The sequence below is a fragment of the Cheilinus undulatus genome, linkage group 17, assembly GCF_018320785.1.
Source record: "Cheilinus undulatus linkage group 17, ASM1832078v1, whole genome shotgun sequence".
In the NCBI taxonomy this organism is placed as follows: Eukaryota; Metazoa; Chordata; class Actinopteri; order Labriformes; family Labridae; genus Cheilinus; species Cheilinus undulatus.
The window spans coordinates 22,837,318-23,076,187 of record NC_054881.1 but is presented as its reverse complement, the minus strand read 5'-3'; the positions used below and the strand labels follow the sequence as shown (position 1 = coordinate 23,076,187).

General features: G+C 38.9%; 1 protein-coding gene across 9 annotated transcripts; it reads right to left on the bottom strand.

Moving 5' to 3' along the window:
• Positions 1-10,213: 10,213 nt before the first annotated feature.
• Positions 10,214-181,832, bottom strand: LOC121524929 (spermatid perinuclear RNA binding protein). Of its 9 annotated transcripts, none has more exons than XM_041810521.1 (20): positions 180,188-180,371; positions 178,659-178,688; positions 122,617-122,731; positions 90,181-90,360; positions 70,140-70,405; positions 69,425-69,593; positions 62,687-62,963; positions 56,650-56,768; positions 53,836-53,931; positions 53,390-53,501; positions 48,846-48,943; positions 44,929-45,034; positions 41,321-41,404; positions 40,534-40,742; positions 38,064-38,216; positions 35,646-35,780; positions 35,119-35,259; positions 33,458-33,587; positions 32,624-32,674; positions 10,214-20,086 (listed from the first exon to the last, which is right to left on the bottom strand). In XM_041810521.1, exons 4-20 carry the CDS (start codon positions 90,181-90,183, stop codon positions 19,992-19,994), a joined length of 2,244 nt encoding a protein of 747 aa, XP_041666455.1. In that variant the 5' UTR covers positions 90,184-90,360; positions 122,617-122,731; positions 178,659-178,688; positions 180,188-180,371; the 3' UTR covers positions 10,214-19,991. The 9 variants fall into 9 exon arrangements, with proteins under 9 accessions (XP_041666455.1, XP_041666456.1, XP_041666454.1 ...); XM_041810522.1 differs by lacking the exon at positions 178,659-178,688 and adding an exon at positions 158,988-159,024; XM_041810520.1 differs by lacking the exons at positions 178,659-178,688; positions 180,188-180,371 and adding an exon at positions 181,746-181,832.
• Positions 181,833-238,870: the final 57,038 nt, after the last annotated feature.

Here is a 238,870-nt window from a genome sequence, read left to right as displayed (position 1 = left end):
AAGAATAATTGGCATTGAATGATTGAAAAATACTCTTATCAGTTGTTGAAGCCTCTCAAATGTGCCAGTATAATTGATAACATACATGTTTAAGTATGAACTGTTGTTTTCTCACAATATCTACTTAACTGTATCATTCTTCTAAATAACAGAGCTGTTGTTTTTGGCACAGATGGTCTTGCAGTTCAGTTGCTCTCAATGCACATGGGTGGTATGGGTTCAAGTCCGGCTCCTGACTCCTTCCCTACATTTTATTGCCCCCAAAATGATTGTTTGGGTGACCTGAACTAAGGCAGCTTTCTTGCTGCTACCCACAGAAGGATAGTTATGTTAAAGGGGCAACACAGACTGAAATCTTTGAAGACTAATGCCATTATCATTGCCAAGTGCCTTATACAACGCAACTTCAAAAATACAGAAATATCCCTTTAATGTACAAACATCTGAACAGCTCAGTGAGTTAGTTCAGCTAAACTTGTTTGGTCGTTCATGTCTTTTTAATGAAACCTTTCTCAAAACATGGTACACTCCTGGAAGGCCAACTTCTTCACTCATTTTTTGACATGTGATATTTTTCCTGTTTTTGTGTCAGTAATTCTCAAAGCTCATATTCAAAATTACTGATGGCAAAAAACAAACAAAACCGTCCTCTGGCCAGGGAAACGGGTAGTTTCTACAACTTCAGTCACATAAGTTAAGTGGAGTTCTGACCTGAGAAAGAAAATCTTAAATGTCAAAGTGAAAACAGATTTCTACAAAGTAATGTCAGTTGAATAAGAATATGTAATGTCAAGTAAGTGACTGCATTGATATTCATCCCTTTGAAGTGACTGACCTAATTCAAACAGAGGTCCAGCCAACTGGTAATCAGTATTTATGGCTACCATTACACCAAGGAGACAAAAGAACATTCCAAGCAACTAAGAGAAAAGATTATTGAAAAATAAAAGTCAGGATGGATACAGAAAAATTTCCAAGGCACTGAGCATCCCATTGAGTTAAGAAAGGAAGAAATGGAAGGCTTATGACATGTAAATCTGCCTACATCAGGCCATCCTCACAGTCTGAGTGATTGTGCAAGGAGACTCTGCTTACAACAACTGTTACCGGGGTTCTTCACGAGTCACAGATTTATGGGAGAGTGGCAAAGAGAAAGCCACTGTTCAAGAAAACCCTTTAAATCTCAACAAGAGTTTGCCAAATGGCATGTGGGAAACTCCATGGTCAAGTGGAATAAAGTTCTTTGGTCTGAGGAGACTAAAATAGTGCTTTTAGGCCATCAGGCAAGACACCAAAAACATTACACATCACCACAAACACACCATCCCCACTGTGAAGCACGGTGGTGGCAGCATCTTGCTGTGGGGATGCTAAAAGGAAGGGTAAAATGAATGCTGCAATAACTAGGAAAATCCTGGAGGACAATCTTATTCAGTCTGCAAGAGGACTACAGCTTGGGAGAAGATTTATTTTCCAGCAGGACAATGACCCGAAACATACAGCGAAAGCTACAGAGAAATGGTTTAAAGACAACAAGGTGAATGTTCTGGAGTGGCCGAGTCAAAGCCCAGAGATCAATCCAACAGAGAATTTGTGGCTGGACTTGAAAAGGGCAGTTCATGCCTGATCCCATGCATCCTGACAGAGCTGGAGCAGTTTTGCAAAGAAGAATCTGTATGCATTTGTAACATAGCGCTCTTATTGGAAAATAGTGTAATTATGACCTAAATTGACTTATAAAAGGTGATATATATATAAAGGTGATCTCACAAAGTAGAGCAGTACAAAGTGTGAATATATTATGAACATGCAAGGACAAAGGCCATGTTTTACCGGTCTCTGTACCCAGTGGAATTAAAAAAAGATGAGGCCTTGTAGCTTAAATAAGACAAAATATCTCTTCAAATAGCTGAATAAGATCAGAACCCTCCGCTCTAACACCTATACCGCCCTTTCCAAAACAAACACCTCCTCTTAATCACTTTTAACAAGCATGGATGACAGTGATTGCTGCTTTTGAGGCCCTTCAGCCATCTCATCCTGTCACCTCAAACCTTCTAAAAGGTATTTAAAGTTATTTATCTGTTGATGTTTTGCATCTTCATCTGTCTCCTGAGTTCAAAAACAGCTTCTATAAAAATCCAAACATGTCTCCTCCTCTTCCGTTCTCTTGCTAACATTTCATATTGCAGCTGAAGAGTAGACAGAGATAAAAGAGGCTTGTGCTGTTGTAATAATGAGACTCCTCTCCTTTACCTCATGGGAACACTTCTCTGGACATCTGAGAGAGTTTTGAACATGAAAATAAACCCGTTTTCGTCTTGCTAATTATGTCTCATGAAAACAGCTTCTATCTGTCAGCCAATTGAGCGAGCCGTCTCCATGGAGCAGGATGGAAATCTCGTCATAGCTTTTTCTTACTTTGGCTCTGGTTCTCTGTTCTCCCTCAGAGATCGCCCGTAACATATGGTCACACTGTTATCTGTGTCAGAGAAGAGCTATTTTCTACCACGGCCTGAGCATATAAAATACAGTGTGCTCTGATTGTGCCAGGGGGTCTCTCATATTACATTTTGCAGTGTTTAGAAGTTACTACAGGCCCATCAAATTATCACCTTTAGTGATGACGGCTGTTAGGATTTTGGCTCTATGTGTGCCAAAGCAGCAGGCGTGTCGAGTTTGGAAAGCGGGTACCTGCAGCGGCTGGAGGTAACAGGCATCAGCATTATGCAACCAGCCCGACACCTTCCCCTCCCCTCCCTCCTCTTCCTGTCCTGTGTTACAGAGCTAAAAATACAAGCAGCAAGGCAGCAACAGTGAAAAATGCAAAACAGGAATGCTGATGGGACGGGCATCTTTGGTTGCTGCTCGGCTCTGTCACAAGTGATTTGTGAGACAGGGATGAAATGGGGTGTATGAGGGGGCAGTGTCAGGCTATGTAGACCCCAGAGGCCCCCAACGACCTCCTGAACTCTCTGTCACCTGATCTCTTCAGCTCCATTCATCTGACACTACTTTGGCTTTTTGTAATGTTGACGAGTTCAGCAGGAGAGAGGGGAGAAACCAACACATGGTGGAGATAATTCAGAGTCTACCATGTCATTAATCCTAAAATACTATTTACGTCTGATCATATAACAAGGATTTTATAGTGTGATTTTATGGCCTCTATGGATCCAAATAATCAGATAAGGATTCATCAAGTATTTAAAAGGAAGTCCTTGGAGTTTTACAAGATGAAGTGTATTAGCGTGGGTATTAAAGGAAAACTTAGGACAATAGAAGTGACTTGCTAACTGCCTTTTTCAAATCCTTGATTTTGTTTTTTTGGCTGTCACCATTTTTCATTTTTGGACGTATATGTTTCCATTTTTGGAATTAAGAGTGAGCATATTTAATGCCCATACTTGGACTCACAAGCGACCATATTTGGACCAATAAGTGGCTGCATTTAGGGCTGTATGTGACCATATCTAAGCCTGTAAAGGTTTTTAATTTGACCTATTGGGGGTCACACTTGGACATACAAGTTGACGTATTCGGTCCTGTAATTATGATATTTTAAACTATAAGTAACTATAAGAAAACTATGCAACCCTTGAATGTTTAACCCTTGTATTAAATCAATCATGGTCAATATAATTTGGCTTTTTTACCAAGAAAAACAAAAACTCTTGATATCAAAGTAAAAACATATTTTTAGAAAGTAGTGTCACTTAAATGAAAATGTGTAAGGTAAAATAAATGACTGCATACATATTTAATGACTTCAAGTCAGTATTTAGTAGATGCACTGTTGCTGCAATCACATCACTGAGTCTGTGAGGTAGGTCTCAGTCAGGCTTGCACATCTGGAAACTGCAATTTTACTCTATTCTTTGCATGGGGATCGGGCGGGCATGAACAGCCCTTTTTAAATCCAGCCACAAATTCTCTATTGGAGGTCTGGTCTTTGACTTGGCCACTTTAGAACATTCTTTTTACCATTTCCTGTATGCTTCAGGACATTGTCTGGCTGGAAAACAGATCTTCTCCCAATCCATAGTTCTCTTGCAGACTGAATAAGATTGTCCTCCAGGTTTTTCCCATATTTTGCTGCATTCAAATGACCTTCTATCTTTGCAAGCCTCCCAGGGCAGGTTGCCGAGAAGCATCCCCACTGCATGATGCTGCCACCCCTGTGCTTTACAGTGGGGATGGTGTGTTTGTGTTGATGTGCAGTGTTTGGTGTCTGTCAAACATAGCGTCTCGCTTCATGGACAAAAAAGCATCGTTTAGATTTCATCAGACCAAAGAACTTTCTTCCACTTGACCAGGAAGTCTCCCACATGCCTTTTGGTGAATTCTAGTCGAGATTGAAGCTAAGTTTTGTTCAACAGTGGCTTTCTCTTTGCTACTCTCCCATAAAGCTTTAAATGGTGAAGAACCCAGGCAGTAGTTGTATGCAGAGTCTCTCCCATCTCAGCTGCTGAAGCTTGTAACTCATTCAGAGTAGTCATTGGTGTCTTTGTGTCCTCTCACTAGTCTCCTTGCATGCTCACTCAGTTTGTGAGGACGGCCTGATCTAGGCAAATTTACACATGAGCCATATTCCTTCATTTCTTGACGGTGGATTTAACCGAACACCGGGAGATGCTCAGTGCCTTGGAAATGTTTTGTACCCATCCTCTGACTTATACTTTTCATTAACCTTTTCTCTGAGTTGCTTGGAATGTTCTTTTGTCTTCATGGCGTAATGGTAGCCAGGATTAACCAGTGACTGGACCTTCCAGACACAAGTGTCTTTATATTATAATCACTAGAGACACATTCACTTCACTCAGCTGATCCTCCTTTAACTAATTGAGAGACTACTCGCACCAATAGACTGTACCTCTGTTGAATTTGGATGGTCAATTTAAAGGGGGTGAATATTTATGCAATCACTTATTCAAACTTACTTTTCTTTACTTAATTGACATTAATTTGTAGGCATCTGTTTTCACTTTGACATTTACATTTTTTTTTTAAAGCCAAATTATATTGACTATGATTTATCTATAAAACCAATAAAAGGATTAAACATCCAAAGGAATGAATAATTTTTATAGGGACTGTATATTTTGACCTATAAATGCTCTTACTTGGACATCATTTTGGTCTGACCTTTAAGTGATAAATTTGCTCTTTAAAGTGACCTTATTTTTGATTTATATATAGGAGACCACATTTGGGCAACATGCTAGAAACTGTTGCATTTTTAAAGGTATAGTATTTATATGTGGACATTAGAGGAACTGCAGTCTTTTGCCTCCAGCTGCTTATAAAACATGTTGGTCTAATTAGAAATCAAACCACTCTCTTTGTGTTCTTTAATTCCCTTCTTAAAAGAGAATTGTGCTGGGAGATAATCTCTGGAAAAGAAATAGTCTACACAATGTTCATGCTCTGACATCTGATTACCACTATCAAGATTTTTTAAAGATTGAGAAAATAGCATGAACTTCCTCTCTGATGGGATTGGAAGTCGTTTACATGTTCTGATTTATCAAAGTGCACAAACACTGAGGTGATGTCAGGAGACTGTTGCATTTTCATCTTGTATCTTCCATTTTTTTAAATCACTGAAACTGTTTTTTTATTACTCATGAATGACTCAAATTTTGATCAGTGCATCCCTCCATTAGTTTCATGCCTGCTGACTTGTTCTAAAATCCCTTTATTACCATCAGACTAAATCAGCATCAGTGAAGATTTGTACGGATAACAGTGTTTGAGGTCATAAACATGTCAGAAGTAAAGAGGTGTCACAGCAGTCAGAGTTTATACGGTAATAAATCAATTATACAGACTTCAAACACTTACTGGTGCTTTGTAAAAATAATGAGTGTGGATTTAAATTTGTCATGGAAAAGAGGAGAAGACAGGCCTGTTTGTAACTCTGTCAACCTGAACTGAGAGTAAGGGAACGAGACAAGGTCAGCATCCACTTTAGCATATCATCCCCTAAAGATGAATGTTTAAAACAAATCTGTTTCTCTTCTTAATACTGTAAAATACTTAGAGGTACTTATGGGAACAAATGAAACATGTTTACAATTACAATGAACATTTCCTACCTAAATCAAATTCAAAAGATGATCATGACTCAGTCTTTACAAAGTCATGAAGATGCTTTAAAACAATCAGTGTATTCTGCTTTGTTAATCACTGGAAATCAAATTTGCACTAGTTTCACAGCAGAAATCAAGACTTTTACACAGCCTGGTTAAAAATGCTGTTTCATTCAGGGCCCCTTTGTCAAGATACACACATGATTTGTGGTTATAAATGTCTCTATTAGCAGTTATTGCTCTCATTGCTGTTATTTACAGTATATTTGGTGGTGTGGCTGTTCTGCCCTTCCACAAGCCTGTATGGAAAACATCAATCAGGAGCGACACACATTCCTGCTCTTCTTGTGTCTACAAGGAAATCCTGAGGCAGGGAGAGAAGCAGCAGAGCAGGCATCAGTGACAACAGAATGACATTGACTAAGTCAGATGTGGCATAGAAGAGGAGCTAGGGTGGAGGAAGGTTGCAAAAGTGGCAAAGCATAGCCAAGCTACAGCAGTATAAATATGACAGCACCAGTGCAATTGGCTGATAGAGTGAATCCGCTGATCTCAAATATATGGCATCACTTGACTCAGTGGTCTTATTAAATGTCTTTATGGGCACACACTGAACCAAACAGGGTGAATTTTGTTCATAATTTGTCTGTCATGGTTTTAAAAAAAGAAACTAGTTACTCATAACGAAGGGCAAGGCTGATACAAATGTAAACCAGTGTGTTGTTGCTGTTTTTCAGGAAGCTTAGGGCTCGCATCAGCTGCCTGTAACTATGTTGAAAAAAAGTTACTTTGAGACAGCATTTTCAGCATGGCAGCCACCACAGACTCGCCTCAAAATTCAGCCTCAGAAGCCAAATGGGTGACTTCACTCACACTTCATCTAATACTTTCTCCAGTCTTTGGTTCAAACTGCTCCTACTAAGATAGTCATTAAGAGGCCTTGTTAACTCTTCACCAGGGAGTAGCTCTTTATAAACAAACACTTATGTCCAGTGTCAGTGAGGAGGGACTCGGTCCTGTCAAATTACTCTGATTTGTGAGCATATCATAGCTTCCTGTTACCAGCTGAAACACAACACTGGTCATTGTGAGAAGCTGTCGGCCGTCCAAGGTCATTTATTACTCTCCTGTGTATGAATGTGGACCATGCAGAGAGATGCCTCTGGGATTGTGTGTCTTATTAGTTTTCCAGATTAGTGTGTACATAACTGTGAGATCAGGAGATGTGAGAAGAGGCACACAGCCAAGTTTAATCATCAAGCTGTGATCTGATATTTCTGCTTGAGTTAAACAGACTTGTGTCATCATGGGAACATTTCTGCAGATTGTGCAGACATAATGAGCAATTATCCTCCTTTTACAGTCATCATTTAGCACTGATAGCTCTTTATTGTTATAAAAGTGTGTTTTTCATGTTTGCTGTATTAAATGTATTGGATGTTTGGATTACATTCTGGATTTGTCACACTTTCATCTACATTCCTTAATTTTACTGTTACTCTCTGGGAATAGTAAGACCAAACATGGTCTGCTTTGACTATTCATTTGAATGCAGATATAATGTAATCTCCTGATATCCGTTCAGTTAGGTTTAATTTACCTGGATAACTGTCATCTTCAGAATTTCATCCTCATCTTCTTCATCTTTTTTTGCTGCACATCCTTTCTCTACTGCTTCTTCACCTGTGTAGACACACACTCCTTGCATTGCAGGATGATTGGCGGCAGTGTGTGTGTGCTGCTGGTGTTGACTGTCGATGTCACTGGATACTCAGACGGAGCCGTCAGCAGAGCTGCTCTGAGCGTGACTGACAGCTTGTGGTGCTAGTCAGGCCGTGTGCTGAAAGTCGTCTTAGAAAAACTCGCCAATTATCGCCCATAACCTTGACTGTGTGATTATAGTTTGACATAATGACACAAGTATTATCACTACTAGGTGTCAGAATGTGGGCATTTTAAGGTGGAACTATACTTACATTTGCCAAGTGTCTGACTAAACCACTCTGAAAGATGGTGCTAAAAATATCATTTTTAAATGGTGCATAGAGTAGACCAGATCATTGGTAGAGGCCAAAACCAGGACTTTGTGCTGTTAAAGAAATATGCTAAATAATGTGCATGGAGCATGATTGCTTAACAAAATAAGAGAACTTTAAGAACTTTTCTTCAAACTTTGCACAAATATTCACCTGGACCTAATGATAAACAAATCCTTATCTCATGAACTTGATATCTGATGAATGCTTTGAGGGATTTAATTTAAGTATCACAAATATTTTTCCTAACTCAAGAAGATATGAAAGCATAAATCAAAGGTCAAGGCCATGGGCCTCATGTTCATCTCTTGTTCGTAAACATATCCTAAGCATACTTTGGGTTATTTAATTTTAACTACGCACAAATGCCCACCATGACTAGATCAACCAATTCAGTGTTGAAAGTACAAGGTCAAAGGTTAAAGTCGTTGGGCCTCATATTCATTCCTTTTTTATGAACATACAATCTTTAGAATACCTGCAGGGCTTTTCTTCAAACTTTGCACAAAAAATATGATGTCATGATGACTTGATTAGATATTGAAGGACACAGGTCAAAGGTCAAGGTATTTGGGCCTCATGCACATCCCAAGCCTGTCAGTAGGATTTTTAGAAAAAGGCCATAAAGTTTCTTCAAACTCTGTGCCAATATTTCCTCTGACTCAGAATGAATGGTCTCATCTTCAGCCATGTCTGGCAAACACTGTCACTTTATAACGCTTTAAGGGATTTCCTTCAAACTATGCAAAGATTTCCCCTATGACTATTTGATAAACTGATTTAAATGTTTGAGATACAAGATTAAAGGTCAAGGTATCGTGTTCATCCCTCACTTATGAATTTGATATAAGATAAATCATTTAAGGGATTGTACTCAAACTTTGCAAAAACATTCACCTTGAATCAAGAATGTACAGATGGATTTTGAAAGCCATAGAAGTCAAGGTCATGGGGGCCTGATGTTCATCCCTTCCTAAAAAATGATATTTTTAGGAGGCTTACATTTTTATGCACAAATACCCATCATGAGTCATGAATGAACTGGTTAGATTTTGGAAACATGGGTCAAAGGTCAAGGCCATTGGGCTTCATGTTCATCCCTTGCTTGTGATCACGATATCTCCTGTAAGCTCTGAGAGGCTATCTGTAAACTTTGTACAGTGTCTACAATGACTCCAGAATAAAATGATTAGATTTTGAAGGTCAGAGGGTAAGGTCTCAGGGCCTCATGTTCATACTTTGTTTGTCAATATGACATTTTAAGAATACTTCAAGGGATTTTCTCCACACTGTACACCAATGCTCAGTATGACTCTTGGATAAATAGATTAGATTTTGAGGCATATAGGTTCAAAGGTCAAGACCATTGGGCCTCATGTTCATACCTTGAGAACCTGATTTCTGCAGAATGCTTTCCTTGAGTGATTTCCTCTAACCCTTGCAATAAAACTCACTTTGACCAGGGAAAGAACTAAAGTGATTTTTTTTAAATGGGTCAAAGAGCAAACCAGTGGGCCTCATGTTCAGCCCTTGCTCCTGAACATGATATGTCATGAATGCTTTGAGAGGCTTTCTTCAAACATGGCACAAATATCTGATATGACTTAAGAAAGAATTGATAAGAGTTTTGAGGTCATATGTCAAAGGTCAAGGTCTTTGGGCCTGATGTTCATTCTGTGCTTGTAACTATGACATCTTAAGAATGCTTCCAGGGATTTTTTTTTTTAAACTTTACACAAATACCCATTATGACATCTGGATAAATCAATCATCATAGTTCAAAGGTCAAAGCCACTGGCCCTTGTCAACAATATTTCTACAAATCACAGTACAACAGAAACCACTTCATGTACTTTCACTGTCTAGTAATTTTATCATTGGAGGCGTATAACAGCCAGATGGTAGTTCTAGTCTATGTTGCTAAACATTTCCCCACAATATATTAATGAGCCAGTGTTAGACAATGTAAACAAAAAAGCATAGTCATATATAGAGATTCAGCACTTTCTCTGATTTATTCATCAAGCATAGATTATGTCAGAAACAGCGATGACCACGGATCATCACTGTATGAATGTTGCTACTACAGCGACTCCAAACCACCTCCTTCATTCATCATCATCATCATCATCATCCCACCCTGAATAACCCATCAATACATTTCATTAATCTTTGATCATTTTGATGGTTTTTAAACAGATTCTGTGGACAGATATCACTTTATAGATTCATAGGCGGCATCATAAAACAGCATCTTTTTATCCCCTTATTGTCAAAAAATGAAATAAAAAAATCATATTTACAGGAAAACGTAAACACTTGCCACTCGTAAGACGCTACGTTTGTCGAAAAAGAAACAAAAAACTGATAAAGGGGAAATAAAACATACAGTAGGTTTTCTTAAATGATGGATGCGCCCGAAAACAACTCTCACACACAAGTAGCTCAAAAGATATATAGATGTATATATATGTATGCTTCCATATATATTCTGTATATATGCTTCTCTACAAAAAAGCAAGTTTACTCTCTCTATGAGTAAATACATTCTACTCTACAATCACTAGAACAACAGTGTACATTCCCAACCAAAAAGCTTTGATCGTTTATCAGGAGGATATTGGACTTCAACAATCAGTGGATCATGACTGGAAAATATGCAATAACATGCTGTGTGGCTGCAGTAATGTGTAGATGTGTTTGCCACCCATTCCCTCCTGTTGATGTGCTTGCCAGAGGAATACACACATTTCCAAAACGCACATGCACACACACCCTGGAGAAAATGATCTGTTAAGCAGTTAGTCGGGTTAACTTTGCCTCAGCAGTTGAAATGTGATCCGGGATCTATTTCTGCAGCTCCGCAGCGCTCAGAGCGACTCACAGATGGACTTTCAGGCTTATTCTACGACTCGTCTCCCTCTGCATCCACATAAATATAGTCCCTACCAGGCTTTGTGTGCTAGAGCAGGAATGAGAAGCCAGTTTTCCTCCATAGCTAGGCTGGATTTATGCTGTTTTTCTACCTATGTTGAATGTCAGATCACATGCAGCACTGTTTCTCCCTTCTGAGACCGCAGGGATCATCAGATTTGTGCAACAAAGGCCTCAGAGTCTTTGGTGTCAGGATAAATCCATCGCACAAAGCAAATCACAATCCTAAAAAGCATCTCTGCAACAATCACTTCCTTTTTTTTGACTTGTGTGACCTGGCAGGAGAATGAACAGGTGCCTTATGGGGAAACTGTACCCAAATCATCAACTTTACCTGGCAATGACAACGTTCATCACACTAATTACTGAACATATTGCAGCATCTGAAACATGCAAAGCTCCTGCATTCAGAGCCAGAAAAGTCTTATTGATGACAGAACTCGTCCCTCGTTTCTCCTGATGGCAAAGCTCCACAGATTTTTCTCCAAAAGCTAGCTCCATTATTTACACTGCTACAGACAGCTTGTTTTAAAGCACCAAGAAAGCAAAATTATAGGGATGGGGGATTTTCCTTTTTTCTTAATGGCTCAATTCCTGAAGTTCAAACAAGTCTGAACCATCTATACTCCATACAGTACGGTCTTAGGTGTGATATACAAACCACAGAGTGAAAGAATATCATGCTGTCTCTCTGTGCTTGCTGGAATATTTACATCAATAATTACATATTTGTGTGATATTTGTCTATTTGCATACATGTGAGTGTGTCAGGTGGCCCTGAGAACAATGTGTGGGTGTATTGTGCTTCTTAGATGTACAGGTGTAAGTGTTGATCGCCCAAAGAAGAGGAAGAAAGAGAGGCATTGTTTGTGCAGGGAGGAGGGGGGTGTTGTGAATACAATGGCTGCTGATGTTTTAGAAACAGTATCAGGGGACAGGAGAAGAAAATCCATCACAGGATCAGATTCTTTGGTGGACGTCTCTGTCAAAGCCATCAAATTATGGCTACACTGCAAAACTAGTGCTGGTCAAAGTACACAACTTCATAGATTGAATCAAAGTTCGGACCCTCCTGGTCAAATCTAACTGATACAAGTAAAAGTTGCTGGATCAGTTACTGCTTAAGTTAAAGGAGTGAAGCACTTGCCTTTAGAAATCCTTATGTATTCAAACTACTTAGTAAAAAGCTTAAAATATTGTATTTTCACAATGCATGAATCATTCTTCATTTCAAAAACAACACAGCTTTAGATTTGGCCATTGGTGCACGGATGGAGAATCACAGTTACATGCAGGCTGTGCGTAATTCTGCACGGCTGACTGAAAATAACATTTTGCTGTTTAACTTGCCTATTCAATAATTCAGCAAAATGGGGACAAGTTCACATCGCAATGCTCTCCTCTCTACTATCTCACAAGCTTAAAATGTTAGCTTTGCACACAACACCACTGTGTTTGCCTTCTGCAGGCAGCAGTTACATGCCAACAGGTAGGAGAGAAACAGAAGCTGTGCAGGTGCTTCAGAGACCTTCCTTTTTTATAGCCACTAAAGTGAACGGGAAATAGGACACTTTTTAGTAACAGATTACTTTTATGAAAAGGACTATGTGAAATGAAAAAACAATGTGTTACATTACTTGTTACTACAAGAAACCAATCCGAGTACTCTGATGAATTCATTTGTAATATGTTGCTCAGAAAACTGATGTTCAGCTGAGGAAACATGCCAAACACATGTATTGCATCACTAATGACAGACAGAACTACACCAAAAGTTTACTGTCTTTCTGATCAGATTTAAGAAAAAAAATATGAATCGGTTGACTTTAGAGCAAAATAGCAGGTATGATAACATTCTTAGAGATGTTTTGAGGTCAAAACTATAATATTTTTCTTTCCAGTGGAGTGGGGTAAAGGTTATAAGCACCCCTTCAAAAAAGTGAAGTTCATATACTTCAAAAACTTAACATTGCATTCCTCGAGTAAACACCACTGTGCAAAACTCAAACTTTGCAAAGAGTATCATTCTAAATTTTTAGTCTGAAGTATCTTCTTACTTTACATTGGCCACATTTAACAGACAAGTACAGATAAACCTCTAATTCAAAGACAAAACCGTACATTAATAAGTCCTGAATTGCTTGTAAAAAGTCAAACTAACAAATTTAGATGTAGACATTTCATTCAAGACAAATACAACTCACTGTATTTTCTGATTTCCTTTAACTTGTTACGAACAATTTCACTTTAATGTTTTAGTTGAAATATCTAGAAATAGGATGTGGTTGTCAGCTAAATGCGACAAAACCGTAAGTATGTTTTTGACTAAGAATCAGACAACGGGAGAGTTGAGTTTTTGCAGTGTACTGTGAGAGGGTTTACTCAGGGAAAAGTGTGTCACATTTATGTTCTCATTCTGGGACATTTAAAAGTGGATTACAGCTGGGATTGTCATTTTCTTGGAGATGTAGTAGAATGGGAAGAACAGCTGGAAGAGGCAGATTCTGTCGTCTGTTTCCACCGATATGGTTTTTCTTGTAGATATGTTTAAAGGAGTTATCTTGAATGTTTCTTATACTTTCTCTGTATCATCTTGTTCTAGAACAAGAAAACCTAATGTTCTTGTTCTCCTGCAGCGTTCCTTACTAGATAGGGGGAATTCAGATACATAAAGCATCTTACAACATCAGAATTTAGGCTGATTCTGCGACATTTATAACCTGACATGCCAGATAGACTGTTTCACATGTCCATGGCGTGCGTTTTATATCACATCCATCAGGGAGTCAGCTCATAGATGGTGTTTGGAAAGAGAAGAACCTTTAAAAAAAAACTTGGGGGGTGATTAGACAAATGTTATATCACATTCATTTTGTCCAATCAGAGCAAAAAACACATGACAAAGTAGAGCAACAGGCAGCTGTTCACTGTTAGTGGAGCAAGTTGGTAAATTAAACTCTTGCTCTTCTTTAAATAAAAAAATGGTGTCCACTTCTGATAAAACTACAAACATTACAGGCTTGCACTGCAACACCTGTGGCTACCACCTGTTTCTCCTCAGATGTCACCGATTGGTCAGATCTTTGACAGGGGACAAGTGTTACAGCCTGGAGCTTTGCAAGATCAGTAATCTGTATAGAAAAACCTGTTTGTCAGATTCTGATAAACTAGTTCAAAAAATCTAACTGCTACATAAGCAGGGCTAAATCAAAGATCTTTTAAAGACCCATCCATAGACTGTATATTAACATGGGCAGAGCCACAACTGCCTAAAAATGAAGTCAAAATATTAAGCTCTCCCCCTTTTATTCAAACCTTGATTCTATCTAGATGGCTATCTGTTACTGTACAGACTTTTGTCAGACTGAACAGCTTTCTTAGTATTTCTGTTTTAAATTGTTTTTGATGCAAAAAGAGCAGATGCATTTTCATGATTGACAGCTCTGTTGATGCATGAGGCTTCTTGCAGTGTCCTTAACAGAATGAGCAGAGTATAGAGGGTCAAATCTAATGAAAATTAACCATACAGTCATCATAAGTTCCCAAACTGAGACTATAGGCTAAACTATACTGACCTTCAGTTAGCCACCAGCCACCAGCATAATTTTGGTTTCACTTTAGTACAATAGAAGGAGACGGACACGCCATATTAGTATACAGTGGATGGATCCACCATCAGTCTGTGCCAATTTTAGACCAACAGTGTATCCCCGAGCCAACAGAGCGAGAGAAGGACAGGGTCAGCAGCCGGGGCGACTCCTCCTGCGTGTCTGTGCAGTCAGAGAGGGAAATGAAAAGGTAGTTCACCGAGCTATGACTGTCTGCCTTATTAATGTGGGCCATCTGGAGGCAGGGAGAGAGAGGTAGAGACAGAGGGCAGAGGGGAAATTAGGAGAAATTCTTCCCTGATAGAGAAGCTCTGTTTCCACATGGTCAAGCTCCAGAGTTATTCACCTCCATGTGAATTCCACAGGAGGATGAAGAGTTGGGACAAAAATGTCAAGACTTTTAGAAGTGGCTAGACGTGCAGAAAGTTTTGAAGTAGACTTGAAAACACACAACAGATACACACTGCAGAGATCTACGGTCATAAATACCTGTGTTAGACTTTATTAGGAAGCAGGATCTAGTTTCCTCAAGACTAATATCCTAATGCTGCTGCGTACCAGGGATGTAAGACAATCTGATCCTGGAACTTTATTTACTGATGTAAACACCAGCCAGATCTGGTTGTCATATGTAAACAAAGATTAGCGATGAAATATTGATAAAGGACACTAAAGAGACAGCTTAGGTACTGTTACAAGTTTTTAAATGCTAGTCATGCAGAATTTGAGACTAAATGTTACAGATTTTATAGACAAATTTTCCCTTGAAAGAGCAGGGGACACTATTTTTAGACATGAAAGAAGAGTTGATATGCAAGAAAGTCCATTTCTGAATGTAACTGGCAAAATCTTATGCTAAAAATAATCAAAACTTGAATTGCTATGTCAAGCACAGCCAGAAATCAAGCATCTTTGACCTAAAATCCAACAATCAGTGCTCATTTTGTTCACATTTCAGCTCAGTATCGTCACAAATCTCATCTCTTTTTTGACTTATTGTTTCCAAAAAATTAGCTTTGGGGTCTTGATGAGTCTTCTGACTCCTTCTCAGACGTCGTTTTTTTGTCAAATCAAAGCTGGCACAAACACGTCAGATGGAGCCGGTGCCCAGATCAAGGCGAGCGTGAGGAGAATCAAAGGCTTTTGATGCGCATTCTGTTTGATTCTGCCTCCGCTGTCTGACATTTCATCTCTATCAAAGACCAGGAATACAAAAAACAACTCATGAACGGCGTGAAAGCATCACAGACGTTTACATGAGAGAAAAATATGTCAGCAACTAGTCTAGAGCCTTGAAGATAACACCAGACCTGAATAAAGAACACAAGAATATATTCTCTCCACGATTCAATGAGCTATCCGAGTCAAACCACAAGATCACCATTACACGGTCAAATATTCATATGCAGTAAACACGCATTTTAGGATTACTTGGGACAGGAAGCCCAGTGCAGAGAGGCTTCACATTTTCAAAAAAGACCCAAACACATTCAGGATTTGTTTTCAACAATGTAAGCTGATCTAAAAGCCTAATTCTGTCCTCCTTAGGCATGCCTCTCAGTGAAAAGTTGCCACAGAGCCTACCAGAAAACTTTTGCAGAGTGTTTGCTTGACTGACAGGTGTCTCTGCCTCCAACAACAAGCAGCCATGATGGCTCAAACTTTTGATGCACCTGTCCAACTTTTCCACTTCGAGTACATTTATGAATCAAGATCTGATGATCGTGAAATACAGAGCACAGAGCAAATGTTTTAACTGCCATCATTTCTGATCAAACACTTTTAATCGTCCTATCCTTGGCTAAAACTTGCTGTAAGTTAAGTTCAGAATCTGTGCCTGGTGTAACATGACTGTAAGTCATTATAATGACACATTCCTCTCACCTGGTGTTTCCACCCATGAACCCAAACCTTCAGCCATGGAAGCACACAGCTTTACTTGTTCTGGCACATACAGTAAAGGAGAGAATCCATGACTTATTTTGACCAACAAACAGCACAGATGTTTAGACCGGACTATATCAAAAGCTCAGGGTATGATATGTGCCCTTGGATTGATAGGACAGAGAATATGACAGAAATTTCAGGAGAGAGAGGGGAATTACACACAAGAAAAGAACCACAGGCTGCCCAATTAGAAGACCACAGCTTCAGCACATGGATTGCATCAGCGCTCCTTTCCCTGGTCTTTTAATCAGCAAATGCTGCAAATGTAACACTGAGCAAAGCTGCAAAACTCCTCCACAAAACCCTTCAATTGACATCACCAACCACTGAAATGTCCTCAAAGTAATACCTCAAATCCTGCCAGTAATATAAATCAACATGAAGTGACTGGAAATAATGACATCATCCACATAAAGGAGTACATACACCCAAGTCAATGTTTGACTTTTAAAACTTTTGCTTAAACCACAGACTGTATGCTTAGATGGAGAGAGGGACAACTGTCTGGGAGTGAAGCCAAAATACTTAGAGCTCTCCTGGTTGTAATATATAGTACCTCATAAGCCCCACCTCCTCCATGTTAACAGATGGGGCATTGATCAAACTATAAGGTTAACTACATGGCTGATAAATTTTGTCAACTTGAATTTTGTTTTAATGATTATTTTTAAGGCTGTCCGACAACTGAAATTCTTAACTGTGATTAATCTCAGAATTTCTGTAGTTAATTGCAATTAATCACATCCCTTTTGAAATTCCACTGTTTTAATTTCATTTTGACATAAAGGACAATTGACTTCCTGTTTGGATAAAGACCTTCTTTTACAGGTAGATCAAAGATTATGACATAATCTTAACCACAGAAGAAGGATTGCTGTGGATTGAAGCTGTCTGTGAGTTTCTGTTACAGTAAAATGATACATTAAGGAGTGATGGAGGATTATTTTACAACACTATCACAGCAGGTCGATGTTGCAGTGGCTTAAACAAAATGTATTTAAAGGGATTGCATAAGATTAATTGCTATTAAGGAAATTAATGCACCAGTTATTGACCTTAATAAATCACCATCAATTTTGAAAAACCTAGTTATCTATAATCTAGCTTATTTATGTTGAACTGTTCATCCTTCTAAGAAGCTTTGTTGTTATTATATATCTTAATCTTAATTTTTGGTCTTTGATGCCTTTATTTAAGAGGATGATGGTGGATAGAGTTGGTGAGTAGCCACAGGTTGGATTTGAACCCAAGTCTTTCATGAACATTAGGCACAACCTAACTGCTAGGCCAATTTCCACTGGTGTCACCACTGGTGTCCGGCAAAAACCTTGTATCTCCATTTTTCATCTTTTAAATTTTTTTAAAAATAAATCAGTGTGATTGGTCACCCTTTACTTCTGTCAGCGATTTAACCAATTTTAAAGCAATAAAAAGTGTCAAAATGATGCTATCACCATTCAGTGTTAAATTGAAAAGTACAGCACATTTTCTTTCCCTAAAGAGTTGGGACTTTTGACATCACGAAAATAATAATAATTACACTAGGTATGTGCACAAATAGCCGGCTAAATGGTTAATTTTGTATCACTTTGTAGTCAGAACCAAAATTACTAGTTAGTTAAACTACTTTTTCATATTTTATCCTTTTAGGCTCACTATCCTGGTCAAATGCAGCCTCCTGCCACCAGCAGCCACTGTAGTTTTTCATAACGACGACCACCTCACTGCCACAATGCTCTTTAATCTGAAATAACAACTGCTTTAGCACCGATAGCATATGGGAACAGCAGGATTTTGATCTAGAAATGGGAATGAAGTAATCCAGAGGCCGTGCCAGATTATACTCACATTTAACAGAAGCATTGGGTGATGATATTCAGTTCAGGCTGAATATATATATTGTTAGCCACATGCTGCAAATCAACCAACAGAATTATACGCCTAGGAAGATCACTAGTTCTGACCTTCACTTAAACATGACTGTCTCCTTCAATCCAACACAAGAACCTGAACCGACCTGTGGGATTTCTGATGTTTTATCACAAAGTTAGCGTGCACTTCTGATAGCAGAAAGACGTTCAGTTCCACCAGCCAGCTCCCTCTTGTGCACATTTCATCACCAGCAGAACATGTCAGAGCAGGTTTGGGTCTAACTTCAGTTTTGTTCAACCCAAAGAGAGAGAGACATGCTGTCTATATTAATATGCAGTCAACAGACCTGACCAGTGTCGCATAAGAAGTGCTTCCTCTGTCTCTTACATCCATAAACTTGTGTTAGGAGTCAGGAGGGAAGGGTGTGTGTGGATGTGTGTATTTTTGCAGAAAACATAAATGGGTGTTCATGAGCTGTGCTTTTGGTCCCCACGGAGACGGGACAGAGTTGAGAGTATTTCTGAGTAATGAGTGTATCGTGTGGTGATGGCGGAGGGAGGATTGCGTATACACATATTATACATTTACAGTACTGTATTTGTAACAACAGTATTCCCTGCCAGCAGTGAGACTATAGAAAATGTGCTTTCTGACAGGAAAAGTGTGTAAGATTAGAGTATGAGTGTTCAGTAGAGAGAGCACCTCTGGTCCGGGCCATGTAAACAAACCTCGGGCAGCAGAGAGCGTGCTCAGAAAGGCTCAGAGAGACATCAAAGAGAGGAGAGGAAAGGAAAGAAGGAAGGAAGCATATTATTCTAACAGCACAGGTTAATAGAATACCAAAGATAATATTGCATCTCCTAGGACTAGCTTCAATTGCTCAGTGTATATAAAATTGGAAGAAAGCTATACTGTGATATAACAGTTACATTTCACTTTATAATTCTAAAATAATTTATACCAACAATAGTTATATTTTATAGAATATTTACATAAATACATCATCATATAGTAATATTATTGTCAACACATCGTTATAGAAACATACACCATACATATATGTGTATATAGTCATGTTATAGCCACACGTACACTCACATACAAAGAATATACAATCAGAATGAGCTATTGCAATGCTGTGTGGGGTAAAACTCCATCGGACATTCACATCTTCTCAAGTAAGTAAGCTCGAAGAGAGGAGTTCACGTGTATTGCTATAAGAAAAAAACAGCCTCGCACAGCAATCGCAGCTGAACGTTTCTCGTAAAATCCGAGTATTGCTTCGTGTAAAGTCACTCTCTGCGAGAGTCGAGACAAAGTAGTAGAAGAGAGCTCCTGGCTCTGCAGGTCAGACAGTTTCCGCCTGGTTTTCCAGTGAACAGCTGTGGATCCCAGAGTCTGTCACCTGGATAGAAAGGCAGCCTGCTCACACAGACAGGGAATCAGGTGTCCTGCGTCCCACATAGATGAGTGTGGAGAAAGTTTCCTATGACCTGCTGCTTCTAGAAGTCAGAGAAGAGATCCTGTGGACCCAGGTGGATGATGAACGGAGCTATGGTCCGTGGCTGGTAGAAGGGATTGTCAATAAAAAGCCCGCCTGAAGAGAGACAAACCAGAGAGAGACAGCAGAAGCCATTATGAATACATGACTGGTCTAGACAGTTCTACAATGTTTTTACTGTAAAAACCGAACCTTTTTGTCTTCTTTGACACCAAAATGTACTAAACATTGATTTTAACCTGTGTGACCTAGCCTAAGGACCCACCACCACCTCCCTATTGACGAACTGCAACCTTTGTTTCTTAAATATTCAAACATTTTAATTAAAATGGAGCAGTTTAAACTAGAGATTAAACTTTTTACCTCATATCTGTGACCTTCTGAAATTGGCTTTGGGACCAACTTTGGGTCTTGACTCACCAGTCAAGTGCCAAGGATTCAAACAAAGAATGCATACACAGTTCAGAGGACAACGTAAACCAATATTTTAGCTACATTAAGTGTTCTTGGGAGATTTGGATTTGGATACTTTTTGTTGAAAAGATAACTATGAAAACAGGTATTCAACATGTATTAGCATAAACTGGAGTTACTTTATGTAATGACATGCCAATTGTTGTTCTATATTTATTGTATATAATGCAAGCAACATCCATGCTGTTTGTCTGCTCTTAATAAAACAATAAAGTAACTCCACTGTTGCCTTTTTCAAGGATTCTGTGTTTATTTCTTTGTAAAGAGTCTCCAAGGAGTATTTTCCTCCCTAACATGAGGGTTAAAAATTAAATGGTGTCCTTGCTGTATAAATGTATGATTTCCTCAGGGCATTTTTAAAAATCTGTGCTGAAAATAAAACAAAAATGGGGCTGCATGCATGAAGTACTGGAACTCTATTTCTGGGGCAGGAACTGACTCCCAGCCCTGAGGCAACAATCTACTAGAGTGCTGTTCATGAGTGAGGGTAAAAGGGCAGATTTACAGAAGGAATTCTGACTTCCTATAAAGGTTTTCTGTGTAGAAAAAAGTTGGCTTGATATCATGATAGACAGGTTTGTATCTGATGTGGATTGGAAATGCTTCAGTATCCTCCAGGAAGAGCTGGAAAAACTGTCAGGAAGACTGTTGTCCTTTCTCAAACCACTCCTCACACCTCTGTCTACTCTTACCCACTCTTGTTGATGGTCTACTGTACTGAGTGGCATCCAACACCTTAGACTATGGAGTTAGAGCGTATTTAAACCCCCAAACTGCAAGTCTGCATCAATGCTGAACAGGTGTTACAGCATAAGCTTAAACACATCTACAAGTTAAACAAACACTAGTATTATGCAGATGTTTGAATCAAAACATTTACATCAACAGAGCATCTTATTTCCCTTCATTCACTCTTCTATCATTTATTTTGTGCAATATTCAACATTTACTGTATTACAGTCACAGTGCATTTAGGATCTTTAGAGTAAATTTTAGGGTATTTTAGTCTTGACTTAGTATTAGGAATACTTGTTGAATTACATTTTTAATTGTGAATGTTTTATTAAATGTAAATTGTTTAATCATGTCTGTGGCCCTAAGCTTCACATAGCTTCGAGGAAGTCCCATTTCACATGAGTTTTCAAGTTATTAATCATTATGATTAATTATATTACATTTTTATTGATTTTGTTGATAAAAACGGATTGATTTCGCTTGTCCTGTTTGGGGTCATCGGGGCTGGAATCCAATCCCAGTCACTGGACAACAGGTGTAGTACACTCCTGACTGGTTGCCAGCCATATGTCAGGCTGACAGAGACAAACAAGCAGTCATTCTTGCATCTACGTGCAATTTATAGTCACCAGTTAACCTAAACAGCATGTCTTTAGTCTGTGTGAGGAAGAAAACTCTACACAGTAAGGCCCTATCTGACCAGGATTCAGACCAGGAACCTTCTTGCTGAGAGGCAACATTAAAAATGGATAACGCATTTATTAGACAGTGAGGTGTTCTGTTTTTACAAGTATTTGGAAAAAATAATCCTACACTATCATATTAAACAAGGTTTAAAAATGCCACCAAATATGATTAATTTTTACTACATTGTGTAGAATGGTACATACAGTGCTTAACAAATTTATTAGACCACCACCCAAAGTAAGGTTTATGCCACAGCAGCATCATGAAGTGCTTTGATGCATTTTCAGTGAGCTCTCCACGTTTTACCATTTTGAACAGGAATGAGGAATTTCAAACTGAATTCACCTTTTTATACCCAAATTTGAGCCGACTCAATGGGCTTCTCTGAGAAACCCGAAATTAATCAAGCATAACATTCAACCACTAAAACTAATTTTTCTGTTCAGGAATGCAAGTAAATAACTAAATATTTGACATATTAATCAAGAAATATTAATGTGCTTTACTATTTTTTCAGTTTTTTTGTAAATCAGTACATTTGAAAATCCATGGATAACAATAATGATTAAAAATATCATTTGGGTTAAAGAGCTTCTACATATTGGTGTATTAACCATTGCAGAAACATAAAAAATGATTTTGGTAATTACCAATGCTGTTAATTTAGAGCAGCTGTGGCATAAACCTTACTTTGGGTGGTGGTCTAATAAATTTGTTAATTTGCGTAGTATTGTCTAATGTCTGTATATTGTTATTGAAGTGATGGGAATTACACCTCTTCAGTGATCCAGATCATTTGGCTCGCCTCAGCAAGAAGAGCCAGCTTTTGGCCCCAAAACGGCTCCTCGTTTGGGTACCAGTTTGGCCTCAGTATTTGTCCCTAACTATTTTACTCCAGCTATCCTCAAGTTTTGAAAATATCATGCAGTATTTTTTTCAAAATATTCTGTCTCATCTCTCCAAAATGGTCAGGTGAAATCTGCTCACTGGCTGGGCTGTGAGACACATCAACATAAAACATTAATGTTACACCATCAAGCATGAGTTATTAATGTGTGGTGTGCCTGTGGTAGAATAGTGTGGAGAAACTAATCAATCACATGACAAAGAACACACATAAAATATATAAAAAAAAAATAACAGTAATAATAATAGCATAAATTTTGACAGCTATTTTAATTCTAGTCTAAGTCCCAAATGCCTTTCAGTTTCATGCACATTAGTCATTTCTACCCGTCAAGGAAAACTCAAAAACATTTTAGTCCAGTTTTAGTCCATAAAAAGTCCTCATATTTTGTCTTTACTTTCAGTCCAAGCATTTATTCTCTTGCCTAAATCTGGTCCCGAATCCTGGTACAGTTTTATGCACTCTGCCAAACCTGGGATCCGTTCTTTCTACAGCCGAGAAGCAGAAAGCTGCAGATGTACTGTATTTTGACAAATTTACCCAGAGAAATATCATGGATCTGAATGTCTGACGAAAACTAAATTACATATTCGTCTTGTTTGATTCATTCTGACAGAAACTAAAATTATTTTTTGTCAGTTTTAGTCACCAAAGATCTTTTTGGCTAGTCTTCGTCCTTCTCATGAAGAAAAGCTTGTAGAAGAACATTTTCAGTCACAGTTTTAGTCAAGGAAAAATTAACACTGAAAATAGTGATTCAAAACAGCTCTCAAAACTGGAGCTTGTTGTTCATGCAAAAGAGTCGGCTCTTTGAATCAGCTCGTTCATGAACAATCCATCACTAGTGTTAAGTTAGATAAAATCCATGATGTGCGTAAGTATGAGTAAGGAGGAAGCAGTTTGAAAAAGGCCCAGAGTTTCTGCTACCTCACATGGATAAATACAACTGACTAAATGGGGTTATATCTTTTTCTAACTCTTTTCATTTGATGTACATTTAAAGCTGGATCCAGGTAAACACGTCAAACACAGACTTAGAGGAGGCGGAACAGCTTTTTACAATATAATAGGTAAAAAAAACAACAACTTTCATTTACACCATCTTCATGGGATACGCTAGAAATTTTATCCTGTTTCCTGTCTTTATGCTGAGCTATGGTAATAATCAGTAGGCTGCAGCTTTGAAATATGTGTAGGGCCTGCTGGGGGCCCCCTCCTCACTAAGGAAGACCTGCCAGTTTACTATATCACTAAACTGTAAATAAGAAGAAAACATGATAAAAAAATTCCAATGTGTTACCAGTCCAATACCTATGCATAGTTATTATATATAACATGTATAATAATCATTTAAACCAGTGTATGTTTATATTATTTGTAATTATGATTGCTTTATGGAGAGCATCTTACAATTTAGATTAATTAGGCCCTCTAGCAGTTAGGTTAACATTAATGTGGCTGCCTTGGTAGCCAAAGTTGCCCATCCCCAGTGTATCAATCAGACCTTTGTCACTTCAGTTTTGAATGTTTCTCTGAGATTTCAGCACACAAAAAATGTAACACTGAAGAGATGAAAACAGAAAAATAAACAGATTCAACTACTTCAAATGGAGCTTCAGTCCTCAGATTGAAATACAGCTTTGTTTTACAAACAGATTTTTCAGAGACTCGATTGAGCTCAACCAACCATTGGATAAGACGGGGTCCTCTCATCCAATGATTGCGCCTCACAGCGGTAACCATGGAGATGTCATCAGAGGTACTCTCTTGCTGATGGGATGATCAGGATGGTTTAAAGGACCAACATAACTCAGTCTCATCTGACCAGTGACATGGATGTCAATGGGAAAAACTCAACTTTTTAGCCTTTTTTTTATATGAAGTTTGATTTTATTGTCTTGACCAGCAATATGTGATCATTCTTATATAAAATCTTATAACTACATTCTGAACATAGACTATGGGGATGGTTTGCGCCTTATTGTAAAGGAGCTAAAACATGAATAAGAAATACAGCAATGAAATAAAGAAATGAAACAAACACACCAGCAGTGAGGTTTGAATTCATCTGGGTAACTTAATGCATCTTAAAATCTGCAGAACTAGATGTAGTCTGTGCATCAGCATGAACTATTATCATGTGGTCTCTTGAGTGTATTACACGCTGACTAAATTCAAGTACACTAGGCTGCAAAAGGCGGCAGATCTCTGTGCTGTAGGTGATACCTCTGATAGCAGAGGGAAACCTGCCAAATATTAATCCACGTGAGGTAATGAGATCGTGCAGCTGAATACAAGATACAGGATCTCACAAGAGCTTTCTAAATTCATCCTTTGTCTCCTCGCCGTCTCTCTGAATATCTATAAGCTAAAGGGTCAAAAGGATGTAACGAGATGCGCAGAGATAATCTGAGAGATTGAAATTCAATCTGTGTGCATGCATGAGTGTGGAATACTAAAGCTAAATGTAGGTTTAGGTCGGAGTATTTGGTGCAGGTTGAATGCTAAGTGAATGCTAAATCTTTCCACATTTTAGACAACAAAGCAGCTGTATATGTCAAAATCAAAACCCCATGTTCAAGAAATTGAAAGCTTAAAAATGTACTCTGTGCATTTCCTCCACCAGAGGACAAATGACAAATAGAAACACTCCTCCAAAAAAAAAAAAAAAAAAGAAAAAAAAAAAAAACACTCCATAAGGTGTATTTGCTAAAGAGAAAACAGCTATTTTCTTTAGATAAATAGATTCAACATACTGAGAGAGAAAAGCTGTTAAAATACAACAGAGTGAGAATGCTTTACAAGTTGCTTGCAAACCAGGAATGGCACTTTTAACAGCTTTTCTTCCTCATTATATAAGCTCCTTCACATAATAAACAAAAACAGTGGTCTAAGCTTGTCTTGCTGTTTGTATTTACAAATTAGTTAAAAAGGTGTCCTCATCAGAAAACCTCTTTATATGCTTTATTATAATTGTATATATTGAATATTCATTGAAATTATGCAAATCAATTTTTTACAAACCCAGTGAAGAAAAAAGGCCTCTTGTGCTGATCCCAGATTAAGAATCAGTTAGGGCCATTTCATGATAAAATTCTAAAACCAAAATTTATCCAAACTGTTTGCAACATTTTGACATTCCATTTTATTTTGCATGTAAAACCGCTCGTTTCATTCTGGATTTAACAACGATCTTAAACTAAGGGTTATTGACTTCCTTATCTGGAAAGAAAATAAGAAACTTTGGATGGATTGGAGATTACAAAATGGATTTGACCACAGAAAAGTGAAGTTGTTATTGATTGAAAAGAAATTAAGGGAACAGTAAAAAGGTAAATGTTTGATATCACATGGTGCAGATGACTTTTGACTTGCCCACTGAGCTTTCTGTGAGAATTTTAAAGTGGAATGAGACAATAAGGAGTAGTGGTGGACTAATTGAAATCACTGTGGCAGCAGAAAGACATTGTAGTAGCCTACCTAAGGTGGACAATAAAGCATGCAATTAATCATGATTAAAGTAAATAATGCATTTATGATGGACCTTAATAAACAGCAATAAAGGCCCAGTGTAAAATATTTAAGTAACAAGTTTCACAGCTTTTTTGAGTAGTGGGGCCCAACTTATTACTTAATGTAGCCATTTAGTTGACACCACATGCTCATAGTTAAAAATGTCAAGTTGGCTTTTTTCCCCCCCATACAGATAAACAGATATTTCAGCTGATTCAGCTTAGATAGCTGCGCCAAATATTTAAGTTGATTTGCCAGAAAATGCTGGCTGAGCTTTGATCTTTATGTTCACTGGGTATAAAGCTCCCAAAGTTGAGGAACCTCCATATACTGTGTTGTATTAACTTTAATAAAAGTGATCAAAAGTAGTCTCAATAAAAAATCATTTGTTCCCTCTGTGTTATGAAGTTGGCTTGTTTACATATATGTTAAATGATTCTATTGCAGTAATAAACGTATGCACATATGTGCCTTTCATGGCAACAGACTGCTACATATATAAAAATTAATAATTTCTCTGGCATTAAAACCTGTCAGAAAAAGATATATTAACATATATATTGAATAGGAGTGGCCAATTTTTAACTATAATGACATTTCAGGGTTAAAATTCGAGAAATTGTTCCTTTAAATCAGATATACACAAGGCAGTGCTCAGCTTTATTAACAGATAAACTTTATTCATCTTTAAACAATAATATTTACCTATAAATCCTTCACACAGCTCACTTTATTATTTACTTTTTACAGAGAATGTGTGTTGTGTGACTCATATTGAAAGGTTATACTCTCCCTACACAAAAACAACAAAAGGCTGATATACACTCAAAGAATGAGGTCACAATTCACAGTACAAATCCTTCAAGTTTTTGCTTATTTCTTAAGAACTTTAACCTGCAGCATTTTATTCATAGACATAAGAGATTTTTGCAAACGGTAATAAAATAAAAACAAAAAAAAAAAGCGCCTTTACAAATCTTCAGCTCAAGTCCTTAGACACCGCCTCGTCACTGAAGAAAAAGTAGAAAAACTAAAAACAGACAGGGTTTCCCTTATAGAAAATCAATTGTATGGTTTGGTATGTATTTAAAAAACAAGTTTGATGCCTGTGTCTCCTGTGCTAAAAGAAGTGGTAGTGGGGGACGGGGTAGGCGGGCACTTTCATGACAGGCAACAGAAGCATTCTCTTGGGCAAACCTAGAGGGGAGACATGAGAAGAGCACAGCTCTGCATGAGACCAGGGCAACAATTCAGTTTGTCTGCTCTCTACGCTACGCTACATCAACGTCCAACACATGACCCTATGCTACAAAGACAATGAGAGTGTGAGAGGGGAGGTGTGAATGTTTGAAAGCTCTTCACCAGCAGTTAGAGGAAGCAGAAGGAAAGAGGCTGAGAGTTAAAGAGAAGACGAATGGCCAAAGTTAATTCAGGTTATTATCACCTAGGTCTTATTCTTGGTGTTTCTTTTTTGTTCAAGTTTCTCAATGAGATTTGAAAATATTTTTACAATATTTTTTCCACAACTTCTAAAGAGCTGAGTGATCAGGCTGAACACAAGCCAACAGTTTAACCCCAGGATGTACCTTTTTTATTTTAGGATTTCACAGGAACTGTATACGTGCACAGCTCTCTAAAGAAACTCAAATGATTACTATAATATTCTACCTACAGAAGTTTGTGTAACTCAGAAATTAAAAGACTTTAGAAATCAATCAAAAGTGAGTAAAAAGTTGTTATACAGTGATGCTAACAAAGGCCAAAATAAAGACCCAAGTTTTAATATAGAGGAAAAATCATTAAGTATTGTTTATTGAACAGGAGTTTTTTAGTGATAAATAGAATAAAACAGAATAGAACACCAGTATAAATAAATAAATACATAAATGACAATGTGCTATTCTATAAGGGCTTTGGATTAATAACCATCCTGCCCTACTACTCTCTTTGCTATTGTCCAATGTTTAATAATCTAAGAAATAATAGTGTACGTCATGCTGTAAACTGTACCTTGTCCTATAACAAACTTCTGTTTAAATAATTTGGTCCCACATGGATGTAAATGCACGGTGTGCTGTGCCAAAACTTAGTGGTATGATACTTTGGGGCAGATCCACTAAAGATTTGCACAGCTTTTTGCACATTTTTTTCGCTTTGCAAGTGTCAAAATAAATGGCATCAGATCCGTAGAGCACAAACAAGGGGGAAACAATACTAACAGCACACAAAATGCATGCAAAATGCTCAGCCTAGCAAACAGCACCCCTTTCAATTTACATTTATGCAAATGAGGAGTAGGAGGAGGAATATTCCAAATTCAGCAAATTGCACCCCTTATATGCAAATAAGCTTCACTACAAATAGCACCTAATCCACAAAGGCCAGCACTAACTGCAACAGGCAGTAAAAGTGGTGCAGTAAAACCAGGTATTAAAACAGCACCATTTCTCTCTGCCCTTCTCGCTGGTGAGCTGAAGTATTTGAGGAGCAGTGGTGAGTCTGAAATGTCTTTTATATTTGACAGTATGAGGTCCAACGTTGGAGCAGCTCGTTTTTTATATCAGGCACCTTTAAAATAATCAGCTTATAGAAAATGTTTACAACGAGGCTCACCTCTTTACGGTCTACGTAGAGGAAGTTTACCTATAATGTATGTGATATAATTCTATGTCCGTTTACTAGAGCTATTTGTAAACTGTTCACGCTTATGTATGGTGAAACAGCTCTGCCTTTACGCAGCGCACACACGCTGCAGATTTGGCACATTGAGATGTTTTGTTTTCCAGCACAAAAGTAGTCTAAGATATTTAGGGATAAAATATTGATTTACGTAGCAGAAAGTTTCACACATTACAGAATAACTTATCTCTCCCCAAACGGACCAATGACTGAGTTCCGAACATACCGTTTTATCTGATAATAGAGTTTTGTATGATTTAGTTAGAACAGCAGATGTACAGCGATGTGATTACTGCATTGTTGACCCTTTTTTCTACTCTCTGAATCACTTACATTCATCTAATAATCCTCTTATGTGCTGACTGGTGTGCGTTGCGATGCATGTCTCTGTGCGAAAGAGTTCTCGATCTGAAAATAGTATTTTTCCCGGGTTTTTTTTTTTGGTCTCACTCCGTCATTGTTGTGTTGGTGATGTTACTGCACAGCCACTTGGCCTGTGGCTAAACGCGTGCCAAGTGTGCTTGGCTGCAAAGCGAATTCTTTCATTGATTCTTTGCAAAAGAGGAGCTATTAGTGGGGGGCAAATCTCACAGTAAAGTTGATGCAAGGTGCAAAAAATCGAGAAGAGTTTCTTGCTGTGGTATAACGATTGTCCACTGTTCTATATTCAGTGTTAAAGGGTCCTGCATTTTGTGATCTAATGTCCAGTGTATGAAGATGTGATGGGCCATCAGGCCTAGCAAGAATCATTAACTCAAATTTAATTTTCATCCACATTATATAAATTACACTTTTTTTTCCCATTAGTTTACTATCTTAGCCTTGTACTTACTCTATTCCTTGATTGTGCTTTCTTCAAGCACAGCCTGCTTTATTTACAGCTTTAATCAAATCAAATTTCACCCATATGCTGCCTCTAGCCAGGGGAATTTTCCTATGGCCTGCAGGATTCAGAGAGAATGCCCTCTGCAGTTGAAGTAAAAGAAGACTGTGCTGTTGATAGTTGCAGTTTTTTTGTCTAATCAGATTTAAGTTTGACATAATGGGCATATTTTTACATGCCAGGCCTTGCTGCACATCAGATGCTCTAAAAGGTCAGTGGGGAGGACTAGCAAATCTGCAAAAAACTTGATTTTCTAGTTTTTAAATGTATCTGTGCTTTTTTTGCACACAATGGCCAAAAGAGAAGTCTCTGAGAAATATCAGTATTTTTGTTCAATTTAAGGTAAGCATCACTGCTTTTGAGTGATTTGTCTGGTTTAACTGCTAAGAGTGCAGCATCACATTTGTTTTAGCGCAGCAGATTGGCTGTAATGTGCAGAGTTGAATTGTGTTATTTTGGGTTTCTGGCATGTTGAATCTGTTCTTATGGAATAGCAACAAGCCCTCATTCTCAATGGTTTCAGTCCGTCTTTATCTATCTGCAGTTAACATTTTTGTAGCTCTTATGAGCTGAGCTTAAAGGTTTCAGTGTCACTTTAAATATAAAGTTTTCTAAGGAAATAAAAACCTATAGCTATGATGTCATGAAGATATAGTCACAGGAAGTTTTAACTGCTGTACCATAGCACTGAACACCACTGATGTGAAGGTATAACATTCTGTGTTCTATTGTTTATTGTTCTACAAGGTCCTGCATTACAGTGGCATATCATTTGATACTGTATGGTATCACGTTCTCTGTTCTATTGTATAAAGTCCCAGTTGCTATTGTTTACTACTCCAAGATTCTGCATTCTTTGGTGTCATTTCCTCTGTACATGGGATACATTTTAGTGTACTATCACAACATTTTGATTAAGTAAAATGAGTTTTTTTCTATGGTTTGTTTTCTTGTATTCTATGGTATAATATTTGGCATTTATTGGCACATTCCTACATGTTTTTGATGTGATATTCTGTAGCCCATGAAATTCTCAGTGCTCCAATAAGCGCAGCAGCACTCCAAAGCCAAAAGCAGTGAATGGTGCCAGAGAACAATGGAAAAAGGAGGGATAGGATGAAGGCTTTGCTCCAGTGATAAAGGAGAAGTTCCCAGTGTTATCATGTCAAATATAAGACAAAGCAGGGAGCAGAGAAGGACTTTTTCACCTGAATATTTCCATCTTTTTCCAGCAAGTGGAAAGGGACATAACATTTGTAACAGTTTCATTTTCTTCTTCTCTTAGTCTGCTGCGGCTGCCATTTTTGAGCTACCAGGGTGTTAGAAGAAAAAGTGACATTTCAGAGCTATCAAAGGGGTTTGCAATATAGACTTATATTTCAATATTTTAGAGACACTAAAAATCCACTTCTTGATGCTGTTGCAAATTGCAAGCCAGCTCTGATTCTGTGATCCATTGTGGTTTTCATGTAAGCCATGTCTATTCTCAACCTCACATAGAAAATGACTTCCTACCTGTCTGTGGGAGGTAACAGCTCAGGTGGAAGCTTGGGGTCAGCTAAGCTCAAAGTGACAGCCCACCATGATACTTGACATGTACGAATGTGTAACAGGATAAAGGTGGGAGCTCCACAGAAGATATGAAATCACCTATCTATTTATGGTGTGTTTCTATTGGCCAGGCAACAAGTCAGATGATTTATGTCTTTCACAAATCATACAAATCATGACATGCCTGATAAAACTTAAAATAAGAAAGATGATGAGTCAAACATTAACTGAAGATTAATGGTTGAATGTAAGTAGAAACTACCGCTGAATTCAGAGTATTTTAGAGGATCCTGCATGGATGCCAGCGAGTGAAATGAAATACAGCAAATGAACATAGAGTTCCAGCTCCACCACAAACAGAAAACTAAGACGTGCCTCATATGCAGAGCTTCCAGGGTCTCAGGGGGGTACTAATCATCTACATGGGCCCCGAACCAGTTTCTTTCTGCACATAAGACCCATTCAAACTTTGAGCTGTAGGATGCCTGTAGAGGCCTCCCAATGCTGCACACTGCACAAGGCTGAGCCTGTTGAGGTGGCGGAGAGACATATAGGTACATATGCTCTTAAATTTTGAGACTAGTATAGATTTGAGCCTATAAATGTCTGTTATTCTTGTGAGTGTTTGTATGTGTAACAGAGATCCCAGTGAGGACGGAGAAACCCTTGGCAGTAGTAACATGACAGGAGCAGCTAAAGTGAGTAAAGGGAGGAACTCACACTATGTGTCCTGCAAATCTAGGCACAAATGAAAATGACGGTGGGGGGTATAATATGTCAGGGTCAAACTAAGTCAAGGAAAACATAATTTATTGTTAGGCAGTGGACACTGCAGGACTGCAAAAGCAAATTTTAGAGTTTTTACATGACATATTAAGCCTGGTTTAAGACATTTATTGATAAAACTGTGGTCCAACCACAAGAGATTAATGTGTGAGCAACAAGCAGACTAAGATTCAAGTGGACAATCAGCCAAAGCACAGATAGATATGCTTGAAGCACACCAACCAGGTTTAAGCTAAAAAGGGAGACATTGAAAAAAAAAGGCAGAGGAAAGGAAGGGTCCGGGGTGTAACATAAACCTACTGAAGACATATTAATCTACCCACAGACGGTTAGAAGTAATGGTATGTTGTGTTAAAGGGGAACTGTGTGGTTTACAGAGGAGAGAAAGTTCGAGGTAAAACAAACAAGAAGCACATACCGTATGCAGGAGCAGCTGCTGCAGCGGGGCTGTAGCCATATGTCCCAAAGCCTGTCAAGGAAGAGGATACAGTCACATTCAATTGGGTACTTGTTTAAATCCTGGCTGCACTTTTCAACATCTTAAGAAAGTTTAGCTAAGTGAGCAGAAAGTTTGGGGCTCAGTGGAGTGGAGAGGAAACTGACAGAAAACACAACCCTGAACAAATATATACACCTATTCAGAATCAAAGGGTTTTTGTGTTAAAGGATAGTTATATGAAGAGAAAATTAACACAAAAAATCATCAGGAAGGTCCAGAAAATTTAGCATTTTTTGCAATATTACCTCAAGGTAACTCCTGTCTGCTTTTATGTAAATTACTGAAAGGTATTTTCAATGCTTGGGATATTTGCAATGCAACTTCAGGAGAAATAAAAAAAGAGTACTGCAACAAAATGTATATGCAAGCTACAAAATGAAAGACTAAAGGTCAGTACTGTAGCCAGCAGCAGAATAAAATTCCAACAATGCAAAAATAAATGCTAAATATCATTTTTGCAGAATACACAAATAAATAATAATTAGTCTGAATAGACCTATGCTTTGGTGAACAAGGTTGCAGAAGCATTCTATCAAGAAATACCTTACGTCAGGGTTCAGTTATTATAAACCACTCTTTAAAAATATGCACCAGTTAGAAATGCATTGAAATAAACTTCTGTGTAAATAGCCGATCTATTATCACTTCATTTTTTGCACTTGGTTAGCATTGCCCTTAAAAGAGACTGAAACATGACCTTCATCCATCCTGAAATATAACACAAAGATTCCCCCATAGCTGTCCGTTCTCTACCTGGTGTGACGTATCCTGGAGCAGCTGCACTGACGAAGGCTCCTCGTGCCAGGGCTGCTCTACCTCTTCCTCTGGCTACCTGAGCAGCTACTGCTGAGGCTGCTGCAGCCGCCGCTAGAGCTCCTTTAGTCTAAACACAGTTAAACAAAGACACACAGGGATTAAGGCACATAAATAAACAGAGTATGCTTTTAAGAAATTGTGCTAATCTGTCAGCTTTCAATCTGTCAGCCTTACTGACAAAAGACATAAAAGAGCAGTGATCAGGTAACCAGTGGTTATTGATCTGACAGGACTCTTAATAAAAGAAGTGCTATTGATTACTGTTAGTTGAACAAAGAGGACAAATCGTACCACTTCTCTATAAAGGTGAATTCATTCAGAGTAGACATTAAAATGTGCTGCCATTACAGAAAAGGCTCTTAAGAAAAACACTGTGGGAATGTGGCCTGCAACATGAAGAATTCAAATGTGATTTCAAAATTTGATGTGTCATTAAGCATCCACAAAAGAAGAGGAAAAAGTGATGAAAAAAGTCTTATTTTGAAAGTTTAGACCATTTCTTAGGGCTGTGTGTGCATGCCAAGCTCACATTTTGACTGCCAGATAGTCAGTGGCAGTTCAGTTCGACAGATAGCTCCGATTACATGCATGGCTCCAGACTAACTTTTTTGCCACCGTCCCTGGCCATTCTTAAAAAAAAAAATGTTGCAACCCTGAAGTGAATCTAAATTTTCCCACTGAAAAAGTTGCTTCTTTACTTGGTTGCGCCACCATATGTATATATTTTTTTGCCTAAACCAGTGGTGTTCAAACATTTTTTCATGGAACGTCACATATGCTGAAGAAAAATATAAGGATGGCAGGGCCACTGGTTAACAAAGCAAGCAGCCAATCAGTGTTAAAGATTTTACAGTGACTCATCACATTTCGGGGGGGGGGGGGGGCATTTGCTCTGCCGCTGGTCAGCATGTAAATAATGCTTTGTGCAGCAAAAAGGGAAGACTCTGATGGGATGGCTCATCTCCACAGTCAGACACAAAACAAAAGCAAACTGCACAAAGCTGATAAACTTTAAAGGAATCTGGATACTTGAAGGTGATGAGAATGACATTCTATATAAATTAGACCTTGAGACGGATCAGGTAGCAGAACTATGCTGCCATGTGCCACTGTATCTTTTTTTACTCAGGATGTACTGAATCAAGATGTCTTTATTTTGGTTGTCAGTATACTTACCATATAAGCTGTCATCTCAATAAAGTCTTAAAATAATCTGAGTCAACAAAGTCATATCAAAATGTTTGTTTACCAAATTGACACAGCAGCACTTCATCCTGTCAAAACTAAGCTTCATGTTCTCATTTTTCCATGCCTGAAACCATTATGTCGGTAAGTTATCGGATCCTTTCTTAAATTTAGTCTCTAAATGTGATATATTGTAGGTATTTTTCTTTGCAATTGAATAAAACTGATCACAAGATGACAGACACCATAAAAAACATGTAAACAAAAACCCCTTTCATCCCAGGAAAGATTTCTGTTTTTCCAAACCCAATGTTGACACTGTATGACATCCTTAGTCTAGGATCCTGATAGATACTGTAGTTTCATTCTGTATATAAATACATGTCTGGTGTGTACTGTGTGTGATTCCTTACCTGAGGCAGTATCTTCTTCTTCTTGTTTGCAGCTGCATTCGGACCAGAGAAGAGTTTTTCTAGAGCTGCTAGAGCGGCGCTGGCCTTTGCTACTTTTTTGTTGGGGCCCGCCCCACGGAACTTCTGCCCATCGACCTCCACCTGACATGCACACATGCACAAAAAAACAAAACCCACTTATCAGTCATCAGTAACTCATCCAGCGAGTCTGGCTGAACAGGACGGCTTGTTTAGTGAAGCCCCGCTGTCAGGCAGGCCTGCTAATCAATCAGCAGAGCGATGGAGCAGCCAGGCATGTCAGAAAACAACACACCCCACAGAGAACGGGCCAGCTCCACGAACAGAGCTGACTGATTGACTGTACCAGAGATCAGTCTGTTTATAAATGTGTGCTTGTGTGGCTTTCCTCTCTGAATGTGTCTCCCTTTGAATGTACATATGAACATGTACTGTAAGTTTATGGGCTTATGTGCCTGAACTTCTCACTCTTGGTTTAAAATCTTTGAGCAGTGGTTCATGAAACTCACCTCCATCACAAAGCGCTTGTCGTGACTGCCTCCGCTTTCAGAGATGAGTTCGTATTTGAGGCCTCGTCTCTTTTCATTTAGCTCCATGACGGGATTCTTCCCACTCGCTGTCAGTATGGGACCCTGAGTTCGCACCTGGGGAATAAAAAGCTGGTATTTAAGTAAAAAAAACAAACAAAAAAAAAACCATTTTCATAGCTTTATCAGGTATCACACAGAGCACCATAAAACAATGATTCTCAACCCGTCTAGCCTGAGGATCCACCACAACTTCTTTAATCACAAATCATGACTTAAAGTTTCAAACATTTCTAACCTTTTCCTAACATCCTAGTTTTATCCTGGATGCTAACATTATTTTCTATATTTTACCACTGTTGTACAATGATGTCTTTAAATTTGTAATACTCAAAGCTTGTAAAAGTCAAAATTGAGGGTTATCTTCCAATTTTCAGACAATATAAAAACTTCAGCAAGGGTTTGAGCTATCACTGGAGAAAGCATCATGGCAAAACAAAATAAATCAGTTTAGATTTGAGAAAAGGAATTGTTGATGCTCACAAAGCAGGAGAAGGATATACAAAGTTATCACAGCATTTCCAAGTGTCAAGGACTGGAGTGAAAAATATCCTCAAGAAATTTAAAGAGAGTCACACAGTCCAGAACGAGTCTGGCAGAGGTAGGAAGAGAGAGATTTCAAAGACTGGAAAGAAAACTAGTGAGAGAACCAGTATGTCTGAAGACTCCAAAAACATGCAGAGATACTAATGAAATACTTAGCAAAGTCAGGAATTGTAGTCTCAAAGAAAACAATCACTAGAGCCCTGCACAGGAATGGACAGAGAGGTTGCAGACCAAGAAAAACTTCTCTTCTGCATGAGAGACACATTCAAGCTGGACTGAAGTCTGCTAAGGACAACCTGGAGAAAAATTAGGAATTCTGGAAACATGTCCTTTGGTCAAATGAGACCAAACTAGGGCTCTTTAACCACAGAGATATTGATTATGTTTAGAGAAGGAGGGGAGAGACCAAGAGAACAACGTTCCCACAGTAAAACATGGCTGAGGGAGGATTATGCTATGGTGATGCTTCAGCGTGTCTGGGAACCTCCTAAACCCTTTTACACCTTGCGCATTGCCGACGATGCGCTGTTGAAGCACACTTTGCATGACCATAATTGCATGACTGTTTGTGTAATCGGAAAAATTAAAACAGTTTCTGAAAGCTGAGAAACTGTGCTTCAAAGCCAGCATGTGGTTATTACTGTGATTTCTCCTTTTCTCACTAAGATTCTAGCATAAAGTTCCCCTGTTTTTTGTGTTTTTTCATTTCAAACTGTTAAAACACTCTTAACATGCCGTAAAATGTGTTTTATCCATGTTAATTATTTTTTCCGTCGTTGAGTTATGATTATAAGGGTTTTCTCCATTTTTTTAAACTTATTCGGCTGGGAGCTCCTCATTTTAGCTGTCTACAGTCTCATCTACAAACCGGAAGTCCCAACATCCAGTAAAATGTAAATAACTGCCATATATTAAAAGTTCTAAGTATTGTGGAAAAATGGGCAAAACAGGACATTTTCTAGGCCTTTTATGGTTAAAGTAAGAAAAGAGTCCAGAAACTCAGGTGTTAAAGGGTTAAGGTGTTAGATATCATGAGGTGAAGAAGGACATATAAAGATTTTAAAAGAAAACTTTGAGCAGTCAGCTGAAAAACTGGATCTGGGCCATCTTTGTCCACCAACATGACAACGACCCACAACATATAGTATGTGGCAATCATACATTTTGCTGAAATGTGTGGTCAGTATGTCAGCTGTAAAACTCAACAGAAATGTTCACATTTATTTATTTCACTTAACCTTCATATAACCAAAAAACCTGAGATTAAGAATGACTTCTTCAAGAGTGTCCTGGCCAAGACACCAGAGTAAAACAATGTTACTCACCAACATTGAGCAGCAATGCATACTAGCACAATACTGCACCAGGACACATGACATAACTAAAATAGCAAAGACTTGTCAGAATTAAGCAAAAATCATAAATTGCTTAAACCAGGCAGAACATCTACAAACCAATGTGCCTGCCTCCAAGTCATTTAGCATCCTTAAAGCATCAAGTGAGACCAAGCCATCATTATAAGCAAAGGGAGTAGCAAATTTTCATATCTGCGACTACGATGATTACTTTTTCAGGATATTATCTGCCAATACCAGTATTATGCTGATAATATTGTGCACTCCTATTGAGAACCATGGCATTGAAAGACAGAAAAGGAGCCTTTTGTGAAAGTATGCTTAATTAAGTTTGGATACCTTCAATGTCCACAAAGCACAGACGCCTTAACATTTTTATGATTTAACAAAGACATAATACAATTACGTATATAAAGTTCTGTAACAGTGGATGTTTTACCTCCAGTGTGTTAGAACTGTCCGTGGAGTGTGTTGGGTTATTGCTGTGGTGTGACGATGTCTCGCTCTTCCCCTCACCATCTGACTTCTCGTCTGAACTCATGGGGTCGAGGTCTGAGTCAAAACCTGTTGGGTAGCCCATAGCCTGGAGAACCTGGAAAAAGGAAGATGTTATAATAAAGGAGACTGAAGGAGAGAGGAAAAAATCAGACACCTTGATGGTGGTCTAGAATAGAAAACTGACAATTTTTGACATCTTTTGATTTTTGCTGTTAAAAATGTACATCTAGTAAGTCTCATAGGATCCTTGTTCCATCTTTGGTGTGGACGGCTGGCCACTGTAGAACTGTCTGACTCCAACTACTACAACTTATCATATCCAAGAAAGAACGTTAAAGATGGACTTATGGCTAGGACAGCCATAAATTAATTAGGCCTGCAATTAAACAAGAAGCTTCGTTTATTGAAATTACACCCATGTTGAAAAGAAAATCAATTGGCTGGTATTAAAAAAAAAAAAAAAAAAAAAAAAAAAAAAAGCAACCCTGCGCACTATTAAGAAAACACTAACATTAATATCAACTCAGTCCATGAAAGGTTCCCCATGGTAACCTTCTGGTACAAAAATGAACTCAAAAATTAGCTTTAGAAACATTATTAATTATTTTTAACCTTAATATGTTGCACTGAAATACCAGTTGGCTCAGAGCCCACCAGAGTGCACTTGTCTATAATCATAGGCTTTGATTTCCATAATCATGGCACAATAACTATTAAAAATCATACAGCGAACAAAATAATTTCAGATATAATTGTTTTTGTCTTAATCATTAATAATAACTATAAACAAGATCACTGGTTTTAGCCTGCATTCTGTAGTTTTTAGCCTATTCCAGACAGCACACATTGCTTATATTCCAAAGTAAAGTGAAAACAATCGTATTAATTTCTGCATCTCTTTTCTTTTTCTGCACCTCATTCTTCTCTCTTCTTACATCTCCCTCTTCTCTTCTTCTGCAGCTTCCATCTCTTCCTTTTCTACATCCTCCTCATATCTATTTCTGCATTTCCCTTTTCTCTTCGTGTGCGTCTTTCTCTTCCTTTTCTATATCTCCCTCTTCTCCCTTTCTGCTTTTTGTAGGACTTTTCTTTCTTACCACCATTACTTTGCTCAATGTTGCTCAGTGCTGTACTCATAGTGAATAAATGTTGGATCTTTTTAAAAAGTGCAGACCTTTCCCCTTTTTGTACAGAGTCTCAAGATTACATCGGTTATGAATTGGCACTATAAAATTAAAGATTCATTCACAACTAATTGATTGATTTTCTAATAAGGACTTGGAAAAAGAGACTTAATAAAGAGCAGTGTGCTGCTTTAGTTCTCTTCCTACATCCAGCTGATAATTCACTAAATTACTGATCATGATTTTTTAAAGGACTAAAACACGCACAAAAACAGTGAATAAGACCTTAACCTTATCTAAAATACATGAATTCTACATAAAAGCCTAATTTAAAGTAAAAAAGGATGGGAAATGATGTCCTTCCAATTCTCTCTATAGCAGAGGGGTGCATAGCTATTTAGCTAGCTGAATAAAAGTGACCTTTTCAAACCAGGTAACGTCAAAGACAACTATGCACATCAGATAAGTTAAGGTCAATTATATAACAGGAAATTCAGACTGATAAATGTATGTCCTTTTGTGGAATGAGCCTGGTCAGATCAAATTGTATTGAAGTTTTAAAGCTTGAAGGTCACAAAGAATGAAAAGCAGCGCATGGATGGTAAATATACGCAATAATAAAGTAGTCAGTCTAACAACAAAAATACAACGTTAGCTCAATAGAAGCAGCTGTGCTGCAGCATGCTGTAACATGACCAGGTTTAATCCAACTCTCACAATAAATAAATACAATAAATCCATTACAGCTGAATGCTGCACAGAATCATGAGTCCAACATAATTCAGCAACAGCATGATAGCAAGACAGAAACTGGGAATCAGAACAATATGCAGGCAGAAGAAAAGGAGAACGACACATTTCTGACCCAATTGTGTGATTGTGTTACAGCTGCTGCACCTGCTGCTACAGTGAGCAGAGAAGGAAAGGGGAAGGGAGAAATGGGCAGAAAGAAAGAAGGGAAGATCAAAAGGTGAGAGAAAGAAAGTGAGTGATGAGAAGAGGAGAAAAAGGGGGAGAGAAGGGGAGAAAAAGGCCTTTTATGGGAATAGAGCCGATAGCGGATTATCCCAGCTCTGTGCTCAGGAGAGCCTCTTTGTTCACAACCACTTTGGGATTACATGGATTTGCCCACCTCCATCCATCCCTCCTCAAACACTCGCAGACACAAACGTATAGGCGAACAGAAACAAACATTTATACATCCAGACTGGTTCGGCGACAGCTGAAGCTTAGAAAGATCTTCAGGAAGCCAAAACATAATCAGAATTGTTTCATTTCCTTTCTCACCTTGACAGCGACGTGCAGCTTGGCGGTCTTCTTTGAGGATCCTGATGCTTCATAAATGGTTCCATCCAGATCCACGGACATGGTGAAGACCGGCGCGTGAACCGGGCCCGACTGGGACAGCAGGCGGTACTGCAGCCCCGGCCGGATCTGGTTCAATCGCATCAGGGCGTTCATTGGCTGGTTGGAGTCTATGGCTTTACTGTCCAGAACTAATGAGAGGAGAGTAGAGCAGATGAGGACACATTTTATAAAGGATTGTAGGCGGTTGTAACAATTATCCAGCCAGAATTGGACATACTGTGCCAATTTAGAGACACTGTATGGAATAGATTACATTTTTTGGAGGTTTCCAGTGCTCTCCCTTGTTGTTTTCATGAAGAATAAAGGCGCCTCTCTATTTTCTCTCTCTTTCAATCACTTTCCCTGTGTTTGTCAATATCTAAAAGATGCCTCTCTGTCTCCATTAGTCGTGGTCCATCTTCTGCTTGTATGAAGAAAGAGCTGAGGATGGTTGGGTGGCCTACTAAAACGTTAGCGATCAATTCTATCGATCTGTCTCCATGGGATAAAAAGCAAGTGGAAGAGAGAGAGGCAGACGCAGGGAAATGCAGAGAGAAACAGAGACAAATGGAACAGGAGCAAGGCTAATGAATGTCTGTGCACTGTGAGGCCTTGTTCAATATTAAAAAAAAAAAAGTCCAAATATCTTTCCTTATAGTAGCCTGCTTTAAAAAAGCAGTTGACTATTATATCACAGTATTGTTTTTTGTTTTTCATCCTCTTATACCTTTCCTCAGATTCCTCTTCATCTTTTTGATGAGGTCCTTGTCATCCATCGTTCCATCCTCATATGGCCTCTTCAGACCTAAACCTGCAAAAAAAGACAGGAACATAAAGAGCCCTATTAATCAATCATTTACTACAAGAACACACAAAAGCTCTCAGGTGCGACAGAAAAGAAAAGGGAGGCACAGAACAAGTGATCTGTGAACAGAAGATGGAAAACCTCACAGACAAGATCAGCTGAACAGACGGGTAGAGAAGCAAACAGTCAAACCACGAGGAAGACATATAAGCTCCTTTCCTACATGCACCTTAATCTGCAAATGCTCTGGCAACTTTCCACAGCGGTGCAGAAGGCATGAAAAGACTCGAGTCGATTTTCCACGAAAGTCGCTTTGAGAACTTGCCAACTGTCTCTGGTGAAACATGGCAGAAACATTCCTGCTTAAAGCTCCCACATGGTTCCATATTTTTAATCAGGCTTCTGAGTTTTTGATGGTAAACAAGTCATATCTAAATGTATATTTTTGATGCTTCAGATGTCAGGAACATTGACAGTGCTGTTAGTGATGTTGTGTAGGAAACCACTCAAAACAGGCAGAGCGGTAACATCATGAGTGAAAAGTTTTGATAACAAGGAAGGTTATTAGTGTTGATGAAAACTCAGGAAAAATGAAAACCACACAGACTTAAACATCTCTGTAAACTGAGATGAAAATGAAAATAGAACTTTTCAAATAAAATCTAAGACTGTAGTTCTTTTTAAGAATATCGTTGGGGATTTTGCTTTTATTATTGCAGAGACAGCTGAAGAGATACAAGAAATTAAGGAGGACTATAGACTTTAGTGAAATTCATACATTATGACACCATATTAGGGACACTATAAACAGAAATGGATAAATAAATAATCTTAAATGATACATTCATTTTCAAGAAAGAGCTTGATTTTTTCTGTCTATTTAGTCCTAAATTTACAAGGGGAACCTAACTCTGATATTTTTTTATTTTAAGAATACTTAATTTAATGTTTATAAAGATAGAAATTTATGAGTTTCTAACTTGCACATTTAAGAGAAACCAAACTCAAAAAACTGGTTGGATCAGATTCTGTGCTATACTCACAAGAATTTCATAATTGCTCAGTTCCAGTAGTAAGTATCATTTTATCAGCCTCTCAGTACTTTTACAGGGAGAATGGCTTCATCTGGTATGATTTCTTTTACACGCTATGGGTTATCTATTACTTTATGATCTCAGAAATTCTAAGCTTTGGTTCTCAAAATTGTATGATCCTTTTTAAACCTCTTGTAAATTTATGAGTCTTTAAATTTAAAAATGTTGATTTTTTTTCTTGAAAATTAACAGATGCTCTTTATTTTACTTTTTTATAATTGATTTATAATTTTTTTTAATTAAACAAATAGTAAGCTGTTATTTATGTTTGCTGGTGTTTGGGTCATCCCCCTGTCTTTCCACGAGCCCACGTGGAAAGCATTAAGCAGGAACAGCACACATTCCTGCTGTTCTTATGCCGATAAGGAAAGCATAAGTTAGGGAGAGAAGCAGCAAAAGCAGGCATCAATGACAACAGAATGACGCTGATTAAGCTGAATGAAGGAGGAGCTGGGGTGAAGGAGGGTTGCAAGAGCAGCTTGCAGAGAGGGTGGCAGAGCGTATTCAGGCAAGAACAGTTTAGCAGCCTGAGTGTGATTAACCAATAGTGTGCTTAGAGCAAATCAGCTGGCTGTCAGTTGATGAAGGCTTGTGTGAGATCAGCTGCTCTCAGTTATGATAGTGCTTTACTCCATGGCCTGCCTGAACAAATGCTATAAGCTAACTTTTAAGATGGTACAAAAGTCTAAAATGAGTTGGAAACCGGTTAAAATGCTACAATGTGGAATATCAAAATGAAACAAGCAGGAGATTAACCTGGATTTACTACAGAAATTCTGAGGTTAACTGCAAATGACATCTTTTTTTTTTTTACAGTTTGATAGCCCTACTAAAATACACTATAATGCCAAAAGTATTCACTCACCCATCCAAATAATTGAAATTAGGTGTTCCAATCACTTCCATGGCCACAGGTGTTTAAAATGAAGCACCTAGGCATGCAGACTGTTTCTACAAACATTTGTGAAAGAAAGACTCGCTCTCAGGAGCTCAGTGAATTCCAGCGTGGTACTGTGATAGGATGCCACCTGAGCACAAGTCCAGTCGTGAAATTTCCTTGCTCCTTAATATTCTGCAGTCAACTGTCAGAGGTATTATAACAAAGTGGAAGCGATTGGGAATGACAGCAACTCAGCCATGAAGTGGTAGGCCACGTTAAACGATGGGGCGGGGTCAGCAGATGTTTAGGGGCATAGTGCGCAGAGGTTACCAACTTTCTGCAGAGTCAATCACGACAGACCTCCAAACTTCATGTGGCCTTCAGATTAGCTCAAGAACAGCACGTAGAGAGCCTCATGGAATGGGTTTCCATGGCCGAGCAGCTGCATCCAAGCCATACATCACCAAGTGCAATGCAAAGTGTCGGATGCAGTGGTGTAAAGCATACCGCTACTGGACTCTAGAGCAGTGGAGTTGCGTTCTCTGGAGTGACGAATCGCGCTTCTCCATCTGGCAATCTGATGGACGAGTCTGGGTTTGGCAGTTGCTAGGAGAGCGGTACTTGTCTGACTGCATTGTGCCAAGTTTAAAGTTTGGTGGAGGGGGGATTATGGCGTGGGGTTGTTTTTCAGGAACTGGGCTTGGCCCCTTAGTTCCAGTGAAAGGAACTCTGAATGTTTCAGCATACCAAGAGAATTCCATGTGCCAAACTTCGTGGGAACAGTTTGGGGATGGCCCCTTCCTGTTCCAACATGACTGTACGCCAGTGCACAAAGCAAGGTCCATAAAGACATGGATGAGAGAGTTTGGTGTGGATGAACTTGACTGGCCTGCACAGAGTCCTGACCTCAACCCAATAGAACACCTTTGGGATGAATTAGAGCGGAGACTGAGAGCCAGGCCTTCTCGTCCAACATCAGTGTGTGACCTCATAAATGCACTTCTGGAAGAATGGTCAAAAATTCCCATGAACACACTCCTAAACCTTGTGGAAAACCTTCCCAGAAGAGTTGAAGCTGTTAAAGCTGCAAAGGGTGGACCGATGTCATATTAGACCCTATGGATTAAGAATGGGATGTCACTTAAATTCATATGCGAGTCAAGGCAGGTGAGCAAATACTTTTGGCAATATAGTGTATTAAATTTAACTTACTCAACCAGACAAAACAGCTTTAAAAGCTCATTTAATCTAAACAAAAATTTACATCAAAAGTCAAAATGACACAGAACTAGGAAATAATTTATAAAAATCAGGTCCATGATATCCATGACAGCAAGTCTGATCGTTGTGCAAAAGCCTTTTGTCTGACCACAAAAAGGCTGTATAAAAGGTTTCAAGTCCGAGAAGGGCAGACAGATCAACACAAGCCCTAACATGAACAGATCAACAAGCAGGGTGAGAAATTGATATATCTGGAGTCTAGACAGAGAGCCTGTCAGACATGAGACAGAGGAATAAAGGCCAAGGAAGATGAAGCAGACACAATGCACACACACCTTCTTTGTCCGACCATGGGTACTTCTGTGAGGGTTTATTTGAGGGAAGAGGATCCATCTCCAACACTTTGTACATCTGTCCAAAAGCCATGAGTCTGAGGGAGTGCTGGTAAACGAACAAACATGCAAATACACAGAGGAGAAGACAGATTATGGACATTAAAAGAGGAAAGTGATGAGCTTTTTGTGCTTTAATTTCATATTTAATTAAAATGCTTTGGGATCTTACATTTCTTGATTGCATTTCATTGACCTTTGCTGACCATCTCTTTCAAACCTCTTAACTTTGTGTTTCCAAAAACTCTCTTTAACAAAAATTTAATTGCAAGCCCCGGCACTGGAAATTAATTCCAAACATTGTCCTAAAGCACTCCACTCTGGAGCTGACTCTCTTATAAATTAAAGTCAAAAAAGGGGCAAAAGCAATCCTTATACTCTGATTAGTTGTGAGAGAGAATGCCCTGAAGTTTGCACTCTGTATCAAACAGAGATTTAAACAGACAGGCTGGAAGAAACCCTTCATGAAGAGAAGTTATCCAAAAATGTTGTTTTGTTCTTAACTTTTTTGATAAAGATTTAATTGAATTTCATATCATCTCTATTACAAAATAAGCAGAATTTTAGGCCCAGGACCAGATTTTGATAAGTCTTTAGTGTCTGTCTGTAGCATGTGAGTGAAATTTACCATGGGCATTTCAGTGTTGTACAATTATGTTGGATACAAAGAGGTGGGTTGCAATCTGCCATACTGCAGTCCTGGAACTTGTTGACATATGACATACCAGACTGTTTCATATATCCATTGCATGGGACACATTTCACATCCATCTGAGGAACAGACCACAGACTGTGTTTGGGAAGGACAGTAACTTTGAAATAAAATCTTGGAGAGTGATTGGATGAGCGTTCTGTCTGTCTCATTCATTACAGACCAATAAGAGCGACAAAATATACATGATGTAGTGTGAGTATACAGATTTATAGGTTTGATTCTTTAAAACTGGAAAGGAAGTAATGTCACGTAGCTGGAATGTTCCTTCTATGGAGTGTCATCCTTAAATAGAGTAAAAACTGGATCACTGTTGAGATGTCATCGCTCATGTTTCTGGTGGATTGTTTTTGGTGTTAAAACCTTTTGCATCCTGCGTGTAGTTTTTCACTGAGTTAGACATTTCCTGTCTTTGAAGCGTGAAAGGTCAATTTGTGGGGACAGTCAATTGATCTGAAATTTGCATTTTCTGGAAATGAGATCGACTCCGTGCCTCATCCCAACAGTTACATAAGCCTACTTCGGTAGCATCATTTGCAAGGCAAAATTAGGGATGTGTTAAAGGTGCACTGAAATGCATTAAGTTTTAATATTGCAAATGCTTCAAATTAACATTGCAGGTGAGGATATAATATTATAGCATTAGAACTACACTTTAATGTGTCCTAAAATAACACTGAGTGTCAAGGTTATTATAAGACAAACTAAAACTAACTGAATAAGTTAAACTAAAATGTAAAAATCACTGACTGACATACACACCCAAGCCTGAAGAGAGCAAAAGCACCTGATTTGATTGGAGAAGACTTCACCCAATGGTAATTTTAGGTCTTGAGTTTTGAACAAACATCAAATTTAATAAATAAAAAGGAAAGTGAAGAGCCCGTTTTTGGTCTCAACCCTGACAGGTATCCCATATTGCCAAAAATAATAATAATAATAATAATAATAATAATAATGAAACAAGCACCAAAACCAATAAAAACTAAACTTGAACAAAAAAATTTGCAAAAAAGCTAAACCTACAAACCAGCAGTAAAAACGAATTAAAACTAAACTGAAACTTAAAAGAAAAGAGAAAAATAAAAAAAACTAATGAAAAATCCCAAACTATCATAACCTTGCTGAATGTCAACATCAACACTATTAAACAGCTCAGAACCAGTGATAGTTTTATGAACTCAGTGAAAGTGTTACATTTAACTTAATATTTTGAGAGTTGAATGAACACAGAAGAATTTTCTAGGTAGACTGATTTCAATCCTTAGCAGCCCTGAGAGTAATTTTAACACTTTTCTGAGTTTATTGACCTGTTGTGTTAAATTTCCCTAACCCAGAATAAGTCAGTGTTCAATTTTTACCCTATTTAGAGTTACTTAAATCTGAAACTTTAACATTAAGAAAGGAGTTAATTTAACACCTTTTCTGGATGGGTCCAAATGAACTCAGATAAAGTGTTTACTTTAACTTTTTAAGTGTTGCTTTAATACTGCAAAATGTACCATGAAGCATTTTTCAATTTTAGCTCCAGTACAGTTTTGGTGAAGAAGATGAGATGGAAAAAATGTAGAAATCTAGAGTGTTTCTTAATACAGCATACATATGAAAGAAAATAATGTGAATCTAATAAAGTCTTGCTATGCAGGGTGCTACTGACAATCTGCTCAAACCTGTTTCAGACAGGCTGCATGTGACAGCTGCGCTCACACCTACGTGGTCTTCACAGCAGCTGCATATTGGCTGCAGCTCCTCAGTGAGTTTCTTCTGTTAGCTCGGTCTTTTTTTACTTAGGAACAGCAGACGTGTTGCTATTCTACGTTATTTTTGCTTTTTATATGCTCTTGACATGTAGATATAAATGACACAAAGGGAAATGGCTCTCCTTATGTCAGTTTTTTCTGAGAACCATGCCTGGCTCAGAGTAGAGATAGATTCTCAGTACTCGAGACATGCTTGACACATGCCTTAGCCTTGGTGCTCATGTCGGCAGTGTGAAGGCTCTGATGTGTTAGCATGCAGGCTGATGAAGTTGAAGCCATGCTGCCTGTGTAAAGACGGGGTTAGATGTTGCCTTTCAGCTCTTACTTAATTCTCATCAAGTTTGCACCCAGTGTTACTTTTATTGACTAAAACCATGGCTAAAAATGTTTTTCAACAATATTTTTCAATGAGGAAGACAAGACAAAGACTAAAAACAGAGAGTTAAACAAGACTAAAATGTTATTAAAACTGCTAGATGTAAAGTCTGGTCAAAAATGGATTCAGACAAGGAGTTAAGTAAGGACAGTCAGGGGGATGTAATATTCATCTTTATAGAAATGCTATACAAACATTGAAGGCATGTTTGAACTAATATATGCAGGTATATGAGCCCTAAAGCTTGGCCAGATCAATGCAGAAATTACTGTTTGCAGACATCTTGCAAAGCACAGCTCCAAACTTGTACTAAAGGATAACCAGTGTAAACAAAGTTTTTTTTTCCCCTATTAATATGAATAACATAAGAAGACAGGCAAAATAGTATGTTCATTTAGCATTCTCCATTATCTGTACACATCCTAAATCTCCCTAAACAGCAGGAAGGATAACCTGGACTGCACGCCGGGCTCCACTGCTAATAGAAATCCATTAGGGAGGTAGAGTGTCGGATATTCATGAGGCACGGTGTAGCTCATTGACAGAACAGCTCGCTCTCCCCTATCTGCTCTTGTATCTGCTTCAGTACAATTATCCCCATTGACATTCCAGCCTCGTTCAGGCTGCCTTCAAAGGAAATGGTCGGCAGGAATCACTAAGCCATGTGTCTCAGAGGCTGCTCTGCTTAGTCGAGTGTATGTGTGAGGAAGGACATGACGGCACACAAGGCACGCACACGAATACTGTCCTCGAGGGTGCCAGTGATGGATTTATGGCTCGTAGTGGCAATAGTTTCCCACACTGATCATTAAAATGCAGCGGAGCGCAGCTATCTCAGTGGATGCACGCTGGCACCTGTGTGTATGGAGTGTGTGCTTAGGGTGGCGGCGGGGTCGTTCTGTCTGGTAATAGGAGTGTTGTTACTGATTTCCGCACACTGACAGCCTACGGCAGCTACAGCTGAGCGATAACAACTGTGTCTTTAAGCTGACACATGTACGTGTGTGTTTACCTGTGCGCTGTAGGTGATTTCCTCCGCCTGCTGGTCAGTCATGTTCGAGAGCGTGTTTGTTGGCTCTTTCTCACATGGGTCGTGCAAACCTGGACCACCTGGGGAGGGAGAGAAGAGGACACATGTTCACAGACAACCAAGGTCAGGTCTCCTCACTTTAGGTGCCGACACGTCCACACCACAAACACTAATAAGGCCTCACTGACATGGGAGAAGCAGCAGTGGATATCCTGGTAATTAAAAAGTTAAACAGTAGAAATAAATGGTCTAACCAGCTACAAAATTTACACTGAAAAAATCTGCAGACTCTTTTTGAACACAGGAGATGGAAAATGTATCATCACACTAGTTTGACATAAATTATTTCTACTAATCTTTTATTTAACTTTAGGCTAGAAATTGATGAGCAATGATGAATCTTTTATTAAATAAAAAAATGTTAAATTAAGTAAAATCACAAACTTTGACTAAATATACTCTTTTCTGTAATTTAGTTCAACATGTTGTTTCTGCTTGGTTTTGGCATGACACTGTGATTATTGAGGTTACTTAGATGGTTATAACACTTCAAAAACTTTTGAACCATAAATCATAGCGCTACTTTATTATTTCCTCTTGGAAGCCCTCCGGTTTGCCATTCTAATGATGCTATCCATGCTTTCATAGCCCTTAAGGAAGCTTCTCTAGTGAGACTGGAACTTGGGTAACTTTCTAAGGTATTAAAAGATTAAATCCACACCAGTACTCAATTTTTAAAACACATTTTCAATCACTTCTGTTGCTTGCGGCTAGTGCTAAACACCTTTTTGTATCCTACAATGCTTTTTTGACCAGCTGTGACAACCAATGGCAGGCTGTTCCGTTGTTGTGTCACATCAAACTGCATGTTTTAACACTTAGATCATGCAGGGGACTGCATGAATAGCTCATAATAGAGCAAAAGAGAGACAGAGAGCCTGTGATGTGTCTCTCTGTGTCACTGCAGACAGTAGCTGCTTTGAATATTGGCACAAATACAGCCAACACAAAAAAACGCAAGGACTTTTTTTTGTAAATCCACAAATATTTTGAGGATTATTTTGTCACTGAATTACATCACTGTGGCTGCAGAGAGATGTTGCAGTGACTCAACCAAAGTCTGCTGAAAGGGTCAATAAAGCAGATTAATGTGATGGGAGAAAAAAACTTCATGCACTAACTATAGACCTTGATCACATTGGGATTAGTGCATCGTGTACTTGCATGTGTATGCGGTACTTGATCTGTGTCTGTAACACACGTGTAAAACTACTCCTTGCACTTGAAATTGCACTTTATAACATGCACTTTACTCAGCACACTCTATTTTGAACTTGTTATTGTGTATTTGCATACAGATAGTGTGAGGATAGTTAATTTGTCCCTTTCTGTTAGCTGTCAGGGACTAGGGATGAAAACTATTGTGCTCTGTCCCTTTAAATTAAAAATAAATACTACTAGTTAAAAATGTATCATTGTTTATAAACAGTAATTAATTTATATTAATGGATTTATAAAGAATATATAAATTGGTGACTATAATTAATTAATGTCTAATTTATAACATTAGATAAAGCAGTTTTATTACAGATCTCTATCTTAGTCAATGCTCCTGTGAGGATGTTTGGGGCATGTGTAAATTATGATGCCCTCTTCTGACAATGTCCTAACTCTTTCTCTTTGCTGATTTTGTAATGTTGAGTGGTGTTACCATATACAAACCTTATTGTCCTTTATAAAACAGTCAGACTGATCACTCATTGAGTGTATTTGCTGCTTAAATGTAAAAACAACACAGGCTGTAGATCGTTTCATCTGACACCTATCCATGGTAGAAGTCCAAGGTAATAAAACTACTTCTAATTCATTATACGTATTCTTCATGATAGTCTCATTTGATTTTTCAAGCAAGAAAGAGACATAAAATACCATTTATTCTACTATCATTTTGATCATAACCAGTTAAAATCTCTTTAAATATAAATGCAATGTTTCATCAGTCTTTCATTGCTTTATTTTTGTCAATTATTTGAATACATCAAATATTCCTGGAAATTGTTTATCCATGTTCATTGTATATGGACTCTTATTTCATGCTCAGGGGAAATTTAGTTACATTACCTCACATATTATTGGGTCATTTATAAAAAGGAAAAAAAGGTGGTTACATTTGTCACAACAGATCCTATTCTGGAAGAGGAAGTACCAGAAACATCAATCATACTGAAATTATTGTACTATTTTTACAGCACTAATACTTATTTACCATCTTTCTGCTACAGAATATACTTCTGAAAGACAGATATACAGTCATGGACAAAAGTATTGACACCCCTGAAATTTTCCAGAAAATACACCATTTCCCCCAGAAATTGTTGCAATTACAAATGTTTCTGGTATACACATGTTTATTTCCTTTACGTGCATTGGAACAACACAAAAAATCTGAAGAAAAAAGACAAAATGGACATAATTTTAAACAAAACTCAAAAAATGGGGCAGACAAAATTATTGGCACCCTCAACTTAATATTTAGTTGCACATCCTTGGAAAAAAATAACTGAAACTAATTGCTTCCTATAACCTTTAACAAGCTTCTTACACCTCTCAACTGGAATTCTGGACCACTCCTCTTTTGCAAACTGCCCCAGGTCTCTCAGGATTGAAGGGTGTCTTCTTGCAACAGCAATCTTAAGATCTCTTCATAGGTGTTCAATGGGATTTAGTTCTGGACTCATTGCTGGCTAATTCAGAACTCTGCAGTGCTTTATCGCCAACCATTTCTTGGTGCTTTTTGAGGTATGTTTTAGGTCATTGTCCAGCTGGAACACCCATGACCTCTGATGCAAACCTAGCTTTCTGACACTAGGCCCTACATTGCAGCCCAAAATGTATTGATAGTCTCCAGATTTCAGTCAAGACACCCAGTGCCAGAGGCAGCAAAACAACCCCAAAACATCCTTGAACCTCCCCCATGTTTGACTGTAGGTACTGTGTTCTTTTCTTTGTAGGCCTCATTCTGTTTTCTGTAAACAGTGGAATGACTGCTTTTCCAAAAAGCTCTACCTTAGTCTCATCTGTCCACAAAATGTTATCCCAGAAGGACTGAGGCTTACTCAGGTACATTTTCGCAAACTGGCTTTGTCTGGCTTTGTTATGTCTCTTTGTAAGCAGTGGGGGTCTCCTCTGTCTCTTGCCATAGCACTTCATCTCATTAAGATGACGACGTATGGTCCAAGCTGACACTTTTGCACCCTGAGTCTGCAGGACAGCCTAAATTTATCTGGAAGTTGACTGAGGATGTTTATACACCATTCCACAATCCTGCGTTGCATTCTTTTGTCAATGTTTCTCTTCCATCCATGCCCAGGGTGATTAGCCACAGTTCCATGGGTTATAAACTTCTTGATTATATTATGTGCAGTGCACAAAGGAATTTCAGGATCTCTGGAGATGGTCTTGAAACCTTGAGATTGTTCATATTTTTCCACAATTTTGCTTCCTAAGTCCTCAGACAATTCTCGGCTCTTCTTTCTCTTCTCCATGCTTGGTGTGACACACAAAGACACACAACTAAAAGGTTGAGTCAACTTTTATACATTCTAACTAGCTTCAGGTGTGATTTTATATTGCCAGCACCTGTTACTGCCACAGGTGAGTTTAAATAAACATCACATGCTTGAAATAAAATGATTTACCCACAGTTTTAAAAGGGTGCCAATAGTTTTGCCCGGCCCATTTTTTGAGTTTTGTGTAAAATTTTGTGTAATTTTGTCTTTTTTCTTCGGATTTTTTTTGTTGTTCCAATGCACATGAAGGAAAGAAACACATGTATGCCTAAACATTTGTAATTGCAACAATTTCTGGGAGAAATGGTGTATTTTCTGGAAAAATTCCAGGGGTGCCAATACTTTTAACCATGACTGTATATTAATGTGAAAACATGAACGCTTTTTAATGGAAATCTAAGTTAAAATGAATATCTGATTTGTTTCCATTTATTGTTGAAATTGTAGCAGCAACTAAAAGAAGATTATGTTTATTTATTCTTGCAGATGCACCAATTCTAATACAAATTTCATTAAGCATGCTTTTATTTTGTAAAACATAAACATGCTCTTAATGTCTAATCTAAAATTATCATCCCATAAAACCCTAGAGGGTTGTTGGAGTCCTGAATTTTCCAGTAAATATGAAGATAAGTTGCTCAATTTCCTCTGTTGCCTTCTACACCTTCTCCAAGTTCAGTTAAACACTGAATCCAAAAACACCAGAGAACTTGCCACTTTTCTTTTTTTGTAGACGGATTCACAACTTTTAAGCAGCTACTAATTAAGATTCTGCCATAATGATGTCTTTTCTCAGACAGCTGTGCGTTGCTGGGTCATTGCTAGCCTCGACCTCTCAGAGAAGCTCAAAAATGCGCCCCAGTGTTTATGCTCATCCACCCAAATTAAACATGTTCTCCTCCAGCAGTGCCAGGAATTATTTAAATATTCATGTATCCATTCAACCTGGCTTCGTACCTGGTAGCAGAATGCCCGAGGCCAGACACTCCATGACTCGGCGCAGGGCTTCTCCAGCCCCCAGAGGTCTGTTGCAGGTGGCAATTGCCTTCTCGCAGATAAGCTCTAAAGGCTGAAAGGACAAGCACACATAGGGGCAGGAAGGAACATGCATATGTTAGACAAAATTCTTGCTAACAAGAACAGCAGCATGACCATCAATCAGATCCTAATAAGGCTCTACATTTGGATCCACACTGGATTCCTTAGCATACAAGTATTATGTAAAACACAGTTCATTTATGCATGACATTTCTCAAATTCACACAAATAAGACTGCCTCAGTACTGCAGGGAGATGGAGGGTATTTTGTAACTGTGCATAAACTTACAAAACAGCATTAAAATGCATTTAAGTTCAAGAAAGCTTAAGCTTATTTTATTGGACTTTGACAGCGGCAGACTCACCCATCCCTTGAGAGGTTCCCATACAGGGTGTCTATTGCACATGTCTCTAAGTATCCTGAGAACAATAACGCAGGACTTGAGCCCGTTCACTCGAGCCTGAGAGGTGTAGAGGGATGGAAAGGGAGGATGATGAAAAGATTTATGGACAAAGATAGGAAAATTGAGAAGAAAGAGAGAGGAAGGGAACAAATTAAGCACAAGGGAAATAGTACTTTTCCAAACACATGCAGATAACATCCTGCATTACACCACAAAGCAACATGACTAATAAACTTCAGAGTGATCTCCCATAATGAATGAATATTAAACATTTTGATTTAGTCTAAATGAAAGCAAAATGTCTGTTTCTATTAATATCTACAATCTGAACTCCTTATTAGTAAGTCTCTAGTTTTGTCAGTAAGGTAAGTGAGTGAGGAGATAGATGGGGAAGGGTATGGGAGGGGAATCAAAGGGGAAGCATTGACATACTGTACAGAGCAGGCAGGTTCACATAACAGCAAAATAAAAACAGATTTAAACAACTGCTTTTGTAGCCTTACGATACTTCTTGAACCCTGTTTTTTTTCAGTAAATATGCAAGAATTGCACTTAAGTGTTTGGCAAAGAGGACTTTAATCCCAGTTCAGACCAAAGATTCCCCACATGAGGAGTTGAAATTTGCAACTGCTTGTGACTGGCTGCTCTGCAACTTCTGAAAGCATCATTTCCATTGCAATGCCTCTTATAGTGTTTAGAGGGATTTATTTCTGAAGTTACTGAGCAATAAATCTGTCTCTACAAGAAGGAAATCATTGAAAATTACTATTTTTTCCCTTATCATCTTGATAATGTGTAAAATTAGGCTATGTGATTCCTGCTCCGCACTAATTCCTTTATCACCATTGTAGCATGGCGGCGAAATTTCACAGCACATATTAAGACAGAAACATTTGCTAGCTCAGTCATGTTCTAACTAAAATATCTGCTGAGAATGTAATTTTTGGTGGACAAGTTTAGCCTCTACAGCCTTAAAATTTCTCATGTAGTACTGTACTGCTACATGTCCTGCTTATGTGCACAGTTGGGCTGAACTTTCAGTTTGAAACATTTATTTAAAAATATAAATGTAATAATTTCCAAAATTTATGGCATGATTTTATTAAACCAAATATTCTACTTTGAACAAACGTGTGAGTTGAACATACAAATGAGAACAAATGAGAGTTACATATTGCTGGCATCAGACCAAAACCTCACATCTCCATTGTTCATGATTTTATTTTTTTCATGAATCAGTGTTGTATATCAACTTTGACATCTTTCAGTGGTTTTTAACTAATTTTAAAGCAAAAAAAGCATCAAAATACAGAAGTTTTTTTTTCATCCCCTGAAAACTGGTGGTTTTGGAGATACAAGGTCATAGGCGACATTCTGTTTTACATTTCTCTTCTTGCAACACATAAACCAGCAGTTTGCAATATGATGACTTGAACTGCATGTAGCATCATCAGCCAGGTGGAAGCAGTTGTGATGGCTTGGTTTGCACAGCTGCAGCTGTCCCCTCTGAAATGGACTTGCTGCAGTGTGAAAAAAGATGGGGATTGTTAACTTATATTGATAATGATACCCTTATCAATACTCCTTTATGATCAGTCCTTTTCAATACCACGTTCCATACTTTTCTACTGTTTAGCTGAAAGCCAAAATGATGCGCATTTAAAAAAATATGGTATAAGCTAAGAAGGGCTTAAGTCAAAAAGTTTTAGAATAGTCATGATTCCATCTGTTAAATCTTTTTTTTGTTGATCTTATTCTGTACCTTCACAACTGTAGTTATTAAAGTTTCTCCTCATTAACAGATCTTTTGTTTTCTTGGTGTGAAATTCTTACATATCATGACATTTTATTTACATTGTCCAACAGTAGGAATGGGTAGCAGGCTTTTTTTCTGGTACCGGTGTTAAATCGATACTTTTAACACGGTGCCTAAATGGGGCCCAAATCGATACTTAAATCTTAGTCAAGATGAAAATTTTCATCAGTTTTATTCACATTTTAGTCATTTCTTACATTTACAGATATAGTCGAGGAAAATTAAAAACATTTTAGTCCAGTTTTAGCCCACAGAAAGTGTTTAGTCAAACATTATTCTCTTTGCTTGAATCTGGTGCCAAAACATACTAGTGGGTTCTATGCACTGTGCAAAACCTGGAATCCCTCATTTCTACAGCTGAGAGGCAGATGTGCTACGGATGCATTGACAGATTAACCCACAGTGGAGAAATATGGAATTTAAATGTCTGCTGAAAACTAAATTACAAATTAGGTTGTTTTAGTCTACTTGTAAAAAATGAAACTGAATTTTCATCATATTTCAGCCATCAAAGATCTGTTTTAAGCTACTCTTAGTCTCATCTTTCTCTTGGAAAAAAAGGTTGTCAAACATTTTCAGGGGGTTTCAGCGTATATTTTTCTTGTGAATCTTTGGTCTGAATTGGGCTTTTTTCTCATAACTTCAAAGACTGAGAGAATCTTCCAAATATTAAGAACCATGATTTAATATTTGCCAATTTCTGTCCATGATGTTGTAAAAAACAGAAGTGGATTTTGAATACCATAAAATGTTTGTTCTCTAGGATAATTTGGGATAATTGTGGCACTGAAATTAAAGTACAACAGATTGTGTTTTTGCAATTAATCCTGGTTAATTTAAAGTAAGTGGCCATACTAAGCACCACAGCCATAGCCGACTGAGTAATTTCCCCCTGAGTGAAAAATCGTCAGGCTACAATAAGCATCAGGCAGGAAGACAGGAAGTGAGTGGGTGCCGACCTGGAACCACTTGGCGTGTCGCAGCGCTGCCAGGGCCAACAGACATCTGTGTCTATCCAGCACCTCCCCCTCCTCCTCCTCCTCCTCAGCCTCCACTCTGTGCGCAGCAGCACCCAACACTGCCACAAAACAATAACAACCCAATATAGAGAAGGTGAAACACACACACATCAGGGCTGAGTGTGTGTGTTTGAATTTGTTTTCTTTCTTTTGCGTGTGTGAATGTATGCAGACACTAAAAATGTGAGTGAATGCATACATACGCACACAAATGCATGGATATTCTGGTTACATACAAGGAGCTTTTCATGCCATAAAGATGCTCCTCTCCTGTGATGAATGCTCTTTAAACTGTGTCATTTTCAACAGTGTGATCAAACTAGCATGTTAAATACATTACATGTTTACATCCTTCATATTACCCAGGATGCCTTGTCCCATGTATACACATGTGTTGAAAATAGCACACTTTTCAGCAGCAATTAAGCAGCTTACATCCATCCAGCCACTGACAAAACAGTGAAAGAGAGAGCATTCAAGTTCACAAAGGAAGAAACAACTTTGTGGGATGGAAAGCCCCCCACAAACATACACCAAACAAATACTTAAGGAGTGTTTGATTTAATGTGTGGGCGTTGTTCGGATGCACACATTTCACTGTGCCCAGCAGGGTAAATCAATCTCTCCTTCATGTATTTGAAGAGGATTTTATATATTTTGATCCAGTCTGCACCAGGCAGGAGTCAAAATAGGTGTTTATTTGCCATCTGGATTTACTTGAGGTGCACTTGATTTCACAGACTCATAGAGAAACGGTGCAGAGAAAGCATTTCCTGTCTGGGGCGAAGACAGAATCAAGCGCTCCTAAAGTAGAACTAAAAAGAAAAGAAAAGAAAAAAAGGACTCTAAGATAGTTTGACCCAGTCTTGGACAAACAAAACACAAGAGGGATCAAGGCAGGGTTTAGTCAGAGCATCGTGGTTGGTATAAGAGGAGCATTTGAGCGTTTGATTCATGCACTTTCATGACACTTTCACCCATTCTGCTGCAAAGTCTATGGTATGAAGGGCAAACTGAATCAGATTGTATGTGAATGAGTGCAGCTACATGGAGTTTTACTGTGCATATGTGGAATAAAACCCACCTAAGAGCCTGCTGGGTCTCAAAGTAAACACAACTAGGCAAATATTTTCCTCATCACTCTCCCGTTACAAGAAAATCCTTCCCTCAAGAGGTATTAAGTTGAAATGTCAAATGTGTGTAATGTATTTTGGCATCTATTGCACCTTATCATCCAGCTGCTCTTCCTCTGACTAATGCGTGCAGTGAGTATTCTTGACTGGGTGTGATGTTTTGGTGTAACTTCAGGTCAGTCTGAGCGATAATGCTCAGCTCCAAGTGGATCATTAAAGTCTTCTTCTCTCACTGTTGTCTTAAATGCTCTGTTGGCCGTTTCCTCACCCAGCACTCCTTTCTAATCATTATCTTCTTTAATGTCACCAATGCCATCTGCTCCTTTAGTCTGATTTAAAAATTCCCTTTGGTACTGTGTCTTTTCTCATCTGTGGCCATACAGGGCAGGTATAGAGCTGTGTCTGAGCTAAGAAAGCCTGCACGAAATATGCACATGTAGGGGCACAAGCTGCATCAACAATAAAGCACTACATCTGTGCGTAGCATGTTTATTTCCAAAGTTTGGGTGTCTTTCAGAAATACTTTAGGAATACATTGCTTTTAAAACTCTGAGAAGGCAGGGGATATCCCCATATTTACAAGGTGGACATATTTTGCATCACACTCAGAGTAAGAAGCTCAAATACTGCTATTATGCTGCACTGCTGTGTAATAGGCAAGTAGCAACCTCCAGTGTTAAAAACAGAAGCCTATGTGGATAAGCAAAATCTGCAGTTCCTTCACTGTCCACTTGAGGCTGGCTTCAAAAGCAAACCAAAGGACTGTCTCATGTCGACCTCTGTGGGGTTGTTGGACAATGCATTATCAAAGATTAAGGATCTATTTTAGGCATTCAGACACAGAGTGACTGGTCGATTCATACTATGCATAAACATGTTCAGTGACAACCTGATAATAGAAGTCACTTGCCCACACCTTGTGCAAAAAAAACAGCCCAAATGTCATTTCTGTGGCTTTCTTACCATGGTTTGAAGTTTCTGCATGTTGTGTGTAGGGAAGCTACTGATATTAACAATAAATCAGGGGAAAACCGCAATGAGTTAAGATGCTAGCATTGCCTTTTTACAGCTTTACTCCCTCATTTTGACATAAAAAAGGACACAGTGAAATACTACAACTACTATATGATTAGCAAACAAATCTTGCAGGGTACCGGTTCACTCAAAATGACAACTAAATTAAAAGTTATGAGGAAGTCATGATGTGTCATCTTGGGCGGCTCTTTTTGTGAATGCTGCGAACAGGCTCCCATTTGAAAGCTGCTTTCCTTTTTTCTTTATTTTTTTCATTTTTTTATAGATATAAAAAGGCAAAAATGTACCAAATTGAGAGCTGCTTGGGAGTAAAAAGTCAGCTCTTGTTATTGGGCTGATCTCTTAAAAGAGCCACACAAAGCTGAACATTTAAGCTTTAACATTTTAGTCTGCAATGCGAGCCAGTAGGTTTTGTTTCATCCAACTTGGATGAAAGCATCCAAGACCACTTTCATATGCAGTCTGAGCTATTAGATATGAGATAGTTTAAGTACACATTGAGTTATTAAGCACTGGGGATTACAACTTGGTATATGAATGCCTGAAACAGAGACAAATCCATGTTAATGCACTGTCTAAACAAGATCTCGGCCAGTATCACTTGGATGACTGAAAGTTCATTTTAGACAGGATTTCCAAAATGACAAGCAGGCTTCAAAACTATCATATCAGTCTTTACTATTTGATTACTTAGCAACTAAAAAGTCAGACACTATTAAGAAAAAAATCAGTGGGAGACTGTGTTAAATACTAGTATGTCATTAAACATAACCAGTAACCTTTAAGCTGGTGTAGAGAACAACTACCGCTAGTATTTCACGACTTCTTGGCTAGCATAACTGTTAGCTTAAACTACAGTTAGCTAGACATTTTCTGTTTTTAATGTCACATTGCAGAAAACTTTCAGAAGGTATTTTTTCTTTATCAAACTTCCAGCTAATGGTAATATCAAACTAGCTGGCTAAATGCTAACATTAGCTTTTGTCTGCAATATAGCTCAACAGTGTGGTTCCAGAAGTAAAATTAAGATTTATTTTCTCCATAAGGGATTGGATTGTTAGCCATAAAATCAGAAGTATTCAAGGTAGACTTACTGCTAGCTAGCCGAGCGTGAAATGATGATATAAGCGTCTGTACAAGACAGAAGTTCTTTGGGTATCAACCTCTTTTTAAGAAAACATTTATTCAGCCAAAAATACTACAGTACCCTCAATCCTAGAGTGTCACAGTGACGTTCCTGATTGGTCAGGTCTCTGATAATCCTGGAAATGTCTACCGTACCTGTGAAAGAGGGTTATCGACTGTTGATACTACAGTACATGCCACCATAGTATGAAGAAACACTTATGCAAACAACAATATATGCATTATCATTTAATGTATTAAAAGTGTTGATATCAGGAATTAGCTAAATGTCAAGGGACAGGTCCAAAAGTGGACAGGTACTGTTGAGCTCCATAGGTGAAAGGTTATGGATTATGATGTTTTCAGAGGTAATGTGGCATACTTTTCCAGTTAAAAGATTGACATTGTTTTTAAGGTGTCAATCAATCTCAAAGAGCTGAGATGAAAAGTACTTAAAATCTATGGTTTTCTTGTTTCTACGACTAACACTGTTGAACGCAGCAGTATGATGTTGACATTTGAGCTAACCAACCTGAGCATGACATCAGAGGACAACAGCCACCAAGTGAGGATTGTTAGTCGCTTAGAGAGATAGAAAAAGGGCTGACACTGGATAGCAGCACCGCTATTTGTGCCTTCTATTTGGGCCCACCTTTTAAGATGTGACCCTATTAGACAGACTGGCCATCTTCCCTTAACCTCTGTGGCTGCCAGATAAAATCGGAGCAATTAGACAACCAAAATGACAGGTATCTTTATCCTTAGGGGGGAAAATACGACTGTGTGCGTGTGCCTGTGTGCTCTTCTTGGTTTTCGATGGAGAAAATACGAGCGCTCTGGCTTGATGTACGGCTAACCTTGGTGCTATCCCTCATCCCTCTCAGAGACCTGAGTGCCTAGTTGGATGGGAGCCACAGGATGGATGGGCAGCTCGCTACTGCTCAGTTATTGATTTCGCTGCCCTGCTGGCCTTGCTCTCCCGTCCTGCCTCCCACGACCAATTATAACCAGTTCCTGCTACCAATGAAAAGTGGGGGATGGAAAGGGAAGACTGTTATTAGACTGAGCTGCAATTCTTGTGTGTTTTGGTCTAGTATTCATCGACATCAGCTAATGAGGTTAAACCTCTTGTTTGGTGGGAAAATGAGTTCTTCAACACCAGAAAGGCCAGAAATACAAACCTACTAGAAAGACCATGAGAGATCATTTTGACTGCTAGATTACAAACTCTCTTATCTCTGATGATAGACACTAAGGGTGTAAAGGTATGTGTATTCGTACCGTACCGATTTGGTACGGGCCTCTCAGTTCAGTACAGATGATTACCAAACGGATACATGTGGAACAAAGCTCATACACAGATGGAAAACCAGAGAACAACTCACTGTCACACTGTCCTGGCAACCACACAACCACAGCAAACCACAGCAACGCCCTGAATATTCTCAGATAAAAGTGTCCTGTTTAGGAACACTTTGTTTCCCAGAAAAATACAACAGTGGACAAAGACAACAACAATAGCGCTGACATTATTCAGCAGGTGTGGCTGACGGCACATCGTCCAGCGGATCAATCAATGCATTTAAAAAGGCACCACTCAAACATGAATGTCACTGTAACGAGGAGGAACAACAAAAAGTCTCACCAGCCAGTTATGAATTTGCCATAATTTAAGATCTTTTTATTATAACAATGGTGCTCTGGTTTTGTGAATCAAATTACTTCTAAACGCGTACCTTCAACTGTCAGCCTCTGAGGAGGGGGAGAGGGGACCATCATGTCTGCAGCTGCGTCATAGGTAAAGTTATCCTCAGATTTCACACGGCTCTAACCTCTTTATCCGCCAAGATGGGCTGTGAAAAGTTCTATTACCTACTGCCATCATTTTGACCAATGTTTTCACAGTGACTCTTAGAATTCAACTGTTTTCTTAGTATTTTCTCTGCTTTAGAGTAGCCGGTTAAACACAATTTAAATGCACAATTTCAATTACTTTTTTTTTGTTTAACTGCTTTTTACTAAAATTAGCTTTAATATGTTAAATAATGAGTTAAACTGGGTCTACGAAACCATGTTAAAATGTTCTACTGAAAGCCAAAACAGGGTTTCTGATGTGCCTCTCTATAACAGCTGGATAAAGGTGACTTCTTAGTATGGTTAAGCCCTGAAATTGTCACTAAAACCAGCCCTTGATCAGCACCACAGAGCTGCATATTTATCCTAACAATGGCCTGACATGTCCTGAGCCAGGTTAAATTAAACTATTTAACATCTGAAATTGGTCCAATAGGAAGCTTACTCTGTGAGAAACAATGAAAACTGCCAAGCCACCAAGATGAAGCTGTAAAAATGTATCAATTTAAGAGCAGCAAAGTCTGTGCAGTCAAAATGACTGTGGTCTTTCTAGGTAGACGTGATCTTATATTCTTGGCCTTTTGCAATTTGTTAAAACAACATTTCTTATTGAAATACAGACACTTTTAGAGAAAGTCAGGAACCAGCAGCACTGTAACTTTTAATTCAGCAGAGTTATAAGTAGTATAAATATGAAAACAGTCAGAATGACTGCCATGATATCTCTAATGTTAACATACAAATTAAAAATAAAATCAATTTAACTGTGGCTGTTTGTATAGCTGAAGACGGAAAGTCAACTTGTGTGCTTCCCATTTCTGCTTTCCTACCTTCTCCGTTCTTCTTCTCCTGCTCCTCCTCTTCCTCCACCACCTCCTCTTCCTGCTCTTCCTCCTCTTCCTCTGCTCCTTCCCCATTCTCCAACAGCTCCTCCTCTTCTTCCTCCTCCTCCTCCTCCTCCTCCTCCTCCTCTTCTTCCTCATCGTCCCTCATTGCCGGCGAGGTGAGGGTAATTTTGAGTGTGAGTTTGGGCTCTGTTGTAGTTCGTACCAAGATGGCCGCCTCGGGCAAGGAGCTCATGACCTCGTATTTCTCCTCTGTCAGCTTCTGTCAGGTGTCAAACGGACAAACAGGGGTCAGAGGCTGAGGTCACAACATGACACAAAAGAGAAATAAATCTGAGACTGCTGCTGCAATAACATATCCAGGTATGACAGGAGGAATATCAGGAGAGTAATATAAATGTGGATGAGAAACATTTGGAAAAATTATCGCTGTTACAGATGCGGTCTAGGGTGACACTTCAGAACTGCCACATGTTAATATTATACTTAACTGAAGCAGATTTTTCAAATGTGAAAAATATCATCAACATGCTTCAAGATTGTTTTTAAAATCACAGCTGTATCAGCACTTCAACATCCATAATGATTCAAACCAATTAAAGGCATTACATTTAATTATAGAAGAGTACTTCGGTAAAAACTACGTCAAACTCATGTCTAAAAGAGGATATATGTATGTGTTTACATTCCTGTATCTGTTGTTTCTCTGTGTTAAACATTCATGTGTGAAATTGCCCATCTGTATGTGTGCTGCACTTCTTCATTCAGCCCTCATTCTGAAGGAATCAATTACTGCTGACCTCTGCAGTCAGGACTAATGATTACTGATGATAATGAATTCATGTCAGCACTCACAGCAGCCACATTTGTTACTCGATACACACATGCACTTAAGCACTCAAGTACCTATATACAAAGATAAATGGGATTACAACTGCTTACAACATTCATGCAACAGCAGCAAAATGATTGTGCAACATTGACCTTCATCAACCCCAAACGAGACACTTAAATAAGAATACATATTTAAGCAACATACAAGATGAATACCGAGTAAACAGAGGAAGTGAGTTAAAAGCATAAGTCAAGTGGTGGTCCTTAGGAAGCAATCACAAGATGTTTTCTAAGTGCATTTATGATGCGTTTGAAGCTGTGCTTATTTTACCTAGCATATGCCTCTCTACTTTAAACTGTAAGTTGCCACTGTGCTTGTGAATGTGTGCACACCTGCATTATTCATGTTGAGCTAAGATAGATGAGGCTCGTTTTATTTCAGTTTAGTTTTTAGGTAAGTTTAAGTTCAAGATAGAATAAGAGAAAGGTAGGGACAGAACAAATATTGACACAGCAAAAAAAAAAAATCCTGACTCATGTGGTACAATTATCAAATCTTATAAAAAAAAAAAAAATACTGCTGAAACTGATTTCCAACAACTTTCACGAGCCTAAACACCACTGCACGACTTCTCAGGATGACACGACATGGATAAGACTGATGTGAACCTAAGCTGGGCCAAGAAGAAGTTGATTTCAGGATATCTACTTCTCATATTACTCATCTACTTCCTGAGGAGGCTGGCTTACTTCAACGTCTGCAGGAAACTCCTGCCGGTGTTTTAATATGTGGTAGCCAGTGTCCTGTGGTGCTAGTACGCTGTGGTGTGCTGGGGAGGCAACACCAAAAAGAGGGACAACTTGACGTTGGACAAACTGATCAGGCTCTGTAGTGTGCTAGAGCATGGAGCAGGACTCTGAGGCAGAGAGGTGAACACTGGACAAACTGCTGGCTATAATGGACAATAGCAGCCACCCTCTGTGCACTGCCGTCACCGCCCAGAGGAGCATGACCAGCAGCAGGCTACTCTCACTGAGCTGCTCCACAGACAGACTGAGGAGATCCTCCCCTCTAGAGCGATCAGACTTCACAACAACACACAGGGGAGGAGTTTGGGGGTGCAGGGAGGAAGCTCCCACAGCATCAGCAACACATAAACAAGGTCATTAATACTGTGAAATCCCATCTCAGCTACAATCATGATCAACTGCACCATGTATCTTCAGCACAAGTGTGCAAAGTGGGGCTATCATGCTGTCTTCAAGTTATCCTGCCTCCTCTGTTGATATTTCATTTACCCTTTAAAGGTTACATCTTGCTCTTTCACATATGGGTGTATATCTTTCATATTTTTAATTCTGATCATTTTATACTTTTTATATTTCTGTACATATCTTTCTTCATGTCATACCTTGCTTAACTTTATATGCACTGTTAATTTCAGAGCTGTTTCAGAGCAATTTACTTATGGATCAATAAAGTATGTCTTATCGGATCTAAAAGAGGACAATTGCAGCAGGATATTTTGAACAGCAGGGACAGTGATTTAGACTGACAGCAAACTGCAGAACATACAAACATTAATCCTGCAGTTGACCTCTTAAAGGGCAAACTGTACTCTTCACTTAATCAAGATGTTGAAAAATACTTGACTGTCAATCAAAATATCACTTTTTATCAGTCGACTGCGTCTTAAAGCTGCTGTGATTGTGAGTTGCATATCTTGAGCTATTATAATGCATTGAACAGAGTTTTTGTGAATGCATTATATCGTTATACTTAGTTGCTTGATAAGATGGTTCATGAGCTCGCACTTGACCAAAATCTCATTGGTCAAATGATAAGAGAGAGATAAAGACCAAAAGCAGTGGGAGGAATGAGACTGGAGGAGTGAGCGGTGGGCAGTCCTGGTGGAGAGAGGAGTGGTGATAGACAGAAACCTAGTCTACCAGAGTAAATTTCATGTCTTGGGGTCTCATTTACAAACGTTGCACACGCACACTTTCCACACAAAGTATGTGATCTATAGAAAACAGACCGGACAGTAAAATGTGCAGATCTCTAAGCAAACTTTGGCGACATGTATGGTGAGGTGGTGAATTGAAGCCAGTTTGTCTATTAATGCATCTGAAACAAAACACTTCTCTAAAAACAAAACTTTATTAAACTATCCCACATCATCATTAGCAGACAGCTTTATTTTTACACATGCTTAGTGAGCCATGTCTTACTTCCTATAAAAACGTGTTAATATCTATCTTTAAAAACCTGCCACATGCCTCATTCTCAAAGTCACACCTTCACTCCCCTGATTGTATGTGGCCAAACCTTAATGTCATCATTTCCTTGTTATCATGGAGTGTTTTTTAATTTATATAAATTTCACTGTGCTGTACAAAACATTACATGGCGGTGTCTGCTCCTCACCAAGTCATCTCTGCTCTCTTGTCACTGAGCATATCTTTGTCATCTGCATTTATTTAATCATATGATTGAGTCGTGTGTAAATGAAGCCTGGGCAGCCCTCACACAATCATAGTATATTTTAATATACTATAGTATCATAATATCATGGTTCATGCTGAGCTCACCAGACTTAAAAAAAGCTAATAAACACCTTTGTATATCAATCAAACTTTTATTTATTAATATCCTGTAGTGATGAACAAAAATTCTCTTTCTAATATCTTTTAGTGAAAGAAAGATCTTCATTATGTGAAGAAATCACTGTGGACCCTATAAACAAATAAAAACTGCAGTGAAACTTATGCATAATGATGAACAGTGCATTTTTGGCACTGTAAGAGTAGAGCAAACTATCAGCCAGTGTTGTCTGACCACCCCTTTATTCAAAAGCACCTCGGTTTCTGTGTCAGAAAATTTATTCCTTTGACTTCCTTCTGTGTTGCGGCCACCAAAAGCCTTTCATTTGCTGGCTCATTGGTAGGCAATTTCCTCTATAAGGAGCTTTGCATTGACTGTTTAAGGTTAAATATAGGCTAACGGAACAGGAGGTAGATCTATGTGTGCATACTTCCAAGTGGATCAGGATTTTTAAAGAGAACGTTGTGCAAAGATGTGCATATGCAATGTTATACAAATCTGAATTATTTTGGGTGCACACCAATTTCAGGTTTTTGGTGCATGTGCAATTTCAGTATGGATTCTATGCAGTTTTATAAGTGAGACCCTACATTGATATACAGCAATAAAGAACTTAGAAACACATCGACAACTGAACATAAACATGCAGGAAGGTGCAAGTGTTTGCATTGAAGTGTGGCTGCAAGTGGTGCCACTCAACCCCCCAACAAAGCCTCTGCCTCCATGGTCTGTTTTATTCAACATTCGGTAAATACATTTAATTAAGTCCCTTTTTCCCCTCATTAAAACACACATTATGTTAGTTAGTGTCTACCATGGGAAGGCAGAGTGCAGACATCTCACGTCCCTCAAAGCTTTTCTTTACATCCTGACCTAGAGACTTATTTTCATTTCATCTTGGTTAACAAACCAACATTGCATGCTGTCTGGTGCTTTTGTTCATAGATGCTGGCACGGGCTAGAAAAAGTAGGTCTTGTTATTAGTGAGTTCTTTGAAAGCAGACAAAATAATGATCTGAAGTCATTTTTTTATTACTTTAATTATTTTAACCAGTAATTTTGTGTGATCATGGAAATAATATAAAAATAGGTAGGTGCATGCTGGTCAGCTCTGAGTCAATTCAGTGCAGCATAACAAGGTTGAAATAGGTTTTTATCCTGAAAAAAGCTGTTAATGTTTATTTCTAAGTTTATTGAGACTACCAGGTGCAATGAGGACATTGTCACTGATTGGTTGATCTATAAGTAACTGGCAGTGCTTTTATTCTTTTTGGTGTGTGGGTATAATTTCAGATGACAACATTTTTCAGTCAACCAGTTTTTCTTTGGTTGACTGCAGCCCTACATGTCATGTTGCGTTGTGCATTATTATATCGTATTGTATCGTATCACAATGTCCTACTGTATCATATCAAATAGTATTGTATCTTATCAGACTGTACAGTATCTTATTGCATCGTATTGAATTGTATCATATTGTACTTAAAGTTGTCATTAATTTAAAACCTATAGTTATAAGGTTTGAGGTTTTTAAAATAACAGTAGTTTCCAATCCTATCCAGTCCCAATTATTTACAGTACATAGCACATTTTCAATACCTGGACGTTAGTCGAAGTGCTGCTTGGAGACTTTAAACTTTGGCCTTTGTGTCTTGAACACTGCAGCCTTAAAGAAATAAATATAAATCAGTGCAATGTCTGAGTGATGAAAATGTGTGGGTGTTTTTGTGTAAATGTGTGTTTCTGACAGCTTAAACGTGCAGCGAGTTGCAAAGGGCCCATCTACATCCCATTTGGCTCTGATGAGAAAATCAGAATCTTTGGTCACTGGGCCGAGACATGAGATTACCTCTCTGCCTACACACACACACAGACTCTTCTCTTCCCTTGTCGTTCTCCCTCTCACACCACTTAACAGCTAAAAAGAACAAGCAGGGGGGCAGAATTTATTCATTGAATAATTTCAGCTCTAGCAGGCCAGGTTAGGGAGTTTTTGTCACGTTAGTGGTTGATGTAAATACTTTACCATCCTATTTGAAAGGTTTTAAGTCAAAGAAAAGTTTAACTACATGCCACAGCTAAACTTGTCATTACAGGATTAACCAGGAAGACTCTGGATTATCTAACAATACAGGGAAACAACTCAAAAGGAAGAATTAAAGCATGCTGTCACTTTGTTAACATGAAGTTTCAGTGTGTTTTGTGTCTTGTGTGAACATCAGGAGCTTAATTTCTCTGCCATTACTTATTAATGAGGAAACATACAGTAACACTGAAAAAGTGATGAGACTATTCATCACACATGACTAAAACACTGCCTAACTTCTCACTTGATATTGCGGTCTCTTGCCTACTTATTGCCAACGCTCATGGCCTGTCTCTGTACACCCACACACAAGTTTAAACACACGGTCAAAACAGTGAGAGCTTCCACATTCAAGCAGAAAAACTCATGATATGAGCAGTCTCTTTCAGAAACCTTTATCTTTCACAGAGGAGGGGATGTTTCAAGCCAAATACAAATCTTTCAATTAAGTTTGGCAAACAATATTGGAGCTTCTGAAAAGAAAAGATGCAACTTTGCGTTTATGTCAGCAGGAAGTTCTGGACTACAAATTTAGCCAGACTTTAGTGTAGTTGCTTTTCCCCCAGCCCAATATCAAACAGTGTGTCCAGGCTGCCCCACAGGCATGTTTCACAAGAATGGCAGGTCAGAATATTTTAGAATCAATAGTAATATTCCCTCGCCTATATTTAGCAAATTATAACTACATTCCCTTGTGCTCTCCTGTAATATTCTGTTCACAAAATATAATTTAATTATGAAAGTTTCTGCCATCCCACACTTTTGACCAAAAGCCAGCACAAGCTATCCTGCCATCTTCTGTTGATATTCACATACCCATCACTCTTACACATTCCTCTAGTGTGAATATATGTACACATGCTTTATACTTCTGTAAATTTCTCAATGCACAAGAAGACTACCATCACACAGAGTGCTCCTGTTGCAGCTGTGACACTCTTTAACCCGCCTCCTTGACAACAGCACAGTTGCAAAGATAGTCATGACAAAAGCTTAAGATGCTTGGTTGGGATCACACCTGTAGTGTTGTTAGTCTATCAGCCAATACAGGATATGAATTTTGTTGCAGAATCTGACATGGTGCAATCGAAAAACAAAAAACAATAAAGTAGTCTTATGTGGCCATGAGAAAACAAAAGACAGAGGCTAAAAAAAGAGATTTGGTCTGCCAGAGTGCATCTGAGTTTGTGCTCCTTACCTCTATCTGAGTGGGTAAATTGTGACAGACAGTGTCCAGCAGTGTCTGTGTGGGTTTGTCTCTGCACATCAGCACAAGCTCCAGGTCCATGTCCCCTTTGATCAAGAGGCCTTTGGCCACCAGGCCGATTCTCATCACGCCACACAGCACGCCACCACAGCTGGACTCTCTGTTTTAATAGAGAAATCAAGCCATTAGAGAGGGCTGTTAACCTGCTTGGAAGTTTACAGCTGAAATATCTGAAGTTACAACATCCTCTTTTTTAATTTAAATCAGTTCTCAGCTCCTAGGGAGTGGGTGTCAAAAAGTGTTTCATTTTGTATCAATATTTAATGTAATCTTTGGAAATAGCTGTGTGATTAGAAGATTAAAATACAAGGTGCCAGTCAAGAGTGTTAAATAAGATCTGACAAGGCAATTCAAGACACTAATGGAAGGCAGTGAACCCTCAATAAAAAGATCCATGAACATAGCCAACCATGAAGTCTGAGCCCATGCATAAAGTGGTTAAGTGCGTTACCTTTGGAGATGCTTACTGTTAAGAAACTCTCTCCAAGAAAACAAAAAGGCTGCATCCAAAATGATTTTTTTAGCATGTTTGGTTTGATAAACAAGCTAAAGTACACTGCCTCCTACATAATATCAGCTTTCTGACTTTTTTGGAACTAAATATTAAAGAAAATAGTTTTTATCCCTGCTCTCACAATAATCTCACCTGTAACTATCAGTTGAATTCTCAGTTTCCTCACTGGGCTCCTCTCCTGGATCATCCTCCTCTGTGTTTTTTGCTGATGGTTGACTGTCAGCCTGGCTGTGGGAGTCGCTGCTGCTCTGATCCAGCCAATCAGAGACATGTTTGAGGGCGCACTCCACAGTGGACACCAGCGTCTGCACGGCCTCCAGCTCCTGAGAGGAGGGATAGATGGTGGAGTGCTTGGCCATAACGTGGCGGTCATCGTTGCTGAAGGATCGGAAGGACCTCTGGCAGGGACAGAGAAGACAGGGGGTTAGAGAAACACAGTCTTTCTTTTGTTATTTTACAGCAGGAGGAACAGCGGAAACAGGTTTTCAACAGCAGATTGGGGTTTAATCCATCAAAATCGAGATTTCGTTCCCCTGGTGGGGGACAGACTACTCTCCATCCCACACCAACCAAACATAAAGACAAATGTTTGCAGACACTTCCATCAAAATCCTACCACAAAAAGCCAAGACAAATGTGTGTGGGTGCAAATACCTTTATGTGTGTTTACTTTCATGCAGAATGGACATTTTCTTACATTGCTTTCTGATCAATATTTCCAAAAAGTACCTCCTAACATTCAGATCCTTCGTCTTATTTTTCTCCTTAAACCTCCTGTAAGTGGAAGGCAAAGAACTCTAAATTTCACAAATAACATTGGCAATGTTTTGGTACAGAGACACTGCCAATGTATTTGTATATTCAGACAGTGAGCAGGAGTTTGTCTGCATGTGTGGCTATGAGCAACAAGAAAATGAGGGTGCCAAGGATTAGTATATTTGCCAAGGTATCTAAAGAGTAGGATTGGGCAGTATCATTATTTTGGGGCTTTTTTCATCCTCACAACTGCCGCTCACTGGATATTTTTTGGGCCATTCTCTGTAAACCCTAGAGATGGTTGAGTGTAAAAATCCCAGTAGATCAACAGTTTCTGAAATACTCAGACGAACAACCATGCCATATTCAAAGCCACTTAGTTGTGATTTGGTTGTGATTTCTCATTAGAAAAGAAGAATCAAAGTCTTTCTAAACTCACAGCACCTTGAGTCACATAACCAGTGGTGCCTCATGTGACTTGTCAGTATGGGGGCATCTAAACAGCCAACCTTAATTTGACCAATGAGGCCTACATCATCACTGGAGTTATGTCTTATCTTTTACAGCATGTTCACACACAGGGAGTGGTGCTGCAGCTGGAAACAGACACACGTTACACAGCACTTTATCATGATGGCAATTAAAGCAATATTGTAGCTATTTTCAAAACCCCCAGAATACTGTATTACTGTATGACTACCACTAAAGAGCTATCAACTGATTTTGGTACAATTGCATTAAAGTTTTAAATATTTGTTCAAGAACAACCCTGGCTTTTAGAAATCCATCTCACTACCATTCTCTACACCTGTTCTGAGTTGTTTTACCATCCTTCTTATTCGCCCCTTGTTACTTTCTGTGAGTATTGAGAAACCCAACCAGAGAGGTATGAAATCAGGTGGGAGGCATCAGGCAGGAGGAGCACAGGCAGGAAGAGGAGAGTAAACGACAGCAAAAGAAGGGGGATGTCTCAGATGCCAAAGAGAAAAAAACAGGACAGCAGAGAAGGGCTTTGGGAACAGTGCAGAATCTTTAAAGACTAGAATAGAGGAAAAGACGTTGAAGGAGAGAGAGCTGAATACAAACAAACATTTAAAGGCAGAGTGGAGATAGAAAGCACCAGGTGTAACCAAGGCTTATGCGACTCAAGCTGCAATTAATACCATCCAGATGGGCCCCTTTGCTAATGCAGCCTCATGTACAAACACCTTATAATTTGAACATCAGCTGCTCTCTTTACATGCAACAGCATTGCAGTGGGAGGCTGTTAATGCGACTAAATATTTAATCTAAAACACTTTAATATGTTAGTGTATATTTAAACATCTGACTGTTAGGTATTAATGAATATAATTTGAATGAGTCGATACAACAGTGCTTGAGTTAATACATGGAATGGATGAAGAGATAACCCTTGTGTGTTTAATATGTTTATGTTTAATTACATTAAATATGCATTATTTTGTTTTATGAAAGCATGACATTTGCTGTAATGTAAATTATCAGGGACAACTGTATAATTAATAGCAGAGTACCATTATAACTGGTAATTCATAGATTAAAATGCATGTCCTGATTGATTTTCATTAGTCAAAGATGAGGAGGATGGCGAGATTATGCCTGACAGTGGTGAATAAAGAATAAAGCATGGTAGAGGAAACAGACATCAAAGGACTGTGAATAATTAAATAATCCTACACCTATAAACCAGGGGTCAGCTGATTATTGGCCTGGCTGATTATTGGGGCCCATTTTTGGTATTTTGCTGAGTTTTATTTTCCTGATCATGTTTTGTTGTTGTTTAATCCACATTTAAAAAGCCAAACTGATATCAAATGAAGGGCAGTTTGGGAGAAAAACAACAAGCTATACTGAGCTGAGCCAAATGCTCTTGATCTCTAAAAAGTGATGTATTTCTCATCACAATGAGCAAGCCTTGACAGCCTTGCAATGAGCTAAAACATGGCAAAACTGTACTAAACCAAACCAGACCGCTGTGTAGAGACCATACATGAGTGTTGTGTAACTTTGCTCATTCGGGCTTTCTCAGTGAGCTTTCTGAACTTATTTTTTGCCTGAATATTTCACTACTTTCAGGACACAAAAGTAGCTGAAGAAAAAGAATGTTTATATTTCAAACTTTGGACGCTTGGCATCAGCAGCTCAAAACATGGCTTTTGGATAGGGTTTCTCTACGTAGATATCACTCCTTGCCCCTGAGGGGTGTTCTGTAGTGCTGTTTGATGTCATCTGCAAAGCACCCATAGCAGCATTGATAAGCTAATGTTATTGATTTTTAGGTTTTGAAAAATCCAGAGGCAGGTCCTTACAGAAATGGCTTTCAATCTCCATCTCTAATTATTACATGATTGGCTTCCAAATATCAGTTTTGCATAATTGTACAATTAAAGATCCTTGGCTGCATATCCCGTCCAATGCATCACATCCTGTTGTGTCTTTTCATATGGCATTGCATTGTGCTGCTTCAGATTGGATGATACTCTTCCTATGTAGTAGATCTTACTATATGATATGCATCACATTGTTCTGTAATGCATGGAATCAAACAGCACTTTAAAACATACAGGGCTTTGGATTGTAAATTTGGACTGAGAATTTTTGATCTGTAAATTTGTGTTTTCTGGTATATTTAATCTTATTTTGATTGATGCATTTTAGCTCAGGAGATGCTCTACTGTTTCGTAGTTTTTTGATGGAAATTACAATAAAGGATTCAATAAATAAAATCATACCTTGATTGACTTTTTGAATCTCAATCTAGCTAGTGCAATGAAAGCTTTTGTTGGGTAATCTTTTTCCCTTTATTATCTGTTAATTTAAATAAGAGCAATATATAAATACAATATGGCTTTATGTTGCCCATTGTTTCAACTCAATAACATTAGCTAAGTTTCTCTGTTATACCAAAACCCTTTTTCAACTTTAGGAAAGTCTAAGTGTATGTGCACTTAAGATGACTTAACGTGTTTACATCATCACTTGGTGACCTGAATTTAAAGGGAAAGGTTCATTTTTAATCATTAGAGGTTATCACACTGTGCTGTAGAGCCTTAGGTGCAGAACTGGGTTCAACATGAGGAGGCTGCTCTCAACAAGCTGCTTATCTCCAAGAGCCACATTTCCTTTTATTCACTGCACACACCGAGTCACAGAGAGCCACACACCAGCCATGCTTAGTGACACACACACACTAAAACACACACAGAGCAGAGATGACCTTTTCATAGTAGTAAAGATACCAACGTTTGAGCACTTCAGACCTACTTGAACTCTAAGGACCACTACACATTTGCACGCACACACATAGAAAACACGAGTATACACTCTTCATCCCGTTCCTAATTGAACTGGTGACATTCTCTTTCAGTGGAGTGAGTGAGATAAAGCCATTAACAGAACAGAGAACGAGCCCTGCACAATGACTGCAGGCTGACAGGCCGTGTAGTTCAGTATGCAGAGTGTGGCACAAACATTTGGCAGCGTGACACAACACAATCCCACCGGGACTCAACTGAGATTGTACTCGACACTTGGCGAGGCACGCTGGAGTGACAGGATGAATTTAGATACCCTGAAAGAAGATGCAAAACCAAAAATGTATGCCTTACGTTTGTTACATCATGTCTTATTTTGAACAAATCATGTGCTTGGCTTCATTTGGCATTTTGAGAGCAACTGCTACATTTATGTAACCTGAGATACTGTTTTCAAACAGTTCCTAATTTAAAGGCATGCTGTGCATGCTAAGTGACATTACAGGAAAAATTAAAATGCCAGCTTCAGTTGGAAAAGACTTACTTTGCACTAAAGCAAATAAAGTGTCTTCTAAAAAAAATTGAACATGTGGAATACAAAATTCTGCTTTAATCACCTTTCTTTCATTTAACAAACTGTAGTAAAAACTATTTAGATTTTATGGAAAACCTTTACAATAACCACACACTATTAAGCATTATTAACACATTAGTGAATACTTAACTCTTCATTTTTGAAGCATTATAAACTTGTTAATTTGTCATTCAGAAACACCATTAGAAGTGCTTTGTTTATGCATTAGCAAATCAGCAAAAAATAGTTAACTTATCAATATTTATTGTTGAATCATTTAAATGCATTTATAAATACAAGTATAAATGCTTCATGTAGCAATAGTAGTGCATTAGTTAAGGGGTATGGTTAGGTTTAGGGTTACGAAGAGTCCTAACAGCATGTAAGGGTCTCATTCCATTGTATTACATGCACACTGTCCACACTGCATCCATTGTGAGGTTACTGACTTGGTTAGACAAGTCCCAACTGTGGGCAGCAACCACAACACACAATGCATTGTATACTGAACCTGATGGAAGAGGACTTCCTGATTCAGTGTGCAACTCTCATTTTTCACTCGCAGAGACTTGTGTTGTTTAACTTTGAGGGGCATGAATACTGAAGATTAGAGTTTGTGAAAAAAAAAAAATAGGGAAAGCAGTGGATGAAGAACATGCAGCTTTATGATAAATACTTTACCATATTGTAAAAAGTTGAAATTAAACAGAATTTTTAAGTGTAGGAAAGTTTCCACAGAGTAGTTTCACTTAGAAAGTTAAAATAACCTAAAGTAACCTATCATAAATGCCAGAGTCAAATTGAGTTGATGTGACTTATGATGGCCAAGTACCTGCTACTTAACAAATACTGTTTTTTTCAGTGGTTATTACTTAAAAAGTTACTCAGCTGCCTCTAATATTTTGAGTTCTATTAACTCATTGGAGATTACAGTGTAAATTATACATTTTAACTATAGAGCCATACCCCCAAAAAATATTTCCACAATTTAAAAACTTTGATGCTTTGTCATCTACCTTTTTCCTTATTCCTTGCCCATATCGACACAAGTGACGAAGAGAGGATTAGGAACAGAGAGACATGATGTTTCATGATGCACTGCTGCTCCGTGATGCACTACTTTATGTTGCGCTGCAATGCTTTGCACTGCTATGCTAGCATTGTGAAGCAAACTACAATAGGAATCAATGTAGCCAATGTGCTTCTTTTGCTGACGCCTGCTTGTGCCATGTGTAGTCAGAACATTGTGTTACTAATGTTTTGCTAGTGCATCATTACAGCATTCATGGCTACATTTCTAAATGACATCAATTACATCATTAAGCTTTGCAGACTAAAATGTAAGCCTTACTTATGCTTACTAGTGCTTTAATAATGCGTAAAAACTTTATAAATAACATGAAATAATTGAGTATGCTAAAAGCTGCTTGCTCAAGCTTGGAATAAGAAGGCTGGTTTTCACAAGATGAGTTAATTTCTTTAAAAAAATCCTGAAAATGTGCTCATTATCATGTGAAAACAGTATAATAAAATGTATAAATGCATGACCCATCAGGGTTTCCATAGAAATATATATGGATTTTGGTCTTGAATTATTTCTGGGACTAGCAAATTAAATACTTACCAGTGATAGAGAGAGAAAATAATAGTTGCTGGACACTGGGAATTAATCACTGCACTGTCTCTTTATTGTGCCATATGGGTATTTTTACTGTCTCCAGCCTATTCTTCTTCTCTAAATATTTTGGCCTGAGCAGAGTATTGTTAAAGAAATGATAGCTGTGCAACTAGAAGTATGTGTCCCTCCGTGCGTGAGCACAAAACTGTGTGTATCTTTCTACTTGTGTGCCTTGTCAGAGCAGTGTTTAACAGACCAACAGTCGCGGATTTTATGAGCCGTCGCTAATGGGAGCTCCTGCAGCCATAAACCACACAGCCAAGAGAGTTTCTGTTTTTGTGTGTCTGTGTGTGAGTATTACTCGACCGTGGGGGAGTTGTTGCCCAGCCGTTCTGATCACCATGTAAATCAGAGCAGTTAAGGAGGACTCACTGACAGGAATCGACCTCTTAGATCAGTGAGTGCCTGGATAATGTTGCAGATATTTAGACAAGCGATGCTATAAGTCAGCTAATGCTGCCAAAACAGAAGTGATGATGGATTTTTCTCTCACATACTGAGATGAAATTTGAAGGTTAATCTTGCATTTTTTTTAACCTGACATGCCAGATGGATTAGTTTCACACATCCATCTGGGAAAGCTTCAAAAGGAAATGTTTGAGAAAAGGCAGAGGCTTTGAAAAAAAACTTGGAGTGTGATTGGATGAACGTTCTATCTGTCATATCTCTATGGGCCATTAAGAGCAACAAAGCACGTGACGTAGCCACTATCGAGCTGCGTGCGCAGTTACTGAGGAATAACATGAAACATGGCGACTATAGACATGCAAGTACTTGACTTTGGCGTTTTTGAAGAGTAAAAAACTCACTGCTGTTCTTTGTTCTTCTTTTAACAAAGAAATGTCAAGTTCTGATAAAACTGGCGCTTTAGCAGCATCCATGCTAATCTCTTCCTCCATAACTGCACCAGCTCTTGCTGCTGCTTGTTCACGTCACGACTTTGCTGCGCCTGAAAGTACTGCCCCTCGTTGCTGGTTGGTCCTGTCACTTTCTAACCGGCCCAAACGGTTCAGATGGGAGCTTTGCAAGATGGATTCGCCAGTGAGAAACAAGGAAACGGGCGTATCCATCTGCTTTGCAAGGTTAGTGGTTTTTATGATTTTAAACAAACATTATGTTTTAAATCATGGAAAGGTGACTGGTGGCTCCCCTCCTCGCTCACTGTGGCCCACAACTTAATTTCCAATAGGGGTGCGCAATAAGACAATCTCAGATCGTGGAGAAATAGAATGTATTGGCGATCTGCTTAATCTGTTTTATCATAGGATCTGCACTAGGATCTGCCCCCCTCCCCTTCTGCTCCCTGATGCAGCAGAGACTCACGTTGCGAGTGAAAGTGAAACTTAAGATCTAGTTCTCATGATGATTTCTAACTCTTATACGAAGCTTCGTCTTGGTTTTCTGAACAATCAGTGTGCAAAAAAATATTCATTTGTACAGTCTGCACAAAGCTTATCAACGTTTTTTGATGAGCTCTAAAGACAGTGTCCTCGGGTCTGCTGTCCGCATACCGCTGTTCAGCGGGGTAAAGTGTGTCTGAGGCAGGTAGCCTACTGTTGTAAATGTTACAGCCGACATTGTTTTGCTTTCAATTATTATTTTCAGAGTTATTTACAAGCCTTTCCACCTGGCAAGTAAACGTCAGGATAACGCAGTCACGGGTGAAACGTTATAACATCAGCGTCTTTTTACAGAAGCAGGCGGTGATGTCCATGAGGTCCAGAAATGGATCATTATTTGAAAATGTTTGAAACAGTAAAATCATTGATTTACATGGATTTCTTTGGCCTGCACTCATACTACTGCAGCATGTAATCCTGCCTTTCCTCTTCTCTCCGTCATTGTAAGCAGCAGACAGGTGCCAGTGTAACACGTTTATGTCACTGCTCATCACAGCCTTATTCAGAGCAGTAAATCAACGTATTCACGACCTTTTCTAAATAAAAATCAAAATTGCATTAAAATAAACAGTCACTACTTAATTGCATAACCACATGTCTTGAAAAAATTCATCAAATTTGTGTCATATTTATATTTTCTTTATTTGGCAGTCTGTAGACAAGGCTGAAGTAAATGTGATGTTAAATTGCATACTGTATGAACAGGCTACATGTTTAAAGCTTCAGCTGCAGGAATTCTTTTTAAAGACCACATACTTTAAAATTCAAATCAAAGTGTCAAAATGTACTTAATAAACAGTAAAGAAGATTTTAAAACACAGACGAAGACACACATAATGATTCCAAAGTGGTGCAGAAAATTCAGAAGTTGGTTCCAGAAGACAGAATAGATCAGAATGCAGGAAAATAAATGTTTGGAACTTAAATATATTGTAGGATAAGACCTCTACATATATACATACATACACACACACACACACACCCACACCCACACACACACACACATATGTATAAAAAAAAAAAAATATATATATATATATATGTACACACACACACACACACACACACACATATAATCCATTGGCAAACAGGATGGTACAGAAGAAATAGAGAAAAATCAGAGAAAAGGTTGTCTTTTCTGGTCACTAACTTGCAAATTTGTCTTAGAAATTTAATGAAAAAAATTGTGATAAAATCGAGATCGTCATCTGGCAATAAAAAAATCGTCATATGTTTTTTTTTCCATATCGCCCACCCCTAATTTCCAACATCAATGAATTATGTACATGAATACACAATGATAAAATCTGACATAAAAAATGTAAAACTGTCCATACAAAACCATGCACAATAACCAAAGGCATTTACATAGAACACAACCTTGCAGAGCCAATGGACTGGCCAGATTCTATGTCTGTCAACAGGCAGATCCAGCTCAGGTTACAACCAGAGCTTCATGTCCACTACCTACTTTTTCCTAAAGCTCTGATTGGCCTCTCATGAACGTGACAGACAGAGTGTTCATCCAATCACCTTCAGAGAATTTTGTAAAAGTCCTGCCAGAGTAACATGCCTTACAAATTACTGAAAATTTTTCCTAACCATAATAATATTAGAATTTGTTTTCTTACAATACAGAAAAAAATGTAAGTTCTTTTTGTTCTTCGTGCTCCATGAGGAGCTGTCACTCTCACAAATAACAACAAAACCAGCATAGTCAGCGTAACAGCAGTGTCTCTTCAGGGGTTTATGAAGTCTGACTATTTACCATTTCTCTGTGGTTTACATTCACTCCATAATGTGCAGCAAGTTTGTCTTTTTGTAGCTAAGTTATTGCCACAACTTCAAATTCCTTTTTCCTCTTTCAAATAAAAGTGTGTTTGTATCCAAACAGAGTAACGGAACACTAGCACAAAAAAGTGGTGGACTCCAGATGTTTTAGGGACAGGGCAAAGACATTAATAGAAAGAGCACAATTTTTCTACTTAAAGAGCACAAAAGGAGGTCATTTTTTCATATCCTGAAAAATAAAAGGGCACCAAGGACAGCACATTGTCATATTTTGTCTACTAAGAGGCAACCATAGCAGGCACTTTGTCAAATTCTGTCCACTTGAATGGAACCAAAAACAGCAAGTTTTTTAATTTTGACCACTTAGGGGGCACCATGTACGATTATGTCAGCTTAAAGGGCCCAAAAATGGCACTTTTTCCAAATTTGACCACTGAAAGACCCCTGAAAGAGCTCTTTTTTCTAAATGTCACCACTTAAGGGCCTTAAAAAGAGAACTTCATCTAAACATAACCACTTAAAGAGCCCAAAAACATCAGAGGCATCCAAATATTAGGTTTCCAGTGGCTCAAAACAGAGGAAAACAGGCCAAAAAAATAAAAACAATAAGGAACATTTCTTGAGAAAATCATTTATCATAAAAGGTATTTCTAACTGGGTCACCTACAAATACTGTATTTTACTTTTTTCACTTTTGTACAGCATTTCTAAAAAAAAGATTTTTCTTTCAGCATTTTAAAAAAGCAAATATTAGGTGATTTATGGATTACATCAACATCAGCAGATCATTAGTATGTGAATAAAATACAAAAACAGTTCTACATTACTGCAAATTATAACCCGCTCTTAAATTATTGAAATGATTTTTTGGGCTCAAACACAGAATACAAAATAGCTTAAAAGTCAAATTATTTATTCATGTATTTATCTAATTTTAATATGTCTAAGCTTTGAAGATACATAATGTATCTTTGGAATTTAGTTTCCTGGGAAAGCAAAATGTTCTTATTAGAGTCTTGAGCTGAATAAGTCTTTGAACTCCTGACAACAATAGAAATAATCCCATATTTACTGGTATAGGTTTTATATTTTGCAAGAAATCAGTGGAAATAGATGTTTCTTATTGTTTCTTTGAAGCTACTTTCATTTTCTACAATTTGCCTTTATTTGCATGCATGCTGATTTATATGCTAAATTCTTATGAACCATATATATTTGTTCCCTCTTTAAAATCATAGGTAACTGTCTGATTAAGAGTATCTGAGAATTTGTAACAATTCCACACTCTGACAGTGAGACTAAAACCACTGTGGCCCCCTCATTTACTGAACTTATCCATCCCTGAACAACATTTCAATCTATTTGTTTTAGATGTTAGTAGTTTTACTGCACCAAATCTAGTTTGACAGGCTGAAAAAGAACTTTAAAGAAATTCAGCTTAACAAAAAACACAAGTGCATGGCTGTTAAGTATCCCCCACTTAATGCTTCCAGTGTTCCGTGTCGACACGTCTTAAGCTGCTGTCAGCCTCTCTCCACACCCTCCTGACAGATGGACTCTCTCAAAGATGCACGCTCAATCTGCTGTAGACAACACCTTGCTTGTCCTTGAATCCACCCTGACCTGCTCATAGCCTCGAGGTCAGCCTCACAATATTCTCTCCTGTCTGAGGTTACATGTCTGTTTGAGCAAAATAAATCACAAATAATCGTACAGTCCCAAAGGACCCCTATCCAGATGCTCCTATCATCCCCCATTGGCACTTACACAAATGTAGGTTGTGTCCAATTTCAGAGTATTGACCTGCAGATGAAAATCTAGTTAAAGTGTCTTGTAGGGCCAAGGTTGCTGCTGCTGTCATGTTTCCACAGTTTATATCGCATGCTGTTTCATGTTTAAATTACACTCTAATAGCAGTTCAGATAAAGAAAATTATAACAGCGCTAAAGCTATGCCAAGGTTTGCAGACCTGAGGATGATAATAAGCTGTCAAGTAATCCAGACAGCTTGTTAATAAGGAAACAGTTTAGCCGTATTATTTAAACAGCTTTGGAAGGTGCTACTACTGAAAGTGAGCGCACACAACATGTCAAAAATACTCCTCTTAATTGGCTAATCTGGGGATTGGTTTAAAACCTGTCTGATCGTCTCACTGCAATATCAGAGATTAACCTACAGAGTTCAATGTTATTACAAAAGGGCATGTGTATGAAACAGTGGAGTTAGACTTCCACATTTCTAATTTAAAATTTGCCAAAGCTCTCAGCATAATAATCTTACATGCTGCTATATTTGCACTAAATTATTCATTATTAAAATCAAGTTTGGCGCCGCTTATTCACCTTTTGTCTCTAGTCTGTAGTTTCTTAAAACTCGTGTCTGAATTCTAATGTTTTTCAAAACCCTACTTAGGCCAGGATTGGGTGCCCTGAACCACCTTTGAAATCTGATTGAATAAATGTGGACATTCTGAAAAATGTTGGCACTGTGAAAGTCTGCAATGTGCTTTGCAATATATGCTGGTAAAGCGAGGTACATTAAGGCAGAAGATAAAATGAGCCGTTTTTCTCCCTTCCCTCCTGGTCCATACGTAGATAGGTCAGAGCTGTTTAATTTCACTGCGACATGAACAAAGCTGCCTCCTTTTTTCAGCCAGGTCAGCTGAGTAGAGGGACTTTCTATTTCACCAGTCAGGCACATAGGAAAGGGATAAACCTATGAAAAGACTGCAAGCACACTCCTGCATACAGTTCAGTGTTAATTTTGCCAACATCAAGTATATTTTAGTATATGTGAAAGGAAATTAAAAGTATTGGTAGTGCATTAATATGAATGTTTTACATTTATATTGATCTCGCAAAATGGCTCATTAAATTAGTTCAAACAGAATAAATGTAGCGATGAAAAGTAAAGATTCAATTGTAAGGACTTTTTTTGGGACAAAAACTGGACTAAAATATTTTTGAGCTTTCATCTACTTAAGCTGCAAAAGTTAAATAAACTAAAATGTGACCAAAAATCATAAAGACTACGACTAAGACTTAATTCATAATAGATGCCAAAATGATCACTGATACAGTCTTGGCATGCCCACAGTCAAACGGTTACCTTTGTTCATCAAATTAGTCAAGTCGATTAAACTAATTACGCATCATTTTTTAAAACACAGGCTTGAAATCCTGGTCTATAATGATTTTTTAAACTGTGATGAACCTCCCGCCACTAGAGGCCACTATAGGTTCAGTTAATGGCTACTGCCTTCCTGTCTGAGCATTCCCCCGGCACTTTGCTGGACGTAATTACGAGAGGCTCAGCAGTAGCTTAGCAGTTAGCGTGTATTAGGAACAGCACAGTATCACAGTTTTTTAAGTAGTTAATAGAAATAAAGTGGTATGTAGGCTGTCGAGGGTTGAACTTGCGTATAACTTCTCAACCTAAGTGAAAAGAGGCCACACGTCAAAGCATGATATTAATCTGCAAAGAGGAATGAAGGCTGGCGGTGCTAGCTTTGAATGTTAGCCACGCTGTAGAGTATATCAAGCTCACATCACACCCGCTGACACAATGACCCTGTGAGGAATTTGACAGCATGTTTCCTTAATACAGTGTAAATCAAACAATAGCATTGATACGTGAACACCTGCAAACAAGCAATCACTGATATTTCCAGCATCCATGTATTTTAACACACATTTATCATTAGACGTCACAATAACCATAACAAAAGCTCTGAAAACCACATCAGCTTAAAATTTTTGTGAAGGGCAAATGATGAACTTTAACAGGATGGGTAAAGCCATATGAGGGCGAAAATCTGTTGCCTGTTTCCAGAGGAATCCCAAACAGCTGTACACAGATGCAGCTTTTTGATTCCTGCCGTCTGCAGGCCACCTGCACACAACCTGCACCCCATGTGTATTTGTGCGTGCATATACCTTCATGTTATTGTTGCATAGTTCTCTTAGACGGCACACTTACCAATTACACTCCATTTCATGCTCCAGTGAGGCCGGCCGGCTGGCAGGCGCATGTTACATAACCACATTACACAGGGTTTTACAACTCACTGTGTGCTGAAGCAATGTGCACACACCAACACAAGAAACCCTTGTACATATCACTGGATAAATGCAATAAATCTGCTTTTTAACACAACAAACATGAAATCACTAGTGAGTTCATGTTTGTGTCCTATACATATACCTTCACTGATTACTTCCATAACTTCAATCCATCAGCCCTCACCCTACCTCTAATGACCTGGAGGAAAACCATTTCAGCTCAAGGTGTTGTGGTTAGACATGCACTCCTGTCAGTGGAGGCTATTTCAGCAGAATCCAATGACTTTCTTCTCCATCGCTGCCCATCTCTTCCTGTCTCTCTGCAGCCATCTGCTATAAATTACATGACCTGACGCCAAGGACAAGACTCACTGCAACAATATCAGCTGTGATTGCAGGGACACCCTCTTCCCGTGTCTTTCTTTATTTAAAAAAATCAATCTATTGCTTCTTATTTCATAGCAACATTTAAGGAGACTGAGCTTTGTGTTTGTAAGCTAAAGCAGTAGGTCTGGAGATGTATTTGTATGCACTTTTTGGCTTGAATTGATTGCAAGGTGCTTAGATAACAGCACACTTTGAGGTATTGTGAAAAGAGAATGAGAGCTGACAGAGGGAAGAGGATGACAGAAAAAGCATCCAAAAGTAAACAAACAAGGTCAAAGGAAGCTGAGAGATCGACAGATGGAGATGCAGGGAGATAAAGACAAACTGGTTTTTAATACCGTCAGCCAGGTGCATAAACAATCCTGCTGACAACACAGTTTAAAACACCTTCATAGTAAAAAACATACCCATAAATACCAGGCAAAACAATTTCAGAAGCAGCGTCTGAGAGGATGTCACACCTCTCTGGGCCAAAATAAAGAGAAAAAAATTCAAAACTTCAAATACGCATCACAAAAACGGGCTAGGATTGACGAGACAAGCAACAAACATGCACACACAAATAAAATAAAATAAAAACCTCAGCGCTGTCTCAGTAACATCCAGCAGCCTGGGGGAGATTGCATTAAAAATTCATTCAGTGATTTATCTGCACTCTGCTTGGCAGGCCGGCCTGCCACAATCCGCTATCCTGTTTTACTGTGCTCTCTCTCTCTCTCTTCTGCTGTCTTCAAAATTACCACACGGGCACAGTCACAAACATATACATGAGATAGCAGGGTACAACTATCAAAATATAAACAAGCAACATCACATTTATAGCAAAACGGCTGAGCAGGAAAACAGGCCGACTCAATGTCCTGATAAACACTGGATAAAAAGATACCTTGAAAATGTCATGAGCGTCATCAGCGTAACAGATCATCTAAAGTCTTCAGCTATCAATCAAACTCAGTCCAGCCAAACGTCATTACTCAGCCGTCTTTGCACTTAAGTAAAAAGGCCTTTTTTCTGTGCTCTTTGCCCCCTTTTAAGAGTCTGCATTGTTTAAAAGCTTTATGGTCTCACTATAAAATGTTATGAGCCCTAAAAGCAGATGAGATGACTTTACAACGTTTCTGGTCAAAGTGAAAGTGTCGACATGAGCGGAAATACCACTATTCAATAAAATAAACATCCCATGATGCTATATGGAAGAATGGGAAATGTCCTTATGATATATAGTATTCTGTTTTCATAAAGCGTTTAAACCTTTGCATTTCTTATTTCCTGAGCCATTTTGCTTTAGTTTTCATTTTGTACTTCAAGGACACTGTAAAGAGTATTTCACACATTATATGAGGCAGAACTGAAACTGTGAAAGTTTTCAACTTTCTGAACAAACCACTGGATTATCATTCCTTCACATGACAGCATGCACATAGGACAGGATTATATGGGACAATAAAAGGTTCTACCCAACAACCTAAAAAATGCATATATTTTTCAACTAACAGATAACCAGTTTTATATAAAGCCTGCATGGAAACCCATGCACTATCAGCAGAAACTGGAGCCCTGCACACTGGACATAACATTATTTTACCAATGTGGTTTTGCTGCATGCTGTCTGTTGAGTTCAGAAGTTAGTCTACACAGCACTTTTGCAACATTTGTATGGCTTGTGCAACATTTGTGTCTTTTTCATAGGTGAGTGCTTCGTTATTGGTGTGTGTCTCTCTGTGAACATGTGGCTTGTTATGCAGCTTCCGAAGTCCAAGAGGAATTTGCACCAAAGGGGACAATAAGGTGAATCGTATGCTATAATATAATAACATGCTCTTGTTTTATATTTCTTTAGGGCAAGTAACAGAGCCACTATATGAATTTGTCCCTCTGAGTCTCAGTTATGATTAATTGATGATGTCAATGTATGCATGTTGGATCAGCAGTATTGGTGCTAGTGTCCTGGCTAACAGTTACTTCAGTTTGGAACTGAAAGGTTTTTAAGCCATTATTGGGTTCTGAATTTCAAATTATTTGGGCCACTTTTAGCTCCTTTTCATCAGTGTTTTTCCCCATTTTTTCCAAATTTGACCCATTTGCCTCTTTTAATGACTTTTGTTGCTGCTTTTTAACATCTTTTCACTAATGTAGCTGCCATTTTTTTGCAACTTCCTTGACCATTTTTGGTTCTGTAACCCATTTTTGCCTCTTTTTGCCCATTTTTGACAGATTTAACCCCATTTTGCCATTTCTAAACTGCTTTTCAGCCTTCTCCCTAACAGTTTGGACCCTTTTTCATTTCTTAGCCTTTTTTCCACTTAATCTCATTTTTGCTTTTTGGAACCCATTTCTGCCACCGTGTGAAAACTTTAAACCACTTTTATCAGCTAATTGTTGCCACAGCAACATCTCCTTGATGATGTCAATTAAGTCCAGTACTGCTCCTTAATACCTCATTTCATTTTAAAAACTCATGGAGCTACATGAACAAGTCAAAAACATCTGTCTGCATCAAAACAGGAAGTTAGATACGTTAAGTTTAAGACAGTGCAAAAATCCAGAATGAAACAAAAGCAGTTTTACATGCAAATAGGGGGACTTCCAAATGTAAGAAAGGGTAAGATTAATCACAATTTGGCACAGAAATCCAGACATTAACAGCATTTAATTTTTTTCAAACATTTGACACATCCACTTGAAATCTTAAATAATAAAAAAACTAATAAAACAGCATAATATGATATTAACTCTTGTGTTAATATAAAAAGCCTTTGGGAATAGGTAACTGTTTTGAAATATTGGACTTATGTGAAGGATCCTGGGCACTATGTATATTTTTTTGTTGAATTTTTGCCTTGTTTTATTTTTTTATATAAACTTACAGCATCTGTTGTCATTGTGTCCTGTTCTGTTTTGTTGTCTATTCTATTGTCTTGTCAGTGTCAGTCATAATGAGTAATTTGATGCCTGTACTGAATAAAAAAGTTGCACAGAACTTGTACACTGTATGTAAGTTAAAATATGTGTTTTACTTCTGTAAGTATTATATGGGAAGAAATGTTGATAAAGACTGCCACAGAGCACTGTTATTGCTACCTCTAAAAAAAATGACCTGAAACCTGAAACTACAGCCAAATAACTGACAATATGAGGCTTTATTGGAGGCTTTTTCAATACTTGCATCACTATGGCCATAATTCTGCATGTAAAACAACAAACTTGAAAGACTGACATAAAAAACCGACTCAGACTGTGTGTATTTGTGAGCTCAAGGCAGCATAAAAATACAAGAAAACTGACGAGTCAGACAAACGCAGAGGGCATGTGTATCCATTAAATGCAAGAAACTCGGTTGAAAGTCGATAAAGAAACAGTTTGGTGTTTTGTGCGATTAATTCAGTGACAAGCTCGCCAAGGTCACCGACAGGATTTGCTGCATCACCATAACTCACGACTAATCACAGCAGGCTACACACTCGCCACACGCACACACCGGTCTCATTACCCTTGGTTATTTATGAGCTCAACGTGTGCCCCCTTCTGCATCATCTAACCTCAGCATCTTCAGCAACATCTTGTTTCCCTCCACTTCCCCTACCCCCTTTTCTATCCTCCCCCTTCTCTCTCTATTCCACATACGAACTGCTCTTCCACTCTTTTCCTTTTATGCTCATTTTTCCTCCTTCCTCCTCTTGTTCTAGTTTTCAATAATTCATCTTCTGCTCTGCCCCCTCCCCCAGGGGAAAAGGCTCCCACTGTCACGGGCTGAAACCATTAATCAATCCTTCGACTCTCTCTCTCTCTCTCTTTACCGCTACCTCCCTCTGCTCTTTACCTCCCTTCTCTTCCCCGTTTCTCCACTCTCCATTTCTCCTCCTGCTTTCCACATTCGCTGTGCTTTTCATCTGTCATGTTTCTGTCCATCATTTATGTTTTTATGGTTTTATCTGCCTCCACTTGTCATTCTTCCCCTCCAGTACGCTCTTTGATCTTTTAAGCTGCTCTCTCCTCCCTCTTAACAACACAGGACTTCCTCTTCTGCACTTTTCTCCCTCCCAGCATGTTACTCATGTGCTTTTAAGTAAAACAAACCTTGATATATTCAGGCCTAATGAGCACTGATGATTTTAAGTACTAAATACAAATGACTGTAGAGGAATGAAAACTAATAGTAACGAGAGGTTGTAGCTGTTTTTTCATTTATGCATAACCATTTACTAATTTTATTTTCTGCAGGGAAATAAAAACATTTTCCTCTTTATTTCATTTAAAAGTAAGTGTAACTGCTGACTTTTCCTCTAGTTTACAATACTTAACCTACATTATTGTACACTGATTTAAAAAAAGAAAGAAGCAACAATTTTTACATATAGAAACAGAATATAGATCTTCATGTTTAAAAAAAATAGATCAAATGACTGCTAACTACAGAAATAATTCAAACTGTATTAACTTACAGACTACAATGTAAACTCTATGTTCTTAAAGATCCTGTAACTTGACTTTAAAACTCCTGTGAGGGCATTTTTAGTGGTTATGAAACAGATTAAAATTAATACTGATGTTTATATATGGCATAAAAAAAGCAAACAACACTATCAGACAGAAAACCGATCTTGTCTTTAGTTATCAAAATTATTGCCGCTAGGTATCACCACACCGTAGAATAATTTAATCTTTACATAGACAGAAGTGCACTTTTAAAAGCAGAAACCTCTGGTGTTGAGATGCAATTCCAGTGTTTACTTGATGGCAACTCATGTGTGAGCATAAGATCACTGAAATTTTTTTTTATGTCTGTGTTTTCACTTCTTTGTACCGGTCCGCACCTGTAGTTTTAAGTTTCAATTCCCTCCAGCTGAGATGTGTCAAGCTGCTACTGACAACACCACATTTCAGAACAAAATAACAAATACAGGCTTTTATTGTGAAGAACTAGTCAAAAAAAGCATGTTTATCATTGATTTGACTTACAGTAGCTTTAGCACCAGTATTGGTGAGTGTACAGAGCTATAGAGTTTACAGCTGCTTCCTTCCTCCACTTGCAGCAATATGAGGAAAAATGACCCCACAGCTTGCTTATTTAAATCATAGTCATAATGATCAGAATAATCCATATTAAACTCAAATTTTCTGTATAAATCACAATTAATCACATCCTTCTTATCCCAATTAAAAAAAATCTACTACTTTGCATTAAAAACTTTTTTTGTGTCATTTAGGATTTTTCTGCTGTCTTGAACTAAGGGTAACTGACTTCCTGTCTGGAAACAGATCTGCTTTTAGAGATAGAACAAAGATTCTAGCACAAACTTGATATGGACTGGAAAAAAAAGAGATATGGCAAGTATCTGATAACACAAGATGCAGAAGACTTTTGACTTACCCACTAAACTGACTGTGAGTATTTACTCTCAATTAAAATGGTGGACAATAAATCATGGTATCATGTTATCACAGACGTCAAACTTGGAGAGGAGAGAACACACATTTTGTGTGTTTAGTTTGCTGAACGTCAATTACAACCACGAGAGTGAGATGTTTGGTGTTACCTGGCTGCTAATAATGCTCGGGAAAACATGCAGGTGATTGGACTCGGACTGAGCTGTTGTCTGTGACATACGGTACGCTGACGGCAGCACTGGTTATGCCCCGTGTGTGCACTACAAACACAGTGCAGTTGAAATCAGTTGAATGGTTTTACTGAATTTTTACCTTCATTAAAAAATACATGAGAAAAAATTGTACTATTCTGTGAATTTCTATTGAGTAACATAATAACCTTTATTTCAGTGTAACTGAAACTAACTAACTTATAACTTTATTATAAATGCATTTAGATAACATATACCTGGCTCAAAGTAATTAAAATGAATGCGTTTTTTTCTCTCTCTTAATCACTCTCTTTCCCTTCACAAGCCCCTTGTCTGTCTTCTCCTGTTTCCTGTCATTGTGTGTCACCTCCTTCCTCTCCTCAGTCCCTTTCATGCTTCTGTCTCCACCTTCTCATCTTTCCCCAAAGTTAGCATCTGGTCTATACAGTCCTTCCCCCCAAAAGCTCCCCCCTCCTGTCCACACAGCAGCCTTTATCAGGTATCTCACTTTGACAAACACTCATGTTTCTGACTGGTTATCAGATCAAACCTTTTCACCCTTAGTTTGGGGCTTAGAGTCTGCTTACTCTTTTCCAACAGTACTGGAGTGCTTGACCATACAAACAGAACAACCACAGATATTCTGTTAAATAAAAACACTGAGATTATTACCATGCCTGCAGGAGGAGTGGTCACACGTTTCCTTCCTTCTGACGCCTGCAGCTAAGGACGCTGGGCGTTCGGTGGGGGTTCAGAAGCAAGGTTATCGGTCAGGAAGTTGCTGTCAAGCCGTTTTCGCTCCTCATGTGCTCCTCTGTCACTCTGGCCACCGCTGAATGAGAGGTTGTACTTCTAATAGATGGAGAAAGAGAGAAAGGGAGAGAAGAGGAAAGGTTAATCAGTGTCTCTGTGACTACTAAATGCCAACTTTGAATTAAAGAAAAAGAAAGAAATATTGATTCAGTAATTTAATTAAGTTATCTAACAAAATACTTCAAAATGAGATTTTTTGAGGAAAGACATTTTAGCCCAGTTCAGACGAAAGACACAATGAGACAGACTAAAACTATTAGCTGTTTTTGGCAGGCCACGCTTACAGTCACTCAATTTAAAGTGATTGGTGACATTCTCGCATAAAACAAATAATTTACATAAAGAATGAATACAGAATATAGAATAAAGTCACCTTGATTAACCTCTAACTTAGAGACTCAGACTATTGCCATGGGGGCTACTGGAAATCAAAAAACAATCGGTAGGCATGAGGCCCATGTTTTCATGTAGCATAAATGTGAATAAGGGTGCAAGAAATTTATCGCTACATTCACCTTATCAGCACCATTGAAGGGTGAATTTCACGACACATTTAAACACAAAAAATGTTTTGCTAATTCAATCTAGTTTTAAAAAAGATATCTGCTGAGTATATCTAATTTTTCTCTGACACATTCAGCTCCCACAGTTAAATCAGCTACTGCTGCTACAATTAGCAACTACTGCTAAATTAAGTTACTAGAGCTGAATTTAGCTACTACTGCTAGACTTAGCTAATTTAGTGACTAGTGCTATTAGCTACTACTGCCTCAAATAGCAACTACAGTTAAATTAAGTTAAAGCACTACAGCTGAATTTAGCCAATTAAGTTACTTCTGCTAAATTAGCTTCTAATGCTGTGATTGGCTTCAACTGTTACATTTAGCTAATTTAGCAACTACTGCTAGATAAAGTTACTACAGCTGAATTTAGCTACTGCTGTTAGATTTAGTTAATATAGTGACTACTACTAAAATCAGCTACTACCTCTACAAACAGCAACTACTGTTAAATTTAGCTAATTAAGCCACTACATCTAAAATGAGCAAGTACAGCTAAATTAATTAAAATCACTTTTTGTTTAACCCATGAAGGGTGTAAGAGCCATTTTGGCACTTTTTAGCTTTTTAGTTTTCTTTTTCTGTTATTTTGACTCTGTTAATGCAATCAACATAAACATGGGAGGATACCTTTTTTAAAATAGAATTTTGAAATTTTATTATTAAAATCTGCAAGAATCAATCAATATTGGATATTTATGATCAGGCCTGCTCTTAATAAAAAAAAAATAATGCAAGAAAAGTTTTTTAAAAAATTGAATGTATATTAATGTTTTGTTATTTATGAAATCTGCCATTTTTGGTCACAATTACCTTGAGTGTAAAATGCAATTTAGACCATCTGATGGTTAAGGAGTTGGGATACAACCTTAGGCTACATTCACACTGCAGACCTTAATGCTCAATTCTGATCTTTTCTCAGATCTAATTTTTTTTGTTTGCCTGTTCACACTGCAGTCAACTTCCAAAAGATCAGATACGTATCTGATTTAGAACCACATTTGAAAGTGGCCTGATTCTGACTCGAAAAGGTCAGATTCAATGTGACTTGCGCTGTTCACGCTGTCAGAGGAAAAATCAGACACAAGTCACATGTGAGCAAAAAAATCTGATTCAGGTCACTTTTAACTGCAGTGTGAACGTAGCCCTATACACTTCACAGAAGATGTGGCGCCCAGTCAGAGCTTTAAAATGCATCTCTTTAGTTTGTGGATGTTCTGAGATTCTCAATTCACCAGCTAGTCCCTCGTTTAATGTGAGTTATGGTTATATCAATGATTCATCTGCTCAACTCTTCAGTTCAGTAAATCTAAACATCCGTATTAAGAATTAACATTGAATCAGTATTCAAAGAATGACATCCCTAATGTATTCACACAGTGAACAGCGTGTTTAAACCTCAGCTATCAAAAACATATTTGACCTTGTCTAGGTATCAGTACCAAAAACAGAAACAGACACCAAAACTCATTTAAGAAAATATAACTTTCTGAGAAACTTGTTTTTCTATTCAGTTCCAGCCACAATCAGTATCTACCTACAGTAGACCCAGCAGGAATAAGATGGAATTTCCATTCTCTTTTCACATTCATTTACTTGCTATGTTCTACCAGCTGTCTGTGACTTGCAGAGCTGGCCTACTTCAAGCTGCGACGACTCGGTTCAGACAGCCGCAACCATCGCTTGCAACGCTCTAAAACAGCCTCTTCACATCCTGAATCTTTGGTCTGAACTGGGCTTAACCAGCACCAACTCCATCCAACCAGGCAGGACCCAAATCCACCCACATCTTCATTTCTGCCAGTAACCTTCAATCCTCTCTTTGTCTTACTCACTATTATCCCAGCAGCCACATTAAGATGCGTTTTTGACACTGGAGGCTCGTCCCTGTCCTCCAGTAAAAGATCTGACATGTTTGGAGGAAGATGTGTGACCACAGCACTCACACAAGTAAGTATGCATACAGGATTTCATTCATTTTTCATGAGCTGGCAGGGATCTGAAGAAGGGGGGGTGTAACACAAACATACACTTGTTCTCATACACTGGGTTACACACTTAGACTCACACACCCACCTCCATTCACACACCATGCAAACTAGCAGACAGACTACATATACAAGGATTTAAAGAGCATAAATGTGCACTGGCGGACCCAAGTTGAAGACTTCCATAACTTTTTTGATATACTTAAATAATCTAAACACAATGACTCTAAATGGGTAGGCCTTGAGTGTTTGTCTCAGCCATTATAATGTAAACAGTGGCATTTCCACCCTCTTTATACAGGCTGCAGCAACAATACTGCATGAAATCATTCTAATGGGACTTCTCCTTGACTCTGAAACACTGTGTTTTCCTATAAAGCACTTCTGATTCACCCTATGATGAATACAAGAGAGGGCGCCAGGAAACAAATTGAGAGCACAAAACTCAGCACAGGATTTAAAATTACAGTGTTTTAGTGCTTGGCGAGGGCCGGATCATTGAGCTCAGGAGAGCTCCCTCAAATACAAAAGTGAGACGATAATGGTTCTAACCTTATCTCTTCATGGTTTTTATTCTTTCTGGTGAAGACAAAGCAAAAGTGACAGAGGAGGAATACAGAATCAAGATGTTAAGACTCAATAAAATGTCAGAAGACATGGAATCAGATCAGTAAAAACATCAAACGCAAGTGAAGCCTTTCACCTGAGTTAAAGCTCCTGTGAGGAGATTTTGGCTGGTTATGAAAGAGACTGGCATTAATACTGATGACCTACAAATGCAAACGAGACCACCTGCAAAACACTGATTGGTTTTATAGTGCAACTTGTTAACACTTGTAACCACTGCAGCATAATGGGGTCATACAAATTGAGTTGCAGCATGCTTAAGCTTTTGTTTTTGTTTTATTGATTCATTTTGAGGATTTTCACCTGAAGTGGGAAGGACAGTGGCTACTGTAAGGAATCAGGGCAAGACAAAGAGGGGAATGACTTATAGGAAATGAGCCACAGGTGGAAAACATTTCATTTTCAGATATTTAAAATAATTTCTGACTTGTCAGTGGCTTTTAAATACAAACAAGGATTTATTTTTAACAAGAAGTTAGGTGAACAAATTTGTTAAGATTTGAGATTTTTGCATGTTGTGCGTTGAAAGAGTTGCAGACACTTTGTATTTATCTGTCAAATGTATTTAAAAAAAACTAAAATTTAAGAGATAATGCTCTTTAACTGTTCAAACTTGTCATGGTTTCTTTAAATTGATTTTTTTTTGCTCTTGGTCTTGTATTGGTCTCAACCCTCAAAAGTCTTGGTCTTTCTTAGTCTCAGGCAAGTCTTGTATGGAGCTATTACTGTTGCAAAAGTATTTGCAAATGCGTACAAAGATCTGTTTAGTCATCAGCCAGCTATCTATAACTATCTTGCAAAGCTTCCATTTGACACTATTTAGCCAGGTATGAGAACAGACCTGTGTCATCTGAGGAGAAGAAGGCCGTAGCATCAGGTGGGCTAAGACAGTATTTAATCAAATCTTGTCAGAATATCTTCACTGAAAGAGGAGCATAGAGCCTCACTCAAAGACTTTCTTGCTAACTCTAACTGCTCAATCATTTTCAGTAACCTCAAACACGACTGCATGCCTGTGCAGAACAGGCACAACCAAACACCCAAGCACTAAATCACACAACCTAAAGTGCCTTGCAGGAGCTTTAAAGGTGAGAAACTACTAGTGTCTTCTACCTCAGATTATCCTGGCACTCTGTAAAATAAACCATACAGCTAATGTTGCTATGAAAACACTGCAGGCCAGTTTTATCAGCGCAGAGCAAGCAGAGGTGAAGAGATACACAACATTTCTATTCACAACATGAAATGTCAACACTGACAGTACACAGACGCATCTGGTCACAGTCAGACCACAGCAATGACATTTATAGAGCAGTGCAGGTTTGCATGTGCACACCAGTTTGGAGCTGGCTGCTGAAGAAGACGTTCAGTGCAGAGGGTTTACCCTCTTTATTGAGGATACTGCATGAAGAATTAGCTTTTCTGTCTATGAAAGGTCAGAAAATAACAAAAACTCCCTTTTAGTTTCCAAAACGTTACGCTTTTTTCTGATAATATTTCATTAGACTGAGAATATCACTTCACAGGAGCTGAAAAAAATCAACTCTTTCATTCTTTTTGCTGCAACAATGACCAAAAAAAAACAAAACAATAATTTTTGGAATTATGAATTAGTTACAGGAATCCTTTTAGCTCATGAAAGAGCATTGAAAATAAAAACAGGGCTCATCACTGTATTATTGGTCCATTATCAACACATATTTCTTCTGTTTTTTACACTCAACCCGATGCAAAAACGTCCTGTTAAATGGTTATGTATCCCATCATTTTGAGACTACGTCTCTATCTGGACACTGTCAGGGGAAAGTTAAGATAAACACAGGAGATGGTGTCTCTCTCAGAGCAGACCAGCCTCAGTGAACGCTTGGTGGGATCCAGAGAGAACAAGATCAACCGGTGAGGAGAGGAGAGCGAGCGGTTAGAGAGAAATAGGGTAGAATTGAAAATGAGCATGAACACAAGGAAGTAGGACGAGGACAGCGGGCAAATGAGGCAAAGAGAGAAACTATAAAGGAGAGTACGGAGCAGCGCAGGGGGGCAGAGGGGAACCGGATAAACAGCGAGCACAGATATTGAGCCGGCCCCCTCGGGCAAACAAACTCGACCAGAGGCTGCTCCTCATTTTCTCTCCAGCTCTCCCTGGCAGCCGGCCGGCCACACCGACAATTACCTCTTCTACACACCTGGCAGCGACAGTGTGTGGTTGTGTCTCTGCTCTAGTGTTGTGCCACTTACCTTACAGCCAACACTCCTCGCTTGAGGGGAGGGGGGCTCTGCTCTATTCCAACATGGATTTGCCACTTAGGGTTGTGTGCACATGATTAAAGCTCATGCACACAAACACACACAGACACCCTGCCAGGCAGCGTAATAAATATGTGCCAGCCCCCTATTCTATTCTCATTATCAGCACAACAGAAAACAACAGCAGCAATCCCATCTATTCCCTCCACTATCACCACACTGTCTTCACATTCTTCTATCAAATAAGTTCTCATGAATGACAAAATATAATGTAATATGTAGGTTTAAATACCTATGAAAATCTACAATGGACAGTTATTTGTCTGATGGTTATTCATTGAGCTAAGAGGTCATTGTTTGAAGCATGAGTAGGTTTGTCACACATCTTAATTGTTAATAATAGTTAATAAAGTTTGATTTTTGTAAAACTGATTAAACATTTAGTCTTTTTTTAAGAGTTCAATCTCACTTATTTTTGGAGTTACTTAAATATGTCGGGATTTTAAATGGAAAGAAAGAAAAGATACCCTAAATACAGCAATGTATTTTTTTCCTCAGCACTTTTTCTAAATTTAATTGAACTTCTGAGGGGCAGATGGGAAACTGTGGGGGGCCAGATGAGGCCCCCGGGCCTCCAGTTGACAATCAGTTGTCTACATGCTTGTTTATCAAGGAAAATGCTGAGAATGAAAGTTTTCAAAACATAAAAATATCAAGTGAATAAATGTACGTTTTTACACTACTGCTTTCAAAAAAATTCAGTATTTTCCAAAAATAAAAATTTCCTTTATTTAAAATAACTGTGCATCTACAAAGTGCATTAGTTGCAATTTGTAAATTTAAAAGCCTTTCTGCAGGCACTTTTGTTAACCACGGCTATTCAATTATTTTGGAATGAATTCCTGAAAAAGGATCCCAAATGAAGGGCCAAAGAGATATCACATGGCATATGTGTAACTACTTTTATAGCTTCATTCAATCAAATGTTTGGGATTTTCTCATCTGAAACAATCTTTTCATTTAGCATCACTGCTTTGACAGTCTCTATGACTGTTTACAGCTTTTTGTTAGTCTCAAATCACACACCAATATCCATTTGTTGTAGAGTGAGCACACAGACCTTGTGAAAAAATATAAAAACACAATTTCTTGGCTCACTTTTGGAGTCAGCTTCCAGTGGCCACTTGAGGAACTGCACTTGTTGGCACTTCCAGATTAGCTCTATTTCTCAGTCCCAGAGGTTCCTGCTCTTGTGCCTTCATTCTGCTCTGTCTCCCTCCTGGGTTTGACAGCGGCCATGTTTATACATGCATGGCTGCATATTGCCTGTTTAAAATCTGACTTCCTGTTTGTTCATCAATCCTCCCGCGGCCTTCTTTCTCTTCCGTGGGTTCACTCTTACCAATTATTACATCTCTCTCCACATTCACCCTCCATCTATTTCTTTTATGCCTCCCACCAGAATCCATTCTCCATTTTTCTTATTCTCTTTCTTATTAACGCCATCCTGGCGGGTCATTAATGTGTGATTGTGTGTTTTTCTCCAGAGAAGGAGAGGAGGAAGGAGGAAAACTGCCTCATTAACGCTGGTGCTGGCTCATGCATAGATTTACTCATAGCACACACACAAATAAGAACACACACCAGCAGCTCCATTTGGTTTCTCAGTCATTGAATGTATTTCATCTGTAAGTTTATGCATAAGGGAAAACACATACACATCTGTACTGTGTCCTTCCTGTGTGAGAAGCTGGTGATTACGTTTCATTTTCCCACCAGAGATGAAAAGACTCAGACAGAGGATGAGGAGCGAAGGATGGGAAGTGATTGAAAGATGAAGGAGAGATAGCAGAGCTGGGGAATTTGCTGAGATGGCACTGAGCAGCAATTTACACCTTTCTCATCTGATAAGCATCAAATAAGATGAGCAGCGGATGAGATGGAGCGAGAGGAGACAGAGGATTGACGAATGCCAGAGAGGGTTGGCTAATTAGTGAGAGAGGAGCTGATTTTTCACAATGTATTCCCTCTTAGGAGTTTTGGGGATCTGCATAATATTATATTCATCATTTTTAATCATCCAGCTTTTGAAGTCTGGAAAATTTTGTGAACATATTTTTCATGTTTGTTGCACAGTTGGATTTTAAAGTTTAATCAGTCACCCACGATGGCAGCTGGATGCCAAGGAATTCATGACTGTCACTATATCATCACTGAAAAGACTTCAGATTAATGCCTGGTTACTTGACAGAGCAGACGAACAACAAAAGGATGATAGAAATGTCTACAAATTTTAACTATTCATCAGGTTTAGCAGTTACAGAATTTGTATCTTTTTTTTGTACTTTGAGGAATTTAAGAGAACCCTGAAACTAATGATCAAACAAAAGTTTTTCAAAACACCCCCGTCTCCGTCTCCGTGTAAACAGGGAAAATGATAATTTCTGAAAACGCACATGCGCACTACGGCTGCAGTCAGTTGTCAAGCAAGGTTCACAGCACTCTGAACTGAGCCGTCGGATGTAGTTACCTCCGACTGAGGTTGTCACAGGTAGCTGGATTTAGAAAAGGGGACACATTATTCTTGTTGGAGGGCTATCAAGGACACTTTCTTTAGATAAAGTCGTGCTATTAATTTTGGAAATGATCACATCTACCTTTTTTATCGATCATCATGCTAATCACTGTCATCACCATCGTAGCGTGGCAGAGAAGTTCCACGGCTCATATTAACACAAAAAATGTTTTGCAAGATCAGTCTTGTTATAACGTAGATATCAGCTGAGAACAGCTGATTTTCCACAGACAAATTCAACTCCTACAGCTTTTAATTTCTCATGGATTTTCTCAGAAAGTGCGACGCTGCTCATGAGTGAAGCTGAAGCCTTTTCAGAATATTTCTATTCCCCCTTTTTCAAATATATTTGTTTCTTGGAAATGATTTAGACTTTCTCTTTTTTCTTAAGGTTTTAACACGGAAACTTCAGCCCATAGACACTCCTGTCTCCTCCTCCATCAGCTAGGGTAGGACAGGATTGAAGCTTCCGTGTTAAGGTGAAAAAGATAGCTGTAATCACTTCAAGAAGCAGATAAAATTGTAAAAGCGGAGAAAGAAATATCGTTCTGAAAAAGCTATCCTTTCCCTGCAGTGCTACAGGAAGTGCTGCACTTTCTGAGAAAATCCAGGAGAAATTAAAGGCTGTAGGAGAAAAATGAGTCCGTGGAAAATCAAACAGTCTCAAAGGATATCTTCCATATAACAAGACTGGTCTAGCAAAGCATTTTTGTGTAAATACGTGCTGTGAAATTTCTCTGCCGCACTACAATGGTGATGAGGAGGACGATTTATTGATGAGTTACTCTCATGCACCTGTGTTTGATAAAAATGTCACACGTTATCAAAAACACATGAAAAATGGTAAACGTGCAGGACTGTCCTTGTTGTAGAGACAGTTTAACTGTGCAGTAAATCACCTTACTACAGAGTTTTTGTGTTCCTGTGTTCCTGTGTAGATAGAGATAGTTTTCCAAATGTTGCCGTGGAAACATGGAAAGTTCTGGAAACAGAAATGGAAAACGAAGCAAAACGTTGACATGTAAACATGGCCTTAGAAGCACATTTTTATAACAATTAAAAATGTAAAACAAAGGGATTCAGTCTCTGAAGATCATTTCTTTAGTTGTAAAAAACTATACATACGTTATCAATTAATTTGCTTTGTTGGGTTGACTAGCAGGTAGTTGCCTGTAGCTGTTGAAGATACAAGCAATCAAAACAAAAACAAAGAAGATGTTTGATTTCTATATCAACCTTTATTGTAACCTTGAAATCAGACTCCCTCTCCATCATCAGGCATATCCATCTTGAAAACCTCCAATCCACACTGTTTGTGCAGCAACGAACAGTTCGAGCCAATTAGCGTCATTTGAGGAGAACAAGGCGGTAGCTATGGGCGGGGCTTAGTTGTACTGAAAGCCATTTGCAATGTCTGCAACTTCTGCAGTGATTAGTTTGGATTTAACTACAGTAAAGCAGCGGTTTTATCAGAACTGTACCATGTTTCTATACAAAACAAAGATTAAAAGCTTATCCTGATGGAAAAAATGTTTTTGCTCTTCTGATGAGTTGCTTTGGCATGTTTTTGTGATAGTCATGGCAGGAAGGGGTCAGTTGTTGTGTGAGTGGTTATATACAATGGTTGCTAGTGGAGTGATTAGTTCAGACGTAGCCACAGTGGTAGTTTTGGTAGAACTGGACAACAATTCTTTATTAAAACAAGGGCAAAGAGCCATGCTGAAAGCTTTTCAGGACAGAAAAGTTGTTTTTGCTCTTCTCCTGGCCTGCTTTGGCATGAGTTAATGACTGTTATGGGGTTTAGCGGTTAATCCAATGGCTGCTGCCACGGTTGCTACTAGCTAAGAGTAAAGTAGACACATACAAAAAAATTTGTCTTGTCAGAGAAGATGTTTTGTATGTGTCCCAACTGTCTTTGGCATCAATTTTATTCACCAAGGAGCTCTGCCATGAACAACTGCAGCAGTAGTCTGTCAGCTCAGGAGAAGCGCATGGGTACAGCCTCATTTTGTCTTGTTGCTCTGAGCCACCCATCACGAATGTGACGGACAGAACAATCCTCCAATCAACTTCTATCGGAGCTTTCCACAATGAATGTAAAATATAATGATAGATATTATTAGATGGTAGATATTTGTTTCATCCTAAGTGTTTAAGTCTACCCAGGGACAAGATAGACCATCCAAGACATGCTTCCAGCAATCACTCATACTGCCAAACTGGTTACAAAGTGGCTTAAGGATAACAAAGTCAATGTTTTGGAGTGGCCATCACAAAGCCCTGATCTCAATCCCATTGAAAATTTATGGGCAGAGCTGAAAAGGCATGTGCGAGCAAGGCGGCCTACAAACTTGGCTCAGTTACACCAGTTCTGCCAGGAGGAATGGGCCAAAATTCCTGCAAACTATTGTGAGAAGCTTGTAGAAGCATATCCAAAACGTTTGACTCAAGTCATACAGTTTAAAGGCAATGCTACCAAATACTAATGAAATGTATGTAAACTTCTGACCTTCAAGAAAATAATAAAAAAATTGGTTAAAAAATGATCTCTCTCATTATTCTGGCATTTAGCAAATAGAAATAATTTTGGTAATCCTAACTGACCAAAAACAGGAAAAGTTTAATCTGATTTAATGTTAGATGATGAGAAAAAAAAAGTTTATGTGCCTTTTTATATAGTGTATGTAAACTTCTGGTTTCAACTGTATATCTGATTTGTTAGTTCTAAGGGAGCTTTCAGGGTCAGCATAGATTATATATTTTGAGGTCCATGCATTAGCTTCAGCTCCTGCCATAGTCTTACTTTTCTACATAGCAACAATACAAACGTCTCTTTACACTCCAGTAAAGCAGACCATGCATGAAGCTAATCTTGGGGCAGGAGTAAACATAGGTGATTTTGCTGGCAGTCATATCTGTGTGTATTTTGTAGTTATTTTGAACCCTGACTGTTGATTTTTCCCACACACCTTAATATAGGTATGGTATTTTGGGTTATGAATGCTTTCCTTCCCTCTGCAATATCTGACCAATCTTATTTAGACAAACATGTATAACCCACCCAAAAATTTATTTGAGTGTGAGCAGCCTCTGTGTAATATCATCACTACAAACCTATGTGGCTGGCTCCTGGGTTATCAGTGCCTAATGTTTGCATCTGGGAAAACATCTGCAAAAGTGTGGTAATGACTTGGGCAAACAGGCGCACACACATACACACAAATAACGAAACTCATAGCACCAGGTGGTGCATAATAAACAGAATGGATGCAGAATCACACTCCTGTATACCTCTTCCTAACCGTCTCTGTTGTGGAGAAGCATGCAGTGTGTAAACAGGTGCCGGCTAACTGTTTGCTCAGATAGATCTCTGCTGGAGGGAGACAGCAGGACAGAGAGACAGTTATAGATGGTGAGACAAACAGAATGACACATAACTGAACAGAAAGAGAAAGATAGAGGAAGAAAGACAGAAAATTATTTCAGAAGAAAAAAGCTCTGACAGGTTCAGATGAGATGTGTAAGAAGAGTTTGAAAGTGTGAAAGTCGGTTTGAATTTTGATGAAAATTAAGATTCTTTCTAATGGCTTCTTTCCAATCACTCCTATCTCTACACCATACGACATCTCATTTCCTCATCATTCCATTTCCTCTCTTTCTTCTGATCCTCTTTTGTGCAGCCACCAGAGCAGTTTTAATGCTGTGCACGGTAAAGCAGACTTTAACTGACAAGATTGCAAGCCAGTTGTGGAAACAGATGAAGCAATAACTTAAGGCCAATCTGTGCTAGATAAGGTGACGTTTAAGATATCTTTTATTGCCCATTGAGCCATTGTGGGTAAAGAAACATGACTGACAGATTTAGAGATAGGTAAGTTGCTACTGATTGTAAGCAACGAGAGCAGCCGAGAGTTTAGTGACAGTTTAACTCTGTAAAAGTTTCATTTCACAAATATTATGGGTGCTGCCAATTTGCTAACATTGATAAGACACACTTTCTGAAGTCTTTTAGCCCTTGTTACAGTTATTCTACGTTGTATTACTCTGCTCTTCCACTGAGCTATAACCTGAGATAAAGCAGTGTAAAGTGGTAAAAATGCTTAATACTTTTCCATCCCTTGTGCTTTTAAAATGATACAATCCTTTATTTGATTGATAGTATTGATATGATGTTTTACTCTTCTCTCAAGAGGCTTCAGCAAGAATTCACTTTACCAACCATCTCCACGTCTCTCCAAGCACCTTCAGAACCATACCCCTATGTATTTTAAAAAGCAGCTTTATTGAAAAATTGTCCCAGCAACAAAATAGTCCAATTTTTGTAAAAGATTTGGCCTTGGTGGGTGACGCAAAGGTGTCATGAAGGCTCATAAATGACCCTTTTTTGCTACCAATATTAAACAAGACTAGTTAAAAACCTAGTATGTGGCTGACCGCAACTATCTGGGATGCTTGTCGAAATGCCTGACTAAAATGTGTGTTCTGGCAGTGATTTTGTCATGATTGTTAGTAGTTCACGCGCCCAGAGGGTGTCGGTGAGACTAGTGACATCACCTCCTCCTGCTGGGCAGCTGTCCCAGTCTTCAACTTTTCAATGCTCCATTTCTCCATGGCGCCTCCTCTGATTGGTGCCCTGTTAGTGGCCATTATTAGCTGGACCAGTATGGATTGTGATTTTGTACACCTGATTACGGCGATAACACCGGGATCTGAGGTGTTTTAGGTTTTTTTGACAATTGCGTTTTTTATCCAAATAGTGGTGGCCATGACACCTGTGGAGACCGTCATTACCTGCCCGTGGATCTCCTGTGTTTTCCTCGGGGCATACTGTTTCCCTGTAACGACCACTCTCAGTTGTTCTGACCACAGTGGGTGTGTTTCACCCTAATACCAGCTTTGCTTCATGCTGTCAAATACACAGGCTTTAAACATCGACGCTGCAGACTCCATGTCTGTACACGTGAATAGCCACGCTATTTATAGCCTGCGGCATCATTAGTACTTTTCTGTCCGTACTCAAAACTTATCAGCCCCACACTGCTGTGTTATGCTCTGACAGCATAGGTTTGTTTGATTATGCCCTCTGATCGCTGTTTTTGAGGACAATTGCGGAGTTTGAATGCTTTAAAGTGAGGCTATGTTAGCCTAGCAGCGGCAGTCCGCTAGCTTCAACCATTACATTACTGAACATTTCCTCATCATTCGCCGCTATATAGCCATAACTCCCCAGTTCATTGGTTTAGTTAGCTGGATGTGGGTGTTATCTTTGAAATGAGCTGTTCTTAGCGCTCTGATATGTCTTAGATTCTTTATTAGATGAGATTGTGTGGACTCCCCATTAACCCTTTGTAGTAGCCACATGCTAACTCGTCATCAGCGTGTGCTCCTAACAGCAGTCGAGGTCGTAGAAAGCTATGTCGAATCAGACCGGGAGTAGAGAGAGAACATTTTTTTCTGTCACAGAAAGCTTTCGGTGTTGCTCTCGGCGCTTGTTTGGATTCAAACACGTTGTTTGGTTCAGACAAGCTCCGCTGCGGCTCAGTCCCCGCTAATGACAGGCCTGCTAGTTGTTAGCTGGGACACAACAACTCATTAGCTGTATATAAAAACTAACCCGTACCCCGTAACTATCACATTGTCATGCCAAAGCGGGGGGCAGAAGAGCAGCATCTTCATTTTCTTTTGCAGAAAGCTTTCCATGTTGCTGTCAGCACTAGCTGTGATGGAGAAACGTGTTGTTGTGGCTAAGGCTAATGTTCGGCTAGTCTGCAAGCATTCACACAACAAGTTCCCTTTTCCCCCTCAACTATCACATAATCATGCCAAAGCAGCTCAGCAGAGGAGTAAAAACACCTTTCTCAACATGAAAAGCTTATAGGGTTGTTTTATTCTTTGTCATACATAAATGTGGCCCAGTTCTGGTGAAACAGAAGCTACAGCTATATCTGAGTATTTAGAGCAGTGGAGGCAGCCATTACAGGGCTTTCAGCAAAGCATCACTCACTCAGTTACTTACCAACAGACAGACAGACAGACTCAGACACAGACATTGCCATATGTAGGGCTGCCCTCAGCGGTCAGCCAAAAAGAATTACAATGTGAAAGGGCTGAGCTTAAAATGTAGCATAAAAACTGATGCAGCTTCCATCTCCTGTTAGATAACAGCATTGTTTTATTTGGATTAATTGAAGTATTTTCCTTGCAGATAAGATATGAGTAGCAGAAAAGGGTGTTCTAAAGTGGTCAGAATACCAGCAGCTAGAAAGAGTGCAACCTTAGTCTTCAGTAAGGGAGATGAACTTGAAAACAAACTAAGGAAGTCAGACACTTAGAGGGGAAACCTACACCTCTCCTTATTTCCTCCTTCGAGTGCCAGAAGCAACAGCTGGAGACTTTTACCCTCCTGTTCTTGTGCAGTTTGGTGTCAATGTGAAGAGCATTTATCCAGTTTTAAAGAAGATCTCAGGGTCGGCTCAGTGGCACTCATGTGGAGGCTGAAATCAACAAGCCCTGCGGCCAAAAAAAAAAAGTCTTTTTTCATTGTTGACAGACATGCCAAGACTATTTGTTTGCAATAAAGTGTAAGGTTGATTTACTGGCTCACATAGGAAAGGAGACCAGCTCTGCACCTGTGAAAATCATCAGCCAGTTAGCAGCAACGACAACTCTGTAGCAGTGATGGCTCCTGCCTAAAGCTCCATACATAACAGAGGGGCTCCAGAGATACTAGAACCTATACTGTTACTCCACACCACTCATGCAATGTGTGTGTATCCAAAGAACAGGTGCCCATTTAGGTCAATGAAAACAAACAAATCCCCATAGGTAGCATCAGGTGGTGCACGACTTGTTAGAGAGTGCTTAAGTCCTCTGAAGCTGCGGATGCACGTTAGGCAAGCATATTTATTATGAATGAGAAACAACAATGAGCCAAACCCATCGGGGCTCAGTTTAAGAATGCCAGGCACTGAAAAGGCAATTTGAGCTCTGCCTTGTTGCAGGAAACAGGTGGAAAACCCTCCTTGAATCTCTCATGAAGTCTTTGTAAAGTGACCAAAATATATTTTAGGTTATATGACGGAGGGCTATGCCAAACAGGCGACTCTAGCAGAGACCAGGTAATAGCTGCTGCTTTAAAAGACCACAGACATCTTCTTTTAGTCACCCAGGACAAAAGACAAGCAAATTATCAGTTAAAACACATTTTCTGCTGGTGAAGATGTTAGTTCACGCTGTGCCTGGTTTAACTAACACCAAGACAGCCACTCCAGTGATTAGCCTGCACCCTGACATTATGGTGCACTGAGGTCTATGAGCTTGGCTGCCTGGTCATGACAAAACATGACCTCAATAGGCAGGCCCTGTTGTTTCCTATCGTTGAAGCCAGTTGGTGAATTAGTTCAGATTCAGACTAGAGCTGTTTGTTTTTCCTGGATAGTCCAGATCCTTTGGAACGGTGTAAAGCTCATTCAAACCTTGGTGTGGACCAAACAGGTGAACTCTGGTCCACTTAAAAATGGGGGTCTGGGTTAGCTTCCAAACAAACCCTGGTGTGGGTCATTTGCAGTGTGAAAGCAAAGTGGACCAACCTGTGAACAAAGACAGAAAGTGTAAAGCATAAAGTATAATGATTTACAGACAAAGTCTTTTGCTCTCATTTGTCTCATGCAAAGAACAACAACTTTATTGCTGAGGCATCTGAGGGGAATAGTTTATGTAGGGCTCACATGCCCTCCTCAGTCCTACATTTTGCCCCACCCTAAAAAAACCTAGCACTGAAAGTGATGAAAAACAGTCTCAATCCAAATTTCAGACATAGCTCTAAGTCTTTCACATTGTTACAGCAACTTTACTCCAACATATCTACTGAGTTTGGAGATCAGTTTCAGATTTTGCTTTACAAGACTTTAATGAGGAGCTGTCTTTTATGAAGCAAACAAAAAACAGTTAGCACATAAAGCTACTGATTAGGTTGCAAGGAAAAGATAAAGAATAGGGATGGTTCTTTCTCAACTTACTATCTCTAAACTTAGACTTGCACTTGCAAAGCTCACAGAAAATAGCTGAAATGCCACAACAAAGACACAAAAACATTAGAAAACATGCTAAATTCTTAAACAATTGTCCCACATAGAGAAATGATAAGGAGGAAGTGAAATGCTTAAGATTTTCTGCATTATGTCTCATTAATGCAGCACGGTGCAGCAGGCTCAACATGCTGAAAGAACAGTAGAACAAAGGACCTCAGTGACAGGATGTCAGGTATATACCTTGTTTTTCTACAGTCTTTTTTGTAACATCTCATCTTCTTTTCTTTCTTTCAAAGTTGCCCCTCTCTGTAAAAGATTTGTAGCTTATTTACCTTTTAATATTCTCTCTGACCATTCCTCCACAAACCTGCTAATGCTGAACATCTGGCACAGAGAGTTATTCATTCACTGTAGGCCGACATGCTCTGAGAACACTGTTGGGATGGCACTTTAAAATAATTCACAATAATCTCCAATTATGGCTCTTGATTCAAGTCCTCTTTACTAGAGGGAGCCCTGCTGGTTTTTATTCAAGCTTTTTAATTAGGAACACATTCACAGCATGTGGGCTGAAGTGAACACAATTTAAATCCTCCCATACATAAACAATACAGTTCCATCAAATGCTGCAAGTCTAAACTTGACATTTTCAACATTTGTTTTAAAGGGCTTATTCATTGATATTTTCAGGAAAAAAGGGTGGAAAAATCAATTTTCAGGAACAGTATTCCTAAAGGTAAATGTCAAACATATATGGATAGATCTTCTTCATGAATAAAACACTGACGCACATGTACAAAAGCAATTTAATCTACCAACAACCACTGATTTCCCTGCTGATCTGATCTTACCCACCTGGTCTGTTCTAATTTATTCTTCTGCTTTACCAGCCTGCAAATAATCATTTTTCAATTTTATATAATATGGTTTTGGCTATCGTATTCAGTTTTGTTTGTTTGGCTGGTTTATTATCTTGGATTGTTGAAATTATGATACAGGCCCCTAAGGTTTCATTCCCTTAACAGAAAAAATGGGACAAAATAGGAAAACAAAAAGCTCTGGCTAAATATCTGTGGCATTTGTTTTTATATTTTATTCACTCAACCTTTTCAGTCCTCTTCAGTCCACCTGACAATTACAAAAGAAGAGATGAAAATGTTTTCAAAATTAGTTTTCTTAACAAAATAAATTCTTCTAAAGAAAGGCTGGAGTGATGACTAAGACCACATTTACACAATAAAGAGCCAATGAAAACAGAGTTGTGTATCATTAAAAAAACAAAAAAAAGTTTAGGACAAAATCGTGAAAAAAACACAACAGCAGCCATGCATATAGATTTGCAAAAACGACCAAAACTACCACAGCAGTCATGGTAGGACGGTAGCTTTGCTTAATGACTACTGCCCTGCTGCCACAGTATTCTATACCCTGATGTAAACAACGGAACTGATAGCACTGATAGCATCTTGAAGGAGCCGCACAGTTTAGCACTATTTTAATCAAGAAAACAGAGATAAAGTTATCCAAAGGCAGTGTCAGATTATGCCTGCATACAACTGAAGCAGTGAATGATTATATTCAGCACAGGAAAGTGGATGTTAACCTGAAAAGAGTACTGAGGGCTGGTGGTGCTAGCACTGCTAACTTTAGCCATAATCTGTAAACCCACTTTGCACCATAACCCACCAGACTATAGCCTGTGACTATCATTCTTTTCATCCATGTGAGTAAATAGGACAGCTAGCTTGCTAATGAGCTTATCTACTGTTACAAAAACTCATTTTTTCAAACTGTAGATCTCAAAACATCTAACATCTACAGAGAGACTCAGTGGCATTTGTCTGTGGCAGGGTCCATGCCTTAATGTCAGCTTGCTAGTGTTAGCTGTGGTGCACACATCTCAGTCCACTCTGCTAATGGAACAGCTGTTCCCAATGAAGAGAGAGTAATCACAAGCAATTAAGCATCAGAAGAAAATCCAATGCACCTAGTCTTCAAAGAAGGCTACTGGTGTTCATTTAGCCATTCTAGTTCTACTCCAGAAACACTCCTGCCAGTGAAGTACAAAAAGATGCTGGTACTGCAGGCGCAGGCAACCAGGGTGGAACTCATCATCCACACAACCATCAAATACTAGGTGGGCAGACTTCTCACTCAGGCAAACATGAAGCTAGATCTACGTCAGAAAATCACAACAAGGCAAACAGGATGGAATTATTTTGTCTCAGGAGAAACTATGAGTTTCCTCCTAATAATAATGTACAGATTTGTTAACATTTTAAATCCTTCTTTAAAAATAGTACATATAAATACCTACTCAGGACAAAGATAATCTGAGAGCATGTTAAGCTCTGAATATTTGGCCATTCTGGCTCCAATGCTCCAAGAGATCCTAAACTTCAAAGCAATAATACTGACTGGAAGTGTGCAGCACCAGCAGAACTTAGAGGTCCACCATTGTTACTGTAGTCCACCTACTTGTGCATAGTTATTGACTGGAATTGAAATGTGCATAAAGTCTTTTTTTCAGGGGAACTGTGCTATTTTTAAAGGTTAGTACAGTTTTTTCAAAACTATCAGTTTCTAGCCACGGAATGCCACTGGTGTGGAAATGAACAGCAAACATGCAACCAGATGTTACTGTTTTCTGCTACAGATGTATAACTGTGGCCTAAACCTACATAACTTAGATATTTGCTTCTTTGAGAGTCTGAAATAAAAAAAAAAAAAAGCTTTTTCAGTCCATTTAGTGTATTATAGAAAACAATGAGGTGCTGCTAATACATCACACTGCAGGTTTGGTGCACTGGACAAAAAGCAGAAGCCTCCGAAACAAACTAGGATTATTTTCCATACATTACTATTGATTTGAATTAGTAGACAATCCATCAGCAGATCCAGTGTTTATGAACTACTGTAGAGACCTCTAGAAACACCACTGGTCTCACCATTTTCCATTTAGTCTCCTGTAGATAGGCTTTTGTGATCATGCGCTATGAAATTGTATGTAAATATAGGCTACAGGACTATACATTTCCTGTTAGTTCTGTCTTGACCGGGTCCAGTTGCAGGCCAGAGGAGGTCAGGGTAAAGTGTATTGATGAGATGGCAGAAAGCAGAGAAAATGCTGACAGTGCTTCTGCGAGGGAGATAGATAACATTGACAGGGGGAGTGTTACTCCCCGCGGTCGATTATTAAAATGGAGGAAAAGCTGTGTGTGTGTGCACTTCCTGCTGACAGTGGGTCAGAGTGGAGACACCCAGGGTCACAGATTAACAAGGATGGATGAATATGCACATGTATCTTTTCATCCATCTACCTCTTTAGTTTTAATTCAATAGCATCGGATCATAAAAATTATCTCTGGAAAAATTACATTACATAGATTATTATATAGAGCCAATGTTATTAATCCACCATGAGAAGGCATTTAACATCTGTGTATTAAAGGTTCACTTTTGAATGCCCTCATTTAATAGGACAGATATAACAGGAAGACACAGTCGGAAACAGGGCATTCTGTCTGCTCTGATGTTGTCAAAACTAGACGTGCATATATATTTTCAAAGTTATGTTTAGAAACATGATGTACAACAGTGTGTTAGGGTCAACCTAAAATATTAAAATAAATAAATACATTGAAAGATATTTTTTATAAAAAAGGTCAAAAATTGAATTGCATTATATTTGGATTATATTTACATTATAAAGTCTTGAATTTACAAGAAAACAAACTCAGAATTAAAGTTTAAAGGCAGAAATGTACAAGGAAAAGTCTAAAATTTACGAGTTTATAAAGTCTCATTTTTGACTTAAGAAACTCAAAAATGAACATCAGTGTAAAGTCAAACATTGAGAACAAACTGAAAACAGTGGTTGGATTTTTTACTTTATAATATATAAAAATCTGAGTTTTGGTTCAAAAATTCAAAAATGTCTGCCTTTTTCTCATAAATCAACAACTTTAAAAACCTGAGAACTTCATTTTTTTTTTCCACTCGTTTTTTCTAGTGTCCTTGATGAAAAAAAAAATCCAAATTGATGTGTACTTTTTTCCAAATGGGTCCTGGGGGGCTTTATTTTTCTTAAATATGAAGAGGGGGGGCTCTAAGAAAAAAGGTTGTGACCCACTGGTCTAGTGTGTTCCCTCAGAAGATTATCAGATGAAAATCATTTGAAACTGACCTTATGTCTGTGGTCTCCAACATTTTTCAAATTGTTTAAGATTAAAAATCTTCTAGTGTTTCACCAACCTTAAGAGAAATAATCAATGAAGAAATGTCAATCTGTCTGTATGTCAGTGAGCTCTCCACGTTTACCATTTTCAACAGGAATGAGGGATTTCAAACTGAATTCACCCAAAATTGAGCCGGCTCCCTGGGCTTCTCTGTGAAGTCAGAAATTAGTCAAGCACAACATTCAACCACTAAAACTAATTTTTCTGTTCAGGAATGCAAGTAAATAACTATCATTTGACATATTAATTAAGAAATATTACTGTGCTTTACTATTTTTTCAGTTTTTTTGTAAATCAGTAAATTTGAAAATTCATGGATAATAATAATTATTATATTTTAGCATTAAAAATATCATTTGGGTTAAAGAGCTTCTACATATTGGTGTATTAACCATTGCAGAAACATAAAAAATGATTTTGGTAATTACCAATGCTGTTAATTTAGGGCAGCTGTGGCATAAACCTTACTTTGGTAAGGATGGTCTAATAAATTTGTTAAGCACTGTATGTGAGTAAAATCAATCCAACAGATAACCTTGTGGAACTCCATGACTAATGATGGCAGACATACAGGAACTATTAACATGTTCTACCTGGCCTTTAACATTTTGTGATTCTACAGCAGCACCTTAACAAAATTCTACGATGATTATGCCTTTACAAATTACATCCACAATCATGTATTTTGGCGTCCTTGCATGTGATTGCTTATTTCTTTCGGCCTTGCAGAAGACTGAAAGGCATGGCACCCAAACACACAGCAGCAGTTTCACATACACACATATTTAAGCATGCATGCACAGCGCTGTATTGCCCTGCCAGCTTGGATGTTACACATTGCCACCATCTCCTCCCTGTTTGGCCTCTGATGACACATCAGGGCAGAACAGCTTTGCCCCACCATTCAGCCACTGTGCTCTACACAATACAGACAAGATGTAACAAGGACAAAAATATCTCACCTTAAACCGGCAATATTTAGGCACTCACTGATCTATCCTGATCCCTCCATCCATCCACTTCATACCTGAAAATGTAACTGCCACACTCTCAGTTCTGCTATGTCAATAATGTAGATCAATACACTTTTGCCAAGCCAGAACTGCAGAATGCTGCATGTGTGTTTGCTTTTCTGATTGTGAGTGTGTGTCTCTGTATGTGAGTCTGTGTGTGCACTGGTAGGTTCCTGCTGTGCTGATTTCAGCAGGAACAGATGGTACTGCCAGGGCTCTACCGCCACTCCACAGTCCGCAGGTCTGAGTGAGGGTGTGTGAATGTGAGTAACCGTGTTTTTGTCCTGATGACTTTTTCACTGCATATCTACAGCACACTTCCTGGTACTGAACCTGCCTCACATACTATCTACATACAAAGACAAGACACAATGACCCTGATTGTTGCTGAGGAAGTGATATTGTCCCGGTGGTCTTTGGCCCACTTGTGTGTGCTCCATTGACAGTTCACAGCTTAATCCTGCCTGAAAGGCTCTTCAATGGTAAGCTTGTGTTTGCTAACACACAAAGCTGTCATACTCTGCCCTTTTGTGTGTTCGTCCAAGCAGGCTTATGCATATGTAAATGCCAGTAAGCCATTATTCATGTACAGACTGGCTGTCAGATTCTGCGGAAAAATCTGGTTGTGTTGATTTTGTGGGATCCTATTGACAAAGATAAAAAAAGAGAGAAATAAGCGTGTATTCTGCAAAATGGTATGAAAATCTTACTGGCACTATTAACCCTTGGTATACTTCACTTGCCTATACATAAAATTAAAATGAAGCATTTCTATGAAATTTAAACCTATTAAATTTGCCCTGCATAAAGAAAAAAACGTTGTCCATGTTAGAGTTCTTCCCTTTCTGCAGGGCAGAAAGACTGTAATAAATCAGTGGACACTTCTTGTTTTATTGCAACACACCTGTAATAAATGTTTTCTTTATTTAAAGGCAGGGCTGGGCAATTTATCAAGTTTTAATTTCCATCACAATTCATAAAACAAGATAATTGTGATTAAAAGACACATGCTGTTGCACATGCTGTTACCCTGGTTATGTTCTAAGGTTTTGCCATATGCAAACATTTCAGTGTTTTATGATATTTGGCCATTATAAGCCATTTTGTTGCTTATTATTGTAAAATCCAGTGTATAGCCTGCACTTTGACACCATTTTTTCATCTTAAAAGTTGGCTGTGGCCCATATACCAGGACACACTTTAAAGTGCTAGAATACATAATGACATGGACCACACCGGGGGGGTCGGCACCACTTTTTAACTGCTTTAAACTCTCAACCTACCATAACTCTGCATTTCAAGCAAACTGAAAATAGTGCCAACAGTTTATGAGTGTTTTAAAAAGATATACATTTTTTTGGCTTTTATGCCTTAATTTAGAGGGGAGAACATTGGAAAAGCAGGAAACAGGGAAAACAGAGTGGGGGGAAAGACATGCAGGCAAGTAGCCACAGGCTGGACTTGAACACGGGCCACCCACGTACACAGGGCGCGCCTTAAACCATTAGGTCATCTGCAAGCCAACAGTTAAGTAACTAATATCTTCTGGTATGAATATCATGCTGATTATTATGATTACTAAATTGATGCATTGTTTCAATCAGAGTTTTTGTTTCCAGAGATGCATGCATAGCCTAAAAAAGTAGCAGAATTCATCTTTGAATGCATATTATTAAATTGTTAAAAGCATTTAAAGATAACTTATAACGATGCTGCATATTCCTATTTACCATACAATGAGGGAGTTTACCACAAACACTGTATTCTCCCTTTTCTGACCATCACTCCCACCCAGGATGAATATTAACAGCTTTAAATTTATGATATAACAAGACAACAGATAAACAAAAACATAAAAAAAAAACATTTAGATCAGGGCGAGTAATTTTTGACCCACAGACAACACAATCCTAGTCCACTAAAATGAATGTTTGGCTTTAATGTTGCAGGTTTTAAGTGCATGGAGACAACTAGGGTTATCCAGATGTGGACTAATTCCCTAATGGGCTTCGACTCCACAACAAACAGGCAGACAAGCTGGCAAATACACACACAAACACACACTCTAGTGCTGCTAAATCTGCCAGTGGTGCCGTTTATCTGTCACTGTCCACTTTCATTAATAGAAGCAGTGGTGTGGCACTCAATGGTAGATGAGCAGATTAGCGAGATGTGTTACGAAAACCAGATCACAAAGAAGATCAAGTATTTTCAGGAGAATTTACTTGACTGGATGGACTCAGAGTGATCTGGTTTTACATTTCAGGCACTAATACAACTAAAGTAACAGGGGAGTTTGAGTCTCTCTGTCAGTGTTTTGCTAAGTTGTTTCTCTCTTTAGCTGCGGTCTGATCTCTGTTACAGCAGAGTAGAAAATGGCTTGAATGCAAATTGCTCCAGCCATCAGATAAAATTATATATATCTTTGCCAACTATCGATCTCAGACAAAATAAAGACAGGCAGAAAATTGTGCTTTGGATTCACAGACAGACTACATAAACGTGTTTGTGTGCTCATTCTGTCTTGTATTAGTATTCATAAAACATGTGCTACATAACGCAGATTTATTTCTCCCCCAACCCCCTCCTCTAACTTCTTCATCTGCAGTGCCGTATCACTGACTCCATTCATTGCAGGTCTATTTGGGCAGTGTGCTCGATATGGACGTTTCATTACACACTTCCTTCCCACCCGTCTGTCTGTCTGTCTCTCTGTCCCACTCAGGGGAGAGGACTGAGGGAGAGAGGAAGGAACAGGAGGGGGAGAGAGAGAGGAGAGGAAAAGAGAGGAAGGGTGGGATTGATTTAGGGGACTACAGTAGGAGGGAGAGGTTATAAACAAGAGGATAAGAGAGGGAAAGGGTCAGAATGAAGGAGATGGAAAAGGTTTACAGTGTGTGATAAAAGAGGGAGATAAGAGCAGAAAAAGAGAGGTGAGAAATAGCGCAAAGGCTTGAATGACAGAGTATGAATGATTTAGAGAAATATAATGGAGCTATAAGGTCAGGTATTCAAGGCTAAAGAGGAAGAAAAGTGATGAGAGGGTGGAGAGAAAGAACTGCAGGGAGAAGAATGGCACAAATATGGATGAAAGAAAGGTGGAATGAGGAAGGAAGGAAGCAAGGACACCAGAGATTAAGGGACAAAAGAGGGTGTGAAGGTTAAAGAATAAGAATAGAAAGAAGGGATGAAGAGAAAAAGGAAAAAAAGAGTCTAAAAAAGTAGTCACTGTAAGCAAAATACGCCATGTTCATTCTTGGCAAACTTTGCTAAGCTACAGGAGAAACAATTGTAGTTAAAACACAGTTAGTAAGGATTGATCAAATGTTTTAATAGGATTTTAATGCTCAGTTCAAATACAGCCCCCATCACTTTAGCTGACCCTTAAGTTTTGAGCATTCATGTCTACAGGGAGGGTTTAGGGATATGCATGACTGTGTCACTGATTCTCAACATTTTTTTAAACAGTTCAAGCCCAACATCTCAGTCAAACGCTCCGTCTAAACTGTAACACAGCCACCCAACAGTAGCCACTGCAGTCTTTCTTAATGGCCACTGCCTTGCTCCTTACTCTGATATAAAGAGCCGCTTTCTAATAACACTGATAGCATCTTGTGCTAACAGTGTGGTTTAGCACAGCTGTGATCTTTAAAATGGGGATAAAGTTGTATGTAGCCTGTGTTAGGTTTAACTGAAGCACAGAGTGACAACATTCAGCAAAGGATTGTGGATATTAACCTGTAAAAAAGGTCAACGGAGGCAGTGCTAGCATGCTAATGTTAGCCACATTCTGAAAATATTCAGAAAATATTTACTAGACTTTAGACTGTATGAATGAAGGCAAATATAATTTGCATCTAATTGGATGAAAAATTATTCAACCAGCAACACCCCTAGTAGGGTCCTGATTTTTGTTACAATGGATGGCCCTTTGAGGAGAGATTTTCTAGAGGCACACTCCAAACTGAGGAAATGTACCAGGATGCCTTGTGAATCACTTCTATTTTATTAATACTTAGTTTGTACCCAGAGAATGGACTCTATTTTCTTATTTCTTTCATTAATATGGGTTATGATTTATTCACAGTTGTTAGGAAAATTAAAACATCATCTGCATATAATGATCATTTTAAAACCAGTTATCGCCCTTCTGTCCTTATTCTTTCAGCCAAGGGCTCCGTACACGCCGCAGGTATTTGTGGTGACAGGGTCACCCTCTTCTAAGATCAAATACATCAGAAAACATCCCACTGACCTTTACTCTTGCATTACGTTCTTTATATATTATGTTTAATAGTTTTATAAATTTATCATCAAAACCAAAAGCCTCAAAGGTATCAAACACAAACTACCATGACAGTCGATCAAGTGCTTTTTCAGCATCTAAAGTTAACATGAACAGCTGCTTACTTGATTTGTTGAATAGACTCAAAGTGTGCCAGATATCATCTGAGAGGATTCTACCATGTACAAAGCCTGTTAGATCTAGATTCAAATAAGATTTGAGAAATACAGCCGTTAAAAAAAATGTAATGTTGCTTCAATGCATGCGACGACTGCTCTGAGGGACTTGAAGGGTCGACCCATTTTGTCGAAAGAAGACTTTAACCTTTGTAACTCTTTTTCAAGGAGAAAGGAGGCACACAAAAAAGAGTGGCAGACCAAGGAGTTAAGTTAAAAATAGGTGCATCCTGAGCCTTAATATCCAGTTAGGTTCTTTGGCCCTTTATAATCGATTTAAAACATAAATTACCATTAGCTTAATATTTAGGCTGCAAAGAAATAACTTATTCTACACATGACACTAGCTTTCCAAAATATACATTGCTTCATGCATATGTGTTTTGGTGCTGGTTTTACCAACTGAACTAACCCACCACTCAAAAACAATACATTAGTTAATGGTTAAAGGGCATAAAGAAACTCAGAAATCACTCTATCAACTTAATGTTTATGTTGGGGGTAAAAAAACCTGCATAAATGTGACTGAAAAATATGTTTGACTAATTTATAGATTTAGAAACTTTTTATGACCAGGTACAAAATCTGCACAAACCTGTCCCCCACCTGAATAAGTCCATTTAATCCCCTAAAATGCAAATAACTACAAGTTTCAACACAGAGGTTGGCAGTTTTATGAGTGTTGCTCTGACTGATGGTGCCCTTGCCCACTTACCCATCCATTTTAGAAGCGATAGATTCTACAGCTCTTTAGTTTGGCAGGTGTGGTAGACATTTCCATGGTCACCACATATTAGTAATCATTGTGGCACTCTAGGATTGTGGGTACTGTAGTATTTTTTGAAAAAGAGGTTGATATCTGGCTATCATCTTTAAGAAAAGCTTATACTGTTGTTTAACTTGAGGTAGCATATGATGCATCTAACTTGCATATTTCTGGCATTACTGCTAATAAACAGAGAAAATTAACGGGATTTTTACTTCTGAAACGACATTGTTGGGCTCTATATGCTCAAGGATATACATATGATGACAGCTTATTCATTTCTGTCACAACACAAGACTATTTTTTAAGCTGCAACTTCTTATTCTGCTTTACTGTCATGTCCTTACTTTTTTGTCCTTGGTTCACTATCTGCTTCTTCTTCTTCTTCTTTGTGAGTTTTTAATATCCGACAGTCTCAGCCTTCACAATCATGGTCGCTAACAGCTAAGTAAGCACGGAAGAAAATCAGAGTATAAAGAAAGAAGTTCATCCTCAACTCTGTCCTCGGGTTTCACAGCAATTAGGTCACGTAGTCCTACACCAGCTCTTAATTGAACTCAAACCAAAACAACATCATGACTCACAAACAGCATCTCCTCTGCTTTCACATACTGCCATGCGAGTTTGTGTAAGAGAGGAAAGCATTAGATTGCAACAAGGCCAGAGACAAAGGAAGGAGCACAGAGCGAGAAAGAGATTCAGCCTCAACTTTTCCCCTTGGGAATGGTCGCCATGGCTACGGAAGCATTTTCAGCCGAACGTGGGACAAATATGAGGAAGAGAGGGAGAGATAATGTGACAGCATTGAGATCCTGTCATCCAGGGCTGAAGTGTGTACATAAAGATGTAAAGACAAAGAAACAAAGGAGGTTGAAGCTGAAATTCAGAAAGCATTAAAGAAACCACATCTCCTATATTTAGCACAGCAGCTAGAGAACCAAAAGACACTTGATCTCCAGCACAAAACACGGCAGGCAAAAAAGCAGTGACCCAATACACACTATAAACTCCAGCGGAAAGCAGAGACCAACAAGAACATTAGCATCAAGAGACTATAACATCTCATCTTACTACCACACACAATCAGACTGCATCTATATTTCAAAGGCTACGGAAAACTGCATGCGACAATGGACCGTCATGATCCAAGATTAGTGGAGGGCACCTTTAATGAGAGGGAGAGGCACAAAGGAGATCAAGTTTCCACACTGACAGGCAAACTGCAGTTTCACCTTAGGGCAATTTGTCCGAAATCAGTAACAAAACTTGGAGTAAGAGTCGTTTAAAGCCCCTGTGAGGAGATTTTAAAAGGTGACGAAACAGAGTGAAAGGACAAGTGACGACACTTTCTGGCCCAGAAAAGCAGAATATGATAAGATCAGCTACGAGACTGACTCTTTGTTGAAGCTTTCAGTGCCTGAAACAGCTGCTGGAGCAGGGTAGGTGTCACACTGTCCATTTAAATACTCTGAAGAGATGGCCTTAACATAAATATTCAGAATCTCTTACAGGAGCTTTACCATATAGAGGGATCATCCATGAATGTAAATAATGTAGAAACTGGTTTTTCAAGGTTGATACAGAATATTAGTAGTTCATGACAAGGCAAATGCATTTATTATGACAGATACTGTTTTAATTGTGAGCCCCCTGGTGGTGGAATTTGCATTCCCTGTTTTTCATGCATATCCATCATTTGACTTTCTTTATGCCACTTAGCAGAGTGTTGTCTATCTAACAAACTGTCATGTAGAATCATGTCGTATTAACACCAACAACAGACATCAACCTAGTGGGTCACAACAGACCAGAAGTTATGAAACGTCGCTCTCCTCTACCAGCTGCATTATCATAAACTCACTAAACACATCTCTAAAACTGTGTCATTAACAGCACGTGGAAACGTATTTAATGCATTACATCAGCCATGAATAAACGCTGCCTCTGTTGCTCTGGGTTATCTGTTTATTAATTTATTCTTTAATTCTTAGACAGTAATGGTGGGATTAACATATGCTCATGTGTTTAAGATGGTGTGTGGCAACATCTGGCTGAAACTGCAGTGAGAAAGCATAAAGGTCCTGTGTTTGTACTGTATTAATAATGCTCTAACATGTAGTGGTGAATAGGCTTAAGTGAATTTGGCAGGGGTGGATCTAAGGAGTGGCGTGGGTGGCCTGAGTCCCATTTGAAATATTATTACCCCCTCCAAACAGCCACCAAAAATTCTTCAATCACCTATTTAGGCTGCAGTGTAAATGGCTGCTACCTTTCTCTGCATATCCATGGACATATTTCTGTTGTTTAAAAATTCCAAATTGTGATTTATTGTAACTTTTAACAAATACCAGCTTTACTGCATGGCAATTGTGAAGTTTGGTGGAGGAGGGATAATGGTATGGGTCAGTTTTTCAGGGTCTGGGCTAGACCTATTCTCTCCAGTAATGCTTCAGCATAACATGATAATGGACAATGCTATGCTTCCAACTTTGTAGCAACAGTTTGGGGAAGGCTCTTTTTTATTCCAACATGGCTGTACCCCAGCGCACAAAGAAAGGACTATGCAGACATGAGTTTGGTGTGGAAGAACTTGACTGGCTTGCACATCCCCATCAAGCCCCTTTGGGATAAACTGGAACAAGCCAGGCCTCATAAATGCTCTACAGAGTGAACGGGTAAAAATTCCCAAAGAAACACTCCAAATCTTGTGGAAAGCCTTTCAAGAAGAGTGGAGGAGTTATAGCTGCAAAAAGGGCCAACTCCATATTAAAGTACATGCATTTGAATACAATGTCATTACGGTCTCTGCTGGTGTAATAGTCAGGCGGCCGAATACTTTTGTCCTCATAGCGTCTCTAATGAGAACTGATTGGGTAACATGACTGAGATATTTGAGTTGCATTGGCAGTTTCTCAACAAAAAGTTTCTAGAAACATAAAGTAGGAAAGTGTTCTCAACACAGGGAATGACTGTCCCAATTTCTCTGGGATAGGTTTGTCAATATCTGCATAAAGTAGAGTCAGTGTTACAGGACATGAATTATTTATGGAGACTAAAGGAAAGAGACTTGTAAGGGCTGGTTCTGCTTGACAGGGTCGCCACAGACCGACAAAACGTGAGTGTTTGTGTGCATCTGTGTACAGGGGGGCAGTGTGTGGAGAGAGAGAGAGAGAGAGAGAGAGAGAGAGAGAGAGAGAGAGAGATGCGCTCTGCTGCGCTCACCGGCAATGTCACTGCTTTTTCAAGGACACTGCGGCTAAGGGGCAAGAAGGAGAAAAAGAAAAGAGAGAGAAAAGACGCACAAAGACAAAAAAATAGTATGAAGCAGAAATAAATAAAGACAAAAAGAAAAAGGATGAGAAGTTCAAGAAAGAAAAAAGCAGAGGCAGCAGGAATAAAGTGAAAGTGGTGAAGGCAGCAGATGAGTAAAGTGTGAAAAATAGAGGGAGAGATGGAGGATAAGGATGGCTCTGCATCTGTGTGAAAACACTTCTCATAGGAAAAAAGACAAAATGTAAAGGAACAACTGCTGACAACAACAACTGGCTATTAGTTAGATTTTTTGCATCACATCTTTAATTAGCTTAAAATCTGATATATTACTTCAAAACAGGTAAATACCCTCAGTGATTAATATTGTATCAAAGTTGTCGTCCATCTATGTTTGTATGAATTTTCTGAGCTTCTATGACTCACACAAATCTTTCTGAATCACTTTTTAGAAATAAACTTCTTTGACTGAACGTAAACAGGCTGTCCTCTGGAGACCCAGCGAGCAGCATCATACATAACTGTGGAGGAGCGTTCCCTGCCTGGTTCAGTCTCACCAGCAATCCACTAAAACCTCCACAGCAATCAATTATTTACACATAACACACACAGGCATTCGCAGACCTCAAAAACCTTCCCACTGAGATGGCAGTGTGGAAGACCGCTGACTGAATTGCATAAAAGCTACTTTACATACATAAGTAGGCAGTTTAGCAAAGTGGTGAGTGAACTTGGCACCCGCTCCGACCACAGACTTTGACCAGCTGTGATCAAAAATGCGTGGAACGTAAAAGCATCGTCTATGTGCATTAAAACTGAAGACAAGACCACCAGATGAAGGCAGATGTAGATCCAGAAAGGCAGAGAATACAGAGCAGATGGTATGAAATAAATAGTAGAAAGAACAAGTTAGCGCCATCCTATATGGTTGTTTGGGCACTTCTTATTTCTCACTGATACTGATTCTAAAATCTAGCCACGATTAGCCAATAAAGCACCCCCCTCAAATACCCAGAGAAAAAAATGACCTACATAGTTGTACCTAAAAAGAAGAGTCAATAACTCTGATCTTTAACATACAATTGCTTCATTTATAGTGTTTTCTTTCTGCACAGCAAGATGTCAATATTTATGCAATTATTCACACTTTGGGTGTAGATTTTAAGTTTTACAACTGTGATTATTGATACAGTCAATGCACTTTTCATAATTAAAGATTACAATTTTGTATCAGACACCTGTGTCACCTGTGTCAGGTGTTTTCTGGTAAGGATGGAGCAAAGAGACATATACATTTACAGCAACCTTATTCAAACATGCCTTAAGACACAAAGTTTGTATTTCACTTTACAGGGACTTTAAGGACTATATTAAACTGGTCTATAGAGTATGGTGTTTTGAGTTAAGGTTTTTTTAGAAGTTTACTGCTGCTGTATACAACAGCCATTGGTTGCTGGGAGATGAAACGGAGAAAAAGTTGAAGCAGCGCTCAGATTGAAGTAACCAAGTAGTCTGTGCGCATTCACACACCAATAAAGGGCTCTCAGAGACTGCACATGTATTTAGCAGCAGTTCATTTATTGAACACTGCTTTGATTAATTTTCTATCTAACCATGAATCATGTACCTGTGTGCTGTGTGAGTAGTGATACAGCTGATCCCCGTCAGCTCCGTTTGCTCACTAGCCACCACATCAACAATTAACAAGTTGTTATGGGCTTATTTATCAGCCATTTCTAGTTATTAAAAAACATCACCAAATAAGGTGATGAATAATGATTTTGGTCAACATCATTTTTGTCTTGACCTTAACTGAATAAAAAAATACTTTTGAAGTGTGAGATTGTAAACTATGATTATTAGCATTTTGCTAGCCTTGCCTGAGGCTGAATGTACTGCTTGCCCTGCATTGTTGTTGTTTGCTACCCTTTCTTAAAAACTGCTTTTTTGCTGCTATCAAACTGCAATCTCTAGACACCTCTGGAAGATACACTGATGCTGTGAAAGCTGGTGTGTTATAGGAAGAAAAGGACATCCATTTACTTGAGGGGATAACATAATATTGGATCTGTTTGGACGTGTGAATGGTGAACTCTTTAATAACCTATATAATTTTTAGACAGTACAGGGTCACAGACATTTTAAAAGAAGTGGAGCAACTCCACAATCCTACACTTTTGCTCAAGTGACTTTTAAACTTCTCTTTCCCCTGTCTCTCTCCAGTTTAATAGTCAACAGACCTCCTAACCAGTGTTTTCTCCTGATCATACTAACTCGACTCTTGAAGCATGAACTCACGCTGACAACAGAGCACATAACTTGAACAAACACATACAGGCACACCAAAACACACTCATACTGAAGCTCAGCAGGGGTGTGAACCAACCTCTCAGCCACAGGGCTTGTCTTGTTTTCTGGCTGATTGAGCGTCTGTGTAAACAATGAGCCTCCGATCATGCAGCCACACTGGGCTCAGCGCAGAGACAGAGAAATGAGAATGGCTTCGGTTTTTCCTTCACTCACCTCCCTCTGTCCTCCTATCGTTGATTCTGCCTTCTTCTCTTCTTCAGCCTCGATCAGCCACTGTGTCTGTGTGTCTGTGTATGGTCACGGCGTCAGAGCAGGCAGGGTTCAGCACCTGAGGAGACAAAAGTTCAAATGTCAGTTGGCATCAGAGCAACAGGTTTAAGGATCATGTTCAGCTTGACTAAAGTCACGCTGACCAGCTGACAAGCAGTAAAAACAAAGGATGCTATTTAAGACAGGAAGTTTGAAGCTTTTTTTCTTAATGTTCCCTAAAATATCAGTATCATTATGGTAGTGTTATAAAACTCCTGAAAATGTTCAAAAATATACATTAAAAAGTCAAATTAATTAGCAGCACAGAGCAATGTACACTTTTAAGGGTATGAACTTAAATATTATCCTGGTTAAAGGAAACATGAAAACTTTATTAATGTACATTAAATATACTTGTAAATAAGGTTGTCAAAAACTTTATTATTTTGATACCACATGCTGAAAACAATTCTTTCTATTTTGAAAGGACAAAGTACCAAAGTTACCAATAAATTAACAAATACACAAGTCATTTTGTTCAACCCAAAGCTCCTTACCAAACCGAGTCTTTATCAATGCGTTTACTGATTCTTTTCTATTGTTGGTGGAAAGACAAAAAGACATAGCATTTTTAACAGAAGAGGTATAAGCCTGAGTTAAAAAAGATTTTAAAAGAACATAATCCCATTTTGGTTTATTCCTTTTCTATTTCTGGAAAACAACATTACTTGTCCAACAACTGCATTAATTCAAATTTCTTGTCAAAAACTGAGTTTTTTTCCTGGTGTTAGATTTGAACTAGGGCTGTCAAAAGATTAAAATGTCTAATTGGGATTAATCTTAGAACTTCTGTAGTTAATCATGACTAATTGCATCCTTTTGATCGCTTTTTAAAATTCCACTGCTGCATATTCAAAACTATCTTTGTTTCTATTTGGATTGTTCTGACTTAAACTAAGAGTAACTGACGTCCTGTGTGGATGGAGACCTGGTTTTATTGGTAGATTAAAGATTGTAAAGAAGAATGAAGAGGGAACTTGCTACGAATTTAGAGGAAAATAAGGGAACAGTAAAAAGGTAAATGTTTGATAGCACTGAGCTGCTTAATAATGAAATGAGACATTAAAACCCTCTGAGCTCTATGCTATTTGTTTCTACAATTGTGTCTCGTCTGGACTTCAGTCTTAAAAACTTGTAAAACATCAAATCTGTGGTGCAAAGTCAAGCTTTAAACAAGCCGGACTTAAAGAGTATGTGTGCAGCAGAAACGTCGCCGGAATATGAAAAAAGTCCTGGGACAACAAAGCAAAAGAAAAACTAACTGGAAATAAAAATGTAAAGATCTTTACATATTACGCACAGTAAACAATAACGACTAAGGGTTTGTTTTTCACAAACTTGTTCTCCCATCTCTTGAGGACCAAAAAGCGAAAAACTAATCATTCTGTGACAAAAAGAAGTCTTCAAAACATTCACATTTTTACAAAAAAAGTAAAAAAGACATTCAGTATTGGAGTGATTGGTGTGGATGTAATCTTTAAAGACCCCTGAAAGTCACGAAAGATCCAGACAAGCTAGAAAACATTCAAGAGAGCTATGAAGGCATGCATAGCATCATTATAAAGAAGCAACAGAGGGCTTTCAGAGGGAAAAAGTGCCTACAATATGAAGCCTAGTGTTAGTTCATGCAGGACATGGTAGTCATGATCAGCTGACTACCAGCTGATTCTAATTATCGCCTCCTAGCTCTTACAGCCAATCACACCTTAACCAGGATCGGAGTGAACAGTGGGTCTATTATTGCCATGGAAGACAAGAGGACAATGGACAAATTAGAAAGTAATACTAATTAAACACCGTCTTGTCCTCTTTCCCGAGCTATTGAAACAAAATCTGCAAGTTTAAACAAATTTAAAAAGTCACTCCTACCGCGAGTTTTCAATTTCAACTACAATTTTTTGTCTCTCCACGGTTATGAAAACAAGATAACAAAGATTAAATGATTACTGGGGTAGTCTGGGAAAATCTGTATTCTCCTGAAATATTTTTGAATCAATCAACCTCAATGGCCAGAGGAAGAATTCCAGATTTTAAGTGTGCAATCAAGGATCTTTGGCTTCTACATAATGAGATGTAGCATACAACTCAGGTAGAAAATTCTGCTTCATCAGCACATTTGTCCTTAGTTTTTGTATGCACCACATTTTTACTGAGAGCTCTTCTTTCAGTGAATTATCATTGCAGTAGGAGTTATTCCTGTAGATGCAGAGTATATATCCACCTCCTCAAAAACCAGGTAAAGCTCAGTAGCCTAAGGAGAATTATCTATTTTGCTCCATACTAAAACTTTTTTGTTGATTCTGTCCTCTGACATTTCGATTAGTCAATTCCACAATCACATCATTTCACATTTCCGTTGTATAGCCCCCGGTACCAGACATGATTGTGTCCTAAAAATGTAGCAAAAGCATCCGTTACTCAGAATAACCCCAGTTTATGCTCATGCACACACCTCTGCCTCTATGTAAAAATGGTTTTAGTGGACAGAGACAGATGGAGAGAATGGGGGGAAAGGAGGTTAGCAGACAGTGAAAAATGAGAGTCTGACGATTAAAACGTCCATTAGGGTGCACTGGCATGTGCATCTTTAATCTCTGTATGATAAGAGTAATTACAGGAGTAGGACTGAGTCACTTATGCACACCCTCATTGTTAGATGACTTTCTGCTTTCCTTTGTGCAAACAGCACCAGAAATGGCATTGGAAGAAAGGGTGAAGACAGAGGAAATAGACCACAGGAAAAAGGAAAATGTTGGACAGAGAGCCTGGGTAAAAAAGATGAAAACCAACAATCACTGACCAGAGAAATGAGATCCTGCCCCTGCAGAAGAAGCAGGCCCCTCCCTTTCAATTTGCATATGTTCCGCTACATCAATTCATTTGCATACATTTTAACATCAGTTTCCAAGTAAACACAATACAGGGAAAGAGCTAGAGAGATATAACAAAGGACATTCTGGTTAATTCCTCTGAGACGTGTTTGACTTTGAGAGAAGCTGCTCATTAGCTTGTCAGCTAAACTCTCAAAACTAACTTTTCAAAGCTCATAAAAAGTGCCTCTGACTGAAACTGGTACTCCAAATATGATGCAGTAAAATTCTTTGGGATTCTTTAGAGTTAGATATTCCTCCACTGCAGCCTGCAGCTTTTGCCAATATCTTATACTAAGGATTAAACCTTGTTTTAAGCTGCTGTGAGGACTGTTTATTGACTTTACAAAGGGCTGAAAAATAATACCATTGCCTCTACATGATCCGGGTATTACTGTGGAGTTATTTTTGATGCCTGAAACTGCTGCAGTGGGTAAGGTGCCAGCTGAAACAGCATTTGTTTACATTTTCATGGGCAAAATTTCTCAATGTGTGATACATTTGAGTGTTAAAAAGGTAGGATTAAAAACTACTTACACAATTAAAGATAAAAATAAAGAGGTAAGTGCCACTTTGTCCACATTTAGTGCCAAAAACAAAAAGAGGTTTCTCAAAGGAGTATAACTTTAGTTTTTATTTATATGTAACTACCATTAACACCTTAAAATGGTGATAAATCTGAGTAATTTCCCTGTTTGTGCTACATTTGTAGAACAATAAATAGGCCTGTAATGGTATATCAGATTCCACCCCAATTGTGACTGTTCAGACATAATGGTTCAGAGCATGCCATCAAAAGACAAATACATTATTTAGTGGAGGGAAAAAAGGCATCCAGTGATTCCTAAAGGGGCCCTAGGCAAGTTTTAACAGTATGCGCAATGTTTAGCACAATTTGTGAAGGGCTTTTCAAGTAAATGTTAGGCAAACAATGAATCGAAACTAGACTTTATAAATACTAAAACGAAGAAATTAAAATATGAAGCGTCATATCTCGCCCTCAGCTTCCCCTGCACAACTCAGTGTAATGAAGAGCGTCAGATCCTCCCTTTACCACATCCTACCAGTATGAGAAAGGTTTTTTGCTGTTGCCTCAATTAAGTCAAAAGTCAGATGAAAGTTGGGCATTGCAAATGAGCTAAGAGTGGCATTCTCAGAGTTAAAGTTTGTAAGTTCTCTTTATAGTAGGAGAGGGTGTGGCTGAGCATTTATGGTATATCAGTCAATGCATATGTGTGTATGAGTGGGGGCTTAAAAATGTTTTTATGTGCCAAAGGGGGGCATGCAAACAGTCGATAGATAGATATTATCAACCACTATTAAATTGAGCCTGAGCACCAAGGGCACAAGGATCCTAATCCTGAATCCCACTCAAATAAGCTCAGATATATCCAAAGATCTTTACCACATATCTGTTATTCGCCATGAAAAAGGGAATGGTCCGTCAGGGGATAAAATTAGCTATAAAGCTGTGAATCTTGGCAATAAAGTCTTTGAGTGTAAACAAGATGATAAGAATTTTGTCAGTGTGTATGACTACATAGACAAGTGTACAAAGCACTTCACTTCTCCAAAAAACCCCTCTGTGGGTTTTTTTTGGGGGGGGGGGATTAGGTGTACATTGTACGTTTTGGACACAGCATACAGGCGAGCCAACATATTTTATTGGCCCATTTTTATGTAAAACTCGTTAAACTACGTGGATAACACGCTCCCATCTACAGCCACTATGCCGCAGATCTCTCTGAGCTCGTAATAACCACAGGAGCATCTTTCACAGAAATCACTGGAGGCTAACGCCACTACTATAACCAAGTACCTCATACGACCCAACTTCAAAAATCGAAATATCCCTTTAATACATGGTTGTCTTGCAAGCTCCAAAATAAAGTATTCAAGGCAAATTTTAGTAAGCATGAAGTGCATTAAATTTGATGTTTTAAGGATGGTGAGAAAACAAATTGCCACATTTTTTGATGTTTACAAACTGTACAAAATGTCCATGAGTTTTACATAAAAATTCTTCCTACTGTAGCCTTGCTTACAGTTTCACAATACTCTGAAAAGCGACCCTGGTATCATATGCATTATATCTCCATATTCTTGCCAGTACACAGCCCTCATAGCATTGCATAAAATGAAACTCTCCCTTGTACTGTTATTAAATGTCCCTCCCTGCAGTGCAGTCTGACAGTGATGATCCTGACAAACTGGAAGCACTGATCAAGATCTGGTTCACCCTCCTACAAGAATGAGCCGCAGTCACACAGCCAAGAAAATCAAAGCAGAACAAATCTGAAGTATTTGCTTTGTGTTGTTTGGAGAAGAAGCAGCAGTCACACCTTGTATAACGCAGCATAGCAGAGGTGGGTGTTGGCAAATGTAAAGTATTTAATGCCACGGTCCTGCAGGATAAACTGGTTCCCAGTTGTACCATGATTACAAGTCTCTGACACAACAAGTGATCACACACATCCTCTTTAGAAAAATCCTCCTGTGAGCTAAAAAATTTTAGGAAATCTTCACGAGGAGTTAAAATGTCATAAAACTCTTGAAATAAAGTATTCTTTCTTGAATGTTTTTCTGTTTGTACTCCGTTCAAACTTGTTTTCCTGACTAATATCCTGACTGTCACTGGTACTTTTCATTTCATCCCATCATATTTTTATTCTGAATGCTTTGTTTCAAAGCATTCTTGTTTACTAGGACAGCTACCAAACCAGACGTGACAGGATGCAGTTGAGCGTGAAAAATTGAGCTTGGTGACAGTGTTGACGTTTCTCTTATTTTTGCTGGAAAACAGGAGGCACTTTTTGAAAGCTTATGTGTCAAGAAAAGATGCATTATTCAGCAATTTGTGTCTTGGACAGAAAACTACGGCTTCTGCATTGTATAAAAACGGATCCTTAAGAAGATAAGCCGCAACTTTGATGGAAAAATAGGCTGTTTCACTTGAGTGCAGATAAACAACAAAGAAAAAAACAGCAAACAGCGTGATACCACAGACTAATTAATGGTTTATGCAAATCAAGTTATCATGCTTAAGACTGATTGTTTAATTTCTATTCAAGGCGTATTTGTTGCATGTAGATCAGGCTTGTAAATAATAGCTCACACCTCCAACAGACACAGTAAATCCATTTAAAGACGGGAAATATAAAAAAAGATCACCGTCTTTTGTACTTTTCTGAGTTGTTAATGAAGACATACAGTCAGATAATCGTCTCCAATTACTTACACGTTTTCTCAATAGAGCACTCATGAGAAGGACAAATAAATCTCCCATCCAACAGCAATATTTAATTGCCAATTCTTCACATCTCATTTGTACATCATCACTGATAGGGAAAGAAGAAGCTCGGCGTCAAACTGAGAAGCATCAGTGCAATGGAGTGTAAACAAAGACATCAAGTCATGCTACAGTGGCTGGTTGGTGTCACAACTTGGATCAGCTCATAAAACAAAACCAGACAGAAAAGTGAGTTAATTATGTCACCCTATGATGTAGTTTTATACGGTGAAGTTAAGATACTTGAAACACTTTACGCAGATCTAAAAGTGCACACCCACGTCGAAAGCCATGTGCATACTGATGCTTATCTCACCCCCATAAAGCACACAAAAATGACCTGACTCTCCAATCAGTTTGTTTGCTTTCTGGTCCCTCTATCTGTGCATCTACCCAGGTCAGGGTTCTTCCCTCTGGATCATATTCTACATGCAACCCCTTCACAAAATAGAGCAGTCTAGTTTCCAGAAATCTTAGCCTGAGGCCTAGATCTGCCTTCCTTGTAAAGTGCCTTGAGGTAACATTTGTTTAAAATTGGGGCTCTAAAAATAAAGACGATGGATTGACTGATTGATTCTCTCTCGTTGGTTTCCTACTGTATTCACCGTCTCATTTAGTAAATGCCCAAAGCCAGGCCTTGGAGATATGGCCTCAAATTTATATCACTGTATTTTTTGCCCTTTATGATAACAGAATAAAACTGAAGTATTACAAAATTAACTGAGATAGCACACTTAATAGCATATTAAGATGCCACAATCCCCCTCTCCACTAAAACAAACTGTGATTAGACACTGTGTGCACCTGCAGTATCAAGTTTCATTTCTCTCCCACTGATTTGGATCAAGCTGCTACTGACAATACCACGTTTTCTGATGTGGCCACCGTTAAATTTTATAAAATAAATCATTATAGCACTGGGGTAAGTCAAACCGAGCTGCTTCGTTGTAGCTCATGGCTTTTATTAAAGCTCCAGACAGGTAAACAGAGACACTCTGCAAAGTGAGCACACTCGTTGTATTGCTGTCGTAGTACCCATTTAAATATTTTAACTCATTTCTGTGCTTAATTTCACTAACATGCTGACGATGGGGCTCTGTCTGAGCTGTTGTGTCTCTATTTATCAGCCTACTAAAATAATGTTGCCACGGCTAGTGTGTTCACCACAACGCAATGCATGCATTTCAACCAGTGGTGACAGTTTTACAAAAATCCTTTCCATGGCAGAAATTTTACTGGTGAAATTACTGATACTGATTTACCACCAGCCACTATCAAAAGCCCTCAATAGTCTTAAAGTCCAATTCACAAAGCATTATAGCCTAAAGCAGTGGCTTCAAACGTTTTTCCTTGAAGCTCCCCCGACTTCTATCATAAAAAATGGTGAGTCCCACCAGGGACCAATACAGGGAAAAGTCATACATTACTGTCAAAAATCAACATCAGATTTAACAAACAAACAAAATCTCAATAAAATGGGCCAATAAATATTTGTCACTACCAAAAGAGCTACTTAAGAACCATCAAGTAGTTATCTTGCATTGATTTAAGCTAATATATGCAATCCTTATTTTGACAACCTCAGAGAAGACAAAGCCTTGCATGCCCCTGAAATCTTTGGTGCCTCTATAAGGAGGACCCAGACCTCAGGTTGGGAACCAATGGCCTAAAGCATTCAGAAACTGGTTCCCAACCTGCAACAGAGTCAGCAGGCGCTACTGATTATTTTCCAAGTTTTTTATACAACCTTCCCCCAAAGATACTGTATCATGATTGCAACCATCAGTCCTGCTTTGACGAAAATTAAAAACGCAAATGAAGGATGCACCAGTGCGTGCTGGAATCAGCTATCACAGTCCTGTTGACAGATGTCAGGCAAAATACATGACAGGAGAAGATGGCAGTGGCAGATTTTATCATGTAGTATCAATTAAATGCAACATCTTTCTATATTCCTGCTGATGTAGGGGTCATCTGGCAGAAGACATGACCTATTGGACACACTCTGATCTGTCTTTTGTGGTCGAACATGAAAGGAAATGTTGGCATTTTGAGAGTCTTACACCAAAACAGGTAATAAAAAAACATCAGTATCAGCAATCAGCTAATCCGTTCTGTCTGATTTTGCCTTTTTTTCTGCACCTACACTATTTGTTGTTCCTTAGCATTATCACATGTTTGATAATGTGTAGGTATCTGCTTTTATCTTACAACAGCACAGCTGTGTAGTTGATTTCACTCTGTAGTCTTCATCACAACAGGACGTTCGCTACTGTTCCCTAAGCAAGGCGATGAAGTGAAAGTGCTTTAGCTTTCCCTTATGTGAGATTGACATGCTGTGAAGAAGCACATTAGCTGATCTCACTGTGAAACACTGGCCTGCGTTCGTAAAAGCATAATAGTCTATTTCACTCACTTTGAATTTGTTTCACAATTCAATAAGTGGAATAAAAATGAAATGACAATCTATTTTATGTTCTCATACACTTTAATAGTAATTATGATGCAGGAGTATCCCTAACCTCATTCTCATTTTAGAACTATTACATGTAATCCTAATCCAGATAATCTCCATTATGGATCATTTTCATTACAGTGATGCTTCTGCACACGTGTCTCCCATTTATATGCATTAAAAACCTAAAGGGCCAATTTCTGCACTGATTTTGACTGAAGGCTTCTAAGAAAGGTGTGTTTATGTGTAGAACATTTCTGAATTTTGCTGTCCAATGTCTATGCAGTCTTTAAAAGTTACACAAGTGTACACAAAAAAAATGTGTTAAGTACACAAAAATGCCATCTCTTAACCCACAAATGCACACCTTTGCTCTAGCAGAAACATAGGCTACACATGCAATGCACACACAAGCACTCAATGGACAAACCCTTTAAAATTGGTTCTCTGCCTCTGCCTTTCCTCACTATAGGAGGCAGGTGGCCCTCTGAGCTACCTGACTTAGCCTTAGCTCTGAGATTCCAATCTTGAAACAAGCAGAGGGTGAAGGATGAGATTGGTTGCTTCTGAATGGGTGTGGGTTTCCAGGCAAAGACAATATGAATTCATGACAGATGGGAATGAAGAGTGGGTGTAAAGATAGTGACAGAATAGAATAAAGTCCATGTTAGCATCCCTGACAAGCATAAGAACAGAAGGTACTAGAGGTGATAGAAAAAGAAAATGGGTTCATGTAGAAATAGCAAATATTAATTTCCACAAGATTATTACAACAGAAGAAGAGCTGCTGATAGGATAGTTCATCTGTTTTATATCAAAAATCAATGTTACATCTTAACGAGTGGCCATATCCTCTGGTGACTTTAAATCAAATGTGCCTCTAGTTGTCATAAAAGAGCTCAACAGTGAAAACCATGAAAACCCCATTCATTTTCATTTTCTCCATAGTAGTGATGTTCCTAGAAGCCTTATTTCCCATTTCCCATATATCTATAGTCATGCAAAACCATTCTGTAAACCAACTCCACAATGCAAAGCTAAAAAAACATCATAACTTAACAATGCAGAGCTGGTTGGTAGAATGCAGCTTAAGTTAGCAGTGCTAATGCCGCAGGCTATCGATCCTTGTGGCACATTATCATCCACATTCCTGAGCTGAATATCGTCGCTAAATGCTTCAGTAATATGTGAACATAATCTAACACAGCCTCTAAACAACTTCATTCTTATTTTCTAGCTCAAGATGGTGCTAAACTGTGCTGTTCCTACAAGACATATCAGTGCTGTAGCAGTTGGAGGTTGTTTATATCGGCTTGAAGAGCATTTTGGCAGCAAGGCAAAAGTCATGGAGAACAACTACAGTGGCTACTAGTGGCAGGAAGCTGCATTACAGTTTAAATGGATTGTTAATCAAGACTGTGATCCTGACCTGATAAAAGATGTTAATAATTAGTTTAACAGACTCGCAGTTCTGGTGCATGTGACAAAAAGAGCTGAGATTTTAGAGGCGTTCCAATACCACTTTTTCTTTCCTGTTGGGTGACAGAGGACCACATCACGGGCTCTCTTTCTCCCTTTCTCTCTATTATGTGCCATTCAGGCCGTCGCCATAATGCTCTACATGGTTTGACACAGCATGACGTGATGATGGAACAGCGTGTCATTGGTTGTCAACCCCTCACCTCACAAAGCATTCTGGGAACAACAATACAGCAATAAGCATTCCAGCAAGCAGCAAGAAATGATCAAAATGGGGAAATATGGATAAAGAGATGTTCAATATCTGAAATCTAATCTTTTATGTCCCCTAAAAGTCACTTTTCATGGATAGCACCAATGGAACAGTGCAAAAGCAGACTACAAAAAGAGAAAAGCAAGAAGCTATGATTTATGGTTGTAAAGTTATTAAACTTTTAATAAACTGTGTCACTTATCATCATATACAACAAAGCTGGTATCGAATCCATGCATAGATACATGTACTTGCCGATGAAGTGAAATCATTTACAGCTCATTAATTTTATTATTGCAGAACAGACTGGAGTAGAAGTTGTATCGGCCCTTTGATAAAGAAAATAGGGAGTTTGTATTGTGAATCAGGAATGGATTTGAATTAAAAAATCATGACTCCCTAGAATCACAATTGAATCAAACTGTGAGACACTGAAAGTTTCACACCTCTAGTAAGTATCATAGAGTTTCTGTTGACTCTGTTGTTACTCATTTTTGTAGCCTAGGAAGCTTTACTCTGCCTCCTTCCACTCCACAATAAAACTAATTTAAGCTTGTACAGATAGAGCCATTGCAGAGTCATTTACTGCCAACTGCATTTCTTTATTCCCAGGAGCAAGTGTTCGAGGATATCAAATAGCCCTCTCTTATAAAAGAAACGATTTAATGACCTGTTCCTCTGAATCATAAATTTGTAGCTGGAGCATAAGCCACTTATCTATTCTACTACACTTATGAAAAATGAATAGGCTTTAACTGATTAGGCTGTAGTGCAGGTTTGATGCAAGAAACACTGGAGAGTTTCGATGAATACTGGGGCTCTAAACAAAAGGAAACACTCAGCCTTTAGAAAGGCTGTGAAGTGAAGCCTCCAAACTCTCAGAAGGCTCAGAGTAAAATTAGAAAAAGAACGATTTTAATTTGGAAAGGAAGACATGGTAATGCCTTTTCAGCATTGTGTCTTTCCATTATTGATTTAAGGCTTCCACTCTACTTTGTTGTGCAAAAGAAAAATAGATAATTGCATCTAAACTAAACAGAAATGTGGAGCAACAACTTAGTGATTTGCAAAAACATATTCCTTAATGTGTGCTACATGACAGCCATCTTAACTCAGTCTTAAGTCTGAAAGCCTCATTAGTTGAGATCTGATGTCTACAAAGCCTCCTCTGTTTTAAACGTCACTGAAGCCCCCCCTCTATGTGACCCATACAGCTGTAGCTGACAGCGCTGGCTTGTGGGTGCACTTGTGTTTAAAGGTGGAGGTCTCTTCAGCTCTTAAAGGGGGCTGAATGTTTACCAGTAATCAATTCTCCAGCCTTATACACACACCTATAGGAAGTTCACAGTGCCTCTAAAACTTCTGCAGTGTAGGTGGCTTGATACAGACATCTCATACCCCAAATCAAAGGTGACACTCAGAGGAGACCACCCCTTCTAAAGACATTCCTGTGTGTTCTGTTTTATAAAAAAGGCATTGCGTGTTTTTTCTTGCTGACAGCAGACAGTAGAGCGAGGCGCTGCGATACAAGGTAAAGCGTAAATGGACTGCACTTACAGAGCACCTTACTAGTCATCAGTCCATTCAGAGTGCTTTTTGCTTTATGCCATTTGCCTTATTCATGCACAAATGTGAAAACTTATTCACTCACCCACACCCTGACGGCAGAGCGATGGAGGCACTTTCGCTTTCATGCCCAAGGACACTTTGAAGAGTAGAAACCATGGATCAATCTTCTGATAGGCTCATTCTCCTGAGCTACAGCCAAATTTGCATTATTGCTATCAAAGTGGTTAAATATTCCCAGATTTCAAATTAATGAGAAGTCTTTTAAAGCATGTAATTCATTGAAAAAGCTCAGAGTCTTCTATCAAATTCAAGCTTTTTATCAGAAGCTCAAATAGTCACAAGTTATGTGATCAAATCTGCAGATATTTGGTTTTTCACAAACAGTGGTTACCCCCAGAAAAAAAAAAAAACGAACACCTACTGGTTCTAACTTCTTAATAATTATAATAAACAGAGTCTCTGTGTCTCACAAGATATCAAACTGAAATTCTTAGCATTTCACATCGTCATACAAAATAAGCAATCTAATTAAACCACTTTTACTGGAATGTAAGAGATTTTTACAGGCATTTCTAAACAATTGTTTTAGCTGAGGATAAAAACAATGCTAGTTCAATTTGGATATCATCACTCAAATCCATTATCAAGCAAATGCATCAAGATAAATGAGAAATATTTCTTCATAATAGACTTGAGTTGATGTATCAGTCAGCAAATATAACCAATAAAAGCCAATACTGACTAGAGACAAATAGAGATGAGTTTAACCTCAGGCTTTCTACATTTTCCCCACAAATTCAATCTCCTCTTAATATCTTTTAAACAATTCGACCTTATCTGTTTTGCAAGTGACCCTTTATCGCTATCTTAATGAGTTTTAATCACTTATTTCATGAATTTCCACAAATGACATTTATAATTATTTGATCTGGTGTTTTTATTTGCCTTGTATTGTAATGTTTTGTTTTTGACTATTCTGTCCTGATGTTGCGCCTTTCTTATTTTTTGGCTCTGGCAAAAACTTTGAGTATGAATAGTGCTCTAAAATCAGTTGCCTTGTCTTCTCACGTCTTTCAAGCTGCTCTGATTTCACTCTTGGCATGCAACAATCACAACAATCACCTGACAGGACATCCTTCTAATAGGGTGGTTTATTAAGGATTCAAACTTTCCAGTCTTTTCCTCTGCTCAGCCACTACCAGTCCTGCCCCTGATACCAATATTGAGACTGATTTTTAAATGTAGTTCAGACCTAAAACACAAAATCAAAACTTTAAGGATGAACAGATAAACAACTTTCAGTCATAACAGGCATTAAAGTGTAAGGTCCTGCAGCACACACTTTTAAATTCATGTTTAGATGTGTTGTTTTGGAAGTGAAGGACAAGAAATTCTCCAGCATAGCGGAAGGCTATCAAGCTAATAAGTTAATGTTAGCAACTATGGTTTCAGGATCACTATCCGCTGACACTTTCAGTATTTGGGGGCAGTCACATTTTGATAAACTTGATCTGATATTTGACGGCAGGATTAGGAGGAATCTGTTTGGTGCTACTGTCCGTTCTAACCTACAAAGATAGCAAAGCCACTATTAGCATTAATCCACTATTTGCTCCTTTCTTCCTGCTATTGGTTTCTCTTCTTTCTCAGTTAAAAATAAAATTGTTTAAAACTCAAGTAGAAAGACCGTTTTCCTTTCAGGTGACAGTTTTACAAGTGTGCGACTTCATTTGAAAACTATGAAAGGATATAAGTGAAAGGTAAATAAATAGCTATGAGGTCCAAAAAGACTGAATTGCAGAACCTGTTCTCTTTAAATAAGGTGTAGAAACACTCACTGCCAGTGCCACAACACTGGGCTCAATTCTGAGATTTTCTGAGAAGGCAAAACTCATGAAGACATAATCAGTGCAACATCAGGCTTTTATGGTCTATATGATGTCACAGTTGCCCTTTGGCTGCGTTGCATCTCCCCTGTGAAGTGTTTCATCTAATCTAATTAAGCATGCAAGTGTATGTAATCAATGCCTGCGTTTCCCTGCTTTTTCCAGGTTTATAGACCCGCTGCTGTGAGAACGAGCTATGCTAACCCAGATCTATCAAATCAGCCTGACAGCTGACGGAGAGCTCAAAGAGAAACATGGAAAAGGCGGACAGACAGGAAGGGGAATAAGGGAAAGAAGTCCTGACTCCTTGTATTCCTCTCACCCACTCTTGTATCGACACACAAGCACCAAAATGAAGAAGAGTGACTAAGTCTCGCCCTGGGCTTCCTACAGTAGCTCCTGACAAATCCAAGCCTTGCCCAATCATTTTCCTTCTCTCAGGGTTGCCATAGCTACAGCCTGCCTTCTTGTCTGTACTTCAGGATGGGTGCGACTTTAGCACTGTGTCTGAGTGCGTGAGGTAACCCTAACAGATGGGGTCTTCTTAGCACTTCCTCTCTGTCAACCTTACATTAACACCCCTCCTGGACGTCTGAGATGGAGAGGTGTGAGATAGAAGAGAGGGGAGTCTCGCTGTGAGGAAGAGTCTGAGAGAAATAACTGTGGTGTGGTGGATGGCATTGTTTCTGACCTCACGTGTGTCTTCTCATTCAGAGGCAACACCGTGGTTAATAGAAAAAGCTAGCTGCTGAGGTTATAATACCAGATTTTAAGGCATTGATATAGATCTAGTAAAAATCAAACGTTGTCTAAAACTGTTTAACCACAGCAACAAAATTACAAGTCTTATAGGCATAAATTTGGGTCATTCCTTGTTTAAATAAAAAAAAAGCAGGAAAACTCCTGTGAATGTTGTGAGTTGACCCAAAACTTTGACGGCACATTGGTACAACTTAGACAGCACTCTCACTTTCAACTGCAGCAGCTTTAGGCTGAAATACTTAAGATCTGTGTTTTTAAAAGCCTCAGTATTATTCAATGTAATTGATCATTAAATTAACTGATATTTTTGACCTTACCTTCTTTTACTTAATGGACAGAGCTACCTTTATCCATGAGTCATTAATCAATTCTTCAGAGTCAGTAGCTACAGCAGAGCTCAATGTTCAGTGATGAGGCATCAACAGCTTATCAGGAGGATTGTTGGTGAGGAAAATCAATACAATACATTATCAATACAATCAATATCAATCTAGATTAAAAATGGACATCAATATTTAGTAATGGTTGTTTAGAAAGGTGCCAAAACACAACAACAGAGTACCACACTGTTTCTAAAGGTGTGTAGTTTGAGAGAAAATGAGAGCATCTGTGTATAAGTGAGCAGAAAGCAGAGACAGAATAAGTGCTCCTCAGTAAACAGCACAGAAAAGTCAGGACTGATAGAGATGGAGTTGTGCGTGTCTGTGTAGATGTGCATTTGTTTGTTATCAGGTAGATGACAAGAATGATATAAACACTTGAGGATCAACATATCAGTAAAACTCCCACCATCTGCCCGCAGGCAGCCGACTATAAACACAGTGTTCTCTTACTCTGCGATTTCTTTATCTCCCTGCATTGCTCCACTTTTCTCTCTGTTCTTGCTCTCCGCAGTCTAGCTATCCATCATCATTAGGAGGGGAATAGATGACCTGTCTACACCTGCAACCACTCTCAGTGCCTTTACTCAGAGAGGAGAGGAGAGGAGGGGAGAGGAGAGGAGAGGAGAGGAGAGGAGAGGAGAGGAGAGGAGAGGAGAGGAGAGGAGAGGAGAGGAGAGGAGAGGAGAGGAGAGGAGAGGATCCCTGGATATAAGATGCAGATAATGTTTTCAAGAGACAGTAATACAGACACAAATGACAGTACACTATTCTCTTCTAATGCATCAAAGTTAATACAGCAACATGTCTATTCTGCATCCTACTATTATCTGTCGTTCTAACTGGTAATTTCACATGTTGCTCTGATGAAACAGATCAGGTTGCTCAGATTATTATGAAGTTGAAGTGAACAATATCCGCATAACTAATGGACAAGGAAAACCATGTGGCTGTGTCTGGGGAAAAACAGCACAATAAAACAAAGTTAATCATCACTGCAAGATGAACATTCAAAGTAAAAAGTCTAAATTCATCTCTTTGAATATGTTTTTTTTTATATCAACCAGTATTCCTCTCTAACTTGGCATTTGTCTTACCAGTTTATTTGCTATATGTTTTTTTCTTCCATTTCTGCTGATGTTTTTTAATGTATATATTGTTTATCTCTTTCTCTGTAAGCCAAACACAATGTCACCAGATGGCTGTTCATCAAAAGTCAGGTTCTGCTTGAAGGTTACCCCTGTAAACAGGAATTTGTTGCCAATTTCTCAGGGTGGATTAATGCTGAAAAATCAAATGAACAGAGTACAGGCTAGAACTGCATTTCTTATGAATTATACCATTATGACATTTTTTAAAAATTGGTGCCATACAAATAGAGATTGATAGTTGATGTTTGAGCACTATAATGCACTCAGATGAAGCTCAGACTAGCTACCTGCTAATCCCTGATTAATCGGTGCCAATCTAGTGTGAATGAAGTAGTCCAACCTGTCAATCTTGTGACACAGTTTTTTACCGGGATGCTAAATCTCGTGATGTTTTAGTCTAGCGAGATCTTGCAACACGAGATCTCGTCACACCCCTTGGGTTTCTTGTTGGTTTTACTTAGCTGTAGGAACAGTACTGGCTACCATATTTACAGCCGCTTTTTTGATCTCATTCAACACCAGAGTTTGCTTCTTTCAGTTATCATGGACTTAAAACAAGTGTCATCAGTTAAAATGCACCTTTGAACCACTTTTTTTAAAAGAATTGCTGCAGTGCTAGGCTATAGTCAAACAGAGTTGCTCTGCTGTAACTCACATCTTGTGTGGATCCCCTGAGAGACTGACTGAGACGCTTTGCATAGCAGGGACCCTCACTACACATTGCTGTTATTATAAACTTACTGACAGTGGCAGTGGTTATGCTTCATGTAGGCATTACAATTCATTTAAATGTGATGGTGTTGCAGAAAGTCCATTCTGTGGCAGTAATTTTACCTCTAACAGTATCCATACGAGTATAAAATATCAACAACAGCAGATACAACTGTTTATCTTTAATTAGGTTCAATATTGAACTATCAACTCATATGACTTTCCTAGGTATTACTGAATAAGTATTCGAGCGAGTAAAGCAAGGACTGAATGTAAACTCAAACCAAAAGCTGTCTTTCTCTGTCAATGAAAGAGCATCGGTCACACAGTCCCATTCGTGACAACAACAAATAAATGCAAGTCCCAAGTGTCCAATTAAAACCCTACTCAGTGATCTTCAAGTAACTTAAAAACACGTCATCAGTTCTGTTTTGTTCAAAGACTTGAATGGTCTACTTGACTTATGTGATGACATTGAACAGTCTAATTCAGAGTCGATGAACCTTTACATCCCTGAAGAGGACAGAGAATGAGAGCCAGCAGACACAGGTGTAAAAAGAGAGGAAAAAGCACCACCTAGGATACGAGAGGAAAAGATGGGAACAGCAAAGATGGAGGAGGAAGATGAGAAGAGGAGCAGAAGGAAGCGTGCTGATGAAGGGAGGACGAGCAGAGGACACAGTATTGTCTCCTGTTAATATGTAAAAATAACTCTGCTGCTGCCTGCTGGAGGAGCTAACTGGGTCAGAGAATTCCCAGAGAGAGAGAAAACGAGAGAGAGCGAGGGGTAACACATTGATTCAGTCTTTGGTATCAGTGTGAAGCAGGAGTCAGTCTCTCTCTCTCTCTCTCTTCACCTAAGGCTGTGAAAGCTCTACGTGCACATCCATCCTATGTATTTGTTCATCCATCTTCACATCCATTCTTCTAATAGTCTGTTGTCCCGTTCACCATCCTCTCATCTCCACTTTTCCTGTCTCTTCCTCCTTTGTTTACCCTCTGATCTTTTTCTTCCTTCGCTAATAAACACATCATTGTCTTCATCACACTCATGCTAACCTCTCACACACATTGCTCCTGAGTTCCTCCCAGTCAATTAACCCTGCTCTCTCTTTTTCAGTGCCTCTCCTCTCTCTCAATGGAAATACACATGCACAACACACCCTGATAGAATGGTCAGTGAAACCTATATGACACACTTCCCCTAAGCCTAACAGTGATATATCAAAATATAAAGCATTACAGTCATCATATAAAAAAACAATAAAATATAGATAGTAAATATTGCACTATGCAGTGATCATCTATAAAGTCAGCCGTCACTGTATTCAAACTGTCTGAAATTAGAAAAACACTCGGAGAGCGCAGACCTCCGCCATTAGCCCTATCTCCCAATGGTACAGAACCCTTCAAAAAATTCCTGGATCCAGACGGTGATCTGGATCACTCCCAAAATCGAATCAATTCTTCCTTATGCCATTTCTGATATTTCCTGAAAATTTCATCAAAATCTGTCCAGAACTTTTTGAGTTATGTTGCCAACAAACAAACTAACAAATGCTGCCGATCATATAACCTCCCTGGTGGAGGTAAATGTAATCAGTACTGAGTAACTGAGCAGAGCAGAGCAGAATGGTGCTTCTGGCATGTCCTGGAGACAGATCGCGGTGCATGCTTTGGAATAAGAGGGAGAAACTGAGTGATTTCCTTTTGAGTGTGCAGCATGTGTGCAGAGCTGTGCAGCTGGAGTATGTGGAATTTAAGGGTAGGATTTTCTCCAAATGTCAAATATATTATTTAAATAAAAAAGTAAATCATTTAGATTCCAGTTTCATATCAACTCATTTTGAAGTAAACACAACATACTTGTGCTCTAAAAGTATCTTGTGTTTGCTTCAAACACTTAAACAGAGCAAAAGTCTAAATGTATCCCAGGAATTAAGAAAAATACTGTATAAGACTAAAAGTAGTGATGCTTTCTCTGCTGGCATTTATACTTTTACCTTTCAGATGTAGGCCTGAGTATATAGCATATAGTGCTGGTTCAGGCACACCATGAAATCAAGTGCTGCCATATATTTAAGATCAGCTGATATCACGCAAGTCCTCATCAGCTGACAGCCGAATGATTTGCTCCCATGCTGTCATATCTTAACTGCTCTAGCTTTGCTATGCTCCCTCTGCAAGCTGCCTTTTGCAACTCTCCTCCACCCCAGCTCCTCCTCTATGCTATATCTGACTTAATCAGTGTCATTCTGTTGTCACTAATGCCTGCTCTGCTCTATGCTCATTGGTGCTTCTCTCCTTGCCTCAGGCTCTCCTTTTAGGCAAAGGTAGAACAGGAATGTTGGGTTGTTGCTGCTTGATGCTTTCCAGGCTTGTGGAAGGGCAGGGGGATCCCAGAACAGCCACACCGCAAAATATAAATAACAGAAATGAGAGAAAAAATGAATAACTTCTAATAAAATGAAAAATGTACAACTGCAAACCATGTGTTTCTTGACTGAACTAATAAATGCAGTCAGATGAAGCCCAACTTTCTTTCCTCTACCCCTTAACTTTTTTGTGCAAATTAAAGAGTTAAAGAAATTGTTTTGATTTAAACTAGATTCTTGCATGACATTGTAAAAACACAGACACTCTGTTTAACATAGCTGATAAACATAATCAATGTCTTCTTCTCATTTTATTATCTTTAATTCATTGCACTTCATATTTTTGTAGCAATGTTGAACATTCTTATCCCATGTTGAACCCGGTCCCAGCCTCCTAAGTAGTACATTTACTTTAGCATGTTCACCTGCCATCATGGCATAGCCACGCAGCATCTGAAAACTCTTATTCTAAAAGTCAGGATAACATGGTGAAAAGTTTAACTTTTCTCCTTACCATTGGACCTTGGCAGCTGTTCAGACTCCTTAATGTTTCCACACCGACACTCTGGGTTAAATATTTGAGTATTAATGAGTGTTTATTTGTAAAATAAATATATAAATAAATGCTTCTCAATATTCAAGCTATTTTCAGACTGACTCTTCGTAACAGAGACGCTGTAAAGCTTCTCTCACAGTTGTAATCTATGGAAAGTAATCCCATGCAGCAAATATTTCATGGTCTGCTGTGTTTTTTAACTGTTTCCCCAGCCAACACCGCAGCTATAAGTGTAACCCATAAACCATACAATGTGCAGTGGTCAGCAATCCTGAGCACTAATTAAAATCTTTATTGATGAGGAATGCTATGAGCATACTGACTATTTTGCAGGCTGTTTTTTTTAGGCGATGTGCGGGTAGTAAGTAAGCTATACATCCTGGATACAATTAGAAGGAGCATATTTGCACTTGGGGGACCTCTCAACTGTTTTGCAAAAGCTAAGCAATAATGTAAAAATGCAAATAGCATCTCAGTGAAGGTCAACCTGCTGCAGAATAATTAATCTAACCTTTTCCTCTTTGTTCATCTTTCTTGCCTTGTTAAACTACATGTATATTAGTAAATCCCTAAAAAGACAACGGAAATCCAGCTGTTTTGGTAGAGCTTCATTTGCTTAAAACAAGTCCAGAGCTTCAAAAGATTAAGAACCTTCAGCCAGAATGGATTAACCTGCAGGGCTGGTCCAACACAGGCAGGGCTGCTTCTTGGCTGGCTGGGAGCAACAGAAATAACTTGAGCTGACTACAGCATATGTAATGCACTGCAGCAGCTCTGAAGGGTTTCATTTGAGTTGTTTTTACAAAAAGCTTCATGTGTACAAGACTGTAAATGTCAGGGTGACAAGGGTGGCGCAGGGCGTTGATGTGTTAACATTAAGTTAAGAGTAATACTAATGGGTGAAATAACTCCTAATGATGCAGGGGTACACTGCAGTCTTTTAAATCAAGGCAAATCTATTCCATCCTAATGGATATAAAACACAATATCACCTCTGTGCTGAGGAGGCCTTTAGTTTAAGGGCCCCTGCACTTCAGTGTTGCTACAGTACTGTAGATCTCTGACTGCAAAGATAGACTCAGGGTCACTGAGAGAAGGAGCTTTGTGGTGAAATAAAAATGTAACACTTCTGTATGTTTTTGCACAGACTGGAAATCTTGGTAATGTTAGACTGACTAGAGGCTAAGTCAGGTAAGGAATTTAAAGTGAAAAAAGGCACTGGCTTGTAGGTCAAATCATTTTGTCATGAATGTGATAAACAGAACGTTCGTCCGATCACCTTCCAATTTTTGAAAATATCTGCCCTGCCCTTTGTAATATATCCATGCAATGGATCTATGAAACAGTCTATCAGGTGTGTCAGGTTAGCAAGCATGTTCAGGAAGTTAAACTTCTGCGGTCGTTTTCAGAGAGAGCAAATGACAGCATGCTAGTTTAGAAAACAAGCTGTTGACTGTCAGAATAATCATTCTGAAATGAAATATTGCATAATTTATCAGTCAATATGAAGTGCTATCAGACTATCCTGGCAGTTTGAGAAATATTTAAACATTTAAGTGAAAAGTAGCAGGCATGATTCAGTAAAAACTTGTTTCAAAATACAAACGAACATTTGATTGGTTAAACAAGCACACCTAGCATAGCTCGTTTGGTCATTCATAGTATCTTTAATGACATTTTTCTCAAAGTATGCTACTTTTCTGGCAGGCTAACTTCTTCACTTAATTTTTGATGTGCAATATTCATCGTGTTTTTGTCTTGGTTATTCTCCAAACTACTGGACGGCAACAGAAGACCATATTCTCTCACCCAAGGCTTCAGGTAGTTTCTATCAGATTTATGTTTTTTCTATGAAGAAGTGCACTCCATTGCATTGTATACTCCCGAGAACATTTACAAATCTACTGGATATCAGTCAGTTATTAAGAAGAAAGAGGCGTTAACATTGCTAACTGGACTTCTGACAAACAGGTACAGATGCTCTCCCACTATGTTGATGAACAGAGACTCCTGAATAGACTAGAGGTCACCGCTGCTTCATACAACACTCTAAAGATGAAAACCTAGCCACTAATGTTGACAAAATCCGGTACAGGTCAGTGGGACAACTTTGAAAAACTTTGAGGAATGGCTTTCACATGACAGGGACATTGCTGCTGACTCTGAGCGAGCTGCTATGCCTGCACAGGGACTTTTAGACATGGGTACTGTTTACTTAACACCTACATACAAACAAACTGACTTTATGAAAGTGATTCAGCCGGGTGCTACTGCATGTTTATATCGGGAAACAATACAGTGGATTGTTTAGAATCCTCTCACTGAAAAGTTTGAAGTCCAAAATCATAAAACAATAAAGCTATTCAATAACAGACCATGAAGCTACTGAACTTAAAATCCTCCTTCCTCATGGTGACTTAGCACTCTGAGGAAAATTCAGCTTAAATAGTTGAATAAACCTTATACTGTAACCACAGCTCAGACATACACACTGCTGTGTTTACTTCTGCTTGGAACAACTTAGCAAATAGACTCAGATTAGAGTATAGTTTATCCTACACAAAACCCATGGGTAAAATCTAAAGCCTGACATTGGCGACAGAGAGGTAAAAACTAAATTTAGTCCTTTGATAACAGTCCTATTCAGTCAGCGGTGCTGAATGACCACATGGTTTAAATGAAGCTTACATTACACAGTGAGGCAGCACGGTTAACCTCTGAGGAAATGAAACAGGAACTTCCTATTCTGTGTGTAAATAATGCACGCAAAGTATTTGGCATACAGTCCACAAAACAAAACATGAGACGATATCTGGATCCATAGAGGCTGGAACAGTCAGAAGCCCTTCACACTGTACTATATAGACTTAATTCATGAGGTCAGATTAACAAAAAACAGAAAATGATGACGATAATGGTTCAAACTAGGGATGCACAATACTGGATTTTTGCCGTCATCAAATATGCCTCCGACTATTTCATTCTGGTGCAGATATTGATACTAATATTTACTACTTTTCAATTTTAAAAAATAATAGAAAGTGTGATAGTGTATGTGTTTAAGAATGGACAAAAAACAAGTTAAACAATATTTAATTCTGCGTACCATTCTTTTAATATAGAGTTTAGGGATGCATAATTTGATTTTTTCAATTACCATTACTCTGATATTTACAATTTCATTTTGGCCAATATCAACACCAATGTTTAAATGTGAACTATATTGGCAAAAGTATTCACTCACCAACCCAAATAATTGAAATCAGGTGTTCCAATCACTTCCATGGCCACAGGTGTATAAAATCAAGCACCTAGGCATGCAGACTGTTTCTACAAACATCTGTGAGAGAATGGGTCGCTCTCAGGAGCTCAGTGAATTCACGCGTGGTACTGTGATAAGATGCCACCTGTGCAACAAGTCCAGTCACGAAATTTCCTCACTCCTAAATATTCCACAGTCAACTGTCAGTGGTATTATGACAAAGTGGAAGCGAATGGGAATGACAGCAAGTCAGCCACGAAGTGGTAGGCCATGTTAAATGATGGTGCAGGGTCAGCGGATGCTGAGGCGCAAAGTGTGCAGAGGTCGCCAACTTTCTGCAGAGTGGCCTTCAGATTAGCTCAAGAACAGTGCGTAGAGAGCTTCATGAAATGGGTTTCCATGGCCGAGCAGCTGCATCCAAGCCATACATCACTAAGTGTGATGCAAAGCGTCGGATGCAGTGGTGTAAAGCACGCTGCCCCTGGACTCTAGAGCAGTGGAGACGCGTTCTCTGGAGTGACGAATCGCGCTTCTCCATCTGGCAATCTGATGGACGAGTCTGGGTTTGCCGGTTGCCAGGAGAGCGGTACTTGTCTGACTGCATTGTGCCAAGTGTAAAGTTTGGTGGAGGGGGGATTATGGTGTGGGGTTGTTTTTTGGCCCCTTAGTTCCTGTTAAAGAAACTCTGAATGCTTCAGCATACCAAGAGATTATGGACAATTCCATGCTCCAAACTTTGTGGGAATAGTTTGGGGATGGCCCCTTCCTGTTCCAACATGACTGTGCACCAGTGCACAAAGCAAGGTCCATAAAGACATGGATGAGAGAGTTTGGTGTGGATGAACTTGACTGGCCTGTACAGAGTCCTGACCTCAACCAGATAGAACACCTTTTGAATGAATCTGATGAATTAGAGAGGAGACTGATAGCCTTCTCATCCAACATCAGTGTGTGACCTCACAACTGTGCTTCTGGAAAAATGGTCAAAAATTCCCATAAACACACACCTAAACCTTGTGGAAATTCTTCCCAGAAGAGCTGAAGCTGTTATAGCTGCAAAGGGTGGACTGACATCATATTAAACTCCATGGATTATGAACGGGATGTCATTTAAATTCATATGGGAGTCAAGGAAGGTGTGTAGCTCAGAGCTAAAACTTAAGTAGACAAAGCAGACTTTGGGGGTTAAGAATAAACAAATAAACTAAATCCAGTCCTTAGAAAAGAATTTAAAACTTGTGAATATATGGATGATATTTAACTCCCATATAGGCGGATATTGACAGTCACTATATATTGGTTGTAAATACAGGTAGAGATTTGAGACACAGGTGGCCTTGTGGTTAGGTCATGTCCCACGGGTCACCCTGGTTCCAGACCGGCCTGCAGTTCCTTTCTCACGTCTCTCTCACACTCTCTTAACCCTGTTTCCAACTCTCTTTACTGTCCTGCTCTCTAGAAATAAAACCATAAAAAGCCCCAAAATACTTCTTTCAAAAAAATCATACTGCTGATACTATAATCAATTCTTATAGCTACTATCTTCCAATATTGATATGATGCCCATAATACAGTGCATTCCTACTAGGTTTACTCCTTAATACACTGATTCTGCTTTAAACTACACAGACTTTTCTGGCATTCTGCTGACATGTTTTGCTGATATATCAGCAATAAATAGCAGAAATTTTTAGATGAGTTTCACTGATAATCAACCTTTTGAGCTATCATCTGCTGTCACCTGTATCAGGCTGATCATATTGTGCATCCCTAGTGAAAATTGTGTTTTCTCAAGAATTAAACTTTCATGACATAAAAAGCCTGTTTTAATGTAAAAAGGGTAACTGACTGTTTACTGCTGCAGCTGTTTTCTTCTTCAAAGATCAGGTTCAGAAAAATTATAAGCATAAATAAAACGCAAAAGTAAAGTCACAGTAATAACATTCAGGATCAAATGAAAGCACTTCCTCCTGCAGTGAAACTTTTATGATATCAGATAACCATCAGAAGTCACTGACACCTGAAACAATCATGAGAGCACATTTGCAAAAACAGTGGCCATGCCCCTTTAGCATTTGTCTTAAGGCTATTGTTATTTTTTAAACCAAGCATGAACAAAAACACTCTCTTAGCCTGGATCGGGGGGTTGTTTGTCCACTGAAGTGTGATTCATGTTTACTTTGTGTTACTAGGCTGTATTAAATACATTGTGTTGGATCTGATGGTAATGCTTTAAACTTGCTGACAACCTAACCGAGGCAGTGGTAGATCAACAACTTCTACCTGCAAAGCAGAAATACTGTACACTGTGGTGACTTTAAAAAGAGAAATAAGTGATGGCTGGTTTTAGTTTCAAAAAAGGACCCTGTCCTTATAAGAAGTTCTATCCTTTTAGGTCTCAGCCTGTCAGTCCTTCACTCTAAGAGTAACATATCTTTGTAGTGTTAACCCAAATAAAAACTTTAAAGACATGACAGGATGTTTAGCTGATCATTTTGTTCGATTTATTTTTAGCAGGCTTTTATGCATTTATAGGAAAGATAGTGTGGAAAGAGTCACAAACAGAGAGAGAGAGAGTGGAAAATGAAATGCTACAAAGGAGCCGAAGGCTGAATTTGAACCCAAGCTGCCCGCTCCAAGGAGAGCAGCCTCTTTGATTGGAGCACATGGATCCAGTCAGTTGACTTTTGGGGCCGTGTTAAGCTGTTTTTTGGTAATTTAGATCCCAAACTGTGAGAAATATATAAAAGGTTTTTAAAAAATGAAATCCCCTTCATGTGCACATGATTAACATTTATTGATCTCTTGTTGTGAAGTCTGTCCTGCAGCCAAAAATGCCCAAAAATCAGTTTCCCTGCAAGAACACAAAGTGCTGCCATCTCCTCCTCTTCTCTCAGAGACCATATTGTTCTAAACTAGAAATTTGTCCAAAAACAGCCTTCCCCTTAATTCCCTGATATTGATTAACATTGCAGGCTTTGACTCAAGATCCTAGTCCTGGAAAAGAGCTGCAGGAAAGTAACCACACAGAGACAGGATGAAAAGGACCAGTGCCTGCTAATTTAATGTGTCTGAGCTGATCTCTTTATCATGCAGCTTTAATTTCATTTTAAAGCAACTTGCCTCTTCAGTTTGCCTCTTGTTTGGGTTAGTCCATTAGAAGTTATCAGCAACACTTTGCATTTTGGCATCCTGTAAGAGACAGGTCTCAAAGGAGATGACTCCTCAAGATTGATCGACAAACAGTTCTGTCGGTGAAGGGAAACTGTTCAGACGTTTCTCTCATATATTTCTCAGGTTGCAGGTTTTACTAACCTAACCTGCAACCTGACTCTCAACTGGCTTTCCCACCACACCTACCCAGACTGAATCGCAGAGGCACAATAAACAAATGCGATTGGCCGCGCAGAGTCACATGACCGCGTGATGTCAAGGAGAGGATGGCCGTGATTGGCCAGACTGAAGCTGAGATCCCGCGAGAACAGACAGAAAACCCCCCCGAGATTTAAGGACGGGACTAATGCATGAGCAGAAGTGCATATAGAGAGAAAGGCTGGCATAGAGGATTTGTCACCTGGGTTACACTTTTTCCAACTGATGAGAGCTGAAAGTCTTCTGCAGCTTCTTATTTTGCAGTCATGTCATCATACAGCTACCTTTAGATAGCTATAGTAATCCTGATTTATTAGAATTCAATTGAATTGGATTGGATTGGATTGAAGAGTCTTTGCCACAATTCAGTTTGAAACCTGAGTCCATACAGACTTTAAATATCATTAAACTGCACTAAAACAAATACATAACTCCAACTACAAAGGCCGTCTGAGGTGGCAGACCCACGCCTAAGCAGCGCCACCGAGGAACTCACGCTCCCACTGATTACTATGGTGTTGAAAATTCAAAGTCCGACAAAAACTGAACGGGTGCGCGGATCATCACCAAAATCTAAACGATTCTTCCCTGTCACTATCCCAATATTCCCTGAAAGTTTGGTGAAGATCTGACTTTCCGTTCTCGAGTTATCTTGTACACATACCAACAAAAACAAAGATACAGAACCCTTTACATAACCCCCTGCCGATTTCATCGGCGTGGGTAATTACTGTCACCATGACAGACATGCAGAGAGATGAAAGACACACCAGTCCATCATAACAGTATAATGGCAACAATGCCTAAAGCTCATTATAAAACCCAACTGTTCAAAAGAAATAAACTGAATAGCGTGCGTAAACCTCCTCTCTGTTGGCATGCAGAGCATGATGAAGGCTCCCTAGGACTTCCTTTACCTTCTGGCTGACTCTAACTTTGCAGAAGGGTTGTTGGTATTGACTTGAATGATCTTTGCCTGGATTTTTTTAATTAAACAAAATGAATCAAGCTGGTCAAGACCAAGGTTACCAAACCAATATGTCATCTCATAAGTTAAAATGATCTCATCTAAAGTCCTTCAAACAAACTTTAAAGTTTATGGAATAAATGCCAACATTATGCCTAAAACTACAAAATGTATGGGTACACAGGGCCAGTATTTGTACCTGAGCATGCTGATATTTACAGCCAACATGTCATAAAATACATATTAAAAATAAATCAACACTGTATATTTTCAGTATGAAGCCTAATCTAACTGCAATCATATTTATGTCTGTGTCTGCACTGGAAAAACAGATGTCAACAGATTTTGGGCATAGCCATCTTAGCCTCTCGCTGTGTTTGTGCTGCAGCTACAGGTGGATACACCTGCAGAATATAGTGAAGATATCAAGAGGAAATAAAACTTGAGCCTCCATCTGCATTGTTTTCTATCAAATTTCTCCCATTTATGCAAACTAAACTTTGCTTATTCCATTTCCTGTAGAGGTACACTTGGCTTAAATTTCAATATCTGTTATTGTGGATGCAAAGATATTTCCTCCTTGAGCAGTTCCTACTGCCATTTAAATCCTTCATCCCTAACAAATCCCAATTCAATAAATACAGCTAAATCAAGTCAACAAAATGTTTTATTAAAAGATTTGGAATAGAAAACTGAAATACACATATTACAAGTCATTATGTCTGAAGCAAAGACAAAAATATTGCTTGAATTCAGATTTTTCATGGCATATCACCTCAACAATAGCTATTAAGTAAATGCAGGAAAGCCACCTGACTAGTCGACTAATAGTTTCAACAACTGGCGATTAATCGGCAATCAAAATAGTCGTCAGTTGCATGCCTAATGAAATCTATACATCCAGAAAGATGCTGACATAAGTTTTTACAAACTTCTAAATATTCAAACATAAAAAAGAAAAGCCCTGAGTCATGCCTCATGGCTTGAGTAATGCAAGCCAAATCCAACCATAGCAACAGATTAGCATTTAAAAATAGTCCTGAATAAATTAGAGATGTGCAGACGACGGCCTGTGAGCTTAGTTTATAGGTGCTTGGACACTAGAAAGACCATGGCAATTCTTCTGACTGCTTACACATTTATATGACATATAACTTTGCTGAATTAAAAGACAGAATGCTGCTGATTCCTGCCTTTGCCTTAAAGTGTTTTGATTTGAAATGCTATGTTTTCTTTCTTTTTTTTTTTTTTTTACAAAATGCAGGCAAGGCAGAGAAAATATGAACACTTCTCCCAAAAAAAACCACATGCAGTCATTTTGAAACCAAATATTCTGCCATGCTTAACTTAAAATTTGTGTGTAGTAAATCTGCATCTTGGTAACTTCACTGTATTTATTGTCTCTCACAGAGAAAGCTTCCTATTTGACCACTTTTTGATGTTGGGTGTTTTAATGAAACCAGGCTGAGGAGGTTTTAGGCTGTTATTATACAGATGTGGCGCTCTGTGGTGCTGAGAAATGGCTGATTCTGATGACATTTTCAGGTTGAACATGCTTAGACTTTTTACTCTCTATTCAGCTTTATGGTGAGAGATTGGAACAATATTTTTGTCTAAGGTTGAAATGTTTCATCATTGTATGATAAACAAAATATACCTCATAATGTAAGAATTTAAGATCATTGGTCCACAGGAGTAAAAAGTAAGGAGGTAAACTGGCTTCAGTGTAGAAGCTATCTTTCACTGTGTTGCTTTGCTTTGCTTTATCCTGGGTGAGCATTTTTGTTATCAAGCTTTAGGGTGAAAATAATAGTCAAACTAATGGCATTAGGTGGTAAAATTATTGCAATATTTATCTGAAAAATCCAACCCAAATTCCCCAGTGATCTGGCCATTAGTTCCACCTCAAAAATAGAAATATATTCACTGTGAAAGCAGTACATTTATGACAATTGGACATTATTATTTTACCATAAAAGGGATTCAAATTGAGTGTTCCATGATCAAATCAGATTAGGGATGCACAATATTATCGGCAGTATATCGGTATCAGCCGATAGTAAAATTTACGCCGATGTGTACAGCCAATAATGTGATGTCATAATTAAGCGTACGCGATGACGCCGGACATGCGCCTACAACAACAAACTCAACATGTCAGCTGTGTGGGAGAAGTCTGAGGTGTGGGAACAAGATAGCAAAGTAGCTGTTTGCATCGCTTGTAAAGTACATCAGATGCGTGAAGGAGCTTGGCAACATGCTTTTAACACCACCAGTTTAATTTTGCATCTAAAAAAAACACCAACCTGATGAGTACAAGGACTATAAAGAATGGCAAAACTTTGTTTCCAGTCACGTAGAGAAGCTCCTCATTAAAGCTAAACATATAAGCTTCACCACGGATATATGGACATCAAGTGTCCGTCCTGTTAGCACGTTTAGCCTCGCTGCTTCCGTGGATAGATGAGGATTCACTCTTAAAAAGTCTTTCCTACACTCACAGGAGTGCTCACTCAGCAGCTGCAGTTGTAGCCGCTTTTGATAACATGTTTGGGACATTGAAAATAGAGATAAAAAGAATGTGCATGTCCTACGTGACATGTGTGAAACATGGCAAAAGCAGTGACGTACTTCTGTTTGCCGTCTCCCGTGCACACTCGAAGGTGCACGAAGGTGTGTGCAGCATTGGAGATGTGGGTGTCACTGTGTTGTTACAGAGCTGTTTACAGTGAAATGCCCATTAAACTTGGTTGCTTAGTTAGTTTGTGCTGTTTAAAGCAGAATCAGGAGAACTACTTAAGTTGAAGTTTTATTTCTGTTCATCTTGAGTCTCAGAAATTTAGAATCATAATTGAGCTCTGAACTATAGCTAGATTTTTTGCATTTAAGAATCTGTGTTGTTGTTGTTATTTAAAGCCCTTTGTCAGGAGTATCTCAGGGAGCCATCCTGCAAACTGGCTGAGTAATAAGGAGACTCAGTCTAAATGTATAAGCTATTTCTTTTTTGCACTGTGGAGCTCAGAGTAAGCAGGTTATTTTTCTGCTGCTTTCTGCCCTCAAAAATGCAGATGACTTTGGCTGTACTGTTAAAAATACATGTGAGCATGTAATACACATGTTACCCAAAGACATTACTGTAAGTTTGTCACTAGTGTATGGCTGTATTTTGGAAAAAAAAAAAAAAAACAACAACAATATATCCTTCAGTTCTGATAAAAATCGCTGGGAGAGAATATTTTGTCAGTTTGTACAAAAATAGGCTACCAAAATTAAAAAAAAACTTGTAGTCCATGATAGAATTGATGTTTTTAACAGTGGAAAAAATGTAATTAAATATCGGTATCGGCCAAAATTTGTTTCAAAATATCGGCATATCGGATATCGGCAAAAATCCAATATCGTGCATCCCTAAATCAGATACGACCCTTGTTTTTGTCTTATTCTCAGTTGTTAGTCGAATAACTTCCTGAAATACTGGTGTTTTGTAATAGAAAGATTACAGCTTGCTGTGTTCAATGATTATTATTATATAAGAAAAAGTCTAAATAAAGCATCTAAAATACACATTGTGGTGTTATTGCATTTTAAAAAAAATAACTTTACTCAAAATTGCATTTCTGTTTACATTGGGTCTATATCTTAGGAGGAGTTTGTAATCAAGCTGTCAAAATGACCTCTCATGGTCTAGGAGGTTTGGAAATCTGCCATTTCTATTGTTAGCAAAGTTTTAGTCTAGAGATGTGCTTATTTATGCAACCATGTTTTAATTATTTCTCATTTTTAATTCCTACAAAAAGATTTTCTCTGCTTAATTTGGTTAGAAGTCCATCACAATAGGAAAATGTTCCACAATAATACATTTTGGTCTTAGATTTTTAAAACAAAAAAATGGGGCATTTTAAGAGGAGCATTGGTCCTTTAAAGCCACTGTCATGCAGTAAAAATAAATAAATAAATAAATAAATAATTTGTGCACCTCTAGTTTAGAATGTTAAGCAAACTCATGGAGAAAATGGAATGGAATGTTGGTGATGTCATGGACTAGAACAGTGCCTCTGTTTCAAAGGAATAGAATATTCTAAAGTATTTAAAGTGTAGCAGAGGCAGGCGTAATTCTCTGTGTGGTTTGAGATTTCCAGGAGAGCAGTCACATTTGCAAGAGTTCGGTCGTGTTTCGATTTTGAACTGCAAGCATCTTTGGACTTGTTGGATACTTTCAATCACAGATTTTGAGGATATATTTCAAAATCTCATCAAACGTCAAAGCCAATTACATCCTTGGCGTTGTTTCCCCTCAAATTTGAGGTCCAAGAAACCATTTTTAACCTGCAAAAAGTCCAGAGAGATGTCCTCTGACGAGGCCAACCAGCTAACAGCTGGAGGTGTTCTCCTCTCCAGTACTACAGTCTATGCAGTCAAGGCAATCCTTGGACAAGGGGCCTTTGGCAAGGTTGCCAAATGTAGAAAAATGGATGACATGACGACTGTAGCGGTCAAAGTCACCTCAAACCAAGGCAGTCATGGACAACAGGCAGAAATAGAGGTAGGAAAAACAAGTATTGATGCTAAAACTAATGTCTTCAATCAATTCTTCTGGTGTCAGAGTCTAATCTCATACTTGACCTCACACTTGAAAACAGATCAGTTTGTTCTGAGTATTTCTTCAATCAAATCAAAAAACCTTCTGTGATTCAGAACTTAGACAAACTAAATATTAGTGCAAAAAAGACTGGACACAACAGATTTGCATTGGCTACCAACACCAGTTCATGCACACATTACTTAGAGATGGTTATCAAAAAGGCCAATTTCGGCAGACACTGATGTTAAAACCAATGCATCTGTGGATCCCTAGATAAACCACTGGAAACTTTAAAGCTTAAAAAAGAAGTCCAATAGCTTTTTCATGTAGGTAAATTCCATATTTAACCTATTACTTTTGTGCAACCCCAGGTGGACAACCTTGAGAAGCTTTCGCAGCTAGACTCGGAGTGCTGCAACATCGTCAAATGGCACACAGCCTTTATTGACAGGGACTATTTTTGCCTCGAATTTGAACAGCTGGATAAAAGTCTGGCAGATTTTATGATGGTGAGGAACTACAAACCTCTCCAACTGAGAGAAACTCGGCCCATCATCCAGCAGGTATGTTTCACTACATTTCACTGGCATTCATGACTACACTGAACATCAAGACTTCAGGGGAATCGTCTGGTCTGTTGTTAAATTTATCACCAACTTTCAGATTGCAAACGCTCTTGACCATCTCAAGACTGTGGGGATGATACACGCCGATCTAAAGCCCGAGAACGTCATGATGGCCAACCACCCCGAGCTGCCCTACAAGATTAAGGTCATTGACTTTGGCTTGGCATGTGATGTCTCAGCTGCCACAGTGGGCGCTTATATACAAACACGACACTACAGGTGAGTAGCCAAAACCATTTATGATCCATACATACAGGTGGCTTATACACAATGGAACATAAACAGCATATCAGATGTTCACATGACATGTTAACATGTCCCCTCAATTCCCAGACATTTACATATTGTTGTTAAAAGAATTGTGTGTGCTACACAGTGGTAAACATGGCCCTGTCTCTACTTTTTTGGGATGTGTTGCAGCCATCATTTTCAAAATGAGCTAGTATTTTCATGAAATGGTAAATGTCTCCATTTCAACATCTGATTTGTTGTTTAATGTGAATAAAATACGGGTTAGTGAGAATTGCAAATCATTGCATTCTGTCTTTATTTGTATTTCACACAATGTCCCAACGTTTTTAAAACTGTGCTCATACTTGTGTCTAAAGCTGGTTGTGTTTTTTCTCTAAAAGGTCTCCTGAGATTATACTGGGACTTGGCTTTTCTGAGGCCATAGACATGTGGTCCCTGGGTTGCATAGCGGCATATCTCCACCTCGGCACCACGCTGTACCCGGGCAACTGTGAATATGATATGGTACTTAAGTTTTACTATGTTGTTAAAACTCCTTAAAACATACTAAAGATTTTTTTTCCTGCCTTGTAAATTTTCCATGAGAATTTGGGAGGGATTGATGAGTGGAAAACATCAAAAATATATGAAAAAACACCAGAGCAAGTGTGAGGGGCACTCCCACATCTTTCTTTTCTCAGAAAGATTAAAGGGGCAGTCTGCCTGAAGTTTTATGGAACTTTTTAAGAGTTCATGTGCAAAAATGTTGTATTTCATGTTTGTTGAAAAGGTAGATTGATTTACTTTGTATAAAATGTAAAATGTGTTATCAAATTACAGATTAAGCCTTTTGATATACAGTGAAGCTGTTGTACTTATCAGTAGGTCTTATTGTGCCTCTTACTAAAGATTTAGATGAGATAAACTGCTATACTGCTTAAAATATTCAAATGAATGAAGATTTTGACTTCTTGTGTAACTTCTGTCTCACTTTCAGTTAAGGTACATCCAGGACCTTCAGGGTCAGATACCTGATAGCCTCCTCAACCAGGCAAAATATGTCGACTGGTTTTTCAATGGAGACGACGATCCTCTTAACAGCAACTGGATTCTAATGGTACCAACTATTTCACCATTACTCTGATTTAACAAAAGCCAGGGGCAGGTTAAGGCACTTTATTGTCCCTGGTAAAGATTGATATGAGGCCATTTCCTATTTAGCTAAAACCATCAAATCAAATGAACAGCAGAATTGAACTTAGATTTCTAAAGATGTCCAACCATTCAGTCTTATTTTGGTAATTTCTCAAAGAATAGCCTTGCTATCTTGGGAAAGCAAGAACCATTTCTTTATTTGTATTGTGCCAGTTTGTAACAGTAAAAAAGTAAAGTGTATGGATGAATGTCTGCTAGTCATAGAAATGCTGTCACACATTTGCAGATACTGATATTTATCTTTTCTAGCTCACACCTGCTGATACCATGCTGATAATATTTTGCATCCTTTATATCTGTGTTTGTCTGCCTGCTTTTAAACTGTGCTCAGAATAACGTGGCTAACATATTCACTGTCTGTTCAGGATCAGGAAGAGTACTTCTTGGAGACAGGCATCCAGCCAATGGAGCTCAGGAGGCTGTACCTTGAGTCACTAGACCAACTTCTGAAGGTATGTAACTATTAATATATAAAAAAGAAAAATCTAAAAAGTCTACAGTTGTTGTTTTTTTCACTCTGGGTTTCTTGGTTTTATCCCTGAACTTTGTTGTTGTGTTTCCTCCGTGTTTCAGATCCCACCACTCACATCTGAGGAAGGTGCAAACAAAGATGTTGAAAGGATCGACAGAGATATGTTTGTTAAGATGCTTAAGGATGCTTGAAATTGATCCACACGTCGGCTAACTCCCGAGAGGTGCTCGAGCATCCATTTATCACGATGAGTCAAATTGACTTCATGACAAAATCCAGTTAGTAAGTAAATACTCTGATTTTAAAAAATGATAATTAAGGGTCCATAGATTGTGCTTTTTACTCATGCAGCACCCATACCACCAGTTTCAGAGTGACAAACGGTCTTTAATAAATATCTCTGAGCATTTAATAATTTCCTTTAGTTAAGGAAACATCATCAAGACAAAATGATGTAAAATAATCCTGCAGCTTTAAACCTAGAAATTGTGCTCTCAGATCTTTTGACTTGACAACAAGAAGTCCCACCCCTCCTTGATTTTGATTGATTAATCAGGAGGAAGTGACAATGATGAGCATGGCAGTCTATACAAAATTGTGTTATTGTCATAGAAATGTGTTAATATTTTCACGCAATATGTAAGGAAAAAAGATCAAAAAAGGACCCAGAACAGACCCTTGGCGACACCATTTTTCATAGTTTGATTGATGTTACTTGTCTATTTTTGGTGTCCAATAGTCACATCATTAATAAGATCGCCTAATGTCATGAATTACTGTTTTGCAGTGTTCGGTCTGGCAAAAAGTTGATGGAAATCTGTCAGAGCAGGGTTTCCACTGACGATTTCAATGCTGGGGGGTCTACCTCCAATGTGGCTGACCCATCCCAACAGAACCTTTCAACTTCCCGTGGTCCTGATGATAGCGAACACACACCTTCCACTGACCAGCCCTGTACATCACAGAGTACAAGAAAGGCAGGGGTAAAAAGGAGGGCTCATCAGGAGGAGGAGACCACTGAATCTTTTCATCCTTCAAAGAGGGATAAGCTTGAGCACAGGTATGACAGCCTTTGTCAAATACATTATCATTACTGAGTTTACTGTGTAGAAGAACTAAGAAGTTTGTTGCCTGCTTTTTGCTCACTGAATTTTTCAATCTGTAAACATTTTTATTGAATCACAGTGAAAGTGCCTCAAGTCATGCTGCCAACACCCCTCACCGGCAGGTGAACAAAGACGCCCCCCAGACTAGCCAGACCCCCTCTGGCAGCAGGGCAGGGCTTAAAAGACGGCTACCCAGTCACGAAGATGGGGGACAGGAAAATACAGACAGCAGCGCCAACAAGAAAAGTCGGAAAGACTCTGTGACCAGTCCTGCTGCACCATGCAGCAGCTGTGGCCAAAGCAGTGGCTCAACAGCTGTGAAGAGAAAAACCCCTCAAGAAGGCTTCTCTGAGGAACTGGTGCCCCCGAGGAAGAGTGCAAGGCTCAACTAAAGCCACCAGACTCTGCATCTTTGTGTGTTTTTAAATCTGTGTTTATTACGTGCTTGTGCATGTAAGCATGAACATGTGATATCAAAATAAAATTCCTCATTTTATACCTGTTATTCATGGTGTGTTTCATGAGCTTAAATGCCATTCATTACTGTTAAAAAAATAAAGAACTGCTTTAAAATTAAAATTAAAATTTGAATACAGTGGTGTCTGTGACAAAGCATCTGTATTTGAAACCTTGGTAACAAAGCAGCAGCAGGGGAACAACAAGACGAAGAAAAAAAGCAGTATACACCAAAACAATCGTTACTCACTGAGACTTTCAGCACCATGGAGAGCAAACATCCTCAACTAAATAAAAAAGAAGAGAAAGCTCGTTGGAGTACAACGGATCAAATCAAAATGATCAAAAAAGGCAAACACACAAACTTTAAAATGTACTAAATTCTTTATGGACTTACAAACTGCTAACAGAAAGTCTCAGCACACATTAAAAGCAGTCTCACTCTTAAAAACTAAAAAAAGGAACCAAAAACATGATCTGAAGGGTCGTCAAGTTTTCAAAAGGAAACCACATGGGTGTGCTTTGCAAGGAGCGTCTCCAGGTTCAGGTACAAACTTATGACAGTGTGTTATATGACTGCAGAGAGAGAAAGCCCCTTATTCCCCACACACTGCAGCATCAACAGATTGTAAAGCCATGCAGGACATATTTCTCTTTGATAAAAGGGCGTGAGTCACTATCTCCAGTCTCTGTGTTGTTATCTTTCCCATTTGCTGCTCATTCAAGCTACAGCAACAAATCCTATCAGCTCCGTTTAGCAGCTCGACTCTGGCTGCTCTTTAAGATTTAATTTTTGAATTTATTGAAAACTATAAAAAGCCTTCCAGCAACATACGAAAGAGGGCACATTTTATCAGTAATAAGCTAAGGATCTGTTCTGTCCTCTTAGCAAAGCCTGACTGCTTGTTCCCACAGAGTGGGCTGAGGTTATGGAGTCTTTGCTGTCAGTGCTCTCTAGCTATGCAGCTTCCTAAAGAAGAACTCATGCCACCAAGACACTGACAGGATATCAGACCAGCTCTGCAGAGACCGGGGACAGAGGAGGGTGGCCAGGTCTGCTAGGGACACTAGCAGAGACTTTCCAGGATTCCTTAAGTGTCCTGTCTCTTATTCAGGGAGTTACTATGGAAAGAAGGTGTCAAAATAGTCACAATAGTAATGACTATGTGTCATTCCTACACAAATTATGCATGAAAAAAGTACTGGCAGGTGTTGGTTGATGGTGGTTCAACTTTAGCTCTAATTTACTGATTGAGGTCTGACATCATGATCTGAAGTTGTTTGCAAGTGTTTTGACAACCTGCCTAATAAAGGTCAAGCACTGAATTGTTGCAAATGAATAAATGGGTTTTCCTGGATTTTTTTGTTGGACATGATGCCCTACAACACACCTGTGTTATGACATAGCGGTAGATTTACAACATGTAATAAGCAACTGAATCTATCATGCAAGAAAAACTAGACTACTTCATTAACACTTCATATGATTTAATATAATTAAATTAATAGTTGATCTATTTATTAACCAGAAGTAGAAGTGTACATTTCACACATGTATATTATCTGTAAGATTGACAAAAAAATACCGGAGAGGAGAGCGAGAAGAAGGCAGGAAAAGACAATGAGAGAATCAAGCTGAGCTGAGTGCTTGATGATAACGTATAGTTGTAAAGCAATCAACTGGCCTCTGTGATTAAAAACTGATCAAATACTAGAGTAGAATGATCAATTTAGCAGTACTTCTACTGACACTGAAATGACACATTGAAAGCAGAACACAGGAAGTGATGCATTGTGTCAGTGGCATGAAGGCTTCAGGGCTAATCCACATTTTTTTCAGTCCCAATCCAATTCCCATACATGGGAATTGATGATTTTTACTTCTATTGCAAATCAGATGTGAATTGTGGTATTGAAGGAGTGACAACTGAAGGGAGTGACAATTCTTTTCTTGTTATTCTCATATTTAATAAGAAAAACTTATAAAAAATTAAGAAAGTAGGATTTTTGTTATCCTGAAAAACTCATGACCGAAAAAACTGCATTTACCGATGTATGCATTCACAATTAAAGCACTCAAGGAAAAAACAACTGTGGAATTTTACTGTGAAGGATTTGTTGGAAATAACACGTCTTATTTATCTAATTTAGCGAGCATAGTTACAGTCTGCCTTGCTGTCTGTAAAGCCATTTCTTGAACCTCGCTTAATGCCACATCCTGCTTCCTTTAGTCTATGGGAAGCCAGGAGTTAAAACACCTTTTAACAGTTATTTAAGCCATTGTAATAATATTCTCTGCAGCACGTATTAAAGCCACAAACAGAGTAGACTCCTTCATGCTGCAGTTAATGCAGATATTAAGTAGGGATGGGGATCAAAAACTTGGGTCCATAAGGACCTGGTTCTGTGTTTTTGAAATACCTGAAAATTAATAATGTTTTGGCTTATTGATACTGCTTTCAAGTTTCACAGGCTCTGTGACGTCATTTTAACATACAACTGGTGTAAAAATACATCAGTTCTTACAAGGGGAACATAAACTAAAAACACATCAATATTGTACATCACATCAGACCAGAGTGTGGTACCTTCAGCTGTTGGCTTGAGGGAAAAAGACGCTGCCTGTGAGTCGCATGCCAGCATATCCGCCTCCACTGGGAGAAACAGGCTCTAATATCCCTCACTTAAGCTGCTTCAGAACATTTTTCTTCTTCAGCTGCTCAGATAAGTGCTGAAAAGTAGGGGTGTGACGAGACTCTTATCTCACGAGACGAGACGAGATTTTACACTTTTTTAATTTTGGAAAAAAATAGATGGTTGGATTATGTCCTTTATACAACTGAAAGTCAAAACTGCAAAGCATTCAGGTCTATTCAGATGTGTTTAAACTAACTCCTGTTGTACTGAATAGGCTATCAATACTTACACACATTTTGTCTAACTCTGACTCAAACTGTACATTTGAATACTCTTCACATCAAACCTTTCATTTAATAGTCTAACACATCTTTATTTTACCACACTATGTTCTCATTGCTACAATTACAACAGTTAGAATAAAAGCATTTAAATTATTTTGAAAGTATTTTTTAAAACAGTTTGTAACAGACTGAAATATAAAGACCTGCATCAGTAAAATTAAACTATTAGTCATCCTCTTGAAGGACATTAATGTTTAAAACACTCTAAAGAAATCTTTTTGTCAGTAATATATCTGCGTCATTTAGAGAAATACATTATTTTATCAGTTTGTGGTCTTTTTTTCTCATATGAGCTTTGATGGTGTTGGATGTGACACACAGATGAGTGTGTGTGTTAATGTGTGTGCGTTGGTGAGTGAGTGTATGTCTCTGCTCATTCTGCTAACGAACTAAATAATCGCTGAATTCTCCTCATGGAGGTTTCCAACAGCAGGATTTCATCATTTTGCACCATTATGATGAACTTTTTATGCACAGGTGGGCCCAACGTAGCGCACACAGAGGAGGGGGTGGGGGTTAGGGTGGTGATCTGAATGGCTCACAGATCAGCTCTGTTAATCCATTAACTATCGGGATCTTTGTGATCTGTTTTATCTACCAGTTTGGTATTGTTTTCTGTAAGTAAAGCTGCTCCTACTGTCTACGCAATATTGATCTTGCAAGATCGATTTTTTCTCGACGAGAAATCTTGTGGCGTTTTGATCTCACGAGATCTCGTCACACTGAAAAGTTTTCCAAAATTTTGAGCAGGTCCTGTTCGTCAAAAGTAATCCAGTGTAGAAATCCACAGTGGAGTCTGCAGAATTAAAGTTAATTAGCGAACTTAACAGCTGAAAGACGGAAAATATGATGCGTTCATGTAACCTCAGTAAATTAGACGACTGTATTCTATATGTTACGATGTGTTCCAGTTTCACATAAAAATGGGAAAATTTAGTTTTCAACGAGAAACCTTAATAAATACAGTTGTGAATATGAAGAATGTATATTTGAGGGATATAGATGTTACAGACTGAATTATAGCTTTTTAGCTCAAGCACTACTCAGCTAAGACCACTTGAGTGTAAATATTTGTCTCCATTTTGTTTTTCCACCAAACTATAGAAAAGCACCGATAATGGTATCCATAAAGACTCTGATCAATAAGGAGTATCGATAAGGACTCAGATCAATGAGTATCGATAAGGGTATTAATATCAATAAAAATGAACGATCCCCATCTCTATTATCAAGAGAGGAGAGCTCACACCATTTACCTCATTACTGTGCTTTACATTAATCACACTGACACAAACAGGCTGCTCTCTCTGTGTTGTCAGAGTGAAATATGACGAGGGAACTCAGACTGAGCTGCTGTCTCTCATAGCACACTGCTAAGCTAGTGGTCGCAACTCGAATGCGCATGATTCGTTAACGGCCCAGTGAAGGGATCGGTAACATGGATCAGCACAGTCAGTCCAATCTGGAACATAAAAAAATACATATCAGACCTGTTAGCAATATTCAATCTGGCACATCTCTAGGTGTTACTTATTTGACATCTAGCCATTCAGATAGTGTTATGGGCATTGGGTGAGACTGTGGAGAGCTAAAACAGACCAAGAGGGGGGACACATAGCAGCCGAGCCAAAGTAGAACACTTTTTGATTAACTTAACAGCGATCAGTAAAATAAAACGCAGATACAGATAGTCAGCCAAATATTGGATCTGATAATCAGCCAGGCAGAAAATTTGTCAAACCCTGGTACAATGTTATTTACCAAACATAAGTAGGCAGTGTATTTATTTCAAATTACTAGCTCAGATCCAAATCCTATTTGTTTCTTTGACAACAAATAATTGATGCTCAAGTATTAAAAAGTTGTTTTAATTACTTCAACAATACTAAACTGCCACCTTTTGCAAGTTTATCTACCTGTTAATGGTCTTATTCATTTAAAAACAAAAAAGTATTAAAATTCCAAGCCACAGTTGCTTGCTGATCATGTCCAGCTTGGCTGTTTAATTCGCAGTCTTACTGTATATTCCATTGCTAACTTGAAAACTAGCCTTGTGTAGGCTAAACTGATGCCACAAGAAAGCTGAGAGCAAGGCAAAGATGCTTTAAGAAGTGAGCCGTGCAGAAACCTCACAATAGTTTTTCATTAATCCTATCAGTATGCTTACTTGTTATCCTAATTAACTTTCACTCTGAATTGGACCGCATCCTCACTAAATAAGAGCACCTGCTGGTATTGTCAGTTTCCAATCACAGGTTCTCCCTATTTATTCCAGCTGGTATGTTTGGTGGTTTCAACAGTATTTCTGTGTTTTGAGCTGGCAGGAGGAAGTGTTTGGAGAGACCTGTGTGGGAGCTGTCCAACTACAGCTCTAATGAGCTCAGGATAAAAAGTCAGTGAGCTGGACCACAATTTCTTTATTCTAATGTACAGTACTTCCCACAGAGTCCTGGATAAATATGCTTCAAAGCTGTCATAGAGTGCAGGAAATGCTTTTCAAGTGTCCTTACAAAAAGCAAATTTTCCCCCCCAAAAATCTTAAACATTGCATTTTTTGTGAGTTTAGCAGTATGTTTACGTGACTTACTCTGCCCACCTACATGAAAAAGCCTTGACTGAGTGCAAAATATTTTTAAAGTCATGAAAAACAACTGATCTGATGATAAAAAGCAAAGTTTGGATTCAGACCAAAAGTAAAAGGCATAAACATTTTATCTAGATCTTGTTCCTTTTCCATCCAAAGCTACACATATAACACCCCCCCATACACACACACACACACACACCCCCACACACACACGTGCATATGGCAGCTGGCTGAGTGGTGACTGGCTGTGTGTACGCAGCTCATTCTGATGTGTGTGCTGGAGTGAAACGGTGATGTGACTCTGAAAGATCTCTAGAGAAATATGGCGACGCTTCCCTGCAACTGCTACGTGTCTGCTCAAAGACATGAAGCTGATGTGTGTGTAGATATGTGTGTGTGCTGCTCTGTTGCATCCTCTGCTTTTTATCTCCGTCCCCTTAGCAGGCACAACAAACTCAGCTGGATACACCTGGGGAAGTCTGAGGCTTTTGACACAACTATGTCTATCTACTGTACAATAAAAGGTTTCATTTTACTATCTGAGTCCATGAAGTCACAAAAACTAAAAACAATCTTACTTTATCAGTTTACTTCCGGAAAAAAAATAGTAAATAGGAATGCTATGGTACAAGCATTTTAAATGGAAGGCTCAGACCACATTGAGACCTGTTCAAACACCATGGCAATGGAAATAGACATCTAATTCACCCTAAATTGGGAAATTTGTTGTTTTAACCCATTAAGGCGTGATGTAATGTTAGTGTCCTTTTACCTTCAAGACCTGGCGTGATGTCAGTACATTTAGGACGATCTTTTTGTTTTTAAGACATGTGACTGACAAACTGCAATGCACTAAACTAAAATGCATGCTGGAAGGCAGATGGGATCAAAAATATCTTTGCTTTAGCCTCTTTACTGAAATGTTGAAGGATGACCCAGCTTTAAAAGTTGAGCAGTGACACAGACGATGGTGATAGTAGTACCAATATGTTGCAATTTGGACCCATTTCACTACTGTTGATTATTAAAATAACACTGCAACATTTCAAACAACATTTCATTAAACAATTATCAAAAATTGCGACAACCTTATTAACTTGGTTCTCAAGTGGTATTTTTTTCTGTCAGGAGAGCCGCTGCTCTTGGTGTCTGGGCAATATTGATCTCGCAAGTTGATTGTCACCTAGATAAGACATCTCGTGACATTTTGATGTCGTCACACCCCTACTGTGCAGTAATGAATAGTGAAACCTTAGTCCTTTGCACCTTATTAAACTGCAAAAGTGACTTGTTTGCTCAAGTTTCTCGTTTGAATTGTCTGCAGTTAGCAGTTCACTGAATCACCCTTAAACATCTTTGGAGAGCACAGACCTCCACCTGTGGAGGGGCTGAGGAACAAGATGCTCGTGTTTTATGATTCCTAGTAACAGTAAGCTGTTATACACTTTATATCATCAGTATCAGTCATAATGCGCTCAAAGCAAATCTTCATTTACATGCAGATAACACTGTCATTTACTGCTCTGCTCCTACACATCAGGCTCAGTGTAGCTGTACAGGACATCCTTCATAAAATTGGCTCTGAACCCTTACAAAACCAAACTCATGTTGTTTTCAAACTCAAAGAAAAAGAAGCTGAACCTGCCCTCTATTACAGCGTCTCAGGGTGCACTCACACTAGGCCAACCATACCGTGCCGTATTCTAACCGTGCTGAAGCCCATTTGACCCCCTCCCCTCTCCCCCCTTTGGCCCGCACTCACATTGCTCAACGCATCCAGGCCTGGGCATGGTTACGTCACGCGCCAACGCCATTACACGAAGCATCCACTGTTGATGACTCAGTATGCACAAGTGTTGTTTTTTAGGCTGTAAAATAGTTAGAGATTTATACAAATGGGCCCAGGCACGGTACAGATAGCCTAGTGTGAGTGCACCCTCAGGGTGATGTGATCAAGTCTGGATCGTCTTATAAATATTATAAGAAAGAAGGATTATCTTGGTGTCCCTGTCTTTAAGCCTCATATTGAGCAACTTTTAAAGAAGTTAAAGCTGCAACTGGGTTTTTATTTCAGGAAAAAGTCTTCAAAGAAAAGGCTTGTACTGCCACTTTAATGCCTTTGATTGATTATGGTGATGGTCTGCATGCATCTTCTCAGTGCCTTAAATCTTTAGATACTGTGTACCATGGGGCGCTGGGGTTTATAACAAGTCCTTAACTCACCGTTATGTTTTGTATGATCAAGTTGGTTGGCCTTCTTCAGCAACACATAGACAAATGCACTGGCATATCCTCATATTTATAAGGCTTTATTAAATCTGCTTCCACCGTACTTAGGGAAGATGCATTAGGTTGTCTGTGTTTTGACTGATGCCTTTCTGCTCAGTCAATCAGGATTTGGATATCTCTGTGATTGCAAGTGCTAGGACACTCTTGTAAATGAGATTTTAATCTCAATGAGGTTTTCCTGGTTAAATAAATTTAAATAAATAAACATGAACGTACTTTATTGTTGAAAACAGAGTCACATAGAGCTATGGGTAAGTTTGAAGCAAACACAAGATACTTGTGTTCCTCTGAAAGGATAAGCGCTCTGTGAAGAAGTCCCTAAACCCAATTATGCCATTAATACTGGCCCCTATAAGTCAACCATGAAGACCGTCAGCCAGCACTTGTCAAGTGGGAACCCCACCTTCATCCTTGTTTTGTTAACATAGTCCAATGACTCCTCTAGAGGGCTTAACAGTGATCTCCAGCACCCCAGAGCCACGCTCTTACCTTACCTACCCTCAAACATGGCCATCATAATTCAAACACCATTGCCACCTTCAACAGACTCAGGCTCCATTCATGCAAGCTCCATCTAATGACAACGCTGATACAACCTACCCCATGTCTCGTAGTTGTCAACACCATCTACTCCTAGTGCCGAATAAAAGCTAAAAAGCCAACATGATTACCACCACAGATCAAAACCTGCTATTCTATTATTTCCAATAACACAACATGTTAGGGCTTCTCTTGCTACGGCACTCTACATGTCTCAGTATGCTCTGTGTGGAGGAGTGACACAAGAATCCCATAAATCCTACTTTATTAGATAAACACCCTAATCAGATTAAGAAATCTCTCTCACACACAAACACACACTAACAGAGACCCTCACAGCATCTCACTGATAATCTCCATTACCAATTACGGGTGATACGCCCCAGCTTAACATGAAAGCAGCAATTAATCTGCTAACACCGGTCACTGGGTCATTGTAGCAGGAAGGAAATATCACTCGTAGGCACACATATTTAATGCACAAAAAAAAAAACGAATTTAGCTTTTTTGTTTTTAAAGCTGAGAACTTTTTGAATTTTGCAGAGATGCAATTAAAAGTAGTGTTATTTCTCTTATGTAAAGAAGCATTACCTCATACATGGAAACGCTCTGTGGATTAACAGACGAGAGTTGATCTGCAATGATCCTCTGTGTTTTGTTGTCAATCGCAGATTAAATCAGATTGATCTGGATCATGTTTCACACGCACTAAAAAACTACCACGAACACTAAAAACCTCCGAGAGCTGGCCTCAGTTTCATGTTCGTTCGTAAAGAGCCAGAAAGCCTCATCTGTTCCGTCTAATTTATTAAAAAGAAAAATAAATGGAGGTTAAGTGGTGACAGATGTAGCTTAAAAAGGGCTTTTGCAACAAACTTTAATTATTCAAATTCAAAGCATAATCAGATTTTTAGTGGGATAAATCATAGGCTAAGTTATTGTGTAATAATAATATAACGGCTTGTAGAAGCGACAGAGGGTGACTATATGGCCAAATGGTACCAGGTCTGAGACACTGGTTCAACCAGATTTGTTAAACCATATTGGGTTTCAAACTGGCAACCCTCCAGCCACACTCCAAACATGGTCTACTTGGTTTGAATAAATAGCCCAATCTTCCAGGAAGCCTTAATGAGGGCGAGCTATGGTTTCCCTGATCTAAGCTCTTTCTGACGCAGTGAGTGGAGCTGGGATATGAGACGAGCCTGAATGGTCATGTGAGAGAGAGACAGAGAGAGAGTTCAGAGTTCGAGTAGGGACTGCGTAAATTGGTTATCAACATGTCTTCACTGTATGTGTAAAATGTTGCTGTCAGTGCATGTATGTGTGAGAGAGAGCGTGAGACACACACACATGAGGCGGTGCAGAGAGGTGACACTCAGTGATCCTCAGGGGTTGAGTGATAGAGCAGATGGGCCTCCCATAGCCAACTGTCACACTCAAGACTTCACCCGGTCCACTCTGCTTCAGTACATGTCCATGAACAATCACAATCTTAGATTCACAGACAAATGTCAGAATTGGAGATAGTAATATAGAAAGGGTCTGAACCACGCTGGTCTTTAAGAAGTATTTGGACTACTCTTATTTAAAAAGTCTAGTCGTTTCTATCACTTAAGGGTTGCAAAAAACACAGGCCATCAGTGCAAAGGTTTCAATGGGAAACAGATGTAGAGGTACATTGTAAAAAATATATATAAATTAGGGATGAACAATATTATCAACATAATATCCGAATCAGCAGATATGAACATTTCTGCTGATATTTACTAGGGATGTACAGGTACATCAGTTTAACATCAGTAAACTGTTTTTAATGGTCAAATGTGAGAAAAATGTTGAAATACTAAGAGTGTTACACCAAAAAATTACATAAAACACCTATTTAATGTCAAATTTAAAAAAAGATTTCTATATAGTAATGTCAATTCAACAAAAATATGTGAGGTAAAATACTGACTGCATAAATATTGACCCCCTTTATAGTGACTGACCTAGTTCAACAGAGGTCCAAGCCAATTGGTGCTAGTACTCTCACAATTAGAGAAATGGGGATCATCTGAGTTTAACTGAGTTCAGTTAAATCCATCATCAAGAAATGGAAGGAACATGGCACATATGTAAATCCATCAGACAATACACTATGATTGTCAGACACCAAATACTGCACATCCCTACAAACACACCATCCCCACTGTGAAGCATTGGTGGTGGCAGCATCATGCGGTGGGGTTGCTGCTCACCAGCAGCCAGCTCTAGAAGGCTTGTAGAGGTAGAGGGTAAAATTAAAGCAGCAAAAATAAACAGGATGGCTGTTTGTGTGTGGACAATCTTATTCAGCCTGCAAGTTAACTAAAGCTTAGGAGAAGACTGATTTTCCAGCAAGACACTAATCTGGAGCATACAGCGAAAAGCTACACAGAAATGGTGTATAATGACAACAAGATGAATGTTCTGGAATGGCCAGAGTCAAAGCCAAGACCTCATTGCAATAGAGAATGTGTGCCTAGACTTGAAAAGGGCTGTTCACAACCGATCTCCATGCAACCTGACAGACCTTGAGCAGTTTTGCAAAGAAGAATGGAGTAAAATTACAGTTTCCAGATATGTGAGCCTGATTGAGACCTAGACCACAGACTCAGTGCTGTGATTGCAGCTAAAGTTGCATCTATAAATACTGTCTTGAAGGGGATGAATATTTACAAACACTTATTTTACCTTCCATATTTTTGTTTAAGTGACACTACTCTGTAGACGTGTTCTCACTTTGACACCAAGAAGGTGTTTTTCTATTGTTGTTTAGAAAAAGCCGAATCATACTGACTACTATTGATTTCCAAGATCAATAAGTGGAGGGAAGAGAAAGGGAGAGAATACTTTTTATAGGCACTTTACCTTCAGGCAAATTTGCCCATTGCTATAATTCCTATAGTCTTGGTAATAGGTTCGTTACCTTTAGTTGTCCGTGCAAGCTATTTCTAGATTGGTGCTGCCGAGTTCAGAGCTGCTGTGCCAATTCAATGGAGACAGACGGTATTTTTGGCTTTCCCTCATCAAACTCATCAAATGCACAATCCAACAACTCCAAAATGCTCTTGTGGACAAGTTGTGACCTGCACATTCACCACACTATGAAATAATAATGTATAATTATGTATCATTACAACACATGAAGCAAATACTCGGACACTTGGTAGTTCCGGCTTTGCATTTAGCTTTGAAATAATTATGGAACGATACAAGACAGAGATGTTTTATAGCGTGGTAAATGTGCAGGTCACAACTTGTCCACGAGAGCGTTTTGGAGTTGTTGGATTGTGTATTTGATGAGTTTGATGAGGGAAAGCCAAAAATACTGTCTGTCCATAGCGTTAGCTGCGCAGCTGGTATATCAGTCCCCCTAGATCTAGAAACCGCTATCACCGACAACTAAAGGAAACAAACCTATTACTAAGACAATAGGAATTATGGCAATGGGCGAATTTGCCAAAATGTTGAAGTATCCCTTTAAGGGACAGTGCCTATGGTGCCTATAACTATAGCTGCATGTCTTCCTTTTACACACTCACCTTTAATCATTTCCTCAACCATGGCCTCTTCTCTGCTTGACTTTATGTTTTGTTAATTTGATATTTGAAAACTCTAAATTACATATCTTAGCAGCAAATGACAACTGAAATTTGATTTAGTCCTGATTCTGCAGCTGTCAGGAAAACATTTACTATGCCACCTCTTAATTATCAAACTTCTTTTAGTGTGTCAGCGCCCACTCCAACCACACATCCCAGTCTTGATCTATGAAATCACCATTAACCTCTCTACTTCTACTGCAGAATCAATAATGCTAAAGATGTGGTATATTCAACAAGTGACAATGATGAATAATATGTGCCAAAATAACAGCTGCAGTTGCACCACACATGTCCATCAAAATAACCTCTATGGTAAATTCATCATCACATCGGTTACCTTAAAGGAGGACCTTTAAAAGTATCCTCAGGTTAATATGGATTCTTGCTATGTCCCTACGGTGTGGGTTTTTTTGTTAACACCCATGAGCATTGCTATAATGAAAGTTCCTTTCTTGGATGACACTTAAAAATCTGGTAGATATGTTGAATAACAGAAAATCACGACATGCGTTTCTCTCTGCTGATGAAGTAAACGGATTTGCCTTCATGGCCGGTGGTTTATAAGAGCTCCATTTCATGTTGAAGAATAGGGATTGCATAAAAGCAGAAAGCCACATAAGTGATTTACAATCCAATCTGCAGCATTCCCCCCACTGCAAAAATGTCAATATTTAATATTCTGCAATGTATTCTTCCGTAAATAGAGGCCATAAACCATCTCTGCAGCATGTTGTTCTTGACTGCAATAATAAACACAAATATTGAAAACAGGCTCTTTTATAAACAATACTTGTCCATAAATTTTGCAGTTCATCCTTTTTTAACAGCACAAGGTTTTTGATGTCTGCACTTATTTAAAACATGAGAACCCATAAAATAGATTATCCTTAGTAACAATTTTCAACCCCATTTATGAATATAATGTTGTGTGCTGAATGGTTGATTACAATCTTCAGGATTACTTTTCAATATTAGGTTCATCTTTTTTATTACTATTTCCACTGTTCCTTCAGATCAATATGACTTTCATTTACAATTTAAGTCTTCTTAATGTATAATTATTAATGCAGTCACTATCTGTGGCTTGCATGAACAGGGCTTTGTTCTGTGTCCTTAAGTTATAAAACATTATGTAGAAATGCACTGATTGTGAAAATTGCAACTCTTCCTCTTTGCCAACATTTTTGCTCATGTTTGACTATGAACACAGACCAGTTTGTCCAACGGATTACTTCCTTTGTCTTATAAGAAATCTTGAAAAGAAAAAGAATCCAGTACTAAATTGATTGGAGACTACAGGTAAATGCTGTTCATGCCACAATGTTTACCAATGGCTGATGTCTATAAACACGGCAAATATCAATCAGTATCGATGTTAAACTGTTGCATCAGTGCATCCCGAATGTTATGTCTTTCGTATTTTTTTCTACTTCACTACATTTGACGCTATTTTGTGTTGTCCATTAGGGCTTCACATTTAATCAAAGTTTTATTGGAATTGTAGTATTGGCCTCTGCAGTTTTTAAATAACAGGGAGCATAATATCTCTTTAAGGTACCATAGTTTTATATTTTGCTGCAAAGATGTTGTTATATTAGCTTTGTTTGAGTAGAAATTGCAAAAAATCAAACTCATCAATCATTTCTGTACTCTTTATAAAAACATTGAATGCCTTTTTCAAATAGAAAAGAATAATGATGTAAAAACTGTCCCACATTGACAACACTAATCACATCAAAATCCCACTATAAGTTAAAATAAATGCAAATTGGTATTTTTTCAAAATTGTTCAGCCCTGTAGCCCAGTGATTCCACTCACAGATGATAAACTACCAAGCCCCCCAGGTATCTTTACAGCCTACAAAGTGTATTTGTCAACCATTTCTTTCTTCTTCTCTTTTAAATAATCATCATCCATGCAGAGTCGTCCATTTTTCATTAATGCACTGTTTGAAGTGTGATGCATCTTGCCCGGGAGTTAGTGCCATGCCTCACAGCGGGGTCCCTTATTCGAATCCCAGTCAGACAGGCCCTTTCTGTGTGGAGTCTGTAAGCTCTACCTGAGCACATGCGGCCTCCTCCCACAGTCTAAAAATGGGTGTTAGGTTAATCTGGTTACTCTTTATTGACCAAAGGTGTGAGTGTGGCTGCATGACTGTCTCTCATGTTAGCTCTGTGATTGACTGGTGAGATGTCCAGGGTCTACACCACCTGCTCAAATAGCAAGAAAAAAATTAGCTATTGCAGAGACCGTGACAACATAATTCAGTTCTTAATGTTCTTCTTGCTGCATTCAAAGTCTTCATTTTGACTCCTTTTTTAAAAGAAATTCGAATGTTTTATGCAATTGCAGATAACCTAAAATTAGATCTAAAGTCCTTTGTCTTTAGAATCAATTTGTCTCATCATTCCTGTATTTTTATAGAAATTCCATAAACTGGCTCTCACCCAAACCCAGCCCTATGCCAACCTTTTTATGAGCACCAAACATGAATAACAACAGAAAAATTAATATTTTAGTATAAATGATAAAAGTTTAACAACCTGCAGCAGCTACAAAAAAGGGTTTGGGTTTCACTGGAAAAAAAAATGTTTTGAAATATCAAAGGCTGTATGAGAAACTAATTCATCACACAGTGCATTAAGCTTCAACGCTGCCATTGTATGAATAAAACAAGAACACAAACCAAATCAGCCAAGCGTCACACAGGAGCTCTATGATTTCTGTAAATCCCTAATGAGTCTCACACAGGCCGCCTTTGTTTGATTGTAAAGCTGCCACATTGTCAAAGTTCACGTTGGCACTGACTTGAGAAAACCGAACCCTTGAACAGGTCATTTCAGGATGGCTGTTTGTGTGTGGTGGTGCAAGCTGTGGTGCACGAGGCCTTACATGGCTATCTCTCACACTCTCTGCCTTGGCCTCTCTTTGTTCCTCTCTCTCTCTCTCTCTCTCCCATCGCTCGTCCCTGTCACTCGGAGCTATTCCTGGATTCCTCACTGAGGTGAAAGGAAACAGGAATGAATGCAGTGACTGCTGGTGGAAGCAGCTTTCTCTTCACCTTGTAACACTGCAAATACACTGACAATATCCATGTGTGTTTAAGACTGGGCAATTAACTGAAATCTAGAATAAATCATATTATTTCCTACTGCACTTTTCACATTAACATTTCTTTAACCTGAAATGTGTGTCAAACTACCAGTTAGACAAAATTTTGCAGCAGAGATGTTACGCTCTACACATAGCATAAGCCTTCAAGTGCCAATTAGGTCAGAATAAGTAGCAAAAAATCACGTTTTACTTGTTTCTATATCTACGTTTTTCTTAATCAAAAGAGAATTAATAAAAATTGCCATTGAATTCAGCACAATAATTTATACTGGATCTCCAATGAGTCAAAATAATCTCAACATATACTTTCTAAATCATTCAGCCCTATGTTTTACTGACCTTCTTAATGATATTTCTACTAATGCTGCATGATTCATCTAATCGTGATTGCAATCCCAATGTCAGGGTGTGCAATTATATAACTGCATAAAAGACTGAAATAAAGTAGTACTTGATAGGTTTAAAACATGTCTGCAGAAAGGTCTTTAAGTTTATTGTAGTGAAACTGCAGTTTGTAGAATCAACTTTATTTTTAAAAAAAGAAAAACTTTTATTTTAAAAGCAATGCTGTAACAACCTCAGGTTTTGTAATTTAATGCTACTTCATATTCAAAAGTTTTTACAGGAGAAATAAACACACATTACACCATTTATGTGTTATATCATGATTGCAATTGCAAAATCACAATACTGTCCAGTATAATTGCAATTGTAACTTTGCACGCTATATACCATTTAATAATCTATTACATGGGATAGGGTGGACCTTTCAATATCTTGGAAGGTGACTGGACAAATATTCTGTCTGTCACAGTAACTATGGGCCAATCAGAGCAGCAAGACAAAATGAGGTTGTAGGCATGCACAGCTCTGGTAAGTAACGTGAGCTCAGCAGTAAGGTGCTGTCATAGTTTATTAAACTAACCCTAACTCAAACCGCCACCATACAACAGCTACAGCCAAGCTAAAGGCTACAGTTGCTGCAGCCATTGCTTTCGACTTCCAGTACAACTAAATCACGCCCAGAGCTACCGCATCATTCTCCTCAAATAGCGCTGATTGGTCTGGTCTGTTTTCAGACATGACACAACTAATTCAGATTGGAGCTTTCCAAGACGGATTTGCACGACAACAGACGTGGAATCTGGCCAGTCCTTCTGCTTTGCAAGGTTATTGCAAATGCACACTAGCAAATCATGCAGCACTAATGGTGACACACATAACAATACAAAAGGTGGCCATGCACATTTAAACAAACAAGGAAAAGTGACAGAGTAAGAAGTGCTAAGGAGATGAAGATAAGACTACTAGAGTTCTGGTGTGTTGCACACATGCCCTGATGCCCATTAACATAAGGGCTTGTTTGATTCCACGAAACCTTGTCAAATAAAATTAGCAGGTATTGGAGGAAAGGTGCTAAGTTGCTGGATGAGTGCACATCATAAATTTCAGTCTGTTTCATAACCAGTTAAAAATCCTCTCAGGCTTTTAAAGGATGCATCAGAATGTGGTAGAGACACACAGAGTGCATAGAATGGAATAAATACACACAAAAAGGAGTGTGGTGGCAATTGAGTAACAGCAACAAACCAGAAAATCACAGTATTGTTATGTAAATTTGTTCTAGTCTATTCTGCACTCAGGTAGTTAAGCAAACACCTTTCAGTTTGTTTTAAATCAAGTTCAGTCAGTTTTATTTAGAAAAGCTTAAATCAGATCACACATTTACCTCAAACAACCTTTACAGCAGAGCTAAACTGATACCCTTTTATGGCTGATTTAAAAAAAGCTCTTCAACACTAGAGGTTGTCTTTTTCACCTTGTCTGTCTGCTTCATTGTACCCTGACTCAGTTTTTTCCTTGCTCACCCGCTGCTGTGTGAGTCCGTTTTATGTACACTTGGGAGCTGCATCATGATTCCTACGCTGCTCTGGTTCTGGTTTACTTCATGCACAGTATGTGGTCTAAACAGTCTTGAATCACAGTATCGTCCACTCAGTCAAAGCAGACCTGGTCATGTCTGGGGCTGTCACTGCAGGCTGTGTATTCTGGTGCCCCGGTGCCTGTCAGCGAAACAGGACTCTGCCCACCACTTCTCAGATTCTAGCATACAGCAGCACATTTAGGGGTCTAATCTGGCAAGGAAGTGTAGCACTAATCCAATTGGCTTGTGCTTTAGTAAAAGCCTTTCTAATTGGCTGATATGGCAGCTAGCTGCCAAGGTTCCAGTAAGCACAACAGGGAGTTGGGGAGAGTCCCAGTGGTGCAGGAGGAGGAAGAACAAAGGGCGGATAGCAGAGCGGGTGCTGCTGTTTAAAATATTCCTCTGCATGGCAATAATAAAGGACCCATCTGCACCCGAGATCCACCCAGCGGACTGTGTCTCATTTTGGAATGTGCTGTTTGCCAGGCACACATGCAAAACACACTCTCCCTCTACCACCCATCTGCAAGAAGAGGAAACATGGCATGTTTGAGGGAGCATCATCCCAACTGTCAAATGATCAAGGTCGTTAACACAAGTAGAGCTTAAAGACTGCAGAAAATAACCTAATTGCATTTTTTCCCCAACAATTGTGATTTATTGTTGCTGTTATGTTTTTAGGTTCTTCATCTTACACATTTGTTCAACAAACACAAGGAAAATATCATTCTGTATTATAACCATCACAATAATAGATTTAACATAAAGGGTTCTTTCCTGTAAGCCAGGTCTGTACGTTAAGATCAAATGAGATCCTGCATGAATCAATATGTGTTACACACTTCTGTTTATCTACTTCAAGTACAGTAGTAAACTGCCTGATTTTACTTACAGCCTCGTAGGCAATCATCATGACAACATAACAAAGTTCTGCCAGTAAGTGTGGTGGAACTAATGCTGTGAGATTTGAATAAAATTAAATGTCAGCATATTCGGCAAAAATCCAATATCATGCATCCTTAGCATGCTGCAGAACCTGCTTGTATTGCCATTTTCCAGGGGTGGAAAGTAACTAGTTACACTACCCACACTTTGGCAACACATGGCGATCAGTGGCACTAAGAAAGAGAATGAGTCCACATTTCATCCTGAAGTGGTAGTTGAATTTTACTTTAGGTTAAGTCACACCTTGTAATAAATAAACTGTTTAGAGATTCATATTCTCTTGCTGTTACTGAACATTAGTAAGATCCTATAATCTGTACAATTTCCTTGGGTACAAAAAGTAGCTATTTTGAGTAAACTTTAAATGGCTTATTTTAACTTTTACTTCTGTTAAGGTGATGGCCAACTGATCCTGATTATCGCCTCCCACCACCAATCACACCACCTTCTCTCAACACAGCTGTGCACTGAAATATGACGTATTTCTCACTAATCCCTGCTTGCATTAATGCTGCTGTACTACGCTGCTGCTAGCAAAACTTAACCTCCTCCTCCCCAGCCACCTCCTTTATAGCATAAAGCTTGCTGCACCCTCATATTCAGATTCATGCTACTATGGATTATTTGCTTATGAACAAATGCTATTCTATATGCATTGTCATGAATGTTTTCATCTAAGTATATGGGGGTTTCTAGCCATGTGCTCCATGGAAAATCAAAGCATGCTGCTTGACTAAACCAGGCAGCATCTTCCAACACTTGTAGACAATTTTTTCTATTTAAAAAAATGTGTACATAGTTGCAATCTGAGTACACGAAAGGGACATCCACTAGTACGTCCCTCCTGTAAATGCATGGATTGAGATCAAATGTCTCACGGGAAAAAATTAAGCTTCATGCGTTGTTATTTAAACATTTTTGTACTGCTTCTTGACACTGAAATCATCCTGCCCTCTAGGTTGATGGTTGTGATACTCAGACTCAGTTACAATTGGGTGTCACACACACAGCTCACCGCTATGATTACATAACACTGAGTAAAACATAATGTTATACGAGTATTATACAACGTACAACTGGAAAACAAGCAGAGCACAGCATCATTTTGTGGGAAAAGCTGATTTTTTCAACCCATACTTGTAGTAAAGGTTGCCAATTTTTTAGTACTTTGATCCTTTTAAATAACAAGTGGTTTAAAATGATATACTTTAAATTATTTTAATGATACATAGTCTGAAAAACTATCATAGCTTAAAAAACAGGAGTTTTACTATAATTTTGGGTTATTAAAATACAACATTATGCAGCAATGGGTGCGTAGGACTTATGTTTTTGTTTTCCTGATAACAGAAGTAAGTCTTAATAAAGTTCGACTTCTACTGTTTTGTATCAAAGTTTAAAATTGTACATAGACAGCCAAAGCTTTAATAGGAAATATATACGAGCGTTAAGACTTGGATTTATCTCTTCCCTGTTTATCAGTGCAAAAATACAAGAAAATGGACACTAACAAGATGAGCAAAGAAAACAGAAGAGAAGGAAATCAATGAACATTAAAACCACAATGACAAAGTAAATAACAAATAGTGATGCCTGAAGAAGCATCTATTGAAAATATTTTCCATTTAAAAAAATTGAAGAAAAAAAAAAACACAAGAGAAACCACTGCTTGGAGAAAGAAATACTAAAAGCGACAGAGACAGATTGTGCATCAGGATGGTGTAATACCAGCTCGCTCTCGCTCCTTCTCATCCTCTTATCTGTTCGATGCTGATAGAGAGTTCACTGCCGAGCCAATGCTCTCCGGAAAGAGTCTGAGAAAGTGCTCCTGGAGGCCCGAGGTATAACACTCAAACCACACAGGTGCACACAAAGCACACAGAGGCTCTCAACCTGACCTCTGCTCACTTTGTAAGGCTGTCTTGGGATACTTTTCCTCTGCAGAAAAGACAGAACAAGGGTGCAAAATCTCTGAAATCCCTTAAACACACATACAAGAATTAGGATTCAATAACATCATCTCTTCCACGTCTCAGTGCATTCACAGCGTCCATTGAGCGCAGCACAAGAGGCGCATTATACAGCCGTGACAAGCAACAAGAAGATGTCTGTGTTTCCACTCTATACATCAACTCTATCTAAGCAGGCGCTAGGGCACTGAAACAAAGACACCCCACATTTCTGTCTTAGAAGGGCAGGTGTGGCTGTATGTTAGTGGGGGACGCCTCTTGCACATGAAACAGGGTGGAGCAGGGTGGAGCAAACAAAAATAACCTAAAGGCAACAGAACATTAGTCAAGCCTGGAGACCACAACCAGGCACAAAAAGCTGATAAACCCACTCACTAAAACCAGCACAGAGAAGCACTGGGCCACAGCAGAGACCAAATACAGCTCAATTAGTTAGTCAGTCAATACAGAAACAGATTAGCCACACATTAAAAGAGATAGAAATGGTGCCAACTCTGCATATTGCAGTGTTTGTAATGTGTTGCATGAGGCAGGCGGTCAGACCTTTGCACAGTGATATACACTTGTTTTGATCTTACAAGTAGTCAAGAGACAAAAAGAGGTGTTATTGAATGATTGCCTTACAGGTTTAGGTATGCCAACAAGCTGGTTCAGCAAGAACAGAGAGCACTTCAGCATTTCCTTCTTTTCCTGTCATTCTGGTGATCACGCGCGGCTGCACGCGCACTCGGAAACAAACATTCGCATTAATACACATGAGAGAAGGTGTATTATTGAGGAAACGGACCTTGGTGGTGTAAAGTAGTGCTTCAATTACATACTTTTAGTTCCCTAAATCAGCGTCAAAAGAAAGGAAATGAAAAAAAATGCCGAAACCACAAGAAAAAGTAGGTTTAAACTAAAGCGTAACAGTTAAACCTGAAAACAAAAGACATTAAACGAACACAATTTTTGCGAGCAATAAAGAGGTCATTGTGTTCTCAAACGATGGATATCTCGTAGCACAGTGCGGAAGTAAGCTATCAGACACCTGCTATCAAAGATGAGTGGTTCAACAACCGCCACCTCTGCTCTTTTCATCTCATTTTTCACACTGTAATTCAATTTCACGACAACAAAATCCTGCGCGAACACACCGAAAACAATGCAACGCTACACTCGCAACACGAGGAAGGTAAACGTTTCGCCGCGTGTACCGACAAAGTTCCTCTTTTTGTACTTTTCAAGGAAAGGAGCGAAAGTAAACACGGCTTAACAGATAGGGAAGTCATAAAAGAGGAAGGGGGTGAGATAAAGCTGGACTTCAAACCCCTACCGGCTAGGAAAAGGCGAGAAATTGAGAGAAAATTGCCTAAACTCCTGCCGGGTAGGATTTTCTCCCGCAGGATGACAGCGCTCAACATGCACGTGAGGCATTCACAAATTCACACAAAAACAGACCTTAAAATTACATTTAAAGTGACTTACGTTGTTTATAAAAGAACCGCTGAGAGTCTGTCACAGCCGCCAAACCATAGAAATCCAAAGAGGCAAAGAAAAAAAAATCCGAGCTCAGTCCTACAAACTGAGGGGCCGCTTTCAGTTGTCACCGTCCGACCGCAGCGAGTAGAAGTCACAGACTGACCGAGCCGACAGAGCGAGCGAGCGGGAGCCCGGAGCCGCCTGCTGGTTTCTCTGCTCTCGCACGAGACAGGAGGAGAGAGAGAGAGAGCGGTGTGCTACAGATGAATGGTGGAGGGAGTGCGCATGCGTTGACGGGGGTCGATTCATTCCGGTGGAGTAGGGCTGAAAAAAGGCAGAAACATGGCAGGGCATGAAAAGCGCTGCATTTATTAATTTTTTTCCAATCTTGGCTTAATTTTTTTTCTGAGGATGCGTTTAAGGTAAAACGGAGAAGTGAAAACGACGAACAAAATAGATTTTTGTGACAACACAATCTAGTATTCCAGCAAAAACATACTTAGAATAAACTGCTAATTGGACAGTCATTGTTAAAATACATCTAGTATAATAAATACTCGACTAAAGTCACGCTTCATTTTATTATCAACAACTTGTCATTTCTTTTATGCAACTTGATAAAAAAAAGTCCACTAAATCATATAGTCTATGGGTATTAATTGAAATCGAGGTGATTTTGTTTCATATGATCAAAAATGAAGTTTTCAAATCTTGTATTGACATTTTAAGTGTATTATATCTTCTTTAGGCAGCTGGAATCAGTGTATCCTTCACCTTTCTAATCTTGTTCTTAAGATCTCATGATAATGAATCTGAAAAATAACCTGTAAGAAAAAAATAATAGAAGCGTAAGTTTAGATCTCGAGTTTTGGGTAATGTCAGAGGTTAATTGGTCAACATAAAACAAATTTAAAGGCATTAATGGTGGCTTCATTGGAATGAAGTTAAAATATCTTTCGGCCGTATTTCAGAAAATTTGAGGATGAATCCCCCGTAGGTCTATATCTTGAATCTCGCTCCATCCAGGAGAAGCATTACTCTCTCCCAGACAGCCTTATAAATAATTCAGCAATAAAAGCTTGCCTCTGCTCGCCTGGTTGCATGCAGCACTTTAAGAAGCCTCTCTCACTCCTCCCTGCACGCACGCGGCGTCAATCTTTGCGGCCGTCACCAATTAAAACAAATCTCGGAAGCAAAATAAAGTTCCATCAACATTCTTGTTTCGCAAATGGCTGTGGCTGGTCAGCCGGATCAGTCAGGGATTACAAGGCTTCTGTCAACTATCAATAGCCTCATGTGCACGCGAGAGGCAAGAGGAGGGAGAGAAAGGGAGAGAGGAGGTGGAGGGGGAGGGAGGGAGGAGCAGACGGTGCAGAGCAATCCAGGCGATGCTGCTGTTTGTCCTGTCCGAGGATCGGAGGAGAGCAGAGAATCAACCCGCACGCGACGGCCAATGTAATCCACAACATCCGGTCCCGGAGCCCCCATATTAGAGCCGAGCACTCCCCCCAACAGAAGACACGGAGACAGGACAAGAGTATGAGCAAGATAGAAAGCAATTTACCTGCACACTGCTCCCGTCAAGCCCGCCGTTACTGCTCCACTCTCACGGTGGCTTTCAGCTCCGCCGCTCACTCCGAGCTGCTCACCGCTCAACGGGAGTTTAGACAACGGGATTTGTTCACGTGGTCACGCTCGGTGCCTCTAATTGGAGGAGCCACCGGAGCCGCTGCTCGCTCGCACCTGTACGGTGAACGGAACAACATGCAGGGAGGGAGAGAGAGGGAAACAGATTGGTGCAGGATAGAGGCTTTTTATTGTGGTACACCCAATTTTCTCTCCCACACCGTGTGTGTAGGTGTGTGTGTTAGAGAGAGGAAATAAAAACCTTTTAATTTCCTGTACAAGAAACTCAAAGTGTTTTTACAGTAGTTGATCACAGCAGAATAAAGAAGTATAATTTTAAGTAACTTTCCCACCTTAAATTGTGGTTTTAAAGTCAAACAATTCAATAACACTAAACAGAGAGAATGGCGTCTCAGAGCTCCCTTGTCATCTGCTTTTAGCTCCAGGTGGATGGGGGCTCTCCTGTGATACACAGCAATAGCACTTGTTCACACACCAGCCTTCAGCTAAAAAGAAGCCAGTCATCCTGTCTGATACAATGGCTGAGGTTATCAAGAATGAAGATAAGCTCGTGATGGTGATGGATGAAAAGAGAGCAAATGAGCAACAAGCCAGAGTAGAGAAAATACTGCACAGGCTGTCACATGTTGACAAAAGCAGAGCTGGCTATGATGCAGATGGAGGAGGGAGTACAAACGAAGTTTAAGGGATGTAAATTTGAAATTAAAAGGGATTTACCATTTGTGAGATTGCATTGCAGATACATTTGTCAAATTACTATTTGCCTAATACCTGGAATTTTTTTGATGCCACTAAACTCTGACAGATCTTGGAATGCAATGTGTTTTTATCACAGTTTAAGGCTGGATTAACCCACTTTTCTGCTTATATTAAATCAATCAGTCAATCCAACTATAACCAATCTTGTCTAGAGTAGTTCACAACTGGTGGGCTGGGACCAAAAAGTGGGCCCAAATCCAAATCCCAATTAGTGGAGCAGATCTTCTAAATAATGGACACAGAATAAACAGATATATTTGTGTGAACCCATTTAGGTAGCAGTTTGTGGCGCCTCCTTTTGCAGCCTCTACTTCCGCCAAACATCTTTTATAACCACTAACCCTTGTCTCACTTCTGCTTTTGAAGATTTAAAGATTTAAAGAAGTCGGAAGGATGTCTGGCATGTACCACCTGCTTCAGATCTCCCCTCAGCATTTCTATGGGACTGAGGTCTGGGCTTTGACTGAGTGCAAATCTTTCTCCAAAGCCATTCCTTGGTGGTTTTGCTGAAGTGCTATGGGTCATTGTCTTGTTGCATTATCCATTTCAGTCCCAATTTCTACTCCCTGACTGATGGCAGGAGATTCTGGTCAAGAATTTGTTTACAGGCCAGGGAATTCAGGGTTAATATGGAGTCATCCAGGTCTGGAGGCAGAAAAGCAATGTTGAATTTTCTCCAAACATGGTGCCTGTGATTGTGGCCAAGTAATCCAAATCTGGGTTCATCTGTCCAGACAATTGACTTTCAGAAAGTTTCTAGTTTGTCCAAGTGCTCTCTGGCAAAGTTTAAACAGGAATGCCATGTCAGTTCATTTTTCGCCTGATTGTAGACGCATGTACATTTATTCCATATGCTGCCAGAGAGGTCTGCAACTCTCTGGAGGTGGTGTGTGGGTTGGCCTTTACCTGGTTGTTTATTTTCTGCTGCTTGGTAAAATTTTTGTTGGCCGTCCACTTCTGGGCAAAGTTGCAGTGATGCTGAGGGCCCTCCGTTTTTAAATTAGTTGTCTTACTGTGGATGGATGGAGGATGGAGGTCTTGTAGCTTACCTCAGACTGTCACCACCTTCTTCCTTGGATGTCTCCTTTCCTCTGTGATCTGTGTGCTTTATACCTTGGCACGACAGTGGTTTGGTCCGTTTTCTCTCTCTTTTGATCACTGCGGCTCAACATCTTTCCTAAGGGTGTCTCATTTGATTGGTCTGCTTAATTGATTACTTGAGCACCCACATGTGCTCCACCTGAGTCTACTTGCCTTCACCAATGCAGCGGGGGTTCACTTACTTTTGCACATACTCTGAGTCCATGCTTTACATAATCTGCTGGCTACTCACACAGTTCCCACAAAAAAGGTGCATGGAATTGCTAAACATAGATCTAATATTTCATATATAAAAACTTGTGATGTTGAAATAAGAAAATTATAGTAAAAAAGAAAAGAAAAATCTAGACGATTCACAAACAGCAGCACTGTACATCTTTATGTTTTGAGTGAATTTATTGTCCTGTTGATACCTAACATGGGGTTTGCTTCTGCTTGTTGTTAACATTGGTAACATCTGTCACACATCTGTCAACTGCATGCCTGTTGGATTACCCCTTATCTGAGTGGCATACCAAATGAAGCTCAAACCTGGAAAAAACCTAACCTTGCAAAGCAGATGGATACGCCCGTTTCCTTGTTTCTCACTGGCGAATCCATCTTGCAAAGCTCCCGTCTGAACAATTTGGGCCCGGTTAGAAAGTGACAGGACCAATCAGCGACGTTTCAGGCATGGTGGAGTCGTGACGTAAGCAAGCAGCAACCAGAGGCCGGTGCAGTTATGGCGGGAGAGCTTAGCGTGAATGTTGCTGTTTTCTTTTCAAAAACAACAAAAGTCGTGTACGGACATGTCTATAGTCGCCATGGTTTGCGTTATTACTCAGTAGCTGCGCACGCGCACCTCAGTCGTGGCTACGCCACATGTTTTGTTGCTCTGATTGGCCCGTAAAGATGTGACAGACAGAACGTCCATCCATCCAGTTTTTTTCAAAGCCTCTGCCCATTCCCAAATGCTTAGTATTGAAGGTTTTCCAGATGGATGTGTGAAACAATCCCAGCTGGCATGCCAGGTAAGAAAAAACCTTCATCAAACACAAATGTTACTCTTATTGTAGATTTTAAATGTTTTAAAGATCAAACGGAGATAGACAGATTCTCTAAACGGTGCAGGAAACACTGCCCTGACCTCAGACCTTCAAAAAGAAAAGAGGTGCACACTGACTCCACCATAGACAGTTTACAGCCCCCATAAAAAAATCAGTGGCCAGTCTATTGAGAAGGTTGAGGTGTACGAATACCTCGGCACTACATCTGACACTCACATTCAAAGCTAACTGTGAAATCAACAATCCCTGAATGTCAGCATCATCTCCTCTTCTTGAGTAAGCGCCATAAAATTATGGTCCATTAATATGTACTTTACTTTTCTACAGGTGCTTCACTGAATCAATTCTAACCTTCAATAAAACAGCCTGGCTAGATTCTATGAACAACATACACTTCAACCCAATCAAGAAGATTATTGAAATGATCAGTAAAATCTCTGGACTGGGTGGTATTCATTAAACTTCCTCTGTACAAAGCGTTGCTCCTAGAAAGACAGTGGTAAATTAATCTCATCACTGGTTTAAGCCTCCTTTTCACAGGCTAATAATCACTCTGTGAAGCGCCTACAATGTAAGGGAGTGCCACTCAGTCCTAATTCTAAATCTTACCCCAACCCCTCCGAGACTGAATAGTCCTCATGGGGGCTCTGACATTGCTGAACAAAGAGGCTGAACCGCTGGGACTGTGCGTCTCGGGGATGCCTTAAATGCTGGCATTGGATCTGTTTCTGTGGATGGTGGGAACAAAGTTGTGGAGTAGTTCACCTGCCTTGGCAGCGTAATCCAACAGTCTATGAACTGCAAGGCTGAGATCAACTGCAGACTTGGCTTCACACAGAGTGATAGTTTTGCTGGGTTAGATTGTGTGGCGCTCCCAGTGTCTGAGTCTTTAGGTCTTTAGTACTTCTCCTTTGATGACTGGACATGGACTGGTACCAGAGACTGGACTCTTTTGTGATGACTTACCCTCTGTGTATTTTTGGGTGTCACTGGCAAGACCATGCTGATGTGCTCAGAGGAGCAAGGATGGGAACGGTCAGCTACTGGAAACAGGAGCTGCATCTGCGCTTCTACGGGCACCTAGCACACTTTCCTGAGCCTGATCTGGCTTACCACATGCTTGGGGCCTGGGACCTGGTTGGTTGGAGCAGGTCTTGAGGGGTTTGCTGGGGGGATACCTGAAAAGATGAGGCATGGACCTGGCACAGATCTGAACAATAGTCATCGGGAGGCCTGGAGCAGTACAGGTCCAAGGTTGACGTGCCACAGTGCTGACTTGGCATAAGCTGACCTGACCTCAATTTTAAGTGCCCCTTGCCCCTTGAAAAAGAGTCAGTCAGCTATTCCCCTAGAAACTGGGATTACACCTTAAGCTCCTGATAGGTCATCTGTAGTTGTCGACAGCTTTCCATGACCAGACATTGCTACTTCAAGAGATTGAGTAAAATGCTTGAGAACAGAATACATTTAAACAACATTTAAATAGGAAATCAAATAGCTGTCTTAATTTTAAAATTCTACCGTCAATCCACAAGGCACTCAGGGAATTTTCCATAATGCTCCATTTTGCTTTGCCAAGCCTTTACTGCGGCCACCATCAGTTGCTGTTTTGAGTGCTCTATTGGGTTGTGATCAGGTGACTGACTTGGCCTTTGATAAAAATTCTATTTCTTTACCCTTAGAAGCTTCTGGGTTGCTGTATATACTTCACTTGCATTGATGCATTCATGGCCTTCATATTGATTGTTGTGGACAGTCACCTAATGGCAATTCAAAATTAGAAATAACTTTTCAGACCATTTATCTGCTTGATTTGTCTTAAAGGAAGGTTGGAATTGGTCACCCATGCTATGACACTGCTTTTCAGTTAATTGAGCAAACACTTTTAAACTCCTTATAATGGAGGTATTCTGAATAAAATGGCTGTAATTCCTAAACGGTAAATGCAATATATTTGTGAACCGCCTTAAATTAAAGCTCAAAGTTTACACTTTAGTCATGTCCCGATTGTTTTATTTCAAATCCACTGTGGTGGTAAATTGGAGTAAAATGATACAAATACTCACGGACCTTATCTAGGACCAGTCAAAGCTCCCGAAAAAGATATACATAGGGTCTTCCCCTCGTCCTCACTAAGACTAAGCGTTGGTCTGATGATATTCTTCATTTTGTAGGCTCAGACCTAGTTGGGGTATTGTCAGGAGCTCTGAGAGGATTCTCATGAGTGTGTGCCTTGGAGTTTTTGAGCAGCATCTATAACAGAAGGACTAAAAAGAAAGGACTACAAATAGCCCCAAACTCCACATAACCAACTAATACACATGCACATGCCTTCAGGATGCAGATAAACATCTCTCCCTTTCAGGACGAAACATGTCATCTCTAGCTTTGAGCCGTCTTCCATAACACTCATTAACACATAATCAAGTCTGGGGCAAACTCCCCAATGCAATTAACGTTTTATTAATTTATCCATGGACATTTTTAGTCTGACTTATCTGTGTTCTTCTAATCTTTAAGTGCTCCTAGAACTGCTCTTGTTTGTGCACTGTCTGTTTTAGGGCTCTATGATGTGTTTGCACCACTGCTTTAAAAGCAACTGAACTGAATTGAATTTAAAAGTGACAATTTCACATTCACACATCTACAGAACCTTATGATACAGTCCTCAGTACACTAGTGTGCAAAATCTTAATCACATAAACTGGCGCTGCAACAACAATCAGCACATTATTTCTTGTATTTATGTTGTAATCGTATTACTCGCTGTAACCCCAAAGGCAAAATATCAGCTCTCCAGCATCAAAGCTGCAATTTTCCATGTTTTTGCAGCCAAGTTACTGATGAAAAGACCTCCTCAAAAAGGCACTATAGTGCTCTTTACACCTTCTCCAATATGCTAAATAATGGATGTAATAGCAGTGATCTGACATGATAAAATCCAATCTGGGTGTAATTATCCTTCCATGTAATAATGGCCTAATCAGGTCACTGTTAAACAGCTTCTCTGCAGGAACTCATTTGATGATATTCATGAATGGAAAAAAGCTTTATAATAGTAATAATGCATATAGATGTATAATGATAATATCCCAAAATTGTAGGAACTCCAATCCCAAAAAAGTTGAGACATTATTACAAAACAAATAAAAACAGAACCTTTTCAGCCTTTGTACAATGGCAGATTATTGAATGTTTAAATTGATTGACTTGGTACTATTTTTGGAAATATGCACACATCACATTCTGAATTTAATGCCTGCAATAAATTCCAAAATAATTAGGACAGGGGCATGTTTACCACTGTGCACATCACCTTTTCTCCTAATAACACAACAAGTACTGAAAGTCAGATTCTTTCCCACCCCCCCTTGATGTCCATCTGAAGTTTCTCAACAGCCATTTGTTGTATTTTATGCCTCATAATGCACCATACATTTTCAAAAGATCACATGTCTGGACTGCATGTTGGCCACTCTCTTTTACTGTGAAGCCATGGCATTGTCTAGGTGAAATAAACAAGGACACCCCTGAAAAAAGATTTGTCAGGATGAAAGTGTACATCACTCCAAAACATGTTTGTACCTCTCAATTTTATTGGTGCCTTCACAGATGTGCAAGTAACCCATGCCAAGGGCACTAATACACCACAACAGTCTGCTTGGTCCTTTGCATTTTAAGCATGGAGGACTTTGCCCCTTATGTGAAGAGATTTTTCATGACTCTCTGAATTTCTTGATGATTTCATGGACTGTAGATTGTAGGGGTGTAACGGTTCACAGAGGTCAGTGTTGGGTTATTTAGTTTGGACGGATTTAGTAAATTGGAAAAAAAAAAACCAAGGTCTATGATTTATAATTCTAGTTTTCCCTCATTTAATACTTGTAACAGACAGTAACACAGCTTAGAGCTTGTTCCATCAAGGGATATTTATAACTGTACAGCCTGTGATGTATAAATGGGGTGAAAAAAACATAAAAACACAACGAAAAAATATGTAAAATTAAAAACGCATGATGTCTTAATAAAATGTCCATCACATGCAATTTAGAGCAATGCATCATATCAGTGATTTATAAAGCATGCCATACCACTGTCAAACAGCTGTCTGCAAATAGCTGGAGCAATGTAAAATCAACACTCAGGTATGACACTGTAATGGAGCCTGAGCAGAGCACTTAATCACACACTTGTAGTCGGTGTTCTCTAATTCTACATGTCCACACATGGTCTTTAAAATGTATCAACATCTGTATTGCCTGCTACCCTCACTGCTTTCACATCCAGAAGCTTTCTAAAAACAAGCTGATTAGCTACTGCTTTTTAGAAAGCACTGGTGAACATTACTGCCATCTTGATTGGCAGGTAAACATCGTCACATGGGAAGGCCTTCTTTCTCCGTATTTGTCCTGTGACTGCGTGCACTGAAATCTGACCACAAACCGTGACCGTCAGGAAAAATACAAATACCTCTACACCCCTATCAGATATTGAAATATCTAAAATCCTGTGGAACAATGTTCATATACTATTGCCCACACAGTCTTTCACTAAATGGAGAACCTTGAACATCACTAACTGTGAGTGCCTTTCAGGACGTTCAAACCAAAATGGTGCTATCATCCGTTACCAATTAACCTACTTACATGGTGAATGTTAGCTTTTTGTAGCATTCCACAACTTTTCCGGTCTTTTCTTGCTACTGTCCCAATATTTTGGAAAAAAGTGCAGGCATCAAATTCAAAGGTGTGCATATTTCCTAAACAACAATAGTATGTACCACTTTAAATGTTAAACATTTTGACTTTGTTCTCTATTCAATTGAATATAGGTTGAAAAGGATTTGCAAATTATTGTTGTCTTTTAATTCATATTTCACAGAATCTCCCAACATTTTCGGGATAGCAGTTGTACGTAATTGCGCAATGATTTGTGCTTCTGTAAAACGGGGAGCCAACTTGTTCACCAAACACATAAATGTCTGAATACAAACACACTTCCCAGCATATTTTATCAGCGGTTTTAATGGCGTACTTGTGGTCCAAGCTTCTAAATGAAGCAGCGGCAAACCTCAGGATGTAGCCCATACCTCGCTCCCACTTTTACACACACACTCACACAAACACAGTTATTCATCTACCTACCGAGGCCACGGCATAGTAGCAGTCAATGGTGCGGGAGTATTTTTAGATTTCATGTGGGTTGCAGATGCTGCTCTACTCAACCAGGTCACAGCAAATAGAACAGTTTTTACTAATGCACCCAGAGCATTTGACTGAACAATAGTTACCCCATACATGTTTGCATAATCAGATTTGATTTAGCCTTTAAAATGAATTAGAAGGTAGAAATTGTGATTGACTTGTTGCTAGCTGCTCTGCATCTCTTCTCAGATTGCATCCTCCGTCATCAGTCCTGGCAGATTATGCAAAGACACTCAAATGGCCTGCAGGCTGTTGGCAGTGTATGGCTCTATATTTTCCCCTTTCTCAGTATTGGCCCAAATTGAAAGCATGTTGTGTTTTCTAGGCCAGCTAAGGGCATTTATAATTGACTGGTGCATGTGAAAAATGACACAGTTACAGTACCAACTGGTGTAGATTTGCAGTGAACCTTACAAATAGTGTTGCTCGACACAACCTCAGAACAAGTTAGGATGTTTCTCCTGTTTCCAGACTGGAGGGGCTTCCCTTTTTTGGAGTCAGGGGGTGGAGAGTTATTATCTGTGAGAACAAAAGCAGAAGAGCAGAGAACAGAGCAGTCCCCCTCCTCCTCCTGTTTCCTTTTTTCCCTTCATCCGCCCCCGTTATCCCTCCATCCCCCCATCCAAACGCCTGCCATCTGACAGCCCTCTTAGGAGTTCTTTTTTAGAGTTGTCTTCTGAATCACATAAACATGTTAAGAGGAAGAGCTCGTATGTTCTCAATCCAAAAGAGGCCAGATTGCATAGGGAGAAGCAGAAGGACAGACAGACAGACTTTCTGTGGCTGAACAAGGCTCATGTACTCGTCAAGGTAAAGGCAGAAGCAGAAGGCCAGAGACTGACTTTCTGTTGGAGGACCATAGTGCACCGCAGGTCGCAGAACCGTTGGTCTTTTGGTGTGATGCCACCTGGCTGGATGCAGGGAGCTGTGTGTGAGTGTTTGTTGGGGGAATCTTGCTGGGCCGGACAGGACTTGGACGCATGGCAGATGGTGGTGTCAGCATGGCATGAGCCTGGACGCACACACACGGATGCACACAAGCGGCCCGGGTCACCAGAAAGACTTTCAATAAAGTTGACTTTTGTTTAAGATAAAAGCCATCCAGTTTAATATACTACATCTCCCCTTTCCCTTGGCTTATCAGGATTTGTCACTATGCTACAGAAGCATAGCCCGTTGAGAAATGAGGTAAATAAAAAATTATTTGGATTCTTGTCCTGGAGTCAGGAAAAAAAATCATCTTTTTTTTTGAGTAAACAAGTTTATTACTTCTTTACTTAAAATAAAGGGTAAACTATCTCTCTAACTCAGAAAATGAGGGCTATTTTTAACTTTTTCCTATAATCAATTACAAGTTGTACAGTCTTTCTCATTTATTCATTGTAAAATTAGTGTGTTCATTGTAAGAGTTATCATACCACTGATGAAGAAGAACAGAGACAAGCCACTTTATTCCTGGCCCCCATGATGCTTTGCTAGAAATCTGGATGTGACTGCTGATGTATTCTCTTAAACCAGCCTTTTTCATAGAAACTAGACACTAGTCCTAATGATTAGAGTTATTCAGGGATTACAAAGAGTTAGGATCATAGATTACACCTTTAAATTCCTTTAAATTCTACTATCAAGGATGGGGAACCACTATAAAGACGTTACCCCAGGTATTGTATACTACCATATTTATCAATATGTACATAGCAACATTTTGATGGATGTGGGAAATGATTATATGATGCTTTAATACATTTCATGTTGAAGCCCTAACATCTCTCATCAACAGTTTTAGTTTCACAGCCATGAAGTTCGCTGTAGGTTAACCCCCAAATTCCACATACTCCATATGTCCAGTGACCTAAATGTGAAGCACACTGCGGATGATTCGCTTCATCTCTAGTCAATCTGTGCAGTTCTCCAGTGCACACTCTGGACTCTTACTGGCGAGTAGAAGCAGCACTTTTGCACCAGGAGGAAGAAAATGCAAAGCATCCAGTCAGTTGTAAAGGTCGCATACTTTACCCCTTCAAGACAAGTTTATATTGTTCTCAGAGGTCCCAAAAACATGCCTGTGAAGTTTGTTGCTGAAAGGACAATCCAGTAATGGATTTTTGTATGTCTAAAAACCCCTCTGTTTCAGCCCTGCTCAGAACAAGCTGCTTCTGTGTCTGTGGCTTTAAATGTTAATGAGCTGTTTGACTCCACCCCTGACTATACCCCTCTCAGGAAATGGATGTGACTGAATGGATGTGGCTCCTCTCCTGATCCTCAGAATCAGGAGAGGAGGACAGAGCTTTCTTCCAAGCAAGGAGGACCAGCTGAAGCTAGGGGCAGTGCTAACTCCCCACTTGACATCATGAGGGGAAAATCTGAGAATGGCTTGTTTCAGCACACATTTTCTGAAAGGTGGAGGGGAGGGTGTCTGATTCTTGGGGGGGATTGTGGAAAGACCAGGGGCACATATTTTGGCTAGAAAAGCCTGAAAATGTGTATTTTGCATAAGTGACCTTTAAAATACAATGGATGGACTCTCGGCTGTATCTCATCACTCTACTGTTCTACAGTGCATCTCATTCTGTGGCACAAGTCAAAGATCTCTATCTGGTCAGAGGGTCACAGAGGTAACATGACACCATTGGCAGAGAAAAGTTAACTTTTGAGGACTTCATATGAAACCAATTGGGATGTACAGAAATACTCAACCCACTATTTGATTCAAATCCCAATTTTTTTTTTAAAGAAAACTTCAAAGTCCAAGTGTAGATTAATTTCATTTTATTTCACATAAAGTCATTTTTATAACTCTATAGTTGCTATCTGAATCTAAAAGCAAACACCTGCATATCTACTGTTTCATATCACCTTGAAAAAAGTTAAAATGAGAACATCTCATATGTTTTTCTCAAGGGATATCAGCATGTCTACATGCTTAGATCTCTGAACATTCACAAAGTCCACTACAGGTAATATAACCCTATCACTTCCTTGTTTCTTTTCACCACTGGAGTCAATTGATGATTGAGTGACAGGCTGATCTCCAGGGGATGTTTAGTGAATTGGAAGTATTTGCAGCCATCCCCTGACTTATACTTATCAATAACCTTTTCTCTGAGTTGCTTGGAGTGTTCTTTTGTCTTCATGGTGTAATGGTAGGCAGAAATACTGATCAACCAGAGACTGACACAGGTGTCCCCCTTACAGTTGTAGTAAGGGGGGTTTATTTAATTGATTTTACTTTTTAGAAATCTGTTTTTACTTTGACATTTAAGAGTTCTTTTTTATATTGACCATGATTGATTTATAGAATCAGTAATAGAGTGAAAAATCCAAGGGGGTAAATACTTCCTATTGGCACTATAGCGTTTTCTGGTTGTTAGTACAACCACAAGCAGCACAATGGGTATAGGAAATTTGCAGGAACACTTCAGAAAATGCAACTTTAAAATACAGTTAATTCAGCTGAATATATGATTAAAAAAGGTGCTCAATAAAGAGGATTAACTCTATTTAAAACAACCACCATTGGTGGTTAGCCACTTGGAGAAATGTATTTATTATCTACTTTTTCTATGTCACTGGAAGTTCCACCCATAATCCCATCCACAGTAGAGCCCCCAGGAATGAGGTGGATATTCATTTTTAAAGTGAATGTTTTATGTGTCAGCGCTATGCAGATGACGCTTTGGTATTCTAATCCAACAGAAAGTTCCCTTGATTTATTATGAAGGAGAGGACATGCCACTATTAACAAAGGACTAATCAATCTGTTAAAGGGTCTATAAATGAGCACCCTTTAACACCAGACAATACAGCTGTCAAACAGGGGCTTAGAAACAAACAGGTGTTAACCATAATTATTGTAATAAAGGGTAAGTTTCACTTTTTAAATACAATCTCCTCATACTTTTTAAACTTTTATCATGGATACAGACAAAACCTCTAATGTTTACGCTTCCTCTCTCTCTCTCTTTCACTCACACACCTCCAGGGTGTTGTGGCTGAGCAGCTGTCTAGGGAGCAGACGACATCTCTATTGTTGGAGTGTGATGGATGAGACGCAGCTCGGACAAAAGTCGGAGGGAAATTTTCCTCTGCCCACACTGCAGATCTTTATCACTGCAGTTGATGGAAAAAGATGTTTTGAAGCGTCTTTCATCTAACGTCCTTTTCCGTTTCGGGAAAGGTGAGGATGAGTGCCGACAAATTGGGATCCCATGGTTGATCACGTGATGATGATTTGACACCCACATAATGCTGCTTATTGTGCTTAGGAAATGGATTTGTTTAGAGTGTTTGTGAGTGTATTAATGCACTTTGGAAGAGGTGATTCATATTCCCACTAACACAATGCACACATACAAAATAGTCAGTGGTTAAATAATCCCATTGGGGTGAACATCTGTTGTCAGTGACAGGTGATGGTAAGGTGAGACCACAATGTTGCCCCCACCCGAGTCACACACAATAAACACACACTGACACACTCATGCACCCAAACACACAACAATGTTGGGTGTAGCTGAAGCTTTTGGCTGTCAGACTGGATCTCCGTCTCTCCACTCTGGCGATGACAGCATGACATACTCACTCATTTAAAAGGTGACACTGTGTTTTGTTGGGCATAATACTGAAGGATCTTCAGAACAAAGCAACGCAAAGTGAAATACAACAAAAAAATTTAGACTTTTCCAGTACTGGAGAGAAAAGTTTTGAAAGTATCAGCGCTGCTCTTTCTCTGATCCTGACCCTTAATCTTTTAAAAAGGGAAGCAAATGAAAAGCAAATGTATCCTGCGAAATTGCTAAGTCATCTGGCAAAAGTGGCATCCTGACAATGAGACTAATGGCTGTATCCTTTCAGTCTATTTAGATCCATGACCAAAGATCCAGGTAAATGTTTAGGGTATAGCATCACAAAATCAGGCCAATCAGAGGGGCAATACACATGACATAGTGGGCATACGCAGCACTTGGGAGTACACTACCCAACACAAGCTCGACAGGCAGCTGTTATCATTGTTCACAATCAGCAGAACCAGTTGGTGGATTAAATAACAACAAAGGATGGTGTAAAGGAAGCTGGCGCTCAAACAGGAGCTAGCTCCAGTGGCTCACATAAAAGCAGTGTCATAGAACAAGCTCGCTCATGAACGTGGGGCTGCATTAAACCAATGTAAGGCACTGCGGCTTACACTTTATAAAGGGCCCAACCGCCATGTACACACAACACTCCCAACATCATCAGGACTCCATTATGCCAAAAACCACACACACACTTAATTTAGATTCAATAATTCATCAGCAATCATCCATGACTGGTTATAATGAATTTAAGACACTGTGGTGTTATCCGTCATAATCACATAGCTGGGAGAAATAATAATGATCACACCCTTTCTATGCATTTTAAAACTCCACTATTTTGTTTGGAAATTGTTATTGTGTCATTTTGGGTTTTCCTACAGCCTAAAGGTAAGGAGAGCTTGGAGATTTTTCATAAAGCTCAGCTTCCTGTTGTTATCAATTCATTTTTATTTACTTGTACTCTTTTTTATTTCTTTTCATTACGTTTTAATTTATTACCTAGTTTTTACCTTAACTCAGCAGATGCCAACAATCGGACCTCAGCAACTGTGCTTCGTTCTGACAATAAATAAATCTTAAATTTTATTTATGCATTTCACATTTCAGTTTTTTGCTGCACTTTTGTATATTTCTCCACATATTCTTTGTCCTTTTCACAATTTCTGATGCTGTCTAAAAGTTACACATACAGTTGAAGAGCAACTCATGCATTGGGCAATAGGTAGGCCTTTTTCCCATTAACCAATCACAATGACTTTTGTTTATTCAAGTTATTTAATTGCTTTCTCTCCTCTCCTCAGGGCCATTACAATCACCCACACAAATACACACGGACACACAACAGCCAAACCAAACAGGTCACTTCACCTTTTCAATTAAAAGCATGCTTCTGACAGAATGAGGAGTTTTATATACATTAAAGGGGCTGCACTAGCCTCTTAGCTCAGCACACAACTCCTCAAGAGTTTTGTCTCCCTTCATCAAGCTGGATTACGCTAAGGTCTGCAGGACTGCGAAGCTTGTGACAACGATCGCCTCCATGCAAGGTAAATCAGTTAAACTGAATTTTTTTGTGAAGTGTAGAGATCTTACTGAATTTAAGTTGAAATTTTTAACAACCTTTTGTGCAAAATGGCACTAAATGCACTGCATACTCTGTATTACATTGTCAAAGGCCCTTTTTACATGCTGAGCTACAGCAAACATCAACAGGGTTATTGTTGGACCTTGTCTTTTTAGGGCTGTTAAAATTGTTTTTATTTTTTCACTTAGACCACATATTGAGGGGAAACAACCTCTCAGGTTGTCTGTGATATTTTAGAGTAAAAAGCAAATGTGTACATTAGTAGAGTGTTGACATTTCTGTTGTGGGTGCTGTGCTGTTGGTAATTGAAAGTTGCACAAATTGGGTCTTGACATTTTGAAGCATTGTGGGACCTGCTTTCTATTCTGGTCACAACCCAGGTGTAACACTTCATTAGTTCTGCAAAGAACTTGAAATATGGTTTATTATTCAATCCATATTTCATCTCGTGCTACATTTTTAGGGCTTTTCAGTGGCCTAAATTTGGAAGGGCATTGTTTATGCACACCTGGTGGAACATGTGGAGAGGAGACTTTAAAGGTAGAAAGAAGCTCGGTGAACAGACGTTAGCTAAAACAGACTGTTAGCTGGATGATGCAAAGCGGTGAAACCAGCTCCTCATGCTGGTCTATCTCAAGGTGTCTTAATTTGGCTTCACAAAGAGCGGCTCAATGACTTTGGCATCGAGGAAAAACAGTAAGGCAGAGATAGAGCGCAGAAAGTGAAGAGGAGCTCTGATTGCAGCATTGATCTCGACCTTGACGAATATTGCTTATTTTACATCAGCGAGTGACATCAATCAAGCCTGTCCAACATCTACTCCACTTACTCAATCATCTAGTGTCAAACACCTGCTCCTTCTTCAGCTTCTCCATCCTACACACCACGGCTGTACTTTCATCTTCCCCCATCTTTACATCCTCCCAATTCAAATCTGTCCGCTCCATCTCTTGAGATTCTCTCTGAAGAATCTTTCTGCTGTTTCTGCTGAAGCACTTCAAAAGATGCAGGAACAAGGAGAGCCACAAGGGAGGAGAGATGGAAACATATAGAGAGGCTCCTATATGTTTAAACCTTAAAGCCCCTATTTCCTGCATTCACTGTCTTCTAAAGCTTTTTTACATGGTAAATAGTCTGAAGCTACTTCCTCTGACCATCTAAAGGCAGCAGGTGTTGGAAATGTGAAAATAACCCCATATCATAATAAGAATTCTTTTTATAAATAGATCAAATTCATTATGGCAGAGGATGTGACAAACAAATCTTGCATCTGTTTTCCTGTGCTTGCATCTGCCAGTACGTTGTGTGTATCTGAGGTACAGCAAATGTCTTTCTAAATCCTTCCATCTGTTGACCAATAAGAGCCCTCCTTTTATAACAGGTTGTAGGGTAAAAACAAGCACACAATGATTTCCAAGTTTACCAAATTCTCAGAGACAAAAATGACTCCATATGATTTTATTTTAAAGTTATAATACGTAGAAATTTGGCACTGAAATGTGTGCATTAATTTCAAAATGTTACATTAATGTATACTTACCTTTAAGCTGCTATTTAGATTACCTCAGATATTTCCAGCATTTCAGACCCTGAGAAAAAAATTGTAGTTGTGACCGCCAGTCATTATCATTGCTGTGGAAATGATGGCTGTAAAGTGAAAGACTGCTATATAAGGAAGCAGGAAGTGAAAACATTCTTTTGCCGTACCTCATCAAAGATATTAATATTCTGCATTAGTGCTTCTTGGATGCAGATGCTGCAAGTCAACGACAACAGTCTATCCACACTATAAATGTTCCTAACCTTCTGAAAAATGAACAGATTTTCAAGCCATTTGTTTTGTTACAAATGTCAGATATGCATTCATGGTCCAGGCTACCTGATCCAATGACAAACACAGGGTTTCATACTGATATTCTTCACCTAATACAAAGTTCCAGTGATTTTCTATAGAGCAAACAGAAACATGTGTATTACAAGAACCATTATATGCTGCAATGTTAATGTGTGGTGCTATCTGAGAACCACAAGAAGATTGAAAATAAAAGAAAGACATGTCCTGTCTGAAGCATAGCCAAGCGTCTTGATCTGATCCCAGGGAACTGTTTTGTTGTGGTGACTCAGCCCCATTGGTTGAGGTAGAGTATATCCTGTATATACACATCATTGAAAAAAAAAGTCGGTAACTTAAACCAACGATACCCAAAACAGAAGCAAACTAGAAAAGCACTTGGAGAGCGCAGACTTCTGCCATTAGCCCTATCTCCCAATAGTAAAGAATCCTTTAAAAAAATTCCTGGATCCAGATGGTTATCTGGATCACTCCCCAAATCTAATCAGTTCTTCCTTATGCCACTTCTGACATTTCCTAAAAATTTCATCAAAATCCGTCCATAACTTTTTGAGTTATGTTGCTAACAAACTAAAAAACCCTGCCGATCACATAGCCTCCTTGGCGGAGGTAATCACTCTTATATCACCACTCAAACCAGCTGGAATACTGATGGTTCTCAGACAGTCTTCCACACAGCTCTCATCATCCTTATGTTTGGCCTTCCAATGCCATCTCCCTCTCTCCCTCTCCGTCCCTTTTCAACGCTTTGAGCCAATCACATTTGATGCAGCTCCACAATATACTGTGAGAAATGCTTACAGGCCTTTTTGACTCACTACAATTTCTAAAACACTATAAAGGTGATTAAAAAATTTAAACGCCCTATTACCAGCAGTATGTTTTTTGAGTATTATTTGGTAAACAGAATGACAGCAACCTAAAATCACAAATATTCAAGACAGTGTCAGACAGACTCTCTTGCAGACTATGGTTACACCCACCTGCCAGAACAGAAACACATGCTAAAACTTTCAATGTAATAAATGTCTCTGATTTAAGTCCTAAGTAGGGTAAGGGTTCAGATAAAAGTTTGACTTCTAAAAGTTACAATTCAAAAACCTGATCTGTACAATCTAATTTAGTTACGAATTAAAAAACAAAAAGTCTGAGTCAACACTCTTACAGAAAAAAAAAAGTCTTCCATGAAGACACCCTAACATAGCATCAGCTTATGAAGCTAAGGGTAGAGCTAATAAATCTATGTTAGCTACATAGATAACCTAATTGCATAGCTAAAAAGGGTAAATTCGCTACATGAGCTATGTAGGTTACTTTTACTTGTAGCTAAAACTAAACCAAATAAAGCAATGTTAGCTATATGCAAACTACATAGGTAACAAAGTTACATAAGAAATAGCTTAATTAGCTACATAAGCTACAAACATGTATATTTGTGGCTAAATCTAAAGCAAATGAAGCTACATTAGCTATGAAAAAATACACAGGTAATAAAGCTAGCTAACATGGCTAAAGCAAAGAAGCTACCTGAGTTATGTGATCCACATAGGTAACATACTAGCTACATACCTAATGCATGTAAAGCTAAAGCAAACAAGGCTATGTTAGCTATGTAAACTACATGGCTAACATGGCTACATAACTTATGTAAATAAAGCTAAATGAAGCTACGTTAGTTTTGAAATCTACATAAAAAGTTGATGTAGCTAAATAACAAACACAATGCAAATGAAGGTACGCTAGCTTCTTTACATTATGCTACATTTGTTAACGCTAGATTTGTTTTAGAAGAAGTGATGCAAATGGTGGCTATGTAAGCTCTAACCATAGGTAACAAAGCTACACAGTAAAGCTAACTATGTAGCTAGTAAAGCTATGTTACCTTTAGCTAAAGATAACAAAGTTAGAGCAAGCCACAACTTGTTTAACTACTTCTTAAAAGGGTCTATACATAATTTAATTATACATCTGACCTTTTCCTGTTTTTTTTTTTTTTTTTTTTTTAAATTTAAATGAAATTCTTCTTGGTCTGTAATGTTTAAATGTGGTTATTTCATGATGTAACTAACAGACTTTGTTTATGAATAAAGTTGAATTAAAGAAAAAAAAACGTTTGACATACCTGCAAATAACGTTCTTTGGTTCTGATAGAGTTAGTGTCTCAAAGTAGTGGGAGGGCTGAGATCTGCAGTCAGACCCCTCTCCAAAGATTTAAAAAATAAAAACCTCCTTTTTTTTCTTTGTTTGTTCTTTGTTTGTTTGTTTGTTTTTGGACCCACCAGCACATATAAGGGTTAAGCCCTGCTAATGCCCCTTCCCTCTGTCTTTGTTATAAACTCCTCACATAATGACCTGGTGTAGTTTTTCAATGTCCCGTCAGATTCCTGTTCATCAGTTTTATGGAAGATATTCCCTTGGCTGCTTTCTTTCTAACATTTATGATGAGGACAATATGTGAAGCAGCGCTTTGTTGATGCCGTCTTTTAATGCTTCCAAATGAAAAGGATCCAGGGTTTCCCTCCAATCCAGACTATGAAACACCATGAAATCAATTAAATACCAGTGGGAGGCCATCTGGTGATGTTACTGAAAGCTAAAAATGCATCATTCAGTGTAGTATTCTAATTTTATTTTAATAACACCACATGGTCTGAAACTGACACCGCTGGCATTTCTGCCACTATCACATGACCTCAATACAAACTGCTTTAAGAATTTCTATATTTACTGAGTTGTGCACAAATATAATCCATTAGCACTCTGATTAGTTTCTCTATACCCTTACAGTTGATTCAAGGTAAGTGTTTTACTAATGATGTGTCTATGAGTGAGAGTGTGTATTAAGAGCAATGCAAATCCTTTGGACTTAGCATCTAAAGTAATTATGCATGATTGACACTTCTCTGTTTGTAATACCCTCACTTACTCCCCTCCTTTCAGTTTTTTCTCCGTCATTTCATCTCTCTCCTTGTCTGACCCCTTCTCCCTTTTCAAACATTTGCATACTTTACTGCCCTCCCTGTTCCCTAATGATGGTTCAGGGTGTGTTTTTATTCTACTATGATGAAAATGAGCATGGATATTTACATCTTTGGAGCTAATCCACTTTTAATGTGGCCCAGGCCCTTGATCTGCATCTTTTATTTATGAGTCTGGTATGTTGGCTTTAAAGGTGTTAATGATGGTTCAGTTTTAGAGAGGCAGCTGTCTACTTCTCCTCAGAGAACTGCAGCATAGGGAGGCGTATGTTTTTGCATGTGTCTGCATATCTGGGTGGCCAAATAAAAGTTTAAATGGGTGCCTATCAATAATTTAAATGTACCTTTTTGCACTAACTTGCTTTTCATTTGTCACCCTTGAATTGTGTAACAGCAAATTCTCATCAGTTTTCTTTTTATATCACTAAAAAAATAACTTTGTTTCAGGTTGGGACTTATTTTGCTACTGAAAATTGTATATTTTGAAACTGTTTTTTAAAATGTTACCATTAAAATGGCTGCAACATTCAGAAATAAAAAGCTGTTTTAGGTGAGGAAAAAGCAGGAAAGACTCCATAAAAAGTGAATTCAGTGTTTGACTCTGTACTGTGCACAAGCATCTCTCACAGTATTATGTGTTATCACTGTGTACAAATGTGTTCCAATCATTTTTTACTCTTTGCTGCAATTTTCCACATCCCTCAGCAAAATGCTGTTTCTGACATGATGTTATTGGTTCGTCACCCCACATTATGTTTTCTCTGACAACTCTTGCTTATGGGGTTCAATGACACAAGTGCAGGTAGTTTTCAGATATATTACTTTTTTTCAGTGTTCGTAGCAGCTCAAATCACTGCAGAAACAAACAGATTACAGGTTAAGTGTGTGTCACAGACAGACTGGAACAAAGCTCTAAAACAGTAAAACACTTTGCCTACCATTGGCAATTTAAGACCCACACAAAACCATTCATTCAGAGGTTAATAATGCAAATATAGCAGTCTTATAATATGCTGAGGAGTAATAGTAGCCTTCAAACTGTTGTGTCAAAGTGTTACAAATAAAAGTCCTGCATTTCAAAACTCAAGCTGATGACTTCAGCACCAGTAGCACTTTCCCACATCTCTCCCCAGCTCTCTCAACCCTGTTTCTGATTTTGTCCACTGTCCTCCTGTCGATAAAGGCATAAAAAGCCCCAAATAATGCTTAAAGAAACAAAAGACAAATTGAAGCTGGACATTAAAACTGTCCTAAGATTTTCAGTCTCACAGCTGCACCCAAGACTCAAGAAATCTGTGGAACCAAAGAAACCTACAGTTATTCACTGAATTTATGGCAGGACTTATAAATCTTTAAGATGTTTGTTAAGTTTGTATTTTCAGCAAACTGTTCATCTTCAGAGAGACAGAATTTTAAAACTCAAAATTTGCAGGTTTTATGTAGTGGTAAATTCTAAAAAAAGAAAGGAATTTGTGTGCAAAAGTTGTGAATTCCAGTGCGTTTGCCGTACATTTATATGATTTTACATGTTGATGTATATGGTGCGGGGGGCTGAAAAACATTTCCATCTGCCTGTCCAAGAATTACAATTGAAATAGGATTATTATCATTGTTTAATCAAAATTTTATGAAATCAAATTGAAGTTGTGGAACTAAGCATGACCCTTTCAAACAGCAAGTTATTACAGTGCATTTGCACAATAAACCAGAGGGACCTGGATACCGCTGAGGACCTCAACTTCATACCAGAAGTCGGACGAGTGCCACCATATCTCGCCTTCTAATACCAGGGTTATTTCAGAACATTGCCAATACTTTTGTCCATGACTGTATTTTTTCTGTTCTCAGTGATATGTGAATTCGGATCATAAGTTGATTGTTGTAAAGTTGTAAATCTAAAAACATAAAAATAAACTTAAGCTATTGTGATGTGATTAACTTGATTATTTTTTTAATCGAGTAACAGTACTAAAATATAACTGTTATACAAATGAACCGCAACAAAGAATTTGCACAGCAAAACCAAGCAGCAACCTCCGGTCCTGAAAAATGAGGCCAATGCAGGAGTGCAAAAATTTGCAATACGGCGAGTGTCCACTTAAGGCTGGCTGCAGAAACACTGGAAGTCCCATCTGAACACCTGTTAAAAAGACAGTTTTTACACTAGAAATGAACCGGTTTACAGCCTGGTTCAAAAAATGAAACATGTCTCATTAGCTAATATCTTTATGTCCTCTCACTGTAAGGGGGGTGAATGTTTTTGTACCACAAAAGCAGACAGTGTTGTAAGCAGACAGGTGACGTCACACAGGCTTTGTCCAATTCTTTCTACAGTCTATGAACAAAAGCGGTAAATGTAGGTGCATGTTTGTGTATAAGAAACAGAGAGAGAGAGAGAGAGCTACAACTTATGATGGTAACTTCACCACACAGAAGCCCAGTGGACAGATGGCAGTCATACATTTTTGCTCAGGCAAAAACACTGTACTGTATAAATGGACACAGCAAAGTAAAACAACAGCAGCAAATAAGCAGAGACAAAAAGACAACACATGCAGCCTTCAATAAATGCACATGAAATGCTTCCCACAGCTATTTCTACCAGATCAAAGCCTCTTACTTGTAATCACTGTGTGTGATTAGAGTCCAGGAGTGAGCAGAGCTCAGTCCGTTAATGTTTCTTCTATGGTTCCGGTAAATTAAAAGTCTTGTGGCATCAAGATTCAGCTTTAGGACAAGAGCAAGGCTTGTCTCACTCTTCTGAGGCGAGAGTTGTGTGTCCTTCTTCGTATACTGTGAGCTTTCTGCAGCACTCCTGTCTGCATGGCGTTGAAGGAAGGAATGATGAGTTTTTCAGTTTTATGGCCTATTATCTGAAATTTCCCTCCAAAACTACAAAACAGGCTTCTGCCATTCGTGCTTTGCCAGAGTTTTGTTTCTTCTTGTAGCTGGTAAATAATATTAGTATTAAGATAATTTTTTTAAAAAAAATCTAACGATGCAAGCACATACAAAGAACTTCAAACTTTTTTTTTTTTGCTCTACACTGACACAAGAATAAAGAGCAATGTAACTGCCTGGTAGTAGGTCTATTTCAGTGAATGCTGACATTTCCATGCTTAAGTTCACAATTTTGTACTTATATTAATCTAATTTTAGAGAGAAGTAAATTTTTTCTGGCGCTAAAGACAATGATCAGCAAAAAGAAAATCTTATTAACTTGAATTTCCTCATCTTTGAGTACTTGTTAGGACGGATTAATAAATGAACTGAAATGAAGTCTTCTCAGAGCTATAGCCAGTGCTTAACAGAATACTAATGTGTTTTTTGTCTTGTTGTTTAAGATAAGGGACTTTACAAAAAAAAAAGAAACTAAAGAAGGGATTGAAGGTGTGTAATAGGGTTTCAAATGTTTATCTGATGATTTTAAGCAGAGATGAGTTTGACTGGTGGAGAGATGGAGGGTCAGAATGTAGAGGAAGGCTAAGTGACGACAGCTTGCCAGTTTAAAATCATGTCTCAGTTGTCTGTTTCAAGTGAAAGCAGGCTGTGGATACTGTGTTTGTGCCTGTGTTTGTTTTGTGTGTCTGTCTCTCATCTGCAGCCTGAGACTAGATTCACACCTGCTGAAGATTTTTTCCCAGACACTCAGAAATCTGTCACCTCCACATCCCGTCTCTCTCCTCTCTTCTGTCAGGTTTACAAAGATCTTTTTCCCTCCTTCCTCTGGTATGACTTTTTTTTTCTACTTTTACAAAAAATGTATTCTCCTCCCCACCAATGAGTTTTAGAGCATACAGAGACTTTTTTTCTAGACTTTTATTCCTCCTCTCACACTGAACTTCTCATTACTCCTTCTCACACTCACCTCTTGTGACTCCATCTTCTCATTCTTTTGTTCCTCACAGTGGGTTTTCAGAATAATGGGTGTTCCTGGACCTGCATTTCTTCATATAGAACATATAAGAATAGCACTAGCTGTCTAAGATAGAAGCTGAAACTCTACTAAAGGTGAATATGTGCTTTCCCTTTTTGCTTTTTTTGTCATCTAAAGCCATTTTTTGGAAATTATCTACTTAATTGGTAGCAGTAAGGCTTTAAAATGATTGCAAAATAACCAAAAGCTGCTCATAAAGGTCAGTCTGGATGCTTGTGGTCCCTTGGGTGGCATTTAAAACAGACATGATTCTGTACTGGAATCATTGCATGGGCTCAGGAACATTAGAAGACGAGTGCCATCCACTAATGCAAGTTAAAGCTGTATCATGCAAAGAAGAAGCCATAGAAACACCACTGTGTTCTCTGGCCCAAAGCTAATTAAAAAGGACTGAAGCAAAATGGAAAACTGTTCTGTGGTTAGATGAATCAAAATTGGACATTTCTTTTGGAAACCATGGATGCTGTGTCCTGCAGACTTGTTATCAGTGCACAGTTCAAATGCCTGCATCTCTGGTGGTATGGGGTTGCGTTAGTGTCTATGGCATGGGCAGCTTACACATCTGGAAAGGCGCCACCAGTGCTGAAAAGTAGAAAGAGGTTTAAGGGCAAGGCCTTGCATATTTCAGCAAGAAAACGCTAAACCACATAAACACATCCTTCACAACAGCATGGCTTCACAATAGAAGAGTCAAAGTACTGAACTGGCCTTCCTGAAGCCCAGACCTTTCACTAATAGAAAACATTTGATTTGTTTTTTATGTTCTCATCAATCCTTGCATTCCGGTTTTGATATTTTATGACGTGCCAACTTTTTTTTGGAATATGGTTGTATTTACTCATGTTTTTTAGCTAAGTTTACCAACGCTCTACTAATGGATCAATAAATCATTGACAGCTCAGTTAGAGATGACATTGGACGATTAATAATGCTTTATGAAAATGAGCTACTAATACTTGATTGATGTAGAAGTGTGTCGTTTATAGAGTCGTACCACTCATTGTTTAGTAGACAGAATAAAGGGAAGATCTTTTCTCAGCACTACTCCACCTGAGGCTCACCTTACTCTGAGGAATCATGCTTGATGGTTTAACATTAATGTTTTATTACAGGGAATCATACAGTCAAACCAGAGGTGAGCAGGATTCATCCTGTTGTCAGATATTTGAAAAATTTGACCAGATTCTCATGTTCTAAAAGATTAAACCCATTAAATTAAAGCTGAAAGCCTTTTGGGAGCAGAAATAGCAGATTCTTATTGATCTGGATCAATAAAATAGACATAATTCCCATCACTAGTTCCACCTCAGAGAGATAATAGATTATCGTCAGTTGGGCAGTCTATAGCTCTCTTTCGTGTCCGTCATTGTGCGCCAAACGTGGTAATGCTATTAGACTGGAGAGGAGATCCCATTATGTTTAAACGAGACAGATGACCTGGCCAGTCTTCAGAGGTAACCCCTCTCCTCTGTGTGAGTCCAAACATTGCTTTGTCAAAGACGTTGATTTAAGAAATCTGACTTATGTGTCAGTCTTCAGATGTCAAATGTAGGTTTGATCTTTCATCTCCGTCCTCAGTGACTCCTAGGTTATGACTTTGTTAAATCAGTAGATGTGACCAAGTAAGGTCTAATAATCCCAGTCAGCCATTGCGAACATCCTTGGAGGTAATGATTTTTTGATGCAGCAGAAGATATTTTTAAGAAAACTCTTCCTTGGGCTACATAACGACAGCCAGGTAAGCAAGTTCCCTCAGTCTTTTGCTCCTTTGTTTTCTCAGTTATCATATGGGTTAACTGATGAAGTAGGGACTCGGCTGTGCCTTTAAAAGGTGCTGTAGACATCATTTGGAACAAATAGAGAAAGCAAGACTGGCTTTTCTCCTCTTTTCCCACTCCTAGTGTTGTCTATAACCTCTAAACTACTGCTGGTTTAAGTTTTATAATTATCATGAAGTAATCAGAGTGGCCAGACATCGATCCCATTATCTAGCTTTCTCCCTTGAACTCATGCCTCCCGCTCTCTGTCTCCCTCCACAAGATGATTTCTTATGTGAGGGAGGATACGCTGATCTTTAATGTTGTAAGCGGATAGTTTCAGTTAAATTAAGCTATTGACTCAACATTTATTAGAGCGCTCATCATTTCATGCTCTATTTGCAGCCTCATACTTTCACAAAGTAACATTAGAATGAAAGCATTTGTGTGGATTTTGAAGTTTATGTACAGAGTCTGCTTAAAAATGCTGATTTCTTTTTTTTGTTTTGTTTTTTTTTTGCATATTTACACAGATCAGAATTTATGATTCCATCAATTACAAGTGATCAAAGACCTGAAGCAGCAAAGCAGCCCCAGACCATGACGATACCACTTTCGTGTTTGACTGTTGGTATGATGTTTTTAATGAAATGCTGTGCTGGTTTTACATTACATATAACACCCTCTAAAAAGTTCAGCGTTTGTCTCATGAGTCCACAGAATATTTTCCCAAGAGTCTTGAGGAACTTTCAGATGTTTTTGTCCAATGTGAGAGGAGTCTTTGAGTTTGTTTTGGTCAGCAGTAGTTTTGGCCATAGAAGTTCCAACGAATGCCATGTTTGCCTAGTCTCTTTCTGATTGTTGGCTCATGGCCACTGACCTTATACTGAGTCAAGTGAGGCCTGTGGGTCTTCAGATGTTTTTCTGGGTTTTTTGTGACCTCCTGCATGAGTTGTAGATGCACTCTTGGCATGATTTTGGTAGGCCACTCCTGGGAAAGTTCACCACTGTTCCAAGTTTTCTCCATTTGTGGGCAATGGCTCTTACTATGGTCTGCTGGAAAACAAAAGCCTTAGAAATCTAACCCTTTCCAGACTGACAGATGTCAACAACTTTGTTTCTCATCTGTCCTTGAATTTATTCAGATGGCGTAATGATGTAACCTTGTAAAGCAGATCTGCCCATTTCCGTGACAGGACCAATCAGCGACTAGGGGCAGTACATTTGAGCGTGGCAGAGTCGTGATGTAAGCAAGCAGCCACAAGAGACCGGTGCAATAATGGTGGAAGACATTTGCGTGGATGCTGCTAAAGTGCCAGTTTTATCAGAATTTGACAACATTTCTTCATTAAAAGAAGAACAAAGAACAATGTGGTACATGGTACAGGTACTGACATGTCTACAGTCGCCATGGTTGGCGATATGCAGTTCTGTACGGAGTTTACTCCTTTGGTAGGGGCCCAGCTTGGTAGTGGCTACGTCACGTGTTTTGTTGCTCTGATTGGCTCACAAAGATGTGACAGAATGTTCATCCAATCACCCTCAGAGTTTTTTTTTCAATGGCTCTGCCCTTTCCCAAATGCTGTCTATGAGTGGTTTTCCACATGGATGAGTGAAACAAATCCATGTGGCGTGCCAGGTTAATAATGATGTATTGCTTTTTAAGATTGTTTAATCTACTTCACTTTTTCAGACAGGTTCTATTAAAGGGATTTCTTCATTCAACAGGTCTGGTAGTAGCCAAACGTGAGCATTTTTGTTAAACAAATTGGTTTTCACTTCATTTTTGGATGGACCATGATTTTGGCCACCTTCACTGACCCCCAAATGTGGCCACACCTTTATCACCCCAGGGCTGCCTTGGTTTTGATGGTAGTTGCCACAGTTCTATGCGTTCTTAGCCCTTCAGGACTCTTTGATGGTCATGTGACCGAACACTATGAATGCAAAACATATTTATCACAAAAGACATATTAGATGGTAAGAGATAAACATGTAGGTACAAGCAGTTGTGTTCCTCTCTCCTGTGTGGTCTTCAGTGGTGCAGCAGAAACATGCCTCTGTCATTAACACCTAACACCGCTGCACATTTAGACAATGACATCTTATTTTTAGCAGTCTATTATCCACACACATACAGAGGAAAAGAAGGCATGCATGCACACATGGAGGGGCAGCTGTTATTTGTCAACAATGCTGTTGCATGGCCAGTTGTTGCTCTGCTGAAGAACAGAAAATCTTAACAATGAGGCCAAGGTGTTTTGGAATTTCTGTCGTGCTAACCAGCGTTGTTCATGAAGAATGTGTGTCAGAGCTGAGATATTTGCAGGACGACAACAAAAGACTGTGCAGCAGACAGAAATAGTCCAGTGGAGTGGGGGCTTCATTACTGTAAGTGGGATTATTTCTGCTCTTTATTAAACACAGTCATTATCAAGTAAATCACACTAGAGCTGCAGAGCAGAGACACTTATCTGCCTCATTATGTGCTTGAGATATTATACTTTTTGGCAAAAAGGCTGTTTAAAAAAAAAGCTCCTAACAATTTCTACTGAAGAGCACAATGATGTAGTAAAAGCTTCAATGGATGAATTTAGAGAAAAGAAATATTTTAACAGTTAAAATAAAGTGGAAGTATTTATAATGATTTTGAGAAAGCAGTAACAAGTGAAGCACCTGTTGCTGTAAGTATTTACTGAGCTAGACCACCATGTGAGAAAGGGTCTGTGGACATGGGTGTGAGCTTAAGAGATCAGGAGATAGAGTGAGAGCCAATGTGAATTTTCCTGGTGTGTAAGGGATCCCAAAGTGGACATGCATCAGTGGATTTTATTTACTTTTCTGCCATAATGAGGAATTTCCTCTTGTTTTCCTGACATCCCGACATGTTTTTACCCGCTGCAACAGCACATAAAAAAAAAAAAAAATAAGATACAACTCACTCAGCTTAACTCAACTTTATTTAGACATCACCTTTCATACATACAGCCATAAAGCTCATAGTGCTTCACTGAGAAGCAACACATCAGAAATTAAACAGAAATAGACAGTAATTGGTGGATTTATAGAAGACTAAAACACAACAGGGAACAGAAATATAAGTTTTACAAATTATGATACAAAAAAATGAAAATATTGAAGATGAATTCAGTAAAAAAAATCTACTCTATGGTGACTAATAATACAAATTACAATCACTGAAAGGTGGATTAGTCGAAATAAGAACCAGAGAATAGCCTTACTCACAATATGCACGAGAGGGCTGCAGGCTGTGTTTTCAGATGCCTTATCCCACAGACCATTAAGCCTGTTATATGGTTTACACACCTGCACAGTCGCAAGTGTCTGCGCTTTATACATGATGTAAAATCTTCAGACATGCCCTTTCATGGGTGTGCACCAAATTTTTTACCCTGGTTGTGCATATCTCCAAAATTCTTCCAGATGCACACACGGCAGGCGAGAATATTGGGATCATATTGGTTTGCTACAAGGAAGCCTAACCTGAAACGCCAGATGAATTTGTGTCACACATGCCTCTGGAAACCTCTTATAGACAGCGTTTGGGAAAGGGCATAACCTTTGAAAAAAACTCGGAGGGTGATTGGATGAATGTTCTGTCACATCTTTACAGGCCAATCAGATGTGACATTGTAGGTGTGTGCCGCTACTGAGGCGTAAACTACATAGAGAACCATGGCGACTGTAGACACGTCAGTACACGACTTTTGTCGTTTTTGAAAAAAAAAAAAAAGAAGAACTCAATGCTGTTCTTTGTTCTTCTTTTAACAAAGAACTGTCATCGAGATCTGATAAAACTGACGCTATGGCAGCATCCACATTAATGTCTTCCGCCATTATTGCACTGGCCTCTTGTCGCTGTTTGCTTACGTCATGACTCTGCCGCATCCAGAAGTACTGCCTCTTACTCCTAATTGGTCCTGTCACCTTTTAACCGGGCCCAAACGGTTAAGATGGGAGCTTTGCAAGATGAATTCAAGTGTTAGAAACATGGAAATGGGAGAATCCATCTGCTTTGCAAGGTTAGAGGAAACCAGTGTTTAGTATAAATGCACTAGACATTTTGGCGTCACAATCCCAGTTTTTGTTTTTGTCCACGCGGTAAGCATAACTGCATAACTTTAGTAAGACAGAAGGGAAATAGCAAATTTGTGGCTCTGTGAAGTGCGGTGCAGACATTCTTTGTGGAAACCTGGGGTAAGACCTTAGGGTATGATGAGGATCAGAATAGGTATAGATAGTGGTACTTAGAGCTGTATGAGTGTAAGGCCAGCCTGCTCAGCCCAGTAGTCTCTCTCTCTCTTTGTCTCTTCCCCTCTATCTTTCTCTCTGCAGGTGCCTATTACAAACATTATAATATTAGCTCCACTCTCCATCTTTTTTTCCTCTAAGACTACATTTACTTTGATTTACAGAGAGTAATGTCTTAAGGATTTTCATTTCACCAACAGTGTCATCATGTTCATAATATTAAGATTTAATTGGTGACTGAAGGTCTTTACACACTGGGTTCGTTATTTTCAGATGCATTTTTTTTCTATCTAGTTAGTTTTTTTGTTCAACATACAGTACATTCAAGAGATACACATCTTTCCATTAAGATGAATGTGTCTTATCATGTAGGGTTTTGTTTAAAGGTGCTTTAAGCTTTTGACCCCTTGACCATTATTAGAGTATTACAAACTAGCTCTTCTTCCCCTATGTTGTGTATATAGTGTCATTTCATTTTTAAAATATTACATGTTTTATGCATTTTCTTCACAGCTGGAAGTGTCATGATAGCAAAATAACTGTTAAAAATGGAGGGAATGTAACAATGCTGTAACTGTTTTTCCAAACTCCCTAAATAAATCCTCTTTATATGTGAGTAATCAATGATCATGTATATTGATCACAAGTCACGTGGAATGGGATGGTGGGGGCTCACCAGGGACAGGCAATTGGAAAAATGATTTGAAATGAGGGCAAGAGTTGTTTACCTGTGACCTTCACCTGAACACCTCCTGACCCCTGAGAAGAAAAACAAGAGATTTACACTCTGAGGAATTAAATTTGTAAAACAGGATGCAGTGAAGAAAAACCACCAAATCTTGTATGAAGGTTTGGTTGGAAGTGAGAAGAAGCATCATCATCTCCTTCCCTAGTACAGCCAGCAAAATAAGGATAAGCTTTTACCTTTATTTAGATAGGATAGCTGCACCAATCTGCCTGTCGTTCTTGTGGTCTATTCTACCCTCACTTGCGAACAAGACCCCTCCTTTACTTGGGGCAAAGACTCACTCCCCAACCACAGCGAGCAATCCACCATTTTCTGGCAGAGAACCATGGCCTTTGATTTTGAGATGCTGACCACCGCTTTGCCCCCAATGCCTGCTGGAAGTCCTCAGCTGAAGAAGTCAACAGAACCACATCATCTGCTTAAAGCGGAGCTGAAATTCTGAGCTCACCCAACCAAAAACCCTCCTCCCCTGGCTGTGCCTCAAAATCCTGTCCATGAAAATCACAAACAGAGTTGGAGACAAGGGGCAGCCCTGGCGGAGGCCAACGCGCGCCAGAAACATGTTTGACTTTGTGCCTAGGACAAGAACACAGCACCGGCAGTGTTGCCGACATTGTACCGTACCATCGTGGTAAAGAGGGAGCTGAGTTGGAGGGCAAAACTCACAATTTACCAATCGATCTTCATTACAACCCTCACATATGGTCATTAAGTAAGGGTTAATGCTCAGGAGGGCGTCTGGGCTCAGTCTTAGAGATAGGGTGAGGAGCTCGAACATCTGTAGGGATCTTGAAGTAGAGCTGCGGCTCCTTCGACATGAAGGGAGCTGTTTGAGGTAATTCTCGCATCTGATCAGGATGCCTCCTGGGCGCCACCCTGTGCAGGTCTTCCAGGCGTGTCCCACTGGAAGGAGACCTTTGGGTAAATCCAGGACTTGCTGGAGGGATTATGTATCTCATCTGGCCTGGGATGCTTTGAAATCCCACAGGAAGAGCTGGAAAATGTTCCTGGGAAGCTTTGCCTGCCGCCACCACAACCCAGCCCGGATAAGCAGAACAAAATGGATTCATGGCTAGACCGGGTAGCTGAAGAGAGACGGGAAACATGGGGAGAGAGTAGTGGTAAGATATGTCTCAAACCGCACCGAGACCTGAACTATATCCCAAGACCAGTGTGTTGAGGTCTATGGCCTCTGTATGTGCCTCTTTTTATTGTAATTATTGTATTGTTGTGTGAATGCTTGTACACTCTGCTAGCGGACTGGTTAGCTTAGCCTTAGCCAGACCAGCTTTTTTTGTCCAAAATGCACGGCATTTCTTCATCACAGTTAGCGCTGAGACCAACACGGAAAGCTTTCTAGGACAGAAAACGATGAAGTCGCTCTTTTGCCACCCTGCTAAGGCATGTGATAGTTACAGAGAAAGGGTTAGTTGTTGTATACAGCTAATGAGTTGTGTCCCAGCTAATGACTCCACTAGCAGGCCTTTTATTAGCAGGGACTGAGCCGCAGCGGCGCTTTTGTCTGAACCAGACAACGTGTCTAAATCCAAACAAAGGCAGAAAGCAACACTGAAAGCTTTCCATGACCAAAAAAATATCTTCTCTATGCCCAGTCTGTTACAGCATGGCTTTTTGATCATGGCGGCAAGCTTGTCCCATACTGTCTGGCGTTAGCTGTTAGCTTGGATGTCACTGTAGGACTGCTGTAGGACTCTGAACTGGGCCGCTGTTCTTGTTAAAACTAAAGCAGAGAGCCACACCAACAGCTTGTCTTGTGTAGAGGAGAGGTTTTTGCCCATTTCTTCCAGTGATGATGACTCCCCTTCGCGCACTAATATCAAAGAATACAGAGAGCGAATTTTCTCCTCTGTTCTCGAACTGCAGCTGACTCGATGTGTCTGTGTGTGTGGGTTTAACCAAATAGGTATGGTAAAAGAAAAGCAGGAGGGGAGGGGGGATGACGCTGCTCAAGGCTTCATTAAACACAGAAGGAGACAGACAGAGAGAGAGGACAACATGTAGCTTTTTACATTTCAGTTACTACTTACTATAACTTTGGCTAAAAATAATAAACAACTAACAATCATGACAAAATCACTCTGCCTGAACACACATTTCAGTCAGGCATTTCAACAGGCATCTCAGATAGTTGCAGTCAGCTATATACTAGGTTCTTCTTGTTTAATTCAACCTTTACAATGCAAAATATTATCCAAGGGAATCCTGGGAAAGAAGCAATGCAAAAGAAAATGCAACTTAAAGAGGACTGACACATGTGATATGTGTATTTCATTAAAACAAATGCTGGTAAATCTGTTCTAAGATGTCTGTTTTGTGGCAGTGCACATACAATAAAGTAGTGTTTTACAGTAATGCATCAGTTCCAGGCATGCCTGAAGAAATACACTACCCATCCCTCTTCTCTGTTATTCAGTTTTAGGTTATATTATCTATTGGGTCTATGACTGATTTGACTCGTGTGCATGAAGACGGTTTATGCTGGAGGAGCTTCATTACTCTGTAATGTTCTTTACCTCCCTGATCACTCCGTTTAAGCCCAATAGTTGCCCTAAAGGATCGTTCCTGTTCACTTCTGCATGTAGCATTTATCACGTTTGTTACAGTCAAGTGAGAGCTTGAAGTATAACTGAGTTTCAAGAGAAAAATTATTGCTGGAAAGACAAACACAGGTGCAGAGGGGAAGTCCAGGAGGGGAAATAAGAAAAAAAAAAGCACATAGCATGCATGTGGAAATGAGAATGTGTTTTGTAGGCAGCATGGTCTCAGGTTAACAAAGGGAGCAGTGAGGGGAAGAGAGAGGATAAAGGAGGAGATGGAGGTGGAGAGCAGGAGTGAGGGATCAACAGACTCTTATATGAATCCAAACACCTGGGGCCCCATAACCTCTGCTGCTCCCCTGTGAGTGAAAGGATGAAGGCAGGATTCATCTTATTAGAGCCTAGAGGCATCTATAATATGGCTGGGTTTATTTGTGTGTATGTGTCAAATAATGAAACATAAATCAAATGCTAAACCTTAATGGCACATTTAAAATAATTTTCAGCAAAGAGTTGTTCATTGCTGTGATGATTAGATCTAAATAAGACATTTGTGAATGGTAATTAATACAGATCAGTTATACTGTGTTAAATAACGTTACATTTGTGTAGGAAAGACTAATAGAAATGTAGTCCCGTGTTGAAAAAACATTTAATAACCTATCAAAGTTAAGTTAAAGTTCAGGTTTCTTTCTCAGAATAAATACATTAGAAGTAAAAAATGAGCTGTGTCTCATTTCAGTGGGAGGATCCTTTGATGCTACCATTGTGTAGCCTTTGCTGACTTATTTGAAATCGGCAGTGGACTCCTTGTTTGATTCAGCCGCAACCTCAGTGTAACCCTGTCATTCTTATGTATGGCTACTGTTGCCGAGCCCCTAAACAGCTTCAAAAACATTGGGACGTTGTGCAAAACATAAGAAAAACAATACAGTGAATAGCAAACCATTTCCTCCTATATTCAGTGAATACAGTACAAAGACATAATGTTCAAACTGATCAACTTCATTGTTGGGAAAGTATGCACATTTTGAATATAAAACTGATGTATTCCAAAAAAGTTGTGACAGGAGGAAGTTTAACACCCCCGTTACATCACCATTTTGTCTAACAACACTGTGGAGACTGAAGAAAAATTGGAATTCTTCCCAATTCTTGCTCTATTTAAATCCTAAGTTCTCCAACAGGGAAATGTCTCCATTCTTTCAAAAATACCATACATTTTCAATATAAGACAGATCTAGACTGCATGCAGGCCAGTCTGGTGCCTGCAGTATTTCACTGTGAAGCCATGTTGTTGTAACTGCTGCAGAATGTGGGTTGGCATTGACTTGCTGAAATAAACAGGGAAATCCCTGAATAAGATGGCAAACGGAAATAAATTGTGCCTTCACAGATGTGCAAATTACTCATGTTGTGGGCAGTCATATACCCCATACAGCATTACAGATACTGGCTTTTGAATGTTGCATTGATTAGCATCTGGATGGGTCTATTCCTCTTTAGCTTGGAGGACTCAACAAACGTTATTTCCAACAAACTGGAAATGTAGTCGGCAGCACTTCTGGATTTAGTTGATATATGGCTTTCACTTCACATGGAAAATTTTAAATTGCATTTGTAGATGCAGCGGTGTACTGTTTTAACCAACAATAAATTTTGGAGGTTCTCCTAAGCCCATGTTAAAATAAGCTAACATACCAGATGGACATTGCATGGGATATACTTCACATCCATCTAGGCAACAGACCAGTCTGTGTTTATGAAGGGCAGAACCTTAAAAAAAATCCCAGAGAGTAATTGGATGCAGCCATTGTTTGTAGGCTTGCAATACAATTAAACCAATTCACCTCTAATGAAGCTGATTGGTGCATCTCCTCACAGACTGGGCCTGATGTTTCAGATTTGGGCTTTGCTAGATGGAGCTGCACGATGACGTGCATGGAATCCACCAGATTTGCATGGTTAACGTTGTAGTATCCACAGCAAAATGTGTGTGTAATCAGACATCAGGATCACATGACTGCGGAGAACCTATTCAACCTATCTCCTTTTGCAGACACAAGATGCGGTTTGCGCGTGTGGTAAGGGCGTTGTAGAGACAGACAGCTGCTGTACTGTCAGCATTTTGTTTAGTTAGTTAGTTTGGTTAGTTAATCATCAGTTAACATGGTCACTACTTGAAGCAAAACACTGGGGCTGTTGTGCCCATGTAAAGAGCAAAATGTTGAAACAGAGCACTGATGGCTTGTTTTGACACTTGTTACCTGAGCTAATCTGTTGTTAATTGTTGATGTTGATTATGTTAGTTCTGAGCTCAGAATTATCATCATTATTGCTGTTGCCAAGTTTGTAGTTTGCATCCCACACATCAGATATGTATGAACTCTCTGGTGTGACCTCCAGAAGTATCTTACTGCAGCACATGTAAATGCAAGCATATTTATGAGAATGCTTGTGATGCAGCTGGTGAAATGGCAAGCATCTGGCAGAGAAAATAAGCAGCGGTCCATTCATTCACATCATTTACTCTGATGATGAGGAATTTTTTTTTCGCTCTTTTGGCCTTTATATGGTGATCATGTCTGACCTCAAAACTGTTCATCATTAATTGCTCAAAGTTCATTAAATGGGTCAGCACTCTGCAAACTCACCGAGTGAATAGCATAAAAATCTTCATATTTTTCCTTGTTGTGCCGAAAGTTTCCAAACTAACGCACTTTTTTCTGTCAGACACACGAGATCAAGTAATGCCTCACGTCGCTTGTCAGTAGCGCGCTCAGAGTTTAACAGGCAGGCAGCTGGGGCATCATTAGAGGCAGCAGCCTGCAGAGCATGTTGCAGATGCTCTCTGTGCTTGTCAGGCCGGATCTGACATGAGAGCTGAAGAGAGAGAAGTCTTCTTTTTGCACAAATCAGTATGAGAGGTTAAGACAAGGCCAGCAGCGTGCACAGAGGTTATGTATTTATAAATCTCACTGTCTCTTTGTGTCTTTGTTTCTGTTAATCACAGCCTTCCCTTTGAGAAAAACCTATTTGTCTTTGCCCTAATTGGAGAGTTCCAGGTTTCATGTTTGCTCTGAAGTCCAAAGAAAGGAGCAACAGTGAGGCTCAGGTGTGCTGCTGGTCAGTCTGAGTGCCCTTCTGTTAGCTCTAGTGTGGCCTCAGGTGAAAAATACACCTTAAAGCTAAATGTTAGCCTAACCCTTCTTCATCTCACCCTGCCATATGGGTTTTCTTGCACAACTTTGCTGTATAAACGCACAAGTCTTAAATTTACTGTATTATGATCGACTAGTGCTGCCAGCGCCTCCCAGGAACATCATCTAATCTATGTAATTTTAATAAGTAGGCACTTTAATGCAGTGCAACACGTCTGTATTCGTGCTGCCGGTGTTAGATAGTGTGATTTTGCATGATCAAACGTGTCATGTATGTATTTCACTGATCCTACATATTACTAGAGGATCAAAAGCAGTCACGTAGAGCCTCGGTCAGCAAATCCTTCACACTTACAGCGAGAGAGATCAGGAGGGAAGTTGCCACTTTTTTTGTCTTGTCAGTGTCACTATCTAGTCAGGCTGCATCCTCCTTTGTTCTCTGTGAGTCCTTACCAGAGTAATATTAACTTTTAAAGAGCCTTCCAGATGTGGTTAAGCCCTGCTTAATTTATCCAGAACAATAAGAAGAAGGGCTGCAAAGCATGGAGATGCTGCTGCTGTTGGTAGATACAGTATGTGCTGGTAAGGATGAGCTTCACTGGAGAAATGTGTCATCCTCTACATCTTACATTATAAATGCCCACTTACAGCAGCTATATAACATCTCCACTTATAAGAGTAGTTTCAAAGAACAGCTCACAATACAATCAACAGGGAGAATGGCGTTTCCAAAGAGCACCCCAGCCATATGCTTTTAGCTTTATGTAACTCAGGCTGTGAGGCATGGCTCTAACAAGAAGTATGTATGGCTTTACTTGTTCACCCACCAGACTTCGGCTTTAGGCTTCAGCTGTACCATGACTGAGGAGAAGAGATAGGAGATGGTGAAATAAGAAGCTAAGGATAAGTGCAGCACAAAATAATTGGATAGAAAGATGGTCTAGAGTACTGGTTTTCAACTGGGTCTCAAATGTGGGCCACAATATAGTTATCAGTGGGTCACTATTAGGGGTCTGGCAAAAATCTTGAGGTCCTTTAATGTTACCCTGTTTTCTGTGAAATTGGGTAAATTTAAATGTTTGATCAATATTTCGACTAATTTATCTCCTTTTCTTGCAATAAATGGCTACTTTTCTCATGATTATCGAGTAATTTCACAAGTTCTCTGGAAAATTGGCACCAACTGACCCATAAAGATGGGGAAAGAGAATATAAAATTTGTTGGTTTTCTCCCTTTTCTTTTTTTTACATCAGGTGTTTTGGTTCAGTCATGCTCCAAACTGCAACATATTCAATTAACTAAACATGCATTGTTGAAAATTGTTTGGAAACTTTGGCCGTGATCTGTCTTGAGACAGACTGGTGGGTCCTGAGGCAGGACGAGTTAAGAACTACTGGTCTAGAGGAAATATTGGACAAGAGGTTACTTCTTGATGAGAGCTTCGCAAAACAGCTGGCTGGAATTTTACAGGCGTCTTGCACTGCTACTGACATGAAAATTAAGTTCAAAAATTGACTTGAGAAAATAACTCTTACAATGAAAGCAAGTTGCTACTATTAAAACAAAGAAAAACCTACATTTTTATTTCATAACTTTTACTATCATTATTATGACCTACAATGCCACTCACTTATTTTAAGGACAGGTTATACAGTTGTACAAGTATTTTTTTTTTAGTTTCAAAAGTCTTCCCTTAATTTTGAAAATCATCCAATCACACATATTACTCTAGTTAGTTATTTTGTTGTACACATCCTGGAATTATGAGGGTTTTTTTCTGTGCACATTTTATCTATAACAGGTCTATACTGTACTCTTTTTAACATTAACACTGGCTGAATCCTACCTGCCCACTCTCATGGCTTGTGCTTGTTTGTGGTGCTGGTTCTTCCTCACCCAGTCAGCAGTAAACTGGTTAAAGGGCTACAGCTGCTACTCATAAACTTGGACAGTGGTTTGCACAGTTGCTTACTTGTGTCATGAGTTTGTAATAACCCAAACAAACTGGCTAATTAGGCCACATCAGCTTTTAAAGAGTGCTGCTTTCAGTCTAACTTTAATTTGCCAACTTTGCTCTTTTTATTATCTTTCTCTCTTGAGTATCACCTTGACTGTCTTGGGTCAGATGGATTAACCACTGACAAAGTAAACGCAGAGTCAATGCAACGGTATCATTTCAAATTGACACACAAGGCCCTCCCTGCCTGACACAGCTGAATTGCTGTGCATTTTGGTACTATTTCTGGATTTTTTGCTTCTCCCATGTGAGTACAGTAGGGTGTTGAAAGGTTTATGTTTTGTGACTGGGATGTGTGGTTTCATGGTGGTGCATAGTGGTACTGCCACAGCCTCCAATGAAAATAGATTTGGCATTTATCTCAGTTGAACTGATTGACCAGATAGGGTACGATATTTCTCCAGAATGAGCTTCTGTACGGACAGGGTGGACAGTACGGTTCTTCTTACCTTAGATTCACTAAAACATGAAGAACAGAACACTATCAAAAGTTAGCAAGGTCGCCTGGTGGTAGTTCTAGTTTATGATTGGTGTCTACTGTCTCTCCTTTATCAAACCATAAAACAATTACACTTAAAATTCCCCAAAGCCCTAAGGGGCTCTCTGTCTTGAAACTTGCAAGGACATATCCAGATACTCTTTAAAATCCACAGACTTGAGTCATTAATATCTCTTCTGAGTGGCAGTTTGTACTTGTTTTTCCCTGCTGCATGGATCTGATGATACAAAGGTGAAAAACATCTTGTTAACATTAATGCACTGAAAAAATGAGAGACCAATTACACAACAGTCACCTGCCTGGATCTAAAAAAACTCCTTGAATCTTCTCTGGGTGGAATACTTTAAACTTTGAGAAAAACATCATTAGTACCATTAGCTCTCTTTTCCCACTCACCTCAATACACCTGCTCACTTCCCTCTTCCCTCCCTCATGTTTCTGATGGAGAAGTAGTTTTTTTATTTGATCTTACCATCTCTATAAGAAGTCCACCTGCAGGGTCTTTAAGCTTTCTTTGATGTGGATGGCATTGAAACTAAGGAGGAATGTGGGGATGAGATCGAAGCTTCACCTTGTGATTGTCAGAAATCACGAAGCAGCAGCATTACGTACAACAAAACAGAAAACAATTGAGCTGTGAAGGTAAAACTATGACTTTTAAAGAGTTCTTATCCACTGCTGAGGTATCTGCTCCAAGGCCAAGGACACTTTGTTTGATTTGTGATTCTCAAATGACATTTGAAGAGACCCACATCTTTTTATTCTGCCTCCTGATGACTCAAATCTCTCATTGGTGTTTCAGTCTTTCCATGAAGTGAATCAATACAGAAATAACTCTTAACAAAGCACAAGATTGCTTTCACAACTGCTGTTTGCAGTTGTTTTTGACTCTGACATAACAATTGATCTGTCCTTTAAAAGAAAAAAAAAAACATTTCCTTTAACTTGAACTGATCTCACAGTAGCAGAACCTAGCAAAATTCAGCACTTGGAGACATTTCAAAACACCCTATTAAACTGGCCAAAGTCAGCAAATGATGATTGTGTGAAGCTCCTGTGAGGAATTTTATTTGTTTTTTAAACAGACTGATGATTATAGTGATGTCTCTGTGTGACCTTCAAAAGCAAATAAGACCATGGCCAAGATGCCTCTCCTTAATTTTGACTTTTCTTCCATTCATCTTAGATTTATGATTTTTGGTCTGCATATGGATCATCATCAGACCTACAAAAAAAGCCTCTGGACCCCTACCCAAATCCCAACAGGAAGTCCACCAGCTTTATCTCAATCTCAAATTAAAGCTGATGGTGCAAAATGACTCCAACCTGCTGTTCCTTTTGTGAACATTATTCTGTGTTCTTCTACAGTTTCTGACAAGACAACAGTATCACGCTAAACACGGCCACATGCGATCATGTCATCATAGTGCCCCCTACCGACAACAGGAAGTCACATAAGTGGGTCATTTGTGTCTTCTTCTTGCTGTGCATTTTGACAGGAAGTTGGTGTAAAGCGCACACCAAACATCTGATTTGCTTCAAATTTCAAATAAATAATCAAGGTCTGCTCCTTTACATGTTTAGATGTTAATTTCATGTTTATGCAGGTAAATTTAGGGTGGTCTCAACTTAATTATCACATGATTTTGGGATAACAACAGTCGTTTTCTTGATATAGTTAACTTTAGTCTTTTATCTCAAAGTCTTGAGAAATCAAACATTGAAGAGTGAAAACCGTTGTTATCCTCAAGATCAGGAGATAAAGAAGTTCAGACCTCGAAAAGGAACCACAATTTAAATTTTCCTGCAAGAAAACAGTAAAAGAAAATATGGACGTATGTCTACTGAGGGATTCAGTGGCTCACAGCTAAAGATAATGAAAATATTTAAAAGAAGACGACACTGAAGGAGCTGAAGACAACAGGAATCTTGATGTAAGACTTGGATTGTTTGTGTCTGACTGTTTCAGTTTGCAATTTTGATTGATTTCATGTTTCACCCATGTAACCTATCACATGATGAATTAAGCATATCGGACTTGATTAAAATTTATGAGCTTAATAAGAGGGAAGAAAACATGTAGTGCTGATTGATGCCTCACCTTTAAATACAAATGTACATTCGTAAACACCAGTGAGCTAAAATCAGATAATTCCATCATTTTTTTGTATTGTGGCTTGTTTTCCTCACAGTAATGATGTTGTTAGGTTGCAGAAAACAGGGACTCTGCTTATCCGTCAACATGCTCTCCGCCTGTCCAAACCCCTGCCTCTTATTAGATTTCACCCATAAATAATTGATGACTTTGCACCTCCCCCACCTCCTGCGATCTCTCTCTTTTCACCCTCTCAGGCAGCTGTGGAGAAGGACACTCAAGGTTGAGCAATGTGATTTCGTGTGCGTTTGAATGTGTATGAACTATGAAACAGAGGGCAGAGATCAGCGTCCTGGTTACCCTCCAGGAGGCAAGGATGGAGGGAAGTTAAGACCAAATAAGAATGAAAAGATAGATCCAATGGGAAGGGAGTGTTTCATACAGTACAGCATGTATACTAAAGCATGATAAAATAAAGTGCATTAACAAAATAATATGATGGAGAAGCTTTAGTTAGAGTGGATGAAACATTAGTGTTCTGCTTGCAGAAACTGGGTCACAATACAGGACCACAATATGCAGAGATTAGACGAGTGAAATGGACAACAAAAAAGAGGAGTTTTATTATCTGGAGTGGATAATAAAAAAAAAATAGAAAGGGTTGGCTCTATATGTTGGCTTTTAAAACAGCAGATCTCAGAAAATCTGATATATTATAGTTAATCAGTCTTTAGATGAACCTGATTCACATACTGTATGTTAAGTGTGATTGTTCCCTGTTTACAGTATCCATTATGCACTCAGACAAACATTAATGCAGAAATATGCTAATGGTTATTATAAGTCTGTATTTCAAAACACTTCATTTATCCCTGAGCCTCTGACAAGTTCAAGTGTCTGTGTAATAACACCGAGTGGGAAAAACTGAAAACAGATTTATTTGATTTTTATCAAAATAAAAACACAAGTGTTAAATCCCACAATAATATTGAAAAATGTCGTAATAGCTTAAGTGCACTGATTAAGGGCCTTTCAGTCTCAGTTTTGTACAAATAGTTCTTTAGTTGACTTTACTGAAGATCTAAGTGGACATGCATCTGATTAAGTTTACCCCGGGTGATTTCCCATAAGGCCGAGGTAATGTTGCTAAGTACACTTTAGCTACATTTGCTACATCAGAATGTAATCATGGAGGATGAGTTTCCTGTTAGCAGACTGTTTAGTTGCCTTTAATAAATGTTTGTATCAGGTTTTGTAGCTCAGGTTTTAAATTTTTTTTCATTCTTAAGCAAAGATGAGAACTCTGACAGGATTCTCTTTGTGTTTGTGAATACGGGCCCTGACCTGCAAAACCTAAAGAACATTTAGTCAACAGACTGCTTACAGAACTAAAAGTTAATTGTTCTTCTTGAAAGTAGGCTACCTTAACACAGAAACTTAGCAGAAGCTAACACATCTAAAGGTGGCCTAAGTCGCTTGCATGGCTATAGTTTTTCTTTAGGTATGTTTTTCTAAAGCTAACATTCTAAATCGTAAGCTACCCTTGCTTTGTTGGCTTCGATAGTAACATTAACCATGTAGATAGTGTTGCTATGTTAGCTTTTTCTAGTCAGCTAAAGCTAACAAAGCCAGGGATGGCACTAAATTCGTTGTGCATCACTTCCGTCCTAACAGTGGTCTGCAAGAGGAACATCTGACAGCTGCTGTCTGCAGCCAGACCCCTCTTAAAATGTCCTTTCTGACACAGGGTTGAACTGATTATTATTTTTTTTTAGTTCATACTGTAGATCAAGGTCATTTAGTCTTATGCTCACCCCTCCATGTGAATGTGAAATCAAGGACATTTTAGGAGATTTTCTTCAGACTTTGCTCAGGTATCCACTCTGATTCAAGACCGATATGCCTCATGTTCATCCTTTGTTTATAAGATTTCTGCCAATTGCACTACAACAGGAAAGACCCCAGCCCTTCATTTCTTTACCTTGAAGGTGCATATAAAAGCAACAGCAACATTATTTCTTTTATATACTTTAAGCTCTAACATTGATGTCATTTCATATTTTTTGGTTTAACTGATGGATTTGAGTTTAAAGTGAGTTCCCACATTTATGAAGTCAGCTTTTTACATAGTTAAGAGTACATATAACAGTCATAATTTATGTATTAACATGTTAAAATGTTGTTTGCAGAGCCTTTCACGATGACCCCTTTACTTATCATTAACCTTACCTTGAGTGTGATCATCCTGGCCTCTGATTGGTTCATTCAGTAACAAGTAGCCTTGTGCTGTTTTGAACCGGTCCTGCTGTTCTTTTTAAGTAAACTGATATAACCACCACTGATGAAGCTCTCAGGTCACAGACTTGACTAAAATTGACAGAGCTTTTGTAAGCACTACTCTTCATATTCTGCATACATTCCAATGGGAAAAATGGAGATAGAGCCGCATCATACCAGTATAACAAGATATTAGATTTTAATGAGAGTGACACCGCTTGACTGAGCACCAATAAGACAAATGAAATTATATTATACATGGAGAAACAGATGTATAGATGGACAGCTAATCATTTTCTTTGAACAGAGATGTATGCTGAGGACGAAGCAGTGAAGTGAGATAAATTCAGGATCATCTTCAAGCTGTGTTTTCATTTGGCGGGTATAAACACTCACAGTGATGCCTGACACCATCTGCTGTCTCCCTCTCTTTGTTTTTCTCTCTCCCCCTGCCCCCCTCTCTCTTCCCTTTGTTTTTTAGTATTTTTTTTTATATCCCACACACACATGAACACTTCCTGTCCTTCTTTACAGTTTTCCTTTATTCAATCTCCAGCTCACGGTTCATTGCGACAGTCACATGTTGACTGGGTCAAGGTCAGTGCCGGGTGAGTGGATGCTCAGGGAATAAGAAAGAAGCTGGGTGATGTTTGTGTGTTTTTACGTGCGTTTTTTTTTTTTTTTTTTTTTTTTAAAGATTTATTTTTGGCCTTTTTGCCTTTATTTGATAGTATAGGACAGGGGATAGAGTCGGAAACAGGGGAGAGAGCGGGGAGAGACATGCAGGAAATAGTGCCACGGGCCGGATTCGAACCCGGGTCGCCCGCGCACATGGCATGCGCCCCAACCACTCGACCACCGGCGCGCCACGTGCGTTTTTGTATGTGTTTGTAAATCAAAAACAGAAAAATACTTTTATTTCATACCCTAAATGAGCTCTCTCAGAAATAAAACTAAACATTAAGAATTCAAAGTAATTTAATTTGCACTTAATCAAGGCCATCTAGGAGCGCTGGGGTTCCTTTTAGTGCATTATGTGGTAATATTTCCTCATAAAATGGTAAGTGAGCTATCACAAGCAGTGGAAAAGAAGTAATACATATTCAAATAGAGGTTAAATCTGGAGAAAAGCAGATCTTAAATACACACAAAATTACCACACTGGTTCTACTACCGGTGGATTTCAACAACAGACATCAAGATCCTGAAAAGACTTCCATAAATCCACTACAGTCCCTCCACAGGAGATCCAGATCCACTTTCCCAAATGCTGATATCATATTCATGCTCATTAATTTCTCTGATTTAGTACCACAAGAGGAACAACATAATTTACATGCTATCAGCACACCTGACAACACTTAGCTAACACCCAGGACCTCCCTTCAGAGCAGTGCAAAACCACCAATGATCTGATCTATTGGACAACAGATACAGCAAGAAGAATGTTGTTGAGTCTACAGGTTAATATTTACTGTTTTATTTTGTATACTAACTTTGTGTTTATTTTCAGATCACTCCTCCCTGCCCATCCATACCTGTCTCCCAAGCTTGTGATTACCTCAGGTGCTTCACCTGTGTCTCATTGTCTCCCTAGTTTTAATCCCCCCCCACTCACTTCACTCACTTGTAAAAACAGTTATATTTATAAACCCCTTTCATCTCTCGCAAAGCTTAAGACTCGTGATTTCCCTTTCCAACACCTTGGTAGGATCTTACCTCCCCCCCTCACCAGTCAGCCCTGATTTTTCTTTACTCGCCTGCAGTTCCCTTCCCCCCTCCTCCTAACCCTTGCAGTTCACCATGCTTACCTTCTCACCCTCCCTATTTACCAGAACCCCCGCTCTTTCCTCAGCCTAACCCTCACTCACCTGTAGCTCCTCCTCCATCACCCCTTCCCCCTTTCCTTAACTGCTCCAACCCCCTTCCCCCACTTACCAGTTGCCCCAAGCCCCTCATCCTAATCCTGACCCTTCTGCCCCCTCCCACCTTAAACCTTCAATCAAATACAAAAAATATTAAAATAAAACCTGCAGATTGGGGCGTCAGAATCGCCATGATTGACAAACAATAGTACAGATTCAAAACCACAGCCATTTAAACAGCACTCAGTGCTACATACATGTATGAATGCATCCAACTCTAAATCAGATCATTTATTCTGTACAATAAGGCTAAACAAAAGGATTATCTGTACTGCCTGGCCAATCCCTGAACAAGACAGTTCTACCTGTTGCCAAGTATCCACAAGGACTCACAAACACTTTTCCAAACCAAATCCCACCCATAGTAGCTGACTGCAACATCAGTACCATAACATGTCAGACCACATTGACTTGTTTCTTGGGCACTTCTCCAGCTACTTAAAAGACACTAATTTTTGTGGACTAAATTGGCTCCTTGGAGAACCCCAAGGCAACATCTTCACCAATGACAATGAAAGTCTCTATACTAATATAGACATGGGGGTGGGCCTTCGGCAGTGTCGTGTCATGGACAGATCACCGGATTGCTCAGGACCAGATGGAGTGATCCTGAAACTCTTGGAGATCTGCCTCAAGATAATGAATTTGACCATAACTCTATTTATAGATACAGGGGACAGTCATGAGATATCCATATGCACCTCCCTATGCAAACATCTGCATGAGTAAGTGGGAGAGGGAGGCCTTAGACAAAAGCATACACTATACATTGTTTTACTTCAGATTCCTGGGCAATATCATTGGAGCATGGCATGATGGTGACTCATTCCAGAAATTCATCAACATCCTCATCAACCACCATCTCTCCATTAATGTCAAATACATGACAGACACACAGGAGGTAACCATCTATATACAAGAGACCCACACAAATGCACAACACTACATCAGCAACTCAAAAGTAACTTTGAGAGATTAAGATGCAATTATCCGGTCTTGAAAACCACCAAGTCCTAACCTTAACATAACCTGGCCTAACCTACCTAAACATAACCTAACATAAACCTAACCTTTCCTGACCTCACCCAAACCTAGCCTAACATATATTAACAAAATAACTTAACCTAACCCTAAACTACCTAACCTGGGATGGGGTTAGGGTGATTTTGGTTCAAGCATCACCATGACCCAAATCTAACTTACCTAAACCTGACTTAACCTAACCTAAACCTAACCTACCTTGACCTAACCTGAACTAACCCTAATCTACACTTTACCTCCCATCATACCTCCTACTTGACTTACAAGTAATCCTCACCCATGATGTCATTCTGCCCAATTTATTGTCACAGACTCAGACTGATACAGACATAGGAAATCTCTCTAATTCCACCTTTTTTGCCCTTTCTCCTCTCACTAAAAGCCCATTTGTCTGTGCACAAAAGTGGCTTCTTTCAACAGGATACACCTTATACTAAGGTAGTAATGATACCTTTTAGTACAGCTTATATATGGGGCATTTCTTTCAGCCTGTTTTCAGGCTTTCCTGCATTATTTCAGCCTTGGCTGCTGTCCATGGTGCTGATCACCGCACGTGTCAGCATTCAAACGCAGATCATTTACATTTTCTCATCAGCAGCCAAAGATGGAGGGTATTTTAGCAATAATAAAGCACACAACATGTCATTGTGACTTGATGCCAAGAATTTGATCCAGATTTTTTCCCCTTTGAATGTTTGGGCCTATTCGATAATCTTTCTGCACTTGATATAAGAGAGTGTGATCACACGGGCGAGGACAGGACCTGCCTTCGGCTCCACGCAGCCAGGGAACCCATCTGTTTGAAAACTTAACCTCAGGGAGATCAATCTCAGTAATCATTAGGGTCCCTTTGAAGCTCAATAGTGTCTGCCTGTGAATTATCATCATCTTACTCATCTAGCCCTCCTGTGAGTTACTCCTCACACAAAATCAATCAAGGTTAAACTTTGATGGTTAAAACTTATTTTACCTTGTAAAATTACAAGTTTGCAAAGTTTTATCCTGCTGTGACTGGGTTGCAAAACTCAAAGTATAGCAGACATGAAGTTTTGGTACATTTTTACATCATTAAAGCACTGCAGATCTTGCAGTTTATCCTGTCAGTCTCATTCCAGTCAGTATGACTTTATATATCCTGCGCTACACTAAATGTACTTCATTGTACTTCCCGCTTTAGCTTCAGTCATTCATCCTTGTTGCTTTGATGGCACACAGCTATAATTTGATTTACTATGAGTGGATTATGTTGAAATCAAACACTCAAATTTGCATCATACTGCAATTTCAGTTCTTTGCAGTCCTCTAGTGGTTAGAAAATGGCAATGCATAGTGGTAAAAAGCATGCAAAGTGTTCAGAGGAATGCACCAGTGCCTTACTTTGTGTCATCATTACAGACTTAAAATGCTACAGATACTATTACCAGCAAATACTGTGTGCTGAGGATGGTACTTTGATTTGCTACATCAAAACTGATATTATATATTATTTGAACAGGCTACTCTGAGGCAGGCCAATAAGATTTTAAGTGGTTTTTTTATGTTGTATATACAGAGTATGAGCTGCTGTCCTCTGGGAAGAGGTTCAGAGTTTCCCATCACAGACTGGACAGGTTTAAAAATGCGTTTAATCTTGCAGACACCGTAGGCTATTTTAGACACTCCAGGTGTGCTGAAGCACCCCCAGTGTTGTGAGAGCTTCATTTAAACCGACTGGGCTTTTTATGTTTCCCAAGTTCACTTATTTTTGGCGGCATTGAACATGTTAAAAAAGTGTGAAAACTAGCACTCTCCCAGATGGTCTGAAAAAATTAAAGGTTGATATAAATTTTAAGATAGCCTTTAGGAGTTGCCTCAATAGCACCACCTTTTGTGCTTTTATGGAACGCTGTTGAAAGACAGTTTGACCTATATTTATGAAATTTGGTGTGTACATGCGGCTTGGGGAGATCTACAAAAAAAAAAAAAAAACCAATAGGACCATGTTTCTCTTTCTGACAGGAAATCTGCCATATTGAATAAATTAGCTGAAATTGGGGTGTTCCAGGGGCTATACTTGATCAAACCAGTCAGAGAGATTTCATCTGATCAAAATGTACTTTGGCATAGAGCTAGAACGGATCTTCATGATGAAAAGTTTTGTGGGACTTTTTCATTCCTCAAAAGGCGTTGTTGTTGCAAAGCCCTTTAATTTGCGTATCTTTTGGCAAACATTGCGTTATTTATTTACTCAGTTGTGCACAGTCTAATCGGAGTCAAACTTCTTGTGTTTATGAAGAATCCATACCCACATTCATATAGTTATACTATGGTTATACTACTCCTAGGAGTGATGGGAAATGTCAAGGTTTATGGCAGAAAACACTGTTTAAAATCGTTTAAAGATATCCACATCAAATTTGTGTCAGGGACGCCTTAAGAAGTGGATTCACATCTGTGCAAAAATCTGTGACTTTTCATTGGAGGGCGTTTCCTCGGCGGGGCAACAAACCAAAAAAGCCACTTTAGCATCTCACCATAAATTTTTAAACAGTCATAATTCTTGTATAAATCATCTTATCTGAGACAAATTTCATATGCTTGATAGCAGTCATGGCCGGAACACAGTAATAAGAATAAATTTAAATTTTGCTAAATTGCAAAGCCCCACCCTGTGGTAACAGGAAACCATTGCTTCTAAATTTCAAATTACGATTTTTACATTTTTGGTTGAAAGATGCTGAAATTTGCTATGGTCCCTTATCGCTGCTTGTGTCTTTAATTTTGTTGTTATTTTATTATTATTCTAATGTTATTTTATTATTATTCTAATGTTGTTAGTTGCAGCCTTCGATACTAAGGCTGCAACTAACAACATTAGAAAATGTTTTAAGCAGCGTTTAATGTTGTTGATTTTAGTAAGCAGTGATGTTGCTATGTGACTCAGTTTATCACTCTGTAATTATGAGTATTAAATTATTTTTATAACCACTCAGCCTCCAGTGACTGCTTTATACCACCGTATATCTGAAGGGTAACAGTGCCTGTATAAATTTAGAGATGAGTGTGGTGCGAGTTGAAGGCCAGTGGATTGAATCCTTGGAGTGCCAATCATAGTTGTGATCATAGTAAGTGAAATTGAAGAACTCCTCCATCCTTCAACAACTCCCTGAAGTGTTATTAAGTACTTAATCCCTGGCTGCTCCTCTGAGCTTGCTCAGTGGTCCATAGAAACACCAAATGCCCCCTCAGCAGTGTTGGGCATGTGTTTGACCCTGTGTGACCTGCAGCTGCCCCCACTGTTACAGTACATTTACAGCACACAGAGAAATTTAACTTATTTTTACCTTTTATTGAAACTCTGACTAAAATTATGATTCCTTCAATTAAATACTGTTTAGGCTGTAGATGGATTATGCACTCTAGTGCCCATAGGATTATATATTACTATACTATTAAGGATGTAACCAAATTTAATACATTTAAAAAAAGATAAAACATAAAACCTTTAAGTTAAGCTACCATATTGGGGCAGCAGCTACTCACATTAGCGTCTTCCTGGTCTTACAGTCATGGAAAGTAAGGACACTCACTTAAAAAACTCAAATATGGCTCAGTATGACCATCTTGGGATATCAAACATTTCCCCTTTTTACCAACCCATTTAGCTGTTTTTATTTACTTTTTGATGTGTAAAAGGTCCCTTTTTTCTGTGGTAAACTTAACGTTGTTAACCACAAGAAGTTCCTTTATCCCCTTCCTTAAAAAGCAGGTTTTGCCTGAACAAGAAGTAAAGTCAGGGTGCCTGCACATCCTCATAATTCAAGGCCATAAAATGTCATACATGGTCTTATTTGTACTTGTGAGGTCGGAAATTTCACTCAGATTTTTGAATATCTTATCAAATCTACACTGTCCAGTTAGTCCTACAACTTGTAATTCTTTATTCTCTTTTGTGGGTTTACTTCTGTAACCACACCGCATTTTGACCAGGTATTACTTTAACAGATAGGAAGTTTGGAAAATACCAAATCAAAGAAAATTTGGCTCCAAGATGAAAACACAAGGACTGTATGTCAAGGACAAACAAAAATTCCAATGACAATTTGAATGACAGACAACAACAAGTCTAAACTGACATGATAATGGGAATTAGAGTTACTGAGTGACACATGAAATTCAAGAAGTGCCAACACAATGCAAAAACTGTGTTGATTTTACTTTGCCTGGGCCTTAGAAAGACTTTAAGAGTCTAACATTTTTATTTTAATAAGTGTGCAAAACTCTGTAAAGCATTGTTGCTTAAGACAGAACAAATTTCAAAGTAAAAGCATGACAAAGAAAGACATTTCTTGAGAAAATCTCTCATCTTAATTGTTAACATCTACTGGGTAACTTACAGAGAAAAAGCAACTAAACTGGAACTCCTTGGATTTCAGTGAGTCATTTTGCACATGCCCTCCTGTAAATGTCTGAATGTAAAACATTGTTAAATGATGTTTTTGCTAAATTAGCTCTTTGAAATGTGTCCTACCTTTAAGTCTTTGTAGGAATGAATAGTTAATGTAAAAGTCAGGATAATCATATAATTTCTTTGCTTTCATATTTTTCTCCTTTCAAGACTTAACATGCATAACATGTCTGTAAAACCTCCACTACTTGCAATTAGCTATCAATTTTCAAGGAATATTAATTGCCATAAAAATATAAATAGTTTGAAAGCCCTTTTAATATATGTATTGTTTGTAATGCCTCAATCCTGAAATTTAAAACTATCTCATATACTCATCTATTAAAACAAGCAAAGGTATCTTTGCCTTTTCATTGACAGAAAATTGAGACTGGATAAAAACTCTTGTTGAAATGGTGTCATGAATTCAGTTTCCTACTGACTGTGTTGCATGTGTTGTTGTATTCCCACATCAATATTCACCAACTACGATGTTACTTTATGCACTGAAGTGCTTTGTATATATACTTTAAATGGACATGCACACTTGAGAGTATGCCAGCGTATACAAAAATGTTGAAATACTATTTTCTAATCACTAATACAATTTTTTTTCCTGACAATACTCTCTTATGCTGACAGAATGTCACTGATGTTTGATTCACACCTCCCAAACAGAGACGAGTAATACTACTGGAGCAGAAACACTGCAGATGAGTCACCTTCAGTTCTTGACTGCACTGCTGGACTTATAATAAGGTCAGATTTTCACATAAGCATAAGAGCAACTGCAGTACATATGTCTTATTACTATGCTGATCTCTTGACCTTCTTTCAAAATAAGAGGTGACAGAAATGGAGAGAAATAAACCAATAGCTGTAGATAGTTGAGAGTTTTCATTCAAGTTAAAGTGCTTTTTATCCATCATTTACAACAATGAAATGCCTCTGATTATATTTTACAATGAACAACTGTTCTTCTTCTATGGATCAATTAAATGATGATTAGTTAAATGTAATTAGGAAGCTCACTGTCTGGCATCCAAGTAGTGTTGTGGGACTTTAAAAAAAAAAAAAAAACACCTGTGTAATGACTTTCCCACTTGGGAAACCCCAGGAACCCCAGTAATGTCCAGGCACCTTTTGCCCATCAAATTGGCCTGTGAGGGGCCATGTTGCGGTTTAACATGATCACTACCTTTAGCTTGCATACATAGAGCCTGGGTCTGTTGAAGGTGCTGATATTGTTGGCTGCTGAGGTTCATGGGTAAGGTTGTGTTACTGGTTATTGGGGCAAAATTGAGATCAGGAGTCTCCATTCTGATACTTATCTTCTTATTACAGCATCTGGTGTTTACTTCTGATATTAGAAAGCTCATACATGTTCTCAGGGACCCACAGTCTTGGGAAAATAGTACAGTGTTGGTCCCACAATAGTCGACAAGGTTCCCCTACAATGAGATTAATTTGTCTTTGGCGCCCCCTACAGTCTGTAACACATATGACAACTTTTCAATGCAACACTTAAAATAATTGAGTAAAACAAGGCTACAAACGTTTGTATTGCATTATTTTGACACTATTATTTAATTTTGACTGTTTTAGATTTAATTTTACTTTAAATCGTTTTTGCTGTTAGTTTGTTGGTTCAGTTTAATTTTGATTTTGTGGAAAATGCCACCTTTTAGTTTAGCCTGCCACTCTTGAATGCTCTTTCTATACCCACTTATGTTACTGACCTGCTGCCATTTTGCCTAATTAGTTGCAAAATGCTTCTCCAGCTGTTTTTTATTTGTACCACTTACTTTTCCAGCCTTTTATTGTCCTGTTTCTACTTTTTTCATAGTGCATTGCCACCATTAAATCCAAAATGAACAGATCTCTTTTTCATGAAATGGTAAAATTTTTCAGTTTCTCAGTTGTTTATTTTAACAACCAAGCATTTATTTTTAATATCATGCTATTACTCAGAGTGAAACATGGCTCTTCTGAGTGCCACATTAAGTCATAGTCCTAACAAAACTGCAAAAACCACGAATGTGTTTCGGTGTCTTTGTGCTTTTGTGTGCTTTAATTTTCACCTTGATGACAAACAGGCTTCAATAATTCAGCTCCGTGTCTCCCTTATGTTTGACAAATAGAGGCCACATCAATACAACGGCCGATGACAGAGCAATCTGAAACTCTGTCCACTTGACCTTTTCCTTTCCAACTCTCATTTATTTTTTACAATCTTGTCCTTTTTCTCAGCATTTCTCTTTTATTGGACAGTATACAATAAGTGACAGGTAGAGTGATTGGAAAAGAAAGACGGTGCCTTGACACGAAGGATAAAAGAGATATGTAGTGGTGAGGTTAGATGTCAACAGAAATAAACAGACTGTAAAATATTGAGAAGATTCAAACATGTACAGAGTAAAAATGGACAATTGATTAACAGCATTTAAAAGGTTTTTGAAATTAATTTTCTATAAGGGGTTTGAGGTGAATCAGCTCACTATCAGCACCTGACAATCCTGGCACACCTGTTGAAGCAGGAAGTATGTTTTATTTGGCAAATTATTCTCTCTTCTTGTGTCTCCTCCTTTCATTTCTCTTGCAGTGCCTCTTTGAGACATGAGGAAATGATGCTGGTGAGGTATATAAGGATACACAAATAATAGCGTATCCTAACCAGCATCAAGAAACAGCACTATTAGAGCTGCTGGAAACTGTATGAAAGTCACAGGAGAAAGTCTGTTGTATTTATGTAAAATCCATCCTTACTTCATCCATCCATCTTCCACTTATGTGAGGTCGGGTCAGGATGACAGCAGGTGACGGAAGTTGACCCTGACGTCCCTCCTCCCAGCAACATTTTCCAATTCCTCCTAAGGAATTTTTAGGTCTTCGCAGGGCAGATAGGATATATAATCCCTGCAGCACGTTCTAAGTTTGCCCTGGGGTGTTCTCCCAGTTAGCAAGCCTGGAAGACCTCCACAGAGAGATAACCAGGAGACATCCTGATCAGCTGCCCAAACCACCTCAACAGGCTCCTTTCAATGTGAAGGAGCAGCGACTCTACTTCAAGATCCCCCGGATGTTTGGCCTTACCAAACCTTTGTCATTATTACTGAGCTGCAAATGTCCAAAAGATTTTATATTGGCTTCATACCCCAGACGCAGGTTGGTGCCATCTGGAGGCTGCATCTTGTATCTCAACATCACTCCCAGCACTGGTCACCTCTAATCTTCCCCTCTCAATCTAATAATTTACAAACAACCCAACTGTCTTCAACACCCTTCGTATATGGTTTCAAAATTTATCCCCAATTAAATGCTGGCTGTGGCAGATGTAACAATGCCCCTGCCAATCTGACCCACATGTTCTGGTCATGCCCTGCCCTGGTAACTTTTTGGACAGGGATTTTTAAGATGCTATCAGGGGCAGATGGAACTAACCTCCAACCTAATGCAGATGCAGCTTTATTTGGTATCACAGACAAACAACATTCTGCTCTGAGGAAAAGACACAAAAACATTATTGCCTTTACAACATTGTTTGCGTGCAGAAGAATATTATTACACTGGAAATCAACAAATCCACCCAAACTATCCACGTGGCTAAGTGACTTGATGAATTTCATTCAGTTAGAAAAGATAAAATATTCATTGAGAGGGAATAAGAATAAATTTCACTCAATATGGGACCCAATTTTAACATATGTGGGGGGACTGGGGGTCTTGCCTGACAGTATTTAGTTTGCTTCTCCTTTTAGGGTTATCTGCCCTCCACAAATTCCAGTCCATCTCAGCATCCCATCTTTAATTATATTCTTCCTTCTCTTTAATCTCAGTACTATTTCCTACATATTTAGTGTACTATTTTTTTTGCTCTTATTTGTATTTTCCTGTGTTAGTCTGTTTCTAAATTTGGGCTGTGGTCTGGCCTGGGGGGGGGTTCTCTTTTGTTCAATTTAAAAGAAAAACTGGAAATGTGTATTGTAAGCATATTGACACTCTGTGCTTGTATATTTCCAAATAAAAATTATTCTACAAGATCCACCGGATGTCTGAGCTCCTCACCCTATCTCTAAGGCTGAGCCCAGGCCCCCTCCTGAAGAATCTTATCTTGACCGCTTGAACCCTCAGTCTTATTCTTCCGGTCATTACCCAGAGCTTAGGACCATAGGCGAGGGTTGGAACATAGATCGACTGGTAAGTTGATCTTTGTCTTTTGGCTCAACTCCGTCTTCAGCACAACAGTCCACCTGCAGAACTGCTGATGCTGCACCAATTCGCCTGCCTTTCTACTGATCATACAACCAGAAAAACCATCCAAGCTCTGTTTTCTGACCCATTAGAGATCACTGTCTAGCAGTGGTTTGACTCACAGAGACATATAACCACCAGGTGATGGTTCTAGTTATTTCTAAATCTATATTCCTTATTCACTCAAAATGTGCTTAGCCTTCTCTGGCTACAACATAATGGTATCTGTTATATATTCATGCATCAGCAACATTACAGTACCCCCTACCATGCATTCAGCTATATATTGGGCCTTTTCACTGTGGAAACTTTAGTACTTTTTGCTTTAAATGTTGTCTACATTTTGATTCAGAACCAGACTCAGACAACTTCATTTGTCCCAGAGGAGAAAATCTGTTTCACACCCCACCACGTCTTATTTAAAAATCGTCTCAGAGGCAGGAAAAGTATTTTTATATTGTTGTTTTCCACCACTGCACCTTCCAGCAGCAGTCAGAGCATCTACAATAAATCACAGCGAGAGCGAGTGCTATTGATCAAAGCGGGCAGCAGAATCAGAATAAAGGTCACAATCAGACTCCAATAAAGACAGTAGATACTAACTCAGTTATTCCTGCAGAAGATGTGAGGACAGATGATGCTGAAAACTGATGTCCCAGTATGGCAAATCAGATGCTCAGATGTTTATTTATTCCATTTGTTGAATAAGAAGAGTGAAAAAATATCAGCAATGCATGTAAATTTAAACAAGACAGAATTAGCATGAAATTAAGTTCATCTATGGTCTATAGCAGGGGTGTCCAAAATTTTTCTGCCAAGGGCCCCATACAGAAAAATTCAAGGATGGTGGGGCCACTTTCATACATCCCCCCTTTATGACATCAAAGTAAGTTAATCCAGTCTAATTTGGGTTAAGATACATAAAGTGATTTGACATGCTTTAAAGTTAAGGCTTCCTTTGAAAAAAATCCTCCCAAAATCTTTTGTAAAGGTGAAAACCGTCAACAGTAAAGACTCATTGCAATCATACATGAATAAATCTAATTCCACACAAAGAAGACAGACTTTAACTACCAAGTTCAAATGAAAACTTGTATGTTATTATCGTATTACTGGACGGAGGAACATGTGCAAAGAGCGCAGAGGAAGTCTGCTGACAATGCATCTCTTCAGTAAGTTCATTCATTGAGGTGTGTGATCTTGTGTTCGGATTGAAGCTTCTAATGCCCTTGTTTTAACTAATTTCTTCAGTCACTTCCTGCTGATGCTCTCCCATACTCGCATTTGATAATAACTTTTGCTATGCGCATCATCATCAACGAGCCAAACACATGCATGACATTTTCCAATAATGTGAAATTGAGCAAAACTTGTCCAAACGTGGGTGGTTGATCTAAAATGTACTAACAATAAATCCTGTCAAAAGGGCAGAAACAGAAAAATGAAAGCAACAAACTGGCAAAGCAGAACGATTTGTGAGGGGGGCTGCAGGTGTGAGGCAGGGCTGGCTTTAGCCATTTGGAGGCCCAGGGCAAAGACCAATATGGGCACCCCCCCCCCTTTAGCTAAAAGCATTGAACATACATAAATAAAAACATACGCGTAGCATCGGTGAAATATCCTTTCTTCTGACACTACAGACATTTTTATGTAGCCTATTTTGTCACATTTAACAACACAATAATCCATCAGTTCACTGTTTCATTTCAACTATGTATAGCTTGATTATCAAATTATCAAATTTTGGAATGTGGCTCTTGCAGAAGTATTTTTCAGACAATGTGGGTAGAATAAGGTTGAGTACTGCTGCATTACACTAAAGCACAAGTTTTCATGTTTCATGTTCCAATGTGGCCCATTTTTCATTTATATTTTAGAACTTGCTGCGGGCTGATTGAAAATAAACAAAGGGCCGCATTTGGCCCCCAAGCCATAGTTTGGACACCCCTGGTCTATAGGCATGTGTCTTCAAAACCAGAAAACAGAGTCGTAAAGAAATTTACAACTTACAACCAGGAGTAGCGTCTCAGGATCAAATATTACCATAGAAAAGTCTTTTGCAAATCTCTTTCAAAAAGTAGAAATTTTGGCTGGAGTACAGATAACTGGACTCAAAAGATGTATTTACTTAAAAGTTTCATGGAACAATTCCACATAACGAGGGAGAAAAGCTGTTAAAAGTGGCCATTCTGGTTAAGCCTGCCGGCTTGCAAAGTGTACTGGGAACACTCAAAGTATTTTATCATGATTTTAAATATTGATTCAACCTAGCCTTAGAGCATACAGACCCTTGCAGGCCCCTGAAGTATACCCTCAAGAAGGTCCAGGACCTCAGGCTGGAAACCAATGGTTCAGCGAGTGCAGTTTTTTTAATATAACAAAGCCCTCATCTAAAACAAGAAATAAGCAACAGAGGTAAACGGAGCAGCATATTTTGTCTTCTTTTTTGATTGTTTCAAAGTAGAGCCCCCTGGTGGTGGAATATTTGTAATTCTAAACAAAAAAATGTGTTCTTGCACATCACTGAAAGTAGAGTTATTATAACACAGGCTTGGAGTGGCTAATCTGGAGAACTGAGAGACTTCCAGGTGGGCTGGGAAGCTCTTAGGGCTGGGTGGGCCGGTGCACAGTGGCATTTAACAGTCTGCACTTGCGAGGGATTGACAAGGGCAGGAGAGCTTGCTGTTCAAGTTGTGTTTCCCCTCACAAAACTCTGTTTCTCTATCCCTCACTCACTCCTTTTAACCTTGGCCAGCTTGGCGAGTCGTTTGTGTCTGTCCAACCTAAGACAGTCAAGGTGATAATCAAAAGAGAAAGATGGATAATAACTAGAGCAAAGTTGGTTGTGTACCAAAGTGGGCTGGTCTGAGCCATGAAACGCCACTACTGAGAATGAGTCCCACTCCATATCTGTACAGTAATAACAGCTTCAAAGAATGTGATGAACTGATTTAAGGCCTTGAATCTTTTTAATC

Excerpts from the sequence above, each read along its gene's own strand:
- LOC121524929 (XM_041810520.1), bottom strand. Across the intron at positions 53,502-53,835 it reads GGGAACCTCTCAAGGGATGG|CCTTTAGAGCTTATCTGCGA; the intron begins GTGAGTCTGCCG and ends TTGTCCTTTCAG. Across the intron at positions 33,588-35,118 it reads AGAAGAAGATACTGCCTCAG|ACTAAAGGAGCTCTAGCGGC; the intron begins GTAAGGAATCAC and ends AACTGTGTTTAG.